The 263,154-nt window shown below is 38.7% G+C and overlaps 3 protein-coding genes across 5 annotated transcripts; 1 reads left to right on the top strand and 2 right to left on the bottom strand.

Annotated features, from left to right (window-relative positions):
* Positions 1–107,832: 107,832 nt before the first annotated feature.
* LOC132424475 (collagen alpha-2(I) chain-like) lies at positions 107,833–131,578 on the bottom strand. The gene is made up of 5 exons (XM_069540657.1): positions 131,402–131,578; positions 131,040–131,359; positions 116,796–116,858; positions 114,712–114,783; positions 107,833–109,698 (listed from the first exon to the last, which is right to left on the bottom strand). Exons 1-4 carry the CDS (start codon positions 131,576–131,578, stop codon positions 114,765–114,767), a joined length of 579 nt encoding a protein of 192 aa, XP_069396758.1. The 3' UTR covers positions 107,833–109,698; positions 114,712–114,764.
* A 205-nt stretch (positions 131,579–131,783) lies between these two features.
* Positions 131,784–231,240, top strand: SATB1 (SATB homeobox 1). Of its 3 annotated transcripts, none has more exons than XM_060011531.1 (11): positions 131,784–131,856; positions 155,809–156,043; positions 159,920–160,096; positions 160,869–160,995; positions 161,750–161,873; positions 179,773–179,884; positions 182,465–182,919; positions 190,886–191,098; positions 199,164–199,319; positions 226,936–227,139; positions 229,512–231,240. In XM_060011531.1, the coding sequence occupies exons 2-11, from the start codon at positions 155,833–155,835 to the stop codon at positions 230,007–230,009; spliced, it is 2,277 nt and encodes a 758-aa protein (XP_059867514.1). In that variant the 5' UTR covers positions 131,784–131,856; positions 155,809–155,832; the 3' UTR covers positions 230,010–231,240. The 3 variants fall into 3 exon arrangements, with proteins under 3 accessions (XP_059867514.1, XP_059867512.1, XP_059867511.1); XM_060011529.1 differs by lacking the exon at positions 131,784–131,856 and adding an exon at positions 152,240–152,352; XM_060011528.1 differs by lacking the exon at positions 131,784–131,856 and adding an exon at positions 152,699–153,092.
* LOC138414069 (uncharacterized) lies at positions 151,281–151,844 on the bottom strand. The gene has a single exon (XM_069540656.1). It carries the CDS (start codon positions 151,842–151,844, stop codon positions 151,281–151,283), a length of 564 nt encoding a protein of 187 aa, XP_069396757.1.
* Positions 231,241–263,154: the final 31,914 nt, after the last annotated feature.

Here is a 263,154-nt window from a genome sequence, read left to right as displayed (position 1 = left end):
CTTACACTCGCCCTCCCCTCCGTCACGTTGCCACCTGTGCTTCGTGTATTCCTGAGATTCCTTGGGAAAAAAATGCAGCGAGTGGCATTCAGGAGGCTCTCTGATTCCCGCATAGTGTAGAGTCCATCCCTCTCTTTCAACGTGCTAATTGTAAATGCAGATACAAAGAAATGCCTCCAGAAAGCACAGGCTTCAAGCTCAACCCAGACAAAGGTGTAGCAGCTGCCAGGACTCAAACACTCTCGGATTTCAGTCTGAGGCACGCCTTGGATATGACTGCAGGCTCACAATCCCCTTGTCTTGGAGGGCAGAATTGGCCCAAGCAGGAGGCCATGACAGTGTCTGAGAGCCGCCCAGCCATGTGAAGTTTTTCAATATATTACAATTATTAAAACACCTGTGCTAAATAACCTGCTCCAGGATGAAGTGTTCTGAATCTCTGAAATTACTCATTTCTTAACTAGGCGGGCTTATTGATTGCACCTCTTGGTCGGCAGGAGAAAAAGGAGGCAAAGCCAGGTACAGAACATCTTGAAGTTTCTTTTCACCTGCATTGCAAGGCATGATACACCTGCTTTGAAAGTCTTCTTCTCCTGCAATGCTAGTGAAAACCAATCCAGGTTTAAACGGTCCTAAAACGGCAACCATAGGCAGCCTGAAGAAGCCAGCCCAGGGATGAGAAGGTGCTGTTTATTTGGACTGAGATTGGAGTGGAAGAATTTCTTACTGACATCAGATGATTTGGAGAAAGATAATTTAGGGAGGAACCATGCAGCAATGACAGAAATGCAGTTTTAAGTGAATAAATTCCCTCCTGCTTCTCAAGATGTACTAAGTGCCCGTGTCATACGCTTAGTTTATTTTAAAGCCGCTGGTCACTTAAATCGAAAATCACACAGATGGATGAAAAGTTCTCACAGGATTAGGAAATGTCTTTAAAAGATCCATGGCCACATGGGCTCTGTGACCATTGGCAAGGCTAGGACTTCAGCCTCTCTGCCCACGAGCCCGCAGCCTCCTGCCGTCCAAGTAGACTTCAGGCTCTAACAGTGTTTTTGCTTCCTTCAAATGAAATCTCTTCTTTGGTCAGGGTTTCTTTCCTAAGCAGTAGGGCTCAATTCAGGTATGGGCAAGTGATACAGGAACTGATGGAAGGAAGCCATGCACAGGTTCTAAGGAAATTCAATTCTTGTCTAATCTCTAAAATTTCTTGAAGCATGAAAGGGCTCTGGGTCTGCCTCATCCCAGGGTTCTTTCTGTAGGGACTATGGTATGGTTCTGAGACCAGCTATAGTTACACCCACACTTGAACTTCTTAAGCATCCCTGGACTTAGAATCAAACCAGGCCAAGCCAGATGGAACCCATAAATGCACCCCTTGACTCATTGCTATACCAACACAACCTAGAAACATACAAGTGAGTGCCATTAAGGCTCTGAAAATCTTCTCTCGAGAAATTTCTAATATTTCATCAGTGTTTGTGTTCCAAGAGCTATGCTAAGGCATTTTATATAAAATCATTTATTCCTCATGGCAAGCTGGTGCAGAAGCCACTCTTGGTTTTCCCATTTTATAAATGAAGAAGCTGAAACACAGGGTATATAGGTAACTTTCCCAAGGCCACAGACCTGGTGAATACTAGAACCAGAAATGGTCCCACACATTCTAACTCCAAAGCCTTTACTCTTTTAACTACTACATGATTCACCCAAAAGAAAAAGTCACCTGTTCAACCTCACGAATAATATTAGCAATGTAAAGGAGAATAACAGTGAGAGAATCTTTTCTTTCTCGGACTAGAAAATAATTGCAATAATACTATCTGGGCAGGGTTGAAGGCTGGGGTTGGGACCTCACTGGTGCCGGGGCTCCATATAGGTATGAATTTCCTGGAAGGCAATTTGGCAATAATACAAAATGCTTGGGGATTTCACCTACTACTCAAATCAGCAAATTTATTCCCAAGGATTTATCTTAAGGCCACAATCCAGACAAGTGGGATAGGTGAATACACAATGATTTCATCATAGCATTGTTTGCAATGGAATGAGAAAAAAACACGATGTTCAGTAACAGGGAACTGGCTAAACAAACTGTGGTGTAGCCATATATTGGAACACTTGCAGTTACCCAAAATTGTGATTTAAATGTCTATTAAATGATGTGGAAATATGTTGAAGGTATACTTGTTAAATAGATACAAAGCCATAGGCATAATATAATCCCATTTTTTTTGGAAGATTTACACACACACTGGGAGCTTTAATGAAAAGCATTTCTTATTCCCATTATTTTAACTCTGATTATCTTTGTCGTGTGAAATTGTGCACAAGTGTTTTTATTTTTCATTTTCTCTGGATTAATAATGTGATTTGTGTAATCAAAGCTTTTTAAAAAAGCTATTAGTCATGATAATAAGATTAAATTGATCATATAGACCAGCAAATCTCAACTGCATTGTATAGGCAGATAAAGATATGAGATCAGTTATGAAATGTCAACATTGTCTTATTACAAGTAATACTGAAATAAAATTAGCAAAAGCTTTGTGAATTCAAAGTTATCGCTTCAATAATGACCCTTTTACACCCTTGGGTTCCAACATTGCTCTCGTGAGTAGACGTAGAAGGAAGCGGGTAAAATTCCCACTACCGTGGGCCGGCATGCCATCCACAGCAGATGTGATCCAATGGACAGCCATCTCCACCCCACAAACTGACACGTCTGGCCTTGGCAAGGGTGGTGGGGTCTGGCTGATGTCTGCATGTGAATGACCATTCGTCCTGTGGCCTCTGCAGAAAATAAAAGTTGAGAGTAAAAGCCACACACTACTCAGATTATTTCTGAGTTATAATGTTGGAAATCCAACACTGTCCAAAATATTTCATACTTAAAATCAAACCACTCCAGTTCTTAACATTTCACACCATACCCACAAATCAGAGGATTCTGACCCTAACTCCTTCCCTCTTTTTGCCTCTTTCTTCATCCATTGTTACAAGGCTTTCCCGAGATCAGAGCACAATGCTCCTGGGCCCAAGGATGCAGGTCCGAACTTTTGGGGTGTCAACCAACCTGGCTCTGTTCCACGTGCTCAGGCTCCAACTCCTGCAACGCTTCTCAAAAAAATGTAGAGTTTGGCCAGAGGAGGCCAAAAGAAATTACTCAGCTGAATTTTTTGCCAGCGTGGCAAAGATCAAAGCACATGCTCGATAAAAGGTAGGTTGCTGACACTTTTCTGGATGCAAAAGCAAGCGTTGCGTGGCTTTAAACCATCCTGCAATCCACAGACTTTTGCTGTTTGTTTATTGCTTCATCCAACAAATGCGTTAACTGATAGTCAAAGGCGCACTCTTTGACAAGATCGAATATGCTGACAATATGAAAGTCCAAGTGAGTAATTGTTTCCACCACTTGCAATAGGATTAAGCATTTATCAGATAAGGAAAATACTACCATTCAATTGGGAGCAGGGGTGACAGTTCAAATATAAAATATTTGGAATATGTTTCCCTATCTGATAAACATCTCAATCAATTTCCTTGCTACTATATCAATTTTATCTCTATAGAAAACACAGGATTCTGTTTTTAAACACCATACAGATATATTTACACTTGTTTGGGCACAAAGAACTATACATGTATATGTGTACTGTGTGTGTATTTGATTGTATGTAAGGTTACATAACACAATGTGCTTTAATTCACCAAAGTTAAGCCTGAAGTGATTTTGCATAGCAAACCATAAAGGGGAGCACGAAAGGAAGTAGGTAGAAAAACTCCCCAAAAATAGCATAAGGAAAGCTAAGGAGGAAAAAAGCTTCAGGAGGAAAGAGTGGTCATCAGTTTCAGCAGGGGTGTAACAGACATGAGGAAACGCAAAGACAAGGACATTTTCACAGACTGAGGGTGTTAGGTGACCACTAGGGACTTTTGTTACCTGCAGGAGTGTGATGGGGACAGAATCAAATGGCAGTTGGTTTAAGAATGAACTGGTGAGAGTTTGGGATTACAAGATGCAAACTATTATATATAGGATGGATAAACAACAAGGTCCTACTGTATAGCACAGGGAACTATATTCAATATCCTGTGATAAACCATAATGGAAGAGAATATGAAAAAGAATGTCTATATACATATAGCTGAATCACTTTGCTGTACAGCAGAAATTAACACAGCACTGTAAATCAACCATACTTCAATTTTAAAAAGTTAAAAAAAAAAGAAAGAAAGAAAAGACATCATAAACCACCCTCAATTCGATATTGTCTTCAGACAGGTATTTGTTTATCCTGCCCCCAAGAGATGATTATTTATTTTCTCCTTGCAGATTCCTAGGGACAGAGACGTGACATCCTGCCTTGTTTGTTTGCTACCACATTTCATCCAGATGTCGCTTCTCCTGAACAGAGATCTGTACATTTGTGGCAAAATGCACCAACCTCGACGCTGGAGCCTTTGTTCCAATGTGGACTATATTTGAATAAACACGTCTGGGTCACTAAGTTCCTCACAACAAATGTTTTAACATCTTCCTATTTCTTTCTCCCATTTGTTCAATTCATTTCAAAAATAATAATCATTGTTCTTTGCCCTTTTGTCCAGTTTGTTACACTGTCTTGTATTTTTTTTTTAATTAGAGAAATTTAGTGCAACATGTTATGCCTGATTCTAAATGTCGACAGTAAAGCTCTCCAAACTCATGATTCTGTGACAAATGTAGCTCCGTCTCATTGCCGAGTCACAGAGGCACAAGCATTAACATTTTATGCTATATGACAAAATACTGCAACTTTGGAAAGGGCCGGAATTAAGGTTACTATGACAACTCCAAATTTCTGACTTTTAGGCATGTAAAATTTCAAAGATACAGTTGCATTACAACAAAAGCTAGTTTCTAAAATTTCGCCTGAGTACTAAGATATTTATTACAAGTCTTCACTGAGACCCATAGGAAGTGTCTCACCCACATCCCCCAACCCCACGCTGGCTTACAATACACATCAGTGAAATAGATGGGAGTGTATATGTGGTTGCAAAATATTATGAAATCAATTAAAATCTTATTTCTTTTCGTAGCGGCTATACTTATAAACACATACATACAGTATGCAGCCCCGGATAAAAATACAAATAAAACATAAAGAGAAAACATATAAAACCTCATAAATATACAGTATCCTGCCTTATCAATATTCATTTATGCATATCTCTGCACTCACGCATTAATAAAAGGACATATATTGGATTTGAATGTGTGAGGGATGGGTAGGGAAGCTGTAATCAAGATATTCAAGCTCTCCTCTTCATGGAGAAGGATTCCATTATCTCTCTCAGCCTATTATGTTTTCTGAAATTTCCAAATGTATGTTTTGGCCTCTTCAACTTTAGTCTTTTGCATTTAAGTAATGAGAAAGTTAAGTACAATAAATGGATCACTCAAGGGCATTACAAAGAATGTTTTGATCTATTTAAAGCCTTTAGCTTCAGAGCAAAGGCCTGGTTTACTGTGACCTTAGTGAATTCAAACGGTTTTGTTTCTCTAACAAGTGAAGCATATATTTCAATAGAATTAATGTATGACTAGCTTCTCAAAAAGACTCCATTTCAGGGGGTGGGGTGTGGAGGGAGCTTATTTCTAAACCCCCTCAGACATTTTTAAGAAAGCATCTCACACACTACCATACATAAAATAGATAACCAACAAGGACCTACTGTATAGCACAGGGAACTATACTCAGTGTCTTGTAATAACCTATAATGGAAAAGAATCTGAAAAAGAATAGATAGATATGTATATGTATGTGTAACTGAATCACTTTGCTGTACACTTGAAACTAACACAACATTGTACATTAACTATATTTCAATAAAAAAAAGAAAACATCTCAAGTATAAAGTCAATTGATGAAAACTTGAGAAGTATATGGACCTGCAACTCTATTTTATTTCTGTTAGGAATTAGTGGTGCAAATATAGTTTTCTTCAAAAATTCAAAGCGCTGAGACTCTTTGGGAGAGATCTGTGCTTTTTCTCAACTGAGGCTTTCCTGTTTCCCCATGGGTTACAGGGTAGAGGGCCCTGTTCTCTTCTTATTCAGTAACTATTAATGCTGAGGCCAAACCCAGCTCTGAGAGGAGATTATTTACTGTTTTCTGGGCCTTCACGTCCCTTAGGTGTCTTTCTTTTCTATGGCTTTTTGTATTCCTTTGGCAACGATGAATAATGCCTCAACATCCTTACTAAAGACCAGTTGTTTTATGGAAACAGGATGGATAATTAGCAAATTAATTCATTAGAGTTACCCTCCTATTATTGAACCAATCATCTGTGTAAGCAAGATGTCCTTAGTTTATAAAAGATATTTGTGCCTGTGAGTGAATAATTGTGAACCTGTTTTTCTAGAAAGAGTTTAAAAAGACATTTCACACAGAGTTCCTTTGTGTTCTTACTGAAAACAACTGGAAGAATGTAACAGGGGCCCCCGAGGCAGCTTAGGGTCCCGGGATCCAAGAGGTCTAACACAAGAATTATAATAAGCAAGTCTCCGAAATGGAGGCTTGATTTAATAATAGCTCACATTTATTGAGTTCTTATTGAAAGTGAGGTGCTATTGGAAGTACTTTCCAGTTCCACGCTTTAGTCCTCAAAAAGACCCCATAAGGATAAGGCAATGATACAACAGACTAAATGACTTGTTCAAGTTCATACAACCAGAAAGCAGAGGAACCAAGATTTGAATCCAGGCAGTCTGGCTCCAGACCACACTCAGCTGTTTTTCTTGACTTAATTTTATCAGACCGCTTAAGGAGATTCAGTGTTTTGGGCATAGAGTTTTGGGCCCTCTTGAGGCACCTCTATTACCATCTGCATCTGAGGATGTGATAGGTCTTCCTATGAGTGGAAGCTTCAAACCAGTTCCTCTCTGTTCAGACAGTTTTGCCTCTTTCATATCTGAAATCCAAATATGTCATTGCCCTTAAGTCAGGGAGAGAAGGAAAGACCAAACTTATACCTTAATTGTTACGTTTTCTCTTTATTATTATATAGGCTTTTTTCTTATTATTAAAGTAATAATCTCTTATCACAGAAAATGTTTTAAACACCAAAACTATCATTTTTAAGAGTTATGCCCTACTCATGGTCACTCCTGGTCACAATGCCATAGTAATTAGCCCTTTAACATATTTTCCATGCATATTTTCCATATTTTAGATCACAGTATATATAGTAATTACTCATAATATTTAATGCCAGTGCACTAATATGTCAAGTTTCATATGCATCTTGCTTATTTACTTTATATCATAAGCCTCATGCCGCTTATTTATTATCAGGTCAATGGCTTTATGATATTTCATCATGTGTAATATCTAATGTGTTTACAATTAAACATTTGTGTTTTCCATTTTTTTTAACCATTATAGATAATACTGAAATGAACATCTTTGTGTGTTTCAGATTATTTCTAACATGGATAAGGTAGACTTCTAGACATGGGATCAGTATGGCAATGACGTGACCCTTTATAAGGCTCTGTCTGGTAGTTATTGCCAAATTGCTTTCTAGAATCTACTGTGCAATTCTCACTAGAAGCCTGAAGCATTTAGTGAAGCAACTGTTGTTTGGGGAGGTTAGGTCAAGAGACATGCCAACCCCGTGACCAAATTAAACCATCAGAAAGCTCCATGTTTGAAACTCATGAATGCCAGCTCCTCAGAATGGCCCTTCCCAAAGTCATATGTCAAGAGGATGGCCTCGGCTTTCATTGAGGACCATCAAGGCCACATCTGTATGGGCAAAACCACTGCTGAAAACTTCATCCCCAGTGTTGGGATGATTCCTTACATAAGAGGAAGCAAACTTTGTCCTGTCTGATTCACTGGTACACATCTGTCTGTTTCTTTTAGAAAAAAAATATATAGTTCCATTTTTGCCTGGACAGTCAGGATACCCAAAACTTAAGTGAATATCCTATAGTAGCCTACAGCTACAAACTTTTCATGAGCAAAATTTTCTGCCCACCGTCTTGCCCCAATCTCGTGTCCCAATCACATATCTTATTACTGCTGTAAGCAAACTCTCTGCCCTGGAAAATTTAAGTCCCACTTTTTGACGACTCTTCCGTTGTCTTCAACATCCGCATTACACGGATGTTGTAATGCCCAGTGCCCTTATCCAATCACCTTGTCTGAATCGTATGTGTTACTCTGTTTTCTTTAATTGCCTTTTATGTCCAACTTGGTGCCTGGGTCATAGGCCCCCAAAGGGTTCCTCTCATGTCCTCGTCCTGGAGGGACTCTTAGAGAAGAGGGTCTCACATCTTAGGTTTATGTAGTGATCTCTATGGGATCTATTGTATATTTCCCAGGGAAATACAGTGAGGTGAGAAGAATCCATTTTTACCCCTGATAACTTTTAAGGACTTGAAATCCTTTTAAATCATAATAACTCTAATAAAGGCAGAGTCACTTAAGGTAGGAAGTCATTCTCCTGCACAATAGAAACATAAACTGCTAAACAGATCTCGTTCTTATTGTTAGGACTACAGCTTAGTACAAGAACTCAGCTGGAATCTCCTGAGTGGTTAGGAAAACACAAAAGTTGACTCGGTACTCATTATACATATGGAACCTCTCCTCAAGAAAAGAGGACGTTTCTGAAAACTCCCTTTCAGGTTGGTTAGGGTTTAGAAATTTTTTTCTGTACCCCTGCACCAGGGAACCTTTCTCAGTGGCACTCCTTCAAAGAGAATAAGTATGTTTTGTAGAAACCTCTTTAGAGAGTGCTTGTGTTGTCTGGAAAGCCACTCTTTTTCAATATGGGAGCTGAACAAACTAGCTCATGTCCTTTTGTAGCCCCTGATTATTCCCGCTTAAGTTTCCAGAATTACTTGAGAAGTATTCAGTTGGTGAACCTCTCCCTTTGTAAAGTCAGAATTTGACTTGCATGCCTCAGTCACGGGTAGAGTCATAAAATGTGACTGAACAAGGCACTTGAGGAAAGAAATTCAGGGTCAGTGTTCACGTTAGCCTGGCAAAGGAATCAATTCACTGAGGAAAGCCACCAGGTAATGAATGGGTCGGAGGCAATTGAATTTTCTGTCTGGAGAAGTCTTCAACTCTCAGGAGGGTGAGGGAAGGAAAAAACACTTGTTGATCCAAGAGGCTCTTTAAGTCTCCCATGTCTCGAGTGTGGAAATGTCCCAAACTAGCCACTGCCATAAGATGAGGCAGCTTCAAAACAGGCAGTGACAGCTTCCCCTAATTCCATCTGAAACTTGCAGAGAGAAATTGCAGAAACCATCGTCCAGCTCCTGGAGACCGGGAAGTAGTTAATGGAGCCATATATTCATCATATTGATTGGTCCATTGATTTTTTTTTCCCCTGTTTTAAGCACCCTTTTCTTGGTCCTGTGCCAGAGATGCTTTAAAGAACTTAAACAAGACTTACACCAAATCTTGCCAATGGCCCCCAGGGAACCGACAAAATAACCTTCTCTGTTGTCACCAGTGCAGCTGCACAGGTGAATCCCCTCCAGAAGAAACTGCAGAATTTTGGATCCAAAAAGCTACTCAACCTATCAAGCTAAGAACCCCAACTGGGAAGGGAGGTAAGGAAAACCTAAGTAAGGAGCCTGGGCAGTTGGGCTAAGAGGTTATGAAGAAAGAGATTTGCTCAGGTTGCCCTGCTAATGAAAGATGAAGGATTCTTATCTCAGCATCAGGGGTATGGATGGAGCGTATTCACTCTCACAGGACCAATCCCAGAAGTTCCAGCACCACCAATTCCTTAATCCATTTTGAGAATCATCTGGAACATTGTTTAAAATGCAGATCCCTGGATCTACCCTCATTGAGTCTGATTCAGTAGGGAAAGGGCCTGGAACCTACATTGTAACAAGCAGATTCCTAAGTGAAGGGGGTCTTTGGATTCAACTTCTCCAACTCTGCGAACAAGTTAACAGAAAAGCTTTATCTGGCGACTGCTGTAGATTAATGGATGAGGTATAAAATGGATGTTATTAAATATTTGGAAGGTTGATAATTATCCCTTAATTGTTGGCCTTGCATCCTCCTACACAAAGTACTCTAGAGAGCCTCTTGCCAACCCTTGAGTAACAGAAATACACAAAGATTGGTATTAATTGGTATTAATTAGAAACTTTTGATTGCAAGTAGCAGAAACTGACTTACTGATTTAAGTCAACTCAAGCAAACCAATGAGGCTACAATGGTGTCCCATGGAGTTTGATGACCTGAGATGCAGAACCAGAAATTCACAACACTCTGCCTCTCTCACTTACGCTAATCTTCTCTCTCTCTTTCTCTCTGTCTTCAAATATTCCTTCCCTCCTCTGTTTACAAGACAGGACACGGGTGCCCCCAAGCAACCCAGTTAACACATGAGAGCTCTACATGCTGAGACTAAATTCCAATTCTAACTTGGGTTGGTTGCTACCTATGGTACAATCGATAGGGATCCAAGGTCTTCTAAAGGTCAGGGGCCCACAGGAAGAGTGGAGAGTAATCTTGAATAGAGAGTGATAATGAATTTAAAGTTTCAATCATACTCTTTCTGGGCTTTCCATTTAACTCAAATCCTCACACCCCTAATAGAGATTATCTTCCAATTAATCATGCAGAATGTAACTGTTATAACAAGAAACCAGTGGTCCATAGATGGTTCTTTCTTAGAAGGAAAATAAAATATATGGACATGATTTAGTCTCAGCACCGGGTCAGCTCAAGGCATAATTGTCAAATGGATGATAAATAACCGATTCCCTTTATCTTCTCTTTCCAAGTCTTTATACTCCACCTGTGTCTACTTGCTCACCCCACCCTCTTCAGTAGACTAATATTATTTAATCATTTGCACCCAGTGCGCATGGATTAAGTCGATCTGTTCCTTACTCCAGGGGAAAAGATAACCACAATAAGCTTAAAAACATCCATTTGAATGACAGAACATTAATTTCATTTACCCTGAAGGGATCTCTTTCCTAGAGCACTGGGCGTGTGAAGTTAGTCCTTGTGCTAGGATTTTGGTGCCTCTCACATTTGAGCAATAAAGCAAATCAAAACCTACAGAGTATGATCAGGAGTCCTGATGTCAAAAGCAGATGTATTCTCAGATATATCTTTTGGCACTTCATGACCTATTTGCCTGTATCAGGAGAATTTTCTGTTTTTAAATATTAAAATGGGGTGAAAGAGTTCATTTCAGCCTCAGCGACAGGCAAACCCCATGGTACCCTCCTGCAGCTTGAACAGAATTTTCTTTCTGAAAAAATTCATTCTCCAAAGGTTGAAGATGGAGGTGTGTGCGTGCGTGGGTTGGGGGTGGGGGGAGTTTGATCACAACTTAGCAAACCTTGACATTCTTTACAAGCTCCATCATCTACTGCTTGAGGGCATTTTCACCCACCCAGGTGTTCTCTACTGGCAGCTAGTTGGTGTGTGTGTGTGTGTGTGTGTATGTGTGTGTGTGTGTGTGTGTGTGTGTGTGTGTGTGTGTTGGTTTTAATCAAGCCACAAACTTCTTTGCTTGAAATTTTATAAGTTCTTTCTGGATTTAATTTGTGCATTTGAAGAAAGAATTACCAATGAGCATCTGGTCTCTTGAAGGTGGACACTCACCAAGCCACCCATCAGACATCAGAGCCAGCTTCAAATGTGTCTCCCTTTGAGTCCAACGAGCACAACCTTATGCTTTTGGCCAAGGTGTGACTTTTCTTTAAGACGGGATGAGCTAGCTCGTGCCAGTGAAATCCAATAGGACAGCAAGCAGCAATTTGTTCCCACTGCTCTTTGGGAATTCACATTTTGTGGGGGGTGGGGTGGGGAGTCTGTCTACACTGAGCCACCTGGTGGTTGTGTAGAGAACAACAGCCAGAGGCACAGGTCTTGGGTGACACAACAAACATTTGCAGGGGGGCACTCTTGGGGAGGGTGTGGTAGTGATTCTGTGAGACCCCTGAAGTGAAGGAAGCAATTGGACCACAGAGCTTGCTTCTGCTACTCAGTACGTCTTCTGTAACAACTCGTCAGGGTGATGGTATTATTGTAGTGATGCAGAGAGGAAATTTGGAGAGCTGGAAAAATGAGTCACTCTTCACCCCACCGACTGCTGGCCACATAACCCAGAACAAGTTACTCAGCCTTTTGAGCCTCTGAAAAATGAGAATGATAACGGTACGTACATCATACAGTTGTGAGAATTAAATGAGATAATTCATGAGGCACAGAACGTCTAGTACAAAGAATGGGCTTGTTAACGTGGTTAACAAGCAAACACAACGCTGTCAGACTTCGTTGGGAAACTCTCACTGTTTCTCCTTTGAAATGAGAGCCGTGCTTCTCTTGCGTGGTCAAAGATCTGCTGACAGAGTTGCCTTTAGAGAAAAGAGGAAGAATTTTTTAAGAAGTGCTGTTAAATGGTCAAATTCAATTAGTCAAGTAGAAGCGACCTTTAGCTTCTCTCCATTTATGAGGAAGAGGTCCACTGTGTATCGTGGTGGACTCTGAAGATTCCCTTTCTTCTTTGTCTTCATTGTGCCATATTTGACCGAACTAGACGTCGCAAAGCCTTAGGAGATATTAGTCAGAGAAAACAGACTTATTGACCAGTTTCAGCAGCTTAATTTGATGTCTATTCAGATGAAAGTTGAGAGTTGTTGGTGATGGTCACATGACCATTGCATTTATCTCATTTAATCCTCACAACAAACATATAAGGTTGGTACCATCATCATACATGCAGAGTGATTCCATCTAAATCCCAGCTCACCCAAACCAGTAAGGGAAAACTTCCTTTCCCATTTCCTGTCTGTCTTCTTCCTCTCTATTTTTATTTGAACATCAAGTGACTCATTCTTAAGTACTGATCTTCTGGATACATCTGAGAGCATTGCCCATACCACAGACCATTTGCTTCTGCCAAAATACAATGAAGAAACTGTTGAGGGGGAAAAAATTATAGAAAAATGCTATCCAAACCCAATAACTTCAATTTTGAGTGATTTTATTTTTCTGGCCAATATCTCAATAAGAAAAACCTAAATAAAATAGAATTATGTAGAGGATGAAATCTCACATTATTAGTGGAAGACACCAGATACTCGGCCATATTCTTCTCTCTCCATTTCTCAGGCTGACTCACTGGAAGAAGGTCTTAGAAAGGTGGATTCAATGCACAGAAAGGGCCACAATCCCAGGCAATGGGGTACGAGCTACTATTTCTCTTATTCATTTGGAATATAACTGAGATGGCATGGAAATTAGAGTCAAGGAATCCAAAGAATATCCAACTGTAGGAGATATCAATATTTTGAGTTTAATAACAGAAGGTATGAGTTTGACCTTCTTCCATCATATTATGTAGGTTAAATTAATAGGAGTTGGGAGAATGCCAATGGTTTTCCATCTCTACTAAGGCGTTCGATGTATTTTCTTGATTGTATTGTACTTTGAGAGGTGCGACATGAGCAGGAATTATGTTTAATATCATAGGAGCTTTTCACTGTGCGATACTTCACAGTTTGAAAATTCCTTTTCAGTGGGTTTTTCAGTTTGATCTTCACAACAATAAAATGAATTCCACAGATTATTATTAGAATTCAAATTTGACAAATGAAGTTCCAAGAGATTAAGTGACTTGTTCAAGTACATTCTGTTAGTAAATATTCACGCCAAGATAAAAAGATGGTGTTGCTGGGAGCTTAAATGGGATGCCAAGGAAACTTTGGAACTTCCTCCCCTGCAAATCTTTTAGAAACACAGTGTTTTCTGAATAAAGCATTTTGATAAGCGGTACTGAAGGAAGGTTAGGAAAGAGACCAGGAGACCTCGCCTAAGTATCCTGCTAACCCTGTAATCGGGACAGTTTCTTGCTCTCTAAATGGAAGGGCAGAGATGATAATAATTAAGCTTTAGTCTTCTGTACTTCCTTTCATCTGAGCATTTCAGCCAGACAGGAAGGAACCACCCCCTCTACACGGTACGGTTCTCTTTTCAAGCAGGTCCATGTCCATTAACTCTCTAGACTTTGATTTGGGGTGAAAGACAAACGTCTTAAGGAAACCCCAGGAATTTGCACCCCCAAAACGTGTGGTCAGGGCTGCTTTTTATAGAGCTGGATGTCATCGTTATAGAAAACTTTCTGAACAAACCAAGTTGCTGCTCTTCTGCGTAAAAATGAAGTTATGGCACCATCAAAGTCCCTGGTCAGCAGCATCTGCAAGTTTAGTGGGAGAGTCTGAAGGCAGAGCATGAACAGAAATGTGAACACTCCCTCACTCTGTCCCCGCCTCCTCCCAGCCTCCCACCTGCAATAGACTGTATTCATATCTCCCAGAGGAAATATGCTGTTACTGATAATATGATCACTGAAACACTGGGAGTGGTTAGATACCGAGCTCTGGCAGTGGGTTAATAAAAGGCCTAATGAAGAACAAAAAATCCTGCCAGTCACTGTAAAAAAATATTGCCCTCAGGAAATTATAAATCAGACACAATAGTGTGAAGTTAAAAATATACATATATACATTGCATTGGCTTGCTGATAAATGCAGGAGTGGGCAGACTGGTGACGAAGAAAATATGTCACTGGATGCCCTTGAAGTTCCAGTCCACCTCATATGGCGCAGTTAAACGCCTCTGCAGTGCAAAGCCAAAACCACATTTACTCAGCCTTGTCAGATCACGCTGCACCACACAGCAGAAACAGGATGCCTGGTCCACAAATTAGTTCTAATTCCCAGAGCCTGACTCGCCTCTTCTCCTTTTCTTTTTCTCACTTTTTTACTTGTCTGTTTGCCTAATTCCACCTCATTCATCTCAATGGACTCTTAAATGCTGCCTCTGGATACAGACCTGTGGTAGGGTTTCCTTAATAGATCCACTCTGAACTTGTCTGGAAAGAACCCAGTGGAAATTAATTTTATGGGCAACCTCAACCCAATGCCATCTGACGGACAGAGGAAGTATGAGGAACAAACCAAGATAGAGGCCCTGACCAACAACTTAACCTACCTTTCTGCCATCACTACAGAACTAGTCACCCCAAACATAACCAGAGTTCTTAAAGTATAAGCCCAAGGCAATAAATTCTCCCCCAAAATGTAGGAGTTGCCTTTCACTCCAACCTGAAAGTACCAATTTCCAATTTTTATTCTGAGACCCTTCCTCTTTACATCTAGCTTGAAGACAAAATTGGTTCCCGAAGGGTGTTGCTAAGGTAACATCTACCACATGTAGACAAAAATGAGACCAGCGACTCTCTCGTGTTTGCACTGCCCCAACCTTGAGCCAAGCCGAAGACGCACTTTCCCTTCCACATACACTTAACAGTGGCATTGTGTGTATTTGGTCATGCGTATTATCAGACAGAGCTTTGTCATGTTGCCAGATGTGTGACCACCAGACTTATTTGTAAAATAAATTCGTTGATGGAATCTAGTTATTTAGTCATTTTAGTTCATGAATTCCAAATTCTAATATGTATTACTCAAAACCAACTGAATAACCCAACCAAGTTGGATTAACTAATACTTAACAGAGTAAGTTATGCTTAAATAGCTCTTGGTGACATGCAAAATAAAGACTATGAAAAAGTATGTTTTTCACCCCTAATTTCTAAGTATTAAAGAAATGACTTGTGTCAAAAGGAGACACTCGATGGGCAACCAGGGGACCACAAACCATCCTATAAGAATCAGCACTTTGGGAACGCTAAACTACAAATGAACAAGCCATGCCTATGGACCAGAATGTTGGCTTGATAAATTATTACTGGGTTTATTTTTTGGTCTTTGTGATTCCTGAGTTTTTTTTGTTTTTTTTTTATTTATTTATTTTTTTAACATCTTTATTGGAGTATAATTGCTTTACAATGGTATGTTAGTTTCAGCTTCACAACAAAATGAATCAGTTATATATATACATATATTCCCATATCTCTTCCCGCTTGCGTCTCCCTCCCTCCCACCCTCCCTATCCCACCCCTCCAGGCGGTCACAAAGCACCGAGCTGATCTCCCTGTGCTGAGTTTTTAGTCTAGTTATTTTTTTTACATGTTCCTGCTGTGCTGGGAGATCTTAAAGAAGAGTCTTCAGGGCTTCCCTGGTGGCGCAGTGGTTGAGAGTCCGCCTGCCGATGCAGGGGACACGGGTTCGTGCCCCGGTCCGGAAGGATCCCACATGCCGCGGAGCGGCTGGGCGCGTGAGCCATGGCCGCTGAGCCTGCGCGTCCGGAGCCTGTTCTCCGCAACGGGAGAGGCCACAACAGTGAGAGGCCCGCGTACCGTCAAAAAAAAAAAGAGTCTTCAGTCTACACCTGAGTTAGGACTACTGAGAGGTATCATAGGAGACACCTCAAGTCCACATCTGGATTTGCAGTTAGGAAGGAGATGGAGCAGCGGCTATGCCAGGATATGGTTTCCCAAGGAAATAGCCATCTTGAGAACAGAGAGAAAAGATGAAGGACCCCCCACTGGAAGGTTCTTCCTCCTGGTCAGTTTTAGAGAACTGCAGTCCTATTTTACTAAATATACCACTAAATACTGTTAGGTAAAGCATTTAGATAAATAAATAAATATAATACTTATATTTATAAATATATATATATATAAATAAAGATAAATAAGAAAATAAAGATAAGGACAGAAAATCAGCCTTTGAAATTCATCCACGAAGATTCTTAGTGGTCTTAGCCAAAGCAATTGTAGTGGAGCGGCAGGGGTGGGAGCCATTCTGGAGTTTGTTAAAGAGTGAATTCAATGAAAATGTGGAGTAGCCTTTGCAGACCAATCTTGGGAAGATAAGCTGTGAAAGTGTGTAGGGAAATGGGGCAGTAGCGTGAGGTGTGACGGGGAAGAGGAAATGTAGAGATGGGAGATAAGAGGGCATATTTGTATTATGGGAAAAGTCATTCAGGAAGAGAAAGATTGATAACGTAAGAGAGAGAGAATGGCCTAATGAGCAAAGATCTTAACAAAGGGAGAGAGGATGATCTCAGGAGTATGTATGGAGGTACCAACATTTGAAAGAAGGGATATGCACTTCATTTTAATATTAAGAAAGAAGAGGACAGGCAGTACTGCAAATGGATTTGGACCACCCATTTTGATGATGGAAAAAAATGACAGCGTTCTCTATCCTATGGTTTTTACTTTCATACTGACACTAGGTTATTAGCTGAAATGAGAGGGAAAGAAGTGAGAGTAGGATAGAGTTTTTAAATGATGCTGATTATTTTTTTTATGTAGAATTGTTGAATAGTGAGTATTAAGAAGCCATTTGAGGTCTGATATCTTGACTTTTTGTTTTTTCCCTCAGCTATGTTGTACTCCTTCATGTGCAGATATGGAAAGGGCAAGAAAAGTTGAACCAAGACTGGAAGTTTACAAAATTCATACAACAAAGGGAAAGAGGACAAGAGCATTGGGATATTTGTAAGGGAGAACTTTTTATCACAAATCTAACCTGGAAATGAAGGGAAGTGATAGCAGACATGAGCTCAAGGATTTTAAGTAAGCAATGAGATCAACAGATTGAATGTCATGGAGTAGAAAATACCAGAATAATGAGACATTGTGGTCCAAGAAAGAGATATATGTAACTGAGATTCTGGAGTAAATGGAAAGGACAAGTTCACTTCAAAGAGAAGGAAAGGAACTGAAAAGCCAAGTTCCCAAGAATGATGAAATAGGTGTAGAAGGAAATTCAGATCCTGAGGCTAAAATTTAATTTAATGAAAGAAGAGAAATGGCTAGGAGGAAGGCTGTAAACAATGGTCATGAAAAGAAGATGATGGTCTATTTAAAGAACTGAGCCTCAAAGCTACAGGAGTTGCAGAGGATGGAGGGGACCTCTGGTCTAAAAACAGCCTGGTGCAGTGGAGGACAATTATGTCTCTTTCCGGTCCTGGTAAGGGGGAAGAAACCTCTCCGAGAGAGGGCTGCTGAGGAGTGAGGTCTTCAGAGGACTGTCAGATGTCAGTCCAGGTGGCAAAGTGGACATTTATCAGAGAGTTTGGGTCTCTAGGGTGGTTTACCTCCCACAGGGAGAGTGTCAGGATTTGATAGTGAGGGGAGACTAGAGGGTGGAGCCAGTTGTCCAGTGATGCCAGTTCAATGAATAGGGAAGGAGAAGAGAACAAGCAGAATTGTGAGGCGTGATGGAATGTTCCGAGTTTCTGCTTTTTCTATGAACATAGCCACTATTTTGAGCATTACCGAGTATCTGCAGTGTATGAGGTATGCATTGTCTCATTTAAACTTCATGACAATCTATGAGCAAGTTGCCTCATTGCCCATTTTACAAAGGATGAAAGTAGGGCTTGGGTGGGCCATGTAACTTGCCCCAAAACACACAGCTTTTAAAAGGCAATGTTAGACATTGTTTAACATTTAGTAACAGATGCATTACTGAAGAAGTCGATCATCATTTGAAATTTTGTTAATCAAGCCACAGTTGTAATGCACTAACGGAGTTCAGATTTCTGGGAATGCACTTATGAATCCTTTGTCAATGCAAAAATAACTTCCCCAAATTGATGCCTCCTCTGTAATCTGTTTGGACAATCCCAATTTTCTTGAAGCAAGATATTTTTTATTAAATGGTGTAGTTACATAGTATTCTAGATCAGAAATGATCAAAGAATTTTACAGACAATAAATGGTCTCTCTGATTTAAAAAAAAATAAAATGACCCAATAAGGTCAGTGGCAAAAGCAAGAATTACACCAAGGCATTATGACTCTACTCACTATAAAACACTGCAATTCCTTACTCATTAGCAGAGCTTTATTTTCCATGGGATGTATTTCAAATGAGGATATGCTATAAGTAGAAAACAATACATACGGGTTCATTAGTCTTGCTCTTTTAAAGATAAATGCTGTATGTGGGATAAATGCTGTGAGCAAGAAATTATAAGCAGGTTCCCATATGCTAGATATCTATTTCTACAGCTCCTATCATCATGGTTTCTGGGCACTTTGACAGATAGATGAGGCTAATTCAGGCAACACAGTACATTCAGAAGAGTAGGTGAAAATCCTCTCTCCTTAGCTCCCTGCCTCAAAAAACAATAATTCATCAGAAAGTGAGAAGAAGAAAAGATTTTCTGGAATGGAAACCTAAGAGAAAAGCTGCAGAGAAGGGGCAAGTTTCAATCTTTTGGTTACAAGTAATAATGTTGACTGTATTACCCTTTGATCAAGGTGTTTGGGAATCTATCCTAAGAAATAATCCTAAGTGGCGAAAATGTTGTATGCTAATCATCATAGCCTTAGATTAAAAAATTCAAAAGTAAACAAGAAAGAAAAGTGTTTAAAAGTAGGAGATATTTTCAAGTAATTCATAGCATCTATTTCTCTGAATATTATGTAACTGTTAAAATCATATTTATAAAAACTGTAAAATTATTTGGGAAAGTTCTTATATGACAAAAGTAGTAATCCGTTCAATGTAGTATGTCAAATGTTAAATAAAGAATAGGATTACAACTGTGATTGGGTTTAGGTATTGAGACAAGAAGCATAGAAAACACAAAGCATAGAAAAAAGGTTGGGTTTAGGGATTGAGACAAGAAGTCATTTCTTTTTGTTCTTTTAACTTTTCTGTGTTTTTCAAATTTCTATTAAATAAAGTGTCATATTTTGAAATATAAATGGTAATTCATTTATATTCTGAAGGTTTAATAGCTGGAAATTCTACCAATGATTATTACACCTTAAAAATTAGCCAGTGTGTGTTTCCACTAAGTGTATTATTATTGGCTAACCCTATGGTATTTTTTAATCATCTTTAATCAAATGTTCTTGATTTTACATATCTCGAAGTACACTGAAGTGTGGACAGTTGATGCATTTTGACAAGCATGCCCATATAACCACACCACAGTCAAGGCATAAAACATGTCCCTCCCTCCAAAAAGTTTCCTTATGTGCATTCCCAGGCAAATCCTCCTTTACTCTTAGAGACAACCACTGATCTGTTTTCTATCACTACAGATTAATTTTTCCTGTTCCAGAATTTCACATGAGTGTATTCTTTTGTGTCTGTCTCTTTTGACTCTGCATAATGTTTCAAGGTTAATCCATGTTGTTGCAACTGTATCAACTGTTTATTTTTTATTGTTATGTATATATATATCACATGTATGTATATACCACCTTTTTTATCCATCCACCAATCGGTGGTCATTTGAGTTGTTTCAATTTAGGGATACTATAAACATTTGTGTTCAAATCTTTCTATGAACATGTTTTCATTTTTCTTGGGTAAATACCTACAAGTGGAATTCCTGGGTTGTATGGTAAGTGTATGTTTAACTTCATAAAAGTTAAACCAACTTTCCATGTGCTTTCCCAAAGTGGTTTTAAGCATAAAACGTCTAGGAGAAAATCTTTTCAACCTTAGAATATGCAAAAAAATTCTGAGATAGGACACAAAAAGCACAAACCATAAAATAAAATTTCTTATATGTAAGACTTCATCAAAATTAAAATTTTCTGTTCTTTTAAAGGCAGCACTAAGGAAATAAAAAGGCAAGCAACAGACTGGGAGAAAATATTTACAATACATATATGTGAAAAAGGACTTGCATCAGAATGTATAAATAACTTTTACAACTCAATGATAAGAACTCAAACAGCCAACGAAAACATGGGCAAAAGATTTGAACAGACATTTCTACAAAGAAGATAAACAGATGGCAAAAAAAAAAAAAAAAAGCACATGAATAAATGTTCAATATCATTAGTCATCAGGGAAATGCAAATTAAAGCTATGATAAGATGCCATTACACTTCTACCAGAATGTCTAAAATTACAAAGATTGACAATACCAAATGTTGGTGAGGATGTGGAGCAACTGGAACTCTCAGTGTGTTTTTTTGCTGGTATGATTCATCTTATACTGACATCTTAAACAAGTAACAGATCATTTCCTTGAGTCAGGCCTGAGATTTAATTAATGTTCATATTTGTTCTTTATCTCGTTATGCCCTCAGACTTTGCTAATTTCCATGACGGGATTACTGTACGTAGCATCACTAAATATCGAATACTCTCTACATCAGAAAAGAAACAATTAATATTGGCCTGATAACTTATTTTAGGATATCACCTCTAAAACGCCACCTCTTACATTTAACATCTCGTTCAAACTTTGTTCTATTTAAATTTTTATAAATGATTTTAGAGATCATACTGCATCTCATTCTTACCCTGTAAATCTTATAATGTCTTTGTCCAAAAGGAATAAAAATTCAGGCCAGAAAAAATTAGCAAATTCTCGAGTTATCTTTCAGTTTCTACATCGAAAGCCAAATTCCCCTTTGACTCAAGTCAAGCTTTATGGAGTCAATTAGAACGTTAAGTGTGCTAGGTTGTGGAGTTTGAACTGTGAGATTGGGAAAATTCAAAAATAGTTTCATTTACTCTAGACTTTTAATTTCCTATCATCTTCTCACAATCTATAATAAAACAGCTCCGTGGTCTTTCCAAAGTGAACACAGGATCGCTCTTGAATTTTACTAATTGCCCTCTCTGCAAGTCTTATTTGTACTTTTTTGTGTGTTATTCTGACTTTCCAAACCCCAAATCAGATATTTCAGAGGCAGCTGGGAGGCAAACAATCTGAGATATGTTGTTTCTCTGCCAGAATAATGAAATTTCCACAATATTTTGATGATCTATGGAAATAATGGAACAGATATTTTAAATCCAATTTTTCCAAGATCCCAGATCATATATTTACTGGAGCTATAGCCATACCAAATGTTCTCATCACACCAGAGCAGAAATATGTTTTGATGATATACTACTGAGACCTCCAAGTTTAGACATCACATATATCTGATGGTTTTATAAATTATCTGTGGATTATGCCCTCCACAACTTACTGGCCCCTTTTCAGTACCAATATTGATGGGTTTGGCTTCATTATTCATTTCTTCCTAAGTTTCTTTAAAATGTTGACACATACAGATTAAATCAGATGGCAGGATTGTTCATGGTACAGCCTGTACCTTTTTGGAGACACATATTTAATGAATTAAGAAAAAATAATAGCATTCTGCAGGAAAAGCAAAAAATGCAAGATCAAAACTCCAGCTAAACTCTTTAAGCCATTATGAGTGACCTCTAAACCACAAACAATGCTAAAGTTCTTGGGAAAACTTTGTTTCCCTGGCACTCACAATGCATATTAACTCAGAAGCAGAACTCTGCCAAAAATGTAAACCAGTCACTGTTTATCAACGTGAAATAAAATTAGCACATGAGCAAAAGGAAAAGCACATCTTTGGTGTCAACATTTCTGTGAACTTCTCTATAGTGATTACAGTTGCATTTGCTGGGTTTTACAGAGGTATGATGGGCAAAAGAAAATGTACACCTGGAGTGAATGGTGCAGCTGTTTGTGGTTGCAGGTTGCAACTATGTCAGGTACAACTGTGTTCATTGCTCCTGATTCCAGATTTACAGAGCCTCTTAAAGTCACTGCAAAATGAGTAAGATTTGCAGAGGTCCCCAATTCTGGCTGCACATAGACTCACTAGAGTGTTTGAAAAAACAAACAAACAGACAAACAACACTCCAATGCCTGACTCCTTCTCCAGGCTCACTAAATAAGAATCTCTGGGCATGGGACCTAGATATCAATCAGTATTCCCTAATAATCTCTGGTGATGTACAGTTAGGTCTGAAAAATTCTATATTGAAACAAACTTTAGCAGCTGTGTCCAACTCAGTCTTCTGAGATGATAGAGGTGGTTGGGAAAGGATTGAAGGTCATGGAGCTATTTCCAATTTCTCAAAAAGTCCAAGAGAAAACACACATGCAACCTACAACATGTGGGGTGGGGAGGGGTTGTTTGTTTTCTGTTTGTTTATTTGTGTTTTGTCTATAATTATATTAGCTCAATACTGTGTCATGAAAGAAAAATTAATTTATTTGAGGAATAGAAAATGAAGAAATGAACTATTACATAAGAAAGCATATTTTCAGTAGACAAATATCTTCAACCATGGGCTCCATTTGGGAAAAACTAAAAAGAGGATCTCTTGTAGATAGCTGTGGCTTTTGCCTGTACAGTATCCATTTTCCTTTGGAAAAAACAGTGCTCTAATTTTGGAGTCAGGGGAAAAGATTTCTCCCCTAGAGTCAGTCTGAGACTAGTTGAGCCCACCACTTGGTCCTAGGATAAGCATGTGACCCTGACCTGGATAATTCCAATATCACATCCCCTCAACCAGAATGATTGGCTCAGGTCCTTGACAATGACCCTAGTCAGGCTATTAGAATAATCAGGTGTCAGCCCTGAGTCTTTTCTAGAGGGATAAGAAGAAGCCTCCAGAACCACTGTGAGAGAAAAGTCTGTGTTAACATGAGGGCATTGCAGAGGAAAGCAGAGAATAGCAAGGAAGACAGAACTGCTCCAGTTGACATAATTGGGTCCCTGCGATACAATGATCGAAGCAGAAAGATCTTGTGCTGGTCAGTTATGTGAGTAAATAAATTTTATTTTATTAAATTCATTCATTCATTCATTTTGTAAAAGTCAATATAAATAAAGTTTCTGTTACCAGCAGCCAAGCAAGTGTGATGAATGCAAGATCCTTGTCAGTGAAATTGTCAGAACCATTAAGAAATCTGGAGATGCTTTCCCATCTCACAGGCAGTTTTTGTTGGTTTGTTTGTTTTACTAGGCAAACTAAAGCTTTAATTTCCTAGAATCAGAACCTCAAGGACATTTCTAGTCAATCACTCAATCCATTAACAAGTATCCAATGAGCCCCCTACCTGGGCCTGTCACTCTACTAGGCATGACAGGAAAGTGGACGTAAGTAGAAGGCCTGGTCCCTGCATTCAGGAAGCTTACAATCTACTCAGAGAGATAAAGCAAATGCATTAGAAATAACTCGGGGAAGAAAATCACGTAAACTTCAGTAGAAAGAAGTATTAATTAGCATGCCCTAAGTGTTTTCCATGAGCCAAATGTCATATGAGGTATTGTAAATGGTACTACCACTGCCTTCAAGGAGCATATTATCGAGAACATAAAACACAGATTCCAGAGATGATCTTAGTGCATTACAAAGCAACATGGCATAATTCAACAACAAAAATGGTACTTCAGAACAAAGGTCATGAACAGCATGGGAATTACTGGACAAATTTACTTCAGAGGCTTCTACTGTGACTCCCAAGTGCCACCAACACTAATCTCACCTAAACGTTGAATCTCTAGGGTCTGAGGTCTTCTCCCAAATCCACCACAGCTCCCATGTTCTCTGTTGGAACAGGTCATCCTCTAAAAAATAAGACCACCTCCACTGTTCCCCAATTCTCCAACTTCTCATTATCCTCCAATGCCTCATCATCCTTCAACTTCCCCTCTTTCTCTAGCTCTCTTCCACCTCTCCAACTCTCCAAGCTGTTTCCAGCTCAGTGTCCAGAGCTATCCAAGTGCACTGTAACGGAGTTCTCATACTAAAGACGGAGAAGGAGGCGATGGAAGGGTGCACTCAAGGGAGCAGAAATTGCATCCACGGTGAAACAAATCTCTATTTTGTTTCTTTTTCCTCTGGTTCTCTTCTTCCCTTCAACATCTAAATCCAGACTCCTTTGGAAACAAACTACTTTTGTGTAAAGAATTGCTTTTGTAATTTAAAAGAGGAGTTTGTTAATGCAAATGACTCTCCAGAGTATGTGTGTCTCTGTGTGTTTACATGTATGTGTGTGTGTGTGTGTATGTTGAGGGTTGATATTTCAAAGGTTTGGAAAAGGGAGGAGGCCAGGAGAGGTTGAGAAAAAAATCACCAAATAAGGATTCTTATTTACTTTATATACTCCTGGATCATTTCCTCACAGGGCGTGGGTGATCAATTAGATTAGTACTGCAAATATTCACATACCAAGAACACAAAGAATGCCTCAGTAACAGAATCAGAGAAAAATTCAAGAATTAAAGTTTCTCTAGTATTGATTCTGCTACCTTACTACCTTAATTTTCCCTTTGAATTCTCACTAACTTTTCTGTTAAGTCATGGAGAGCATGAAGCATTGAAAGGGGAAATTACACGAACTGACTACACAGAACTCTTGTTTTTAAATAAAAAGTTGACATTTAAATGAATGATGGAATAATAATGTTAAAATATTAGCCAGCCTGATCCCACCCACACACCCCAAGTGGTCTCTCAACACGTCTTTGGCTTACCCACTGTTCAGTCAGCTAGGCTGTTCTCATCTAATTCTTTCAGAGAGAGGATGTGACAGGAGAGAACAAACAAAAAAAAGGAGTGGCTTCTTGGCTTGTGGATTCAAAAGCCTAAATAATGAAGTAGAAGAATAGAAATGAGTCACAATCTAGCAAAATATTGAGGATAAAATATCATGACAATGCACACAGCTTTCCCTAAGTCCTCACGGCCAATTTAGAAAACAAAGTTCCCTAAATGTCACAGAATTAGGAGCAAAGGAAATGCAATGGGGGCAACGGACTTCAGTGCCCTCCCAAGGGAGGGTCACTGTCCACGCTCCTAAGCTAAGCCCAAGGCAGAGGACAAAAATCCCTGAGAAGCTGGTGAAATCTAGGTGAACCAAAGGAGGGAAAAACTGAGAGAAAGAGTGACCTCGGAGTACATTGAGGCAGGTAGAACTTTAGACAATAGCAGCATTTCCCACTCTGCAGTGCAGCGGAGGAGAAGGAAGATGACTGACTTTGGTCAAGTGTGGCTCAGAGGTAGCAGGAGAACCACCCGACCTGTGATTGTGCACACCAGAAGAAGGCATGTCTCTGTGGTGACGCAAGTAGACTGACAGCTGAGATCCAGATGAAACAAGGAATGTCGTAGCCATTGTGGACAGAGATCACTGAGGAGCGATCGGATAAGGCAATGAATGAGCAAATGACATGCAAGACCAGATTTGGCCTGCCCCCTGCCCATGCATAGTCTTCCATAATGCAAGATCTTTAGCACTAAATAATTTATAAAGGCAGACGTAATATCTGTTAAGCTCTTAAAAAAATGGACATATTTAAGTAGTCAAAACCTATTATCCAGCTGAATAATGATGTTCAAGTAATTGTTTCTAATGCAAAAACTTCTCTTTCATATGGATGATCACAAAATTCTGTGAGTGATCTCCTTCTAAAATGAAGCTGATCAAAATTTTACAACTGACCAATATGATCAACAGTCACCACATCACCTTAGAGTGATGAAAGCTGAAACAGTCACACCTCATCCCCTCGAAAACAGACATGACTGAAATATCTGCAAGCCAACAGGCACCAAAGGCATTGCTTCAACCAAGGCTCGATAATAGCTCCATTTTCCCTGTTCCCAGAGCCATGAGTGGGTGGCTTAGGGCCAGAGCAGAGTAAACCTCTGAGCTTCTATGCTGGGAGTAAATGAAAAAGTATTTATGTCACTCATTTGATGCCTCCACACTCATGTACCATTTCCATCATATTATGGTATGCTGCTTTTAAATGCCTTGTACATTTCCAGGGTCTATGCTTTGTGCCATCAAGTAAAGCTGTTGAGGAGAGGGATTGAGTCAGACCCAGTGGATGCCTCTTTATTTTAGGTCTTTCTCCTGTTTTTGACATTATTGCACATTGACTCTTTTTTTTTTTTTTTTTTTTTTTTTTTTTGCGGTACGCCGGCCTCTCACTGTTGTGGTTTCTCCCCTTGCGGAGCACAGGCTCCGGATGCGCAGGCTCAGCGGCCATGGCTCACGGGGCCAGCCGCTCCGCGGCATGTGGGATCTTCCCGGACCGGGGCATGAACCCGTGTCCCCTGCATCGGCAGGCGGACTCCCAACAACAGCGCCACCAGCGAAGCCCCCCATTGACTCTTAACTCTCTCTTTGCACTTTGCTCCTTGACTTGGAGCATTGATCACTCAATAAATAGTTATGGACCACTATGTGGCAGGTACCATCCTAAGTCCTGGGAATACTTTTGTAAACAAGGACAAGGTTCTGGCTCTCATTGAGTCAACATTCCAGTGCAGGGAAAAAAAACAAGAATTAAAAAAAGAAATATATGAATGACATAACTTCAGATTGTGATGTATGCTTTTATTTAGGATTATCAGGAAAGACATCTCTGAAGAGGGGACTTACGAGCTGAAACTTCAGTGATTGGAATGAATCAGACTTGCATATATCTGGGAGGAAAGCGAATAACAAGTGCAAAGGCTCAGAGACAGGATGAACCAAGCCTCACGGCAAGAAGACCAGTGTGTCTTAAGCTGAGCAGTCTAGAGGGGACATGAGGAAAGGGCCTGGAGAAGCAGGCAGGGGCTAGCTCTGTTGTGCCGTGTGGGCTATGTCCCCCCTCTCCCTGATTGTCCCCTTCTTTTCCTCATCATTCCATCTTAATCTCCTTCATGTGCTCCTCCGGTTCTTCTGGCCTCTCAAATAGTGGTATTCCCCAGATTTCAATCTTGCCTCTATTCTTTCCCTTCCAGGCTTTTCCTAGGTTGTCACTTACCATTTGATGAAAACTCCAAGATCATTATGTCCAGTGGTAGAATGCGTTCATTATGGCTCTTAGTGGTGTCCACAGACACATAGCAGTATCAACATAGGAGAGCTGTCTGAGTTCAACAGTATCAACATGTAAGTGTTGTATACAGCCCCTCATAAGAGGGCCAGGAATAACATCACCCACAAGGAAACCAATCGTGAAAAAAGAAATTTCCGAATATGAAGCTGTTATATCTCTATGACACTTCTCCCAGGGGAGGGTGTACACTGCCTCTTTTCTCCAACTTGCTTGAAGGTCAAGCTTCCAGGGACAGAGACAACATTTATCCGTACAAGATGTCTGGACTGTTGGAGGCACCCATGCAGTGGTTAAGGTAATAAGTCTTTATAGCTCTACCCTAGGTTTGTCTAGATAGATGCAATAATTTTATATTGGCATATTTCTGGAATGTTGAGTAGTCCTATAATAATTATAAATCATTTGGAAAGGCTGCTACTGATCATTCCCACTTATTACATGGAAGCCAACAGAGCAAATCTTGCACTGTTTGCTGTAAGTCTTAGACCCCCAGCGCTTTGACACCAGCCCTGAACTCTTTCCTGAGCTTTAGGTTCATCTATCCACCTTCTCCTTGGTCTGTTCATTTCTTTTCATTGTTATGTATTTATTTTTATTGAAGCATAGTTGATTTACAGTGTTTCAGGTGTACAGCAAAGTGATTCAGTTACACACACACACACACACCTATGTATATATATACATACACGCATATGTACTCTTTTTCAGATTCTTTTCCACTATAGGTTATTACAAGATTTTTGTTTTGTTTTGTTTTTTATCATTTTTATGGGAGTATAGTTGATTTACAATGTTGTCTTAGTTTCAGGTGTACAACAAGGCAAATCAGTTATACATATACATATAACCACTCTTTTTTAGATTCTTTTCCCATATACTCAATTACAGGGTATTGAGTAGAGTTCCCTGTGCTATACATTGGGTCCTTGTTGTTAATCTATTTTATATATAGTAGTGTGTGTCCATTTTGATATAGCTGGGAAATGTAAACTCAACAGATCCTAAACTGAACTCTTCACTTTCCTCCACAAGCCTAACCCTATACTCTTCCTATATTTCCCCACATCCAATAGACAAACAGATACTCCCAGTTTTATTTCTCTCAAATATTTCCCTAAATCCATTCCTTTCTCTACATTTTCATAACCTCTGTTCGTTAGGTCCCATCATCTTTCAGTAGACCATTGTAACAGCCTTCTAAGTAGCTTCTTTACTTCCAGTTTTATTGTCTCTGAATCCCCTCTACACACTAACATCAGAGAGATTCTCTGAAAACCACTCTGCCCAGAACACCATTCCCTTGCTGAAACCCTTTCAGTGAGTCCCCATTTCCAGCAAAACATCCAAGCATCCTACCATGCATACAAGGTTCTCAATGATATGTCTCTACCCATTTTTCCAGCATAATCCCATCACCACTCTGCCTTACCCTTTATGTTTTACCCACAACAGATTTCCTGCATTTCCTCACTCCCCATGCTGTTTGCTCTCTCCTTGGAATTTTGCCTGAAACTTCTCTTCTTTTCATACCACTATATCCAATCCATCAGGAAATCCTATCAGCTCTATCTTGGAATTTAGCTAGAATCTCACGACTTTGCACCATCTTCACTGCAATCAATCTGCTCCAGAAATTCACTGTCTCTCACCTGGATTATTGTGACAGTCTCCTAATTGTGTCCCCACTTGTACCCTTGTTCTCTGTAGTCTATTCTTTCCCAAGAAGCCAGAGTAATACTTTTTAAATGTCAGTCCTATCATATCTTTTATCCATTGTTTCCCCCATTTTGCTTAAGTATAATCCAGATTCTTTACAATGGTTCACAGTGTCTTAACATGATGTGCTACCCTGAACTCATCACTTCTCAGCTCTCACCTCCTCTCACTGTCCCCTTTGCTCACTGACCTCTCTACTCTTCCTTGGCCATGCCAAGCCTGCCCTTGCTTGTGGCTTTTTCACATACTCTTCCACCTACCTTGAAATTTCTTCCACTCTGTATCCACGTGGCTACTCTCTGACTTCGACATGAAAGTGACAGCCCTACATAAACTAGAACACTAACCTCCCCATGACTCTCCATCTCCCATACTCTGCTTCATTTTCTCCTTATTACTTCTTTTTCTCCTTTATCAACACCATTCTATATTTAAGGAAGATGGTTTCTTTAATCACCTGTCTCCCTCACTAGAAGAGAAACTCTACGACAACACAGATTACGCTTTGCCTTGTTCATCTTCAGCCCTCTGCATCTGTAACAGTACCTAGACCATAGAGCTGCTCAGTGAAGATTCCTTGAACGAATGAATGAATCTCCATATCTGCTTAGGCTATGTTTTCTGATGGGTATGTTCCACATTTTCCCTTCTGTTTTGTTTATATTCATTTTTCTCAGCATGGACATCATGCCCTCCATAAAGCCATTCCAGAAACCCCAGTTTGGGCTAATTGTTCCTCCTCACTACACCCATAGCACTGAATGTGTCATCACCTAGCAATCGTTTGTCCATTATAATGACAAAAATCTATGTCCTTCCTCTTGCACTAGACTTCAATATCCATTATGAGGGAATATATCTTCATTCGACATAGTAAGCACGTATGAAGCACATAGTGCCAGGCACTAGGCATACAGCATTGAACTTATAGGAAAGCCCTCATATTCATGATGCTTGCAGTCAAATGTCTTACTCTTTGGTGCATGGCTTGGCATATCTTGGCCTATTAATCATCTTGGATGATTAATGAGTGTCTCTATTTGGGCCTATTATCTTTTATCTTACATTTAAAAAGGGGTCTCTCCTCATATTATTTCTTTCATCAGAATAAAGGGTACAAAATTTGAAGATAATAGCTTCGGTTTTCCTTTGTAGTTGGCAACTTGGTTCCCATTCCAAAAGTCAAAGGCATTCATGCATTTTTCCCAGGAATGGGAGCACCTAAAGAATTCAAAGAGAATAAAGAAGTAAATTGAGCCTGTGATTTGCTTACTTTTAAATCAGTTTTACTGACGTACAATAGACACACACTAAAATGCACTCGTTTTAAGTGTTCATTTTGATGAGTTTGGGCTAATTTATTTAACCATGCAATCACTATCACAATGACAATATAAGAACATTTTCATCAGCCCAGAAAGCTCTGTTGTCGCCTTCCCAGTCACCCCCATCAACACCTCTAGCCCCAGGCAACCATTCATCTGCCTTCTTTCCATTTAAATTAGGTTTGCAGTTTCGTATAAATGGAGTTATTCAGTGTGTAATTGCTTAGATCTAATTACCTTTGCACAGTCTGATGTTTTTGGAATTCATCCATACTGCTGCTTGTATCAATATTTCATTCCTTTTTATTGCTGAGTAGTATTCCATTTTATGGGTATACCATAATTTGTTTACCCATTCATCATTGGATGGACATTTGGGTTATTTCCAATTTGGGGTAATTGTGAATAAAGCTGCCATGGACATCTGCATACAAGTCTTTGGTAGAAAACTGTTTTCATTTCTCTTGAAGAAATACTTAGAAGTGAAAATGTTGGGTTGTAGGGTAAGTGTATGTTTAATTTAATAAGAAACTGCCAAACTGTTTTCCAATATGACTGAACCATTTTACATTCCCACCAGCAAAGTATTAGAATTCCAGTTGTTTTGCATGCTTGTCAACACTTGGTATTGTCATTCTTTCTTATTTATGTCAGCCTATTTCTTATATTTCAGGGCAGACTAATGTCTTGATAACTAGGGCAGAGTTTGGGAATACTCAAGCCTTGTAGAATAAGAAGAACTAATCTGCAGATATCTTCTTATAGGCAATTTGGTGAAACCCTATATAGTGGAGCCTGGTACAAAGACAGCGGCCAAGGTTTTCTAAGCCCTAGGAGCTGAACTTTGGCAACAAAACTGAAAAGACATGAGGGTTCAGAAGATAAGGATGAAAAGGATAAGAATGCAACTGGAAATCATGGTTGGGCTACAAGCTTTAGTAGGGGAAATACAGGGCTAGGTTCCTGTGAGCCTCTGGGCACAGCATTTTCATCAACCAATCAAAACATAACTTTGTTTTAGGTATGTTTCCGTTTAAAGACACCTTATTTAATATAATATATGTTGTTGATTCATTAACGGTGAACTCATAGACAACAGCACTATGACTCATACCAAATGAAGCTTATCTAAAACACATAATTTTCTTCATAAGACACATCACAGCCTTCTTGATCTTGGGGACACTAGACAGCACTTCAGCACTGTGTTTGGGGGCCATTTTAAACAGAAAAATCGCCAAAAGATCAACTTGTAAAAAATGTGGCACTAAATAGACCACAAAAAGGGTACATGTTTACAGTAAGAGAGCTGAAACAAGAAAGCAGTGTTGCTTTGTTCATCCTTTGCTAGGAATGTGCACATCTGGTGACAAGAAATTGTATGTCCACAAGTGACCATGAAAGTGCCACGAGTACTGATCTGGGGGTTACAAGTCAATTTTAGCAACTAGGCAAATTTGCATAGTGGAATCTGCAAATAATGAGGATAGGCTGTGTGTGTGTGTGTGTGTGTGTGTGTGTATGTGTGTGTGTGTACACAGAGTGGACAGTACACTCCGTGAAGACATGAACATTGCTGATATGGCTTTAGAAAGAAAATTCGCTCTCTGTGGATCCTCAACATATACTGAATAATCAGTCATTTTTGATCCAACATTAGTAGATCAAAGGAATGTATTCAAAGCTCCATTTCTCTCCAGAGGTGTTAATAAATTATAATCATTTAACCTCAAGCATTCTCTAGACTAAAGTGCTTTGCATTGGTGATGCTTAACTTTGTAAAAAAAAACAGTTTTTACCCCAAAATACTGATATTCCAGAGTTTGAAAATCAACCACCTTATTGCTGTACATCTAGTTTGCCAAGTTTAGAGCCCTTATTGCTTGGGGTTGGGTCTTTGTGGCCATTCCTCATGGATCATCAGAATTTAGATCTTTGTGAGCTCACACTTAATTTGCACCCTAATTTTCCCTTTTACTTTCTAATGCCTCCTCAACTCTTTCTGCAAGGAGCCAATACAAGACCTTCCATATTTTAAAGAAACTTATGTCACCTTATACCAAATGTAGATTGCTCTTTCCATAGTTTTAATACTTTTTCTTATTGGCCATCCATTCACTTATTTTTAAAAATCATTTAAGAAATGATGATTGAGTGACTCATGTCCTAGATCACCATCATGTTCTATGTGGGAATCTATCCTCTACTTCAATACCACCCAGTCAGCTCTCTGCTGAGCCTCATAATCTTGATTCATATTTCCCAGACCTTCAGTCATCTTCATGTTTATCTTCTATTATCTTCTTTCTTGTTCTAAAGATCTTCTTTTGGTTCAAAAGCCCAGAACTGAATCCAAAACTACCTGATTAGTGCAGGTAAAACCAACGAACAACAACAACAAAAAGAATCTTGGGATTTGAAGCAGAAAAAGTTTAAGTTTTTCTAATTATAAAATGACTGGACTTTATTGTCCCAAAGTATTTAAAATAGTTAGTAAACATCTAATCTCAGCATCCAAAGATAATGCTCTTTATAATTTGTTGTCTTTCTCTCCTTTGCATATTGTTTTAAATAGTTTAAATTGACAATGTATGCATTTTCCTGTCTTTTCCACCATCCCATAGTTTAAATTCTTTATAAATATAATAATATTCTTTTGTATAAAGACATCATAATTTAATTAGTCATTCCCATGCTGTTAGACAAATAGATTCCTTGTAATTGAGTAACATTGCAAAGGATTAGCTTTGATAGCAAATCCAAGTGAAGTCTTCTTAGTCATTTTTGACATGGTTAAATATGACCCATTATTTCTGATTGGAATACACAGTGTTAAATTTATTCCTGGAGGATATAATACTCTGTGGTTTTTGACTTCCATTTGTGTTTACCAAGGTCACTTCAGATTTATTCCTACTAAAGGTGTGAATTTAGCAATGGAACTTTAAGTGGCTTTATTATAAATAAGTTACACTTGAACAGAAAAATATATAGAATGACATCTCTGCTATAAACAAATCAAACAAAAATATTCTTTTAAAAATAAAAAAATGTTAGAACTTACAGGTTTAAAATAAATAAGTCATACGGATATAATGTACAGCATGATGACTATAGTCAATAATACTTTGAAAGTTTCCAAGAGAGTACATTTTAAAGTTCTCATCACAAGGAAAAAAAAGTTTGTTATAACTTTATATGGTAAAGGATGGCAACTAGAATTATTGTGGTAATCATTTTGCAGTACATACAATCTTTATCTTGTATGCCTGAACCTAATATAATGTTATAGGTCAATTATACCACAATTTTTAAAAAGAAAAGTAAATAAGTGAATAATCCAACAAATAAATAAAAACAAAAATAATGTTAGAATAATGCCAAAAATGAGCATGGAGCTTGTATCTGCTAGAGTTCAAGTTTTGCTGTAAAGATAACAACATGACCTATTTGGGGCAGTCCATCTCACAATAAATTATATATTTCATGTCATGCACTATAACTAAAAGCAATTAGAGTTCTTATTACTCAGAACTTCTGAAACAAGATCCCCTTTTACAGATGTAAGCATTTACTTTATAGTTTTAATCATTCTATTCTCACCACTTAATAAATTTATTGAGTCCCCCACTCACCCCAGGGAACATGGCAATGTACCAATTTGCTTTGTATTTGCTGAAAATAGCAATTAAAATGTCCAGAGAATTTTTATTCTGAAGAAACTTGTTAACCCCCTGCTAATAGGTAAAAGGTGCTCTCTTTACATTCCCAAGGTGAAGAAATCAATACAATCTGAAGTATGATCACCTATGAGGAGTGGAAATCACTTGTACCATAATTATCTGCTATATTATATGGTCAGAACAGGAATAAGAAAGTAGATAAGTGTAGCTTAGCTGTGGGTAGCCTCTCTCCTGCTCTCTCTCTCTCTCTCTCTCTTTCACTCTTTCAGTTGTGGGTACGGAGTGAGAGGAAGCATGTGCTCTGGGAAACAATTTATGGGCAAAGGGTTAAGATACAGGTATAAGAAACAGACCTCAAGAGAAGGGAGTCCAAACTGGGATGCTGAAAATTATGTACATGTGGATAATTTCACATGGAAATAAATCCCATCCATCATTTCTTAGAATTTGCATAGGGTGAGATTGCACATCCCTGCCTCCTCGGTGGGAGACGTGGTCATGAGACTTACATGGGCCAATGAAACATAGGATGGGCATCGCTTCCAGGCGGCAGCTTGAAGAACAAGGGCACGGTTTGCCATGATGCTACCTTCTTTACACTGTGATGGTGGATTCACATTTTGAGATGCGACCTCCATCTACCTGGGTTCCTGATTGACTATAAAGAACAAAGTCCCATTGCTAATTTGCTTTGGAAATGTCACATGCACAGGAAGTATATTTGTATTGTTCTAAGCCCATGAGATTTTCGAGTTGTGGCTGTAGCATAACCCCAATTTATTCTGACAGCCACCCTTGAGGAGAAAATCTCCAGTAACAAAACAAAATGTTTCTTGTTCTCAGAATAACTTCATTTGCAAAGGACCAAGTAGAACTGGGGTAGATACTGGGGTCTTGTGACTGAATTAATTCTTCAAAGCCTACAGAAATGGTAATATTTGAAATTCACCCCTTCCAGACACAGAAGACTTGCTGAGTATTCCTTATTCTATGAGGTGAAATCCACTTCTTAATTCACTTTAATTTTTCCTTTGTTCATATTCGTTCACTCCACAAAGTGGAGTTACCTAATTTGAACAAATTAGGTAACAAATATTGTTACCTAATGTGAACAAATCACTTCAAGATCATCTTCAAAGATGACATGAACCTTATATTTGAAGACTTTCTCACCTAAGGATGGGGATAAAAGATTTTCAAATATTAGGATATGAAATAGGAAGTGACCTTCCCTCCCATAAATCAATACTTTGGAAACAATTACTTAATTTGCTGTAGAGCTTTCAGGATTTTGATGCTCATAAAAAGTGTTTCTTTTCCCTAAAGGGACATGTGTTCTACGTGGTTTTCTGGAACCTGAATTATTCACATTTCCGTAGCATCTTTCCATATGACTACACAAAGACCAACCTCATTATTTTTTTATGTTAATTCTTTTTTAAAATTGAAGTATAATTAATTTACAATGTTGTATTAGTTTCAAGTGAATAGCAAGGTGATTCAGTTATATATATATACTTTTCAGATTCTTTTCCACTATAGGTTATTACAAGACATTGGATATAGTTCCCTGTGCTGTATAGTAGGACCTTGTTGTTTACCTATTTTATATAAGTAGTGTGTATATGTTAATCCCAAAGTCCTAATTTATCTCCCCCATCCCTTTGCTAACCATAAGTTTGTTTTCTATTTCTATTCTGTTTTGTAAATAAGTTCATTTGTATCATTTTTTAGATTCTACATATAAGTGGTATCATAAGATATTTGTCTTTCTCTGCCTGACTTACTTCACTTAGTATGATGATCTCTAGGTCCATCCATGCTGCTGCAAATGGTGTTGTTTCCTTCTTTTTCACAGCTGAGTAATATTCCATTGTGTATATATGTGTATATACAAATTGCAGATGCCACAATAGTTTCAGTGTACATTTTTCCAGACTCACATCCAGAAGAAAAGAGTTTATATTCCCGGAAGCTCACAACTGCATCCTAAGATTGACTCTGATAGGACCAGCTTGCAGCTCATAACATCCCTGACCAATCACTGTGGCTCAAGGTGTTGGATAGGCTGTTTGACCAGGCTTCCATCTTATACTCCATGTCTGGAGTCACAGCGATGAAGCACCCACCCAAAGCATGTGACCTGAGTGAGAGGGAAGGATATAATTTTACACAAAAAAGGAAGAATAAATGTTCTTGGCCAAAAAATAATTAATGCCCAATCTAACCCCTGTCTCCCTCTCTGGACCACTATTAGCCCTGCTCACATATTATCACTCTTAACAATCACTCACGTATCCTTTTACAAATGTTTGATGCATATACAAGACATACACAAATGGGATCACGCTATAGTTTTTTTTTTGGTATTTTACATTTCATTAATAATCTATCCTAGATTCTCCATATGAGCCCACAGAAATCTACTTTATTCTTTTCAATGACTACATAATACTCCATTATAAGTATGTACCGTAATTCACTTAACTAACCCTGTATTTATGGACAATCGGTTTTTGGGGGGTAGTGTTGTCAGAACAAATAATGTTTCATTGAACATACTTGTACATAAATCTGGCACAGTTGTTCAAGTTTATCTCTAGATCAAAATCCTAGACATAAAGTTACTAGGTCAAAGAGGATGTGCATTTAAAATGTTGATAGAAATATTTAAAAAAAACAAAGAAAACTAATGGTTGAATCTCTTTGTATTCCTATCCATAGTATATGAGAATGCCTGAGTTTCATTGTACCTTTGTACTTTTGCTCCAAGCGATGACTAAAAAGCAGTATTTTTATTTTATTTTGTATGTCATATGTTTACAGGCCACATGAATGCCATTATCTGTGAATTGCTTTTTTCCATGCTCATGTTTCTTCTGGGTGCTGAATTTCTCTTATTTTGTTCTTAGTATATTAAGAAAATTAACATCTATTCTGCTATGTTAACACATTTTTTTTAGTCTTTTGACTCTCTACTTTTCTATCGTATGTTTGTCACATCAAACTTTTTCAACTTTTTATGCATTTAAATTTGTCAGTCTCTTTCCCTTGTAGCTTCTGGGTTTTGCATATTACTTAGAAATCACTTTAAATGTGTATAAACCTCACTCATGGTTTATTCTGTTCCTTTAATGCCACTTTTGGGGTCAGGTCATTGATCCATCTGAAGTTATTGTTCGTCTTGGGGTGTGGTAGTCCTTAGCCACTTGTTTCTCTCTTCTTCCAGATACATGGTGGAGGGTATGTACACAGCTCATGGTGGATTTGACTGTGAAAATAATCCTAGGTGATCATTTGTGGGTTGAAGTGGCACAAGTCACTGCAGGTCAAACTATTTAATTGCCAAGGCAAAGCCTCACTTTTCCCTCTGATATGCAATTGGCCGAGTTTGACGTGGTGGCACTCCTACCATCTTGGGTCTTTGAATGAATACAATCCACAGAGGCCCCTGGGCAACCATGAGTGAAAAATAAACTTTTGTGGCATTGAGCCACTACTAATTGGTTGCTTTTTTAACTGCAACATAACCAACACTATTCCAACTGACACAGGAGATCAAGTATTATTTTTGCATTTTTATTTCATAGACACTCATTTGTCCAGAATGTTCCATCTTGTCTCTCGGGTGCAGTTTTAGAGCAGATGGTGTCAGTGCCTCTCCCATATCACCTCCCTGCTAACATTTCTTTGTACTTGCTCCAACTCCTAGCTCCCAGCGCCAGCAGGTTTTGTTAGGATGTCCTCTCACTGATGGAACTCACTTTGCCACCTGTTCAACAAACTGTAAGTTTCTGGAATCCATGCCTCCAGAAGTAATGCTCAAGCAATATCAGAGGAATGTTGGAGGTTAAAAACTGTAGCTCCCTTACCACTTAGGTGAGATAACTCTAAAGTGGAATAACTTATATGGGCTTCCCGTGCTTCCCCAGTGAGATTATACTTCATAACACTGCTCAGTATTTAACCCATTACAACTTTGGTAACCCCATTCTCATAAAAATCCAGGATGTCCACCCCCCCCCGCAAAGGAGACACAGGGGAGGGAACATGACATCGGCCATTAGAGCTTAATGTGAATTAAGACCTGGAAGCTTTCAAGTCTCAAAAGATAAAATTGATTTCCAAAAATGTAATAAGCCAGTCAATTATTCCATGCTTATTCACAGTAAGTGTTTATATTTAACTTTTCTGAGGTTAAATCTACTTGAAATCCTATTTGAAATTCTTTTTTAACAAGGATCTATCAACTTGAAACTGAATTGGTTGGATTTTAATAAAAGGTATACTTGTATAAGTTAAGAACAACTATGCTACTATGGAGAACAGTATGGAAGTTCCTTAAAAAACAAAATAGAGCTACCACATGATCCAGCAATCACACTCCTGGACATATATCTGGAAAAAATGAAAACTCTAATTTAAAAGGATACATGCACCCTAATGTTCATAACAGCACTGTTTACAATAGCCAAGACATGGAAGCAACCTAAGTGGATAAAGAAGATGTGGTATGGTATATATATATATATATATATATATATATATATATATATATATATATGTATGTATATATACAATGGAATAATACTCAGCCATAAAAAAGAATGAAATAATGCTATTTGCAGCAACATGGATGGACCTAGAGATTATCATACTAAGTGAAATAAGTCAGACAGAGAAAGGCAAATATCATATGATACCAGTTATATGTGGAATCTAAAAAAATGATACAAATGAACTTATGTACAAAACAGAAACAAGCTCACAGACATAGAAAACAAACTTATGGTTACCAAGGGGAAAGATGGGTGGGAGGAGGGATAAATTAGGAGTTTGGGATGAACAGATACACACTACTGTATATATCAATAGAAATAGATAAACAACAAGGTCCTACTGTATAGCACAGGGAACTATATTCAATACCCAGTAATAACGTATAATGGAAAAGAATTTGTAAAAGAATATATATATTATTTTACCTATATATAAGAATATGTGTATATATATATATATATATATATATATATATATGGGGGAGGGGTATAAATGAATCAGTTTGCTGTACATCAGGCAAGAAAAGAACAACTATTATATGGGTGACCAGATAAGCACAGATATCGTTCAGAGATAATATAGTAATTCTTGAGGTGATATTAGTTAAATTAAATTTTAATATATTTTTATTGGTGATAAAGTTCAAGTGAGAAGATGTTTTTTGAATGAAAGAAAATATGGTGGTATCCAAAGGATTGAATATTTACTTATCTCAATTAATTCAAAGCTCATCTTATGTCTCCCATGAGAGAGCATTTCAGGAATGTAGAGGTCTGAGTTGTGAAGTTGATACATTTCCACCATGAATTAATCAGCATCCTCAGAGTTGAACAGGTGTCAGAAGAGAAAGTTCAGGCTTTACTGACCTAAGGCAGCAGGAAACCAACAAACTAAAGCCTCTATAATCTATCACTGATAACCAAAAACCAAAACACTATTTCAAATTATAGTTTTGGGGTTTTTTTAAATATATATATATTTTTAACATCTTTATTGGAGTATAATTGCTTTACAATGGTGTGTTAGTTTCTGATTTATAACAAATTGAATCAGCTATACATATACATATATCCCCATATCCCCTCCCTCTTCATCTCCCTCCCACCCTCCCTATCCCAACCCTCTAGGTGGTCGCAAAGCAATGAGCTGATCTCTCTGTGCTGTGCAGCTGCTTCCCACTAGCTATCTATTTTACATTTGGTGCTATGCAGATGCTTCCCACTAGCTACCTATTTTACGATAGGGATTGCATTGAATCTGTAGATTGCTTTGGGTAGTAGAGTCATTTTCACAATGTTGATTCTTCCAGTCTGTTTTATTTTTAAAATTAATTTTTATTGGAGTATAGTTGATTTACAATGTTGTGTTAGTTTCTACTGTACAGCAAAGTGAATCACTTATACATATACATATATCCACTGTTTTTTAGATTCTCTTCCCATATATGTCATTACAGAGTATTGAGTAGAGTTCCTTGTGTTATACAGTAGGTCTTATTAACTATCCATAGTATATATGGTAGTGTGTATATGTCAATCCCAATCTCCCAATTTATCCCTCCCCACCTTCCCCCTTGGAAACCATAAGTTTGTTTTCTACATCTGTGACTCTACTTCTGTTTTGTAAATAGGTTCATTTGTACCATTTTTTTTAGATTCCACATATAAGTGATATCATATGACATTTTTCTCTGACTTACTTCACTCTGTATGACAATCTTTAGGTCCATCCATGTTGCTGCAGATTACAGTATTTCATTCCTTTTTATGGCTGAGTAATATTCCATTGTATATATGTACCACATCTTTATCCACCTCTCTGCCGATGGACATGTAGTTTGCTTCCATGTCTTGGCTATTGTAAATAATGCTTCAGTGAACATTGGGGTGCGTGTATCTTTTCTTTTTAATTTTAATTGAAGTATAGCTGATTTACAATGTTGTGTTAGTTTCAGGTGTACAGCAAAGTGGATCAGTTATACATATATACATATCCACTCTTTTATAGAGTCTTTTCCCGTATAGGTCATTACAGAGTATTGAGTAGAGTTCCCTGTGCTATACAGTAGGTCCTTATTAGTTATTTATTTTATATATAGTAGTGTGTATATATCAATCGCAATCTTCCAGTTTATCCCTCCCCCATTTCCCTCCTGGTAACCACAAGTTGGTTTTCTACATATGTGACTTGATTTCTGTTTTGTAAATAAGTTAATTTGTACCATGTTTTTGTTTTGTTTTGGTTTGGTTTTTTGCAGTACGCGGGCCTCTCACCATTGTGGCCTCTCCCGTTGTGGAGCACAGGCTCCAGAGGCGCAGGCTCAGAGGCCATGGCACACAGGCCCAGCCGCTCCACGGCATGTGGGATCCTCCCGGACCGGGGCACTAACCCGTGTCCCCTGCGTCGGCAGGTGGACTCTCAACCACTGCACCACCAGGAAAGCCCTGTACCACGTTTTTAGATAAGCAATATCTTGTGATATTTGTCTTTGTCTGACTTACTTCACTTAGTATGATAATCTCTAGGTCCATCCATGTTGCTGCAAATGGCATTATTTCCTTCTTTTTTATGGCTGACTAATATTCCATTGTATATATGTAGCACATCTTCTTTATCCATTCCTCTGTCAATGGACATTTAGGTTGCTTTCATGTTTTGGCTCTTGTGAACAGCGCTGCAATAAACATTGGGGTGCATGCATCCTTTCGGATTATGGTTTCTCCAGATATATGCCCAGGAGTGGGATTACTGGATCATATGGTAGTTCTAGTTTTAGCTTTTTAAAGAACCTCCATACTGTTCTCCATAGTGGTTTTACCAATTTACATTCCCACCAACAGTGTAGGAGGGTTCTCTTTTGCCCGCACCCTCTCCAGAATTTACTGTTTGTACACATTTTGATGATGGTCATTCTGACTGGTGTGAAATGATACCTCATTGTAGTTTTGATTTGCATTTCTCTGATAATTAGTGATGTTGAGCATCTTTTCATGTGCTTTTTGGCTATGTGTATGTCCTTTTTTTTTAACATCTTTATTGGAGTATAATTGCTTTACAATGGTGTGTTAGTTTGTACTTTATAACAAAGTGAATCAGTTATACATATACGTATGTTCCCATATCTCTTCTCTCTTGCATCTCCCTCCCTCCCACCCTCCTTATCCCACCCCTCTAGGTGGTCACAAACCACTGAGCTGATCTCCCTGTGCTATGTGGCTGCTTCCCACTAGCTAGCTATTTTATGTTTGGTAGTGTATATATGTCAATGCCACTCTCTCACTTTGTCACAGCTTACCCTTCCCCCTCCCCATATCCTCAAGTCCATTCTCTAGTACGTCTGTGTCTTTATTCCTGTCTTACCCCTAGGTTCTTCATGACTTTTTTTTTTTTTCCTTAGATTCCATATATATGTGTTAGCATACGGTATTTGTTTTTCTCTTTCTGACTTACTTCACTCTGTATGACAGACTCTAGGTCCATCCAACTTACTACAAATAACTCAATTTCATTTCTTTTTATGGCTGAGTAATATTCCATTGTATACATGTGCCACATCTTCTTTATCCATTCATCTGTTGATGGACACTTAGGTTGCTTCCATATCCTGGCAATTGTAAATAGAGCTGCAATGAACATTTTGTTACATGACTCTTTTGAATTATGATTTTCTCAGGGTATATGCACAGTAGTAGGATTGCTGGGTCGTATGGTAATTCTATTTTTAGTTTTTTAAGGAACCTCCATACTGTTCTCCATAGTGGCTGTATCAATTTACATTCCCACCAACAGTGCAAGAATGTTCCATTTTCTCGACACCCTCTCCAGCATTTATTCTTTCTAGATTTTTTGAGGATGGCCATTCCAACCAGAGGGAGATGATATCTCATTGTAGTTTTGATTTGCATTTCTCTAATGATTAATGATGTTGAGCATTCTTTCATGTGTTTGTTGGCAGTCTGTATATCTTCTTTGGAGAAATGTCTATTTAGGTCTTCTGCCCATTTTTGGATTGGGTTGTTTGTTTTTTTGTTATTGAGCTGCATGAGCTGCTTATAAATTTTGGAGACTAGCCTTTGTCAATTGTCATTTGCAAATATTTTCTCCCATTCTGAGGGTTGTCTTTTGGTCTTCTTTATGGTTTCCTTTGCTGTGCAAAAGCTTTGAAGTTTCATTAGGTCCCATTTGTTTATTATTGTTTTTATTTCCATTTCTCTAGGAGGTGGGTCAAAAAGGATCTTGTTGTGATTTATGTCATAGAGTGTTCTGTCTATGTTTTTCTCTATGAGTTTGATAGTGTCTGGCCTTACATTTAGGTCTTTAATCCATTTTGAGCTTATTTTGTGTATGGTCTTAGGGAGTGTTCTAATTTCATACTTTTACATGTACCTGTCCAGTTTTTCTAGCACCACTTACTGAAGAGGCTGTCTTTTCTCCATTGTATATTCTTGCCTCCTTTATCAAAGAAAAGGTGACCATATGTGTGTGGGTTTATCTCTGGGCTTTCTATCCTGTTCCATTGATCTATATTTCTGTTTTTGTGCCAGTACCTTACTGTCTTGATTACTGTAGCTTTGTAGTATAGTCCAAAGTCAGGGACCTTGATTCCTCCAGCTCCTTTTTTTGTTCTCAAGATTGCTTTGGCTATTCGAGGTCTTTTGTGTTTCCATACAAATTGTGAAATCTTTTGTTCCAGTTCTGTGAAAAATGCCAGTGGTAGTTTGATAGGGATTGCATTGAATCTGTAGATTGCTTTGGGTAGTAGAGTCTTTTTCACAATGTTGATTCTTCCAATCCATGAACATAGTATATCTCTTCATCTGTTTGTATCATCTTTAATTTCTTTCACCAGTGTCTTATAATTTTCTGTATACAGGTCTTTTCTCTCCTTAGGTACGTTTATTCCTAGATATTTTATTCTTTTTCTTGCAATGGTAAATGGGGGTGTTTTCTTAATTTCACTTTCAGATTATTCATCATTAGTGCATAGGAATGCCCGAGATTTCAGTGCATTAATTTTCTATCCTGCTACTTTACCAAATTCATTGATTAGCTCTAGTAGTTTTCTGGTAGCATCTTTAGGATTCTCTATGTATAGTACCATGTCATCTGCAAACAGTGACAGCTTTACTTCTTCTTTTCTGACTTGGATTCCTTTTATTTCTTTTTCTTCTCTGATTGCTGTGGCTAAAACTTCCAAAACTATGTTGAATAATAGTGGTGAGAGTGGACAACCTTGTCTTGTTCCTGATCTTAGTGGAAATGTTTTCAGTTTTTCACCATTGAGGCAGATGTTGGCTGTGGGCTTGTCATATATGGCCTTTATTATGCTGAGGAAAGTTCCCTCTATGCCTACTTTCTGCAGTGTTTTTATCAGAAATGGGTGTTGAATTTTGTTGAAAGCTTTCTCTGCATCTACTGAGATGATCATATGGTTTTTCTCCTTCATTTTGTTAATATGGTGTATCACGTTGATTGATTTGCATATACTGAAGAATGCCTGCGTTCCTAGAATAAACTCCACTTGATCATGGTGTATGATCCTTTTAATGTGCTGTTGGATTCTGTTTGCTAGTATTTTGTTGAGGATTTTTGCATCTATGTTCATCAGTGATATTAGCCTGTAGTTATCTTTCTTTATGACATCTTTGTCTGGTTTTGGTATCAGGGTGATGGTGGCCTCGTAGAATGAGTTTGGGAGTGTTCCTCCCTCTGCTATATTTTGGAAGAGTTTGAGAAGGATAGGTGTTAGCTCTTCTGTAAATTTGATAGAATTCGCCTGTGAAGCCATCTGGTCCTGGGCTTTTGTTTGTTGGAAGATTTTTAATCACAGTTTCAATTTGAGTGCTTGTGATTCGTCTGTTCATATTTTCTATTTCTTCCTAGTTCAGTCTCAGCAGTTGTGCATTTCTCAGAATTTGTCCATTTCTTCCAGGTTGTCCATTTTATTGGCATAGAGTTTCTTGTAGTAATCTCTCATGATCCTTTTTATTTCTGCAGTGTCAGTTGTTACTTCTCCTTTTTCATTTCTAATTCTATTGATTTAAGTCTTCTCCCATCTTTTCTTGATGAGTCTGGCTAATGGTTTATCAGTTTTTTTTATCTTCTCAAAGAACCACCTTTTAGTTTTATTGATCTTTGGTATAATTTCCTTCATTTTTTTTCATTTATTTCTAATCTGATCTTTATGATTTCTTTCCTTCTGCTAACTTTGGGGGATTTTTGTTCTTTTTTCTCTATGTGCTTTAGGTGCAAGGTTAGGTTGTTTATTTGAGATGTTTCCTGTTTCTTAAGGTAGGATTGTATTGCTATAAAATTCCCTCTTAGGACTGCTTTTGCTGCGTCCAATAGGTTTTGGGTCATCGTGTTTTCATTGTCATGTTTTTCTAGGAATTTTTTGATTTTTTTCTTTGATTTCTTCAGTGATCTCTTGGTTATTAAGTAGTGTATAGTTTAGCCTCCATGTGTTTGTATTTTTTACAGATCTTTTCCTGTAATTGATATCTAGTCACATAGCGTTGTGTCCGGAAAAGGTACTTGGTACGATTTCAATTTTCTTAAATTTACCAAGGTAAATTTACCTGTATAATCTATTCAAGTATTTTCTCAGTCCCTTTCTTTTTCTCTTCTTCTCCTGGGACCCCTATAATTCGAATGTTGGTGTGTTTAATGTTGCCCCAGAGGTCTCTAAGACTGTCCTCAGTTCTTTTCATTCTTTTTTCTTTATTCTGTTCTGTAGTAGCTATTTCCACTATTTTTTCTTCCAGGTCATTTATCCGTTCTTCTGCCTCAGTTATTCTGCTATTGATCCCTTCTAGAGTATTTTTAATTTCATTTATTGTGTTGTTTATCATTGTTTGTTTCCTCTTTAGTTCTTCTAGGTCCTTGTTCAATCTTTCTTGCATTTTCTCTATTCTATTTCCAAAATTTTGGATCATCTTTACTATCGTTATTCTGAATTCTTTTTCAGGTAGACTGCCTATTTCCTCTTCATTTGTTAGGTCAGGTGGGTTTTTGCGCTGCTCCTTCATCTGCTGTGTGTTTTTCTGTCTTCTCATTTTGCTTGTCTTACCGTATTTGGGGTCTCCTTTTCGCAGGCTGCAGGCTTGTAGTTCCCATTGTTTTTGGTGTCTGTCCCCAGTGGGTAAGGTTGGTTCAGTGGGTTGTGTAGGCTTCCTGGTGGAGGGGGCTAGCGCCTGTGTTCTGGTGGATGAGGCTGGATGTTGTCTTTTTGGTGGGCAGGTCCACGTCTGGTGGTGTGTTCTGGGGTTTCTGTGGCCTTATGATTTTAGGCAGGCTCTCTGCTAATGGATGGGGCTGTGTTCCTCTCTTGCTAGTTGTTTGGTATAGGGTGTCCAACACTGCAGCTTACTGGTCGTTGAGTGAAGCTAGGTTTTGGTGTTGCAAAGGAGATCTCTGGGAGATTTTTGCCGCTTGATATTACATGGAGCTGGGAGGTCTCTTGTGGACCAGTGTCCTGAAGTTGGCTCTCCCACCTCAGAGGCACAGCACTGACTCCTGGCTGGAGCACCAAGAGCCTTTCATCCACACGGCTCAGAACAAAAGGGAGAAAAAATAGAAAGAAAGAAAGAAAGAGGATAAAATAAAATAAAATATAGTAGGATAAAATAACATAAAGTTATTTTTAAAACTTAATTAAAAATAATTATTATGAAAAAATTTTAAAAAGTAAAAAATAAAGAACGGATGGACAGAATCCTAAGACAAATGGTGGAAGCAAAGCTATAGAGACAAAATCTCACACACAAGCATACACATACACACTCACAAAAAGAGGAAAAGGGGGAAAAATAATATATCTTGCTCCCAAAGTCCACCTCCTCAATTTGGGATGATTCATTGTCTATTCAGGTATTCCACAGATGCAGGGTACATCAAGTTGATTGTGGAGCTTTAATCCTCTGCTCCTGAGGCTGCTGGGAGAAATTTCCCTTTCTCTTCTTTGTTCACACAGCTCCTGGGGTTCAGCTTTGGATTTGGCCCCACCTCTGTGTGTAGGTCACCTGAGGGCGTCTGTTCTTCTCTCAGACGGGACGGGATTAAAGGCGCAGCTGATTCGGGGGCTCTGGCTCACTCAGGCCGGGGGAGGGAGGGGTACAGATGCAGGGTGAGCCTGCGGCAGCAGAGGCTGGCATGACATTGCACCAGCCTGAGGTGTGCCGTGCATTCTCACAGGGAAGTTGTCCCTGGATCGCGGGACCCTGGCAGTGGAGGGCTGCACAGGCTCCCGGGAAGGGGGTGTGGATAATGACCTGTGCTCGCACACAGGCCTCTTGGTGGCTGCAGCAGCAGCCTTAGCGTCTCATGCTCGTCTCTGGGGTCCGCACTGTTAGCCGCCGCTCGCGCCCGTCTCTGGAGCTCCTTTAAGCAGTGCTCTTAATCCCTCTCCTCGCGCACCACGAAAGAAAGAAGGAAGAAAAAGTCTCTTGCCTCTTCTGGAGCTCCAGACCTTTTCCTGGACTCCCTCCCGGCCAGATGTGGTGCACTAACCCCCTTCAGGCTGCGTTGATGCCACCAACACCAGTCCTCTCCCTGCACTCCGACCGAAGCCCGAGCCTCAGCTCCCAGCCCTGCCCTCCCCAGCAGGCGAGCAGACAAGTCTCTCGGTCTGGTGAGTGCTGTTGGGCACCGATCCTCTGTGCGGGAATCTCTCCGCTTTGCCTTCCGCACCCCTGTTGCTGTGCTCTCCTCCGTGGCTCCGAAGCTTCCCCCCTCCCCCACCTGCAGTCTCCGCCCGCGAAGTGGCTTCCTAGTGTGTGGAAACCTTTCCTCCTTCACAGCTCTCTCCCACTGGTGCAGGTCCTGTCCCTATTCTTTTGTCTCTGTTTGTTATTTTTTCTTTTGCCCTACCCAGGTACGTGGGGGAGTTTCTTGCCTTTTGGGAGGCCTGAGGCCTTCTGCCAGCGTTCAGTAGGTGTTCTATAGGAGCAGTTCCACATGTAGATGTATTTCTGATGTATCTGTGGGGAGGAAGGTGATCTCCACGTCTTACTCTTACGCCATCTTCCTCTGGTCCCCGCAAATTATAGTATTTTTTTTTCTTTTTCTTTCTTTCTTTCTTTTTTTTTTTTTTTTTGGCCCTTATGATTTTTTCTCTTCTTTTAGTCTATTTGGGTTCATTCAGTTTTCTTTCTCTGATTTTTTTAAGTTAGACAGTTAATTAATTTCCAGCATTTCTCATTTTTCAATTTAATTATTTAGAGCTATAAATTTCCCATTAAATACCATCCTCCAAGCTTATAGGTGTAGTATTTTCTTTTGTCTTTATTTTGTATTTTCTAAAGTCCACAGGCTCTCTTTTTTTTTTCTGTAATAACTTTATAACATCTTTTTTTTTAACATCTTTATTGGAGTATAATTGCTTTCCAATAGTGTGTTAGCTTCTACTTTATAACAAAGTGAATCAGTTATATATATGCATATGTTCCCATATCTCTTCCCTCTTGCGTCTCCCTCCCTCCCACCCCTCTAGGTGGCCACAAACCACCTAGCTGATCTCGCTGTGCTATGCGGCTACTTCCCACTAGCTATCTATTTTACATTTGGTAGTGTATATATGTCCATGCCACTCTCTCACTTTGTCACAGCTTACCCCCTTCCCCCTCCCCATATCCTCAAGTCCATTCTCTAGTATGTCTGTGTCTTTATTCCCATCTTACCCCTAGGTTCTTCATGACCTTTTTTTTTTTTTCTTAGATTCCATATAAATGTGTTAGCATACGGTATTTGTTTTTCTCTTTCTGACTTACTTCACTCTGTATGACAGACTCTAGGTCCACCCACCTCACTACAAATAACTCAATTTCGTTTCTTTCTATGGCTGAGTAATATTCCATTGTATATATGTGCCACATCTTCTTTATCCATTCATCTGTTGATAGACACTTAGGTAGCTTCCATGTCCTGGCTATTGTAAATAGAGCTGCAATGAACATTTTGGTACATGACTCTTTTTGAATTACGGTTTTCTCAGGGTATAAGCCCAGTAGTGGGATTGCTGAATCATATGGTAGTTCTAGTTGTAGATTTTTAGGAACCTCCACACTTTTCTCCATAGTGGCTGTATCAATTTACATTCCCACCAACAGTGCAAGAGTGTTCCCTTTTCTTCACACCCTCTTCAGCATTTCCTACTTCTAGATTTTTTGATAATAGCCATTCTAACCAGTGTGAGATGATATCTCATGGTAGTATTAATTTGCATTAAGAAAACACTCCCATTTACCATTGCAACAAAAAGAATAAAATATCTAGGAATAAACCTACCTAAGGAGAGAAAAGAGCTGTATGCAGAAAATTGTAAGACACTGATGAAAGAAATTAAAGATGATACAAATAGATGGAGAGATATACCATGTTCTTGGATTGGAAGAATCAACATTGTGAAAATGACTCTACTACCCAAAGCAATCTACAGATTCAATGCAATGCCTATCAAACTACCACTGCATTTTTCACAGAACTAGAGCAAAAAAATGCACAATTTGTATGGAAGCACAAAAGACCCTGAATAGCCAAAGCAATCTTGAGAACAAAAAATGGAGCTGGAGCAATCAGACGCCCTGACTTCAGATTATACTACCAAGCTACAGTAATCAAGACAGTATGGCACTGGCATAAAAACAGAAATATAGATCAATGGAACAGGATAGAAAGCCCAGAGATAAACCACGCACATATGGACACCTTATCTTTGATAAAGGAGGCAAAAATATACAGTGGAGAAAAGACAGCCTCTTCAATAAGTGGTTCTGGAAAAACTGGACAGGTACATGTAAAAGTATGAAATTAGAACACTCCCTAAGACCATACACAAAAATAAGCTCAAAATTGATTAAAGACCTAAATGTAAGGCCAGACACTATCAAACTCATAGAGAAAAACATAGGCAGAACACTCTATGACATAAATCACAGCAAGATCCTTTTTGACCCACATCCTAGAGAAATGGAAATAAAAACAAAAATAAACAAATGAGACCTAATGAAACTTCAAAGCTTTTGCACAGCAAAGGAAACCATAAAGAAGACCAAAAGACAACCCTCAGAATGGGAGAAAATATTTGCAAATGAAGCAATTGACAAAGGCTAGTCTCCAAAATTTATAAGCAGCTCATGCAGCTCAATAACAAAATAAACAAACAACCCAATCCAAAAATGGGCAGAAGACCTAAACAGACATTTCTCCAAAAAAGATATACAGATTGCTATCAAGTTATAGTTTTTAATGTTTTGTCTTAAGCCAATTTTGCTCTGTATTACAGAAAAGGAGGTTCAAGGAACTCAGAGAGAAAAACTCAGTTGTGCAGTTTACATGAGATTACGGCTCTGGCAGGAATTTTTTCCACTACTGGCAAAGCCAGGAAAAAAAAGTCTTTGTTTTGTTTTTTGTTTTTTTTTGCAGAATTTGCAGAAACAATAACTTTAAATCAGCCTTCTTGATCTACCACAGGCTCCGGGTAATTATCCCCAATAGATCCCTTTAGTGAGTCAGTTTCTATTTTTTTCTTCAAAAGTAGTTTCTTTTTGACATTTTTATGCAGGCTTTCTGTTTGCTAAAATAACAGAAGCCTCCTCTTACAAAAGCATCAACAACTGTCAGGGATTTTTTTTTCCAGAGTGCAGCTCTCAAGCCTTCTGACACAGTGGCTAAAAGGGCAGTCTGAGTTGTGAATTTCATGCAGATTCCTCTTTTTCTTTAGCAGATTAATGAAACTGAAGTTGAGACTGGCCCACTGCTCTATTTGATTGTCAAACACCAATGCTGCATACCTGAAATCTCTTTGTGAGTTTCTTGAAATATTCTTTTCTTCTTTACCCAGACCTTAAAGAATCCAGTAGAAGTCAGAAAGAAAAATCAAATAAAGAGAACGCCTGCCTCTGGCCAGGTTGGAGAATAAGGAACTGATTTCATCTCCCACCAAAAACAACCAAAAATTAGACAAAAATATACGAAGCAATTGTTTGTTTTCAAGACATTTGATCTTCAAATGATAAATGATACTGGTCCCTCAGGTATGAGAAACAAACCAAGTGAACACTATGTTTCTCCATCTTGCTACCTTACAAGAGTTTCCAGGCCACATCTAGATGGGGAGAGCTCAGGTGGAGTGCAGCCAACTCCTTGAGCTGAGGAGAGCAAGGTAGCTATAGTTCACAGGACAGAGTACCAGAGTGTAATGAGCTACACAGAGAAAGTACTGCAGATACCTACAGAGTGTCCCCCTCGAGTACACAACTGAGTACAGGTCAGTGTGTGCATGTGAGGGAATTACCTGGGACCAGTGAAAGAATCACCTGAAAGGATTAGAGGTACTAGTGCCCAGTGAACACTCAGGGGTAAGAATCTTACGTGTACCCATCAGGCAGACTGGAAACCTGAAGATTTACAGGGCTTTGAGTACAATACTCAGAAGCATCTTTTGTCAATGGGGAATAATTAGCCCATGAATAAACACGACATTGGTTCTGCCTAACAATTATTAAAAGCAAGACCAGAAAGGACCAAACTGTTTCCAAGTAACTTAACTGTGTCCCAGAACAAAGATCAAGAGTATTTATAGAAACTCAAAAATATTCAACATCGCACAAGGTATAATTTACAATGTCTGGCATTCAATCAAAAAGTTCCAGACACACAAAGAAACAGGAAAAATATGATCCATAATGAGGAGATAAATCAATCAATTGAATCTGATTAAGAATGAACCACAGATGTTAGAGTTAGCAGAGAAGGATGTTAAAATGGTTATTAGAACGGTATTCCATATGTTCAAAAAGTTAAGCAAAAACATGGAAGATATAAAAAAGATCCAAATCAAACTTCTAATGGTGAAAAATAGAGTCTGTGAAGTAAAAAATATACTTTCTAGGATTAACAGTAGATGAGACATTGTGAGAGAGAAGATTAGTGAACTTGAAGGCATAGCAATAGAAACAATCCAAAATGAAACACAGAGAACTTTTAAAAATTGGACAGAGGGTCAGTGAGGTGTGGGACAATTTCAAGCAGCCTAATATGTGAAGTCACAATGGGGAGAGAGGCAAAAAAAAATGAAGAAATTATGGATGAAATTTTTCCAAATTTGTTAAAAACTATAAGCACATGAAGCCGAGAAGCTACAGAAACATAAAGAAAATGATACCCAGGCACAGCATAATCAAACTGATCAAAACCAGTGATAAACAGAAAACCCTAAAAGCAATCAGAGAAAAAGATACGTACAAAGGAACAAAGAAAAGAATAATAGTAGATTTCTTGTTGCAAACAGTGCAAGAGAAAGAAACAACAGTAGAACAACATCTTTAAAATGTTAAAAGGAAAAAAAGCTGTTGTTCTAAAATTTTACATTCAGTGAAAATGTCTCAAAAATGAAAGCAAGATGAAGACGTTTTTAGATGTATGAAAACTGAAAGAATTCATCAACTTCTTGAGAAGATCAATAAAATTGATAAATCTCTACACTAATCAGGGGAAAAGGGGAAATATAAATTGTCAATATCAGAAATGAGAGAGGTGATATCACTAGAGACTTTACAAATATCCAAATGATTCTACATACACAACTTTATACCAATAAACTCTGCAACTTAAAGGTAATGGGCCAACCCCTTGAAAGATACAGACCATCAAACCTCACTCAAGAAAAAACTAGACAGCATAAATATCCCTCCATCTATTAGAGAAGTTAACTTTGTAGTTTAGAAACTTCCTACAAAGAAATACTGAGGCAAAGATGGCTTCAATGGAATATTCTACCAAAGACTTAAGGAAGAAATAATATCAACTCTAAACAAATACTTCCACACAATTGAAAAGGAGACTCCCCAGAATGCCCTGGTTTCAAAACAGATGAAGACATTACAAGTAAAACAATTGCAGACCAATATCCCTCATGATCATAAATGAAATTTTTCTTATCAAAATTTGAGCAAATTAAATCTGACACTATGTAAAAAGATAACACATTCTGACCGAGTGTGCAAAGTTGGTTTAACAGTAGAAATTTGCCAATGAGTTTCATAATAACAAAGAAACAAATAAGCAAAATAAAGAAAAATTATATTAACACCACAATAGATGCAAAAGAAAGCACTTGACAAATTTCAACATACATTCCAGATAAGAATTCTTAGAAAACTAGAAATACAAGAGAAATTTCTCAGTTTTAAAAAGGGCATCTACAAAAATACAGCTAAAAAACTGTAAATATAGCTTTACCTGAAATCAGAAACAGCAGGATGTCCAGTCTCACTGCTTCTCTTCAATATTGTATTGGAATTTCTTGTCAGTGCAATAAAGCAAGAAAAAGAAATAAAAGGCATCCAGATTGGAAAGGCAGATATAAAATTGTTTTTTATTCAAAAACAACATAATTGTTTATGTATAACTCCATTGCAATCTATAAAAAACCTACTAGAACTGTTAGGTGAGTTTAGGAAACGTTTCAGGATGAAAGATCAATATATAAAAATCAATCAGGCTTCCCTGGTGGTGCAGTGGTTGAGAGTCCGACTGCCGATGAAGGGGACACGAGTTCGTGTTCTGGTCCAGGAAGATCCCACATGCTGCGGAGCAGCTGGGCCCGTGAGCCATGGCCGCTGAGCCTGCGTGTCCGGAGCCTGTGCTCCGCAATGGGAGAGGCCACAACAGTGAGAGGCCCACGTACTGCAGAAAAAAAAAAAAAATCAATCGTAGTTTTATATACTAGCAATAAACAATCAGAACTTTAAATTTTAAAAAAATGCCAGAAGAAGGAATTCTTCCAAACTTATTCTATAAGGTCAGCATTATCCCAAAACCAAACAAGACACTATTAAAAAAAAAGAGAGAGAGAATTACAGGCCAATATCCCTCATAAACACAGATGCAAAAATCCTCAACAAAATATTAGCAAACCGAATTCAACAATATGTTAAAAGGATCATACACTGTGATCAAGTGGGATTTATCCCATGGATGCAAAGATGGTTCAAAATCTGCAAATCAATCAATATGATACTCCAAACTTAAGGATTAAAATTATATGATTATTTTAGTAGATTCAGTAAAAGTTTTTAACAAAACTTAACTTTCATTTATGATAAAAACTCTCAACAATGTAGGAATACAGGGAAAATAACCTCAACATAAAAAGACCATCTATGACACACCCACAGCTAACATCATCATTTCCTCTAAGACCTGGAACCAGACAAGAATGCCTACTCTCACCACTTTTATTCAACATAGTATTGGAAATCCTAGCCACAGCAAAAAGATCAAAAAAAAAGAAAGAAAAAGAAAGAAAGAAAGAAAGAAAGAAAGGGAAAGAACAGAAAGAAATAAAAGCCACCCATATTAGAAAAGGAGTAAAACTATCACTGTTTGCAGATGACATGATACTATATATAGAAAATCCTAAAGACTCCACCAAAAAAACTCTTAGAATAAATGAATTCACTAAAGTTGCAGAATACAAAATTAACATACAGAAATCTGTTGCATTTCTATACAGTAATAATGATCTATCAGAAAGAGAAATATTACAAATAATCCAGTTACAATTGCATCAAAAAGAATAAAATACCTAGTAATAAATTTAACCAAGGAGGTGAAAGACTTGTACTCTGGAAACTATAAGACTTTGATGAAAGAAATTGAAGACAACACAAATAAATGGAAAGATAAACTGTGTTCATGGATTGGAAGAAGTAATATTGCTTTTTGTTTTTGCTTTTTAAATTTTTTCATAGATCTTTATTGGAGTATAATTGCTTCAAATACTGTGTTAGTTTCTGTCGTACACCAAAGTGAATCAGCCATATGCATACATATGTCCCCATATCCCCTCCTTCTTGAGCCTCCCTCCCATCCTCCTTATCCAACCCCTCTAGGTCATTGTAAAGCACTGAGCTGATCTCCCTGTGCCATGCTGCTGCTTCCCAACAGCTAACATTTTACATTCAGTAGTGTATACATGTTGATGCTACTCTCACTTTGCCCCAGCTTCCACCTCCCACCCCGTGTCCTCAAGTCCATTCTCTATGTCTATATCTTTATTCCTGCCCTGCAACTAGGTTCATCAGTACCTTTTTTTTTTTTTTTTTAGATTCCATATATATGCGTTAGAATACAGCATTTGTTTTTCTCTTTCTGACTTACTTCACTCTGTATGACAGACTCTAGGTCCATCCACCTCACTACAAATAACTCAATTTCATTTCTTTTTATGGCTGAGCAGTATTTCATTGTATATATGTGCCACATCTTCTTTATCCTTTCATCTGTTGATGGACACTTAGGTTGGTTCCATGTCCTAGCTATTGTAAATAATGGTGCAGTGAACATTGTGGTACATGTCTCTTTTTGAATTATGGTTTTCTCAGGGTATATGCCCAGTAGTGGGATTGCTGGGTCATATGGTAGTTCTATTTTTAGATTTTTAAGGAACCTCCATACTGTTTTCCATAGTGGTTGTATCAATATACATCCCCCCCTTCAGTGCAGGAGGGTTCCCTTTTCACCACACCCTTTCCAGCATTTATTTTTTCTAGACTTTTTTGATAATAGCCATTCTGACTGGCATGAGGTGATACCTCATAGCAGTTTTGATTTGCATTTCTCTAATAATTAGTGATGTTGAGCATCTTTTCATGTGCCTCTTGGCCATCTGTATTTCTTACTTGGTGAAATGTCTATTTAGGTCTCCTACCAATTTTTTTCTGGGGGGGCGGAGTACGTGGGCCTCTCACTATTGTGGCCTCTCCTGCTGCGGAGTACAGGCTCCGGACACACAGGCTCAGCAGCCATGGCTCATGGGCCCAGCCGCTCTGCGGCATGTGGGACCGTCCTGGACTGGGGCACGAACCCGTGTCCCCTGCATTGGCAGGCAGACCCTCAACCTCTGCGCCACCAGGGGACCCCCCCCATTTTTTAATTGGATTGATTGTTGTTTTGATATTGAGTTCCATGAGCTCTTTGTATATTTTGGAGATTAATCCTTTGTCTGTTGTTTCATTTACAAATATTTTCTTACATTCTGAGGGTTGTCTTTTTGTCTTGTTTATGGTTTCCTTTGCTGTGAAAAAGCTTTTAAGTTTAATTAAGTCCCATTTGTTCATTTTTGTTTTTATTTCCGTTACTCTAGGAGGTGTGTCAAAAAAGATCTTGCTGTGGTTTATGTCAAAGAGTGTTTTTCCTATGTTTTCCTCTAAGAGTTTTATAGTGTCTGGTCTTACATTTAGGTCTTTAATCCATTTGGAGTTTATTTTTGTGTGTGGTGTTATGTAGTGTTCTAATTACATTCTTTTACATGTAGCTGTCCAGTTTTCCCAGCACCACTTATTGAAAAGGCTGTCCTTTCTCCATTGTATGTTCTTGCCTCCCTTGTCATAAATTAGGTGACCATTTTTTTTGCTTTCTTTAAATTTTTGGCCATGCTGCATGGTATGCAGGGTCTTAGTTCCCTGACCAGGAATTGAACCCATGCTCCCTGCTGTGGAAGCAGGGAGTCTTAACCACTGGACCACCAGGGAAGTCCTGGAAGAAGTAATATTGTTACAATTCCCATGCAAACCAAAACAATCTAAAAATTCAATGCAATCCCTATCAAAATTCCAATGACATTTTTCACAGAACTAGAACAAATAATTGTAAAATTAGTATGTAACCACAAAAGACCCCAAAGAGTCAAAGCAATCTTGAGAAAGAAGAACAAAGTTGGAGGTATTATGCACCCCAATTTCAAACTATATTACAAAGCTACAGAAATCAAAACAGTATGGTGCTTGTACAAAAACAGATATATAGATCAATGGAACAGAAAGAGATCTCAGAAATAAACTCACCCTTATATGTTTAATTAATCTACAATAAGGAAGGCAAGAATATACAATGGGAAAAGACAGCCTCGTCAATAAATGGTGTTGTGAAAACTGGACAGCTACATGTAAAAGAATCAAACTGGACCACTTTCTTATACCAAGTACAAAAGTAGACTAAAAATGGTTTAAAGAATTAAATGTAAGACCTGAAACCATAAAAATCTGAGAAGAAAACATAGGCAGTAAGCTCTTTGACATCAGTATTAACAATATTTTTTGGATATGTCTCCTCAGGCATGGGTGACAAAAGCAAAAGTAAACAAATGGGACTACATTAAACTAAAAAGCTTTTGCACAACAAAGCAAACCATCAACTAAATGAAAAGGCAACCTACTGAATGAGTGATGATATTTACAATAATATATTCAATAAGTGATTAATATCCAAATTATATAAATAAATCATACAGCTCAATATCAAAAAACAAACAATCCAATTAAAATGGGCAGAGGACCTAAATAGACATTTCTCCAAAGAAGACATACAAATGACCAACAGACACGTGAAAAGATGTTCAACATCACTAATCATGAGGGAAATGCAAATCAAAACCACAATGAAGTGTCACCTAACACTGTCAAAATGGCTCTCATCAAAAAATCTACAAATAACAAACGTTAGTGAGGATGTGGAAAAAAGGAAACCCTCATGCACCATTTGGGAATGCAAATTGGTGCAGCCAATACCGAAAACAGTATGGAGGTTCATTCAAAAAAATAAAAATAGAACTACCATATGATCCAGCAATTCCACTTCTGGATATTTACCTAAAGAAAACATAAACACTAATTTCAAAGGATATGTGCACCCCTATGTTCATTGCAGCATCATTTACAATAGCCAAAATATGGAAGCAACCTGTATCCACTGATAGATGAATGAATAAAGAAGATGTAGTTATATATACATATATATAATGGAATATTAATCAGCCATAAAAAACAGTGAAATCTTGCCATTTGTGACAACATGGATGGATCTAGAGGGTACTCTGCTAAGTGAAATAAATCAGACAGAGAAAGACAAATACCACATGATCTCACTTATATGTGGAATCTAAAATAACAAAATAAATAATCAAATGAAACAAAACAGACACACAGAAACAGAACAAACTAGTGGTAGTTTGGGGGGTGAGGGGGAAGGTAGTGAAATAGGTGAAGGGGATTAAGAGGTAGAAACTCCCAGCTACAAAATAAATATCAGAGAGAGGTAATATACAGCAGAAGGAACGTAGTCAATAATACTCTAATTATTTCGTATGGTGACAGTTACTAGACTTATTGTGATCATTTCATAATTTATTTAAATGCTGAATCACAATGTGTGCACCTGAAACTAAAATAATATTATATGTCAACTATCCTTCAATTACAAAAAAGGAGATAGACATCTTACCTTCATAGGAAGGGAAACTAAGCTAACAACCGGCTGCTTAATGGGAATAATAAAAGCAAAGAGATTGTGAAATAATATCTTCAGAGACAGAGAATACTGGGCAACGTAGAACTGAATATACAACCAAACTATCTTCACAAATAAAGGTTACATAAAAATATCATCAGATTCATGAGCACAAGCATTTCTATTTTCCCTCAATTGATATTTATTCTAGTTCTAATAACATCCCAATATTTTGTTTTAATATGTTAAAGATAACTTTAAAAATTATGGAAGAACAAAAGTTCAGAAAAAGCTGAATAAACTTGGAGTTAAAGAAATGAAAGGCAAAGAAATGAAACAAAGTGTGGTGACTTAATCAGATGGTAAAATATTTTAAGATTTAAGACTTAATGAGTGAGAAAAATAATACTAGGAAAATAAGCTACCTCTCTGGAAAAAAATGGATCCTTACTGCATATCATATACAAAATAAATTCAAATGAATTAAGGACTGAATTATAGATGGCAATATTTCAAAGGTTTTTGAAGAAAATATACAAGAATATCTTTAACATCAGGGTAGGTATGGATTTTGTCAACAAGACACAAAAATAATAAATTAAAGGAAAAAGCCAAAATTATATTGCATTAAAATTAAGAACATCTATTTTTCTAAGTACAGCATAAAGGAAGAGCCAAAACAAACTTCAACTGGAGAAAAAAATGTCTGCCCCATACATATTACTGACAAGAGATATTTACTATCTATTAATGACAAAAGATGTTGTAATGGACTGAATGTTTGTGTCCTCTCTAAACTCATATGTTGAAATCCTAACCCCCAATGGGATGGTGTTAGGAGGTGGGACCTTTGGGGGGTAATTAGATCATGAGGGTGGAGCCCTCACAAATGGGATTAGTATTCTTATAAGAAGAAACTAGTAAGAGAAGATCTCTCTCTCAGCCGTGTGATGATTTAAGGATAAGATGGCTGTTTGCAAACCAGGGAAAGTGACCGAAGACTAGATCTGCTAGAACCCAAATCATGGACTTCCTGGCATCCAGAACAGCTAGAAATAAATGTTTGCTGTTTAAGGGAAAAAAAAATTTCCCTTAAAAAATGACACTAAGAAATATGAAATAATTAGGGATAAACCTGACAAGAAACATGAAAGACGTGTGCACTGAAAACTACAAAACATGACTGAGAATAATTAAAGGTGTAAATAAGTGGTGAGAGATACTGTGTTCATCAATCAGAAGACTCAATAAGATTAAGAAATCAACTCTCCCCAAACCAATCTATAGATTTTAAACAAACCCAATTAAAATCTTCCCATGCTTTTCTGTAGAAATTAACTGACTGATTCTAAAATTGATATAAAAATCCAAAGGATCTAGAATAGCTAAAACAGTGTGGAAAGGGATGATCAATTTGGAGAACTAACACTTATGAAGCTACAATAGTTAGGACAGTTTGGTGTTGGTGTAAAGATAGACAAATAGATAAATGGAACAGGATAGAGTCTAGATATGGACCCACACATATACAGACAAATGTTTCTGACAAAGTTTCAAAGGCAATTCAGTTGAGAAAAATTGGTCTTTTCAACAAATGGTGCTGGAATAATTGAATATATATATAAATTTAATGGTACAAGATATGGATACATATACAATATATATGTATATATGAATGATCCGTATCTTGCACCGTGAAATTAACTTAGCATGAATCACAGACCTAAATGTAAAATTTAAACCTATAAAAGTTCTAGAAGAAAACTTTTCTGACTTTGTATTAGATAAAGTTTTATTAGATATGACACCAAAAACACAATCTGTAAAAGAAAGTACTAACAAACTGAACATCAAATTTTAATTTTAATCAAAATTTAAAACTTGTGCTTTTTGAAATGCACTGATAGCAGAATGAAAAAAACATGTTACAGACTTGGAAAAAAATTTGCAAATTACATATCTGATTAAGGACTTGTATTAAAATATACATTTTAAAATACTCTTAAAACTCAATAATAAGAAAACAAACAGTGGGCAATAGACTTGAAAAGGCACTTCACCAAAGATATACTGATGGCAAATAAGTACATGAAAAGACCCTCAACTGCATTAAATTAAAACCACAATGAGCAAAACAGACCTTTTAGGATGGCTAGAACTTTTTTTTAAAGATTTACTGTATCTGATTTACTGTATGTGCTCCAAGGATTTTGGAGCAACTGAACTCTCATACATGCTGGTGGGAATGAATGTAAAAAGGTTCAACTCCTTTGGAAAAAAACATTTGACAGTTTTTTTATTTTTTGGTTTCGTTAGGCCACACCATGTGGCATGCAGGATCTTAGTAACACGTGCCCCCTGCATTGGAAGCCACGGAATCTTAACCACTGGACCACCAGGGAAGTCCCTGATAGTTTTCTTAAAAAGTGAAACATATACCTACGTATAATCTAGGCAATCCACTTCCAGATTATTTACCGAAGAAAATAAAAGTATATATCAGAACAAAGACTAGTACACAAATGTTCATTGTAACTTTATCTGTATTAGCCCAAAACTGGAAACAGCACAAATGTTCAACACAGAAAAAAGGGTAAAGAAACTGTGATATAGTGATATAATGGAACACTACTCAGCCATAAAAATGCATGAACTGTCGATACAAGCAACGACACAGGTGAATCTCAAAATAATTATGCTGAGTGAAAGAAGCCAGACACTTCCCCCCCTGCAAAAAATACATACTTTTGGATTCTATTTGTCCAAGGTTCCAGAAAACACAAACTAACCTATCGTGACAGAAAACAGGGCACTGGCTAACTGGGGATGGGAGGGGTTCATGAGGAAGGGCAGGAGGAAGAGATTACAAAAAAGTATGAGGAAACTTGGGTGTGATGGGTGTTTGCATTATCCTGATTAGTTTGACAGTTTCATGGGTGTAAACGTTTGTCAAAACTTACCAAACAGTACACCTTAAATATGCACTGCTTGTTTCATGGCAATTATTCCTCAATAAAGCTGATAAAATTTTTAAATATGAAAAAATAGACGAGATCTTTCCTTTTATACAGAATCCAGACACGCTTCAAGGAAGATTTGAGGTGAAAACTATGGTGACCCCACAAAGACTCATCAGGCTATAGTCTTGGGAGGTAGGAGGATTCACCTAGAGGTTGAAGCAATTTCTTTTCACCTAAAGCTTGAATAGACCAAGGTCAGATCCAAGTGGTTGGGGCCTAAAGAATGTTAATTTGAGGATGTTAGTTTAAGAAAAGAAATACAAAATTAAAAATGTTAAATTAGATTCAGAAGTGATTATCAATACAGAATAAGAAATCAGAAAACCTTTCCAACTTTACAAAGCTGGCACACACCTCAAATTGCACAAAATTCAAAAAGTGATGTATATATTCATTAATTCACCACTTACACTTCTTAATACTATTTGTGCAAAATCTTTGTTCATCTCTTTTATGACAATTTTATAACATTGTCTATAAGAAGATAAAAAGATAGTTCATTCATTCCTCTAGAAACACTCATATAGCATGAGCCATTGTACATGCAGCATTATTTATTATATTCCTAACCAGAGCACACTTTCTAGTTTGATTTCATATGGATAGGAACTACATTACATTACTAATAATTGGAAGAATTTCCATAGACTCGCTTCCATTTCTGTTCATTTCAACCCAAGTTCCTCCTCACTAGCTACATACTTCTAGTTCTGGACAGCTTAGCACCCACTCATTTCGTGATAAAATCTCCAACCATACGGATTCTTGTCTCAGTGCTGGGTACGTTGGCCCAGTTGATGGAACGAGTATTTCTGGAAGGCCGTCCTACACTGGGATGGCTAGCAATACCTTAACTAAATATGGAAATGTCTGTGGCCCACCTAAATACATCCCTCTTGAATTGCGCCCCCTAAAATTTTCGTAGTCACTCCAATGATACCCAACCCAAGTAAATATAACAGGGCAGAGAGCATTCGAGGGGAGAAAAGACAATTGTCAACCAATTTCAGTTAAAATATCTAGTTCTCGAAAATTTTGGAAAATCCTGTGACTAATGAACACATCAGTAGAGTCCCTCCTGCAGCCTCAGAAGGGCCCTGCAAGTAAGGGATCCTGCAGGTTAACATCCTTAGTTTCCCAGTGGAATGACCTTTAAGCCTCTATTTCTTCTTCCACCTTCCTATTTTCTCTCTACTGTTTGCTCTCTCCCTCACAACCATTTCCCAGCTTCTTTCAGTTTCTCAGTTTAGAGGATAACGATAGGTACTTGGCTTTATATGTGATCTGTATAACACCTTGAGAACTATAGCTCCTTTTCACATACAGAGGAAGTTATCATCACAATACCTTCAGCAAATTGAGCATTTATCAAGATAGAGAGAAATACCCTTTGCTTAAGATATATTAATATATTGCTTCAGATGAGAAACCAATATGCGCACACATTTTTTTAAAATTAAGTGTATGTGGGACTTCCCTGGAGGTCCAGTGGTTAAGACTCTGCCCTTCCACTGCAGGGGGCACGGGTTCCATCCCTGGTCAGGGAACTAAGATCCCACACATCGTGCAGCATGGCCAAAAAAAAAAAAGAAATTAAGCATATGTAAAGAATTTGAGAATTTTGGTCCTCAAACATAAACACAGACACCAGTTTTTATTATTCCTATGGAATTAAAACTCAGATTAATTAGAATTATCAGAGAGTGGCATCATTTAATTAATTTTTTTCTGCCCAACTTAAAATCCTTAACTGAAACATCCTTTGTTTTCATTCTGCATTATTCAGAATCTTTGTAAATTTTAAGTGGACAACTTTTGTCACTTAGTGATAATAGCCTGAATGTAATTTAATGTGATTAATTAGGTTGCTGAATTCTTTCAGGAATGTGATTCATACCAGAGTGCCTGTGTCACTTACAATTCTTTGTGGTGAAAGTAGCACAAAACCTATAGAGTGGCTAAAACTATAAATGATAGCTTGAAAGAATGTTTGTAATTATTCCTGGAGCAGGTCTTACTTCAGGTAAGGCTTGATCCAGGAGTTCAATGGTTGACAGTATGAGCCTGAATTCCCTCTGTCTCTGACCTCTATCTTCTGTCACAGTGGCTTCAAACTCAGGTTCTTCATAGTAGTTACCCCAGCAGAGCCATGCTCTCTCCCCTAGGTAAGAAAATGCTGCCACCATTTCAGAACTCACATCCTTATACAATATAGTTAAAGAAGGGAGCTACTCATTTCCAGAAGGCCAGCAAACATCTCATTCCGTTTCATTGGCTCTGAATAGTACCTATTCATCTTTGAACCAGGCAATATGGCAGGAGAAATGGCGAAGAGGAATATAGTGCTTGGCTTACATCAATCTAAGCTCACTTCTAAGGCAGGCATGGGGTCAATTCTGCACACACCAAACAGCTCTAGTGTGCTGTGGGGGACAGGCAGTGAGGGTAGATGTTCCAGAGGAAAATAATGGCGAGGGAGAATGGATATCAGGGACGCAACCAAGAAATAACTGTCCACCACAACATCTATGAAATGATTAGGCTTTGAAGTCAGGAATCTGGAGCTCTAATTCCATCAGATTCCATCATTTATTATGTATAGAACCTCATGCAAGTTGACTTTTTTAAGGCTGTTACCTCTTCTGTAAAATAGTGAAAATAATACCTACTCCCCAAAGTTATTATGAAATTTACATAATATACATACAGTGAATGACAGAGTGTCTGATCCATCGTAGGTGCTCAATAATAATTTTCACTCTTGTACAAATTCTTCAGTCCTACGAATGGCTGCTATTAAACTGGAAGGCAGGGGAATTCTCTTTTACAGAGAACAAATCACCACTCTGGTTAGAAGAAAAACAGATATGGACTTCAGGGAGCAATTGACTTTTCACCACTGACCTCACCCAATGTGTAGAAAATCCCCTTGCAAGCCTCCACTGAGAGGTCTTTTAGGATGGAACTAGTCCTGAGGTCCCAAATCCAAACTGAAACTCGTTTTCCAGATAAATAATGATCTGAATTGTGATCAAGTTCCTATACTTGCTCAGAAGTATCCATTTAAGTCCACAGGGTAGCTAAAAACTAGGACCTTCAAAGTACATTGGGTGTGATTGCAATGGATTCTTCCTCAAACATGAGTCCATCTGCATCAGAGTTTCTATGGGGAAGATATATTCATAAGTGATCTCTAAATGAATTTTCAGTACAGGTCCCTTTATAAAATAGTGAGTAGTTTAGTCTGGCAGCAAACACATCATTGAGTGTATATATTTTTTTAATATTTGAAAAATATCATTGAGTATATATATTTTTTAATATTTAAGAAATCTAAATGGAGTCATCTTTCATAGAAAATCCCTGGGGGAGGGAGCAGTAGATGGACAGGGAACAGCAAAACAACATATTATTTAAAGATATGTCATACTTCCCAAGGTCCATCCCCTCTGCTAACCAGTCAGTGTCCCCAGACCATGCTGCAGCACACCAACAAAGGCTCTTTCTCTGTATTTCTCTGCAAAATGTTCTTTTACATATATGAAATAGCTTTGGGGATCTTTTCTTTGGGGGAGAAAGGACCAAAGTGAAAAAAAGTCTTCTCATAGAGAAGCAAATCATCAGACCAGACAAGTAGGTATCCCTTCCCCAGCCCAAACAATGGGATAATTTCTGGTGGGCCATCCTCAGCTCCAATGAAGTTCACTGCTTTTTTTTTTTTTAATTCACAGCTCCCACTCTGTGGAATATTGCAGGTGTGAAGCAGCTGTATTCAGAGTAACATCTCATACATTTGCGCAGTGTTTCAGGCTGGGCTTGCATCTTTCTACTTTTCCTTTCTCTTTTCTTTTTTTTTTTCTTTTCTTTTCCTTCTCATTTGAGTTTATAGAACTTCACTCTAGTACTCAATAGCCATTATGGCTAGAGAGCACCTCCTTTAATTCAACGTAAAATCCTCCTGCTATAATAGCAAGGAGGTTTTTTTCTTCTTCCACTCTGTTGATATTTGAGCACAGCTGGTCAATCAATTCTGTGTTAAAAACTTTCATGAACTTGAAGATATTATTAGATTTCCTCCCTTCTCCTGGCCATGGAATTATCCCCACTCATTTGCTAAAATATTTCTTGCTTACAAATGATTTTATCATCTGTGTTTTTCTTATTTACCCTATCCCCAATTTCCCCATCCCTTCCTGAACTGAACCCCTCACTTTGGTTATGGAATATAACCAAAAGGAATATTGGAATATAATCAAAGGAGAGAAAAGTAAGTAATATAATAAGAGGAGAGGAATAAGGAATATAATTAGCGACCAGAAAGGAATATAATAGGAGGAAAGAAAAGTAACTGTGGGCTTGGTCTTTAGATAGACCAGGAGTTGAATCTTGGCTCTGTTGCTGACCTTTTTGGAACATTCCTACAAATTACTCAACACTTCCGTTCCTTATGTAAAATAGAGATAATTCATAGGGGTATTGTGAAAACTAAATGATATACTACATGAAGAAAAAGCTTTTCTGGCACCAAAGGCTCAATAAATATTTATGGAGATGTGGAAGGCATTGTGATCACCCCACCCAGATCCCCTTGAATTCCTTTGACCCTTTCTGTGCATTTATTCCTACTCCTTGGTTTTTACTTTCAGTGACCCTGCACATGTCTCTCCTTGGGAGGATGAGCCCAGGGCTGTTGGAGCAGAAGTACCTGGGAATTTACATGGCCCTGGGGTGGGCCTCCACAGTGACTGGTGATGTACATGTATGGAGGCCCAGCCTCATCCCACTTGCCTCGTGGGGGACAATCAACTCCCACTCAGGCTCTCTTGAAGGATGAGGCTAAACACCTCACAGTGGAACTTGGTCTGAAGCCCACTTGTGGCTTTGCTTCTTCCCTTTCCCTGTCCTGATACCTACCCCCTCCATCACTGATTTCTCCTGGGAGCACTTCGTTAATAAATCAGTTGTATGCAAATGCTCATCTCAGGACCTGTTTCTGGGGTCCTGACCTAAGACAGTTACCAATGCAATGATCATTCCTCACGGTGTTCAGATACCTCAGTTTAAGAAACATAATACTGATTTTCACTCAGGTGAGCCAATGCTCTGAAAAAATTCCCAAAGAGAGCCACTTCCTTAACTCATCACATTATAACAAACTGTGGCACATTGTGAATTATTTAGTAAATTGCCAGAAGAAAGGGAGGCTTTAAGCAGGTGGCATGGATATTTCCAGAATAATTCACAATAATTCATTCATTAGAAACTACCTTTCCATCCCTCACCTTGTTTTTGTACTACTGAGCCTACAAGGAATAAAACCCTTCCCAACCTGTGGACACAGTTCTGCTCGGCATTAAGAAAATGTGTGTCTAATCTCATCCCCTCCCTTGCAAGAGAGACTAGAGACAGGGCCTTGAGAAGTTGGAACAAGACCTCTTATCCAAGCCACCCTGGAGAAGGAGACACACAAGCAAACAGCTGAGAGCAAGCACAGACACACACCGAAGTTGGAGTGGAAGGAGAGGAGTCTGAGGTCTTACAGAAACGGGCTCAGGGCAAGAGCAATGAAGAGCACTCAGAAAGCATCCCGTGTGATTGCCAACCAGGCCCTTGGGTCATTGCATCTGAGGTGTGGGAGCGTGTCAGGCTGGCTTAAAAGTCCAGATGCAGAGATTTTAGAGCTGAAGACCACAGAGTGTGGGAGTTTACTGCATCTCACTGTCAAGCCACCACTCCTGCAGGGGGCATTTAAGGGACTTCAAATAAATTAATTTACTCCTCCCATCTGATCTTTGTTTTCACCTTCCCCATTGCACCCAATTTCTGGATTGGTCAGCAATTAGTCAATAAATCTGCTGCCCCTAATTTAAGTGGAAATCAAATAACCAAAGGAAGCAGCACATTCAGGGTTCCCTCCACCCTCCAGGGCAGGACCACACCTGTCCTATACTACGTGAGCTTTGTGACAGCTTTCTCTTAAGAGGCTGTATTTCAGTTCGCTGAGGCTGCCAAAAATGCAATCCCAAACATGCAAAGCAGTGTGACCATTATTTTTCATGTGCATTTGCCTTTCCTGAGTCTTATGGGGCAAAGGTCTATACTTTTTCAATTTTAAAATTAATCCGATCACTCCCTTCCATTACCAAGTCTCATTCCACTTAGGCTGAGTTTGAGTCCTTCTAAAAATCAAAGGGATATGCTTTTGTTTTAGCCAAGATCACCCTCCAACCTTGTAGCATAATTGGACTTCCTATCAAATCCACCCACACAACTGCAACCCCATTCATTTTTTTTAACTGGATTTTTATGTTTAAATTGGTAACTATTGAGAGGATTTTTAAACAGCTATGTTAGACCACTTTGTTTTTTTTCTAAAAGATGAGGAATCACTATTTATCTTGCCAAGGCCACAGCATGATAAATACATTGAGAAAGCAAAGCATATACACACACACAAAGTTTCTACAAGGCCTCTTTTCCCGTTGTCATGGTTTCTGTTGAAGCCTGGTACCTATGGTAATCCTATTTGGATAATGTTCTAGTTTTTGTTTGTTTGTTTATTTGTTTATTTGTTTTAAATATGGCACCATTTCCATACTTTAGATTATTGGCTGGTGCTGGGAAGGAATTTAGAACACTCTTCCTCAATACCTTGTTCTCTCACCCCAGCCTGCTTTTGAACAAATTGTTTACATCCAAACCCATTTCCTTATTTAATCCATAGAGGTTGTTGAGGCGTCTTGGATTATTTAGACCTTGAGCACAACAGAAATAAGTTCTTCTCAAAGTTACTGATGATAAATTAGGAGTTTGAGATTTACAGATACACACTACTATATAGAAAATAGATAAACATAGATAAAAATAGATAAACTATATTTATTGTAATAACTTTAAACCATAACATTGTAATAACTTATAATGGAAAAGACTGAAAAAAAATATATATGTATATATATATATATACATACATATACATATATATATATGAATCACTTTGCTGTACACCAGAAACTAACACAACATTGTAAGTCAACTATATTTCAATTAAAAAGAATCTGTTTAATTACTGATGAGTTATGTATTGTCAAAAGCAATGACTACATCCCAATCAATGATTCTCATCTTATTAGACCTTTCAGCAACATTTGAAATAACTGATCACTATTTCTGCCTTAAAACCTGTTCTTGGGCTTCCCTGGTGGCACAGTGGTTGAGAGTCCGCCTGCCAATTCAGGGGACGCGGGTTCGTGCCCCGGTCCGGGAAGATCCCACATGCCGCGGAGCGGCTGGGCCCACGAGCCATGGCCGCTAGGCCTGTGCGTCGGGAGCCTGTGCTCCGCAGCGGGAGAGGCCACAACAGTGAGAGGCCCACGTACCGTAAAAAAAAAAAAAAAAAAAAAAACCTGTTCTTCACTTGGCTTCCAAGAAATCATACTCTTTTTGACACCTCCTTCTCAGCTTCATAGGCTGGTATCTCCTTATGTCTCTGAGCCCCCAGTTTCAATTCATAGACCCCCTTCCCTAAGAAGTGACCTAAGTGATCTCATCCCATCTCATGGTTTTAAACCATCTATCTGCTAATAAGCCTCAAATTTCTATCTCCAACTTGGAACTCTCTCTCTCATCTCCAGACTCATATATCCAAGAGCTTACTTGGTAACGCCACTTGGATATCCAATAGACACATACCTCTTAACATGTTCCAAATGAGGATGTTTATACACACACACACACACCCTCTTCTCCAATCTTCCCCATGTTAACTGAACCTCCGTTCAACCTGTTAATCCAGTACCTGTTTACATCAATATCCTGAGGGAATCAATAACTCTACTCTTACTCTAAAAGCTGTCATCAAATCCTATTGTCTCTACCTTCACAATATACCCGGAACCTGACTGCTTACCATCCCCATTACCACCACCTTGATCCAGTGCCGACTGGATAATTCTAGTAGCGTCCTGACTGACCTCCCTTTCTTTGTCTTTGCCCTTCATCCATCTATTCTCAGTCAACATAACATCCAGAGCCATCCTGTTAAAAGGTAAGTATGATCATCTCAGTCTTCTGTACAAAACCCTCCAATGGCTTCCCATGGGACTCAAAGCAAAAGCCAAGTTCCTTTCTATGATTTACAAGATTCTACATGGTCAGGTCTTCATCCCCACTGTAACGTCACCTCCTATAACACTCCCCCTCATTTACTCCATTCTAGTAATCCCAGCCCCTTTGCTTTTCCCCATAAAAATGCCAGGCATGCCCCAGCCCTGTGGCCTTTGCGCTTGCTCTTCTCTCTGCCTAGCTTACTGTCCTCCAGATACCTATTATGCATGACTAGTTCTCCCACTGATTTCAGGTCTTTGTCTAAAACCACCTTCTCCGTGAGGCTACAGTTACCTCTCTCCCTAAAACTCTTCCTTCCCCTCTTTATTTATTATTAGCCCTTATCACTTTCAAGCATGTTATTTACTTTACTTATATATTTTGTTTATAATCTGTCTCATTCACTGAAATGTAATACCCATGAAGGGAGGAGTTTTTTCTATTTTGTTCATTACTGAATCCCCAGCTCCCAGTGCCGGAAGTACAGTAGGTGCTTAATGCATATTGGTTGAATGGATGAATAATGCTTAATATATACAGAGATAGTTTTATCTAACCCATCTCAATTATCCAAATCAAAAGAAGATAGAGTAAGAGTTGCTCTGGGAAGGGATACAAGAATGGTCATGGGAAATGGGCATCGTCAGAAAATCTACAAACAACAAATGCTAGAGAGGATGTGGAGAAAAGGGAACCCTCTTGCACTGTTTGTGGGAATGTAAATTGATACAGCCACTATGGAGAGCAGTATGGAGGTTCCTTAAAAAACTAAAAATAGAATTACCATAGGACTCAGCAATCCCACTACTGGGCATATTCCCAGAGAAAACCATAATTCAAAAAGACACATGCACCCCAGTGTCCACTACAGCTCTATTTACCATAGCCAGGTCATGGAAGCAACCTAAATGCCCATCGACAGACAAATGAATAAAGAAGATGTGGCACATATATACAATGGAATATTACTCAGCCATAAAAAGGAATGAAATTGGGTCATTTGTAAAGACATGGATGGACCTAGAGACTGTCATACAGAGTGAAGTAAGTCAGAAAGAGAAAAACAAATATTGTATATTAACACATATATGTGGAATCTAGAAAAAATGGTACAGATAAACCGGTTTGCAAGGCAGAAATAGAGACACAGATGTAGGGAACAAACATATGGACACCGAGGGGGGAATGTGGGGGGGGGGAAGAATTGAGAGATTGGGAGTGACATATATACACTAATTTGCATAAAATAGATATCTAATAAGAACCTTCTAACTTTACATGCTATCATATGCATTAGTCATTAGATGCACCTAGTTGGGAAGAAATGGATTTCACCCAACTCATCCAGCGTCTTAGGCTGCTACGTACTTACCTTGTACTAGATTACCTACTGAAACTTTACCAAGCCCTCAGCTTTTTTCCATGCCATAGGGGTAGCAAATGTACCAGCCAGTAGTGCCAATTTTATAGGACTACATCACTGTGCCCTTCTTCAAGGTATATGTAAACATGAAGTTTCTTGACCTTGATATATCAGAGAATTATGTGGAGTTTTGCTTAAAAATGGAGTTTCCATAAATTGATGACACGATGGATCCCCCAGCGTGGCCATTCAAATCCCTCTGCCTGATTCTCCTGCCCTTTGTTTTCCTGATTTTTCCCATTCTCCTCTTTGCAAAATTTTTTTGCTTCCCTTTTGTTGTTATTATTATTATTTTAAATTTGAAGGTGCATAGCAGGGATTCTATACAGCTCACTTGAAAGCAACAGAAAATTAGTCAAGTAGTGAAAAAGTACCTGCAATTGTATTACTCAGTGGAGACCCATTTAGACAATTTTTCAGAATTGTGGTAAGTCTTCCAATTTTGTTTGTTTGTTTGTTTGTTTGTTTGTCTTTCTGTGTCTCAGATTCCATCATACCTAAGACTGAGGGTGGCTTCCTTTCCCATATTGCCTCACCTGCAGGCATGAAGTTACCTACAGGCACTCATGTGCATTAGCTGTTAATTTGGGGGTTGGGGATATTACTATCAGGGTGTGGAAGATTTGTTTCATACAGGGAGCTATGTAGCATCTTCAGGGGATCTGAGACCTAGAAAACAGCAGTCCTATTCAAGGAAGACCCTGTTACCAAGGAGCCCAGTTATCCATCAATGTACCACAAAAATTAAACCATCTCTTGTAACAGCAGTGGAAACACTGTGGGCAATGAATTCTTAGGGGGTGGCAAAACAGATGAAATCCAGTCATCACATTTTACAACAGATCTGTTGCTTGATAAAGTACAACTGGAGAGCAGGCTGTTAGCAATAAGGCCATTTCTAAGAATAAAATGAGAGTCTGTAGAAGATCCATTTGAATTATTAACTCCAAAAACGTGGCTGGAGAAGAAAATTGTTGCGTGTATCACTGGCTTTTCTCCTCACGTGTATGATTAGAACAAAGGGAGGCACAGAAGAGCGGTGGAAAGACGGGAAAGCAAATTTTCTTCCGACATAAGGAGGCACATTTTCACGCAGTGCCTCGTCAATACATGGAGAGGCCACCTACCAGGTAAAGAAAAACACTGCAGCCATTGGGAAAGCAAGCAGATGCCCAAGCAGGGGAAAACCACACTCATTTTTACCCAACACCGTTTCTTTTTTTGGCTTACAAAAGCGTTCCTTTAATACCAAGTGGACACCTCTAGCCTTTATTCTGCACCCTGTGGATTTCCCCTCCCTGCTCCAGACACCCCAATCCAGACTCCATTTAAAATGCAAGGCATGTTGGGAGTCACAAGGAAACAGCCAAGGTGACCATCACGATCTTCTCTCTTGTATTGGCATTAAAAACGGAGGATGAATCGATATGGAGAGACGTATTTGTGCTTTCCAATTCAGTATTTTTCACCACATTAATCACGAGATGTGAAATCTTTCATCCAAAGAGAAGCAGAGAAACATGTTCACAGGTCACAGTGGCCAATGCTCTCCTTTGATTTTATGAGCATGTTTCTTCAATGTCATATGGAGACAAACAGACACATCCTGACTCCAGAAAATAAGGTGCTTCGTTATGGAATCCAGTCAGTGAAGGAAAAAAGACCCATACTGTCATTGATACTGAAGATGCTGGAATGTAATTTGGTCTTTCCCTCTTCTGGAAGTTGCTCTCAGGACCCTTCCACATCTTCCTTTTCAAATCCTTTGAGTAGAAAGTTCCAAAATCTTCTTTAAAGAATGTACAACAGGACCCTTCAGAACGTGTAGGTCTTATAGATGGCAAATACTGTCAGTAAGTAATGTCAGTGTTTCCTGTTTCCTTCCTTGTTAAAGATGTATGCCTTTCTCATATAAAGCAAGAAAATATAAGATAAGCTGAATAATATCTAAGACTGTTAGGACTTAATTGTCTTTCTATTTAAAAGATGGGGGAAATAGAGTTTACACCTCATATATTGCAGATCTGATAAGGGCACTTCAAGAAAGACAGTCTAAGACCCAAAATAAGGGGGAAAAATGCTCCAGATATGCTCAGTCTGAATATCTGGAGGATGAAAGGCATATAATCAAAGATTACTAAATCTCCACAGATAAATAGACTTGTTCACCATATTATGGAATAACAGAGCTAAAGTACTTGAAGGAGGTAGTTTGGGGTTGAATTATTGCAATTTTTTGTGTTGGGTTGTAGGGTTTTTTATGTGATTTTTTTCATATCACAGGGTGAATATAGATTTAGAAAGCAGTTCTTTCTCTGACATTGTATATAAGAGCCAGAGAAGATTTGGGTTCAATTTATTTGTATTTATTTATTTTGTTTTAGGCATTCATCTAAGCACTTTTTAAAAATTAATTTATGAATCCCCACTTTGTGTTCAGTAAGGTAGGTACTCTTATTATCATCATTTTTCAGATGGGAACTGAGGCTCAGAGAGCGTAAGTAACCATCTTGACATCACACAGCGGGTAGGTGGTAGAGACTGGCCCCAGGGTCTGTGCTCGCAACTATTCCATCACCTCTCATTCAATCACACATTCACACATTCAATAAATGTTCAGTGAGCACCTTGGGGGGGAAAGCACTGTGCTAAGTATTAAATAGTATCCTTTCTTCAAAATGTCAGCAATTAAGAAGAGAGATGAGACATGAACACAAATGCCTACGTCCTAAAGAAGTGTGTGACAAGCTACCTAACAGAGACACCTGGAATATAAGAAGCAACTTTGTAATCCCTACAAGTGGTCCAAGGAGAGCGGGATATGGCAGAAGCAATAGGAGGAAGATTTAGGAGGAAGGGACCAAGAGTCACGTCGGGAATCATTAGAAAGGGAGCCTACGGTAAAAACCATTCCAATGTTGAGAAAAGAGAGTTCTCTGTGGGAGAAAAATCAGTTCTTAGAAAATGCTGGGGTTTTGCCAATTTCAATGTGCTGTCGACTCAGTGAGGCCAGATCTCTTGGAGCAGAACTTGGCTCTTGCCTTTTTTCCCACTTGGACAGTAAGGAAACTGACCAAGTATTTGCACTCTTTAAAAATATAATTTAGCTACAACACATCCATGAGAAGGACTAAAATCTTTTTTTAAAAAAGAAGACCTGACAATACTGACAATGCCAAGTGTTGCCAAGAATAAGGGGCAAATGAGACTCTCATAAACTGAAGGTGGAAGTATTAGATGGTACCATATCTTTGGAAAAAGGTTGAACCGTTTCTTATAAAACTCAATATACACCTACTCTATAAGTCAGCAATTCTATCCCTAGGTATTTATCCCAAAGAAATAAAGACAGAGGTCCACAAAAAGGCTTGTACAAGAAACACAACATAGTCGAATCTCGAAAACATTATGCTGAGTAAAATTAGCCAGACACAAAGACTACAAGATCTCTGATACCATTTATATGAAGTTCTAGACTTGGAAAAATTATTATTAGGTGTTCAAATCAGAACAATGGTTGGCCCTGGGAGAGTTAGTGCAGTTATTACTGGGAAGGAGCATGAGGGACCCTCCTGGATGATGATGATGGTCTATATCTTGATAGGTGCTTGGGTGGCACAGATATATGCAGTTGTCAAAACTCATTAGTATCACTTAAGATTTATATATTCCATTGCATATAAAATTTACCCTGAAAGACAAAGAAGTCTAAAAGATATTAAATTCTAGTTAAAGATCTGCATGATGTTACATTTAGAAGTGAAATGTCCTGATGTCTGCTACTTACTTTAAAATGTATCAAAAACTAAGATGGACTGATGGATGAATAAATAGATAATGTGACATATCTACTTATCATCCATCATTTAATATAGCAAGTATATTAAAATTTTAATTATAGAATCTAGCTATAGATCTATGAGTGTTTACTGTAATAGTCTTTCAACTTTTCTATATGTTTGAAACTTTTCATAATCAAATGTTGGGAAAATACAACTCAAGAATTTATTAATACACATATATTTTTAAGAGAATTTAAAAATTTTAAATTCCCTACAAATTAAAGGTAAAGTATTTTGCAGTGAGAAAGCTTAGTTTTTTATTTTACTAAGTGCCCTCATTTCTTGAAGTGTGGTGTAGAAGGAAATAACCAGAGAAGTAACACCACTAACTACAGAGCAAGACTGAAGGACCCCAGTTTCATGACACAAGACCTATGTCTTATGTTTTAGAAATAATTTCACTATAGACTTCAAATGGACTTTTAATTTAAAAAAACTGGAGTGGATAAACCAAGATATTGGAATATAAGTACTGTTTCTGGACACCTGAGAATTTGTTAAAGACATTTTTTACTTGTTGTGCAGAAGATTTGGAAAAGTTCATAAGTGCACAATGAAGAAGAAAGAAGCCACCCACAAGCCTATCCTCCCACCAAAAGAAAATCACTGTTAATAGTTTGAGAAACTTATTTCCATGGATTTCTCTTTCCACATTGTTAACAGAGTTAAAATGACAAATATAATATTCCAGTAAAGTGTAAATATGTTTCATGAGCAAAAAAATTTTTTTCATAAATAATTTTAAAGACTACATAATGTTATTTTAAATGGGTATGTTCAGTATTTTACTCTGGAAATGTGGGCATATAGGTTGTTTTGATTTATTTTGCTATAATAATGTTGGAAAAACGTCTGAGTGAAAAGCTCTGTACATATTGATTGTTTTTAGGACAGAGAATTTCTGGAAATGTACATTTAACAGAGCCTGTTGGTGGGCCTGTGGGTTAAGAATTGTCCCTGTGGACTTGTGACAAAGTGTCCTTATTGCTGCAGATAGCTCAGTGATATTAAATGTAGGATGAACCTCATCCCATGGTTTGTCGGCATCCCAGCAACCCGTGGAAAGATAATCGTGAACTGTCTACACCTGCAGTTCATGCAAACACAGACTTATGCACTGGACGCGGGTGGGCTGGGGAGGAGGAGATGATGAACTCAGTTTGAAATGCTCCTTTCCAATCCAGCAAGGAGTAAAACATAATCTAAGTGAAGCAGGAGCTCAGCGCTGGAAGACGCACCAGAAAGTGGGGGAACAAGTTCTTCTCATGGCATGAGGTTCTGCTTGACCCCCTCCCAGGATGAAGACACCCTCCCTGCACAGAGCAGCCTCTGTACCATCAAAGGATAAAGAAACGGTATCATGGCAACAAGAGGATGGATAAGCCACGGTGCCCCCGAGGCCCTCTTTAAGGAAGTGGATGTAAGATGGTCAGGTTTTCCATTTCACAGCAGAGAAAGGTGAGAAGCGTGGACAGACACTCAGAAATGGGGATTCATAGCAAAAGAACTTAAACTCAATGTACCTTGTAAGCAAGAGGACCTGGTGCAAAGTGAGGAAGGATTTGTGTCTCTCTCATTCTCTGCCTCAGCCAATGACTCAGAGCTAGGAGTGTAGTGGAGCCAGCAGGCACCAGCTGGAGAGAGCTGAATGGTAAGTATTCAGAAATTTTGCAAACCGGTTTGGTAACTTGAAACTGGCCATGATGGGAGTATTTACAGCATGGAAATCAGCAAACTACATATCACAGCTTTTTCCCCTAGCCCCCTTGGAAATCTGATTTATCACCTTACCATAGCTCAGATCCAAAGCTTCTTTTCTGATTTCTCTCCCAAATTCCAGACCCATTGTTGGTAACTGCATTCAGAACATTGCTACTCAAATTCATTAGGTTCGAAAGAGAACTCATCATATTGTCTCCCATGTATGATCTTACTGTTGTTAACAATTTATCATCTTAACATCAAAACTCAAAACCTCACAATCATGTTGAACACTGCTCATTGAAAACAAGAAGAATAAAAGGCGAAAAAAGGAGGAAGAGAATTATTTGAGAGACATTAATTTCTTAACGTATTATGTCAGCTCTTGTAATAAGCTCACAACATTCTCACAACATCTCTTAAAAGCGGTTATTACTGCAATTCTGAGGAGGGAAAACTGAAGTTCAGGGGAGTTTTGTGACTCAACCAAACTTTCACAGCTAATAAATTTCAGAACTATTATTTGAATCCAGAGCCCTCTGAGTACAAAATGCACTCAAACCCATGTGCCATATTTCTAACCAATCAGTTGCTAAATTCAGCCCCTTAGGACTTTTTTTCATTGTTTTTATGGAAGTATTATTTACATATAATTAAATGCACAAATCTTAAATGTACATTCACTGTGTGGACAAATATATACACTTGAGTCAACTCATACTCCTTTCAAAATACATTTCCATCACCCCCCAAATTTTCTTCCTTCCTTATTCCAGAGAGTAAACATTGCTTTAATTCATTTCATCATAAATGAGTTTTGTCTGTTCTAGAACTTCATATAAATAAAATCATAAGGTATGTACTCTTTTGTGGAAGTTTTCTTTAGCTCAGTTGTTTGAGAATTATCTATATTATTCATGTATATCAGTATTTTTGTGTTTTTTTTATTGTGAGTAATATGCCATGGCATGGATAAATCAATGTTTTTTTATCCACTCTTTTATTGATGGACATATGAATGATTGGCTATTATGTTTAAGGCTGCTATGAACATTCTTATACAAGTCTTTCTGTTGACAAATGTGTTCATTTCTTTGAGAGTAAAACCTAAAATTATACGAGCTAACCCATAGGTTAGGTGTATTTTTACCTATAAGAGAAACTGTCAGACTGATTTCCAAAGTCATTTTATCATTTTATATTTTGACAAGCAGTATATGACGATTCTAGTTGTTCTACTTCTTCGTCAACACTTAGTATTGTCAGTCTAAGTTTAGTCATCCAGTGAGTGTGTGGTGATAACTCATTGGCTTTAATTTGCATTTCCCTGATGACATTTCCTTAATGATGTAAAATGTGGACCTGGAGATCAAAGAAAACACAGGATTATCAGGAATATATCTTCATGACTTTAAAGTAGGCAAAAATTCATTTGACAGGAACCCAAAAACACTAACTTTAAAAGAAAAAAAGTGTATATATATACACACATATATATACGACTTCATCAAAATTAAAACCTTAAGAAAATGGATAAACAAGCCATATTCTGGGATAAATATATACATACAAAGGACTTATAACCAGACTATAAAAACAACTCTTTCAACTCAAATTTTTAAAAAATCCAATGGGAAATTATGGGCAAAAGACTGACAGGCACTTCACAAAAGAAGATATGCAATGGCTAAAAAGCACACGAGAATATTTATCATAACACTTCATCTTTACTTTTTGAGGAGCCAGTCATTTTGCATTTTGTACTACAGTTTATGTAAGTATAACTCCCAACCTGAACTGTAAGCCACTTGAAAGCACAATGAATATTTGAGGCATCTTTGTACCCCCAGGGTATATACACATGTGGAGATGGAATAGGCTCACAAATATTCTTAAATGGTTGACCAAATGATTTAACAAAGTCTGTCTTAAGTCATTTTAGCTGGCTGTCAATATTGTAAGCAAGTGACGCAGTAATATTAGAGCAGTGCCAAGAGAGAAGAAATAAAACAGATCAGCTTAGAAGACTAAGCCTAAGAGGTGGAAAAAAGTGTTTCCCACAGGCAGATGAAATGACATTTCAAGGGTTAGTGTAAAATGTAAGAGGAAATAAGTTTAGTAGAATGAAATGACACGGGTAATGTGAAACAAAGCTTTCCAAAAATAAGACACCTACTCTTTTGCATGGGCAACCCATCTCTGTGTGGGTAATTTTGCATCTATGAAAGCCCAGGGGAAGCTATCAGACCAAAACAGGAAGCTGTGCATGTGCTCTCAGGCGGAAGTCTCCAAGACATGGCTCTTGTGTACTCTGATGTGCATCCTGCTTGCCCGAAAACTCAGATTCCTTGTCAAAAAAATAGACCCAGAAAATGCACATGGCATCATTACTGCATTACAATAGTGTTTTCAGATTCTAGTGACATCTTGGAATTCCCAGCATGCCATAATTTTAACTCCTATAGGGTATGTCCTCCTTGAAGTAAAATTTGTTCACTGGGGCACTTGTGACTGAGTTGTGTGAAACTTGCTCATCCCCACGATTCATGAAATATTCATGTTCAATATTTACAGTAGTTCTGAAAGGAATTTTCTAGAAGTAGAGGCTTACTCAAATCATATTCATAATTATTTTAAAATAATAATGCACTCTCTGTTCCAGATGATGACCTCAAGAACCAGTTCTTTTCAGGAAAAAAAAATCCCTGAATATATTCCAATGATCTTATTTCTGTCCCAGATTTCAAACTAATTTGCATAAATCATTCAGTTCCCATTTATTGGGTTTTTTTTTTTCCTTTCCTGATCAGCACTTTGACATATGTGGAAATTCTGACCAATAAGAGAATTTTCACGATTTTTCCTTTTTGTGATTCTCAGGAGGGAAAAAAAAAGAAACTTATTGAATAAATTAAATTACATTTCATGACTAGAGCAGTAAACAAGAGGATTGATTAGAGGGACACTGGGTGGGGTTCACACAGGTCCTGGGAAAAGAAGGAAAAACAGAAATTTTTTTTTAAAGAGGGAAGAGTTAAAGGATTCAGAAGACCCTAAAAAATGACATCCCAGAATTATAAATAGTGTGTGTGTGTGTGTGTGTGTGGCCGTGCGTGTGTATATGTCTGTGTGTGTTTATGGATGTGGAGAAAGAAGGTGTATGAGAGTCAGAGAAAAGAAAAGCTTAAGTGAAAATTATAGTTTTGCCAGAAAAACCTTGGAGTAAACATATTTATCCCCATTCAAGCAAAACACACCCAGATAATTAGCAGAACCCCTTAAATAATGCGACCTCACCTGAGATGCCACCTCAGAAGCATTATTCTCCAATGGAATAGAGCCATCTAAAACACACACACTTTAACACCAGACCTGACGCCATAGTAATAAACGTAGGGAAGGAAGGAGAAGATGGAAATAGCAAAATGGCAGAATCCTCTTAAACACATTGAGTGGACATACTTACAACCTTCAAACCACTCTCTTGAGTTCAAACCACTTCTTTCTCAAGTTTTCTCAATGAAAAGCTAAAAAGAAAAGTAAGTACTGGTGGTCAGGGTTGGGAGAGGACAAAAAGAAAATGGTTCAAAATTCTAGAATGACATCAAGGTAAAGGCAAATTCATTCCAGTTATTCCATTCTTTGTCCTTCCAAATGTTAAATAGGCTGAGGATGCATGTTCAAGGCTCCTCGGCTCTCTCCCTCTCTCAGGGCAACATTGGCTTTGATTTTTTAACAAATTTGATGCATTCCTATTAAAGATATATTCCTATTAAAGATATATCATTCCTTAGATCTGTCATATTTTTTAAATGCTCAAGGAGAGCCTGTTATGTAAAGGATCCTCCTAGTGTATAGATCTAAGTTCCAATTCTGACATTTCGGACTTCTCTAAAATGCAGCCTATCAGAATAGTATTCCATCTCAGAACTACTGAATTCATCTGCCACACCTGAATGTCATTTTTATATTTTAATTCAGATTCTTCTTGTGACTATCTGTTTCTAAGTTGAATTTTTTGGGTGGTTTAAAGCATTTACATCCTTTCGCATCTCTTCTTTAAGATGCTTAGTTTAGCATCTAACATTTTCCCAGCAGGGTTTTCTTCATGCATAATTCTTTGGCACCCCAGGCGCCAGGCTCTGAAACAGTTGTTGGGCTTTCTCTGGTCCCCAAACTTTCCAAAGGAATATGGGTAACTTGGGAGTCTCCTGAAGGATTTGGTGCCTGGTGTAATGTGTGCTGTTTGTTTAGTGAATTAGCACCTCAGAAAAAGATGTAAAGAAGGTTTTACTGATGGCGTGGAGAGCAGAGGCAGGAAGCCTAGTCAATTTACTTTGGTACTATTTGGTACTTTGTCAGCACCAGCCACGTTTTCGACTCTGGCTTGAAATTGATAACCTTGATGTTTTTAGCCGGCATTGACACTGTTTGAAGTTGTGATTTAGGAGATTTCAGTTGGAATCCATGATCCATGCGGTTTATTTGGTCATAGAAGATTCTAATGCCTGTCTGGCTCCTTTGTGCTCCCTTGCAGGGGTGTGGAGCAAATTTTTTAGGGACCTCAGTTCTGATGTAGATTTTTTTTAATTCTGTGCTATGGCAATAAATCTATAATGACTATTTTAAGACCTAAATACATGAAACATAAGTGGTGAAAAAAGACACCTGCATTAAGGTAGTACCAATAATAGCTACCAGCTACGTGATGCTAACTAGGACACAGCCACAAGACTAAGCTATTTATATACACCTAATCTTTATAATAATGCTATAACTTAGGTAACATTATTTATATTTTACAGGTAAAGAAACGGGGCATTTACATTGCTGAAAGTATATCGCCTTGACTCCAAAGCCTAGGTTTTTGACCAGTACACTATACTGCTGCTTTCTGTAATACATTTAAGTATACTTTGAAAAGGTATCACACTCTATAAGTATTAGGTGATATTATCATGGCGTTGGAGAAGAGTCTTAATCTCGTACTATTCTTACTGCTACTCTCTAAAGGAAGAAATGCCTCAAAGTGGTTTGAATGGTACAGCCATCCTTGTGAGTCATTTAAGTGAGTGTAGTTAGACCTTTCGGAATTAGGTGCAGGAATACTTCAAAACTAGTGTTTTACGATTTCGAGAACTCAAGATATGGACCTATGTCATCAGAAGCTGCTGTTACCCACTCTTGAGTGTGAAAAAGGAAAAGCCTCAGCAAGAAAATAACAAACAGAACAGCTACTTCCAGGCTGATGATGGTCTAAGAGATGCCTACATATTTCTGCTGTGACTGCAAAGAAAATATTTGCATTCTGAGAGTACTTCAAAACGGGTTCAGGTATCTGCCCCTTGGAAGATACCTATATGTTAAAATCTCTAAGATTTTGTTTCTGGAACACCACAAGTGAAAGACATCAGTTTCCATCACCCATTACTGTTATTTTGAAGTGAGATATCGATTGAAGGTCAAAGGCCAAGACTCTGGAAGCAGAAACCTCAAACAATGTGTTTAGTATTTCCATAATACCTCTCCAGCTTGTGCGAATATGACATTTCATAGTTTAAGGGTTATGGTTTCCTGATATATCTCTATGGAAGAAATATTATATGTCAGTGTTCCCTGAAATAGAAATACACATCACTGTTGAGACACAAGAATGCTTTTGCTAACAAGTTGATAATTTGGGCAGCAATAAACAATTGCAAGTTATCAATAATTGCTTTATTAAGCAAACAGATTTCAGCAATATCTCTCCAGTAAAATATTGCTTTCATGATAGCAACCCTTTATTTTTTTATTTCTTTATTTTTTATTGAAGTATAGTTGATTTACAATGTTGTGTTAGTTTCTGATGTACAGCAAAGTGATTCAGTTATACATATACATATATATTCTTTTCCATTGTAGGTTATTACAAGATATCGAATATAGTTCCCTGTGCTATACAGTAGGTTCTCGTTGTTTATCTATTTTATATATGTGTATCTGCTAATCCCAAACTTCTAATTTATCCCTCCCTCCATCCCCTTTCATAACCATAAGTTTGTTTTCTATGCATGACATTGATCCTTTAGCTGAAAAGGGGAATTAATCTATTGTTGAGGCAACTAAAATGATCTTAATTATAGCTGTGAATTTGGTCTCATCCATAGACTGGGGGAACTACTTTGTTCATCTCAATGGATTCTCGAATTTCCTCTTTCTCTCACTCTCTCTTTCTCTCTCAATTAGAGTCCTTTACCTGTCACATCATCATCCCCAAATACAGGCTTGCAAATCAAAATGAACTTGACATGGTGGGACAATATGTTTAATTTGTGAAAAAAAAAATGTAGGATGAAAGCAATGTATGATGCAGACCAAATTCTGAGGTCATCCACCCAGTTGCTCATCTAAGGATCATAGAGCTATTGATACCTTGGGTTGTCAGAAACAACAAACAACAAAAATGCTACAATATAAATGATTAAAAGGAGTGGAAGGATGGTCTTCAAAAATTTTGTTCAACAAAAAGTTTAAAAACATGAGACAAAATATCAAAGAAAGTAAAATAAGGATGAAAAATGTATAACAAGTACATGTTCAAATTTGATGTTTACTCATATACTTGTTGATATTACAAAAGAAAAGATGCTCATTTTATAAGCCATTATTAAATATGTCATTAAAATCAAAACAATAAAATAAAGAAGAGTCCTCAGGCCTGAGTTGATGTAGTAAATGTCTATTAATGCATTCAAATATCTACCCCGTCTACAATGCTTTGGAGCCAGCATGATGACACACAGCCTCTGTCACTTGAAAGGGATGGCAATACATCCTTCTTGATAAGGTAAGCTACCTGTGATCGCACACCTTCAGGAGAGAGCAGATGGGGTGTGTTTGGGTGAGAAAGGTGACTAAGCCAATTTGGGCACCATCCAAGCCAGGAGTATCTCAAGAATTGGAATTGGAATATGGATCAGAGCTACAGTGTATAACTGAGTTCTATCCTTTTTTGATTTTTAAATTCTTATGACAAAACTGAGCAGAGAAGCTGTCCACAGTCCTCTCTTTCAGCACTTTTATTTCCTCTACCCTAAGGAAGTCTAATTTCTTGTTGTATGCAATTCTAACTTGTTTTGTGTCATTACCAATTTATCCCATTTTGTTTTAAATTGTACTCTGCTTTGTTCTGGAGGGGAAACCTTGAAAATTTCAACCTCCCCAAGGACACTGTGATGGAGAATCCATGGTAGGTTGTGTAACTCCTATCAGCCTCTATCTAGAGATACAGCTTGAAAGATCATAGAGTTTTGTGTAAATTATTATTCCTCAGTTAATGAGACAAGGGCTTTAACCAATTAACACACACTTCTCAGCCTTTAAAACAATGTGGGAATGTCCTTAAAAGTTTTCTGACAGAAATAGCGAAAACATTGTTTGTGTGTGTGTGTGTGTGTGTGTGTGTATGGGCACACATGTGTGCACATCCCTTGAAGTTTGGGTTAGAAGCTAGAAGGCGAGTTGAAAATTTAAAAAAATAGGCAAAGTCTTAAAAGTCTAAGTACTGTTTTCAGCTTGAATCTTAAAGAAGGGTCTGAGTGGTTCATATTCTATCTAAAATGGTTTGTTCATAAATAATGAATGTTAGAATGGCAGAATGCTAAAAGTCCCTCTACATCTCAAAGGAAATTTATGATCCCTTCAAAATTTTAAATCATTTCAGGCTGTGTAAAACATATACCTTTAGGTATTACTCTTGATCTAAGTTCTCCTCTGCAAGCTTGCTAGCATTATATTCCTTATAAGGCAGAGTTAATCAACCTCAGCACGACTGATATTTTGGACTCGATAATTTTTTGCTGTCAGGGGCTTTCCTGTGAATTGTAGGACGTTTAGCAACATTCCTGGCCTCTATCCACTCGATTCTAATCGCAACCACACCATCACTTGTGAGAATCAAAAATGTTTCCAGACATTGCCAAATGCCCCTTGGGAAAAATAGGGGACAAAATCATCCCAGCTGAGAACCACTGATATAAGAATAACAATGTAGGGCATGTGTGGCCCAGAGTGGCGGGGTGGCTGGTCTTACTAAAGAAACTAACATAAGATAATTTCACAATTTCATTTGGTATTGTACATGGAAAAACATGGCCACAACAGTTGGCATCTCCTAAGGGGTCAAGTGTATTTCACCTCCTTTCGAATCTGGCCTTGCCTTGTAAAGAGCTTTGACAAAAAAAAAGTGCATACATGGCCTTATGTGACATCTGAAGCTAGGTCTTTCAGCTTCCAATTTGCTGTCTTAGAGAGCTGCCCCGGGACTGCCATGTAAGGAAGCCAGGCTAGCCTCCTGGAAGATGAAAGGCCATGTGAAAGAAAAACAAGGTTCTTCAACCGACCGCAAGGACCAACTGCCTGACATGTGAATGGAGCCCTCTTGGGCCTTGCAGGCCAGCTGATCCTCAAGCTAATTCAGCCTCATAAGTGAACCTGGGTGAAACCAGCAGAGAAAATAACCAACCTAATTCTAGAATCAAGGGAAATAAGGAATCATTCTTGTTTTAAGTCTCTAAGTTTCAGGGTGGTTTCTGATGCAGGCTAGGCTACCATGCAGCAAGGACTAACATGGTAGCATAGCCTGGACTCAATGTATGCTGCTATCAAGAGACTCCTACGTGAAAGATGATGGATCAGATCCAGAGAAGTGAATGACTTCCGGTTAGAGTCATGAAGACATGGTTCCTGGTGACCTCAGAGACTTAACACAGCTTCTCCAGAGCACACATGTAGAATAGATACTAACTTTTCAGAACGTCATTCAATGCAATTAGGAAAAAGTGCATTTATACAGTATCAACAATGTACAAAGTACATAAGGGGAGGAGAGGGGAAGCTATCATTTTCTACCTGTTTTAAAGTAAGTTAAAACAAAATCTTGACAATTATTGTGAAAAGAAGTGAAACATGATGCTCTGGAACAAATAAAAATACATACCTTAAAAAAAGAATGATTGTGGTGGGGGCTGTATTGATCACTTGTCAACTTAGCTAGTTTGGAAGGATTTTCCCAGAATCTCCCGCTTATGGTTCTAGCTGGAAGTTGACCAAAAGAGAAATTCGCACGAGGTTTTTGAAAGGTGTAGGGGAAGCTGTAGCCATCATGCCCTGAAGGTTTTCACAGTTAGATGCAGAGATGCCAATGGATTCTGCCATGTTCTTGCTTCATCCCCCACCATGGGTCCAGCTCTTCTTCCCAACTACTGGTCCTGCTGACCGGCAGCTACCCCAAGCTAGACTTTCTGTTGGCTCTCCTTAGTAATTTAACTTCAGCCTCTGGACGTGCTTAGCTTCCAGATTTTCCTGTAAGTTATCACTGGTCCTCTTGTATAGTGTATCAGAAGGGGGCTGGCTGGTGGTTTCTATCTGATCTTTCAGCTCATCCTTTTGGACTTCTCTCCAACTTCTCCCCATTTGTGTAGTGTCTTCCTATAATAGATTCTTTATATCATGATACTCATAGTGATTTTGACTTCCCTGTGGAAACCTGGAAGATAGGATATCACAAACAGTTCAGAAAGAGGAAATTCTGAGAATAGATTTTGCTCTGGCATTTTCTATGGGATCACACTTAATTTTGAGAAGCCGTTTGTTTGACTTCCTAGCATCAGTGATGGTGGAAAATGTCCCTATGTTTATCAGGTACACACAGTCCCCTCATTCTTCACCTAGTCATGGAGAACCAGAGGATGGAAGAAACCATTAAAATCACTCGTGCTCCTTAGTTGTTCCAGTTATAAATCCAGGAGGACCCAAGAGGTAGCAAAGGGGATTAATACACTGTCTAAAGAGATAAAGATCTCATGGGCAAAACCTGTATTAAGGAGCAGTAATCATAGCATTTTTTTAAAATCAGAAGTAGAGAAAAAGTAATATCAGATATTTAGTGAGACAAGATAATGTTTATGGCATTCGAAGGGAGATGTATCTCAGAAATAATTTAAATAGGTTTCAGTACCTGTCATAAATACCAAAATACCAAAAGAAAAATCTGTTGGCAAATGTAACGTTGAGAGGTATAAATCAGTAAAGAATAAAAAATTTTCTGTAAGACAAATTGAAATGTGTCAGGGAGAAATAAATGCTATGAGGTCCATGCTTAGTAAAATTGAGTGTTGGACTTTGGAAAGCATTGTATGTGCAAAAAGTTTACAGTGTTCATGGTGTCATTCATAATGGTTAGATGGAATTTTCAAATTATAAAAATGAGCTGCAAGACTAGAGTTCTGAACTATAGATAATTTTTTAAGCTCAATGGATCAAGTCAAACATATGCTACTTGTTTTCACTTACGTTTGGCTCTAAATGGTTAACTCTGTGCCACATTGGAGGGAAGATCGACCCAGACTCTAGGGGACATCAGAAATCACCTGGGGCTTGCTGAATATATGCCCTCTGGGCCCACCTCCAGACATCCAATAGATCCTGAGTGGAATCGGGAAATTTCTGCTGTTTGAAAGATTCCAGGTGATTCTGACCTAGATAGTCTAAGATCATACCTTGAAAAACAGTTATCTGGACCCAGTAGAATGGGTTCTCAGGCTCTGTGCTGAGTATACCAAGTGAAAATATCTAAATGTTATTTTTAAAGTATAAAAATACCACATCACGTCCCATATGACACTTTGCTGAAGAAAACATATCATTTGCATTGTTTCCAAGTAAGATGCATGAGGCTCATTATTTGTGCACGGATGTGTGTGTGTGTGAACGTGCTGCATTGATGCTCCTGAGGCTGTTGGCATCTCTGTCTCAGATGTGAAGGCATGAGGGTCTCAAATTTGGAGCCGATGCAAGAAGATGGCCGCAGACCAAAGCAGAGTTTTTCTCCCATTAGAGTACTGCTAATTTCAAAGAAATGTATAAAATTACTCATGTGAATGTATTGACCAAGAAAAATCTATATTTTCTTTCTAAGAAGTATATTTAGGAAAATTAAGGACAACTTTAGTTCACTATGAAGAGTTTACTTTTGGCAAAAGGGGAAAATGTTGAAACATCTAGCTTTCAAAAATGGCAAAGGAGTTCACATTTTGTATTTAAGGGTTTGGCAATAATTCGGATGTGGAACAGGATATCAATCATCCACACGTGGCATCTCAACTTTTCCTATTTTTTCATGAGTGGAAAGGTCATTGTATTTAACGAGGATAAGTGTTTCAAACGTTCCCTCTTACATCTTTGCTTTGTAGACTTCCTTCCCTCTGTCTGAAATGCCTTCCCTGTATCTTCTTCACTTAACTAAATCCTGCTTTTGCCAGAGATTTAGCTCAACTCCACCTCCCCAGGGGGCTTTCCTTGAAATGCACCCCCTTCCCTATCCCCTCACCCTCCTACACAGTCTCAATACGGTCTCTTCCCTCCATCACTGCCCTGTGACTCTGATGTCTCCAACACCTTTGGCTCCACCAATAACCTGTGTGTTCAATGAGATCGAAAACCTCGTCCTCTTCGTATCTATTTCTGAGCAAATAGTAAGGGTTTAAAAATCTGCATAATAAGTGGATTTTAAAAATTGAAATTATTAACATTTGGTAAATCCTAATGAAACATAACATTAGTGCCTGAGTGTTAGTTGCACGTATACAAAAAAGCAGGAGGTCATTAGTTGCAAGATGTGTAACTACACCAAGAGAAGCAAACATAATAACATACTGCACACCCACAGCAGCAAACACCTACAGGGACACTTAACTAAGAGTAGTAGGACCTATGACCTGCTATTTTGAACAGCTACAAAGTGTGATCAGAATTTGTTTTCCCCATTACACTGCAACACACACACACACACACAGACACACACTCAAAAGGCAATGAAGTTTCCTGATCCTTCTGTTTGTTCTGTCTAGCACCTAGCACAGAGATGAGCAAACATCAATGTTCCTATTTCCTTTGCTCTTATTAATAGGAACAGTTTAGTATTTATTCTTTGATATAAGTGTACAGATTCTCCTAACCAAAATTTAGAAAACAAATAAGTACTTGATTTTCAAAGAAAAGGCATAAAATGTTTCCTTCCATTGATTTATTTATTTAAAATAGAACTTTATCACTTAAGTTGTATTGTTTATTTGGGAACAATTTTACATTTGTTTTTACTGTTCAAACCTTTTTAAAAGTGCAGATTGCTTATTGGTTTTGTGTTCTTTTCTCCCACTGCAAGTTGAGCTGTGCAACACTTAATCTGTGATTAAGAAAATGAGTTTTGCTTTTAATCAATTAAATTTAAAAGTTGGCATATGAAGCTCATAGCTCCTTAAAAGAATGACTTAATAAAGAAGCAGTAGTTTAATATTTAGACAGTGAGACAATAACCAGAAAATAATAAAAACAGACATCTTTAAATAGATAAAAGTGACAATCTTATATAATGCATAGGTTTTATTCCAATAACTTCCAAAATTAATATCTCATGAATGAGTGTGTGCAAATCACCTTATCCAGTGCAATCAGACTGAACCTGCCGTCTTGACTATAAAGCTATCACTGCAGAGGCATTTATATCCTAACAAACAAATATTGTTCAGGTAGGAAGATGAACACACGTGGGAAGGGAAACATGTACATATTTCAAATGAAAAACTGTTCCTTGAATTAAAAAAATAAAGAATACTTCAAATACTTTGAATCCTACATTCACCCCAAAATCCCTATGTCACTTTATTCTTAATCTTAGTTCTTAATTCTTAATCTTCTATGTTAATTCTTAATCTTAATTCTTAATCTGAGAATTCTGTACATTATATTATAGAAACAGTTTTTGTCTCACAGCTAATAGACTTAGCGATATGCATATGGGAAAACTCATTTTTACAAGAATATCTTAATTACATTAGGAAATTTTTTCCTTTTTTCCCCGTTTTATTAAGATATAATTGATACACAACATTGTATAAGTTTAAGGTATATAGTATAATGATTTGACTGACATATATTGTGAAATGATGACCACAATAAATTTAGTTATCCATCATCTCATATAGACACACAAAAAAAAAAAGAAAGAAAAAATTTTTTTTTACAATGAGAACTTTTAGGATTTCCCCTCTTAACAACTTTCAAATATACCATACAGCAGCGTTAACTATAGTCATTGTGTTGTACATTACATCGCCAGCTCCCACTTTTGGTAACCGCACATCTGATCTCTTTTCTATGACTTGCTTGTTTAGATTCCACCTACAAGTGAAGTCATACGGTGTTTGTCTTTCTCTGACTTATTTCACTTAACATAATGCACTCAATTTCCATTCGTACTATTGCAAATGGCAGAATTTCCTTCTTTTTTATGCCTGAATATTATTTCTTTGTCTATATATTCCACAACTTCTTTAATCATTCATCTGTTGATGAACACAGGCTGTTTCCACATCTTGGCTCTTGTAAATAATGTTGCGAGAAACACGTGACTGCAGGTATCTTTTTGAGTCTTCATACATTAGGGAAATTCTGAAAGAAAAATTGAAAGACATTTTCATAATACATTGTCATGCCCCCATTTCCTTGATGAGCCCATCCACCCGCATCACTGATCTACTGTATCTATACTACTAACTCATCCATTTAAATTTCAACACCTGCTCCACATCTGTTTTGCCATGATGACTTCAGTGCTTCACCATACATAGGACTATGAGTACAGCAAGTATTTTTATTACTACACTTTTTATTACATTTTCCCAGTGCCGACCTTTCTAGTCAGAGAAATGTGACTTTGTCTCTAAATTCTACTACTATAGTAATGGGGTCATCCTTGACCCTTAGGTCAAGTTCTTCCAGGGAACATGGTGTTCTTAAACTACCCAGCACATATTTGGGAAAGAACTTTAAAATTTACCTTGAAGTTTAGGGATGAAATGACTCACCCTTTCAGTATCCCATCTGGCTACTTGGGTTCACAATTTGAAATTGATCGTGATCCAACACCACGAATACTCAAGTACCCACACAATCCTAATACAGCTTCAACTTCTAGCTGCCCCATGATCCATCCACTACACATGAAACATGTGATCTGAATCCATACAACATACTAAAGTAAAGTTATAGAAATTTACTGGCACACAGTGTGGATAAGAAAAAAGCAACAAAGCAATACAAAATACAAAAAGGTGGCCATTGTGGTTGTTGGTTAATGGTGTAGATCTTTACATGGGCGCTCACACCATTTTCAAATATGCATATAGGGAAAGTATTGGGTCAGTTGTATCATGCCCATCTTCCTGTCTCTGATGTCCGTGCAAAAGTTCAGGTGATAATAATTTTTTTGGATGAACAGCAATCAACTTCTAACTGGCTTTCCCTTTCCAATCCTGCCTTTTTCCTTTCATCCTCCATAATATTGACAAAAACACCTCCCTAAAAACTTTTAATCCCTTGCTAGCTCCCTATTGCATATAAAATATAGTCATAACCCCTTCAGAAAGTATACAGAAAAAAGCCTTAATAATGTGGCCCCAACTTGATCAGACCACCCCTCTCTCTTCTGTCTCCGCCTTTTCCTGTGTGCCCCAGAGGGAGATGCTTCGTGTAGGAGGTGGTCATGCATCTGCTTCATCCATCTAGTGACTAACATGGAACCTGACACGTATCAGACACCAAAAGACAGAGTCCAGATTCAAGATGGTTGAAGAAGACACTTAACTTCCTTCCTATTCCAAATCGCAGGGGGGGAAATGAGGGTAGAAATCTGTCCATGGCAGCACTGGAAGCACAGGAAGAGTGCAAACAGCAAATGAGCTCAGGCAGGAAGTTGAGCATGATTTCAACATTGACCAATAGAATCCAATAGGGCTGAGGAATCTGTGCCCCGATACATGTTTTTTAAAAGGCTCTTATAAATTTTCATGATTTCCAATTATTTAGGATAATCTATTTTTTAGCATGGACACAACTGATGAACAAATTAGTGACCCAGAAGATCAAGCAGAGCAATTCTCTCATAACACACTGAAAAGATAAAGCTATGGAAGGTGTAAGGAAACTACCAGGAGAAATAAAGGATAGATTCAGAAGTTCCAGTTTCCATTTAATAGGGATTCCAATTCCAAGGAATGAAGAAGACGCAGGGTTGGAGTAATTAAAACAGAAAATTTCCCTCCACTGGAAAAAAAAAAAGATGTAAATATTTCGTTTGAAAAGGTTGATACTGCCAAGCTGGAACGTTCTCAACTTAGTGAAAATTCAGCTTCAAAGATAAAGAGAAAATCACAACACAGAAATATGAAAAGAGTTTCCTTCAGCTTCAAAGGAGTGGAGTTAGAATGAGAATGCAGATGTGTCACCCGCAAATCTGGATGCTATAATGGAAAAAGTTCCTCTCGAGTTCTGAGATTAAATTATTTTGAACCTAGAATTCTACATCCAGCAAAATTGCAAATCAAGTGTAAGAGCAAAAGAAAAACATTCAGAGGCACAGGAAGACTAGGACAGCTTAAGATCCATAAGCTCTTTCTGTAAGAATTACTCAGTGCAATACTCAAACAAAGCAAAACAATGATGTATATCATAAAGAGAAAAGCATAGGATAAAAGAAAAAGTAGTAAAAAAAAAAAAAACCCAGCTGTTAAACTCTTGATTTAGTTTAAATAATCATCATTAAATGACTAAGACATCTAAGAAAATTATACGATTCTTATGCTCTAGAAATTCCTAAATTCCTAAGTAAAATAACAAAGCAAAATTTTAGAAAGAGCAAATGGAAAAACATAAAATAAGAGGATATTATATTATATATCCCTTTATAACAATATTTGGGTAAATCTAGAAATCTAGATTCTAACACCCTAGATTCTAGATTCCAGTGGGTCCATAATCTTGGATCGTAAAAGAAGTTATATCTTTATCTCCACTCACCTCTAACTGAAAGTTAGCTTGACCTTCAGTTATGAACCTAGGCAATAAACATAGTGATATTAGCATCACCTGTGACAGTTGTCTGTACAAATCACACCAATGTCTATATCACTTTTCAGGTGGTGCAGTTATGTGAAAATATCATTATAGTCATTAGAGCAGCTGTAGATCGCACATAGTCTCCAAGTTCCTGTCTACAGATGCCCCTGCAAATGGGCTGACCACCCTCGCCCACTGGCAGGGCAAATGTGCCTAATTATCCATGTGGTGCCTCTGTCACCCATTTTACTCTCTCTAATATCCTTATCTACCTCTGTTCACCAATAGTTGAAAGGGGGTGAGCTTTTCCCCTCACTTCGTAAAGTTTTGTAAAACTGGACAGTTGATATGAGAATGTTTAACCCTCCATAAGGCAGGATGGTGTTTTGTAAAACTGATAACTGGTGAGCTACCGGTACAAGCCTTGCAAGTTCAAACACATCGCAAGATTGAGATAACTGCTGAAGCATTATTTAAAGTAACTTATTAGGAGTCACAGATTGTGCAGTGATACAGGCCATGCACGTTACAAGTTCTGAGGAGCAGCAAAAGTTCTTTTCTTTATTTGGATTCCTTTTCAATTCCTGTTTTGTACACTGTTATGAAGTAAAGACAAGCCTCACAGTATATTATAGGAGCAGGTTTTGTGCATGTTTATTCCATGAAAATGCTGCGCGTATTGAGAATAACATTGTGAGAACAGCATAATCAGGAAAAAAAAACCACACACACCTTATTTGTAGGAAGACACAGAAAGTCATGTGATTCCACTCACAATAAAAGTCAAATTCCAGGAAGAACAATTTTTTTAATTATTCTAAGAAGAGGTCCATAGATTTCATCAACTGCCAAAGGGGTTCAAGGCATTTAAAAATAAATAAATAAAAAGTAAAGAATCCCTGATCTAGATCGAGTAGATGTGTTCTAAGAAGATAAAAATTACCAAAACTAACTCAAGAAGTGGGGGTGGGGGGATGGGCTAGACCAATAATTATAGGAAAACCTGAAGGGTAAGCAAAGATTTACATACATACCTCTCATCACCCTTACCACCCTACCACTATCACAGACTTGTGCCAAAATGCTGCTACCAAACTTGCAAGGAACGGATCATTTCCCTCTCTCTCTCTTTCTCTCTCTGTCTCTCTGTCTCTCTCTCTGTCTCTCTCTCTGTCTCTCTCTCTCTCTCTCTCTCTATATATATATATATATATATTTATTTATTTATTTATTTATTTATATTTCTATGTAGCAGTGTGTATGTTCATCTCAAACTCCTGATTTCTCTCTCTCCCTGCCCCTCCACCCCACTATCCCCTTTGGTAACCATGTTTGTTTTCTATGTCTGTGAGTCTATTTCTGTTTTGTAAATAAGTTCATTTGTATCATTTTTATTAGGTTCCACATATAAGTGATATCATATGATATTTGTCTTTCTCTGTCTGACTTATTTCACTTAGTATGATAATCTCCAGGTCCATCCATGTTGCTTCAAATAGCATTAGTTCATTCTTTTCTTATAGCTGAATAATATTCCATTGTGTATATACCACATCTTCGTTATCCATTCATCTGTCAATGGACATTTAGTTTGCTTCCATATCTTGGCTACTGTAGATAGAGCTGCTGTGAACATTATGGTGCATGTATCTTTTTGAATTATGTTTTTCTCTGGATATATGCCCAGGAGTGCAGGATCATACGGTAAGAACTCTTAGAAAAAGGAAAAAACAAACAAAAGAAAGTACCATTCTACATATCAAGTAAAATAACCCTGATATTGACTATGAAAAGGATGTATACAAATGAAAACCATTAAAGCAATACTACTTATAAATACGTACACAATTCCTAGGGCATTGAGGCTTGTGGTTTTGCAGATAGGAGAAAAAAAGAGAGTTTAATAAAATAACTATTTAAGCTGGAAAAGAGAAGTGAAGAGGAGAGGAAATAGGTCAATGATCTAATCTATTCCTGCTGTTGGAATAGAAAAGTCCAGTTGAGAGGAGTTGATGAGGAAGATTATTACATATTTCTATTATGGGATACTATGCAGCAATTTAAAGAATGAAGTAGATATATGTACAATAAAAAGTAAAACTCCCCCAAGATATACGGTTGAATATATTGAATAAAATCAAGATGTGTGTGTGTGTGTGTGTGTGTGTGTGTGTGTGTGTGTATGTGTGTTTCTACCAAATGATGCCATTGCAAGGAAAAGCTCTCACAAATTTTTATTTATTTTTTTTTTACTTTCCAATGGTTTGATATTTCTACGCCTAGTATGCATTTCAATTTTTAAAATATTTTTTAAAAGCTATTTCCATGTTGGAAAAAAATGATGTGCATAAGTCCATCATATAGAGACACTGCTGTTCATATTTCTATTTGTTTTTATCCAATATTTTTTAAAGTATCATTTTAACTTTATTTATTTTTAAATTTATTTATTTTTGGCTGCTTTTGGTCTTCGTTGCTGGGTGCAGGCTTTCTCTAGTTGCAGCGAGTGGGGACTACTCTTCATTGCAGTGCACGGGCTTCTCACTGCAGTGGCTTCTTTTGTTGCAGAGCACGGGTTCTATGCATGCAGGCTTCAGTAGTTGTAGCACGTGGGCTCAGTAGTTGTGGCTCACGGGCTTAGTTGCTCTGTGGCATGTGGGATCTTCCCGGACCAGGGATCGAACCCATGTCCCCTGCACTGGCAGGCAGATTCTTAACCACTGCGCCACCAGGGAAGTCCTCTCCAATATTTTTTGATGCTAATGTCCTTTTTTATGGAATGGAATCGTATTGTGCGCACTGTTTTTAATCAGCTTTTCCCACCTTTTCATAGCATTAAATATTTCTCTAGTATCATTTTTAATGGCTAACTAAAGCCTTGTTTTTAAATATTTATGCTTATTCAGTTCTTGTTTCTATCAAAAATACTTCCATAAAAATCTTGTAGCTATAATTTTGCAAATATCCATGACTATTTTCTCAGCATGAATCCCCCAAAGTAAAAATGCCGCTTTAAAGGTTTTAATGCAAAATTCTGAGGCATTCAATAGCTATGGCCAAACTGCCTTCCAGAAAAATTTTAAAAATTTACATGCTCACCAACAGCATATGACAGTGTCTCTTTCCATGCCGTTTTGCCAGCACTGAGAATATAATGTTTTTCATCTAGTTTTTAATACTAGGTCCCTAAAACTAGATTTATCATGAAATTAAGGATTTTTCCATTCTAACTCTATGTTAAATTGTGTTTTCAATTTCAAATACCATAGCGATAATTACCTTAAGGCAGCTTTGAGTGCATGAGACACAGGAATCAATACAACATTTATGTACCTCTTACAGACTTTTTTCGTAAGTTTCCCTTCTTTGGTTATCTGTTACACTACAAGATTGAGGATTAGGTTTTGAGAGTCTGCTTTTAACTGCCTCTAATGAGTAAAATTATTAAAATTTAAATATAACTTTAAAAACTATGCATTGGATTTTGTGCCATTGAAGAAGGTCAAGTTCAAGCCCCTTATTTAAAAAGACCTCTCCCTGAGAGATCACAGAAGGAAGTCTATTAACATTACATCTTTCTCCTTTCTTTTCCTCTTCGCTCATTTTAAAACAAGGCTAATACTGACTGAAAGCTAAAATTGCATAAAACTGTCATGACTTACGCTATAGGCATCAAAATTGAGTGTGCTCCCACTGAAATCACTGTACACAATCATTAATGAAAATCCTTGATGAATTATCCATCTAAACAAAGCCTAGCTATTTTGTTTCCTAAACAATCCTGGAAAGGACCCATTAAAGATTGCCAGCTTGGGCATTTTATATTTTTATTTTCAAACAAGAAATTTAGAGTTTGGTATATTTGGAGTTTGGTAACTAAACATTCTCTTGTTCCTATAAGAGACCGTGATGAGTTTTCAAACAAAAATGCTGTTTGAAATACTTTGACACTAAACTTTGAGACTGTGAAATGGTCTAAAATTTTTAAATTATTTCTTTTGGGAAGGAAAATAAGATATTTGCTTGCTCTGGTTGTAGTTGTGCTGTAGAAATGCAAATAAAACGATAATCTACGGAGAAAAAGTTGAAGATGATGGTTGCAAATGATTTTATTGTGTAGATGCAGCCACGTTTTTCAATTAATTATAACAACAGTGTTAATTTTTATTGTTTATTCTCCTATAAAAATTGCAAAAATGCTACAATACTGAAAAAAGAGTAGTTGAGGGAGATCAAAGCAGATCAAAAACAATTGAAACCTCTGTTGTCTTAGCAGTTATCAAAGGAAATCACACAGCTCTCAAGACATCCACTACTTATTTCATTAAAAACCATACAGTTGAAGTAAAAAAAAAAGAAAAAACAACAAGATAGCACAATAAACACAATTTTTCTCTGTAGCTTCACCCAGGATCTTTTCAAACATGTGAAGGCCTGCATATCTTATTTACAAAATAATTATAAACCCTAAAACTTAAATTTTTGCTTTATATAACTTACCTGGCCACGGACCCATTTCTTTCTTTTATTGCCAAGCTCCAATGATAAAAGGTCCACGTTAACCACATCAATTTCATTTATTCCCAGCTCCACTTTTTGTAATATATCAGCTCAATCAAAATATTAAGTTTGTAGTTTCAGATGAGTCACCACATTAGAGTAATGCCACCTGACAAAGGAGGTGCTAGACCATACAAAATTTACAAAAGAGGTGCGTTGAAACTTTGTTACATGTTTCGTGGAACCCCTCACCTACTTCAAGGTTGTAAAGGGGGTCAGGTGTGGGAGATGAAGAATTTTGAGGGGAATAACTTTGAAGAGAACTCTGAAGTCCAGCTCACAATGGGGAGGGAGACATCCCACCACTACCCACTACCCCAAACCTAATGAGAGGGGCTTCAGTAAGACCCTTTAGGCTGTTTCTTGGCATGCATTCTTTGCAGTTGGGGGATCCAGAGGACCTTTGCTGAACTCCTATAAGGGAAAGTTAAAGGATCTGGTGATGGCCAGTGGGAGGGCCATTGCTGGTCTGGGAGATGACTTCACTGCCTACTGATGATAGGTATAAGGTACATAAATCCCAGAGTAGGTGATCAGACTGGAGTAATTCAAACTTCTTCCCAAGAGGACCCCAGAGAGAGTGTGTGTTGCACAGACTGACAGAGAACCATGGGTAGGGGTGGGGGGATGGGAGAGTGGGATACTGCCAAAGGAAAGCTACCACATCAAGGGGGTTTCAGTCAGAGAGGCCCAGCAGAGGAAACTCTGAAAACCTCCTAAAGTGTCTGACAGAGAAAGTGACAGTGGTAAACATCTGCCAGGCATATACATGGTCCCACATCATCTTGAACGGGGACCAGTTAAGTGCGTTTCCTACGTCTCTTCTCTTTCTGCCTCTCTGCCCCGGCCCCTGGTGCCTCACAAACTGCGATTAGTCACCTGGAGAAAGAGGAGAGGGCAAGAAAGAGTTAACTTTCGATCCAGTTGGATTCACATCAGGACTGGATACTCTCCTTTCTGAGAAGAGATTGTGGCTACAGGTAACCAGAGGATTTGTGGTTACATGAGAAGGACCAGAAGTGTCAAGAAGCCTCTCCAGGTTTCCAACCAGGAGAAAGGACAGGCTACCACCTGCCCAAGAAGGTTTAAAGGGCGTACAGATTGTTTATTGTAATTTCGTCCCGTGAGCCCTAAATGCGCCATTGCTCCTAGAAGACACTTTGTCCACAATTGTTAATAATCTTTATTTATTTTTTTTAAGGTACAGCAAAGAGTGGATTGTATTTTTGTCAAATAGATGGCAATACAGTGTGTTTATTAGGCAGTGGCACTATAACTGTGCGAAAAGAATACAATAAATGTCAACATTACCAGACTAAGCATTTGTCATAGTATTCCCCATTCGTGAGCTAGCAATGGTCAGAAGAACTAGAAAATTTGGAAATAACAAACCTCCACACAGCACAATCTCCTCACAAAAACGAGAAAGGGAAATGAAGCCACCATCAAAGTAAGTTCCAAGTGGCTCATATGTTAGCCAAGCAAGGAAAATCACTCACCAATGGGGAGTTAATTTTTTTTTATTACTTAGAAAGCAATTTTATTTATTTTTTTAACATCTTTATTGAAATATAATTGCTTTACAATGTTGTGTTAGTTTCTGCTATATAACAAAGCGAATCAGCTATACGTATACCTATATCCCCATATCTTCTCCCTCTTGTGTCTCCCTCCCACCCTCCCTATCCTACCCCTCTAGGGGTGGTCTCCCTGTGCTATGTGGCTGCTTCCCACTAGCTATCTATTTTACATTTGGTAGTGTATATATGTCCATGCCACTCTCTCACTTCGTCCCATCTTACCCTTCCCCCACCCCGTGTCCTCAAGTCTATTTTCCATGCCTGTGTCTTTATTCCTGTCCTGCCCCTAGGTTCTTCAGAACCTTTTTTTTTTTTTTTTTTTTAGATTCCATATATATGTGTTAGCATACGGTATTTGTTTTTCTCTTTCTGACTTAACTTCACTCTGTATGACAGCCTCTAGGTCCATCCACCTCACTACAAATAACTTAATTTTGTTTCTTTTTATGGCTGAGTAATATTCCATTGTATACATGTGCCACATCTTCTTTATCGTTTCATCTGTCGATGGACACTTAGGTTGCTTCCATGTCCTGGCTATTGTACATAGTGCTGCAATGAACATTGTGGTACATGACTCTTTTGGAATTATGGTTTTCTCAGGGTATATGCCCAGTAGTGGGATTGCTGGGTCACACGGTAGCTCAATTTTTAGTTTTTTAAGGAACCTCCATACTGTTCTCCATAGTGGCTGTATCAATTTACATTCCCACCAATGGTGCAAGACGGTTCCCTTTTCTCCACACCCTCTCCAGCATTTATTGTTTATAGATTTTTTGATGATGGCCATTCTGACTGGTGTGAGGTGACACCTCATTGTACTTTTCTTTGTGTGTGTGTGTGGTACGCAGGCCTCTCACTGTTGTGGCCTCTCCCGTTGCAGAGCACAGGCTCCGGATGCACAGGCTCAGCAGCCATGGCTCACGGGCCCAGCTGCTCCACGGCACGTGGGGTCTTCCCGGACCAGGGCATGAACCTGTGTACCCTGCATCGGCAGGCGGACTCTCAACCACTGCGCCACCAGGGAAGCCCCTCATTATAGTTTTGATTTGCATTTCTCTAATGATTAGTGATATTGAGCATCCTTTCATGTGTTTGTTGGCAATCATGTGTTTGTTGGTAGATCTTCCTTGGAGAAATGTCTGTTTAGGTCTTCTGCCCATTTTTGGATTGGGTTGTTTGTTGTTTTGATATTGAGCTGCATGAGCTGCTTGTAAATTTTGGAGATTAATCCTTTGTCAGTTGCTTCATTTGCAAATATTTTCTCCCATTCTGAGGGTTGTCTTTTCATCTTGTATGTGGTCTCCTTTGCTGTGCAAAAGCACAGGTCCCCTTTGTGTATTTTTGTTTTTATTTCCATTTCTCTGGGAGGTGGGTCAAAAAGGATCTTGCTATGATTTATGCCATAGAGTGTTCTGCCTATGTTTTCCTCTAAGAGTTTTATAGTGTCTGGCCTTACATTTAGGTCTGTAATCCATTTTGAGTTTATTTTTGTGTATGGTGTTAGGGAGTGTTCTAATTTCCTTCTTTTACATGTAGCTGTCCAGTTTTCCCAGCACCACTTATTGAAGAGGCTGTCTTTTCTCCATTGTATATACTTGCCTTCTTTATCAGAAATAAGATGACCATATGTGTGTGGGTTTATCTCTGGGCTTTCTATCCTTTTCCATTGATCTATATTTCTGTTTTTGTGCCAGTACCATACTGTCTTGATTGCTGTAGCTTTGTAGTATAGTCTGAAGTCAGGGAGCCTGATTCCTCCAGCTCCGTTTTTCATTCTCAAGATTGCTTTGGCTATTCGGGGTCTTTTGTGTTTCCATACAAATTGTGAAATTTTTTGTTCTAGTTCTGTGAATAATGCCATCGGTAGTTTGATAGGGATTGCATTGAATCTGTAGATGGCTTCGGGTAGTATAGTCATTTTCACAATGTTGATTCTTCCAATCCAAGAACATGGTATATCTCTTCATCTGTTTGTATCATCTTTAATTTCTTTCATCAGTGTCTTGTCAATAATCTTTAAAAGGCAATGTAATACAGTGAGAAAATAAACGGATCTGTAACTGTGAGATCTGAAATCAAATTCTGAATTCACAGCTAAATATTTGAGTGGCTTTGGCAACATCATTTAACCTCTCTGACCTCATTTTTTTCATCTATAAATGTAATAGGTTAGAATAGTTAATCTCTAAAATTCTTTCCTGTTTTTTTTAATTGAAATATAGTTGATTTACAATGTCATGTTAGTTTCAGGTTTACAGCAAAGTGATTCAGATTGATTGCTCCATCTATCTGTCTATCTATCTATCTACTTTTTTATATTCTTTTCCCCTACAGGTTATTACAAAATGTTGAGGAGGGATAAATTAGGAGGTCATAATTAACATATACACACTATTATATATAAAATAGATAACCAACAAGGGCCTGTTGTATAGCACAGGGAACTATGTATTCTTTCCTGTTTTTAATGCTGTTTGTCATTGTTTGGATTATGGAGAAACAGGCCCTGAGACAAGGATTCTAGAGCAACCTAGGAAGTAATCCCAGGAAAATTAGCAGGGAAGCAGGGATGCAGGAAAATGAGAAGGAAAGGAAGTCAGTAAAAAGTGTGTTATCAAGCCAGTTACCATTGTGGGCACCAGGAGTTCAATCCCACTGGGGCACCCAGGGAGGCAGTGTATCACCACTAGCCAGTAGATGTGTGAAACATGCCAAACTGGCGGTTTTAAATTTTCCAGTAGCCACGTATTAAAAAGTAAAAATAAGGACTTCCCTGGTGGCTCAGTGGTTAAGAATCCACCTGCCAGTGCAGGGGACACGGGTTCAAGCCCTGGTCCAGGAAGATCCCACATACCATGGAGCAGCTAAGCCCATGAGCCACAACTACTGAGCTGGCACTCTAGAGCCCACAAACCACAACGACTGAACCCATGTGCCACAACTACTGTAGCCCATGTGCCTAGAGCCCATGCTCCACAACAACAGAAGCCACCGCAATGAGAAGCCTGCGCACTGCAATGAAGACTAGCCCCCACTCGCCGCAAGTAGAGAAAGCCCACGCTCAGCAACAAAGACCCAAAACAACCAAAAATAAATAAATGAATAAATAAATAAATTTATTTAAAAAATAAATAAATAAAAAGTAAAAATAAAAAGATGAAATTAATTTTAATAATTTATTGTACCTATTAAATCCAAAATATTACATTTCAACATTTTAAAATGATTGAGATATTAAATTTTTTACGACATCTTTGAGATCAATTTTATACTTATAGGACTACTGGATTTAGACACTAAAGTTTCATCCTGATGTGTATTTAGAGTTTGTAAAATTTACAGTTGGAAAGTAGATTTTTGTAGCCAAGTTTTTCCAAATATAAAGGTCTTCCAATAACTGGAGAGTTATCATTTTTTACTTTAACTTAATGGAAATCAAATAAAACTGAAAATTCAGTTCGTCTGTCACACTGGCCACATTCTGAATGCTCAGTAGCCACATGTGGCTAGTGGCTGCTGTATTGGACAGCATGCCCCAGAGTTATTCTACACAAGGGGCAAAGAGGCTGGGGCATTTATCCTCTTCATGGGGCATCATTGGCTAACGGCTGTTTCTGGGGCTGTTGGCAGCTGTGCGCACAACCGAGCTTGCTTACAACCAAGACAAAGCTTTTTGCTTTTTGCAGGGAGGTGCAGGCACTCACAGTAAGAAGCCTTCTGCATGTGGAGATGAATGTCAAGGGGATGTGAGCAGAGCACCGATGGCATCTGCTGATGGTGTATGACTGCCATCTTGCCGTGTATTGTCATCTATGTCAAGTCTCTTCCTGATCTCTTGGAAGGATGTGACAAATCAATTTTTTGTTTCGAATATCTCCCAGAGTCAGCTCTTTCCTTCCACTGCCACTGGTGGTGGACTCTGTGTCCGAGGCCTTGCCTTCCCTAGCATGACTTGCCACATTTACATGGCAACTCCCCTGTAGCTTATTTGCAGTCATGCAGGTGTGAAGGCGGGTGCTGCCATATTTCGGGGTCTGTGGTATTCTTACGTTGCCTTAGGCACCTTAGTCTCTAAAAACAAATCTGATTTTAGGTAGAAAGAATTTAACATCCAACTTAATATTCTAGGACTTGGCATTTAAATCTCTCTATACCTAGCTCAGTCAAGAGCTTAACCATGAGACCCTTGTACCCATGAGACCCATTCAAACCTGCACCATAGTTTGAATGTCTGATTCTCTGGTCTCTTTCTCCCAGCCCCAGCTGGGCTAATGTCTCTATTTCCTAATCTCAGGCTGGGCCTTTCCTGCTCACGCCATAGGCCTCTGGATGCCTCATGGCTCTGTCCTCTTCCCCCTTTATTCCTCAGTGGTTTTTGGTCTCCATTATCCAGTGATTTCTTGGTTGTGTGAGGCTAAGCCCTGTGTACACCATGTTCCGCCTGCCAGACTAAATCTCCTCCTGTCTCCTCCTTCCTGGCCTGTGCCACCCACCTGGTAGCATCTCATTCCAGGTCCCTGTCTCCACCACCCTATCCCACACCACTGCATTTACCCAAGTCACAAGTGTCACAAAATAGAATAGCATCTGCCTCAAACCTAAATTAATACATGTAAATTATTATTACTCCTTTCTTTCTATCTATTCTGCATTCTGAAGTCTGACTCATTTCTTGAAATCCTGTACTTGATATACCAAAATTTGCTACAGAAAATCCATAACTGTTCTACATGGACCAGGTGTCAGGGAGACAAAAGAAGTATATGACAATATTCCTGACTTCAAGGAGTTTTCAAGCAAATTTGAGAGGAAAGATTCATAAGTATGACAGAGTTAGCAAGTAGTGTAGAACAGGAATTGGCAAACTTCATCTCTAAAGGGCCAGAAAGTAAATATTTCAGTCATTGCGGGGTGTGTGTTTTTTGTTTCATCTACTAAAACTCTTGTAGCATAAAAGCAGCTACAGACAACAAATGGGCATGGCTGTGTTCTAATAAAACTTTATTGGACACTGAAAGGAGCATTAAATTTTGAATTTTCATGTAATTTTTCCACATCATGAAATATTGGTTTTTTGTTTTTTCCAACCATTTAAAAATATAAACGCCATTCCTAGCTTGCAGACCATACAAAAAGAGGCAGTGGGCAGGATGTGTTTAGCAGCCATAGCTTCCCAGCTCAAGGTGTAGAACACAATTAAGTATTTAGTTGGGTGGCTCAGATCCAATGATATACAAGTTTAAGTAAGAGAGGGAATCATTCTTCTCAATACTTCTTTGGTCTTTATTCTGGATAATTTTCTCAGATCTATTTTCTAGTATCCAGTTCTTATTCTCAATAGTGTCTAATCTACTGTGGAACACTTCCACTGAGATTGTAATATATTGATATTTGAGCTCTTTATTATTTTAAGAATTCCATTTTTTTAACTTCTTTTCTTAGTTTCATAATGACCTCTTCTTGAGTGCAGTATTATACCTTCATTTTTCTCTTTAAACAAATTAAATATACTTACTTTATAGAATAGTTTAGATTGTTGTATTTTCTCTGGGTTTTAGGGTGTGGATTTTGTTTGCTGCTTATGATGCTTTGTTTCTCTGAGAAGGGTATAATTTCTGATAGTAAATGCATATTCAATGGGGTTTTTGCCTGAGAGACCTTTATGAATGTGTCCCTACAAAGCGGTTTTGCATTTACCCCTGCAAAGCCCAGAAGGGTTTTACCCATTCCATAAGAGTTCCTATGTTCATTCCTTAGTTTCTATACCATGTAATATAAATTTAAACCCCACAACCTCAAAGAGTACAGGCTTGAGTTTGATATCTTATGAGCAATTATTTTCCCATTCATGGCCCTGAGCATAATACATGTTTCCTTGACACCTCCCTAAGGCTGGTGGTTAGAGTTTTCTAGTCCCTTCAGCTCCTTACCTGGCATAAGCCTAAAACTTCATTTCCTGTCCCAGGAATGACATTACGACTTCAGCCCCTGATGGAAGTCCATGGGTCTCATACGTCCATGGATTGTTGCTTTCTGCTCCATCACTGTGGATTGCCCTTCCATTTGAGTTTATTTATGTATTTCACACATTTAAAAAATTCTATTTTGTCTAACATTTCTGTACTTGGAGGGCAAAGGGAAACTTACCATGCACCTTCATCAGACAAATTCTCCAGAAGACCCAGTGGTTTTTGTGTTTAAGGTGAGGACATAAAAACATGTGAGGACCAAAAGGATGACGATTTTAAATGTAGACAGGAAGAGTGTAAAGGTTCTAAAAATGGAAACTAAGATCCTTCTGGAGACACAGAGGACTGAGAATTCTCTTGGGTATATACATGTTCTATTTGTTTGTTTTTTAATTGTTTATTTTGAAATAATGTTATATTTACAGAAGACCTGCAAAGATAGTACAGAGTTGCCATATACCCTTCACCCAGCTTCCCCTAATGTTAACATCTTATGTAATGATGGTACAATGGTCAAAAGTAAGAAATTAACACTGGTACAGTACCATTAACTAAGTTACAGACTTTATTCAGATTTCAACAGTTTTCCACCAATTTTCTTTTTCTGTTCCAAGGTCCAATCTAGGATCCACATTGTACTAGATGTTGTCTCCCCTTTGTCACCTCCAATCTGGGACATTCCCTCAGTTTATCATTGTGTTTCACGACCTTGATACTATTGATGAGTGCTAGTCAGGTATTTGGTAAAATGTTCCTCCATGTGCGCTTGTTTGGGGGTTCTTATGATCAGATTAAGGTTGTGTACCAATAGGAATGATATCACAGAGCTGGGCGCCCTTCCCAGTGCATCACATCAGGGTTCCATATCCTATTACTGGTGATATTAACCTTGATCACTTGGTTAAGGTGGTATCTACTGTGTTTGTAGTTTCTATAAAGTTATTCTTTTTCCCTTTGTAAATAATAAATATTTGAGGAGCAATATTTTGAGGCTACGCAAATATACATTTTCTCCTTAAACTCTTGCCCACTCATTTTAGCATACATAGGTGGAGCCTGCCTACAACAATTTTTACTAATGTTCTAGAGGTCTAGTGATGATTTGCTATTTCCTTCTTTCCTTTTATACTTATCATTTGGAATTCTTCTGTAAGGATGAGTTATCTTTTCTCTACCATTTACTTAATCAATCATTTATTTATGTCGGTATGGACTTCTGAATGTTTATTTCATTGTTTCATAATCCAATATTTTATTCTGTTACTGAAATGGTTCTGGCTTTGGCCATTGAGAGCAATTTCAGGTTGGCGCCTGTGTCCTTTCAACATGCCACCGTCCTTAGAACTTCCTTAGCCTTGGGTACTGCAAGATTCTCCAGGCTCATCTTTTATCATCCCTGCCCCAGCCCTAGAATCAATCACTTCTCCAAGGAGCTGGATAGAAGTTTTAAATCGTAGGAGTGGATAGTTTAGAACCCTTCACTTTCATCCAGGGGAAGAGAAGAGAGTCAGAAAAGAAGCTGGAAGGAACTTGGGGAAGCCCAGCATTCAGGGCTTGAGTAGAGAAGGTTTTATCAGAGAAGTGAGAGTACACTCAGAGTCGGATGTCAGAGAAGCCATGAAAAGACACCCTCATAGAGCATCCTACCTGATCCTGTCACCTTATCTCACTATTTCCTCTTCCAGCCAGATAGCTTTATTGCCCTGGGTGAACCAAATCCCCAACTCTGAGGAATCAGCAGTAAATATAACCAAAACTAACAAATTCAGCCAGCCAATGGACTTTAGTCCTTCATCCCTCTTACTGAAATGTTTTTCCCTCCTCTCTCAACCCGAATTCCACTCTTTCCAAAGCAGGGCAAGTTGCACCTTTTCAGCCTACATTTACCATTTGCTTTATACAAATACCATGGCTCTTGTCTCTCCAGTCAATTGGTGTTTGGATTATATTCTTTAAAAAAAATTTTTTTCTATTTGTTTCATATTACTTGTTCCCCCAAAATACTGTAGCTCCTTTAGGTCAGACGCCAGACCTCACACTCTCTGGTATGTTCAGTAGTTAACAATCTCTAAATACCTAATAAGCATTTAATAAATATATGCCATTTTAACACTCATATTAATAAATCAACCACTATGTTGAGTCATCAAAGAAATAGTTGAGCGCTGGGAAGTTTCCAGGAGCCATCTTATCTATGCAGGAATGTTAAAAACTACTCCTTGAGATGCAAAGTTAGAATAGCTACCTGAATTGCCTATGGCTTTAATGATATTCCAAGAAGATGTAACCCTGAGCCGGGGCAATTCTTATTTTTCACCAGGAAATAATTCATCAGTATTTGTATGGCTTACCTATCAATAAAGCACATATTTTATATGAACCTTTCTTGTTCTGTTTTATAAAAACTGTATGATCTATTTCTATTTTTAAAATCAAGTATCTGTTACAGAATTACTAATATACAAAGCTATCAAATTTTCAAAGGACAAATGGGAGCATATTAATAAAATTCATTGATTTTTTAAAAGATAAATATCATTGTTTTTCATATTAAAAATAGTACTTATTGCTGAAAAAGTTAAGAAAATATAGATAAGCAAAATTAAATAATCTCATAATCCCAACACCCAGAAACAGATACCATTAACATTTTTTCTAGCTTTATTGTTATAATTGACCCATTAACATTTTATAACATGCCATATGTGTATATATATATGGTGTGTGTGATCATTTTACAAAAATTACTTTGTAACTTACTTTTTTCACTTAATGTTTCCATTTCTCACATCATTAAATACTTTCTACACCATTTCCCTTGTGATAGTGAATGGAATTTTATAGATTGGATGTATTATAATTTATTAAACTAGTCTCTATACTTCGACATAAGGCGCTTCCAATTTTCCCCCAATATATGCTGCAACGAACATTCTTATACTTAACTGTGAACACATCCATATTTCCTTAGCACAAATTTCTAAAAGTGAGTTTCTCTGTGTGAATGGATATACACAGTTTAAGGTTTGGGTTTTTTTTTGTTGTTTTGAAGACCATTACCCACCTGTTGTGCCAATTTACTATCTCAATCAGCAGTAGTTAAGGCAACTATCAAATAATATATCATCTCATATTTTTAAAGGAAACTTGCTCCCTTCTTGAGCCTCCAAAAAGATGATGAAATAAAGCTACATTTTCTTTTTTCTAGTATGGGAGTGCCTTTTTCCCGCAACTTTGATTAATTTTTTAATAGTTTGCTTCCTGCTATTAAAAAATGCATAACAACACGCATTATTGAGTGTGAGTTGCAAAGAAAATACAAGGTCATCTGAAGGAAAGAAGTTCAAGGGAGCATGGCAACAGCAGGAAGAACAAAAATGAAATTTATTAATTAGGCTCCTATTTGTAAATCTCTTGTCAAGGACAATTACGTTTTTAAGTAAGTTTTCTTTGGTATTACTAGTATATTTACATGAAAGATAATATGTTGCATTTTTATTTCAGATTCACCAGGTTTTCTTATAAAAAAGAAACTGGATCAGCCAGCAGTTGTATGTACACAAACAGTTGAGAAATAGTTGTCACATTTAAAATAAATTTCCCAGTAGAAATGTGATCATTAGTTCTTTATTTGTAGTTATTTATACACTGCACAAAGACCAACAGGGCCAAGAAAAAGGGAAATACAAATTTGTTAATGTCACAGTTCTGCTTGAACTTCAAATTTGGTTTCATGAATTATTCTTTCCTGTTTGGGACATAAGTCTTTGTTGCTAATACACATATCAGATTTATTTCATGTGCAACATTAAGATGACAATTCAATAATTTCCAATTATTAATGTTTACGCTAAGAGAAAAATTCACATAAGTCCTTAAAGAAAAAATAGCTGATATATACACTTCCCCATTTCTATAGCTAAAAACAGAAGAGCAATGTAGCTTAAGTTACTTTAAAAAATTTGAACAGTTTTCAAAAACTTTATTTCCCCTTCAAAGATCTGAAAGGCAGAGTATGAAATCAACCTACATTTTTTTTTCTACTCACCTAACATCAGTCAATCGTGGGTGACTAAATCTCTACAAGTTTGCTTTAAATTGAAAAGTCCTTTAAACTAATACTGTATTCTTGAAGTATCCTTAAACTAATACTGAATTTTTAAAGTATAAAGGAGACAAAGTTGGCATCTAGGAAAATAGAAACATTCTATTGATCCCCCAAGAGACATGAAGAAAGCCAAAGATCACATAAGCAGTCTGTTTGGCAGTGGCAATAGTGCAAGAAAGAGCTATTAGTTCTAAATAGCGCTGTGCCCACCAGGACGCAGGAATTTGCACCCAGGATATCCTGTTGCTGTTTGCAATATTAATTTATACTTTCTGCAAACTGGATAATATATATTGGTAAGACAAGCAACATTGCTTCTCAAACAAAGCCATAGTGGGTAAAAGAACTGATAAGTGATTAGCAAAGTCGGGTTTACTTCTGGCAAGTACATCACAATGTTTGTAAGTCACGTATGAGATTGCCAAAGTGCCTATCGGCCAACTGAGCGAATCTTCTAGAAAAACGCCTCACAGTTGAAATGCTAGGGGAGTGACTCTGTAAATGCATGTCACACCGTGGAAGATTTTAATGATGTGGGGGTATGCACATGAACATATGCGTGCAAAACGCTTTACTCTCCTTGTAATGCTCCAAATTCTAAAAATGTACATCTTGTGACTGGCGTGAATTATCTCTATGATACTGGAAAATTACCTGTCTTTCTAGCTTAAAGTTTTTGAAGGGCTTTTTGGTAGACTGAGTGTGCATTGAAAACATGATACCTTATTTTCCAGAAACCATAATCATTAGAAACTTTTGGAGGAGGGAAGAGATTTGTGTAAATTGGCACTTTACAGCTCAGTACCTTTGAGTTTTAGTTCCTCCTTAATAGAAAATGTTGAATTTTTTCTTTCTAGTGAAAGGCTGTAGCTAGGTACGATGACTCTTATTTGGGGCTTCAAATTAAACTTCAAAAACAGCTTCACTAATATCCAGTGAATGCCTGGATGGTCCACCTTTCACTCCAACTCAGTGTGTGTAATAATGTCATATTTTAATTCATGTGTCTCTTCTTTGTTTAACTTGTCTGTTTTATTTCTGGTCTTACAGAGGTACCGTGCATTTCCCATGTGTCTTTAAGCCTCTGGCCAGTAACCATTTTCCTGATGCTTTCTGTGCCAAGGGAAGAAGAGATACCCCAGAAAGGGCCCTGACTCTTGCTACTCAGAGACCAGCAGCAAAGCATCATCTGGGCTTTTACATCAATCTACTTTTTACGTTTTTCATCTGACGAAATCCACTTTCAGGTGATGGGGATTACTTTTGTTACAGCAAGACTGTAAAGAAAAAGGGAAAGAGTTAATGTTCAGCCTACAACATCCAAAATAAAATGTTTTATTGTGCAAAAGATAAAAGATTTGAAAGCCAAGCTTTGTTAAGAGAAGAATTTCTACTAGTCCTGTCTTTCCCCCTTTTGTCATATCACAAAGCAGGTGAATGCAGATCATAAGTTTTTTCCACAGCATAGAAACGACCTCTATTCCACGTATGACCGAGACTGTGACGTTTTCCCTTCATTGGTTTTATTTGGAAATAACTGTGTATTTACAGAAGAGTTGCAAACATGGTACAGAGAGTTCTCATGTACCCCTCCCCCAGCTTCCCATAATGATCAAAATTAAGAAACTGACATTGGCACCATACTCAGACTTTAGTTGGATTTCCCCGGGTTTTCTACTAATTTTCTTTCTTTTCCAGGGTCCAATCTATGACATCACATTGAATCTAGTGCATGAGTCTCCTCCAAGCTCTGATCATTTCATGGTCTTCCCTTGTCTTCCATGATCTCTACAGTTTTGAAGAGACTGTCCCTCAATCTGAGTTTATCTAATGTTTTCTCACGATAAGACTAAATGTTTATGTTTTGAGGAGGAATACCAGAAAGGTGATGTTAGGCCATGAATGGTATCCTTAATGTATGAGGATAAGACAAGGAGAAAATAAAAAGCCAGAAGTTTGCTCTGGTCCCAGGAGATGGTAGGGAGAGAAAAGAGACAGAAGCAGGGCAAGTAGATAAGATGATAATAGAGGTCTAGTTTTCAGGATCTCTTCCACACACAACTCTTTGGGCAAATCTTCAGGGCAAGGGCAGCTTTGTAACATCTTGATGGGTACAGAGTGACCAGAGGCCATTGGGTTGATGGCTCACTTTCCCAGACTTAGGCTCTAGGCAGTGATGTGTGGTAAATGTTTAATAACTGGCCTTGGGGGTGGGGGGCTGGGGTAGAGGTGTGGGAGGGTGGAGGCCTGATTTATAAAGTTTGCTCATTTCCGTGGTGTAAATACTCCTGCCTTGACCAATTTGAAACTATCAACATAACATTACTGAACAGAATTCGGAAGAACTATGTTGTAGTTCACTGTTATATAGTATTTCTACCATGCATCTATAACAAACATAGATAATAGTAAAATGCAGTAAAATAAATAGGGAGTGATGATTCTGAGTATCAATTACCTTGGCTGTTAATATAATTTGTTTAAAGGTATGTTTATATTATTTGATTTATAATAATGGCTCTGTTTAACAGCTAGAGTGTAAAATTCCTAAAAAAATTTTTACAGGCTCCCTCCAGCATGTCACTGCTTCTAGGGGATTCTGGGCATTTGGTCCAGTACCACATCCCACGTGGATCAGAAGCAATGATGCAGAGGTGGCCGCAGAAGGTGTATAGGACTTAGAAAGCAGTCCTGTCTCCTCATGGCCTTTGTGTGGGAAGTAAAGCTCTCCGGATCTTGGGAAAGAGAAGGATGAGGGAGGAAGAGAATTTGAGATAGACTGAGTCATCTAAAATAATGTTACTCAGGCTTTCCGGGTGGCACAGTGGTTAAGAATCCGCCTGGCAATGCAGGGGACACAGGTTCGAGCCCTGGCCTGGGAAGATCCCACATGCCGCGGAGCAACTAAGCCCGTGTGCCACAACTACTGAGCCTGCACTCTAGAGCCCGCAGGCCACAATAGCTGAACCTGCATGCCATAACTACTGAAGCCCACACGCCTAGAGCCCGTGCTCTGCAACAAAGAGTAGCCCCTGCTCGCCACAACTAGAGAAAAGACAGAGTGCTGCAACAAAGACCCGATGCAGCCAAAAATAAAATAAATTTATAAAAAAATAAAATAAAATAAAGTAATGTTACTCAAAATCCAGTCCACGGGCAGTGCCAGTCCACTAACTATTACTGATCTGAAGTGAGATAAATACAGGTGAGTTCACGTTCAGAAATTTTTATCATAAATTGACATTGCCTTGACATCCTAGCATGTGATCAGTGGACGGGGTTTGTTGGACAAGATATAGACTAGTTCAGGTGCATTGAACTGGAATGGCAAGGTGCTTGTGGCACGAGCTGCATCCTAGTCCTACATAGGAAGGCCATGTATTGGATCCATGATCCATTGGAAAGATCAATCAATTTGAGAAGCATTCATCTCAAAGGGGCTGGTTTTGAAATCATCATCTTTAGAAGGGAATAAAATGCTGAGTAGTCTGAATGAGAGGTTGTCAGCATGTGTTCCTTGGACCAGCAACCTGGTCCACCCTGGAACCCCTTAGAAATGCAAGTTCTAAGTCCCCAGCCAATGTTCTGAATCAGAAACCTTGGGGGAGGGCCCAGAAACCTGTGTTTTAACAAGCCCTCTAGGTGTTTCTGCTTCACGTCTGCATTTAAGAACCACTGGTTAGAATGCTTTAAGTGAAAGAATTATGCTCAAGCTGGAGGAAAATGAAACACAATTAATTAAGTGCAAATTATCCCTGCTAGTATGCAGAGCTGGAGTCCATGAAAAAGATCAGACCAGGTAGAGGAAAAAGGAAGAAAACTCAACTTTCTTTGCATATCGGAATGATACGCAAATGCTAAAGCCAACTACTCTTAGTGGGTGATGATTTTTAATTTTTCTCTACAAGCTTACCCATAGGGCTGTGTTTCCACATTTCCAAGCATCAGTCATTTCCCAGCCCACTGCAGCCTGTTTTTATCAAAAAGGGTCACAGCGATAGGAACAAAAGAGTGTTTTCTTCAGCTTTGCTCTCACCACACAACTGCTGGATTTCTGGCTTTCCTCGCATTCCCTACAATTACCACTATTAATAGCTCAGGAGGCCCCTCCTGGCTGCTTTGGGTTCTCCATCCTTTTCCCTCTCTGCTCTCTATTCCAGGTACCCCTAGCATCTCATCTTCTCCAATGCTTCTGTCCCTTCCCAGATATGGTTTTGGCTTAGAATCTGGCTGACCTGGACATAAGCCGTATCACAGCCAAGAACTTCCCTCTGCTTTCCATCCGTGCTATGTTTTCTTTCTGGGGGACGCCACATGGGGCTCCCAGGATCTTCTAAGGCCATCTTTCTCAAACTGATGTGCAAGCAAATCACCTGGGGCTCTTGTTCTGGGACAGGTCTGATCCTGCAGGTCTAGGGTGGGCCCGAGGAGCTGCATCTCTAACAAGCTCCCAGGTGATGCTGCTGTTACCAGTCTGCAAACAATTATTTTGAGAAACAGGTTTAGAGCAGTGGTTTTCCTACTTTCACCGTGTCTTCTCCCCAGGTCTTGAACACAGGTGAGGAAGCGTCGTCACAGGGTGACCAGCTGTCCTGGTCTGACAGAGATTGTCCTGAACACCATGTGTCCTGGGATATCCCACAGTCCTGGGCAAATCTAACAACTGGTCATCCCAGCAGCCCCGAACCACTCTGAAGAGCCCTCATTCTGCTTCTCCCCAACTCCCTCCCCATCCGACCCTTGGATTTTTGCTTCTTGACTCTTAAGGTAAATGTTTTCCCTTGAGGCTCTTCATTTCTCCTCCGTGAGATGCCCTCTCCTTGGCAAACCTGTCTCCACTGGCCCTGAAGACAGAACTGCATCTGCACCCTATGTAGTTAGTTAGCCCAGTCTTTGGAAGAGCTGCCCATTAAACTTGGTTTGGAAGGTTCCATGTAATGTTTCCCCACAGATGGTCAGAACTAAGAGGCCTCTCTGAGATTGGCTGGGCCCCTATTTGACAGTTCACTCCTGTGCTTTCACATAAACATTCTCCTCCCTCCTGGTCTCTGCAGACCAAGCAGGATTGCCCAGTGCCTGGGAGCAATGCATATTCTGCTTTGCTTCTTAGGTGATGATATGGATGTTAACTGGAATTAGCAAAAACAAAAATCTTCAACTCTGAGGTTTGGCAAATACATGTTTTCCAGTATTTCCAATTGTCCTTTCTACGTTGAAGCCATGAATTCTTTTACGCACAACTTCATGCTTCATCATCATAGAAATACAGCTCTGATTATGTCCATCCACAGCTAAACACCTTCATTAACACTGAATTTCCAGCAGAATCATTTCCAGATTCCCCATGTTAGAACAAAGCAGTGGTTCTCAAAACTTTAGGATGCATCAGAATGACCTAGAGGGATTGCTAAAACACTGATTGCTGGCCTCATCCCTGAGTTTCAGATTCAGTTGGCCTGGGTGGGGACCCAGAAACTTGCATTTCTAACAAGTTTCCAGGAGATTCGGATGCTGCTGGCTCACAGAACACACTCTGAGAACCACCAGGCTAGTGGACCCCTTCCATCCGGCCACAGATTGCTTTCCTAACACCCAGCTACAGTACATGTTTTCTAAGATAGCCCTGTGCATACTGTATGCTTTCCTACTCTGTGCCTTTGTTTTGTTTCATTCATGTATTCACTCATTCATTGTCTTAGTCTCCTCAGGATGCTATAACAGAATACCAGAGACTGGGTGCCTTAAACAACAGACATTTATTTCTCATGGTTCTGGAGGCTGGAAGTCCAAGATCAAGGTGCCTGTAGGTTTGTTTCTTGGTGAGGGCACTCTTCTTGGCTTGCCGACAGCCACTTTTTCGCTGTATCCTTGTGTCTCTTCCTCATCTTCTAAGACGCTCCACCTTCATGACCTCATCTAAACCTAATTACCCCCCAAAGGCCCCACTTCCTAATACCACTGTGTTGGGGGTTGGAATTTCAACACAGGAACTTGGGGAGGGACACACATTCAGTCCAGAACACTCATGGATTCGTTCATTCAATCGGTGGTTCATTATTTCATCAAACTTTTTTTCCCAGTTTTATTGAGGTATAATTGAACAAAGTTGTAAATACTTAACGTTTACAACATGATTTTTTGATAAACTTCTTCAAACATCTTTTTTAGCATTTGCCAATTTATTTCTTTATTTTTAAAACTTTTTCATCAAACATTTTTTAAAGACCAACATGACTGACCCTGTCCAGTGCCCTCATGAAGTTTATGGTACAAGAGAAGAGAAATTTTACCCTTTTACGGAGTGCTTCATGGTTTCCAAAGAGTTTCCACACTCAATCTCCCATTAGATCTTCTCCAGAGCCCTGAAAGACCAACGGGCACAGATCGTTTTACACATTTCACAAATGAAGAAATTGAAGGGGAAGCGGCTCATCCAAGGTAATGTCAACGCAGGTCTCCCCAGTCCCAGGCCAGCATTTTTCCACTCAGTTCCACAGCTTCAGTCTTGGCTCACTGTACCCTCTCACTCCCTACTGTCCAAACTGTACCCCTTCTTTAAAGCCCAATCTGACACTACCTCCTCCACGAAGCCTTCCCTGATAACCCTAGTTAAAATAATTTCTCCTTCTAGAAAATTCGAATTCAAAAACATACATTCACCCCTGTGTTCATAGCAGCACTATTTACAATAGCCAAGAGATGGAAGCAACGTAAGTTTCCATCGACAGATGAATGGATAAAGAAGATGTTGTGTGTATACACAATGGAATATTACTCAGCCATAAAAGGAATGAAAGAATGCCATTTGCAGCAACATGGATGGACCTAGAGATTATCATACGAAGTGAAGTAAGTCAGACAGAGAAAGACAAATATCATATGATACCGCTTATATGAGGAATCTAAAAAAAAATGATACAAGTGAACTTATTTACAAAACAAAAACAGACTCACAGACATAGAAAACAAACTTATGGTTACCAAAGGGGAAATGGGAGGGGAGGGATAAATTAGGAGGTTGGGATTAACAGAAACACAGTACTATAAAATAGATAACCGACAAGGACCTACTGTATAGCACAGGGAACTATATTCAATACCCTGTAATAACCTACAATAGAAAAGAACATGAAAAAGAATATATATGTATATGTGTAACTGAATCACTTTGCTGTACACCAGAAACTAACACAACATTGTGAATCAAGTATACTTTGATAAAAAAAAATAATAATTTCTCCTTCTCATAAAGTAAGATAGTACTTTATTTTGTGTCTCTACTGGCATTAAAAATATATATATATAAAACTTCCCTTTCTAGATAGACCCCAATCTCCTCGGGAATAGGATTAATACTTCACTCTCCTTTTGGTCTCCCAATGCAGTCAGTTCTTATCTTATAGTAGATGCTCATTAAAGCACTGAGAAATGAATAAAGGAATGAAGTTTGGGGAGATGAAAATTTCACCTATTTTCTGAGTCAGTAGTTATATTCATAAGATAATCAATGAAGAATATATTTGAAGATGAAAGCAGAGTTGTCTATTATCTCCATAATTAATTAAGTGACTGCTGGATGCCAGGTGATTTATGTTATGACATTTTGCTCTCATAACCTAACAGATAAAAAACATCGTTCCTATTTTCAAGTGGACATACTGAAGCCTCGAATTGTTTAGAAATTTTCCCCAAGTTCAGACATTGATGGCTTGTTAGAGAGGTGACCAAACTCAATTCCTTTTCACCTCATGTGGTAACATGAACACATGAAATCACCTCCAATTTTACTATAACAATAAGAAATTGTCCAGCATTTATCTACATAAGAAATTAGTTCAAATTGTAGTAATAATCTTGAGATCACCTTTTAGTAACATAGTCTCTCACAGTATTATTGACTCATCCTTGATTCACCATTTGTTGGGTGAATCCTTTGATCCATTTTTCCAAAAGAGGAAAGGAATTTCACTACTACCGTTGCTATTGCTATTTTCTTATTCTTCATGTGGTCCGTCATCACTAATTGTGAAAATGCTGCCTTCTGACTTAGTAAATCTGTCTTAACCAGTGGTACTGTGTTCTAATGGAACATGACTCCTAGACAAGAGAGTGTAAAAATTTGGGGCAAATCCTGGAACAAAGGTGGGGTGGGGGTGGATAAACCTAGAGATGCTTTCATGAATCACCCCCAAAGGAATAGTAACTTTAGCAAAAATGAAAAACTCAGACATTAAAACAATTTGTTAGACATTTACCATTTTATAGAAATGAGAATTATTAGGGAGTTTAACCAAAGGACATTATTAATGAATGTCATAGGGCCTGGAGAGAGGCAGGTAAGAGACAGATGGCATTAAGGAGACAGCTAACTCACCTAGGAGGGTTCACAAGTGGGTTTTGCAGCTGAAGTCTTAGAAGAGCAGAGGCCAGCAACATCCTGAAAACCAAATAGGCACATCAAAGGTGACTGTTCTTCCAAATGTATAAATACCAATTTGCATCCTTTCCTCTTACAGGTACTGCAATATTTTACCTGGTAAACACCTGTCGGTATAATTGGCAGGGGTTATTAAAAGATCTTGTCATTTCATTAGCCATTAAGACAGCTAACAATAAATCCCAGTATCTTAACAGTTGTTTGGGTTTTTTGCTTTGTTTTTTGTTCTGTTTTTGTTTTTATTTCACTGAAACTGTTTCAGGTCATGAAAAAATTCTACCAAAATCTTCCAAATCTTCAGGCCTCCTGGGGTGTTCAGTTCAGAAAAATCAAGTCACAACAAATGTCTTCTTTCTTATACAGCTTTCTATTGTCAGATCAGGGAGCTGGAAAAGGTCATGCATCGAGAAGAAGGTGAAAATTGGGGAAGTAGATAAATATTTTTTCTAATTCAGGGCTGGTGAAATTAATGTAATAGTGGCTTCAATGGGCAGTTTCAATCGCTCTTGTACCTGTCCTCAGAGATATGACACAAGCGGAAACTGAGCTTCTTGAAAATAAAGAACATAGACGTTTGATTTTTGTCAGTGCTTCTTGGAAAGAATTCAGAAGTGCCTCTTCAACCAATAGTAGGTAGGTTTCTAGAAATCTCTGCATTGGGGAATTCATAGTAAGGACAGAGTACAACCTATATATAGAAATGAAACTTGTTGCTAATGGGTGTGCTATCTAAGGACCAGTTACACGGAAATGTCATTTTGTTTGGTCACTAAGGAGCTGTGAAACAATGAGGTTTGTTTGTAAAATAACAGTAACAATACTAGATGATACTTACATATTTAAGTTCCACACAGTGTTCTAAATACATTTAATTTAATCTAAATACATTTAATTTAATCTTCCTAATCACCCAGTGAGGTAAGTGCTATAATTATCATCATTTTACAGGATAAACTTAGAAACAAAAGTTCAACAACTTGCCCACGGTCTCACATCTAATAAGTGGTGACACAGGCAGCCTGGCTCCAGAGCCCAAGCTCTTACACAATAAACTCTATCAGATTTTCATATATAAACAATGGTATATATTTTTGAATATAAGGAACACATATTATTAATAATGGAACATAAGGAACACATATTATTAAAAATTTGAGAACGTGAGAAATGGAAGAAAAGAAATGGAAGAATAGTGCTACTAACCTCACATAATTGGACTTTATACTTTCTGTTTTTCAATAATTCCTCGTTGTTTCCTTTCCATCTTGTCTTTTGTATGGACTATGTTTTGTTTACTTTTATCTTCCACGATTATTTATAAAACAGATATTCTGTTTCTCATTCAACTCGTACCTATATTAAATTGTTCACAATTAACCTTAAGTGCATTCTTACCTAATGATTTAAAAAGAAAAGCAAAACTTCTAATGCTTTTTTAGTTTTCTCCATGTTCTCTTTTCACATTGTGATCGTAAGTTAGACTCTTTACTAAAAATTTTAAAACCTCCTTTTCAGGATTATTTTATTGAAAACATTGTTTCTTTAGTAAAAAAAAAAATTCTAGCCATCAGCATCAAGTCTTAATTCACTTCAATGTTCACTATACTTTATTCATTTATTACTTTGTATTTACCTTCTATGCTAAATTAGCACTAATCATTTTCCCTGAAATTTCCTATTCTTGAATTTTTGTACTGTCTCACCTCTTAGTGATCTGGAAGCTATCTCTTTGCAATTTTTACAGAAAATAATCTGACACCTTGCAGATTTAAAAATGTTCTTCTGTTGTTTATACATATAAGCCAATAATTGGGTAGGCATAAAACTTGCAGAATCAAACTTGTTTCTCTTAAAATTGTGTAGAAATTGAACTATGGTCTTAAAAAAGTTCTTGTTCTATATTAGAAATATGAAGGCAATCTACAAGAGCACATATATGTTTTCCTAGATACTTGCAGGAATTTTGTTTGTCTTAGAAATTTAAAAATTTACCAGCCTATGACCAGACATTTATCTCTATTCCTTAGTTTTGCCCAAAAGAAACCTTACAGTGTCACTGTGGCTTTTACATGTAGAAAGTCTTCTTCTGGTACGACTTTGATTTTTACTTCTGATCCACCTGCTCTATTTTCAGGTGGATCATTTGACTCATAAATTTTATTTTATTCATAAATAAATGAATTATTTTCATTATTTTGTTCATAAATTCAAGAAATAGTTATCTAACACTAACAGTATATACTGTGTTAAGCACTCTGTTGGGGTAGGATTACAATAAGATGTTTACTGTTCTCAAGGAGCTTACAATCTAAGCTAGAACTCCATAACTTGCCCATTTTCCTCTTATCCTTTTAACTTTTATTCATTTTCTTTGGATAGTTAGACTAGTTATGAGGCTTATCTTCTGTATCCCTCATTTCTACTTCTGCAAAACAGAAATTTCACTTACTGAATTTTTTATTCAGTCACAATCTATTCTTATTTTTACCTGTTCTTGTTAAATTAAAAACAAAAGAGTCTGTCCTGCTATATTGTTATAATTGCATTCCTAAGACACCTCATATTATCAAAAGGTTATTACAAAAAACAATTATTTCAAGGAGAAAAGGGGCTAGGGGCTAAACAGTTTGAAATGCACAATAATAAAATAATGTTTACTACAGTAATTTTAATAAGTGTGTTTTTAAATCTGTTTTTAACTCAAATTACAACTAATAAATTTTTATTTCAAAATCAATAAATATAGTTCTCAACATTACTGACCAAGTAATGTTAGACTTACAATGTAAAGTAAGACCACATTTTAGACAACGAGTTCTTAGGACCATGAAATAAATTATATTACAGTTTGTAACTGTCTAAGGTAAGGAAAGGACTACAACACCAACTGAGCAGCCAGCCATTCAAACAAATCTATTCCAATTATTTTTATGGAATAATTTTGCTTCCACATGTATAACTCTAGTTCTAGACAGGCCATCATGTTAAAATTAACAATAGCCAGTAAAATGCAAACGATATATCTTAATTTATCAGTGGTGTTATCTCCAATTCCATCTACAGAGGAAAAGCTCCCATGCCTTCAATGTACTTCCATGAAATTCCCCTTTCCTTATAAGCTTACGGAGCCAGCTTCTAGCACTTACCAAGAAAGCAAAGGAGAGAACAAAAAAGGAACAAAGGAGAACATTTTGTGATGCTTATATATTTCAAGTCATTGGTGCACAAGGCCCAAGAAGCCATCAAAGGGAAGTCTTATGTTTGACCATTAAAATGCAGTAATGCAATTCTGCCCAGGAGTAACTTTTACTCTGCTATAGCATAGGAAACTCCCAAGGTATGTCAGGGCCAGCAACACTGAAGGCCACAGAAACATGTTACGGTATGAATGTGACAAAGTAGACTCTTCATTCCTTCCAATATCTGGAATATGCTTATTTCGCATATTTTTACTGTTGATGCATAAAATTCTTCTACAGACGGTTTTAAAGCCTTTAAAAAAGTAATTCGGTGGAAGAGTGTATTCATATATTGCAGCTCATTCAGTGTCTTTGCAGAAGTCCCCCAAATTGGAATCTTAACATATGCATATTGGGATGAAAGAAAAAACCCAGCTTAAAAACAGTTTTGTTAAATGTCTGTTTTTCTAATTCAATGAATGGTTTAAAAAATTAACTTCATTGTTTTTTAATTTACCATCTGTTAACTCAATAAATATGAGTTCTTAAAGTTAACCTAATTGTCTTGAAATTTGCTGTTTTTGAAGCTGATTAAAGTTATTTAAATTAATTTTATTGTATATTCAGACTAGAACAAGGCATGTCTGCATTTGGATAGATCTTGGCTAATAATTCACAAATAAATTTGCCCATTTAAAAAATGGACTAATTTTGTTTATGGTCCTTAATATATATCAGTCAACTTGCAGAAATGCAGAGATGCTGAGGTTAGATAACCAAAGATATAGTACATCAATACATCAAAATTTGTAGCCATTAAAAACTGACCAAGTACAAAATTTTCATCAACTCTGTCTCTTGTCTAATAAAGAGGAAACGTGGAGTTAATATCAACTAGAATGCAATTTCTTTTCACCCTACATTCTCATAGATGAAAGGAACTGCTGTGTTCTTTAAACATTGTCCTTCCTCTGGTCAGTTTATTGGATTAAGGGCGGTCATGGACCCAAGTGGACCGATCAGACTCTTCCTTGAGAATTGTGAAAGACAGAAAGATGGTCCTGTCTCTGGATGGCTCCACTGGAACATCCATGGCATGAGAACAACCTGCAACCATGTTCTGCTACGTAACTGAGGAGAGGAGCAGCTGGACAGTCATAAGGAAGAAAGCCAAAGAAGAGAGATGGAGAAAGAAGATGGACTGGGTTCCCTCTAGCACTTCAGGACTTCTGTTCTGGGAGGCCGCACTGCACCCCTGACTTTGGATTCCATGAAAAGCCCCAGTCTGCTTTTCCTTTTTTGCTTGAGCTCAGAGTCAGCTTCAATCACTTACAAGTCAAAACGACTTGAACTAATGCACAAGAGAGGAAATCCTCCTGATGGCAATGACTGTTTGATCATGGATTCCCAGGCTTTATTCCTCCCCCTCTTTCCTTTAGATGAGGAGAAACTTTTTATTTTAACATGTAATTTATCTATTTTTTTCTTTTATGATTATTGATTTTTTTTGGCTTCTCTAAGAAACCTTTGTCTATCTCCAACTTATGTTTTAAAACATAAAGCTCTACAAGCTTTAGGGCTTTAGCTTCTACATTTATAGCTATAATCTGTTGCCAATGAATTGTTGTGTATGATGTGAGGGAGGGATCAAGGGCTTTTTGTTTGTTTGTTTTCTCTATGGATGTCTAGTCATTCTAGCACCATGTGTTGAAAATACTTTCTTTGGCACATTGGGTTGCTTTGGAGGAGATGAAAATGGGGAGGGAGGGCATGGAGAGGCCATCTGAAACTAAACTAATGACTTAATAGTAAAATGAAGAGGTAGACATTTTATTTTGCTAATCTTATTAATGAGTTTAACAAAACGTAGTAGCCTCTTCACTTAACAAAAGAATGGGCTGACGGTCCATTTATTAGAAGTCACTTTTTCCACGAACTTGCACATAATGCACCTAAAACATAACTGATGACCAATAGTTAACTCAGTTTTCTGTTCTATGCTGTTGCCAGCTTAACCCTTTACACTGTCTGTATAATGTGCATCCATTTGTGTTCCAGACATTAACTGAGATTTAGACTAGGACTGTATCCATTAGATGGAACAGACTACATTTGCCCAAGAATATTAAATAAAACCAAACTGAAAACCAATTCAAAGTAGGATATAACTGTTGGCCCTGCTTGTTTGTCTGTCCTACTTTTTTGCACCAGAAGGGGAGCTTTTATTGTCCTTTCATTTGCGTAAGCCAACTTCCAAGTTATCTCAGGAAGATCTTAGAATAACAATATTATTGTGTTTGAGATGACCCCAAAGTGTGAATGATTCTCAAAATCCATTGATTCGCAACGTGCAAGTCACAGGTGAGCTGCATATAAATCATCTTCATGGTGCACATAGAAAGTGCTTAATATTGGCCAAGAACGCTGGGGTAAATGGTTGAGGCAACTGGCTCAGGGACTCTGACCATCATAAGCCCTTCCCAGGCGCTGTCGGGTCACCTGAAAGGTTGAAGGCCTCAATATCTTGGTACACTGGTCATCCGTTTGTAACAGAGCAGTTGGCTTATTCTCATCTAAGTACTTCTAGGAAATGTACAGTAGTGGATGGAAATCTACAGTTTTGGCCAATAAGCATCCACTTTCCCTATTTCTGGGAAATTATCCCCAATGTGTCTTGGAGAACTCCCAGACTACCTGATTTGGGTAGTGTGGCTAACACTCTCAAATCCAAGATGGGCATGTGACCCAAGGCTGGTGAGTTAAAGAACTGCAGCCCCTGACCAGGGTGAGGTCTGGGTACAGGATGCAATTTGATCCAGTCACAACCAGGTGTAATTTCTGGAAACTTTGAGAAAGAGGAACGCTCTTTGTGCTGGGGTTTCTACGTCAGAAGAATGGAAGCCTGGAGGGAGTAGCTTACTCTAGTAAAGGGACAACCAGCCTGAGGATAAAGTGAAAACAGAAGAAAAGAGGACCAAGAGAGAGATGGTGACATTATTTGAGCAGCTAGATTTAATTATGCCTAAAGCAGTCCTTACACTGTATTTTCCAATTTATGTGAGTATGTGTGAGAATATGTATGTAGCAGGGAGAATAAGCAATGAAACAAACTTTCCTTTTTGAGTTGGATTTCTGCCCCTTAACAGCCCAAGTTTCTCAAATCAATGTGGATTGCTGGATCGCAGCGTATTTTTTCTACCGAATCTGAATTTATAGATTTGGAGCCAAGGAATCTGCATTTTAAATAAGCATTCTATTTAATTCCGAAACACACTAAAGTTTGAGATCTACTGTTCCAATTTGATGGGTTAGGAAACTGAGACTAATAAAGACTAGGTGTCTTTCCCAAGATCATTCAACAACATATATTTATTCTAGGTGGGTGGGAAGACATAACAAACTAGCTGATTAGTTACAGAATCAAAACTAGAATTCAGTTACGCTCTTGTCTTCCTGGTGACTTTGATCTTCCCAAGCTTCTGCTCTAATACCTTTCTTCCCTATTCCAACATATTTTTCACCTAAAATAGGAACATTGGGTAGCATTCACAGTATATCAAAATAGGAGGTACTTTAACAATCTTAGGTCAGTGTTACTAGTGTGGATGGTCTGGAATTTGGAAACATTTCCACCAAAGCGAAGGAGGAGAAGGGGCAGCAGAACTAAGCAAATGCTGTCTCCAGGCAGTCCTCCCCCCTCCCCTTCCAAGTCTCAAAGATTCCTGTTTTTGTTAAAAATGCATGCAAGGGGACTTCCCTGTTGGCGTAGTGGTTAGGAATCCGCCTGCCAATGCAGGGGACACGGGTTCGAGCCCTGGTCCGGGAAGATCCCACATGCCTCAGAACAACTAAGCCCGTGCGCCACAACTACCGAGCCTGCGCTCTAGAGCCCGCGAGCCGCAACTACTGAGCCCGCGAGCCACAACTACTGAGCCCGTGCGCCTACAGCCCGTGCTCCGCAACAAGAGAAGCCACCGCAATGAGAAGCCAGCACACCTCAGCGAAGAGCAGCCCTCCCACTCGCTGCAACTAGAGAAAGCCCACGCACAGCAACGAAGACCCAACGCAGCTAAAAATAAATAAATTTATTAAAAAAAAAAACCAAAACGTTGCATTCAATTCTAGTGTACGTATAACTGTTTTAATAGGAAAAGAATTTCTTCCAACATCTTTAAGTAAAAAAATAAGTACTCCAGAAATAGAGGCCATCATTATTCTCTGGCTTTGTGTGTCCCTGGCACAGCAGCAAATCACCCAGGAGGGACTTGCTTCTACCCCACTTACATTCCAGTCAATTCATTTTCTATTCTTGTTTAGATCCCAGGATTTCTTTTCTACTAGAATCATAATGACAGCAACAACATTAACAAAAGAAGCCATTGTTAGCCTTTATTGAGTACTAGCTGTTTTGAAACCCTGGGCATTTACTCTCTAGAGGAGGTGGGTACAATTATTATCCCCATCATAAGGATGAGGAAGTTGAGGCAGAAAATTAGGAAATTTGTTCAAGGTCAAACAAGCAGCTGAACCAGGATTAGAATCCAGGCAGTCAGACGCCCAAGGCTGCTTTGCCTATATCTGTTAATTTACTCTGAAATTCATGTAAAATATTATGATTTGCTCATGCTGCTCCTTTGTCTTCAAAACTCATGGAACATATAAAACGGGTGAACTTTATTGTATAGAAATTATACCTCAAGAAAGCTGAGTAAAAAAATGACAATTTGTAGAGCGAGCTGCTGAGAATTTAAAGATTTGATTGCCCGGTGAATTGAGTGGCTTTAAGAATCTGGATGTGCCCATGGGAACAGAACCTACAAGAAACCAATCACATACCTTATGAGAGAATACCTAGCGTTTCTAAAGTTATACAGGCGTTTATGGGAGAGTGTGGGGTGTTCCTGCAGACTGCTGACTGTGGAATGGCAGGCAAGTATGGTTTCAAAGCAGGAAAGGAGCTGGGAAAAAGGAGGGTTTGGTGCCCTCAATTTTTTTAATTGAAAAATTAACATCATTGAGATGGTCTTAGGCACATGGATATAGGACAGACTGAGTTATAATATACTCTGAAGGACAGTAATAAAGAATTTGGCTTTCACTAGAAACATACATAAGCTATACAGATGGGCCTCTGTAGTTCCACAGAGCCTGAGGATAGTTTTAGGGCCCAGTACAAAATCCAACTGTTTAGATGGCATTCCTCAATAAGGTGGAAAGATCAGGAAGTTTAGTCCCAGACAACACATATTCTGATGCCTGCTGATCTTTGTGTCCCGCACTGAATGATTTATGCATTTTAAAAATCCAATAATATGTATCAGAGAATGACACAGAAAAATTACATCTGATCAAGAAAAGATCATTGTGCATCCACGTTGCTGCAAGTGGCATTATTTCGTTCTTTTTTATGGCTGAGTAATATTCTATTGTATATATGTGCCACATCTTCTTTATCCATTCATCTGCCAATGGAAATTAAGTGAAGTAAGTCAGACAGAGAAAGACATATCTTATGATGTCACTCATATGTGGAATCTAATTTTAAAAAATTGTATAAATGAACTTATGTACAAAACAGAAACAGACTCACAGATTTTGAAAACAAATGTATGGTTACCAAAGGGGGAATGTGGCAGGGAGGGATAAATTAGGAGCTTGGGATTAATGTATACACACTACTATATACAAAATAGATGAACAACAAGGGCCTACTGCATAGCACAGGGAGCTCTACTCAGTATTCTGTAATAACCTATATGGGAAACGAATCTGAAAAAGAATGAGTATATGTATAACTGAATCACTATGCTGTACACCTGAAATTAACACAACATTGTAAATCAACTATACTCCAATAAACTTTTCAAAAAGTCATTAAAAAAAAGGACTGTTTTGCTCTTGAAAAATAAACAGTCTAGCAAAGGAAGTGTATAACATAAGGAGTACTCAAAATATGTGCCCCCCTTCTAAAACTTCAGTTTTCTTCTCTTTCATTTATTAGCTCTGCAAATATTTATTGGGTACCCCCTATATACATGGGAAGTTGTGTCCTATAAAATGGGCAGTGTTATAGAGGGCTTTGCATCATCGCTCAGATGGTTATGCGGTATCAACTAGACCCTCCCGGCTCCAGCCTTTTCCTATCCACTCTGCCACCAGAGTGACCTTTCTAAAGAGATCTGATGGTGTTACCCCATCCTTACAAGCTTTAATGACTCCCTATCTCATGAAGTAGGAAACAGGCGACTGACTGGGGGTCCTTAAGCTGATTTTGACCTGTAGACGTTTTCCCTCCACATGGGTTCTTTAAAATGTGGATAAGTCCTCAACATTTAAGATTTCAATTTTTCATAGCAATCTGAATCAGTAGCTCCACATGCGTTCTTTAAAATGTGGATAAGTCCTCAACATTTAAGATTTCAATTTTTCATAGCAATCTGAATCAGTAGCTTCTCTTTAAAAGCTGGAAGATCTGACACTTGGTATGATTGGCCTTCACCATTCCACTTAGGCAGAGAATCTCTCTCCTGCTTGCCATTGTCGCTACCAATGCTTATGGTCTTCAACTCCGTCTGCTTTGCTCATTTACATTCGTGCTTGGACCAAGGTAATGTAAGAGTTTGCAATCCCTTGATGCCTAAACTCTATAGAGTATGTCTTCAAGGTCCTTCACAATTTGAAGCTCTTTGGTTTCATCCTTTGCAAAGACCCCATGTTCCAGCCACACTGAATTCCCTGTAGTCCCCTAAATGACAAACTTTGTCATCCTCAGTGCCCTGACTCCTGCTGGACTCTGCTTGAAATATCTTCCCTCCATCTTCCTTTTCTGCCTAAAGGAATCTCATATATCCTCAAGACTTAGTTCAACTCCTCTATGGAACTTTCCTCAATCCTGCTGGAGAGTTATTTGCTTCTACCCAAGTGTTCCCATAGCACTTTGTGCCTCTACTAGCATTGCAATTCTAATAGAATTCAAAATTCAAAATTCTTTCTGCATCTATCCAATTGGAAAATGTATTTCTTGAAAAGGAGGACTCTACCCACCTCTATATCCCCAACCCTTAATAGGGTGCCTGGCATCTAGTAGGTACACGATGAATGGTTACTGAATGAACAAAAATATGGATGAATGAATGAATGAATGAATGCATGAATGAATACTTCCAAGAGAATTTTTGTGTGTGTGTCACAAGATTGTGACATTTAAAATAAGGGAAGTAATGACTCGAGACCAAATTTCAAAGTTTGATAATGATCATGACATCTTCTGATAACAGTTCTTAAAAGTTCCTGTTCATTGTACCCTTTCCAGGAAAACAAGTCTTGAGAAAATACAGTGTATATAATATTAATAAATGGATAAAGAGTGACTTAAAACTGATAGGGTGCCACATTTTGGTGGGGGAGGGGTGGGTTATAGGGCTGCATTCAGAGAGTGGATGGTGAAAGAAACCACAGCATGTCTCCCTTTAAGCTGGTGGACTCTCTGGCAGCGTTTACCCTGAGGAGGGGAACATTTGGGCCACAAAGTGGCAGGAAGAAATCAGTTAGCTGGAGGCGATCATGTGGACACAAGTCACCATGAATATATCAGTTTTTAGAGCTGTGTACCATAGTTCTCCACTTTGGGGCACAAGGTAGGCTGCTCTGTTGGGCCTTGTTGTGATGATTCCATGGAGCCATGTCATCACTCTTGGACAATGAGTTGTGTGTCCAAATGATGTGTGTCACTTCTGGCCGCAGCACTTAAATACCAGTACGAGACTCTCCAGAGTGATCTTTATTTTTACCATAGCAACATGAAACATTCAAGGTGGCAACTGTTCCATCTGCCTGCGACCCTAAATGAGGAGACGTGGAACAGACCAGTAGACCTGCAGTGGACTCATCGCATAACCAAGAAGACAACCTTTGCCATTATAGGTCACTAAAAATTGGAATTGTTTGTTACTCTGGCATAACATAGCCTATCCTGACAAATACAATAGATTTGCTCTGTTTTGCAGCAGGTGGCAGAACTAATGGCTGGAAGTATTAGGAAGACCGATTCTGTGCAATTTAAGACAAAGATGTCATAAAGTGTACAAAGACAGAACTACTTAGGATGTTATTCATTCACACAGTGTACACTGAACTCTACTCTGTGATAAGTATTCTTTAGATAAAATCCTTGCCTCTATGGAGGTAAGTGGTGAGTTTCCCTTCACTCAAGATGTTTGTATTGATGGTCCCTAAAGTTTTCACTCAACAAATCAACTTTAAAAATGCCTTCCAACCTGGAACTTCAGGATGTCTATTTCCTCCAGTCTAAAAAGGAAAAAAAAAAAACTATTTAAAAAAAATATTCCTTTGACTCAAACCATTTACTGATCTGCTGAGTTGTCTTTTCACATTATAATGTCATTTTCCCAGCAAGTAAGTGCCTTGCAGGCCAAGACTGTTTTATTCTTCCTTTGCATCTTTCTCATACTATTTAGTAGGTAATATTTTACTGTCTGTTCTCCTAGGAAGATAATGAGCTTTTGACACTAGCTATTATTATTGACCAATTGATAGGCTTCAGATTTAGTTGTCTTTCAACCATTTAAATTAGGTTTGGACTTGTTAAAAAAAAAAACTAGCAGCACAAACGTATTACCCTAATAACTTTCAGGCAAGATGATTTTTCCTTCTGAAAAAAAGCCTTAGCCCTATACTATTGAATTTGTGGCCAATTACAATATTTCATTAACTTATTAATCCAGTAAGTATTTAATGTATTCCTACTATGTGCCAGGGGACAGGGTTTACATTGCGTTTACCAAGATATGTTATTTCATGCACTGTACCCATCATTACATCATTCTACATTATAACAGTGACTATGAGTTCTCTGTATAAGACTATTTCCCCAGGGGAAAGCAAATTCAAAAGGTTGGGGCAAAATGTTCCCTTGGTTTAATGCAGAGGACCATATCACACCTTAAATTCTGGGGGCTTGGTTGATAATTTGGAGGAGTAGATGAGTACGTAAGAGTGTGTAAGGGAGGAGAAACAATCCTTTTTTTATATTTCGATTTCTGCTAAGCTTCAGTTCAGGCTTTCAGAATTGGAGAATCAGCTTCCTGCTTCAAGAAATTGCTAATAAGCGTAATTAAAGACCGAGAATTTATTCTTTCCATTCCAAACCTGATGTCATTCCCAGATGGAGATATTGGTACTAGTTAGGCAATTCAGCATTTTGGTAAATGAAGGCAGGAGGATTTGGTGTCTCTTGGACCCTGTGGAGACAGAAAGTGGTCCAGAAAGGAAAACTTGGGTTTTATTTTGTTTTGCCCATTGCAATCATTTATACCTTTTTGCTTTAGAACCAGAAGCTGAGGTGGGCACTTGTGTCTTAAAAAAAAAACAACGAGGGGCTAGTTCTCTTAAAGAACGCTAATTCATAAACTTTCTACATTCTTATGTCTTTAGAATTGTCAACTCTGCATAAAATGACAATCAACTGAAAAAGATGGATAAATTCCAGTGAATTCAATACCCATTGATAGAAAAGAACAGGCATATCAGAAACCAGTGTGAATACAGGCAGTATTATCCTTTATTTAGAAAAACCACACAAAAATACAGCACAGTTGATGTACCGTCACCAGGACTTGAGAGCAGAATCAACCACTGTGTAAAAGGTAAAATAAGAGGGCACAGATATCAGGATTTTCCCAGCGTGCTTTATTCATAGACATCTGACAGAAGAGGACCTAACAGAGCTTTGAGGAAAAACTGAATTCTCAGCCCACTGCCACTTTCCAGGAACTTCACTGCAAAACAGTGCTCTGCGCTGGCGGGATGGAGATCTTAGCAATCTTCGTCCTGCTCCCATAGTTTCCTGCTCTCTAAATACAATTATTTATGGGGTCTTAATAAGACAGCGAGCCTTGTGTGAAAGGAACTCAAAGTGCAGCTTCTAAAAATACACCGAGGCGCCTCTACCGTCCTTATTGTTACAAACTGACGTTTTGCAGTTCGAGCTTAACGACTACACACACACACACACACACACACACACACACACGAAGAGAGAAAGTAAACACTGTGTTTTTTCTTTCTGCGATTCTCTTAACTTTGAGTAAACAGTAGTCATTTTCTATTGTCATACTCAGTGCGCATTTCCCAAAGACAACACAACACAAAAGACCTGTTAGCTCCCTTAGAGCTGGGGGTAAGAACGGCAGGAAAAGAAAGCAAAGTTGACCGAGTTCCAGTTTCTCCTTAGCCTGGGTCCTGAATCTCCAGTCACCTAGATCTTGCAGAGGTGTTTGGAGTTTCACTCCCCTTTTGGAAAGGTTTCCTCGCCCCTTCTCCTCTCCGAGTCCGCTGTCATTTAATCCTCACTTGCCCTTTTTGCTTCCCGCTTTTTGGAGAAATTGGACCTCAGTTTAGGCGTCTTTTGCCAATGGGTTGAAAAGAAGTACAGCTGCCGACGGGAGGATATTAAATAAATGAGCAGGGGCGCGGCATGGGGGGGTCTGCAAGAGGGTCCCCTCCTCCTCTTTCCGCCACGTGCTCCGCAGTTGGGGTGCAGCGCTCCTGGATGGGGTGCTGAGCGGGGCGAGGGTGGGGTGAAGAGAGGTGCACCGAGCAGGTTGGAAGGGAAGGAGGCCCTCTAGGAAAGATCGTCTCGACCGAACACTGACGAGAGAAAAAAGCTGGCCCACATGCCCCTAGTGGGGAGCGATCCACCCCACGGAGGCTGGCTTGGGGCGGGGGGGGGGGGGTGCGTCGGGGCCTCTCACCTGACTTCCTCCTCCGCTGGCACACAGCTACAATCATCCCCTTCCCGCTCCCCACCCCCCCCAGCCAAAAAAAAAAGCCCAGCCAAACAACGAACAACAAGAGGAAGCCGCAGGCGGCTGGAGGAGGGGTGCGCGCGCTGGGGGCCCGGGAGAGGTGAGGGGGGGTGGTTGGCGGGCGTCAAGAACCGCGCCGCGCACAGCCAAGCGCTCCCCCAGGCGCCCACACTTACCCTCGCGGCCGAGGGTCCGGTCTCCGGCGCCGATCGTAGCGCGCGCCCCTCGTCCGCCCGCGCCCCTCCGGCCCGCTGCCCCCCACACCCGGGCCGGCGCGCTGGGAGGGAGCCTGGGAGCGGCGGCGGCGGCGGCGGCGGCGACTCGGGCTCGGCTCGGCTCGGGCTCCAGCGCGCCCAGTGTCGCCGGCGGTCGCCGAGGCTCCACCGCCAGGGGGAGAAGCCGGGGTGGGTGCTGGGGAGGCGGGCCGGGCCCTCGCCGCCCCGCCGGCCAGCCCGCGCCGCACACGCTCCTCGGCGGCGGCGGGCGGCGGCGGCGGCTACGCGGGGTCCGCTGAGCCCCCGGGCGCCGCGTGCCCGGCCCGAGAGCTGTGGCTGGATGCGCGCCCGGGTTGCTGCGGGCTCCCGCGGGGGGCGCCCCGGCCGCCCCGGTGCGCCTCCAGACTGCGGGCGCCGAGACCGCCTAGCAGAGAGCGACTCCCGCCGGCCCCTTCCCCCTCCCGCCCCCGCCGCCGCCCCCTCCCTCCCCCCGTTAACATCTCCTCCCTCCCCCCCCTTCCTTCCCTCGGCCCCGCGCGCTCGCTAGCTCGCTCCTCGCCTCTCTCTCCCCTTTAAACGCCCACTTCGGATGGGAAAAGAAGACAACTTAAAGTCAAGTTGCAATTAACTTCCGCGGCAGCCGCAGCTCCGGCGGCGGCGGCACCAGAGGCAGAAGCCGCCGCCTCGGAAGTCCGACGCCGCCGCGCCCGCCCGGGAAGCTGCGCCTGGTCTCGGGCCGTGCTCGACAGCCACCGCCGCCCCCAACGCCCATGCCTGAGTGAGTTCTGCTCCTTTGCCTCTCTCTCTCTCTTTTTTCTTTTTGGCCCCTACTCTTAACCTTTTATCTCTGTCTTTCTTTTTTCGGAGTCGATCTAAACTTCACCGTAGCGCCCACCCACCCGCGGTGCCCGTCGTTGGGGCGACTCGGCTCCTCTCTCGTGGGCGCCCGGGGACAGGGGTCTTCCGAGCTCCTTCTCTCGCGCGCGGCCGGATCCGGAGGGGTGGCCAGGAGAGTGAGGGAGAGCACCCGGGACGGGGGACTTGAAGATGCCATTCGTTCTTTCTCGGGGTGTGGACACCCTCACACACACCTGCCCGACAGACCCTGGCTGAACAAACTCCTTCAGGTCATCGGTAGAACCCCTTTGGGAAGAGAAAAGGGGGATCGAAAAGACCGAAGGAAGCACACGGGGAAAGGGAGACCCTCTCCGTGCGCCCCGGGGCCGGGCGGAGTAGGCTGGGGAGTGGAAACGTTCCCCCGCCGGATCGCAAGTTAAGCTCAGCATCCTTCCCCGGTCCATCTGCGCCTTCCTCCGCCCCCCGCCGGCGCGGCTGGTTGGGAGCAGTGGCGGAGAGAGGGGCCTGGGAAGTTTGTGGCAACTCCTCCATCCCGGGAGCCACTCGGGCCCCGGGGTGTTCAAGTTGGAGCCGGGAGTTTGAAAGGGGCGGCAGTCCGCGTTTCGAGCCCTCGCCGGTTGTAGTGAGGTCGGTCCTGAAGGCGCTGCTGGAGGGAATGTGGGTTTGGAGTTGGGCTGGAGGCCGGAAGAGGTGCTGCCCTCTTTGCAGGGACAGAGACATCACAGGTGCGGCCTCGGGGTCCGCGCCGTGTCTCCCTCCTGCGGCCCCGACCCGAGCGTGGCGGCCTTCTCTGAGCGCTCCACTACCGAGGCTCCCGAGGCGGCAGAGCGTGGGTTTGGACCACCACGATGAGAAGGACAAAGCAGGCGGGTGGCAGGTCCGGGGAGTGACAGGCGCGTACCGGGGAAATCCACCGAGCTGGACTCTTGGGGGCGACCCCAGAAGACGGAGAAGGGCTTAGGGCTCTTGCTGGAGATTTTGGCCCTGACCTTAATTAGAGCGTAGCAAATTTCACTTACAAGCGTCAACCACCGGATCGCGTCTCAAAAGTGCCCTGGTTGGCAGCTTGGACCTCTGCGCCTTTCCTGGGCGAACTTTCTCAGCAGCATTCCGGATTTCCAGGCAAATGCTGTTAAGACTTGGACTCCACATGGTTGTAAAGAGACAGAAAAGCTAAAGACGTCCTGTTCTCAGGAGAGAACCTTTCTGCCCCGACTGGCTGGGGGTCCATCCTGGGAGGCCAGGGGACCTGAGTTTCCCAAGAGGACAGAAGAGGGGGTAAGAATGAGTAAAATGCGACTTGCTGGGTGTCAGGATTTGTCCTAAGCAGTCCCTGAAATCTACAGTGTTTGTACTGCTGACAGAGTAACTCATCCCGCTGAAACTTTCTTGAAATTTACACCCAATCTAAAGTGGATTTTTCTGAGATGTCAGGAATTAAGATTTATTCTGTCGTCAAAAGTAGCTGGGGGGGGGGGGAAACTAAGACTGGAGAAAGCCAAGGTTGAGGTGTTTGCTCTAAAGACCTTTACTCTGCTGTGTGGTACTCGTGCTATGATTTAGCAGCGGTTCTTCATTTCTATTGCATATTATTTTAGTAGAACAGTAGTACATTCGTATACTGCCTGCTCCAGTCTGCTGGCAAACATTAGCATTCAGGCTTACATTTTTGACAAATGTGCAGACAGGAATAGCATGAATAGGCATCTTAAATATTAACAACCTAAGCATCTGTTGTGAAACAATTTTAATATATTTACTCTGTTTTTCTCACATTGTTAGAAAAGGTTATAATAAGCGCATAATCTCAACTTTAGTTAGCAGGAGTAACTGGCTGTATCTTTCACTACCTCTCCAAGTGTTTAACACAATCACCAGACATAAATACTTTAACTAACTCGGTTAGGCACATTATTAAATACACTTTAGACAATGTGTATTCTATATAAAATGTAACAGTAGCAAAATATGTATCCTATTTGTGCACATTTTAAATGACTATACATTTTATAAATATACCGGGCATGTTTATCCTTCATCTCCATTTGACACTTATTACTTCATATTTTTCCTAATGGAAACAATATTTTAAATGTAGAGTCGTTCAGTCATATGTAACACATAATATGTAAACAGTAGCTATAAAATACAAAGCATTGTTAAATTTGAGTATGGCTGCATGTAACAAGATTATACAAGAGAAATAAGAATCACTGCCCAATTTTATATTCCTTTCTAAATAATGAATACAAATGATGGATGAAAAAAGAACAAATAGGGATTTCCTTCCTAAAGTACTAGTGCCCTAAAATGTGGGGGGTGTGGGTATGGGGGGACAAGGCGGGGGGGGAATGAAGGGAGGAAGCAGAAAAAAAAAAATATCAGCAGAGAAAGAAGACTTAAAGAACTTCCAAAAGTCTGAATAGTTATTTCCAGAATCAATGCATTCTTCATTTTCCCACAAGCTGAAATATGTAATAAATAATAGTTCTTTGTATGTAAAAGTATTCCAAAGGAATGCCTTTTGTTCAGTTGTTGTAATAAATTAATATATTCTTTGGTTGATAATCTACAAAAGGAGTTCTTTTGTCTCTCAGCATCTTAAACAAGAACAACAACAAAATGAATAATGGTTTATTTCTGCAAAGAAGTCTGTTGCCAAGCTATATGAACCTGCGATTGAATAAGATGATGTGCTAAATGATGGTTAGGCAAGTCTGCATTAAATTAGCAAAGACTGAAATATCTGGGAGAGATTTTCAATGATTTTTTTCATGTGACAGGTTGCGGATTGTAAATTAGGCCTAAAAGGTCAGGTGACAGGCACCTGTTCCTCATTATTGTTAAAACCTTTTGGTTACAAACACTGTTAAGCTAAATACAACATGGATATACAGCAGGGACTCTATAAAGCACTCTGGTGGGTTTTCATCTGCTCTGTAAATTTCCAAAAGGGCCATACACAGATATGCCCTTTACACAAACACATCTTTTCTCCTAAGACGTGTTGTCTCGGATGACTCTTGTGTCATATTCGTACCTGGGACTGATGAAGTATATAAAATAAATGCATATGACGGAATCGATCTTCAGACTCTGTCTGGACCTGTTGTAGTCAGATGCAAAAATATTGGGTTTTTTTGCATTTGACTTTTACAGTCCACTGATTAATGATCAGAATTTGTTCGGGTTTTAAATAGAAACCTCCCCAAATTACCTTTTATACTTTTTAGATAAGGTAAGTTCTCATCTTAAATGATGCCAGGAGATATTTTGCTTTGTGCTTATGTATAAGGAGAACCTGAGTTGCTCTATACTGTCAGAGCTTTGTGGTATGTAGAAAATGGGAAGAAAACCACATTTTACATGAATGCTGTTAGGAAGGGTATCATCATTTGCTCTTCATACTTGCCACTTCTCTCAGGGGAGTTCAGTAATCTTTTGATTAGAATTAAAGAATGTGATCGGATTTTTATGAATGGCTTACCTTTAGATATTTCAGAGAGCAGAAGAAGCATACATATTGAACAGGCCTAAGTAGCACAAGGTTGCAAAATATGAAAGGTGCCAGTTGCTTTTAATTAGCAAAGGAGGAGGATTTTGAGTAAATTCGGTAACTGAGATGATTGAATTCTCTATTTAAATATGTTCTTTGTCTCTTTTGGTTTGGTATACTTTCTGCTTATTATACTAAGTAGTCATTTTTAGCATTTGTGATCAGATTACAGAACAGTCATCCTTCTTGCGTTTCCAGTTGGTTTTCAAACTCCAAAACTCTGGGTTGCTTTTAACAAATTGGTTTACATTTTGACAGAACAGAGTTAAGTTAATTAATAGATCAGGCACGAAAATCCTCCACGGTAGGGTGTATTTTCTGGTAAAATGAAAGTTGTGTTTCAGCACGATGAGCATCAGGCTTCAGTAATCTGTTCCTCGTGTGGAATGAACACTTCCTACTTCAAGCTAGCAGGCACCTACTGTTTATTTACGCTGCATTAAACTGACAGCTCAGCAATCAGAGGAAAAATATTACTTACCTTCCTGAAGTAAATACCAGCTTATAGGTTAGTGCACGTATTTATATTCCTGTCACCACTAAATAACGGCTCTGTCTCCACTTTAACATCTACCTGTACTATAATCCAGGGCTTTAGACTCTTCCTGGTTGGGGGTAGGGGTCGAGAGGAGTTTTCTTATCATTTCCCAGTGGCTGAAGTTTTAAAAAGAGTCATTTTATCTTCTCATGTTTTGTCCTGCGAGAATGAGTTGAAAGAAATATTATACATTTTTCCTTTGCATACTTCAACTATAATATCCAAATCCCCAAAGACTCCACATGCCACTTAAAATAGTCATCGTAGAGCAACCTCAAGACAAATATGTTCAGACACATTCAAGTGTACGTTTGCTAAATTAAACTTTCTACAGAATTCCAAAGAGATAACTTCAACTATTTGATATCTTAGATAATAACTTTGATAAAGTGTCTTCTATTCCAAGCCATAGATGGAATGCTTTGGGTTTTAATGGAGGTCTGCAAATATGAGTATAAAGTGGGACACATTGATTGATTGATTAATACTGTTAACTTTCCTCTGAAAATATTCTTGCCTCCTTTGTCTTTTTGTTTAATCTGCCAACCGTGAATTTCAAATTTTTGACAATACTAAATGCATTTGTTGTTTTTCTTCTTAAGTTGAAAGCCCATTCTCTTTGGAGACCCCTAGAAACTTCAAAATACTGTTAACGTTGAATTCCAAAACTTATTATTAACTTGAGAAAGTGCTCGTTTTCGAGTATGCTCTGTAAGTAGCTCTTACGCTCATCCTGTACACACGGTTGTTAATCTCTAATCACATGTTCCATTGACATCAGAGCAGAATGTGGTCTTAATACAGCATGTAAATCAAATCTGTTACACAAGGTTCTTCTCTTTCTCTCCCAAAGAAAAAGTGTCTACTGTGGTAATTTATATATCATTCCTAAGTGTTATTCTCAATGGTAAGTCTATTTCAACTTGATGTCTTCATAGAGTGTGATCAACACATTAACACACATTATTTAGTACTTTTGAACTTATGCCAACGGTACCTTTTGCTGTTTACTTTTTTTTAAGTCTTTTTTAAGATCAGATATTTCATTTCAGAGTAAATAGATACAGATTGTGTGTATATATATTCAGGGTGAGATTTAGTAGCGTAGCATTTCTCCAGCATATTGGCCTATTTTTATTCTTTCAAGTTATTCTGTATCACTTCCACAGTTGTTGCTGTCTGAAGGTTCGTAAATAGAAATTCTCATCACCTCTTTCAATGGACTCTCAAGGATGTAATTTAGCTTATGTGGTGATCCAGTTTAGTTATGAGAGATGAAAATTAGTTAACCGGTACCCCAGCATTTATGTCCCTAGATTCAGCTGCAATTTATTCAGTCCAGTTATTTGATGTTTGGTAGCGAAGTGTCTTGTAATCAAACATTAAGGGTTGGTTCAGTTTCCAGTGGAGAAACGATCTTGCTGGATACAACGTTTAACTGTGCAATATTTTATTACACTCATCACTCCTTGGAGAGCCTGCGTATTGTGGCACGAGTTGTGGCTGCACCTTAGGGGTGCAGGTCCCCCACATGAAGCGGAGATGCTTGCAGAAGAAGCAGATGTCAGGCTGCACTTGGTCCTGCCTTTGCTCGGATGTCTGTGGACCTGCATTTCCCTCCACCCCTTCCTTGGCACCCCTTCCCCCCAGGTGTGCAGGAAATGGAGGGCGTTGTACCCGGTGAAGTGGGTGGACTCTACCCAGAGCTATGACCTGATTTGTGACGTACCCTCAGAACTGCAGTAATGGTCCAGCTGCTTCACAGGCAACTGGTAACCACCTCATTTGGGGATGCTTCTGCCTTGCTAGCAGTGCCAGAGAGAACTTCGTCATTGTCACCTCGTCAAAGACTACTTCTTGAGAGCTCTCTAGTAGGGCTAGATTCGGAGAGCAGCCTCTGATATTTGGAGGGTAAGTGGCAGAAAAGTTCCATATGGGGAATCAGGGCTATAGCCACAGGGAGAGACCAGCATTTAGTGTCCAGGGGAGGTTTCTGTGTTGGGATGTTGCTTTTTCTCAGCGAGAGATGATTTGGGACCAGATACCAACAGAAATTCTGCAGTGTGAATTCTACTCTGGGTGGTGAAATGTGGTAGAAAGCTCCCAGGAGAAATTACTAGATCTTCTTTCCCTGAGATATTTAAAGAAAAGGTAGTCAGTAATCTGTGAGAGGGGGAACTCTTTAGATGCAGTTTTCCAGGAAGCTGGGCATATAGTGGAGTTGATTGCTAGAGGTTCTTTTCTAGTCTTACTCCGTGGTTTCTGATATGCTGTTAAGAGCATGCAAAAGACAATTTGGCCTTTTAATGTTTATAATGTTAAGGACTTTAAGGTAAAAGAGGTTTTCTGTTGTAAATATTTTATTGTAATAAATACTATAAATAAAAATAGAACCTAGTATATGCAGATATCTTTTAAACTTGAGATAGTCTTGAATACAGTGTGTCCATAATTAGCTGTTTGATGTTGAATGCAATTGAGTTTTCCTGTTCCAGTGAACCAGACAATGGAAATCACTGGGGATTAACAACAGGGCTATGTGATCATTCTTGATATAGCAGACCTTTTTTCCTGTTCACTGATAAAAATATTTTATCAGTAAAGAAAACACTCAGTTCAAATGCTTACAGTTTTAAATTTTAAAAGAATATCTAGAATTAATAAAATAATCCAAGTGTTTCTCACTATATTTTCACCAACTGAAATAAATGATACCTAGATGTTCTAATAGTAGACAGATTTCTCCAGGCTCTGAGAGGTTGGCACAATATTTTAATAACTGTGCTTTAAAATTTTTTTCTTAGAGGTGGGCTCTCTTTGGGGTGGTTTAAGAGGACTCAAAAACAATTTAGAACATTATCTTAAAAGTTTAAAAATGACAGTCTTACTTTGTAAGGAGTCATTGTATTTTAATAATACTGTACACATATTAGTGTTATTGGCGCAGTAGACAGTTAATTACAGCCTTTTCTGAGACATGTTAACTGTATATTAACAGTCATGTTAAAAAAGAATGATGTATACTCTTACATACAAGCTGCTGCTTGCTAGACTCTTTTCAAAATAGTCTTTTAGAATGTATGGAGTCAGATTTGGGGTCCAGAATTATCAGAATGTTTTCTGCTAAAGCAACTTTATTTTAAAACTTTTCACTGGGATGTAAGCTTTTCAATTTTCTTCTTTTTTTTTTCTCTTCCTTTCTTTCTTTGTAATTAGCATTGGCTTGATCACTTTTGCCAGTGGCTTTAGAAATCGGAGTCCCTCAGTAGTTTCAGCCTTCCCACATTGTATTTTGAGATGCCTACATTTTTGTTTTGTGATGACTTTGGCCAACATAAGCCATTAAAAGCTTATTGAGTTGATTTAGCACCTCTTAGTACTACTCTTTGTGGAATCGTTTTAGTCACTGTTTCTTGAGCCAAGCTATGTTTTCTTACAATTCTCTGTAACCTGATCTTTAAGATACGTTTGAGCAATTGATCATAGCAGTAGTTCTAAGAATATTTTATTTTCCAAATCTAAAGCCTAGGTTTTTGCTTTGGCTTCTGGTGTGGCAGAACAACGCGTGACTGAAACGAGTGAGGTTTAAAGCTGGACTGAGCCCGCCTTAGACAGTTCTATCAAATTGGTTAACTCTTTGAACTCCCTTGGTGAATCTGGATATGGTGACCTTGTAATACAGCACTTAAAAATGCACTAGGATTCCCACTTTACAAATTTTTAGGTGCTGCCCTTATTTATTTCTACAAGGTTTTCAACTACGAGAAAAAAATTCAACGTAAGGTACATGTCTGTGTTATAGAAAACGGTAGAAGCTTCGCAGTTAGCGTTCTGTCTTGCGTGGAGAGCACTCGTTAAAGATTTGCTAAATTAATAATAAAGTAGTGAATTTAGCTTGTGCTGATCTGGTTTAATGAGAAAAGACTTTCCTCTCTAATTTTCTGTTTTTACTCGGGTTATCTGCACACTTAATCTACACATGCCCGTGTTCTGGATAATTGAGTGTTTTTTTCTCTCTGTGCTCTGTCATTTTGGACAGTAGCACTGGGGTTTGTTTTATCCTCACTGACCTTGAGGATGAGGCAAAGCCTGTCTGATTAGGTTCATGGTCCTTTGGTGTTCAGTTGTGGTAACAACCTATTCTGGTATAAGCACAGAGCACTCCCTGGAGGTCCTTGCAGTTAGGCTACCATGTAATGGTTTTTCTGATATGCTGGGGCCAAAAATACCATGTGGCCCAAGTCTGATTGACCTCTATCTGTTCTTTTCTACAATAATGATTTTTTTCAGGACCCCACTGGATAAATATCAGCCATGATTAATTGCATAAATAGATATTTTTTTAATTGTAGCTGTAGCCATTATTTTAAAATGTTTTGAGAGTTAGGATATTTATATTAATGAAGATTTCACTCCATTCCTTAAGGGTTGTGTTAGGTGCATCTAAAACAGTCTGAAAAGTTCTGGCCATTCTATGCAAGTTATCTTTAAAAAAGACGCTTCCTCTTTAAATTGATTTTCATGTGTGTGGCGCTTTACAAGACAGTGTTAGTTACACAAAGAAAAGTATTCCTGAAGCAGTACACTGCTGTGTGACCTATTCCATTATCATGCACATTCTGTCTCTTTAAAAACAGTCTCCTCTATTTGCCCTATTAATTGTTGATATGTTGCCATCCACGAGACAAAAATTAGAGCTGTAATTAAATAATCATGTGATGCTCCTTTAGTGCCAGTGAGAGCAAACTCATTTTTCCAGGCCCTGATGGTCACTGATTATTGTATTACTACCAGCTTGTTTTATTTTTTTTAATGATTCTCTATCTGTAGATTACCTAACTACTGTCCTTCTTTGCAAAATTAAAGAACATAGAGAACATTCAGCCAGTTAATTGGCTGGACGTCCTCAGGGATGTAAGGTAGACATACCTTTTTCTGCTTTTGGTCACCTGGTAGGTTCTTTGGGGAGGCTACATCAGTGGTGTGGTTGCCTGCCATTTCATTTACACTGGTGTTTTGGCTGGGATGGAGGCATATGGGGAATGCCAGGAGAATTACAAAAGGAGCCGGGTATTAAAATTCAGAAATGATTAAAATTGAAATAAAAGGATGCTGCTTCTTTGCCAGTACTCTGGCAGTCATAATGACACATAGAGATTAGTTTCCACCTTCATCTTTTCCTTCTTTTTCATTTCCTCTTGTTTATTGTTGACACATTTTCCTTATGTCTGTCTCCCGTCTCTGTATCTTTTTGCACTATTGTGCATTCCTAGTTGTCCCTCTTTCCTTAAGCATGGAGAAGCCTACTTAACCTTATTATAACAATAACAGAATAGGTTATTAATATTTAATATGCACATGATTAAAATTTCTCTCCCTTAAACATAGGTCAGCTGTATTATTATTAACTGGCATGTAATTTTTCATTTAAAATATTCTTATTCTGCCCTTGCTGTTTCTGAAATGTAGTCTACTTTACTGGTGATTTAATACATAATGTTTAGAAAATTGTGGTCGGCTAGTGAGAAAAGAACTTACCAGTCATGGATAATCAATTATGCATGAATTCAGATGTAACAGATGGAATCTGGTGAGTTAAAGTTTCCCTTTGCCTTAGTGGTTTTTTTTTTTTTTAATTTGTTTGTTTGACACCTGTCTCCTATATAGATAAACATCTAATGTAGCATGTGAGAAATTTCCTTATATATCTGTATATTCTCTTTAAAGTGAACTTGATTTTTAAAATTGAATTTAAGGGCAGAGAATTTCTTTTTTTTTTTTTGTGGTCTTAAAGATGATCAGATTCTTTTCCAACACTTTGTAGGTACAGAACTGGGTTCTGCTTGGCTTATGAAGGGTAACTCTTCTACTTGGTAGAGGAAGAAGCAAGACCTGAATCTAGTGTTCCTACCTTTTCTCCACTTCTTTTCCCACTATGTCATTTATCCTTTTTTGTAGGAGTTGCCTAATGACAGAACACTATTACACTAACTCTGGGTTTTAAAGAATTTCTGATGAAAATTGTGGTTGTCTAGTTTTAAGTTGTGTGACATTCTCTTGTATGACATGCAGATAGTATCTGTGAACATGTATATCATGTTATGCTATATGTATATCATACGTACATGTATTCATACTAGGTTGTTGGCCAAACAGTTGGATTTTTCAAATCTATTGAGAATGCCCCAAGACTTGGCTTATATCTGAAACTACAGCATATGCCAGCCACAAAGATGCCTTTACCCTAGCTTGCGGTGTTGTAAATTCTTAGTGACAAAACCCCTTTGTGCAAAGTGAACCTAAAAGTTAGTTTTGGGAGTCTTGTTACCTCCACAGAGAGATAAGTTTAATTTTCATTAAATATGATATGAATGTGTAGTAGTTTTTTCAGTTGCAGAAGTAATGAAACAGTGGGTATTGTCCATCTTTAGAGCAATTACAGTCTCAAAACAGTTACAGGCTGGTCCCCATCAAAAATTTTTATAAATATGCTGTTTGTTTCTCTTCCAAGTGTATTTATATATAGATAAAAAAATAAAAATGAAAATAGTCTTTACAGAATAAACAAAAATAAATGATTAAAAAATAGCCTGAAGGCTCACTAGTTCTGTTTTTAAAATTATACTGCAGCATTATTTATCAACTTTTTGCTTCATATCAGCTGGAAAGTTGCACGTGTATTTATAGTCCACGTTAGTTATCTAATGAATTAAATTCCACAATAAACACACTAATAAAGAAGGCCACACCTGCAAAATAGGTAACTGGATATGCTCTAGCTACAGTTATGCTGTGAAACTATTTTTTAGTATTTTATTTAGGCTTTTATACCCAATAAGGATGTAATTTTACTTTGGCTTTACTATGTAATCATATTCCTTAGTCATGCATCAGAAAAATACATATCTATAGGAATGAACTTCAATGAGATACAATTTATATATGAATTTCCACTACATTAAAAATAAAACTCCATCATTAATATAAAAGTCCCTAATATAAAATCAGTAAGAATAGATGATAGGAAACAGAATATCAGACAATATACTGGAAAAAAAGAAAGATGATATTACAAATTATTGCATGCAGAAATAAATACTTCAATCGTAATTACTATCACAAAAAAGTGACTGATAAAAATAAATCTGAAAGCCTTTTGGACTTTTCATAACAAAAAAGGTACTCTTTTATTAATAAATAGGATCTAGAATCTTTATGTAGAGATAGTTTATAAATTATTACATTGACTACATTTATACAGTTGTTTTACCTCTGTGGCTGGACTGCATAAAAGCGTCCTGCAAATGTTCCCCTGGGACGGTCTACTGTTTCATGAGTATAGTTAATTTTTACCCATTTGAAAAATATCCAGAAAGAATGTTTGTATATTTGAATGTTGGATATTTGGAGTGTTTGGTTTTTGTCTGTCCTTCCTCTTTTGCTAAGATACAAGAATATAGAAGAACATCTGAAAAGAGAACCATTTTCTTGCCTCAGAGGACCATCAGATTACCTACTTTGGGTGAGATCTTGGTCTCTCATTATCAATCTATGTTACTTATCCTTGGGTCAGGTAATCATCATGTGAATTAATTATCCAGCATAGACTGGACTGTGCTGTCGGCGGGTAAGGACAAAGCAGTGGCGGGTTGGCATCAAGGAGGCAGTTGTCAGTGTGTTGTAGCTTATTGTTTTTCTGTGTGGCATGATTAATATACGTCTGCCAATCTTAGGAATAGATGAAAGATTGTTTTGCTTAGTTTTGTTGTTTTTACATTTTTTTAATTGAGGTAAAAGATATATACCATAACATATGCCACTTGGGCAGTTTGTAAGTGGACAGTTCAGTGGCCTTAATTACATTCACACTGTTGTGCACCCAGTGCCACAGTCTCTTCCAAATCTTTGCCATCATCCCAAAGAGAATGTGCTTTAGTTTTGAATTACACTTCTCCTTCGCCTCAACAAATTTCAAGCATTATAGGGGTATTTAATCACTGTCCAGGTGTGTTGCACTTGTTTCTGGTGGTGGCTTTTCTTCCCAATGAACAACCCCTGTCCACTGCTTTGTGGTGATGGGCACAGCGGTACAAAATCAGATGTTGCTCGTGGCTGGTACTCTCCCCCAAAACAATCTGAACCCGGATTCAGGTCTATTTTAACCTCAAACTCTTTTTCCCTTTAAGTAAGCCGAGAAAGATTAAAATAGCATTCACATCACTAAGATTTGGTTGATATGTCTTGGCTAAATGTTGATTGGGAACAGTTCCTGTTTGACTTCATTGGAATTCAAATCCCCTGAGCTTCCTGAGAGTACCACACAGCAGCTAGGTGCCCTGCCACTAGCTCTTGGGCACGGACAACGTGAACACTTCACTTCTGCTTAAGTGCAATGACTAAGTCTAGAAATGAGTTAACAGTTTTCAACTGTTGCAAAGGGAGTCCCACTCCAGGTTGAAATTTTCTGGGAGAAAAAGCCTGCTGGATTATGTTGAAGGGAAAAAAAAAAAAGAATTAGAGAAAACTGGGATGGTTCTGGCTGCAGTAAATAATAGACTGATTTTGGAACTTTACTTCCACGTGTAATTTTGTGTTTAGTCGCTTATGTCTGTGATGATAAATCATATACTTGCATAGAATTTCTGGCATCCCCGTTAAGCCTCACGCAAGTGCGCAAATGCTAATTTGTCATGGTTCCTCAAACAGCAGACTTTTATTCACCAAATCAATGATCTAATAGCTTGCCCCCTACCTTTTTTTTTGTTTGAAGCAAGTAGCTTGCCTGCACATATATTTCTTAAGTTTGGGCGTGAGTGCTGGTTCCTAGAAAAGCCTTAACTTTTCCAAGTGACCCCAGGATCTTCATCTCACTTGAGGATGTCCCAGCAGGTATATTGGATTTCCTGTCTTCAAAACATTACCTAATCCAATAGATGCCAAACTTGGCTGTACACTGGAATCGCCTTGGTAACTCGCAACCACCGCATACCTGGCTCCTACCCGTGGCAGTGGGGTGCAGCCTGGACATCTGGGTTGTTGAAGTAGCTCGCAGGTGATAACATGCAGCAGATTTGAGGAGCCACCGGACTAACTTCTGATCTTGCACCTGGCTTTACCACCCAAGATTGCAAGAATCTTTCTAAGATTCTCACCAGCATTCACTTGTAAGAGCAGTTCCTGGATTCCTTTCCCTGAGAGGGCAGGCACCGTGAGACACTCCTGGAATACAGACAGGAGTCCACCCTCAAGATGTTGACAGACTTACACTTGGGAGGGGCAGACATGTAAATCTGAAATGCCACACTGGAGGACAGGGGCTGGGATGGGGCATCGAGAAGGAAGTAGCTAATAGCTGGAGGAGACTTTGGACAGAAGAGGTACAATCCAGCTGCATGTTAAAGGATGTGGCAGAGGGAGAAGCGGCAGGGCGGGCACTCAGAAGTAATGGGGAGAAGACAAGGCAACCTGAAACTCTTAAGTGATTTGGTAATTTGGCGATAGCTACATAACTATGGGAAGGTCTCAAGAGCATTGCTTTTGGAACCTGGCCCCCTCCCTACTCAATTTTGGAGCTAGTTCTAGATAGAGATGCCAGTTTTCATGGAATGTTTACCACTGTACCTTGTCAAGGTTATGCTCCACACTGACATCTATGGAAGGAAAGGTAGCTTTTTAAAAAATTTGTCCAATCAATTCTTGCTTTAAAAAAGGTAATATTTCTGGGTGAAAGGACCCGATAGCCCATCAGGTTCTAGAATCCAACTATAATGGCTGCTCACTTCCCTTAGCCCACTCTCTCCAAACTAGCTTAAACATTGGCCTTTCTTTGCTTAGCTTTAATGCTGACCTTTGTCTATTAAAACCATAATCCAAATGACGAGTGGGTGTTTACATCCACCTTAAAGTAATTAGGAAAACAACTTTTGATCACTCTCAGTCTGACTATAACTGAAACCCCATGTATTAGGGAAAAAACAAAAACAAAAAACCTTAGGCCCCCTATTTAGAGTTCTTTATTATTTCTCCTTTATCTCTCCGGAAATATATTCAAGCCTTTTGCTATGATTTTCTGCAGTACACCATTATTTGTTTGGTGTTTGGATGCCCACCCGGTTTGCGTAGGTATCTACATTAAAGCTTCCAAAAAAGCCATTTCTAATGGCAACTATGCTTATTTAACGTGGGGGTGGGAGAGAGGATGGCAAGTGATTCTGTGGTTTTTAGCTTCAGCTATGAGCTATTTAAATGTTCATGGAAAGCAGCATTTGGGGTAACTGCATATTATTCCAAATGTACTCTAGGACCCTTTCACATACATACAGGTCTAGAAAGTTGTCTTAAATCTGTGTGCAGCGGTACCCTATTCTTATTCCATGCAACCTTACAGATCTATGGGCTCATTCTAAAGTGGAAAATGGGGCTTCCCTGGTGGCGCAGTGGTTGAGAGTCCGCCTGCCGATGCAGGGGACACGGGTTCGTGCCCCGGTCCGGGAAGATCCCACATGCCGCGGAGCGGCTGGGCCCGTGAGCCATGGCCGCTGAGCCTGCGCGTCCGGAGCCTGTGCTCCACAACGGGAGAGGCCACAACAGTGAGAGGCCCGCGTACCGCAAAATAAAAACAAAAACAAAAATAAAATGGAAAATGGCTTCAATTTGGACATGATTAGAATGTCTGAAAGCCATTCAGCACCTCTAAGACTCCTCCTGGCTAGGTCCTGGATTTACTTAGTCATCTTTGATAGAAGTTCTCCAGATAAATGCTGTCCGATAGAACTTTGTGCGATGGTGGAAGTGTTCTATAATCTACACTGTCCCATAGGATAGCCACTAGTCACATGGGGCTATTGGACACTTGATATGTGACTGAGGAACTAAATTGTAAATGTTACGTAATTTCAGTTAATTCACATTTCAATGATATAGCCACTTTTCCCTCTGCTAACTCCATCTCACTTCCGCAATCTCTAAAAGGAATTGTCCTTGCAATTAGCAGTGGAATTTGGTTGCAAGTGACACTGTGAGCGTTTGGCTCTCATTTATTTATTCAGAATGTAAATACTGCAAGGACGCTGTACAAATCCCTGGTGATAGGGCAGTGAGCAAGACGCAGCCACTGCTCTCATAGGGTTTACAGTCTAGTGTGGGAGATATTTATTAAGCCAGTAATTATCCACATTGTTCATTGATGATAACTGTGACAAAGGAGAATTGCCAGAGGCTATGAGAGTGTAAAATGGGGACCAGACCTTCTTGTAAAATTAGTCAGAAAGTTTAATCAAGGGTTCTGTTTATTCACTAAACGCGTGAGCCGGCTTCCCTTCCCCAAGTTCAAGGCTAGGTCAGGCTGACTGCAGGACCCAGAGCTCTCAGAGTAGGGCAGCTACCATGTGCCATGCCATGACCTCCAGAGATGCGGGGTCTATCTGATTCAGCTGCATACACACACACACACACACACACACACACACACACACACACACACACACACACACACACACACACACTGCAAACTTCTGAACTTGATCAAATAGATCCTCTCCCCAAGCTATGCAGTTGTGATGATGTCAGTCACAGATAAGATGTGAGAAGAAGGGTGCAGATGTTTACAGGATATTGCATTTCCTCTCCTATATATGTTTTGACAAAGTTGTTTGGGCTCCAGCCCCAGTTCTTTTTTCCTCTCTGCTCTTACAAATTTATATTTGGTCCATTCAAGAAACGATGTGGAAATCAGTCCTGACATCCCAGACAGACAAAATGAGACACATGACAGCAGAACATATGGCTCAAAGAGACATCCTTATATGGCCAACACAGACCGTATTCCCAGAAATTCATATATGGAAAACACCACCTGCAGCTAAAGCCAAAAAACAAAGAGTTGACACGACAAAAAGAGCAATATGCCACGTAAAATGTGCTGTTTTAAGAGTGTGGAGAGATAGCCAACAGTATTTGAATTTAAAAATTTGAAAAAAAAAAAACCCACCATGTCCTTAGAAAGTGCTAATGGTGGTAAGCACTGCTTTGCTAACACAGTCACTGGCGGAGCTGTCATATCTTAAAAACGTTCAAATTCTAAATACTTTCTCTGTTTATTACAAACGTATGTGCTATTCAGAACTCCGAATGTGTTTTAATGCTTTCGGATATCTGCCTGTATATTTATCTTAATATGTTGCCATCTGAAACATGCTGTAGTCCTTTTATTATTCAACTTAAAAAAAAATCTTGTCATCTGTTAAAATATTTTATCTCTGCTACCTTTGTGTAGCCAGTCTGAGTGCCGCCTTCTGTGATAAAAAACTGATGCACTGTTTTAACTGTACACCCACATGTTAAATAGTTCATGTATTTGACTTGCAATATTTCATGTTCCTGAGGTTTTCTATTTTCATAGCTAGATTTATTAAGTTTAACTTTATTCAATACTCTCTTGCATCTTTGTTGCCAAATTTAAGATGCCTGTGTAGAATAAAATTGATGCCCCCCTATTATGATAGTTTATTTTCACGTATGCCTGGAAAGGTGGTATTTTCCTAATTACCTTTCTTTCCTTCTTCTTTATTTTAGAATGAGTATTCCAAAGGGGTAGATAATATATAGGAAGTTCATCAGTGTACTGTATCACTTGGAGGACATAAACCTCGGTGCCATTTTACTTGTGTCATTTCTTATATAGTTCCTAAATAAAGAAATTATTGCTTGGGGGAAATTAGTTATGTATATGTGATTAACAGATTTGTAATTGTACTATATTGTTTTTTTAAAAATAGTCAAGTCATTATTAGATGTCTTTACCCTCATTTATTCTGTTTATCATTTTCCAAGGCCACGTCCATCCTTACTACACATTTTTATGTTTTGTGTTTGAGAATTAGCTTATAATTCCTGGATAGAAGGTGCTATTCAAATTTAAAGATTAATATATGAATCCCCACATCATTAGGAGGCTAAGGCAATCAGGAAACTTTTTGTCTTGTTTATTTGTGTAAATAATGGGATAACCATCATTTACAATATTTTATGCCAATGTGTCTTAATATTGATATTTTCAGTCACCCTTTTTTAGTCTCCTTTTCTCTTTGCTCAAATTTTGTTTTGCCCAACAGCTGTCTTCCTTTTCTTTCTTTCTTTTTTTAAACGTTCAACTTGAGTTGCATTTGCATGGATAAATGATTTTTTGCAGTCCACTATACTTTTTCTCTATTTTTAAATTTTGCTATTGTTTGTAAATTTGTACACTTGTGATGCTAGAATGCACTGTCCCTACTGAAAGAAAATCAGGCAGGTTTCAGGGAAACATGTCAGGCATCACCAGTTTGAAGCAACTATTAAAATATACATCTTGGAAATTCCTAATTTGACCTACCGTATTGCAAAAATCATTGTCATTCTAAGGATAATTGAGTGTTATCCATGTTTTTCTTTTTGAATATCAAACATTAAAAAAAATAAGTTTACATCCATCCATCCACAATACCAACTCTGACAGCAGTGCTGTGTTTTGCCATGTTTATATATTTCCTTACTGACTGTATTTCTTATACTTTAATTAAAATACCCGCCTCCATACTTCCCCACATTTCAACTTTTGAAAATATGTTATCATTTGAGCTTTTTAGTAACGATTGCCTTATGTTTATTTTCTTGTTTAGGATGCTGGGTTTTGTGTTTTATTATCACATTCTTTTGCCCTAGGCTTGGGTTTCTATGCGCCAAGATTTCACTGTTGCCTTCCTCAATTTTCACTAACCTTTCTGGTTTTGTGGGTGAAACGTGGGTGCCATTAGAGTGATATATTTTCATTGTGTTTCTCCTTAACTTATCCTCCCTGGGAGGCCATTATTTCCTATACTTTATCTTCTGCTTTACCTTCTGCTTTTCTTAGATTTCTCATGTACACACTAAGAGTGTATTGGTAGTTTTAAAGAGCTTCATTTGCATATTTTCCTCTTATCTCGGTACTTGTGCTAACTTGTTGCTTTTTTTATGTGTAACAAAATGTTTCTCTTTTTCTCTTTTCCCTCCTAGTCTATTCTGAAAAATGATTCTTATAACATTTTTGTTTTTAATGATTAACTGCCTTCAGGGTTCTAAGATGTTAGTACTAAAACCTCTCTATTTTGGGCATGACTGTAATGTTCTTCATTTTTTTAGGAACTAGATTTAATAGATTATCTAAATAAGAGGATCATACTTATGTGCTAATGACCATTTACCTACCTGGGTAATTCACCGTAGATTACAGAAGTATTTATTGCTACAACAGAGGTTCCTACCCACCCCAACTTTCTTGTCTTTCACCCGAGGTAAATTAAGAATGGTGGCATGTTTTCTTTTGTAATAACTAACTGGTCAGGTCTCTTTCAAGTGACCCAAATTTTGTTTCACTCGGCCACCGTGGGCCACGTACTTCTTCCTCCGACGTGTTCCCTGGCTCAGAAGGGACGGAGTTTTGAATCTACCTCTGACTAGTATAGAAAGGCTCTTACTCATCTTTTTTGATCACTGTCTCTTAATAGTTTAGGGTTCCCCCGCCTTTGAGGATAAATAGTCGCCAGAGCGTTTCAGGGACCCTGGCCTTTATGTCTCTGCAAACGCCTTATGCACCCTCCGTGCTTCTCCGGAGAGCTGCACCTCCCGACGGTCCCCTTCGGCCACTTCCTTGAAGTCCCCCTGCCTCGGCGCTCGGCGCCCGTCACCTGCCCGCCCGGGCCGCTCTCCCGCGGGCCGGTGCGCCCTCCCCGCCTCGCCAGTCCCCCGGGTGCCCGCCCGCTACGCTCCCGACGTATTCCTTTCGGTGGCTTTTGTGGCGCGCGGGTGGGGTGGTTAGTTTCCCCCGGCCCTAGCCCTCTTCTCCCCATCACTTTCCTCCCCCGACACCCCCCGCCGGCCCTGTCCCTCCTCCCGCCCCGCACCCGCGCACACCTGCCCCCGCCGCCTGCGCGCCCGGCGGCCGCAGCCCGGGCAGCGCTCCCCGCCCCCCGCTCCTCCTCCCCGCGCGCCCTCCCCGCGCGCCCGGCGGCCGGCGCCGGCCCGCGCGCGGCGCCCTGTTATTCTGGGTATTGTGTGTAATAAACGTCGGGCCGCCTCACTCTAATCAAGCTCATTACAAATTCTTGCGCGCCCGGGGCCGGAAATCGTGCGCTCCCCCCTCCCCGCACTCATTCACTAGTTACTTGTCTCGCTGCTTTTTTAACTCGCCGCCCCCGCCCCCTCCCCCAATCCCGGCCCTCCAGCCCGGGTTTTAATCCCCATCCCTTTTCCGCCTGCTCCGTGCACCCTGCCCCCCCCCCGCGCCGCCTTCCTCCTCCTCTCCCGCCCCCTCCCCCGCCGCCGCCGCCGCCGCCGCCACTCGCTCGCTCGCTCGCTCCCGCTCCCCGGACGCGGCGGCGGCGGCGGCGGAGCCGGCCCCGCTGGGGAAGGGCTCTGGGCGGCGGCGGCGGGCGGCCCGGAGGAGGCTGCGTGCTCGGGGCTGGGGCTGCGAGCGGGGTGACTGTGTATTAAAATGAGGAGGAGGAAGAAGAGGCAGCCACAGCGGCGGCGGCGGCGGCAGCAGCAGCAGCGGCGGCGGCAGCAGCGGCGCGGAGGGCTGCAGCGCGGCCGGACGCGCGGAGCCGAGCGGGGCGCGGCGGCGGCCACCGCGCCCGGGAGGAGTCCGTTCCGAATTTGATGGGGGCAGCGCCGGCGGCGAGGGGGAGAGCGGAGCGGCCCCGTCCGGGGACCCGCGCCCGCCCGCACGCACACACACCGCCGCGCGCGCGCCGCTCCCGGGGCCACCAGGCGACCGCCGGCCTCGTCGCCACCGCATTAGCCGTGGCCGCCCTCTAGCCCGCCCGGGCGCCCAGGCGACTCCGGGGGGGCGCCTCCCACCCACCCCCAACCACCCCTCCGCTTTCGGGAAACTCCTGCTCAGTTGTGTCGGGGTTTCTGGCTTCCTTTTCCCCCAAGTCCTAGAGCCATTGTGGAGCTCGTTGTTTATTTACCTCGGACTCCGGCTGAGTGAGAGCTCGGCGACTTTTTGGGGGAAGGGGGTGGGGAGTCGGTGGCGGCGGAGGCGGCTGGGGTGCCTTCCGATCCCCCGTCCCCTCCCCCCAGCCCTCTTCCTCGGCCTCACTCTCTCGGCTCCCCAGACGCTCGCAGCCCCGCGTCCATGGGCAGGGAGGGGGTCCTCGAGGCTGTCGTCAGCGAGGGCCGAATCAAAAGTGGCATTTTAATGCCTTGCCGGGGCTTTTTCCGCGACCTCCTGCCCCCCACCCTCGCGGCCCCCCGGTAGATGCCCTGGTCGGGGGCGCGAGGCTGTGGGAAGAAAGTTGAAGGTTTGTTACTATCAGGCGCAATTGTTGGGGAGGGGGAGGGGCGGGGGGCGATCGGAGGGGAGGCGAGCCGGCCTTCCCCTCCCTGCGTTCTCCGGGGTGCCTGGAGAATAAGATTACAAGTGACAGCCAGAAGTAGACTTTCTGTCCTCACACCGAAGAACCCCAGCGAGCGGGAGGGAGGGAAGCGAAGGGAACCTTTCTTGCCTTTCTGGAGACCTTGTCCGCAGTGATTTTTTTTTTTTTTAATAAGAGAATCCTCAGTCACCACCTTGTCTCCCCAGCACCGCCACAGTGTACTGCTCTTAAGGGGTTTTGCTTTGTTTTTACGATTCCCCCCCACCACCACCGAACGAATCACTTGTCAGATCAATTTTATCTTCTCTCTCCTCCCACTCTCCCCTCCTCCCCCATCGAAAACCCTGTTCTCTGAGGTTAGACATTTTACAAACCATATATGTTGTTTTTCGAATTGTGATTTTTTTTTTTTAACCCCTCTCTCCCATGGCTACTCTTCCAGACGTTTATCGGCCCTTCCCCCGCTTAGGGGGGCGGGGGTAAGGGAAGAGAAAATAATACAATTTCAGGGGAAGTCGCCTTCAGGTCTGCTGCTTTTTTTTTTTTTTTAATTAAAAAAAAAAAGGACGTAGAAAACATCATTCTTGAACTTCTCTTCAAGAACCCAGGCTGCAAAGGAAACCTCCTTTGTTTTTGTTATTTATATGCTGTCAAGTTTTGAAGTGGTGAGTTTCAGGTCGGTTTTGCTAATTTCACTCAGTAAAACTGCAGTGTTTCTGTTTCTAGATAGTACTTTGCTTCTTTGTCTCTTTAAAAGGTCACAGTGAAAGCTTGGCCTGGATCGTGCCGGCCATATGGAATGGATAAGGGCACAATCTCTTAAAATGTGATTATGAGGTTCTGTGGGCCGAGGGAGGCGATCCAGCACGGAACTCATTGAAAAGGCTCCCACGCTGCAAAAAATAGGTTCTTGAAACTGGAATTTCGGGCTTGGCTTTCTCTTTTCAAAGGAAATAATTGCTGTGTCTGAGTTCACTGTTTATTTCGTTGATTATCGTATATGGACTTCGTTTATGGACAGGGAAATGGGGTTTTGAGAAAGTAGCCTGCTTTCAATGCGCCAGCCAGACGTTGCAGTAAAATGGGTTGTTTAAATGTGTAACTTAAAAGAAACTCTTCAGCCTGGCATCTGTTGAGACTGTAGTTAGTTCCGGTGCTGTCAGTCCAGCGGGCCCCGTGGAGGTTGCTCTTTGCAATTCCAAACTCAGGTTTGGTGAACTTTAGCCTTGGGCGTAGAGTTTAAATGAGTAAATTGGGCGTTTTATGTGCATGTAATTTTGCTTTATAATGTAGAGCTTTTTACAAGATGACTGAGTTTGATAGCTGCTTATAGGTGGGTATTCATTCGAAGGACAATTTTGCATGACCTATATGACGTTTTGATTGTCAATACATTAAATTATCATCTAACACTTTACTGTACAGTTTATAACGCTGTTAAGCCTCATGACTACTTAATATGTTTTGTAGCATTAACTTTGATGCTTTTATCTACTCCCCCCTCTTTTTTTTTTTTTTGCTCTTAAATTGCCCCATGGGTTAAGTATTTTCTTTTCAAGTCATATGTTTTAAAATTCATCTTCCGCTCTAGGGTAAGGCAGCCAATTTCAGGAGAAGCAGCTCTGTACTGTAACCCATATGAAGCATTATAAAGCGTGTTTTGAATCAGTTAATAATCACCACTAATTTTGGCTTTAGACTACAGTTTAATATTAGTGGAAAAGAGTAATCTTGATAAAAAGTGGTTAAAAGAGGCACATTTATTGTTAATGAACCTCATAACCAAAAACAGATGGGACCTCGATCAACGGTAGACCTTTGGTCTCAGTGTGCCACCCTGGAGTACAAGGATAAATAGCCATTATTTCTCTAACTTTCTAGTTCTTCAATTGACATTCTTAAGGTTGCTTTTAAACCTACAGATTATCATTGCTCTCCCCTCCCTATCACCTCTTTCCTTGATTATAATGGACAAAGTAATCTACAGTTAAACAGAGGGGGAAAAATAAATGCTTACAGAAAGACCATGCTAATAACACAAGCTCGCTTTCAAATCTGGATCTGAGTAGCTTCTTCGGTATAGTGTGTGTGTGTGTGTGTGTGTATGTATATGTATATTTTTTTTAAGGGAAAGATATGTCGAATTACCAGACAGCTGGAGAAAAGTGATAATTCTCATATTGTCTCTGGTTTTTCTATATGTGCTCCCCTCTCCCTTAGTGTCAGTGAACTCAGTACTTCACGTACCATGAAAGTTCATAAAAGAATTCTACTCATCTGTTCGTATTAATGCTAGTTAAAACTGTATTTTAGAAGGGAGTTTGATAATGTACTACTTTATTATAAACAGTATGAAAATTGATGTCCCATGTATAATATAACTGAAAATAATTATCTGTTAATTTTTTCTGAAGTTAATTGAGATGTTGACTTCTTTGCATGCTGAGATTATTTTTGAACACTGGCAATTGTGTTTTACCGAAATTATCAAGATTTTTTTCAAAGCGAGTTTAGCGCTTCAATCTAATGTGTGTATTATGAAATATTTTCAAAATTTTTGCTATTTAAATTGTTAACAGCATTCTATTACTAAAGGACCCCGAAATATTAACCCGAAGACATGTGAGTTGTAACACTTCAGTACCGGGGCTATTTGAAGAAATCCTCCACTTCTATCCATTTGCTTAGGGGTGGAATGATTCAGTCACATGTTTGAGACAAGACTTGACTAAATCTTTAAAACAGGTCATGTAACTCTTGATACTTTGACAGTAGAAAAGTTTTTCTACAAATTAACTGTAAAGCCAATAGAGAGTTTCAAAAGCAGAAGTTTGCTACCTTTTGAGGTGGTGTATACGTATGTAGATATATTTTCTTAATGAGAATTAAACTGCATATAAAAATATAAGCAAAGACATCAGATCTAACTAATATTTTGGACTGTGATAATCTTTCCATCTTTGATTAAAGTGTTGTTATTGTGTTCTGTATTAAGTTTCTAATTTTTAAAAATTGGGACTACATAAATACAATTTATTTTCTCTTTAGCTATACTTGTAAATTCTTGTTCTAAAAGTAAGCCCATTCCCCCTGCACCCACCTCCCCAGTTAGTTTTGCTGGTAGGTGACAAATTACCTTTTCGTTCATGTGTGTTGGTACAATTTCCGCAAATTATTCTGTTACCTTGAATGGAAATACAATGCTGTGATCTAGAAATAGAGTAACGTCTGCATTATATTATATGTCCAGTTAAGCAATTTTACAAATAAGAGAGAAGCATCCAGGATAAAACATATACATGGTGTTACATATACAGAGAGAGAGAGAGATGTGGAGACCCCCACCCAATTATAACATGTCTTCTTTTTAAATTCTGGCAGGTGATCTTTAGAGAGTAACTGAGTATGGATCATTTGAACGAAGCAACTCAGGGGAAAGAACATTCAGAAATGTCTAACAATGTGAGCGATCCGAAGGGTCCACCAGCCAAGATTGCCCGCCTGGAGCAGAACGGGAGCCCACTAGGAAGAGGAAGGCTTGGGAGCACAGGTGCAAAAATGCAGGGAGTACCTTTAAAACACTCGGGCCATCTGATGAAAAGCAACCTTAGGAAAGGTAAATACTTTCTATACAAATCCTGGAAGGCTGCAAGCCCTGTGTTCACCCAAGGCCACTTGGTGTCCGTGTGGAGAGGCAGAAGGCTTCTTTGTTACGTTCTTTTCCTTGATTCTGATCTGAAGTTAGTTACATTTCTGGCTGTAGGTTCAGCCACGTTTGAAAGTGTAGGCTCCATGCCTGAGCAGAGCATCTTACTCCCCTATAGACTGGAGTCTTTGGATGTTGTGGACAATAAGAACTGAATTAAATGTCATTGTCTCAGTTACACGAGGCTTCCGTCGAGAAGATGTTATTGTAGTAGGGCATACAGAGGTGGCTATTGCTGAAACTAACCCTGAGTAAGAAGACGACATGTGGGACTTCCCTAGTGGTCCAGTGGCTAAGACTCACGCTCCCAGTGCAGGGGGCCCAGGTTCGATCCCTGGTCAGGGAGCTAGATCCCACATGCTGCAACTAACACCCGACACAGCTAAATAAATAAATAAATACTAAAAAAAAAAAAAGAATAAGACATTTCCATTGTTTGAGAACCAACCTAGCTTTTTCATAGAATTACTGGTTGTAAGGCAGTTTCACAGATAATGGAAGTCTTCTGCAATATGATATAAAAGTTTTGTGATGTTGGTTTTTTTTGGTGGTTTGTTTTCTTCAGAGCAAACTCATCATTTAGTAGCGAAAAACCTGAAGATTCTAGTGTCTCCCTTTTGCTGTAATTGGGTATTTTTGATAAAAGAAGGGCAGATCTAGGCAAGTTTATAAGGAGAGGGTATGTAACTGTGATTCCTTTCTACCAATTTTATATTCCATTGATGCAGTTGAATAACTTTGCGTTCAGCACTGTTGTTTCTATAAATCATTGCCTATCCTGGGCATAATGTGTGGGCCTTAGAAGGTCTTTATTTGTCTCCGAATAACTGTGTATAGGATTCAGATTTTCCTTACATTTGCTAAAGCAGAGGATAAAAATGCCATCTTGTAGCGACCAAGAATATTAAGTAGATAAAGTTAGCAAGCAGAGGAATTTCATTGTGTTTGATGCATAACATTTATCATACAATCATTTATTTTTTCCTTGGTTTGGCGAAAACAAAGAATATATTGATCCTGAAATGAACAGACACAGCAGTCCGTATTGTTAGATCTTTATCTATTAAAAATGGAAAAACAGCACTTCAGCAAATTCTTTGGCCTCTCCTCATGATTACCCTATTTATTGATTGTTTGCCAAGAATGTATGCATCTTAAGAAAGCCAGGGTAAGAGCATTAAAAATATAATTTATTACGGCTTTTTCAAACAGAGTGCATTAATATTGTACTGCGAAGCACTGGGGCTCTATAAAAAAGACTTTCTGACGCCTGCAAACATGTAAGTTCCATAAATTCCTAAATAGGAGATTTCAGCTGTCTCTGGTATTATGTGATATTTGCACAGCAAACTTTAATGCCAGGACAGTTTTAGACAAGGATTCTACAGACTTCACTGCTCCTTATGGCAGACGTGCTGTTTACACAGGCTCATAAACCTTCAGCAAAAGCTCCTAAGACTGCCTTCAGGTTTAAATCATGGGGTATTTTTAGCAGTCAGCAGTGACCAGCGCACTCCCCTTTCCATGCTGGAAGGTTATGAAGTTGGTGGAGTTGGAAGCCTTGTCCAGCGCTTACACAAATAATCAGACAGTTCAGAGAAGTCCCCTGTTCAGCTTGACTCCCAGCATCCGGAGGACAATGTGACAGTTTGCTGGAAGGTTTAGAAGCTAGATTGGGAATTAAAGGCTACTGTTGTCGCTTTATCAGTAGCCACCTTAATGATCTTACAGGGTCCCTCTAAATAAAGTCCAAAACAACTCTCATATATTTCAACAGTTTGAAAAACCTACAGTTATTTCATAGGTCTCAGGAGAAGCAAAGAGCAGAACAGGTCTGTATCATTCTATAAGAGGAGAAATCAATGTGTATGTTTTTGTTGTATTAGTAACCCAATTCTTTGAAGACCTCAGGACAGGGGGAGGAGAAACCAAAGTACAGTCATTTCACTTCCTGCTCAAGTGCTTTTTTTTTTAAGCATTGCATTCATAGTGACATTTTAAAAATGCAGTTTAATTGTAGAAGTTTCTGCTTACTTCAAGCAACAAAATTCCTACAGCCTTTTGGTGGTGGTGGTAGTATTTTTTTTAATCTTCTTTTTCCAGTGCAGGGTTTCTGTTTGACAGGCGCTAGATAAAAAGTGGGGCCGGGATGAGAAAGCACACCTTAAGAAAAGGGGTTGGAGGTTTTTGTTTATTTGTTTAGAAGGTTTTGCCAAAGTACCTTCCAGCCAAGGAAGAAATCACCCCTTTGCATACTGCTGTTTTTGCTGTGGTCTCCCCCAGTCTCTTTCTGATCCCTGATGGGTTCTCTCTCTGGTATAAAACAGCCGAATGAGTGACATGAATATTGGCAAGCTCCGCAGCTTGTTTTTCATCGCTAGCCTGTTGGGTCCCTCCAAATGAGTTTGCGAGCCTTTCTAAGTAAACCTAAAGGGGTTTATTTGTCAGAGCTAGAATCTCTTGTGAACAGTTCACTGAAGCTGTGGGGTAGATGCACACGTAGAAAAATGTAGCCGCTTTTACTGCCGGCTTTGTTCAGCAGCAACAAGCAAAGAGGGCGTTTTTAAAGGGCATCCCTAGTGTCAGGAGGAAATCCTGATTTTTATCTGTGCTTGGCAGGCACTCGACACCTTCAGAAGTTGGTTGGATTCTGTGAGTCCAGAGGGCAGAGCTTATAGAGGCATTAATGTGATAGGACTAATTGGGGATCCTGGGTGCCCTGTTAAAGTAACCCTAGTCATCATTTATGCTAAAGATGATACCCTCCTGGCAGCTTGCCACAGTATAGTTCAGATGCATCTGCTTTTAACCCTTTTCCGTTTATCTCTGGAAGTCTGACAGTGCGCTGCGTAAACACCTCGAGTACTACCACGTTCCGTGATTTCTGTTTCTAGAAACCTCTTTGCTAACAGTGGTGTGGCCTGTGTTTGTTAATCATCTGGCTACTGCGTTATTACGTGGGATTACAGTAAATAAAGAGAGAACACCTCAAGTCTATGCAGATTCCTGTATCCTAAGATGCCCTGATGAGGCCAGTTTCCTTTCCTCTCATTTTTATCCCATTTGCAATGGCAAAGATTGTTCATTTTAAAGACATGTGGTTACTGTGATATCTTTTTAGGCAGATAGCTTAAATGAGTAGCCATCAGAGTAAAACCTTATTCATCTACAGTTTGCACATATTGAAATCGTGTATTTTGAACATCAGTTTGGTTAAGTTTTGTGTTTCTTCTATGGACTCGTTAAAGTCAAGGTCTTAAAAAAGGAGGAAAATGCTAATGATTTTATCATCAAATATAATTTGTTTGGATACAGACAATGAACGTTTAATGTTAACAAAAGTGTGTAGGAAGCCCAAAGGTGGGTTCTTTCGAGGACAAGTGTAGCGAATTGCGTTTGCACACTGGGTACCACTCACAGCAGATCAGACGAGACCCTGGCTCCTCTCTCATCAGCCTTATGATTTGATCAAAAAGGTAGTTCTGCATTAATTGATGTGGGGAAACGCACTGTTAAAATTAAAGCAGAGCCCAAGTTACCTCAGGGCCAAGTTCACATTCTGTTTCAGTATTTCTCTTACAACTTAAAAAAATAAAAATAAAGGCAGGTGTATGTGTGTGTGTGTGTGTGCGCCTGGATCTCTGTGCCCTGTCTGCCTTGGAAACACAGCCGCCCCTTCTCTCACTGTGTTGAAGATTTATTTTCACGGCTTCGTTTTTCCTCCCCCCAGACTGTATTTCTGAAGATCGTTGGTTTGCGTCTCTTTTTCCTCTGTGTCCTTGATAGGAACCATGCTACCGGTTTTCTGCGTGGTGGAACATTATGAAAATGCCATTGAGTATGATTGCAAGGAGGAACATGCAGAATTTGTGTTGGTGAGGAAGGATATGCTTTTCAACCAGCTGATTGAAATGGCCTTGCTGTCTCTGGGTTATTCGCATAGCTCTGCTGCCCAGGCCAAAGGTAAATAATGCAGACGTGGGGTTGGAAAAATTGCTTGGCATCCTTTGTTTACCTTGCAGAGAAAGCAACTGAATATTTCCATTCAAAAAACTGTAGCCTGTGTGTTACATGGGTTCCTTCTAGATTGTGGCTTTAAAAAATTGGCTTAATTCAGTTTGGTTTAGTTAACACACATTTTGCTCATGTGGAATGTCGAGGTAGATTTTTTTTTTTAAATTACTTCAGCTGAATCATTAGTATGCTTATTGACCTTAATAATCTGCTCCACTGAGGACCCACAAGGAAGTGAGGAACGTATTTGAGCAGATGGACTGTTGAGAGTCAATTTGCATTTATGACTGAATATCTAGTTCTGTTTCTTTTATTCTGTTTCTGATGGTTTTATGGGCTGTAAAGTATTTTTCAATGCTGATTCCCATTGCAGTAGAGAATCTTATCTAAATCGTAAAGCCATTTAGAACTGGTTCAGCTATGTCTTATTAGAACTTCCTGCAAGTTAGGAAAATGTGGCCTCTGCCTAGGTTTTATTGATGGGGTTTTATTTCCAAAATAATAACCAACCCCACCGTCATTTACATAATTTCACAATTTAGAAAGCTAAGCTGTGAATATTTTCATTGACCTGCCTTTTAGAGGGAAGGGAATCATTCAAAAAAATAACAATATTGCTTGTGGTGGGGGGCAATTAAAAAAGAAAAAGAACAAACCTTCTACTAGATACGTTATCTGAAGGGTAAAATAGTTAGTGACATATTCTCTTTATCTGGAATAGGACTAATCCAGGTTGGAAAGTGGAATCCAGTCCCACTGTCTTATGTGACTGATGCCCCTGATGCTACGGTAGCAGATATGCTTCAAGACGTGTATCATGTGGTCACATTGAAAATTCAGTTACACAGGTGAGTCAGGACAGCAACTCTAGGGCAGAACATTCTACTTACCTGATCATCTGAAATAAAGCATCTCTGGTCACCCTTCAGTTGTGATTTACTCTGTGTTTCAGAAAGGTTAACCCAAATTGATTTTGTTACTTTACCCCTTCTGCTTTATTTTCCTAACTTCAATCTGTCATTAAAAAGCAACCTTCCCCCCAAATGCATCGATCTGTGCAGGTTATCAGACGACGAGACTTTGTATGTGCAGTGGATTAAATGATGCATTACAAGAAGGCATTTTACATAAAGTTTACTTAAGAGAAAAATATTTTTGCATATCATGAACAGTGCCATCTGTGTACATTTTGTGAAAGAATGCCTTATTCGCTATTGCCGAGCTCTTCTTCATTTATGTATATATATATTTTTTACCATTTTAACTCGAGTCCTGAAAGGAAAGTGTTCCCACGTTCCCGTTTTTCACCATGGCTCGTGAGAAAGCAGCACACCTTAAATTGTCTTCCCAAGCACATCAGAGCAGGAAGGTAGAAGTAACGTGAAAAAATAGCCACCACAGGCAGCTGATGTATAATTCATGCATCGATACAGCAGATGTGTTGTATAAAGTAATTAACTAATCGGAACAATCAGGAGACCGAGAGCAATCTCCAGATGCATCTGTTTGATGCGCAAAATGAAATCTGTCTGTCTTAAAGGAACGTTCTGCAGCAGGATGCGATCTGGTCATAATCCCCTTTCTAATCTGTGTCTCCAATAGTTGCCCCAAACTAGAAGACCTGCCTCCAGAACAGTGGTCCCACACCACCGTCAGGAATGCGCTGAAGGACTTACTGAAGGATATGAATCAGAGTTCCTTGGCCAAGGAGTGCCCCCTCTCACAGGTACTTGGCATTGCCTGTCCTAAATGATAGGACATTGTGGGCAGCCCTAGTTGGAGGTGTAATAGGGTTCCCTAGTCTAAAGCAACTGGCATCGGAAGCAAGAATCTCCCCAAAAGGCAAAGTGACTTGACCGCTGGTGACTTTCAAAAATATGCCCTATTCGTCCTGAACCAGAGCCTTTATACTTTTTCCCCCTTGGGGAAAAGAGCGGAGGAAAAACAGCTCAGCAGAACTCTACACTAGCTCGATTGTAGATTCCTCCTCTTGAGTGCTCTGAGCTTGGAAGCTACATTGTCCTGAGAGCCTTTGTTTAAGGGAATAAAGGTGGTATAACTTCCAGGCACCCCTAGGTGAGTGGGAAGGGCATTGGAAGTGTTAATGTTCAAAACTGCACCATGCTACCTCAATAAAACAAGAGTATAGTATAGTTTTTGGATACTTTGTTCATTACCAAAAAAAAAAAAAAAAGAAGAAATAGCATTTAGTAAAAAAAAATTTTTTAAGTAAGAACAGAAAACAGAAATCTCTTCCCTGTAACTAAAGATTAAATAGTTATTATTTATCAGGATTTTGTCACCAGTTTTATGGCATTGGTTTACACACCCCAGCTTTTTATTTTTTAGTGAGATCATATGTTTTCCTCTGAGACGCCTGTCATACCATCAGGGATTTTTGAAATCAGACAAAGATTTATTATTATTGTATTCGAGTTTTTAGAGTGAATTTTGGTAGAGGGGCAATTAAAACTCTACTGAGAGATTGCCTCTGTTTCTAAATGTAAAGCCAAACATCACTTTTGATGATGCAGAGCTGATTTCAAATAAAAAAGAAAGGATGCTGTGAACCCGCTCTTCATGGGCTGCTCGTGTGGTCACGACGTAACTGTGTCGTAATGTCATCTCTCAGTGCCCACACCAGTGAAGGTCATGCCACCATAGAGTATAGTTGAAGTGCTGGTCTAACTAGATTTTTACTAAATTTTTAAAGTTTTTCTTTCAATGCAAGTTTAAAATGTAAGTGTGAATGTTAGTCTGTCAGTCATTTGGACTTGAACTGAATGAGTGCTGTAAACATTTCTGCAACTGAGATATTCTCAAAATGTGTTTCTAATGTGATGGCCGTGAAGATACATGGGTACCTTTGGAAGGAAGGTTGTGGCCTTTTGTGCTGCCGTTTCATGGAACCTCCATGTATTGCAGGTTTGCTGCGTTACAGTCCATCAGCTTTACTTTGTTATTTGTTAGCAATTCTAGGAATGAAGCAAATGAATTAAGTTTACAGTTAATGATGGCTTTTTATATTCTTTTAAGGTAAGCTGTGGCCACAGGTAAAATATTCTCTGGTGTTAAGTGTCCGTTTCTTGAAAATCAGAGCAAAGTCTTTTTGTCATTTTAGCTGATCTTCTCTTTCTCTCTCTCTCACCCTTGGAGTAGGCAGGATGTGAATTTATAACCGTCGAATAAAAGTAATTTAAATTAATTAAACACAGTTAAATCAATAGGATGATATAATGAAGCAGGTGACTTACCTCTGGGGCTTTGGATTTTGCAGACAACTCCAGATAGTTTGTCACTTAGTTTCAGCATTTGAAAATTTGAAATGTCCTAGAATTAAAGGCTGGTTTATTTGTTTGTTTGTTAACTCAGCGTTAAAATACATATAAATACCCACTATAGGAATCTCATGTATCTTCATGTTACTAAGTGTCCCATTGATTTGGGAAGGCAGAGATTTAAGGCATTTACTGTGAGCCGGAGAAGAGGATGCTAGTATAAGTATTTATTGAAACAGGCAGTGAGAACTAATTGTTAAATGACATCAACATTCAGCCAATAAACTCTACCTCACTATAGCTTATAAATACAATTGTGAGTTTACTTAATGTTATCATGGGAAATGAATTAAATACAAACTATTATAATGTTAAACAGAATTGACAAAATGAAATTCAGGACTTGGTTTTGGAGTCAGACATGGGTGAATTTCTATAGAGGCCTCGAGACGAACATGTGGGCCTGGGTAGCTGGGGACCCTGCTGTCATCCTTAAGTGGTGAAACTAGGCTGTAACTTCAACATCAGTTGTAATTACAATCTTCCTTTCTTTAAAAAAAAAAAAAAAAATTTGTAAAAGTATACATCGTTCAGCAGTGGCAGCAAATATTTGAAATTAATATTTAATATTTTGAAAAAGTGCAACTTGTTCTCTAAATGAGGGGGTTATTTTATATTCTGCTGCATCATCTTCTATTTCTCTAGAATGAATTCGTGAGTCTGATACTCAATTCGGAATGTTTTAATTATGGACTGTTTTCCATTTGCTTCTTTATTTTCTCTTCTGTCAGAAGTTATTAGTTAGAGGAAATGCAGGCACTCTAAGGCCTCAGCCCCAAATATATGCTGAGCTTGGTAAAACTGCTCTTTTTTTCCTCCCTGGTGAGATTTGGTGATGAAGATGCTGTGGTGCAAAATGCCTAGCAAATAATAAATACGGCCTCAGTCTTGTACAAAATGGGACCTAACGCCAAGAAATGCTACAGCTTAAGACTTTTTCCCCTCCTGTGGAGTTCTGATTCATTCACGTGAGGACTCTTAGCATACAATTCAGCATGCCCATTTTGCTGTACATTAAGGATTTGGTTTTGTTTAATATGGTAAAATAGCCCAGTCTTGAATATGGCCATTGGGTCCCTAATGATATGCTGAGCAGAATGTCCACCCTGTGGGCAAGGAGATTCCCTTTACTGAGGAGCGGCCAGGAGGGAAGGGGAGGGGCAGCCCCAGGAATTTGCCTGGGGTGTCCGGCAGGCCATGCCTCCAGTGCTCCCAGGAGGATTGTCCCCTACTTGCAAAGAGCAAGTCCAGTTTGCACTTCCAATCTTAGAACTAGAAGATGTTATCTTTCCCAGAGATTAAAGTCAAAATGCTGGTTAGTGACTGACCCCCAAAGTCCTTTCCCAAGGATGCGTTTTAGTGTGTTGATTTTAAAATGAAGACTTAGGTTTTCCTGCAGTAATGTTTTCTTGGATAATCTTTGCAAGGTTTTCTCTAGCCGCAGAAATTCCATTAAGTGTGCGTGGGGTTTGACTTATAACTCAGACCTTTATTTCTGTGACTGATTTCCTATCATAAATCTGCCCAAATAGATTGACATCCATTTATTGTTTTTTCTACCACGTGTTTGTTTATTTTTGTAAACTGTTCTAAGGCATAAGAAACCCTTAGCTCATTATGGATCTGAGGTTGGGCGCTGTGTTGTTACTCTTGCTTTTTTCAGTGGATGTGGTTAGGTAAGGTGGGTGTTGTATTCTGACCTGCAAGTAAGGAAGGGAGAATAAAGTCTGACGTGGGGATAGGAAAGCTTATGGTCATGGGAACTTGGAGGGTATGGATTTGGAAGGTAAATTGGGATTTGAAAAAGTAAATATTTTGATGTACAATAAAAATAGATTTCATTTTAAGTTTCCCCTGAAGTTTTAGAAATTGAACATTAGATAAATATGTATACATTCAGTACAAGGATAGATTCGTTTTGTTAAAAGTATCATAAGTAAAAGGTCAGTTATTACTTCTGCCAGACTAGCGTCTTCCTTCTAAAAAGTTTAGGTCACATATTCCTAAGGGATTTTAATCTGATATATGTGCATTTTTACCACCCTTGCCCACCACACACACATTCACATTTGTGTACACAAACACACACACGCTCACACATCACCACTTTCGTATTTTTAAGGTGCCGGTTCTTTCTGTTTCATTTCTTACCTGGGAAAAGTAGCTCCAAGCCCGAGTCCTCCATACAGTGAGAACTGTCATTTTTATTTTCAAGTAGCAAAAGATATATAAAATGAATTTAAATTCGAACGTTCCATTTAGAAGTAACGTGGAGAAAAATGATATTTTGGTTTTCCTTTTTCTGACAGCATCTAGGGGTGTAGAATGTGTCAGACTTTTCATTAGGTACTGGCAAAACAGGCGAAAAAAGAAGCCACCTTGCCCTGCTGAAGCTTGGCGCTTAACCCTGCCCATTCTCTGAAACTTGACAGTCATTTCCATAGACATTAATAAACCCCTGTGTTCAGCTGGTTTTCAGTCTGTATTATACAAAGCACCAATTTAAAAAATCCCTATCTGTTAGGCTGTAGAGATATATATATTTTTTAACTGCACTTTATATTATTTTTTTCATAATTTTGGGGCCAAAATGACGTCTCTAAAAAAATTCCAGTAAACATTAATAATCACATTTTCTCCAGAGAATATCCAACATCAGTATTCAAATATTGTATTTCACATGAGAGTCTAACCTATGAAATTTATTCACATATTCATATATTTATTCATTCAGAAATAGGTATTGACAGTCTGCTGTGTGACAGGCATTCTATTTCCTATGGAGTAATAAGGGTGACACATCTTAGTAGTCGAAATAATAGTAACTTTCATTTAGTACTTTTACAGTATCAAGAGTGTATCTGTCACCCTAAGTGGTATATGGTTTTATATCCCCATTTTCAGTTAAGGAACCCGAGCCATGGAATGTTTAAGCAAGTCCCATGATTACGGAGCAGGTGAAGCAGAGGGGCGAGAATTCATACCCAGACCCTGTGAGCTTAATCAAGTATTCTCGGATGGATGGATGGATGGATGGATGGATGGATGGATGGAAGGAAAGATAGATAGATAGATAGATAGATAGAGACAGAGGCCTTTTTAAAAAAGGCCAACTAATTTGATGTTTTATAAAATACATTTCTCTGTAGTACTGATAACTACTTACAGTTTTCCAACTGTATTTATTCTTACTGCTGAAATTTTTCTTTAACGTATGTTTTGTTTTTGTATCTTTGATTTTGTCATTCTTACATTGACTCACTTTAAAAATACCGTCATGCCCCTAATTTAGAGTATTCGAGGGTGATTTAGAGCACGGGGACTGATTCCTGGGATAGTCTGGTATTTGGGAGGTTCCAAAAAGTTTGACTGTAAGAACTCTGTTGGCAGTCACTTCTCCCCGTCCTTACATCCTGTCCGGATCAGTAGGTATAATTGCACTAATAGCCCAAGACAACGTTAGATATTTGCATGGGAAACAGTGGGCAATTTCTCGAGTCTATGTGAAAATATAGACCTTAGTCATTCACTGGCTCAATGTGATGACCAAGGGTATAACTGGCAGCTCTATTTAAAGTTTCCTGTTTGAGATCTGCTTGTAGGATTTTGTACCTGCCCCTTCCTAGCATAATATTGTAAATCTATTGTAAATCTTGTCATTAAATATCATATATTTTGAGGAAAAGCTCCACGTAGGAGCTTTTCTTTCCTCTTTTAAATGGCAAAACTTTTCCCAGTTTTTACCTTACTGCCCAAGGGAGTCCGAGGTTATGAATATCTGCTTTGCCAGGCATGGAAGTACTAGATACTAATTGGATTTTATTACTACTTTCAGCAATTAATGGCGAGATCCATAAAGGAAATGGCAAACCAGTCTTAAATGGGCAGTTGTGTGAATTGCTAAACTTACATCAGATTACTTTTTCTGTCTCCTTTTTTGAACCAGTTATTACTTCACTCTAGTACCTCTTTCAAATTAGTGAGATATCTGTTCTGTGTTAATAATGTAATACGTAGCATCTATAATAGACGTGTCCTCCAAATTGCAAATTTGCTTTTTTGTGTCTCATCTACCAGGCTCATTTTTAGCCGGTTTATATACATAAGGGTTTTACTGTAGCTTGATATTAGTTCCCTGTAACCTTTCAAAAAAGCCAAACTTAATAAAGCATCTGACTTCAAATGGATTGATCTCAGATATTTTATGGCCACTATCTTTTCACAAGAATAAAACATAAAAGAGTTTAAGCCATGCCAATTTAGAGGGTGCTTTGACAGAAGTAAGCACTTCATTTTCACTTAATAGATTTTTACCTACGCTTTGTTTTAGATCTGAACAGGTTTCCTCTGACCTCAAAATCACTAATGCAAGGAAAATTACCATATCATGAGTGCATTTCCCCTATTTTTTTCTGATTTACAGAATAATAAATACTGCCAAGGCTTAGGAGTAGACATGGCCTGAGAGAAAGCCTATTAAATGCTAGTTTCTAATTTTTTTAAAAAGTTAACCAAATCATGCTAATCAATCAGATTTTCTTGCTCAAACAGCTAGTTTTAAAGTGCTTTTGGAGTGTCTTTTGTCAGAATGACTACGTAAATTTCAAGTTGGGCTTTCTCTGGATTTGCTTTTTAAACCTGTTTTATTTCATGTCAGATTTTGGTCCCCAACAAACTCATAAACAAACAAACAGAAAACCCTAAATTCAGAATAATCAAAACAGATACTACACGCACCAGATTTTTTTCCTCTTTCTTTGGAAACTGCTTGATTGTAAGGTGCTCTGAGTATTAAAAAACATAACAGAGCCTTTAACGTAACAGGAGAGAGCGTCAGCCAGGCTCCGCAGTTCATTGCCAATTGAAATAAGGAACGCTCTTGCTGTTGGGACTTTTAAATCTAGACTTAAAAGTTATTTGTTCTGCTTAGCATTTTTAAAATGGTTCTGTTAGGAATTGTATGTGCTTTAGTTTTAATTTTAACTCATAATGATTGTAAAGCACCCTGGGATCCTTGCATGAAGGGCGCTACAGAAATGTAAGATTGTAGTGGGTTCTAATATGCAGTATTATTATGGGGTGCTGGAGTTCCATTAGGGACAATTCAGGAGGCTGCAGAATTCCGCATTGTAGAGAAGGTGGCTGACTTAAGAAACTTTTTCTTTTCTCTCATCCTTACTCTAAAACTTCATCCTCCTTAGTCATCTTTTTCTTTCTCCTTTTCAAAAGACTATTCTCTTGTCTGGCAATATTTCCCCACGAAAATGCTAATCTAATTTAGTTTACTCAAAGAGGTTAAAGAGGCAAATGATGTTGAAAGTTAAGAACGATTAAAGCTTTAATTGTTAGCACCGTTTGAAATCACATTCTTATCTAGATGACAAGACAGGGTATTTCCTCATTGGATACCACCCGACTGTCCTAGGCTTGTCCCGTTTTACTATCAATCCAGCGCTTATTCCTATGCAACTGAAAAACGTGGAGCAAACCAAAACGAGTATTATCTTTATGAAACGTCACAATAAATATTTCGCCAAATGTGTTGAATCTCCTCGATTATGTTAACGTAGGGCAGAGCTCGATCTCATTTTCTTTTTATTTCTTAATGGAACTATCTTTGGAAGTGATATATTTCATCAGCCACTGCTCTTTGCCATCACATAATTAGTAAGCTAATAGCATTCGTTCCATGGGAGTCAAGAATGTGAGCTCTGTCGTTACCCCTCTGTAAATTCAGGCAGGTGACTCTCCATGCCTCATTTTTTAAATCTGTAAAGTAGCAAGATAATAGTACCAATGTTTCAGGATTGTTAGGAGAATTACATGAGTTAATACTTGTAAAGCATTTGGAACAGCGCTCAGTTCTAAAGTACAGTATACTTGTTTTTCTACAGCCTGGGGATTGAGAGTTTGAAAGGGCACTTGTGGGTCTAAGAAACTTCGTTGCTAACATAGAAGATTTTGGTACAAGTGTCACTTTTTATGGAAACAACCAAGAACTTTTCGTTTGTGAAATAATTAAAGGGCCGTTTTATAACTAACTCATTCTCACCTTTAAGGAATGCTTTTAGCGCCCTCCTTAGAATCAGTATAAAAGTCTGATGCATCTTAAAATGCAAGTGGGGGGAAAACTCAAGCATGATGCTTTAAATAAGCACATTTGAAAGTTAAGCAGATGTGGTATCTTAGACTGGACAGTGTCAAAGATGCCTGGTGTGGACTGTCTTCTGGATGTGAGTTTTCCCAGTGTTCCTTCCTTTAACTACCCTCCACCCCCCACTCCCTACATCCAAGTCTCTGTCCCTCCTTTATGCCCCCCCAATAGCACTTTCCACTTTGTTTTGTAATTATCTGTGGACTAACTCCGTTCTCTGAGTACACTGTAATTGATGGTCACAAAGGGACTAAGTTTTATTCATCATCACATTCAGAGATCTGACACACAGTAGGATCTCAGGAATATTTGTCAAACCTAAACAGACTCATAGAATTTTCATCATGTTTATTTCATGAGCCTATAAACTATGTCAAGTAGTTTTATTACTAGTATTTTATATGTAGTCTTATCTATAATATCCTACTTTACAAAATATATTTCCTATTACACTTAATTCTGAATTTTTAATTTACCTTACCAAGAGCAAATTACTTCTACATTTTCCTCTAAGAAAACCTACTGATATTCCAAGCTGTCCCATATTTTTGCTTATATTGTCACTGTTCTTGAGTATATGTACAAAACCTCTATGTTTGTAAGCAGAACAATAGTCTTGGGAGGTACAAGGGACCCAGAGATCTAAAAACTGCTATAAAAGACCTAATTATACGTCACTGTTAAGCACACTCTTTAACAACATATTTCCGTGCACATTTAAAATTTTTCTTTTATAATCAACTGTGTATTTCAGCTTGGCTAGTAGGTTTCATTTTGTCTCAATTGCGTTATATTTGAGATCCATGCTTTTCTACTATTACTCTATTTATTTATGTTTGTCTATTTCTCATATTAAAAAAAATAAATAAAGCGGGGGGGGAATACCAATAGCAGAATCAAATGATTTTTAGACCAAGACGCTGACACTGCCAAGCTGCTGACACTGCCAAGCTGGAAATGCCAGCAGTTAAGTACCACCCCGTGTTAGCTCACAATGTCTGTCCCTCAGCTGAGGTTCCAGAGGCCACATTTGGCATTGGAGACTCCGTTTGGGGCTATAAACATCTAGTGTGTAAAAGTCAGCGGTGTGAACGTCCAGAATCACCTGAATTTAGAGAGAGCTGCAAGTGGAGATAAGTGTTGAGCCATTGCGGAACAGGCCTCAGGGGCTTGGTCTGTCCACCCTTCTGCAGGAGGCACCAGCTCAGCCTGGCTCTTCACGCACCTGGTGATGGACTGAGCTCCTTACTTCATGACGGACAGCCCGTCCAGCACATTTTTTTTTTACCATTTCACCATAACTCCCAAAGAGGTGATTACCAGTATATGGCATTTTCCTAAACTGTAAAGCATTTTCATAATACTGATAGAGGTGAGCTAGGTTAATTTGATTTTTCTCTGTGACCTCATCCAGAGGTGACATTGGTTTCTATTTATTTAGTAGACGTGGGAAGTCTTGGCTAACAACTAACAACTAATAAAACACAGAAATCAAGGACATGACCTAGCCCTCAGTCTCCTGTGAAATCTTGGATCAGATCTGGGTGTGATCCACTGCCCACGCAGTGGGCTCCCAAGGGTTTGTGCAGACCCAGAAGTTCCAAGCCTCTTTTGGGGAGTATATATGTGGGGAGAGCTTCCGTCGGATTCATGAGACTCCCAAAGAAAGTCTTTGGCCCCATAAAAAGCTAAAAAGCAGTCTTACTTTTCTCCCCAGTTTTTAGGCAGTGTGGCTTAAAAATCTAATAGCGTTCATACAAGGAAGGAAGGGATATAAAATCTGTGAAGAGTTACAGAGTCTGATTCTAGTATTTACTTTTGGAAAAATGGATTGTTCAGACTAGTTTTTTTTTTCACTCTGTGGCTTGAAGTTTCTCAAAATGCTTTATTTAGGACCTCTGGAATTTAATACAAATTTGGTATCTTTTTCTGCTATTTCTAAGTACAGATATGAGAAATTTTAATCTCCATAGAGAATGGGAGATTTAACCACACAAGGGCCATCAGAGAAAGAAGGAGCAAGCATTCCCAGTGCTCAGGATTTAGAATTTTAGGAAATGATTTTTGCTATAAAATCAAATAAAACTCACTAGATTTATCTAATGAAAAACTTATGAAAATTCTATTTGGAGTAGCGTAATGTTTAATGATAGTATGTTTTTAATAATCATATTATAAGCAAGATACCGAGGGACTCCAACCTTCCTAAAAAATAAAACTGTAGTTGGTAATGTCTGCACAGTGAACGGTTGATGGGTATAACAATCGCATCTTCTTTAGTCCTTAAAGAAGACCCTGTAGGACCTGTGTCTGGGAATGCCTATAGATCTCATAGAATCTTCAAGTTGTTAGAAGGGACCTTGCAGATTATCTAGTTCATTTCCCTTCATATTGCAGATGAGCAAACCTAAGCCTGCAGTTAGTTTGAAATATTACATGCCCTTAGTAACAGTACGCTTTTTAGCAAATATTTTCTAATTTAAGCTCTTTACCAATGTATTCAATTCGTTTGAATAAGAAGGTTTCAGTAGCATTAAGAACGATCTAGATGATACTTATACAAAAAGATAGAATAGAGAATCTGGTCAGAAGATATTATCTGGGCCTTATGTAAAATTACTTTAATTATGCGGAAAAGCCGTACGAACTGTGAGCCAGCATTTCCTTTAAACATGATGAATTGGCTATTTAAACCATTACATAAAATTCCTGTGCTTCGAAACGGTCACATTTTCATCTTTAGGAAATGTAGTAAGAGAATTAAAACAGAATCGCCCAGGTTCTCTTTGTGCTTCCCTTTGTGCTCCTTTGGAGCTTTGTACCGAGTTTCTATTTTTAGCACGATACAAGGGTGACTCTGTGTGACGATGCCATTTTCAAGGCACCGGGATTGATCAAGATGGCAAGAGCCTTAACGATGGCAACTGGAGTTTAAGTAAAATTTAGAAGTGATTAGTCTCTTCTCAACAAATTGAGATGCCAAGTATGCCCCAGTTGTATCTCCCAAGAGAATAGCTTAGAAAGCAATAAAGGATCCAGAGGGAAAGATTTGGGGAACATAAGCTAACATCACAAAGAGAGTATGACACTTAGAAATCCTGCCATTTGCTTCCCATAAATCGAAACCCGATTCCCTTCCTCCCCTCCCTCAATACCAGATGGGGACTACCTGTGAATTTTCAACAAATTCGTTCCATGTCACCATCTCCTATGATGCCTTGTTTGTAGTATTTGATATCCTTTGGGATGAAAAGAAAACCCCATTTACTGAGAATCCCTATTAAAACAGTGTTTGAATGTGGAGTTGATTCCATTTGATCTGAAGTTAAAATTTGACCTTTAAGTTTCCCACGCGCATCTAAAAACCTGCTGTGAAAATTCAGGCCATAGGCAGGCCGGACCTAGAGAGAGGGGAGGGCCAGCCGAGTGTGTGAAGTTACACTTGTCAAAAAATAAAAATGTAAAATAATAGAGAGCCAGCAGTTTGACAGATTGTTCAGTAAATGCTCATTTTATTGAAAATTATAAAAAGGTGCTTAATGTCTCTGTGCCATTAATACAATACATAAAAAGGTTACTGTCAAGATTAGTGCTCCAGCCCTGAAAATTAACTGCGGGGCTTTACAAAGCATCACTGTGTGTCGCCTGAGAAGTTAAAGGTTTCTGTATATACGTTCTGCACGCACGGACATTTATTTCAGAAAACAATTATTTTAGACTTTATGCCAAAGACATGAGCAGTTATGTGCTTTCATTTTAAGACATGGATGTACCAGATATATATTACAGACAAGGTAGAACCATGAAAAATCGCCTTACAGAATTAAACCTGTGCAAGATGATTTCCCCTTGTGTCTCTGGAGTATTCCAATTCAAAACATACATTCCTTCCTACAGAACAAGATATTCAGATTCCTTAGTTGAAATTAATTAGCATTCAGAAACCAGATAGCATGTTTTTGGGTATTCATGAGATCTCTGTTTGAAAAAAAAAATGTTTTTAACTTGTAGAAATGTGTTGCAACACACAGATGGGAAGAAAAAGGAAAAAAAAAATCTCTTTAGCAAGCACTGTGTGTAAAAGGAATATTACATTTTGCACGTTCCTGATTGCTCTGTGTAAACAGTTTTTGACATCTGTCTTTATAGTTTTCGAGGAGAGGAAGACTTTGTTAAAAGAATCATTTTTATACAGCAGTCCCCATTTCAGTCTTGCTTTACCTGTATTATGAAAGCAGATGGTCTGCATGTCTTTTGAATATTTATAACTATCAAAAACAATCTCTTGCTATTCACCCTTAGGCTTATGAGATGTCAGGACTGTTCTGGTTGAAAAAAAATCATCTTGGGTGTTTACAGAAAGAGGATTACATTAAGCTGAAATGACTATACATTTTCCAGTTTAATATTTGTCCATCAGCTGTTTAATCGTATTTAGATAATTGTGTAAATAAGATGTGGTAGCTTTTGCCCTCTCTGCTGATGGAGCCTGAAAGCTTTAAACTTGGGTGAACCACCATTTTGTAGAGGCTCTGGCACCTCTTCCCACCTCAGTCAGACCATCCACAAGTCTTTAGTAAGTTTTGATCATGATATCACAGTCCTGTTAAAAAAAAAAAAAAAAATTGTGCACGGAAAGCCTGTACGGAGATCCCATGAATGCTAGGGACCTGCTGGCTTCCGGTACAGGCTGTGTAGTTTATTAGAGTGAACTGTAATATGCAAATAGGGTCCAGCGCTCCAATTACCCTTTAAAGATGGCATGGCTTTCTCTTTCTCCTCCATGAGCACGCAGCGCTTTGAGGGTATTTTGGAAAACTTTTGGTATAGTCGGGGTTAACTGGTTTTTTGACTGGAAGCTGAGCAATCAGAGATAACAGATTTTGCTGTGGTTGGTTGATTTGGCAGAAAAGCATGAACAGTTTTGGTTTAAATGATTGAATAACCTGATTAGCATTGTTTGGGGGTGGGTTTTTTTGTTGATGTTAAAGGCACAGCAAAGCAATTTTAAGGGTAATCAGATCACTGCCTTTCCCCAGTTGATGAACCGTTTTTTCAGAAGGCCTCACCTCTCCCCGCAACCTCTTCCTTGGCTCCTAAGATGACCAAGGAGAAAAATAAAAAACTCTCTTCCTTCGGTTTTCTAAATGTGTTATAAATACACACTTAACAGTGTACGTCCTATTCTAGCAGGGGGTTGACAGGATAGAATATTTTGAAAAAATTATGTAACTTCCACCAATTCCTTATGGGTTTGGGGGTTGTTTTTTGTTTTTCAAATGCAGAGACCTGCAGTATTTGAGAGCAAAGGTTCAGAATGTTCTAACCATATCGAAGTCAGGCTGTAGAAAAATTCCACCCTTACCTTTTCACAATTAGAAAGGTTATAAATAATGTATTTGGCTGAAAAGGAAGCTCAGCCTGTGGCAGATGGTATCATTCTAGAGAACCAGGGTTTCTGTGAAGATGGCATTCTTTCAGATCGGAACTCGAGCAGACTCTCAGAAAGAGCCGGAGCTCCTCATAGGGCGCAGACATGTGCTTTATGGATCTGAGAAAAGCTTACAACTTGGCTCCTAGGATGAGAATATTGTGTCACACTGGGGTTAGGAGACCCACAGCCAATTTCTGCCGACTTCCAAACTGTATTTCCTGACGCTGGAAGCTGGGGCCTCTTCCTTGGTTTGTGTTCCTGGGTAGTGTTTGAACTTGGGATTTAAACCGAAGGAGTTTTATCAGCCTGGTTATTTTAGTCCCTGAACGTGGATGCTTTCCACAGACTGGCCACCAAATAAGAAGACTTGTCAGGCAAGCCGTGCCCTTTTCCCAGTGCTTTGGAGAAGCTCGTATAAATAGACACCCAGAGATCTGGGAGAACACGAGCACCGAGCTCAGTGACTTCCAAGACATCTGTGAGGAAGTAGCTTCAAAAACCTGGAAGGGAGCTCTTGCAAATTCAAGAACAAAGGTTCTTCAAACTCTTTGAGCTCGAGCTTGACAGCTAAAACTGATGGATGGAAAAGATTCCCTGTGACAATTAATCTAACATTACCTTTGACCTTTAAGAAAACAAAGAGAGAAGAGGACTTTCTGGTAGCCTGCAGTAATGACTTATTTCAGTGACCTTTTATCGATCACCAAATAGGTTGCCCAGCCCTGTGATAGGTCCAGGCTATATGGAGATAAGCCCCAAGGCTCACCCTCCTAGTGGGAAATAAACAGCGTGATGGGTGCCATGGTGGAGGTTCTATGTACGGGATGTTTGGGCCATCAGGAAGAGCCCTGCAGGAGTACGCGCTGAAATTGTATCCTAGGTGAGCAGCTGTTAGCTAGAGATGGAAGAGGGCATGGATCAAATAAGTCAGAGGAGTGGTGTGTATCTTCCTGATGTCAGCTACCACCTGGTACCTACTGGCCAGCTTTGGAAGATACCACCAAATTGGAATATTGAAACAAATGGAAATGCTCTTTTTCATTGATGTTTTCCCTTGTTATCCCTTGACCCGACTTGTCATTGAATCATTTAATTTGTATCCTCTTTGTTCTTTCATAAGAAAATTTCTTTGACTTAAAATACATCATTTGAAAATTGTATCTAAGACTCATATGTTATTTAAAGCATAGTCTTTCGACTGATCTGAAATGTGATCACATAATAAAAGCCAATGAAGAGGGAGGCAGAGGGTTGTCATAGTAATTAACTTCTCTTAAGTCCATACTCCGTATGTTCCAGGCTCTGTGCTAATTGTATCACATTCATTGTTTTATTTATTGTCAGTCCAAGTGGAGATAGTATGTCTCTTCAAGTCATTATTTTTCTAGTGACTTGTTCAGTTCTAGGCACATAGCAGGAGTTCCATAGATAGTTGCTGGATGAATGAAAAAAAAAAAATGTCCATATGAATAGGTTCTCAGAACAGCCCCAAGAGGTGACTGCTGCTGACATTCCCGTTGAGTACTGGGAATTGTCGTAGTGGTCAGTTAATCTGACCCAGGTCACACTACCAGTGTGTGATACATGTTGGACTTGAATGCAGGTTTAGCTCATTCTGCTTCATCAAATGAACATTTAGTGTGTATTTAATACGTGCCAGGCATTTGGGCTGGAAAGGAATACAGAGCCCCAGACCTGCATGGACTCATAGCTTAGTGAGTAATCTTTTTAGTTAGTGATCTTTTTAAACTACGTTCTTTTGATTGACAGAAGAATCCCAAGCCTCCTTCTCAGAAACATGGATCTTCGTTTACCTACCCCCTATCCATCCTCAGCCCATAGGGAAGTATTATCAATCTTGACTTTCTCTTCTTTGTATTATCAAAACAAGAGGTGTTTCTTTATGATTTTCCAAATTTAAGACACAGGACTGAATGTGATCTTTCAAATACCATGTGCCCGCCCCCCCCCAAGATTCTGAAATCTCTCTTCCCTGCCTTTAAAACTCATAGACCTAGTTAGATGCCATGCCTAAGCCTTCAGTGGGGATTGTACCACAGGGAAAACAAAATGTCTCATGCAGTGGCTGTCTGAGCAGTTTAGTTGGACATATCACTGCATATTGTTCCAGTAAAAATAGAGGTGACCCCAAGTTACCTGAATTATGGACTATTTCCCGGCCCCCTAAAAGCACAGAAAGATAGAGAATCTAGAAAGTTGCTTTGGCATGCGTCATAACCTGTGGATTAGCCTTTTGACTTATGTCTCACTTAGGCTAATATTTATGTTATTCAGAGTTTCCCTAAGCCCGCACCACTTGACAGAGTAGAAAGCATCCAGAAAGTCACTTAAGGACAGAGCCTACCAATTTAGGGTTAAACGAGGGCAGGGGGAAGCTTTGATGAACACGCACATATGGATATTATTTTCCACATATGGGTAATAATGAACTACATAGCACTGTTACATATGGGCTCTAGTTTTATAAAAATATTTCAGATGTTTTTTTTTCTTTTTCCCACACATTGTATATTTTTCTTCCTCCCCCACCCCCATATATTTTCCACTCTTGCGCTACTGAATCACATTAAATTGAAATGATCTGTTTACATGTCTCTTCCTGATAGACGGTAAACTTCTTGTAGGCTGAGGCTGTATCTTATCTGCCCTTGTATCCCTAGTACCAGCCAGGGACGTAGTAGGTGCACAGCAAAGAGCGAATCTCATAGATGGAACCATTGGCAAAGTCAGGTAGCCTGGACATTTGTCAGAAACCTCAGCAAAATTTTGATATTTCAGACTTTTCTGAAAACTAAGACATAAGCTACATCTAAAATTTACATGTACTATTATGTTAACATTTAAGAATCTGCCAGCATGTCTAAGTTGAAGAGTAATAATTTTTTAAAAATTGGACCACAGTAGAAGAACATGGGCTCTCACCCATTTGCAGAATCACAGTGATCCATCAGCCACCAGCAGTTTTGTTAGTGTCTGACTTTATTGATCCATCGTTAATAGAGTAAATGTGATTGAAGCTGACGGATTGTTAACTGGATCAGGTAATCTTCTGGGTCCGGTTTTGGCAACCTTGCTAAGTATCTTTTTGTACCTTGGACTGAGGGACTCTCAGTCTGGATTAATGGCAGAGTATCATGAGCACATTAAGAATGTCTTTTTAGAGAAATGTAACAATGACTATCCAGTAGAAAGTGTCAAAAAAAAAAAAAAGATATCATAGTGCCTCTTAGGAAGGATAGCCATGTTTTACATCAATAATGTAACCCCAGCTTATCCTTCACTGGAAGTTCTTCAAAGATCCCCAAGGTTTACATATTACAGGAATGTGTGCATGCTACAGAATTAACACTGATGACGGATGTCAGGAGAATCAATGATAATCAGAAGAGCTCTACGTTAGAAGTAGCTTAAAGAAGGTAACGATGTAAAAATACTTTTGTCCCCAAACTGGCTTTTCTGCTTGTTCCCCGCCTTCTGTAAACCGTTTTCACCACAGACCACCTGAAGTCTGAAATGTAAGTTCTCATGTTTCTACACATAGGAGTGGAGGACAGATTGGCTCTGCAAAGTCTAATTATTCCTACGACTCAATGGGAAATTAATTTAGCCACTACTAGAGAATATGAGTGTTGTGGCTGGAAATAACCATGACCAAGCCACTGAAATGACCAGAACCAAAATTTCCTGGGAAGAAAATACTTTTCTTTGTTGAAAATGAGTTTAAAAAAATAAAGACAAAACTAGTAATACATCAAAATCATTGTCTTTCTTCATTGTTCTATGTTAAACTGTTGACTCCATTTTCCAAGCTTTTGTTATTAGAAGCAGGATGAAGACAAGTGACAAAATAGGGCGTTTTCTTTTTTGTGGTATCCTTGAGAGATGAGTCACCATGAAATGCATATTTTTAAAAATGATATGGTTAGTTTGAAATTCAAAACCCAAGCTTTACTATATATGAAGCTAGCAATAAGATTGCAGCATATGTTTTTCTTCTGTTAGAGGATCTTTGTGAATAGTTTTTCTCTTCTTAAATGTGGTCAGTCAGCCTTGCAACAGTGTTAATTTACCTCCAGGTGAAACCCAAATACTATGAGTGGAAAGTGCAAGGGGTGTTTCCCAAACTTCAGTGGGCACGCAAATGCCCGGGGATCTGATGAAAATGCAGGTGCTGCCTGACCAGGTCTGGAGTAGGGCCCAATATTCTGCATTTCTAATAAGCTTCCAGATGATGCTGATATTATGGTCCCTGGGCCATCCTGGGAGTTGCAAGGATGGAGAATTTAGTCACCAAACCACAAAGTGGCATTTATTTATGAATTACAATCAGAAAGCCATCTCCAAGTATTTGGATTTATTGGAATCGGTGGAAGTTTGAAGTTTGTCCGCCCAGGAACAGATGACATTGGTGGAGGTCCCATACATACTAGGGCAAAGTCTGTGGGTGTGATCATTTTATACCAGTCTCAGCGGACTGTTGCTTTCTACTTAAATAAAGCATTTGATGCTCTACTTACTGACTTTGAAGAAGTCATGGCTTTAGGCTACAGTGTGAAACAAAAATGTATTGGTACTCAGTTGATGAAAAAAAGTTACAGTTTCCACAATTGAAATCATGTCCGTGTTCTGTCTTGTGCCGCTGTGTATTACAACTGTTTCCATCCCCCTCTTCACGCAGAGTATGATTTCTTCCATTGTGAACAGCACTTACTATGCAAATGTCTCAGCAGCAAAATGTCAAGAATTTGGAAGGTGGTACAAACATTTCAAGAAGACAAAAGATATGATGGGTAAGCAGAAAACCGTTGCAGCGGTGGCTACATACCATTACGTGTCATTTGGGGGTTTATCCAAGTTGCATGTAAAGCCAGGTCTTGTGATTGCCCAATTAGAGATCAATTTAGAATGTTTCTTGGAGGGTGGGGAGTGGGTCTGAGTATAATGAGATAATTAAATTCAATAAATGTTTGTGTTTAAATCAGCCCAACTGACTTGGTTGTCAGACATGCAGGAGATGGAGGCGAGGCGGGGTGGGGGGGGGGAGCTGTCATTTTTTAACATCTCAGTGAAGACCTAACCAGGCCTTGAATAAGTAATATTGGCTGTGGGTTCTCCCAGAGATAAATCATGCTTTTATGTTTTTTTGAGTTTTCTTTGAGAGAAAGGGAAAGTGCCAATTTTTACACCCAATTTTTGAGGATATTCAATTGTATTTATAGTCTCCACAGTTGAGATCAAGTGATATTTACAGCTATAGTCTCCAGCCCCCCCAGATAGGCACTTTGGTGAGCATAGTGCTTTACCATCCGTAACCAAAGAACCATTGCATCATTTCTAGACTCTCACTGCCATGGCATCCTATCTTAACATGTAACTTTAGGTCAATATTTGTTACGCAGGAAATACATTAAAATTATCTGCAGTGTGAAATGACAGATAAAAGTTGTGTGTTGTACCCTACCTAGCATTTAGATGATGTCATTTCTCCCTGTTGAGTTTGCTAGTGTTCGTTAAAGCAAACACTGTGATTAAGGTTAATGTTTTAATTTCTATTAAGGTTTTCTTTCTTGTACCTACCAAATAAAATGTTTTAAAATAATATAGGAATGGGATGTTTGATATGCATAGCATTACGTTGTGTTTTAAGTCTATTTCTGTTTACTTCCGTTACATTCATTCAGTAACACAATAATAACTTCTCCTGAAGATTTTAAGAGGCAAGAGAACCTGAATTTTGAGCCTGTTTTAGCGTTTAATATTTGAAGCAAAACCATCCATCTACCAAAACAGATTCTTTGCCGTTTATAGCTTAGAGCTGTAATGAAGACAATGCATCATTTTTTGGAATAATTGCTTGAATTACTATTCCCTATGAATGGCCCACTTGGGCTGATATCACTGGTAGAAATGGAAGGTTTCTTCCCCAATGCTTAGTTATATTTTGCATATATCAGTGACTATAGCAGTATGATAAGTTCCTCTAAATATAAAACCTGAATATTTAATAAAAAGAGAAATGATGATTAAAATCAACCCAGAGTCCACACATGGGAAGCACGGTGTACTATTTATTTATTTATTGGCCGCACTGCACAGCTTGTGGGATCTTAGTTCCCCAACCAGGGATCAAACCCGGACCCCACAGCAGTGGAAGTGCGGAGTCTTAACCACTGGACCGCCGGGGAATTCCCATGGTGTACTATTTAGAAAGACTCACCTACTGACCGTCCTCAGCCTTTCAGGTCAAGAGCATCCAAGCAGTCTCTTCCCTGTAGCAGGAAAGCAGTTGACACACTATTCACTCTCAGCCAGTCCATGTGAGGGATGTAGCCAAGGGAGAAACGTTCGTCCTGTGTGGGTGGTAATAAATTGCAAGATGGTGACGGTATCACCATTGCATCAGAGTGACTCCCTACCCCTTCCTTGAAAGATTGTCATAGCATCTGGTGATGGTCACAGCTTCTTCAAGAAGCATTTGGGTCTTAGCAACACTGGGTATGCTGGCTTGCAATACATTAAGTCCTTTGCTTCATTCTAAGAAATATTTGCAGCTATACCCATCATCTAACATGATAGTTAGAATTCAGCAAAACAGGACGTGTAAGATACCCAGCCCAGTGTCCAGCATGCACTCAGTTATCATTACTGATCATTATGACCACTTTTATTATTTATTATATTGATTAGTTTTCTATATTAACAGCTAGGTTAAAATTGAACATAAGTAACATTTGTGTACTTTTTTTCATGCAAACTTTTTGCCTGGAGTAGTAACAGTTAATGTATATATTATGAGAAAATACTTGCATATTTCTTTTTTCTACAGTTGCATATGATCTTTTCCTAGCTCCACTCACTCTTTCTAGTTGCCGTTAAGGAAAGAGTGTTCTTCTAGAAGCTATTTGGTTTTTTTGGGGCCGCATGCAGCATGTGGCTTGCAGGATCTTAGGTCCCCAACCAGGGATCAAACCCAGATCCTCAGCAGTGAAAGCGCCAAGTCCTAACCACTGGACTGCCGGGGAATTCCCTAGAAGCTATTTTAAAATAAATGTTGCCTTATAAGAAGTAAGAGTGAATAATCGTTTGACCCCCAGACTAGTCACATAGACTTTGAAAATAATTGATTTCTGGCCTTAAATCTAAACCACATTATAAAACTAGAAAGCGTTATCCCCCTTTCAGAGTTTGTGCCATGGTGCAGAGGACAAAAGTAAAAGCACGGCCAGTTGCATTCCATCTTGAGATGTTCCTAGTTTCCTTGGACCTTGGGTGTGCCCTGTGCCTTCTGTCTGTATTAGGGAATGACCAGAGATCCTTATCAATGCAGATCATTGTTGGCTCAACGTGATTTTCCTTCTTGTCCACTTCAGTTGAAATGGATAGTCTCTCTGAACTATCCCAGCAAGGTGCCAACCACGTCAACTTTGGCCAGCAGCCGGTCCCAGGGAACACCGCGGAGCAACCCCCGTCCCCCGCGCAGCTCTCCCACGGCAGCCAGCCCTCTGTCCGGACCCCTCTTCCCAACCTGCACCCTGGGCTCGTGTCAACGCCCATCAGTCCTCAGTTGGTCAACCAGCAGCTGGTGATGGCTCAGCTGCTGAACCAGCAGTATGCAGTGAACAGACTTCTAGCCCAGCAGTCCTTAAACCAACAGTACTTGAACCACCCTCCCCCTGTTAGTAGATCTATGAATAAGCCTTTGGAGCAACAGGTTTCCACCAACACAGAGGTGTCTTCCGAAATCTACCAGTGGGTACGTGATGAACTGAAACGGGCAGGAATCTCCCAAGCAGTATTTGCACGTGTGGCTTTTAACAGAACTCAGGTCAGTTTTGTTTTATGTGTAAATGGTTCCTCTCTCTCTTTTTCTCTTCCTTCTTTAATCCCATCTACACTAATGTTTATGCTTTTACTTTGTACTAACATTTTTTTCCTTCTCTCCCTGTGGTCATATTGTCTGTACCTGGGGGTGCCTACATTTTATCATTTCTCTGCTTATCGTAAACCTCTTCTACCAAGAGAAAGCTGTGTACAAATCGATCCTGATTCAGGGGCCTTGAAAGAATAAATATTGAAAATATTTCAAACTGACATTACCTATGCTTTTATGTAATGGAATTATAGACTGTTGGTAGCAGATTGAGAAAGGTTTGAGGACTTGGTCAAGGCCATTTCATTGGTAGGGCTCCAGGCTTCTAGCCCACCATCCACCTTTCCTAGACCAGGGATCAGCAGACCTTTTCGGTAATAGGCCAGATAGTAAGTATTTTAGTCTTTGAGGGCCACGGCAGCCATAGACAGAAATGCATAAAACTATTTACAAAACAGGCCCTGGGGGTAAGCTTGGCCTTGGAGGCCTTAGCTTGAGACTTCTCATTGAGATTTGCATATACCCCTTGTGTTCTCACCTTTGTCCTCCTGGGCAAATTCCTGTGAAGATATTATCAGGAAGGAAGATGTTTAGCAGGATGTGGAGAAAGGGTGATATACAGGAGAAGACCTAAGATAAAGACATCTGAAAAGCCCTAAAAAAAATTGATTCCATTGGGCTTCCCTGGTGGGGCAGTGGTTGAGGGTCCGCCTGCCGATGCAGGGGACATGGGTTTGTTCCCCGGTGCGCATCCAGAGCCTGTGCTCCGCAACGGGAGAGGCCACAACAGTGAGAGGCCCACGTACCACAAAAAAAAAAAAAAAAAAAAAAATTGATTCCATTAAACACTGAATGAGAGGATTTTTTTTAAATGTCTTCTTTTTTGAAACTAGTATGATATATACATGGTGTTTATTACACACACACACACCCTCCCCAGAAAAACCCCAGAAGAACATGTAACTTTGATTAGAATGAGGACATTATGTCCTTTTAACTTTTCTTGTTTTGCCACTGTTCTTTCGTCAATTTTTTTTTTTTTTGGCCTGACTCATACTTTCCTTTCGTATTTATTTTGTTTATTACATGATTATAAGAATAAAATCCGGGGGCTTCCCTGGTGGCGCAGTGGTTGAGGGTACACCTGCCAATGCAGAGGACACGGGTTCATGTCCTGGTCCGGGAGGATCCCACATGCCGCGGAGCCATGGCCACTGGGCCTGCGCGTCCGGAGCCTGTGCTCCGCAACGGGAGAGGCCACAACAGTGAGAGGCCCGCGTACCGCAAAAAAAATTAAAATAAAAAATAAAATCCGGGTACAAAAATACCTAGTATTAATTCCTTGCTGGCAGTTTCCATACCTAGGAGAATCCCAGCTGTGACTTATGTTTGGCTTGCCTTCACTGGATTGAAACTTAGGACGCCTTACAAAGCCTTTAACTCAGTGTTTGTTTTCAGTTTCTTTAACTGTTTTTTGTACATCATCTGTCTGTGTTTAAAAGGGTGGTTGCAAAGTTATTTCTCAGGTTAAAATTGTATGGTTTTACCTAGTTTTATTAATATATCTTTACAACTTAAAAATGTGTTCATTATTAGGTGGTAAATTTAATATGACACCTCTATTCAGTTGGAGGGTCATTATTTTAAAAAAAATTTTAAAAATGAATAGATGAAAGGATCAAGTCAGCCTTCTAGCTACTCCTGTTTCTGGCAGCATCCTTTATTTTTGTAAATAGCAGTAACTACCAGTAGTTCTTAGTACTGGGCAAAAACCAGGCAGGTCTCTGCCTAAAAGTTGCTTGTTGAACTGAATTGAAAGCCCACAGAGACAGCACTGACATGGGCACAGATGACTCACAGATTCAGTGGAAAGCATTTTGGAAATTGAGCAAATTGTTATTTCTTAAAGGACCAAGGAAAGTGTGTTTTATGTAGTAAAGAGAGTCTAGCTGAAGGTGAAAAGGGTAAGGTCACCACCCATCAGTGTGTTTTTTCTTCTGTGGGGCTGTAATGTCCCAGGCATCATCACCCTGGAGAGTGACCATTTGTTCTCCTTGGGTTTTCATGTGGACGGATTCCACAGATATCAATAGGATTTGTTACTGGAAAAGAGAGTTCTCTATTTTATACCCTATCAATCTCTTCGAAAAGATGGTTATCTCTGTGGTTAACATTGAAAACAGTGACTTAATGTTTTCAAGGGAGAGAGGAGAATGAAACCCGGGTGCAGCTTGATATCCATCTCTTTATTAATAATAGGCAGTTGAGAAAGAGTCATTACCGAAAAATTGTCTGGAGCCCCGGATGACAGAGGGGTTTGGTTTTAAACCTGTATAGAGGTAATTGGGACTCCTCCGTCGAAGTGGATGATGGGCCATGTTTGAAGCTGTTAGATTTCAATGAGAGTCATTGTCTATGTATATTTAAGAGTTCACTTTTGGGGAATTCGCTTTGGAACACGCAAGCATGCGTGTCTTTTCGGTGGTCATACCAAAACACCACGCACACTCACGCGTACACACACAGCTGCATTTATTTTAATGATTATATATTCATATGAGTGTATGTAGTATGTTTATTTCAAACTGTATGCATTTCAATAAAAGCAGGTGCATCGTGAGAGTGTATGGTGTGAGTGTGGAGGATGAAAATACACATGCTAATGCATATGTATAGAGCAGGAGCTCTGCAGAGTTAAACCGCACAGACACGTTTGTGTGTACTTATTACAGTGTGCAATTCCGGCTCCAGGTTTTAAAAAAATTAATGAAAAATATGTACATACAAATGCAAAGTCCTCTGATGTGATCGGATAAAGACACTGGCATCCTATAAACAGTATGTTAAAACATTCACGTAATAGATGATGCTGTTGTGAGTTGAGAATATCGACAGCTCTGTAGAACTTTAAAATCCTGGGTCTCATCTTTCAACTCTTCATTGGAGAATTTTCTCATCAGCTTAATTGGGTCTCCTGAATTAAAACATACCCCTCTCTTTTAAGACATTCCTGTATCGCTATTTTTTAAAGTCGAAAACAAAAGAAAACAAAAAGATGAAAAAAAGTCTACCTTTTCTGAAAGCTTGTGATGAAATTTATATAATTCCTTGTTTTAAGGATGTTTCCCCCTTCTGAATTGATGGGCATATGTTCTTTAATTGCTACGGAAGGTACCAGCTTTTAGCATCTGTCATTCATTCAGTTATGCCTACTTGATGTCTTTTTAATGGAAACCCATGGCTAAAATTAATTGCCGAAGCTTCTAGATTTATACTTTTCCATTCACTTCTCTGTATTACTGCTACTTAAAGGTCGTGATAGAAGAAAATATATTCTTTAGTGCTCCCCCCGCTTTTTAAAATAAATCCCATAGTTTAACTCTGATCCCATTCTGTGGCTTTTCCCCTTTTTTCTCCCCCCTCCTCTTGTCTTTGGCACACTTTATTTTCCAGTAAAATAAAGAATGAAGATGGATTATTCAAAACTGATAACAGTAATGGACCATCATGTAATGTTTTATTGAATTTGAGTTCTGTAAATTATGTGGTGGAGAGAAATTTGCCTGCTTAAGTATAACAGAAATTGCTACTGTGTTCCTATAATTCTTCACAGTGTAATTTAAGAAAAGTCCACTCTCCATATCACTATTGAATAAAAGGTAAAAAGGTGCTATTACCCCGACGTGACAGCTCTTGTTTGGCCTCCCAACCGACAGAGATAAATGTGTCTGCTTATAACTTGCTTGGCCTGAGTCCAAGGTAGGAGGTGGAGTTCGAAAGTAGTCTTTCACCTGGACATGTGATTAAAAATTCACCAAACAAGAGGCAGGTAGCCTTGAAGAATCTTCTACATGTTTTATTTTTAGAGGGAGGTTTCATCAAATCATATTTTCCTTCTGAGGGCTTTGAAGTTCCACGAAGCTGATAAAAATCTATTTGAATCAGTGATTATGTTCAAAGAGGAGACAAACGGGAGGCCAGACAGGCTTTTTGTTCATACTGGCAGTCTCTTTCGCTTATCTGCTGTTTTAAAGAATTCATAATTAGCTTTTGGAAGTACTGATAATATTTATTGAAGGTTTTTCTTTCTTTTCCAATACTAATGAATTTTACTTGTAAACTCTTTCTGGAATGTAAAAAAGGTTTAGGTATTCATCAGCAAGTTCACTCTTTAATTGAAAACATTAGAAATCTCACCACCACTATGGAATGGCGATGCAGAATAATCTTACGTTTTCATGTATAGAGCACATATTGAACACTCTGAAGATGTGAAGTGCATGAAAAGCAGCTTCTCGTTTCCCATAAAATTGATATCCATGAGGTGCTGGTAACATACTACATAATATACAAAATCGCAAGTTCTTTTTGGAAACAAAAATGATTAATGATTTTGTTTAATTTCATTCAGCAAATTTATTGAGCACCTATGGGGCATAATATTGGTAAATATTTTAGTCCTGGTATTTCAGCGATAGCAAGTATGGTACATGATGACCTTGACATGTTATTTTTTAGCATGAAGAAAAGTTTTTGGTAAGAGGTCTCTCTTACTATCCACCATGGGGCATTACTACAAATGACCTTGACCTAACTTGGCAAGTCTTAACTGGATTTTCAGTCATGGGAAATGGGAAACAAGGGCCACATACATCTTGAATCCATAAATGTAGCTACTCAAATAACAACAACCCAAACAGGACCAAAACGTGCATTCCCATACCCGGATTCTAATGCCAGTCATTTCGCATCCAGAATTTTCTCAAGTGACATCATTCTCTTTAAAAAAGTAATTAACACATTCTAATCAAAACATTTTCTAATAATATTTTCAAGCATTTCCACCAGGGGGCACTCCCCTCATTGAAAGCCTGGGCCAAAAAAAAAAAAAAAAAAACCACACAAAAACCCGAAGGTTTGTAAAATACCTGAGACTGTCTACACTGTCTGCTTTCGAGCTCTGTGAATGTCCCAGGATTTGAAATATCAGTCTAGACCTTCAGCACATCCCAGGCAGAAAACCTGCACTCGCTCTAGTTAGAATAATTAAGTGGAAATAAAATGCTTTGCCCGGAAAACATTTCATATGCTCAAATGGGACGTCATGCTAACGTCAAAATATGAGTAGAGAAATTGCTAAATTCTCTCCCAGGTGACCTTCTATCTGTTACTTTAAGCCATACAGGAATGACTCAGTCTCATGTTAGCAAGACTTGATATCATTATGTATTTTTTCATGTGTTGGCTTTCTCACTGTAGTTCTCTGCTGTCTCGGGAAACATTTGTAATGGAAAGAGATGACATTTTGTTATCTGAGATCTCTGAATGTCTAATTTCAAATTTCCCAAATATAATAACATCTGTTTATAGGATCTCTTTTGACCTAAAGTGTTTTGTAAATAGTTGATTTACAATGTTATGTTAGCTTCAGGTGTACAGCACAGTAATTCAGTTTATATATTCTTATATATTTTTTTCAGATTCTTTTCCCTTATAGGTTATTACAAAATATTGAGTATAGTTCCCTGTGCTATACAGTAGGTCCTTGTTGATTATTTTATGTATGTTGATAGTAGTGTGTATGTGTTAATCCCACACTCCTGTTGTATCCTTCCTCCCTTCCTCTTTGGTAACCGTAAGTTTGTTTTCTGTGTCTGTGTGTCTGTTTCTGTTTTGTAAATAAGTTCATTTGTATCATTTTTCTTAGATTCCGAATATGAGTGATACATGATACTTGTCTTTCTCTGTCAGACTTACTTCACTTAGTATGATAATCTCTAGGTCCATCCATGTTGCTGCAAAAAAATTTTTTTTAATTACTGAACAATTAGTGCAGATAAACGTCTTACAAAGTGCCACATAACTTTCCACTGAAGGCTCACCTTGAGTACATTATTAATTACCATTAGAATTTTCCCGTGGGGAACATATCTTGTTAAGTTTCTGTCACCCATTTGGAATTTTTTCCTTCTATGGTCTGAATACACATAATCCATTTAGTAAATATTTATCAAACACTTACGTGGCAGGCATTGTGCTGGGATGACAAAAAAAGAATATTAGACTATTGTACTCAAGGATTTATAATGTATTTATGTGTACTGTATGTTTCTCTTTCTGTAGAGTTAAGATATATTGCTTTGTGAAATATATCTTTTAATATCTTTAAAGATTTTTTATCCCCATTTGGTAGGGAAGAGTTTAGAGCAAGGGCTGTTTTTTTTTACACCTATTTTCAAACATTGTTTCTGAGACCTGTATTTCTTGGTTTCAACGTGACACATCAAAAACACAGTCAATCTAATTAGTTGGCCTTGCGCAAATTAAATAGCTGGATGATTGACTGCCTGTTTGACTGAATTTTAGTTAAATTGACTGGATGTTTTGCTCATGTATAAACACAGTTGCAACATTACTTGTCAGTATTATAAATGAAAGGACAAGTACCCTTCATTCTTCAGTCACATTTCTTAGGGTGAAACTGGCTTCCCTTGCATAGACCAAATGAGAAACTAAAATGTACTCTTAAGCCCCCGAGCCTATTGGAGGATCTTTTTTAATAGCAGCCTATATAGATCGTTTTTGAAGTGGACACTGCTTTTATATTGTCTGTACCCAACTGTTATCTTGGGGCAATATGCTACATTTTCCTTGAAGAATTGGGAACAAAGCCAGGTTTGCGCTTCTAGGAAACCATGAAAAAACCCCAGTGTTATAACGTTGGGGCTTGGTTGTTTTGACATGACACTTTACCTCCCTTTCCCAAATGTACCCTGTTGCCATTTCTGCAGGGTTATTAGAAAGTGAAATTTGCAAATGATATAGAGATCTCCACAACATTTTATTCTGAGCCATATTGTGATAAACTGAAATGTAGAAAGCAAACACGTCTTGGCATTCCAGGCATTTTTTCATGCAGGAGGTTGAAGAGGTAAGGCCTGCTCAGTCCTTATCAAATGGGCAGAAAATGTTTCTAATCCTTGTATTTCATATAAGCCCTTAAACAAAATTGTGGAGAAACACCCATTTTTAAAATGCATTCTTCCAAAAATTAAAGAGGTAGTTAACAATTCTCTGTTATTTGGGGAGGAATACCATAAAGAAGTTTACTAATGGGTTGTGAATTTCTTCTAGCACTATTAAAAATGTTTATTCCTCAAGAAATTTGATTTTTACAGAATTTGATAGTATTCTTTTTCTTGGCATGCTACGATGGAATTTTGCAGTGTGGAAAAGGGGTTATGTATTTCAAATTTAAAGGATGGTTTCTGAAGTTCAAATTTTCAGCCTGTTACTCAGAGGTATATTGTATAGCAAGCAGTATAGTTTCCTTAAGCGGTAAATAGAATCACTTGTCATTGACTCCAATAATTTGAAAACCAAGGAATAATGTAAAATATTGCCTGCAAAAACATAGCATAAATCTTAGATGATGCTTTAGTGATATTCTTTTTCCTAGTATGTTACAATTCATTTTCGAGTATTTTCTTTGTAAATCCTACTTCTCTCGAAATGGCTTTGTATCTTTACATATTGGGCTGTTGGCATTCCACTGCCTTTGTCTTGGCAGCTTGAGAACTATACAGTTCAGTGCTGTCGTATTATGAGCATTTCATTTATTCTTAACTTGCCTCAATCCTGTCTCTGTGAAAGATTTCATGGCAAGTTAAGCTACTCAAAAGAAGGAGACCAATTAGGCAGTTGCAGTTTATGTTATATGTAAAGCAGACGCTTAATAAAATTAAGAATACAATTGAGGCTCTCTTCTCTACCACTTCAATTGTAACTAATATATTCCTATGTGGAATTAATGCTTCTGACTGTTCATTTTCTGAACAGAGTGGAGAAGAAAAGGAAAGGTTCACCGCGGGCTGGGCAGAGCATGGGGGCAAGCTCACCCTGTGCCTTTCATTCCCTGCAGGGCTTGCTTTCAGAAATCCTACGAAAGGAAGAGGACCCCAAGACTGCATCCCAGTCTTTGCTGGTAAACCTTCGGGCTATGCAGAATTTCTTGCAGTTACCGGAAGCTGAGAGAGATCGAATTTACCAGGATGAAAGGGAAAGGAGCTTGAATGCAGCCTCAGCGATGGGTCCTGCCCCCCTGATAAGCACACCGCCCAGCCGCCCTCCCCAGGTGAACTCTCTTTTTCCTCCTCACCTTTCTGCTTTTTGTTTTTGTCTAAGAAAAAGAAGAAGTCTAAGGAAGAATCTCAACAAGCATGAGAAAGGTAGATGGATAGGGATTTTTTTTAATAGTAATTCATAGACTTGCTTGAGGAGAATTTGGTCCCAGCTCACTAATTCTGATATAAAAACAAGTAGCTACTAATTAGATAGAGGGAAAAAAAATTACTTTGTGTTGCTTCATTTGGGGGGTTCTTTGGGGGTGAAAAGTCATCTTGAAATGGGATATTTGGCCCTACTACTATTAAGTAAAAAGGTATTTTAAACTCAATAGGGAAAAAAAAAGTAATGAAGTCCATTTTATCCCTGCACGTTTTAGAACCACCATTTGAATAGTAAATAAATAAAAATAAATAATTCCATTTGTATTTATGCTTTCCAATACCAACTGCAGCTGGTACCAATTACGCATCATCTCGTTTGTAATCTTTCATAATTAAGTTTAATACAATCCTTGAAGGCAGCTTTAAATGGGGCTGATAAGGAATTCCATCCATATTCCCAGAAATGGGCACATTTTCTATTTTCCAAATTTTTGCACTTTTTAGAAAGGACAGAAGTCACCTGCCAGGTAATTTTGTGTATGCGCATCTGTATTTTTTTTAATCAAGTTTAAAAGGTAGCCTCAAAACTATTATGAGAATTGAGAAGTTAATTTTCAGTACAACTGTTAGATACAAATTTGAGAGTGGATTAGATGTAAGATCCACAAGCAAATATATTTCTTACACATTTAATTTGTGGCCTGTGCAACTCTTAACAATGAGGTCAGCTAAAACGATGGAAAGTAAATATGGAGTACTAATTAAAAGTGCTTATGTAACACAATGTCATAATGAAATTATCTCTTAATGTTAATTTCATCAATAGTAAAAAATGGTCATCCATTTCCAAGTATAGAGAGAAAACTCACTCAACACTAAAAGTGAAGCTGCCATAGATCCTCCATAAATAAGAAATAGACATAATACACAGCCACTTGTGGAGGGTCTTAAACTGCATATGTTAATGTTCTGAAATGATTATTGTTTAGAACCATCCCAAAGGTCCATTTTCTCCATATTATTCAATGAAAATCAATTAAGTTTTAATGTCTATAGGAGCAGACGATAAAGAAGGCATTGCTGTAACTTTAAGAAAGATATGTTTCTCTAAGCAGAAAAGAATGGCACCCAAATACATGCATACATGTCCATCTGCGGACACACACACTTACTGCATCTGATCTGTTAAGCCTTCAATACAATATTTCTTACCAAAAAGAATGAGGAATTCTTTATATACATATATGACTTTTGTAAGAGCGATTAAACAAAAAATACTTGGACTTGACTGAACACTGAGTTTGTGGTGTTTAGAGTTATCATATGTACCATCATTAGTTAATTTTGCTGTTGCAGTCATCATTGGAAGGCCTCTGGGCAGAGTTGTTTTACTTATCACTTAATCTTGCAATACTAACAAAAGAAGGGCTTACTTAAGACCAGTGTGAATTTAAGCGTTGAGCTGCTTCTTTTTTTTTGTTTTAATCTATCCAAATATTTGACTTAGTAGTTCCTTAATATAGCTTTTGTTTTCTAATTTTTCTAGGACTTTAATGCTTTTATTTGTTTTCCAGATATGATTCTGCTTTCCTTACTCATCGTTCTTTGTTTTTTTAGCCAAAATCACATTAATTCTTAATTGTGATATTTATTCTTGTATACTATTAAGATACTCTGGGTTGCTTTCCTATATGTATGTCTAAAGACTATACCTGCTGATAAGTTGGGATAGAAACTGTAATTTATTTTGGCCTGAATTACTGATAAACTGGTTGAGCCACCCTCAGCTGTATGTGTTTGTTTTCAAGAGGGGGTTGAGACCAAGCCTTTAGCTGGAATATTTAGCCAATGATGAATGTACTTAGATACTGTAGATTCTTAGTGAAGGTCTTTCACAGAAAAAAAGTTTCTATTAACACAGTATTATTGGCCATCTAACCACATTCTGAAATGATTATCTGATATGTGTGAATAATTTTATTTCACTGCTTCATAGAGAATCCCTTTGCATTCCTTAATTTTATCATAACAGAGCTCACAACCGGTTTGTTCACCTTTTACCCTTGGACAGCGATTCAATGAATTAAATTTTAGGGAACTTTTAATGTATTAAATGTATTATCAATGTAAAATGAGTACTTAGGATTTGGAAAAACGGGTTATAGAGCAGTTGAGTTAGTACTGTTTTGCAGCAGTTGAAATCCAGTGCTTAACCTGGAACCAATACACCACACATAAGGTTTTCATGTGCTTATTTACAGATGACTAAAATGGAAGGGGTTTAGTAAAGGAGGAGACCACAGGTATAGAAAAGGACTGCAGGATTTTGTCTTTTTATATTTTGCCAGAGAGGAATCTGTGTGAAATCACTGTGCATTTCATTCCCCCCCCCCCCGCCCCCCCACAATGAAGATATTCGAAATCTGTTTTGAGACTAGTCTTTGGCTTGGGTTGGACCGGAACAGGATTTCTTTCTAATGCTTGTTGAAGGCAGAGGTCCCTTGTGGCTCTCTGAAGACCCAGGACACCTTTAGGCCTGAGAGACTGGATTATCTTCCAGCTTCTCTGAAGAGTTTAGGTCATATGGAAGACGATTGGATGTCCCTGGGTCCTGCCAGACCAAGGACGTAAACCATTGAGGAACTCAGGTTATAAATCATCTTCAAGAAGGGGCTTCCTTCAGGCCCTGGGTGTTATTCTTAGGAGAACCTCACCAGGGAAAACCTAGGCCAGCCTCAGGAAGCTCTTGGCTGGCTCTGCCTTGGCGAGATGGCTCCTGTGCACTCCTGTCCCTCAGGCTTCGGTAGGGGTAGCCACGCCAGGAGCTTTGTCTTCTGGCTGGGGCAGTAGGCTCCGGGCCAGAGCTGTTGGTTGAAAGCATATTTTCACAATGTCCATGCTCTGATTCAAGAAATATGAATACCTTGCACTTGACAATGATTCACAGTTTTCTCAGCACCTTCACATACGTGAATTCATGGAATCATTATACCAACCTTTTGGTATGAGAAAAATGAGAAAAGTCAGATACTTAGTTTTCAAATCCCCTATTCAGTCGGATGCTCTTTCCCCTACCTCAAGCCACGTCCTCAGAAGACAGACATTTTAGAAAGGAGAAAATGAAACTCAGGGACTCTTTCTGTTTGTCAGAGAGGATGAGAAGTTTTCTTGTTAGGTTAGAAAGAGGAACACATGTGAAATGTTCTTCTGATAGAATACACTGAATATTTAACAAATGGTCCACTTTGGAGGACTTTAGACAGTTGGGCATTTCTGAGGTTGTAGAGAAAAGAGCCCTTTCCAAACTTTGGTGGTAGGAGTATCTGGGAGAAACCAATCCCTGCAAATCTCCATGGCCTTAAAGATTTCTTTTCTGACTATCGCTTAGCAAATTTTCCAGGTGAGTTTACAAGATGAATCTTATTAATAGTAATTAATTATTATTTTCTGGAAGTTGTCTATTGCACTAAACATATCCATTTTAAGTTGATGGTTTCTATCTAGGTGTGCACTTACTATGGATTTATCTGTGTGTTTTAAGATGTGTGACTTTTAGAGTTAAATTAGCAATTTCTGTCTTCATAAGGACCATTTGAAGCCTATAATTATCAAGTTATAACTTTTACATGAATTATATAATATTTTTTCTTTTTTTAACATCTCGTTATGGCATTCTTTGGTTTCTTCTGAAGACGGGACATTTTATAACAATGTTTCAGAAAATGTACAAAGTTTATGTCAATAGAAGCGATATATAATTAATTTAATCTGGTAGTTGCACACTTCTGTCTCTTTACAACACATTCTTCTATAGTATAATGAAACATAGGTTCAGTTGTGGGCAGGAACTTCACACTTGATAAAAGTTTTATTTGTTATGAATCCCTTGACCAGCTTTATTTTAAGATCACATATGTGCTTGGAAAATACTTCTCATTAATGGTCTTTTAAAAGCTAGAGGACTTTTGAAAGTCTAGATCTGGAAAATAACTAATATGGTTTCTACAAAAGGAAGAAAAGTGTAAAAAGATAGAACCATGATACTCAAAACAGTATTAATATATAAAAGTATGAAAATGTGGACTGTTTTCTATCACCAATAGGAATTCCTCAAAATAGCACGGACTTTTTAAACTAATGATAAAACCATTCCCTACTAAAAATTAGACATTCATGAGCTAGATTTAGCAAAGGGCCGCCAAAAAGCAGGTGCAGCATGTCTTAAAAAATAATAAGGATTTTCCCAAATAAAGAAGTCCTATATAACATCATACTCTCAGTGTATTGCAGTGATTCCTAAGATAAGCATTGGTGTAAGACTCAAGTTCAGTTCTCAGCCTTGCCCCGTGGACAAATTACTTAACCTCTTTGTTAGCTTCTCAATTTAAAAATGGGGCAGTAATGTGACATTACCTACTCAGGGCTATTATGCAGGTTAATGTATGTTAACACAAGGCCCAGCTCATAATAAACAACTGATGAATGTGAGTCTCTCTTATTATCATAATTATTATTAAAACTACATCAACCTTTAATTGCATATGGGCATGCCCTCACGCATGTGTGCAGTATGAGCTTGCAGGCAGTTCCACTTGCATCAAGGAAGAGCACAGACGCCAGTCAGGACCACAGTAGAGTCCATTTTGTGTAGCCTGTATGTAGTACATATATAGTACGTATGTAGTGTATATAGTTCATTTTGTAGTATGGGTTGATGAATTCAGCAGCGGTAAAGGAGCAAAAAATTCTCATGGAAAATCTGTGTTTACTGAACAATTGTAGTGAAATAAAAAGCACACCCTAGTGCTACACCCTCTCCCCATGTGGGAGGGTAAATAGCAGAAGCTCCAATTCTTAACTACTTCCCTGGCGCCACCGTAATGATGGAGTGGTACACGCTACCTTGATAAATGCTATTCAGAAAGCAACTGCATTTATTTTACCTCCTGTGCTATTTGCAGAGAAGAGCTGAAGAGTAGTTTGTTTTGCCTGGAATGAACTACTTTATGAATTTTAATGTGTGATATAATATTAAAAGCTAAACCAGGATTAAAGAAGATTTTTTTTGAGCTAAGCTAAAATAGTACTTAGTAGAGTGAGGTATAAAAGATTTTTGTTTCCATTTTTACCTGGGGAAAAATTTCAGCTTTCATATTTTTGAAAAGCTGTCCAAGTCAGTTCCCCTTAAGCAATACCTTGTGTTTAGAGAAAAATGTGGTTCCAGAATTCTAATAGCTTATCTCTAATAAGATGCATATCTGAGCCAACAAGATGATAAGGAAGAGCTTTTCTAAATATTTTTTAATGAGTAATACAGTTTCTTAATATTTTTAAAAGTTGTTGCTCTCACCTTTTTTTTTTTTTTTTTGCGGTACGCGGGCCTCTCACTGTTGTGGCCTCTCCCGTTGCGGAGCACAGGCTCCGGACGCGCAGGCTCAGCGGCCATGGCTCACAGGCCCAGCTGCTCCACGGCCTGTGGGATCTTCCCGGACCGGACCGGGGCACGAACCCACGTCCCCTGCATCGGCAGGCGGACTCTGAACCACTGTGCCACCAGGGAAGCCCTCTCACTTTTTTTATTTTTTTGAAAGAACTTTTACAAAGAACTTTTAAAAAGTACTTTAAAAAAGAAAAAAGTACTTTTCAACTTTTGATTGTGTTGGCTACTAGGAGATTTTTCTTTTTTATGATTTAAAATGTTTGCTTTTTGGTTCAAGTTGTAATTGCTTTATTAAAAAAAGAAAACTTAAACCAAAGAAATTTTTAGAAACAAAATCACAGGGTTGAAACAAATGATTATAACCCACCTCGAAGATAAATTCTTAAACATCATTTTTACAAAAGAATGAAAATGATTTTCAAAACACACAGAAACACCAAGTTTCCAAAGCCTGCCCTCTTAACTGTTGCTAAGCAGATGATACCAAGGAACTGTTTCTTCCAATGCCCTGAACTTCATGCCTCCATTTCCATAACATTCAATGTTCAAAGCGATTGAAATGGCTTTTCTTTTCTCTTTCATTTAAGCAGTGAAAAAAATAGGTATTAAAAGGGACCCCATGTGGTGATCAAATCTATCCTTCTGCCTCAAAGCAAGACCACCCCAGAGCAAAGTTGCAAATCTCAGCAAAGCAACTTTGTAGGCAATTTATGGTAATGCATTAACTCTTCTGGCTCCTAAAGTGGTGTTTAGCAGATTACTGCTTCAAAGCCCTGTGTCTGTGCCTAGTGGCCCCCAGTCCTTAAGATGCCTCCGTGAGTTAGTGCCCTTGCTTACTGGAGTGCAGAGCTGGCAGGGGAAGGCTGAAATCCAGCCTCTGCTCTTGCTGTTTCTGTCTGCGGATTATGTTTTAGGAGAGGCCAGTGAGGCCAGCCAGTGGGTCCCTTGTCCTGCCTCACCTTCTGTGTCCTCACTGGGGGCCTGTGGTCCAACCATTTCCCAGCATTATCCTTTCCGTGCTCCCAAGGGTAGTGTCCAGGTGGGAGAGTCTAGCTGCATCCTCCAGAGGTGAGTTATTTTGCTTACCAGGTAGAAGTTACGAGTCAGAAAGCACATTGTAAAGGAGACTCAGCTTTACTCTCTAAGTGCAGGGAATTAAATGGCTTAGGATAACCTCTGCCCCTCTTTTGATACCAAATATTTGGGGGCAGGGTGAAATAAACATTAGAAGAATTACTGTATGACTAGGAAGGTGTGTCATTTAGTGCCCCCAAATCATTTGTTTATCTTAAAATGAGCTTCATTTTCTGTTGTTCCTAGTGGATGAGAGAAATGGTCCAAGATGGTAAGTTTCTAGAGAAGGAAAACCTGGATTCTGTAAAGGACCCTAAGAAACGTGGTCCTTGATGAATCACTTTGCCAGGAGAAATGTGGTCCTGCATCTGGACAACTTTTCATTTATGTTTTCATCAGTTTCCCAGTAAAAAGCAGCTACATGGTTCATACGTGAATTTCCCAGGCTGGTTGGTTCCTGTAAATGCTCAATAAAGATCAAATTTTTATTTAAAAGATTTAAAGTTTTAAAGATTGTTTTTAAGTTTTGAAGATTAATCATGGTATCAATAAATTCTGAGGTTGATTTTCCCCCTAAATTTTGTGGCATTTTTCTGCAGCTGTCTGCTTATCATTATTACCAAAGGCATTTATATTAATTTCTCACTCAAGATTATACATTTTGAATATATCTGTAAGTCACTGTTTATATATTTTGTGTAACTTGCAGTCATGTTCTGTTAAATATTGTGAAACTTTTTCTTATTGTCTGGTTCCACCAGTCAAAAGGAAAGAGTTATATACAGCGGTGCCAGGAAATGATGAAATAATTATACAGAACAGCTTGGACATGCATGTGTAAAATGCAACCAGCCTTTATGATAATTAAGCAAGGCACTCTACCTGTTTCATGGATGGATAGAAGATTTAAATGTGCAGCTCTGCAAATGGCTTTGTTATAGAAGATTTTTTAAATGAAACATAAGAGGAAAAGGCATTAAAAAAAAAAAGAGTCTAAAATTAAAAAGGCCGTAGTATGTAATAGCTATTAGTGATGCAATTGTCTCTTAGGCATCGGGTACCCAGCGAAGAGAGAAGATACAGCCCTGTGCATTATGATTTTAATTGTGAATTTCCTTTGTTAGAATTGCCGTGGAAGGTAATTGGGAAACAATTAGTTTAGGGTTTTCAAGTCTTTGAAACTATTGCATTTTCCAGAAAACTTACTTTATGGCATTATAATTCCTGGTTGTCAGCCGGCAGTTGCTGTCGTATTACAGCTGCAGTCACCTGTGACACTATGACTTCCTTAACGTAAGCAATCTGATATCCAGCTAAGAACTCATGTTGAATGACCGCATTGTTGATCACCTTGATCGTAAAAGGAGCAACAGTATCCAGTTTGGATGCCGAGCCTGAGAAGCTTCAAAACAGTTTGGCCAGTGGAAAATGACAGGCATGTTCAAAATGTTTTGTAGGTGAAAACAGCTACCATTGCCACTGAGAGGAATGGGAAACCAGAGAACAATACCATGAACATTAATGCTTCCATTTACGACGAGATTCAGCAGGAAATGAAGCGCGCTAAAGTTTCCCAAGCTCTGTTTGCAAAGGTGGCAGCAACCAAAAGCCAGGTAAGAGCCTCTGTTAGGCCTGGAGAACGTTTATCTGCGATGCCTGTGAAAGTTCCTTCGAAGGGGTGTCTATTTGCAAGTTGAACTTGCATCCCTGAGAGGTCACGGTTTCCAGGATTATTGACAGAGCTCATGACGAAACAGAGTGTTCAGATTCAGGGAACAGAGACGCTTGGTTGTGTTTCCTCCAACAGCTACTGTCCAGACCACAGATTTCTCAGGAAATCCCTGAGTCAGTTAATAGTTGTTTCCAGAAGAGTACTGTAATGTATAGGAGGTTTCTCCATCTGGTCTATTGTAGTGGAACAAATAACTTGAATTATTATTATTTCATTAGTACTTAGGTGACCTTGATTTCTATCCTAAAATACTACGAGCGTTGTATTTTTTTTCTGTTCCAACTCAGGCATCTACAACTGTTAGGTGTGCTTATTAAAACCAAGTGACACACACACACACACACACACACACACACACACACACAGCTTTGTAAAATAATGATTTTAGTTATATATATATATATGTATATATGACACACAAATTTAATTACAATTAGAAAACTTGTCTATATCTTTTGAATTATAAATGAATCGAATTGAATGGAAAAAGTGGCAGGTCCCTACAAGACATAACGAAGGACAGATAATGCAGTCTTTTTGTCATATATTGATAATTTATGTTCATCAAAAGTAGAGTCATCTACATGAACAAGCTCACAGTTATCTACAAACCCTTGTTCAAGGCCGGGAATACTTTTTAAAGGACCAGAAGAATACCGGTCTTGTCCAGTATAAGTCTTGTCCCCTTTGCAGAAAGATTTGATAACACTATCAAAGTGAGATTGAGAGGCAATCAGGGAAATTTTAGACACATATATTTCATTATCGTTAATGAACCCTCCTTTGTAAAACAGCCTGGCTGCTGTCAGCCTCTGATAAAATTATACAGTCCTGAGACTATTTACAATGTGAGGTATTTACAATACAGTACTTTCCTTATTAGGTTTTTCTGAAATTTCACTCTAGCAACATTCATAGTGGTCCTTGATGGGAGTTTTGCTTGAGAAAAGGTGGTTCTCGTTTAAGTTATAGGCTGGCTGGAAATACGTAAGGGATATCTTGGAAATGTTATATAAAAATGATTAAACTCAAGCTGTGGACTGTAAAAATTATAGCTTTATAGGCCACATGCCTGCGTACCCTTCAATCACTGTCAAAGTGATAATTTCTACAATAATATGTTTCTTTTATTGTGAGATTCTAAACATCAAGTGCTGTTTAAACATTAAACTGAATTGTTTATGTTAGTGCCATACTCGGCGTGTCATACATCAGGCCACCGTAATCTCTCATGGAATGTAAAATTCTGTCATGAATCATGGCTTGTATATCGGAAATTACTGTAATTTTGATTGGAAATTACAGGGCTCTTGAAATGTTTCTAATTATGATAGAATGTCAGAGCCGCTTCAAACCTGTGTGCTTCTTCAGATGTCTTCATTTACATGCCAAGACTAGGCATTAAGGAGAAATGTCCTGTTCGCACATCGCCCCTCACCCACCCACCCTGCACCTTCTTCTTTTGGCTATTTAGTCTAATTAGGATGAGGATCTCATATTTCAACATAGTTTATCCTGCTTTTCTTTCTGATTCTGCATCTCTTCTGACCTTTCCAATTAAATTATCAAGAATAACAGACTGTCTTCTTACAAGGCCAAACACTTTCCCCCAATCTCCAGAATAGATAAACAGAGAAACTAAACATGCATTATTGTGATAAGGGGCAGCCTTAAAACCAACAAACAAAAATAGAATATTAAAACTTTGGGGTAAGTTGGCATCTGTCATATAATCACCACCACCCTCCCTCTCCTTTCTGACGAGAGCATAGCTCCTTCTGGCTAGCAGCGTTTTTGCTACCTTCATTCTTTCTTTCTTTTAAATGATATCCACAATTCTCCCCTCCTGGGCTGAGTACTGATTTGGGAGCTATTCAGACAGTGGTAGCAATGGGTTGGTAATGTCATGTGAGTGATGTTCTAAGGGTTTTTTTAACATCTTTGCTCTTTGGACTCCTGTCCTACGAAGCTCCCCATGAGTCACTTTCAAAGATGTCAGTTGCCAACTTCTGTGTATCTGCCATGATGGTGTGTTCCCCAGAACCCCCAAAGCTGCTAGCTCATCTCCTCATTACTGGTTGAAAGAGATTCCAGGGGGCCAATTGTAGACTACTGGGGTCCAGCAGACCATTAACTTTCATTCCCTCACATAGTTATTCCTAACTACTAATTTACTGGAACTTCGTTAAAAAGCGTTTCTGTAGCTTTCTCTTAGCTGTTCAGTTTAGATGTTAGCACTGCCCTCTTTATGAAAATCTAAAAGTTGATGATTACTGAAAAATAAGTCCAAAAACTGTATATATCCCTAAGAGAAGAGATCTAACTTAACGAGGGCAGGTAGTCCATTGACTTAAGTTCTGTTCACCTGCCATGATTTTTTGTGAAGGAAATAGAAAAACTAGAAAACAAACCAAAACCAAAAAAAAAAAAATCTTCAAATCCAACGTACCTTTCTCATGGTCAGAATTCTTAACTTGCGCAAGAGTTGTTTATGCCTTGGAGATAGGTGCCAAGGCTTGTCAGCATGGGCAGAGGTCCTCCCAAATGAAACACGTGTACAGTGTGCTGGAGCCATTTTATCTCAACTGGTCCAGCCCCATCTGCTTCTGTATCTCGCCCTGATTCTCTATGTTGGCCTAACATTCACTACCTTTTTTGTGCTAGACCCTGTCCTGCATTATATATTATCTGCATTTAGTTCTCAGTAACCCTGTGGGCTGTAACATTGATTTCCTCATTTTACACGAGGGTTACTTGACTGAAAAGTAGGAGAGCCAACCCCAAATTCTGCATCTCAGCATCACTATTTTAGTGTCTCCTCAGGGTTCCAGGCAGCATCAGGACCAAAGGAAAGAGGAATTAAGAATGCTGGACTAATTGATAGTGGAATGGGAGGGGCTTTCCTTTCTTCACTGACATATTCATGGAATATGGGTTCTTGCCAACATAGGGCCCTTAGAAGCCAAGCTTTTTCACGTCTGTTTGGGGTTGGGATGTAGGGAAGGGTACATGGTGGAGGACTCAAAGGACACGCTATGGTCCAGGCTGAGTCACTGCTGTTCTGGTATTGGGAAATGATTTAACCTTTTTGAACCCAAGATTTCTTTTAACATGGGAGGAGCTCCCATGCTGTCATGCATGCAGAAGAGCTTTTAGATTTACAGCACTGTAACACAAATAGATAATGTCTTACAATGTGCTAAGCAAAAGACTCGGACCTGCACACAGAGTGACTTATTTATTATCTATTTTTGTATCTCAAATACTTTTTATTTTACAAAGTAAAGCTTTAGGTAAATCCCTGAATGGCAGAGAGCAGGATTATTTGGAAAAGATAGTACAGCCCCAGAATGTGGTGGAACCAGACATGTGTAGCTGTGGTCTGCAATGACTAATGCACAAAGTATTTTCAGGAAAAGAAACCAACTTTTCAGATCCCACCATTTCACATGTATTATACTTTCTCTTCGATGAGTAATAGAAATGAAATTGTTTTTAACGTTAATAGAAATGTCTGGGTAAAGTATGCAACTGCAAACTGAAGGTAGGCTACTTTTTGTGCTTGGGTAGGAAAGCAGGCTAACGCAGACTTTAAAAAGGTGATATGCTTTAAACATAATGTGAATCGCTACAAATGAATACACTGTATACTGTGGGTATTCAAACAAGCAACCTTTTTTTTTTTTTTTTCTTTTTTTTTTTGGTACGCGGGCCTCTCACTGCTGTGGCCTCTCCCGTTGCGGACGCGCAGGCTCAGTGGCCATGGCTCACGGGCCCAGCCGCTCCGCGGCACGTGGGATCCTCCCGGACCGGGGCACAAACCCGCGTCCCCTGCATCGGGAGGCGGACTCTCAACTACTGCGCCACCAGGGAGGCCCACAAGCAACCTTTTTTCCAAGTGAATCATATTAGAATTTTATCAAACATTTAGTCTGATAACATTCAAATAATTATGAGAGCAGAATTCACTAATTTTACTGTTTAAAAAAAAATAGTTGATTTGGGTAATAGCCATTACGGTATCAAGGTTCAGTTACTGTTCAGTGGTTATAGTGTTTTCATATGGGAGACGGAAATGGAATTTTTTCCTTAATGGTGGCAGATGTTGGAATCTAATTTTATTCCGCAGCAAACCTCCTGAGAGCTCTGAGACTTAAGGTGTATGTCCAGCAAGGGGACATTAGCAGTGCCGTAGGCCTTGCCTTGTACATCGAATTGTTACATTGATTTTCATGTTTGCAGAGGTGGAGCTCGCAGATACAGTAATGCAGTCAGAATAAAGGGCTTTTCCAGAGCGGCTGCATCCCCACTTACGTTTAGAAAATGATTTCTCTCTAGTGCGTTATTGAACAGGGTATTTCTTTTAGGTAAAGCAGCTAGATGATGGAAATTCTATTTGACTGAACATGCTTTTCAATAGAATCTTTCGCAGTCTCTACCTACCAGTCCTGTAGTTACTGGACTCTTTGGCTGCAACAACTTCGACTGCTTGATAGGTGTGGTTTTTTGCACTAAAAAAAGAATTTCTGCCTCTGTGAAGATAGCACGACCAGTAGAAGAGACCAAATAATTCGAAGCCTTTTGCTTTCTTCCATCTACTTTTCAGACACTTCTGTCATTGAGATTCAAGACCTCTAGGATGGGAGAGAGAGGGGAGAGTGAAGGAGAAAGAAGAAAGCTTTAGTGCCCTTTGGGGTTGTAGGTAAAAAAAAAGAAAAAAGCATCTTCAGATTCGGTAATTCTTAGATGGTGATGGGAATGCCTTAAATACGAGTAAGACATGATATGTCACAAATCATTAGAGGTAGAAATAGGGCTAAGAATGTCATTTTCATTGCTGGTTATAGGAATCTACAGTGATAAAATCCAGGAAAAAAAAATCACGGCACCATGACTGCATTCTGTATTCTAGCATGTCAGTGAAGCCATCTTTTATTTTGTTAGCATCAAATTACACTTCACGGACACTACACTTTGAAGCCCTGTGCTGATTCATTTTTTTGGAATGTTCACATAACAGACTTCACTGCAACACGATTTCACCTGTGTAGCCTCCTGTTTCAGATCCACAGGAGTCCCCTGCAGATTTGCGAGTCACGGTTCCGGTTATTTCTGGTGTCACATGCTTTTCTAGCAGCCTGTGGGAAGATCTTTACATCGCGTCCTCAGAGCCCCTTCTCTTGGGCTAATAGAGTTGCCTTCAGCCAGCATCTAAGGCGAGAACTGCCTCTTCATACATTTTCCATCTAGTGCCTTATTTTATTTTACTTTATCCATTTATTTATTTACTTTTTACTGGGTGGGAGGAGATCCTGGGGAGATACAGGTTAGGTTTCCCTGGATCAGCTTCCGGGAAGAAGGACGAGGCCAAAGGAATGCTTGAAGGGAGAAGAGAAGTAAGACAGCCCAGCGTGTAGCATCTCAGGACTGCCTGTATTCAGGTTTACCTACATTTGGGGAGGGCCCGGTGCTGCCTTCTTGATAAAGACGTGGAGACCCGTCCATCTCCTATTTAAGGTGTTCTGTGGGAGCTATCTCTAAAAATCCCTTCTGTCTAAGTATTGGGAATCCATGTTGAATTTAGTTTTCTGCAGTGTAGACCTATCTTTATGTCTCTAGTGGTTGCTCAACAGGACTTTTGAAATTAATGGCTTTAAATACATAAACATTGACATAATCTAGCGGTTTAAAGGTACATGATTGTGTTATACGATGTTTTAAGAACTAAATTTGTGAATCTGAGCCCTTTCCACATTTCTATGTTATAAAAACAAGCATATGTTTTAATTAATCTAGGGTTTGACCAAGGAGGTTCAAAATTATTAAATAGAACATGTACTTGCCGATCATACCTTTGGCTAAAAAAAATCACGTAATGGGGTGTTTTTCCCCCAGGCACTTGATATTGTCTATTGCAGCAAGTCGAACCGAAACTTCCTGGTTATCTTATTGCCACCTTCAAATTATTTAAAAATTTGTTTTCCTCTAAAATTTGAAATTCGGTAACTAGAGTGATATGAATGCATCTTCCTCATTCTCCCATTTAATAAGTTCACTGTAACAAGTAGAGTCATAACTCATTACGCCCAGTTTCTCCATCTTTCAAAAAATGTCATAGGAAAATATTAGTCAAGATTTGAAAAGAAGCAGTTTGTGAATATTGAGCCAACTCTCTAAAGAGGGTTATCACGTGAGGAAGTTCCGGGAAGGTGACCCCAGGAGTGGTCCACTTAGAAGCAGACCAGTGTAATTAATGCATTCTAAAGCATGAGTATAGCAAGTACATATTCGTAGAATCTGCTTTAATCTGAGGCCACCTTTTGTCCGAAAATGTAGTATAAGTTGAAAACTGTGGACTCATAATATCCTATGAAAGTTCCTCTTTTTGGAAGCCCTTCTATAATCATCTTTGACAATTGAAGAGTTAAAGTTCTTCAGGACAGGATCCGGTATCTACAAAATGGGAGTAGGGAAGAGACCAGATCCATGGGGTTTTTTTTTTTTTTTTACATCTTTATTGGAGTATAATTGGTTTACAATGGTGTGTTAGTTTCTGCTTTATAACAAAGTGAACCAGTTATACATATACATATGTTCCCATATCTCTTCCCTCTTGCGTCTCCCTCCCTCCCACCCTCCCTATCCCACCCCTCTAGGTGGTCATAAGCACCGAGCTGATCTCCCTGTGCTATGCGGCTGCTTCCCACTAGCTATCTACCTTGCCTTTGGTAGTGTATATATATGTCCATGCCACTCTCTCGCTTTGTCCCAGCTTACCCTTCCCCCTCCCCATATCCTCAAGTCCATTCTCTGGTAGGTCTGTGTCTTTATTCCTGTCTTACTCCTAGGTTCTTTATAACATTTTTTTTCCCTTAAATTCCATATATATGTGTTAGCATATGGTATTTGTCTTTCTCTTTCTGGTTTTAACTCTTAAGTAGGAATGAATTTCAAAACGGAATGTCATTCAGTTAAACTTCACACATAATTATAACACTGATTTCGTTCTTTCACAAACTACCAAGTGAAAAGACAGAGTGTTTCTCAGAAGTCTCAACAGTTGTCTTTTATGGTTTGGGTAGTAAAGGTAGGTTTTATTTTAGCTTTATCTTCTTTTTCCCTCATATGAGAAATGACAATAAAAGCCCCGTGAAATGAATGAGCTCTAAAAATGCATTTATGCAAAATGACAGTAGAAAAATAGCTCTGGAAGAAACTGCACTGTTAAACTTTCACATCAGTGAAAGGTACTAAAAGGGGGATGGAAGAACTTATGTTGGTAATAGGAATCTGATGTAGAATTTTTGGGCCTTGCAAGACCTGCACCTTAAAAAGTAACCTTTGAGATTATTCATTTTTATAACTGTAGTTGTTATGCTTTTGCACATGCAGTTCTTTTGCGTGACACAATGACACAACTAAATCATAGACCACCCATTTATATATATAAAATATACATATTAAAAATGTTTTATTTATAAATATATATATTTATATAAATATAAATACATAAAACAAATAAATATAAATAAATTAAATATTTATATATCATATAAATATAAGATATATATGTATATTTTATATATATATAATATATATGTATTTTAGAGATTAATAGAAATATAGTCACTTTATAATTTGTCATTAAATACCTTGAAAAAATATAAGCTCCAGTATGCTGATGGCGTCGCCGTACAATTGCTAAATTGATGAAGTTGTCCCTTTTCTAAGACCTAATCTACTTCTGTTGTCTGGTCATAGAGAATCTGTTCTCCTCTGATTTCTTGCTTCAACCATTCCAGTGGCCTTTTGTGTAATTTTCTTTTTTTTTAAAACAATCCCCTTTGCAACCCGTATGCCTCAGGAATTGGGTGGAAACACACTGTTTCATAAACCGCCAGCCTCCTCGGCTGCCTCGGTGCCTCTGATTCTGTAAATCAGATCATAGGCAGCATGCTGTCGTATAATAAGGTGTCTGATCCTTATTACCAGTTTGTTGATGCACAGGCTCCTTCAAATTGACCATTGCAACACATGGTTTCCCCTGAAACTAGCTGTGATAATTAGCGTGGTTCTAATGAGACAGAATGTCACTGATCTTGTGCTGAACTGTCGAGTCTTGATGCTACGGATGGGAACTGTCAGAGCCTGCCATCTGTGACAGCGCTTGGCGTATTCCGGTGGCAAGGTAGAGCATGCTCAATAGACTAGTTTCAAACAAATGGCCCTTTTCTTGACGAGGGCTCTGTGTTCTGTTCAAGTCAAGAATGTTTGCCCCAACTTCAGCCTACGCCAAAACCCATTTTGAGATCCAAAGGGGAAGAAATATTTAAACCTCTGTTATATGTTACAAAAGAGAGGACTCTTTTGTTTAGCAGGTGAATTTTAAGTGGCGTTCCTTCCCTTGGGCTTTTTTTTTTTTTGGCCTCTCCCAGTGGCCCCATATAGTCAGTAAGGCAGTCCTGGAAGAGCCTTTCCCCCAATTTTCAAATTGCCTTGTTTAAAAGAGATTTGTTAGGGAGTTGGGCTGGCTCATCATGATGGAGCAGTCAGATTTAGCAGAGAGAGGGGAAACGAAAGGAATAGTTGAGAGTGTGTCTAGGAATACACAAGTTGAATAGCAGAATGAAGATGGACAGGAAGTTAGATCTGTAGGCTCCAGAGAGAAGTGGAGATTTTTTTTTTTTTTTTTTTTTTTTGCTAGAGTACAAGTCCAGCGCTGCTTATCATTCCAAAATATGCTTTGTTGCTTTTTATTTCCTCTTCTCTGGCAGACCACACAGGGCTTGTTCTGAAGAACATTTTCACTAATCTGATCAGGCAGCCAAATACGCCGGGAAAACTGCTTTAATGATCCCACTAATTACCTCAAGTCAATATGAACTGTATTATTAGACTGAGGGAAAATATTCCATTAGGTCTCCCCCTTGGGAGTTCCTCCGCTTTGTGATGTCACCGAAGCCTTCACCCTCTCGCTTGTAATTAATTTTATTTACACACGCAGGCACGCACAAGGTCACACCTGCACAACCGGCGCTGGCCAGGGAGCTTGTGGCACTCGGGCTTAATCAGATCTGTCATAATTACCATTCTGCATGTTTCTGACACACGCTGTGAAATATTTCAATTTAACTGCCGCTACCAGCACAACCAGATGTAGTGCGAGTGTGGCTGCATTGGAAATATTATTCCTCAGGATAAACTCTCTCCTCCTCCTCTTTTCCTTCCTCCCCCCCCCCGCCCCCAATTTACAGCTAATGTAGCACAGAAGCTGATGGGTCCTGTAAATCTTGAATGCAGCGCTAGATTGATAACAGGCGATTAGACAGTTTAACCACAAACAGCTTGTTCATTTTTCACAAATGAAAACCACATGTGGTGTAACTAAAATTTCAGGCCCTTTTTTTTTTTTTCCAGAGTTGGGGTCTGTATGTGTGTGTGTTGGAGATGTGCTTAAATAAAAATAAAATGCAATGGAATGAAGTGTCTAGAAAAATGGAGAAGTTGCCTAGTTTTTTTCCAGGTGATTTTATCAAAACCATCATCAAATTCCATGTTTTCACTTTTGCCAAAACTCGAATGGGAAAAAGATGGTACTCTCCGTTTCCTTTTTTTGGTACAATTTTTCTTTTCTCTCTCGCTCTCGCTCTTTTTTTTTTTTTTTTTTTTTTGTATGGGAGGGATAATATCCTTGGAGTCTCTGCCTTTTTTATTTTGTCAGTGTTAAGCCTTTTATTTGAACATAAATTTTGAAAGAATTTCTACAGTGGGTATATGCAGTTTTTTAATGGACGGTTTCCCTTATTTTTGTTAATGAAAAGTTGTTAGTTTAGGTGTGCTGGTCATATCCCAGACAATCCCAAAACAAAAATGGACCCAATCAAAAAATTTATTTCCTAGAGAGTTGTGTTAATTTGCAGAATCAGTTTGAAAGGTAGAGTTGAAAACCAGTGAATTCTGTTGCTGCAGAAATAGTGGAGATAACCTGGCAGAAAGTGCAGGTGCAGGGTAACCATATAAGGCCAAAGTTATCACCAGTCTCAGAAGAATTCAGCCATAAGAAAATTAAAGTATTGGAGCCATAAGAAGGCAAATAAGCTGGTGGAAAACTAAAATTAAGAGAGGAGAAAGGAACAGGATCACTGGTGATTTAGAATCGTACCTCTAAAGGAAGCTTGCAACCATCCACTTTAGAGAACATTTAAAACATAGATCAAGATAATTAAGTGTCTTTTAATGCCAAATAAAATACACTCTCTCTTTTTATCTTTATTTTTGTTTTACTACTAAAGTTATGAGCCTCGTTTGGAAGCTTCCTAAAGTTCTGTGGTGATTCCTGTTACTGATAAGAGGTACCATTCCCCATAGAATAGCAGATTTTTCCCCTTTATTTCCTTTCCTTAACCATTTTTCCCTCTTCCTTATTTCCTCACATTAAAAAAAAAACTTCCCAATTTTTCCCTGTTTGCTTAGTGTTTGCTCCATAATATCTTCCAACTTTGAAATTTAGCATTTTTCTGCCTATTCATATTTTCTTCTGGCCTAATATCACTTTAACAGAAAAGAAGTTATTTTCTTTTTAGTTAGAATCCCTCTTTCATCTCAGCTGCTAAGCAGTTTACATGATTAATACCAAATTATTAGGTCAGTTTCTTCGAACAGTCTTAATCTACCTTTATAATCATTTTGCAAGATACAGTTATTGTGGAAGATTTGATTCAAGCCTCACATCACCTGTCACATCACTGTTGCGTACAGATATAACCTCAGAATCCTTCTTAGCACAGAAGTGAAAGCACCCATTACTAATCAGTGAGATCCACCCACAATGGCTTGCTGTCACTTTTTATTTAGGATTCCCAAGAAGAGGTTTGATACATATAGTTGTATGGGAATGAGTCCAAGAAATAAGAAAAGTAGAGGTTAAAAAAAAGTACAGCTTATGACTTCATTGCTCCTGCCCTTGCTTTAATGACCCTGAAGATTTTGCATAGCTACTTCAAGATAGGTTAGTCAGCATGCAAATTGAATCACATTTTGCAGTCATTGGTAACACTCGCCACTTAAAGGAAACTTGCCTTGTTTTTTTTGCAAGTGAAAGATTTCATTTATAACCTGAAAAATCATCCCTAGCTTTCCACATTTGCAAACTTTAGTTTTCATGTGTTAGGATTATCTTTGTGTCTAAGCACACCTGTAGATACAAAAGGAAAGATGAAAGAGAACCAAAAAAAAAAAAGAATTGCTGTTTAGGGATGCTGGGGTATGTGTGAAGTTTGAGAATATTCAATATTTTGAGTATGAGGGAAGAGCATGTCTTTCCATTAAATTTAATGAGACTACAAGAATCTCATTATTCAAGGAAAATATTGTAATTTTCTTTACGGACCCTGCTGGGTCCCCGTCTAACAAAAGGACAGTTTTCATGTAATCTGTTAGCAAGTGCCGGTGAAGATTCGGTTGAAAAGGAATTTATAAACTTGATCCTGCCTTTCAGCTCAGTCCATCTTTTTCAGCCACTCTGCAGTCGCTCTTCTCCACTGCTCTCAGATCCTTAGGAAAATGTACAGGAAGGAGAATTAGTTTCTTTGAATACTTTCTGCTCTTTTCTTTTGGACCCACTGCATTTTTCATCAGCATTGTCGAAGTCATCAATATCGTCTGTTAGTGTAGCTCACATTTTTATTCCAAGCTGAAAGGAAGGGGAGGGCATGGTTCCTGATTATCTACATGAGAAATAGGATTGTCCATAAAGTCACACGTGGTTTATATAAGAACTTGTACATAAACTGCATCTTTCAGAGAAAGCATTGAGGATTGGCAAAGAGTGGGGGGTGGGGGTCCCAATTTCCTGTCTACCATGTTGTGGATTTCCCTGGGCAAGTTGCTTGACCTTTCAGGCTTCTAACTTTCCCTTCAGGAAGGTGACATAGATTGGGTCGGACTCTGTAATGTCCCAGGCAGTTCCAGGTTCTGTGAGTTTGTTGCTGAAACAGGTGCAGAAGTGTGAAAAAGGATGCTATTTTGACGGAAGGTCCTGCTGACAGGTGTGTTAGTCTGGGAATGAGTCACAAAGGAGGCAAGGTTTTGAATAATGGAAGGGCTTAGTTTGTGGGGACAAAGTGCTATTTTGAGGTCTGTAGCCCAAAAGGGTTATTTATGAGTGGCATATAGTGAGGAGAACTGATTGTTTGCAATCCAGGGTATGAACTCCATGTTACACAGTGTGAGATGAGCTCAAGATTGATAATGATCTCATCTGCAACTCGTTGCTAGAAAACTGGAAGATCCCCCTCTCTCATCAGGGACGTAGCAAAGTCAGGACACTATAGAGAGGAGCTGAGCTTCATTCAGTTGGGCGTGGGCTTGGCTTACTACGTGGTGAGGTAGTGGTTGCCAACACCACATGACTTAGAGATAGCTAAAGAGTTTCCCCCTTTAACATGTCTTTTTTGGGTTTTTAACTGATGCCTGAAAGTCCACCTTTAACTTCTCATTTTGGGGGATTAATGCAAGTTCTTCAGAGGCAGGATAGCACATCAGAGAGGAAAAAATAGACTCAGTCCGTGAGAAATCACAGGTTTGGAAGAGGTTCGTGAAATGGAGAGTAAACCAGGAGGAAGAAGCAGGGAATGGCTGCTGATGTGAAGGAATATCTTGAAGCCCATATTTGCAGTTTGTCATTTGGTACCTGTAGCAAGCGTGTAATAGCTGCTGAGGAGTGCCCGTCCCCAAGTGTGTCCTTTAAATGTTTACCCATTTTACTCCTGGTACCAACACTGGGCTACTTGTCAGGGTGTTACTTGGCTGGTTCATTGATGGAGTATTTGGTGGTTTAAATGCAATGCAGATTAGGTAAAAATAAATTACTTTCAATACGGTCAAGAAAGTGAAGGCTATAAATAAAATATACATTCACAAACAGACAAATGCTATTAGGAAATCCAGCTCAGTCCATGCCAAGCTGTTACTGTCTAAATTGCCTTCTTTCTTCCGGGCTTGCAATTAATTTTTGCTTGTGTGTTTGGAGATTGGGGGAAGGGTAATAGCCTAATGGGTAGTGATTTTATTTTAGTATTTTGATTAAAGAGACTAAATAACTTGGACCCTGGGTAACCATGAGGACTAAAGCCTTATCCATCAAGCTTAATTTCTAGGCAGAAAATTGTGTTTATATTTTTGGATAAACTTAGCATCGCGTTATATATAATATAAAGTGATGAGATGGCTATGTGCTCATTTTCTACCTATCCCCACTTCCTTTACCCTCTTTCCTACTCACTTTCTTTTCTTTCTTTAATCCTTTGACTAGCTTCCTTCTGCCCTGTTTTCAAATCTTAAAGGCGTGTCCTTTGTGACCGTTTGCTCTTTGAAGAGGTGATGAGAGGAAAGAACAACCATTGTTTGATTTGTAAGCCTTCCCCCCTCTACCTCCACAAGCAAGGACCTGCCTTAATTCCATTCCTTTCCCCACCTCCATCCTGTATCTGCCCTGCTACTTTATCCTCTTCTATTTGGGAAACCCAGGTGTCTTTGGAAAATTGATAGTGTTCCTCTCCTGGCACATCCAGACATTTCTCAAAGGATACTCTACTAATCTTGCTTACCTTTATAGTTCTTGGGGTGGTAGGACGTTGGTTAACTAAGTCAGGGTATGGATGCTTTCTTTATTCAGAGGTGGTAAACCCATTTACTGAGTTTGTAACAGGACCAGGGAAAAACAGTGAGGTATATATATGTGCTAGTGCAATTGTCAATCAAGAAATTTCAAACTGTAAAACTACTGTTTTATGAACAAAAGCTCATCCAGAACTGAAATACGTAAATGGGATAAAAGTCTTCCCCCGTTCTGATTGACTTGAGGATTGGTTGGGGGCGGAGTGTTCTCATCAACACCCCACCCTACGTACAGCACTGCTGAAACACCCCTGGTGGAAAGCTGGGCCTCCTCAGGATGCAGTCCGGGAGGAACCATTAACTAGTGATTAACTCTTTCCCTCCAACCCATCTCTAAGAGGCATGGTCCTTTAGTGGCAACAAACAAACAAACAAACATGATAAGCAGATCTGTTCCAAGAACTTATAAATACCAAAGTTTTGTAATCTACTAGGAGCTTATATAAGATAGTTCTGGAATAATATTTGAAATATATACGTGTATGTATCTATGTATGTATACAGACACATATATATTGGAGGGGGCACCCTCTTCAGGAGTTCTTAACCTCTGTCCCATCTTCCCCCAGGGGGTCCATGCATGAACTGGAATAGAATAAAAAAACTTTATTTTCACTAATGTCTTACTGAAATTTGACATTTTATTTAATTATCAACATAGGCAACAAGTCACAGTAGTATTAGCAATACCTATGAATTTGTCACCAATAAAAATCACAAATATTGGGCTTCCCTGGTGGCGCAGTGGTTGGGGGTCCGCCTGCCGATGCAGGGGACACGGGTTCGTGCCCCGGTCCGGGAAGATCCCACATGCCACGGAGCGGCTGGGTCCGTGAGCCACGGCCGCTGAGCCTGCGCGTCCGGAGCCTGTGCTCCGCAACGGGAGAGGCCACAACAGTGAGAGGCCCGCGTACCGCAAAAAAAAAAAAAAAAAAAAAAATCACAAATATTTTCATATCACATTTTTATTGCAGATATCTCAAAATACTATTTTTGCTCATCCCTCTGAAATTACGGTAGTTATTAGATCTCTTCCTAGATCTTGCTATTTGGTACGTTAATAAAGAAGCACATACATTACTGTATGATACAATTTGGATGACTGTATTTCAGTACAGTTGGTTTTCTTCGTAATTTTATGCATTTTATTTCAGGCACATAAAAACATTGTTCTGAAAACAGTGGGCTTTACCAGACTGCCAGGAGGGTCCATGGCGCAAAAGAGATGAGACCAATGATTAGACAAGTTGTGTGTTGGAAGAAAAAAATTATATGTTTTTTTAACATGCTAGCTGAGGAATTCTTGAATTTGCCCGGGAAAGAATTGTTATTTGTTTATTACTTTTTCGATGCTTATTTTTCAAGTGCCCTTCACTCCAGAGCATGTAAGCGGGGTTTATGATCAGATCATTGCAATGACATTGCAAACAACAACAAGAACCTTACAGGCAACCTTGCTCCAGCGTTCTGATGCCCCCGCATATAGTGCTGGAATTCGAGGAGAGAGTACCTTTGCCCTTAGGCTGGAAACTTTTTGCCAGTCAAGCTACACCTTTGCTATCAGCTTACACATGAAGTTCAATCTGTTCTTACCTCACTGGACAGTCAGTGGCTGGGAGAAATAATTCCCTCTTACGTCTGTCCCCGCATCTCTTAGCCTCACAGTAGATGGCACGTAGATGGCGCTTTCTAGTTTTTTGTAGAAGGGTGGAATGATTCAGAAGCAAATTCATCTGATCACAATTTTGCCCTCACAAAAGTGGGCGCATTCCTCAGGTAGTCCCAGCGGGGGACCCTGTTCTCAGAAAGACAAGATAGGGCCAGTCTCCACCCCTGTCCTTCTGCCCCGGGCCCCTCTCTGGACTTGCTCTCCCCACTGTAACACAGGACCAGTGGTTGTGAGGTGCAGCTGCTGGCCTGAGTGACCCAGCCTCCCTTGTCTCCTTTCATTGGTAAATGTCTAACCTGGCCATTATCACTGGGACCCCCACGGTGCTTCTAGAAATATTTACGCTTTCTTTTTTTAAAGCCTACTTGTGAATCCCAAAATTTGAGTCCCTCAATTAAGCCGACTTCTGATGAGTCGGTTTGCATAATGGGTAAAATGATGAGGTTTTTGGCCACAAAATGAGTGTTACTTTATCAGCAAAATCATAAGCAACTTGGGAGCTTGTAATGACCCTGCCCGTTTGATTGTTCTTCTAAGATATGAGTCCCATAACTTTTACAATCCCGAATTGCCTTCCCCTGGTTTTAAAAATTCTTTTGTTATCTCTCCTAGAATATCATAGAGGGAAGATTTAAATTTTTAATTCCCAGCCCCTCAATATGCATAATGGAAAGTATAGCTCATCTGAGGAGATATCTGCAATATTGAAAAGTTTTATATAAATCAATTAAAAATGCAGTGGCAGAAATATTTGTTTAAATTAAACTGACAATAGATTATTTTTGTCAGCAGACAAACCAGTGTATCGAGGCAATCATAACCTAAAAATTATTCATTTTATAGGTTCATATTTTTATAGTTTTTTTTTTGCACATGGCATATACAGATATTCAGCAACAGTTTTTCTTAGTGATCATCATAACTTTGAAGAGAAGAATAAATATTGTAAATTTTTCATAGTGACTTAAGAATGCAACATGATAAGAAATTTGCTTCATAATATTACAGTATAAGCACATATTTATTGGGTCAGGGGATTTGGGAAAAGGTAAGTTTCCCAGGAAGCTTCTGCTTTAAACAGTCTAATGTATTTGCCTTTGATAGAAGCCTTTAATAGTGCTTCTCTGCCTCTTACACCTACTAGGCTCAGCTCGCTTTGAATCTTATTCCTTTGAAATGCAACGTTATTATGAATGTAAGTTGTTGGACTTTGCTACAATACACAATGCCCTCAGGAATTGTAGAGGTGTATACAGTTTTTTGCCACTAACTAAATGTCCCAGACTGTGCCGTTTTTGTATTTTCCTCTGATCCCCCAGCTTACTGCTGCTTCAGTGTTGCAGGAAATCTTTTGCTATATTTTTACACTCACTCATTCAAGTGTGAGCCTTAAAGCGTCTCCAAGCCCCTTGGGTGAAGGAAAGTGTGGAGTATGCTGCTCAGGGGGCTCTTTGCACTGACATTTGTTTATGATAAATGTAACTCAGGTAACAGAGATGGGGGTGGATTGGAATAAAGAAACCCATCAGCCTTAGTTCGCGGAAGAAATGCTGAGGGCCTGAACCAGAGCAGTAGGAATGGAAAAGAAGGAACAAATTCAAGACGCCTTCTGAAGGAGTAGAATTGATGGGAATTCATGATTGTTCGCTTATGGAGGAAGCAAAGAAGAAAAGTCATATTTTTAAATTGAAGCCATTTGCTATGTTTTTTTTTATTATTAAAAAACAGTACTAGCCAAACTAGAAAAAAAAAATTTAATGCAAGCATAAAGGAGGAAAGAACTAACCATAATCCTAATTAAGTAGCGATAACCTGATTTATGTTCTTTGCATACACACATACGTGTATGTGTGTATGCATGTATGTATGCATATCACATATGTATACACATATACGTGCGTGCACATGTGTGTGTATATATATGCCTTTCATTCATTCATATGCTATACCCACCTGTTAATTCCCTATTGAGGTATATTCAAGTTGTATTCAACTTTTGCTGTCACAGATAATGCTAATGTGAACATTATTATGGTTAAATATTTGTATACATCTTTATTATTTCCTTATGATTAATTCTCAGAAGTAGAATTATTGGATCAGGAAAGGCATTTGTGTTTTAAAGGAAATTGCTAGTCATTTCTACATTCAAACATTTCCACCTTGCGCTTCAGAAAGTATATACCAATTTATACTTCAAATCACAGCCTTTCAGCCCAGGTGACTGGGTGAGTGGTGATGCTGTTAATTGAGTATATATAGGCAGAGCCTCGTTTGTGGGAGGAAGATAGTGGGTTCAGGTTGGGATGTGGTAGCTGAATTATTTTCATTATCTCCCTAGATAGCTCACATTCCTTTGCATTATCTTTGTGATAATGACAAAATAATAAAAATAATAACAGCTGACATTCATCATACTGTTACTGTGCGCCAAGCCCCTTGCATGAATTATCTCACTAATTCTTACAACACTGTGAGTGGTGGTAACATTACCCCCATTTTACAGAGGAGAAAATTGAGGTGTAGAGAACTCAAGGAACTTGACCAAAGTTACAGGGCTAGTCAGTAGTAGAATAGGTGTTAAAATGTAAATCCAGGCTTTCTTAACATATAGATCTTAGAAGCACATTATAAAGACGAGACGAAGTCATAGTAATTAAGTTGCATCCTCAAGAAAGTATGGTAAAAAGCAATGACGAAAGAATGGATTCCAAAGCAACTAGTCTACCTATTTTTCCTAGCATATTGCTAATTCATCTTTTTTTTTTTCATTATTCTTCCCACTCTAAATATTGCCCATTCTTAAAAGCCAAACCAACATGACTCTACATCAACAAAGACTTCCTTGACCACCCCAGTGGATCTCTTCTTCCTATCCTCTTGGTTCCCACTGGATGTCTGCCCCTCACTGACCTTCACCGCATACTGCTTTGCTCTAGTAGTTATTTTTGAATGTCGCCTCTTCCCGAATGTACTGTGAGCCATTTAAGGGAAATGCTTTTGGTTAAGTCCATCACACCTTTTTGTAATTATCACTGACCAGGCACTGGGCTAAACATATCCTGTTTCATTTGTACCAGCCACAGTCTTGTGAGATGAGTACCATTATCATCTGCACTTTGTAGAGGAAGATCTGGGGCTCAGAGAGGTAATTTGCTCAAGGTTGCATACGTAAATGCCTATAACAGAATGTAACCCTTAACTGGTATACTGAGGTAGTTGAGAGTAACTGGAAGGACCGTTAGTATTCGGGTGGGCAGAAAAAAAGGGGAGAGCGCTTTCCTGTTCGAGAGAACAGTATAGAGAATGAGAGTAGAATGTGGGGAAATGGGCAACAGTTAATAAATGGTCCGATGAATTAGGACCTAAGTGTGATTGAAGGAACCTTCAGTGACCTCTAGGGAGGATGACCTTTTTCTCTCTCTTGGGAAGCTTTGAAGGTCATTTTGAGCAGTGGGATAACCTTGGGTAGTTTGAAGGCAAAGACCAGAGCAGTGGTTTTCATCCCAGCCTCCCTTTCCAAGGGCATCTCAAAAGGACTAAGGGGATTCAAGAAAGCTTAATTAAACCTGTGTATTTACCTATCAGGAAGTTCCACAGACCAAGTCAAGCATCGTATTTATTTGCTTCTTGTAGGGGTCACAACTCTCTATGATAACCCTTGTTTTCTCATTCTTCCCCAAAGCTCTAGTCATCATTGGTATACACTTTCCCCTAAGTTAAGAGAGGAAAAGGAGTGATTACTTAAAGGCTGTTTTGTTCAGAAATTAAGATAATTGTCCATTGGACATAATTAAAAAGTGTTTGGTACCTAAGAGCATCATTCAAGGAAAATGTACCCCAGCGCTGACAAGTCAGTGGTGGGCAGAATGGAAAGGAGAAGATGATTCTTTATGGTAGAAACAGAGGTGAAAATTGATGCAAGTATTACAGCATGAACCTTAGGGATATGGTGTTTTCTGTCTTTTAATGACACCTTGCTATGAAGAATGAGGAGAGAATAAGAACTTAAGATTTTTTTTTTAAACAAACAGATGCGGTATTTTATTTTTTTGGATTTTTTTAAACTGAAGTATAGTTAATTTACAATGTTGTGTTTCAAGTGTACAGCAGAGTGTTCAGTTTAATATCAATATATCTATTCTTTTTTCAGATTTGTTTCCATTATAGGTTATTACAAGATACTAAGTATAGTTCCCTGTGCTATACAGTAGGTCCTTGTTGGTTATCTATTTTGTATATAGTAGTGTGTCCATGTTAATCTCAAACTCCTAATTTACCCCTCCCCTCCCTTAAGATTTTTAAGACAGAGAGTATAAATGTTAGACAAGAGCCAAACCATATCACTGAAACTTATGTAATGTCAAAAATACATCCTGGATTGAGAGGGAAAAACATTCTTTTTCAAAGTCTGTATTCAAGTATCAGACAGGTAAGCCAGATTTTTATTTGTTTCATTTAAACTTTGAAGAAACCATCCTGAAAGCAGCTTTGAAGCCTATGAAAAAATAATCTTTAAATTAGATATCTTCCAAATATACTTTTTTTAAAGTAAAATGAAGGCTTTCTTTGGAAATTCTCTGTTTCAGTCGAATTAAGAGATTATCTTCTTGCCAGCTAGTTTAATATGTTGTCTAGAATTTCATAGTTTTATCTTCAGTCCTCCTTTTTCTCCTCAGATTCTTCTTGAAAATATTCTTTAAAACTTTCCTGACAGTCTTAAGTGAGAACCATCTTTATGTTTTTATCTACCCTGGCCATCTGATAATCTTGTTACGCACCAAACAATCTATAGGAAAAGAAACAAAACACCATATTTACGTGTTCCCTCAAGTCAGTGGCTTTGAGAAGGTAAAAAAGAGGTGAACAATCAAACCACAGAAAACAAATGATGTCTTTTTTTTTTTTTTTTTGGCTTGGTTAAATTTTAAGCAAAATTGAAAACTAAAAATCATTTACCAGTGGTTCTGAATATTCCTTCTAAATTCACTGACTTTTAATGTGAGCTTCCCCTAGATTGTAGAAACATTTCTTTTCGCAAATGCCAAACCTCCAGAAACTCTGCTAGATGCGCTTAACCTCTTAAAGACAAAGTGGCAAAAATTTACTCAAGTGGGAAATTTATGGGTAGCCATTTTATTTCCTATTACTACCGCAGTATGGAAACCCGCGGATTTTTGGCTAAGATATTGAGTCCCTTAAATAAACTATAGAGTCTGGAGAGAGTTTAAAACAGTAACAGTTTAGACATTTAAAATAGTAATAATTTAAAAAACTAGTATGATTAGGGTTTGTTCCCCCCAGCAAAAATACAAGCATCAGAAACCACACCTTGAAAATAAAATATATTTGGGAATACACACCCGTATACATATGTTCCATTTAAGTAGGTTTCTTTTTAAAGCCCATCTTTGAATAAAGTGAGTATAATGTGCTACTTTTTGAATGGCAGATGCGTTTATTGCTGCGCCTCTGTTCAAATTTATTTCCCATGTTTTCTTGAATCCAACCAATGTTAGCAGGAGAAAGTTACTTGTAGTGCCTGCTGGAATTCTCTTTACACAAAGTAGATATTAGTAAACTGGGAAGGAAGATCCATGTATTTCCTGCTAATTCCATAGAGAACATGTATCTTTATTAATGTTAATGGTGGGGACCTCTCATTATGTTATAGAATAATCTGCTTTAGCAAAGGTTTTTCTCCTCAAGAACTTCATAACATTTAAAGGTTAATATGTTAGGTAAAGAACAATATCTTAAGATAAGCGTTTTTATTACAGGACATGATGGGATGGTTTTTATTAAATTATATGATGATTTGAATGGGGAGAAAAAAGTGCATCGCTTCTTTGCCCTCAACTTTAATGCCTTTAATCAAATAATGACCTTCTGGAAAATAGTTAATTTTCAGCATTTGGAAAGATCAATACCACTTTGCCACCAAAAAATGGCCCAGACGATGAAATCTGATGTATTTAAAGTATCATTTCACCCTTTTAACCTAGTAAATAATTGAAAATGCTTTCAGTAGTGCTTTGCCGCTGTTTTGTTTCTCACTGTTCAAAGTGTTAGGATTGTTCTTGAAAAAAAAGGTTTCAAGTTGGTGTGTGAAGGAAGGATGCAGACCTCACACCCGGAAGTGGGACTGTACCCCCATCAGGCCTTGTGTGTCTCTGCATTAGGGGCATGGAAGAAGTAATATGTTTTAATACTATATTTGAGGCAGAGTGTATATAAAGCACAAAAAGGGTGGAAATGGAACCCTTCTGGAACATTCAAGGGGTGGTTTAAAACATCATTAGTCACTTTGCATCTTTTGTGATATCTTTCAACCTTTACGTTGGGGTAAAAGATTCAGTAGTTCTGACAGTTAGAACCCATTTCCCCCCCCACCCCAGCTTATAGAACATTGATATGAAATTACCCATGAGCACAGATAACTTTGTAAATTTAAAAAAGAAAAAATTACCCTCTCTTAGCATGTTTGTGGGCAAATTGAAAACTGTCTTCATTAGCATAAGTAACAGATTCTTTTAAAAGTAGAAAATTATTTGCTGAATGGTAAATTGCTAGCTCTCTAGTTAGTCGTTGTTGAAAATGTACTCATTCAAAATGCCTGGTGTAGTAGTTTAGTCTACAATACTGGAATTTTTTTGTGTGAGAAGTACTATTTAATGGATCATGTACTTAATCCTATTCCTACTACTTGCTAAACTGTAATTCATGCTTTCCACTAGAATGTTTGTATCAAATACCTCCCTATTCAGATTGATTTCTTTTAATATCATATATTATTATACTATATGCCCCAGAGATTGGAACAAAATACTTCTGCAAATAACACATGAAAGATGAGGGTAAGGGGTGGGAGAATAAATACAGACTCTGAAATGTTTTGCTTTCTAGAACTCAAATTACCCGTTCTGGTTTGTTTTTTTTTTAATGTTTTTTCCTTCTTAGTTGCAGGGAGAATTATTTGTCATTTTTCTTTCTCTTTTTGTAGCTCTTGGGTTTAAAATGTATATGTACGTAACAATCATATATACATATCTGTATATTGTATTAAGTGACTCTGTTTTTTCTCTCAGAGAACACTGAAGTCTCTTTTCCCCTGGAAAACTAGTTGTGTTACGTGCTCCCAGCTCTGTCACAGACCAGGCCTTGTAAGGGTTCTCCTCTTACGTGTGTGAGGCTTCCTAGGTACAATAAATTCATTCGTGAAACGAGGTTGCTTTCCTGACTCAGTTAAAAATCACTGTGCACCCCTTATCTGTTAAAATGATAGAAGCAGCAAATTGACTTGAATTAACTGTTCTAAAAAGAGTGGAGTGGAAATCAGAGATTGAGTTTGGGTGGAAATTAAGCAGCTGAGAGATGAAGGTGCCAGGATTTTTATTTCAATGTGGTACAACAAGATTCTGTCGGTAAAGCACATCATTAGAATATTGAGTTTAGAACTGCTAATTTTTCCTTTAAAATGAGCATACAGTCATGTGTTTCATGGACCATGATAAATTGCCATTGTGTTGTCATTGAGTTTGTTTTGCTTTTTTTCAGTACTGGTTTGGCAGTCGTTCTGCATTTTCTCTTTTCCTTTTTCTCCCCCTCTGATCTTCCATGTCTTTCATAGATTCCCTAACCAAAACCAGTCCAAAGAATGTTATTGATTTCATACAGTCTGAGGTTTAACATCTTTACCATTTTCTTGCTTACAGTGGCAAGACATTTACAGATGGTTCTTGGTTCCTATAAAGTACATAACAGTATTTCCTTTGTGGCAGATGGATTCAAGACTTTTAGTTCTCAATAAATGTAGGTTTACAATACATAACTTTACAGGATTTGTGTTGTATATAACAGGTTTGAACATATTATCTCAGAATTCATCTGCATGGCATTTTCAGCTTGTTCAGGGTCCATGCCAGTTTTTTTAAGTAATAGGGGAAGTGCTGTGATTGATAGCAACAGCTCAAGGCGTGATTTTGAATAGAAACAAAGGGTTTAGAACAGAAGGTGTCAAATTAAACTTTGTCAGTTTGAAAAGTAGGAACATCCTGAAAGTTTTACTTATTTATTTACATGTGGCTACTGTTTATATTTTGCCCTCTTTATATTCAGCGTAATGTTGCTTGGCAAATTTACTACATTTAAAGTTTAGGTTGTTCCTTGTGCCATTTTAGTTTTCTGAGAATAGATCATTCTTATTATTTTAAGGCTGTTAGTCTCCTGTCTTTTCTACTGTTCAGAACAGTTGTGATCTAATTTTAATTGTCAGAGCAATTCCCTACCCCCGCCTAGGGTCTTATGATATTTTAAGTCCCAGAGACCTGGCTTAAAAGGTAATTATGTTCACATTTTGCAACAAAGTGCAGCACCTTATTCACCTCCTCCACCCAGTAAATCTATGCATGTATCATTTAAAAAAACCAATCTAGTACATAGGGAAATCATTATTTTTATTTGTTACATATTACCAGTATTCTGACATATCGTTGTCTTTATTTGCCCTAACAATATGGCTTATGGAGAAGCGACCTAGGAAAAGGTATTGGGGAATTGGAAAGCATTTGGTTTTTTTCGTCACTTTCTGCAAAACATAGATCAGATTACTGTCATCATTAATAGAGTCTCGATCGATAGGATTTGAGGGCGTCAGAATATTCCGACGTGTTTAAATGGTATCATAATAAATTGATCTTCTTTTTGCCAGTGTGAATTGGGAATGAGCCAGTTGATTTCTCTGCTGACAAAGAACTAGCCTGTCAGAATATCTGTTTTCCGTTATTTGTTGAGGGCGACGCACAGCACACCGCTCCTCCCCCCATTTTTGTTTTTTGGAATACCCTTGTAGAACTAACAGTTCCCAGCTGCATGCACCGTTAAATATTTTTCTAAGAAGCATCTGATTTCAGTCTCTTAAAATCATCACGTCTCTTGAAAGGCTAGCGGAGACATGCTTCAGATTTATAATTCATCACATTATTTTTAGATAAGGAATTAGAAGTATTATTTAAGGGCAGAGGTTAATAGCAAACTACTGGAAATGTTATGTTAGTCATGCGCAATTAATAAAAATAAGAATCCATCTCATAAGTATAGAGACAAAGAAGTGACAATAAGAGCAAAATATTTGTTGAATGAGTCAGGGCTCTTTTTCTGAAATATTTGTGAAACCAGCATGAGTGTGATTGTTTAGGAATTAACTATCATTATTAGCCGTTTTAAAAGAACTAATGATTTTCTTTTCCAAAGAACATCTGTGATCCACATGTTTGTTTTTTGTTCACATATATGCAAGTGCTAACTGATCTCTGTGTTACTTTTAAAAGTTTCTAAAAGGATTCGAGAAATTATTGGAGTTCTTCAGCTTTCTCTGAGAAGATTTTCTTACATGAATTGTTCTTAATTTAACTTTTAGCAATTTTTAGTTACAAGCATTTATTGCTAAAAAAAAAAAAAAGACATGCTCAATGTTAAGTACTTATTGCAATAGTATAATTCTAGCTAAGTAAAGGAAAAAAAAAACTGTTCTGTTCTTGATGAACCTTCTAACATCTCTTGAATGGTAAATAAAATTGTAGCAATTTGCTGTGTTTAGGCATGGCGGCCTGTCAATTGCCATAGCTGAAGAATGGAGACAGGGGTTGGGGGGGGTGATCTTAACCATAGTTAATATTCAAGCCTTCAGGAAGACAGATCTAAAACCTGCCCTGCATCAAAACATAGAGGTAAAGTGTAAAGAAATAGCTTAGATGTAGGAAAATATAAAATATTTTCATGGCTGAATCGAGAGAGCAAATATTTGTCAGTAAGAGCTAAATAAATATCTCTGGGGCACCATATGCAAGTGGGTCTCAAATATTTCAAATACTCAAATACAGTTTTGTAGTTAATGTTCTATTCACATAAATAGAGCTAAAATGTGACATGTCACCATATGATTCCAGAAAGAAGCATAGAAGTGCCATGGTTAGAAGAGAAGCACGTTCAGTGACACTGTCATTACAATTACTTTTATTTTTTATTGAGCTAATATTCTTTCAGGTAAATCTTCAGTTTACTGTCTGTTCTCTTAGCCTGGAATTATGCATTCAGTAGCATCAAATGAGTGCATGATTACATGACGGTCTGTAGGTTAATTATTTGTTTAATTAAACAGCGTGTTGAATGGAGAATCAAAGGCCTCTTAGTTAGGGTTAAGGCTAGTAGATGTCATGAGGGTTAGCAGCTGTCACCCTTGACTGGGTGGTAGGTGTGCCTTGGGAAGCTAGTGTTATCAGTCTCCATCTTTCCTTTTAAAATGTTTCAAATAGGCCATTTAAGGGAGAATAGGCCTTGCTTCTTCCCACAGTTAGAAGAGAATTTCTCCAGTGGTTCAGTTTGAGAAGGAAAGGAAAGTCACACCATTTTCTGATGTCACCCAGAAGTAACAACAACAAAAAAGCAACTCCCTTTGGCCAGTTCTAAAAATCAGCTACTAAACTGTACTCTTTCTATTCCCATCCAACTAATTTACTTAGAATTTCCAAGAAACCCCTTTGTCTTAGGTCGAGTTCCCTAAAACAGAGGCTAAGGTAAGGAATCAGGGACTCATGATTTGGTGGTGAGGGACCCGGCCAGCATTCAGGAGGACAAGAAAGTGGAAGGGGTCAGGAAAGAATGTGGTCTCAGGTAAAGTCCGTATTGATGGGGAAAGGCAATAAGAAGGTTGGGGAGGGCCATCTCTGGCCATCTCTAAAGGGTAGAATGAGTCATCACTGTGGGGCAAGAGGGTGGGTCAGCCAGTCACTGGCCACCCCAGGGTGAAGGGGCTAGTGAGGGGTGGAGTAAGCATCCGGGCATCTCCAGGAGCGATGGCTCCAAGACATTTGTCCAGAAAAGAGTATGGTTGTAGGCCGACAACAGGCAGCACGGCAGCTGGGGCTGGTTGCCTTGGCTGGTGAAGTGGGTGTGGGTGGGACCTCTTCCCTCTTTCTGTCCACCCCATTGCAATCCACCCCATTGCTTAGTGTCCATCATGGCGGCCAAGATAAAGAAGGTTTGAGATGATGATTAGAGAATGTGAGACATGAGAATGTGAGACAGCGTACTCTCTTGGACCACTCGGTTCTTGAGAATCTGAGGATCAGAAACTGGGCCTTAGGAGGCATCAGAGAGGTTCAGGTTTTGGCATTCGTTGGACATTTCCTTGTCTCTTAGCCCAGGAATTCTATTAAAATGCTCACTTGATGAACCATGTGTGTACATAGCAGCAGGCAGGACTCCAAGGTGTCTTTCTGGAAAGTTCTGTCTTGGAGAATTCTTCTAATGCTCATTCTAAATACAGTGCCTTACCTTGGACGACATTCTTGCTCACATAACTGCACACGTCCTTTCTCTCTCTTTCCTACACACTCACACACACACACATGTTCACACAGAGTTGCCTTTCTAATACAAAAATTATAAACTTAGGGAGTCCTTTTAGAAAACAAAATTATTCTAAAAGCCTGTCCTAGCCCTTCTTAAATACCTTCAGAACCTCAGATGGCCACTCATCAGACAGGAAGCACACTCAGCTTTGCTTTTCTCCTCTGGCACATTCTGCAGACTCCATGGTAAATGGGTCTTGCCCTTGGAGTCTGAAAAATAGGACCCTCCTTTAAGATGCAAATCTGAACGTGTATTAGAAACAGAGCCCGCTTCTGCGATAGCCACGGCTATTCTCTCTGAACAGGTTAAAAAAAAATTTTTTTAACAGATTGGGGTGTTTGTATTTTATTTTATTTTTATTAATTATTTTTATTTGCGTTGGGTCTTCGTTGCTGCACGTGGGCTTTCTCTAGTTGCGGTGCTCGGGCTTCTCATCACGGTGGCTTCTCTTGTGGAGCACGGGCTCTAGGTGCGCGGGCTTCAGTAGTCGTGGCGCACGGGCTTAGTTGCTCCGCGGCATGTGAGATCTTCCAGGGCTCTAACCCGTGTCCCCTGCATTGGCAGGCCGATTCTTAACCACTGTGCCACCAGGGAAAGTCCTGGAGTGTTTTTAGCTTGTGAAAAAAGTTAACTTCACAGGGTCCTTCCTTTTTAGCTCCTAATGGAAAATGTCAGCCGACCCCCCTTCACCTCCCCCTGCCATCAGCCTGAACTGACCTGTTATGCCCTTGTCTCTAAGGGGTGGCTGTGTGAGCTATTACGCTGGAAAGAAGATCCTTCTCCAGAAAACAGGACCCTGTGGGAGAACCTCTCCATGATCCGAAGGTTCCTCAGTCTCCCTCAGCCTGAACGTGATGCCATTTATGAACAGGAGAGCAACGCGGTGCATCACCATGGCGACCGGCCGCCCCACATCATCCACGTGCCCGCAGAGCAGATTCAGGTTCGTTTACCTTGGCCAATTCAATATAACACTCAGTAAATAGAGGTTTAAACTTAGCAGGGAAACGAGCATTTCTCTTCTTTCCACCAGTCTAAACATAGGCTTCTGAGCAAGAGATAACAATACACTGCCATCTCACTCAGGGGGAGAAAAGGAAAACGAACACACGTTTTCCAACATGTGTATTGTGTTCCTCTCCTTTCATCTCCCCTCCCCCAAAGCGATGGAACCCCCTTCTACACTTATTTGGCAAGTCTGTCTTTGTTAGAATTGGGTTGTTTTGTTGTGTGAGAGCTTAAGAATTTTGTTGTCGCTTTTGAAAAAATCAGAATTTTTAGAACGCCACCTCTTTTTTAATGAGTACCAATACTGTCCCCGAGGAAAGGCATGACTGCTGTTTCTGTACAGGAAGTTAATTGGATCACAACTGTATACCTTGGATTCTGTCCAAAAGAGAGGAGGGGAGGGAAACTAAATTGGCTTCTGGCTTCTGACTCCCTGGCCCTGCCTTCACTTTGTAGCTCTATCCTCACAGCCTTAGGGAGCACAGGTTAGGGGTGAGTCACGTTTGTCTGTCTTTCCTTTAGAGCCCCTCTCCCAAGACCCCTGGGAAAGGAGAGTCTAGAGGCGTTTTCTTGCCAGGCCTGCCAACCCCTGCACCGTGGCGCAGTGCTGCTCCGCAGGTGAGCCAGGCACAAGTTAACCTATGCCAGCAAGAGAGGGACACACAGAGAGGGTGGTGCCAAGACCTGCTCTCTTGGTCAGGATGCTCAACCTTGCAAAGGCCGTGCTAACCGTGGCATTGGCCGAAGATCCCTGTGCCGGCAGAGTCAGCCTCGGGCTCAGCTTGTCACATCCCGCGACCTGTCTCCACTCATCCACTGAGTGGATCCACTAAATTCATCCCCAGTGAATTCAGATTGGGAAGCTCTGGGTCCAGGTCGTTGTTGGCCTCCGTTGCTTAGGAAGTGTGTTGAAATTGAACTTGAGCTGTACAAATTATTTGTGTTAAATATAAGGGGACGCTTTTAGCTTTCCCCTTTCAGGGAGAATGCCATTGCCTTCCATAGTCCTAAAATTCTATGCTCTCTTTGTTGAATCACCTGTATATTATTTCTTGGTATTGCTATTGGGGGGGAGGGGCCGCGGGAAGGGGAGGAATACACACACATACACATATGTACACAATAATAGCGTTATGCATCCACTAAGGGAAAAAAACCTTTGACTATAAAAGTTAAATTGAAAAAGAGAATCCCTTAGGATATCAAGCACTAAAATAATCGTGAAAGCCTGAAAAACTTACTGTTTAGCAAAAACAAAAACAAAAAAGATATGTGTTAAGTTAAAAAGATAGTACTTGTTTGAAAATGTAAATTGTTTTTAATAAAATTGCTTCTTAGGAGGATTAAGGAAATGCCTAGGGCACAGTACAAATGTTCTAGAATTTTGGGCTTCCTCGGGTTGATTTGCCTTGCTAAGAATCTTGGATATGGAGTGTATATATTATGTGCATGTGTCACACGTTTGTTATGTATGATTGTGTATGGAAATTACAGCACATATACAGATACTAATTATGAAAAAGTGTATACACTAAATTTAAATCCTAATCACATATGAGTTTAGTATAGATAAAACAATTTGCTAGCCATTGTGGGATGGATGGAACCTTTATTTGTTGGTAAGAAAAAAACTTGCAGTGTCAGCCCAGTGCAATTTTGTAAGAAATCTGTGTGTCTGTTAGATTGAAACTGCCTAGTAGGACATTCACACGTGAGAATCTCAAAAACCCTTTGGATTCACAAGGGCTGTGCTGCAGAAGACCAGAGGCTTACCCATTTTATTTGCAACGAAAATAAGACTTTGTATGCGTATGCTTGCTCAACGTTTTACCCATCCAATGAAATGGGACAAAACACTCATTTCCTTCCCCACGTCTCCACAGCTCACCTTTCGAAAATGCCTTTGAAATCCTTACTTCCCAATCTTCATTTAAAATCTTTGTCAATTATTGATATCATAATTTGCTTTGCTGTCTTCGCCTCTGATGCGTATCCTTCTGGTGAAGTTTATGGCTCACATTTTCAGAGCGCCGAGTTCCGGCCACCGTGAGCTAGCCTAACCTCTGATGAGGAAGCCCAGGAGCCCCCCCAAGCCCTCTTAATTCCACCCTTTCTGGTGATCATTTTGATTTTCTTCCTAGTACTGTGGACCATTTAGCTGGCTTGCCTTTCCGCCCAGGATCCCTGTCCCCGTCCCGGTCCAGGCCAGGTGCATGTGGGATCCCTGACCATGTGCTCGCTCGTTGGGAGGCCGCATGCGCAGTGGCCAAGAACGCCGCTGACCCTGTGCTTGTTTCTTTCCTGCAGCAGCCGCAGGCGCAGCCGCAGCCGGCGCCGCCCCCCGCGCAGGCGCAGGTGCAGCAGCCTCCGGCCGGGCCCCGGCTACCCCCGCGGCAGCCCACCGTGGCCGCGCCCGCCGAGGCGGAGGACGAGAGCCGGCAGAAGGTGCGGCCGCGGACCAAGATCTCGGTGGAGGCGCTGGGCATCCTGCAGAGTTTCATTCAGGACGTGGGCCTGTACCCGGACGAGGAGGCCATCCAGACTCTGTCCGCTCAGCTGGACCTGCCCAAGTACACCATCATCAAATTCTTTCAGAACCAGCGGTACTATCTCAAACATCACGGCAAGCTGAAGGACAACTCGGGCCTGGAGGTGGACGTGGCCGAGTACAAGGAAGAGGAGTTGCTTAAGGATTTGGAGGAGAGTGTCCAAGACAAAAATGCTAACACCCTTTTCTCGGTGAAACTAGAAGACGAGCTGGCGGTGGAAGGGAACACAGACATTAACGCCGACGTCAAAGACTGAGATGAAAGTCTTCTTTTCCTCCATCAGCACCAGTGAAATTGACTAACGACACGGAAGGTCCACCCTGTACTCGCTCAGCAAACCTTGTTGTCCATTGTTTGGCCAATGAATCTTCAGAAACTTGCACAAACAGGAAAGTCGAGAAAGGATGATACAGACTGCACTAAGCGTTTTGCTCTCTTTTACAAACTGCTTGGCAGCCCCAGGTGAAGCATCGGATTGTTTGGTATTAAAAATGAAAATTTGTGTTCACGGAACACACCCAGGTGTGTACCCCGTAAGCATGATACCAGTGATTTTTTTTTTTTAATTATTATTCTGGAGCCTCAAACAAGCATTATAACTTCTGTGATTATTATTTCCTTCCTTTAATTATTTCTGTAACACTTCACACTGATCTTTGGAAACTCGCCCCTCGTTTAAAAAAAAAAAAGAAAAAAAGAGTTTGTTACTCTATTGTATGTTACAAAAGAACTATAGACTGTGGAATGCAGTTTAAAGATGACATATGCCAACAAATGCCTTGTATTATATGGCACTGCCGTAATTCAAATTTGTTTTTATTTTGGAAATAAAAGTTCACTGTAATTTTTTTTTCATTCTCATTGTTACATGATTTTTTAAAAAATGAAAAGAAAATGTGAAACACAGTTTAGTCCTCATTATTTATTTGTAGATCCTGCAGCATCATGTTGTAATTAATTTTTTGGAAGTTTCCGTTAAATGTAAAATTGCTTCTCGTTACCATACTGATTCTTTTCTATTTATAAATGTATTTTGATGGGCAGTAAAACAAAGTGTCTTAAAAGTTTTAAATAGATAAAATGTGCTTTACACAGTTGCCTATAAAAAGTGCTCTATGTTATCCAAGCAATTCATACTATAAGCTTCACTCTTATTGTTGTATGCAATTTTTACTATCATGCAAATAAGCTTAGGTAAATAAAACTAATAGATCACCTTAGAAAATTATGCAATTAATGTGAAAATAATTGATGTTTGCAATGTGTCTTCCTTTGGTTTACAATCAATTTTAAAGCTACATCTGTATAAAATTTCTGTATAAAGGTGTTATTTCTTTTTTATGAGTTTATGGCTATGAAAACAGCTATTTTGTTACAGCTGGCTGTTTTTATAAGTGTATCACAATTTTCTTTATGCAGAAATGTTCTGATTAGGAGTGGTTATTGACTGTAACTACACAATTAAAATTGTTTGTATGGTATGACAATGGTAGGGTTTGTCTGCTTATGTGAAGTAACTTACAGAGTCCAAGACGGCCCTCTAAGTTAGAATGCATGTTAATACTTTCTTGATATTTTGCAGATCTGAAAAAGAGCAATTGAAAAGTCACTTGAAACACTGTATATTTAAATCACAAACACATGCTCACTTTTTAAGTTTAACAATGAAGACGATAACCTGTTTTTGGTTAATATATTAAACAGAGATAGGAGGATGGTCAAAAGACTCGCCAACAAAGACATCAATTCAGTCTCTAGCAGATAGGTGCTTAGAATGGATTCATCTGCATTTACTTCACAATACTTCCATCATGGCGACACTTTTTTTAAGCTGATGTATGAATATTTTTAAAGGCCATTAATAGTAACATAAGTAGGGGAAAAAAATGGACCTTCTGTTTAAAAACTCCTTAGTAAGCAATGTATTTTTTTTTAAGTTGTAAATGGAATATAACTTAATAACTCTGAGCTTATTTGGTTGTGTATGTCATAACTATAAGACCTCCATGAAGAAAATAAGAATAACATGCCTGGAATTGAAACACGCACTTCAAAATTCTTGCAACATGAAACTCAGTAAACTCCAAGATATAAAGTGAGGTGTGCTAATGGTCATGAAAAGGATTGGGGCCAGTGTTGCAGTTTTTGGTTATTTTTTTTTTTCACATTCACATTATCTTTTGCTTCTTTTTAAGATTTCCTACTTGTTAGCAGGTGTCTGTTTTCCTTTGTTTCTAAAATCACCCACTCTCTTCCTGCCTATCTTTTTCCCTGAGCCCTGATGAGCCCATCGGTGGGCAACTGGACTGCTTTAATGCTGAATTTAAGAAAATAAAGTGGGATGGCTGAAAACTCCCAATTCAGCTTTCAAAGTTACTATTTACTTTTGAAGCACAGCTGAACTACTTTAAAGGCACCTGGTTTGCTGTAAACTTAAAATTATATTGGAAAAGTTTTCAATTCTTTTCATTAAATGAGAGAACAACTTTTAAATATTCTTGCTTATTACTAGGGTTCAGAAAATCATTTAAGCAAAAGAAATTTGAGATAAAATAGAGAGTAGATAGTGTGTATTAAAAATAATAATTAAATAGAATAATATGCCAGGAAGCTTAAAGAAAGACAACCTATCTTCTTTCTTTTCTCTGAGTTTAAAGGGAAAACCTAGAGCAGAGGGTAGTTTTTTGTTTTTTTTTCTACACCAGCACAACACCTAATATAAGGTGTCACAGATTTAATAACATTTAGAAGGAGAATTTGGGTTGCAAATAGGATTTTCTCATTCCCAGTAACCTCCTAACTTCTTTGGAAATACATTTTCAATGAGTTGCTGAGTGTGTATAAGAAATCGACATGACAATACTAATAAAATTCTCACTTAGGCCCCTTAACTCAAGCAACATGATCTTGCTAATATGACTTTTTAAACCAAAAAAAGGAAAAACACATGTGTATAAACAATGACGGTCATGATGGAGTGAGCAAAATTGTTTTCAGGGAAGATGGCACGTTTTGCAAGAGGTTTGTCGGGGTAACCTTCCACATGGCTCCCCGAACGTCATATACTGCTCATACCAGCCCCAGTGTTGCCAGAGACTATGGTAAAATTCCTTGAACAAACTTCACTGTGTCCATGTATTTCAGAGACTTTTAAAAGATGGGCATGACATAGCGCTTTGTGCTGTTAAGACCTTAGCAGAGTCAGGTAGTTTACGGGTAATATTCAACCTTGTGCATCTGAATCTGTCATGGATTCCTTCCCTCAGCACTTTGCCACTAATTTGTATTACACTCTGTGGCCATATAATACTTGCACATTATGCAAAAAATAATGTTGATAGTATCTCCTTGGCACATAATATGCAGAGTTGACACATAACATTTGAAAACCAAGGTAACTGATACGTGTGCCCTAGTTGCGTGGCACTAGGTTACAAAGCCTGTACATATTATATATAAAATGTGTATTGATTAACAATTAGTCCTAAGGAATTCTGAGCTTAAAAGAAGTGGTTTTTTCTGCATTAGTGATATCTATATCTAACTGTGCTTATCTAAAATATATAGCTTGAGTAGAAAACATTTTCCATTTGTTCAAGATTGGATGAAAACGACAATCTCATACATTCCATTATTCAATTCTGCCCTATTCCATATTGTTATCATTGGCTGATATTAAGGTCCTTGACTGTCACGATATTATCAATAAAAGGTATTCTGCACTGCCTGGTGATATTTTCAAAAAAAGCAATTAAAATGTGTATACCTACGCTATTATATAGCCAATGGAAATTGGACTATTGTGCTAAAGCAGGCCAGAATTTGCATGATAGTGTGAAAACCAATAGAGGTCCAAAAATACTAATCCTATCTAAAATATCAGAAGATACCGATACTGTAGTTAACCTTACAAATTAATACTTCTTACTTTTTAAGGGAGCATATCATGGATTCAGCATTTCTGAGACAATCCATTTAATGTAAATACTAAATACTTGCATGTCTTTCGACAAAGGCTAAATTACATCTGTTAACGTGCACATATTTGATGAAATATGAAGTACCCTCATTTAAGAAATGTGATAGAAAGTATATGTCCAGTATACTATTACCTGCTTAACAATACCACATGTTAAGTAAAAATAGTTTGGAATTCATGTTTAAATGATGAACAACATTTTAAGCCTTCCTTACATTACCCCTCTTATGTGGATCATACGTATTTCCAAGTTTAATTTTATCAAAATGATTCTACAAAAATGCCATTTTGGTTTCTTGCCCTGTATTAAGGTTGTATATTAAGTCACCTTCTTCTGTCAACTATTTCAACTGCTAATATCCCTCTTGTGATCAAAAGCACATGACTAGGGCCCTGTTCTCTCCGATACTAGTTGATGAGGTGGTGGGTGAGGAAAAACAGAGCAGTACATTATTTTTGTTGCCTTGCAAAGAAAATACAGAGAAACTCTAAAGTGACATTTTGCACTGAGTTAAATGGTGCCCATTATTTTTTTACTCCTAGTTGCATTTTTTTTACTGTTATTGAATATTTGCATTTTATGGTATTCAAATAAGTTTTCATGACAGTGACAGTCTCTTTTCATGCCCTTATGCCCCCCGCCAAAGAGAGGATGTCCCATGGGCTGCTTTGATTTTTCACTCACAGAAGAACCATCAGTACCTGTTAAATGAGAACGCTGAGAAAGTTCAACTATTTAAGTGTGTGCATTAATTCACTGAGCCTGTGGCAATGTGCTACAAAATAAGCATTTGTTCAGCACACAAACCTGTCCAACAGCCTCTTTCACCTACTCCACCTTTGTTTCCAATTTTAATTTCCAAATATTTGTTCTACCAGATCTCATACCAACGCTTTCTACCTTCTGAGGCCCCTCCCTAGCATGTCCCTCAAATATACTTAAAATGATAATAGCAACAACATTGGTAGAATGCTTCGTTTTACAAGGCACTGCCACACCATCTCTGTTCCACTATGAGTACTTAAGGCAGTCACAAGGGAGGGGAAAGTCAAATAGGGTAACTGATTTGTTCAGCTGTTAAGTGTCTATATTTGTTTCAAACCCAAGTCTTCTATCTACAAATTTCTATCTCTGTTTACTGCTTAATAAGAGCTTTCTCAAATGCAGAAAATATAGAAAAAATTAAATGCAATTCGATATTGTCAGAAATAGAGTGTAATGTATTTTACTAATAAGAAAAAGTCCATCACTAAGTAATTGAAATCAAGTGTATGAAATATTAACCCCAAAACTCTGCTGTAAAATCCATATACACCGATTTTTTTAAACATACATTTTATTATAGGAATTTCCGAATACACCCAAAAAAGTAGAGAGAATAGTATTTATAATGCACCCGCAAGGATTCATCACCCAGTTCAACCATTGTAACATTTTGCCGTTAATAAATACTTTGTGAAACTTGTTAAAATTTTGATGAAACATATGAAAATATCGAAACCATTCGATGGGTTTTGCCCATAATGACGTGACATCATCTTGCTTTTGCAAAGTAATGAATTTTCTGGTTTCTAAAGAAAATATTAAAATGAAGTTTTCCTCGGAGCTCTCTGAGAATTTTCAAAAAGCCAGTTTTAGAGAACTTTTGAGAATTCCACAAATATTTGTAACAAAAACAGAGAGGCAAACCAGCCGCTCTTTATTTATAAACAATACGTGCTTTCATATCACTGTTGAAACTAAAGTATATAATTTTCAGTTATGCATAGTAAAATATGTAATTAAGCAACATTCCATGGTGGATTAAAGAATTAAAAGCTTCAGGTGCAGAAAAGAATTTGTTGGCATTTTCTTTTTCAAGGTGGTATTTTGAGATGTTACTTTTCATTTTCCTTTGACATCTTATACACAAGTAAATAGACAGAAACAGGTGAGAAACAGAGAAACAAAGAATTGGCTTTACTAAAATGGACCTGAAAAACAGAGTGAGGTAGAGTATTTGCAATGTGCCCGTGAAGGCAAAATTAAAAAGGACAGAAAAATCTTCTTAGCCTGGGGAGAAAAAAAAACTCTCTTAATAGGGGCATGTGCTCCAAGAAATAGAAATAACATACGAAGTTAACTGCATTTGGTAATTCCTATATTTCAAACTACATTAAATTAGCACACACTCCAATTGATACAGTCCAGTAAGCTTATTTTTCAAATGAAGAACTGAATCTAATTAATAATTCTATGCTAGAAACACTGAAGTTCATAGAGGCGTTTGGCATGTATCCTATTTTTAAAAAAGGGTAATACATCAAATAAAATCAAACCACTCAAATGTCAGAATGTGTCAAGATGATTCTGAAAATAAATTATTCTACTGAACATCTAAGAAAAAAGATAACATAGAGGTGAAACTCTGCATCTAGCACCAGGAGAACTTTCTACCTAATATCGGCAGTTTTTCATGCAATGCTTTAACTACAGTTACAGTCAGCCATATATGAACAAGTACATTCAACATTTTTTTGTTTATATTACTCAAAGAAATATGCACTTGTGAGCAAATAAATGAATGAATGAGATCAGACCATTTAGAAGAAGTGTTGGGGTATGGTATGGAATGAGACCCGTATCCCATGGACAATCCTCTTGGTGGTGGGTTTTTTTAATTAATTAATATATTTTTTAATTGAAGTATAGTTGATTTACAATGTGTTAATTTCTGCTTTACAGCAAAGTGATTCAGTTATACATATATACATATATATACACATTATTTTATATATATATATTCTTTTCCCTTATGGTTTATCATAGGATATTGAATATAGCTCCCTGTGCTATACAGTAGGACCTTGTTGTTTATCCTTTCTATATATGAAAGCTTATATCTGCTAAACCCAACCTCCCACTCCATCCCTTCCCCAACCCACTCCCGCTCTGTAGCCGCCTATGTCCGTGAGTCTGTTTCTTGGTGGTGCATTTTATTTAAATTGATGTTTGTACAGAGGATTTGTTAGCCTTTAACATCTCATGGTCCTGCTGAAATATGGCATTGTTGTATTTGTTTGTGTGTGTTTTTATACCCCATCTTATTACAAAAAGAATTTGCTAAGACTCTCATATATACTACACTGACATAAGATAAAAAAGAAAAAAGAGAACAAAATTAATCCAAAATTTGGATAGAAAATAACACAAAATGAAAGGTATGTTTGACACACTGAAATACGTATCCTGAGAGCCTATACAATTTATTAGAGTGGGCTACTAAAATTGTAACAGCTTTATTGAGGTATAATTGATATACAATAAACTATACATATGTAAAGTGTACAATTTGATAAGTTTTGACATGTATGTCAAATACAAATATGACACAGACACACAACTGGGAACATAACACACCCAACATTCCAGTAGTTTCCTTGTGTGCTTTTGTAATATTCCCTCCCCCTCACCCCTCCCATCCTCATCTGTCACTGTCCTCATGAAACCACCGATTTGCTTTCTGTCACTATAGATCAGCTTGCCTATTCTAGAATTTTACACAAATAAGATAATTCAGAATGGACTCACTTTTTTCTGGCTTCTTTCACTAAGCATGATTATTTGAAGATTCATCCATGTTCATTCCATTTATTATTGTGAAATATAACCTTTTTCAGCTGTAGCACAGTTTGTTCATCCGTTAAGCATTTGATGGATATTTGGGTTGTTGCCAGTTTTTGACTGTTATGGATAAAGATGCTATGAGCATTTATATGCATACCCTTGTATAGACATATTTCATTTCTCTTGGGGAAATTCCTAGGAGTAAAGTAACTTCTCATATCATAGGTATTAGTTTAACTTTATAAGAAACTGAGAAACTATTTTCCAAAGGACTTTACTGTTTTACATTCCCAACAGCAGTGCATGAGAGTTCCTGTTGCTTCACATTCTTGTCATCACATGATATGGTCAGTGTTTTTAATTTTAAACATTCTCATAGGTGTGTTGTGATATCTTATCATGATTGTAAATTGCATTTCTGTAATGAATTGCATTTCTCTAATTGAATATCTTTTCATATGATTTGGTATTCATATATCTTCCTTTAAGAAGTGTCTGTTCTTTTACCCATTCTTATTGGGTTGTTTGTTTTCTTATTATTGAGTTTTGAAGGTCCTTTATATATTATGGTTGCAAGTCATTTGTCAGATATATGATTTGCAAGTATTTCCTGTCAGTCTATGGCTTATATTTTCATTCTCTTACCAGTGTCCTTTAAACAACATAAAGAAGTTCTTGAATTTGGTGAAGTCCAATTTAACAAATTTTTTCTTTTGTAGGTCTTCCTTTCAGTGTTGTATGTAAGTAATATTTGCCTAATACAAGGTCACAAAACTTTTCTCCTATCTTTTCTTTTAGAAGTTTTGTAGTTTTAGGATTTACATTTAAATCCATGATCTATTTTGAGTTAATTTTTGTATATGATACAAAGTATTAATTTTTGCAGCAAAACTATTTTTTATTTTTTTTAAAAGATGTATTTCCAATTGCAACAGTACCATTTGTTGAAAAGACTATTCTTTCTCCATTGAATTGCCTTTACATCTTTGTCAAAAATCAGTTGGCCATATATGTGTGTGTCACTTCTGGACTTTCTATTTTGTTTTGTTGCTCTATCAAACTTTCCACCAAGACCACACTGTCTCTATTACTATAGCTCTACAATAGTCTACAGGTAATCTACATCTTCTAACTTTATTCTTCTTCAAAGTCAATTTGATGATTCCAGGTCTTTTCATTTTCCTGTGAATTTTAGGTTCAGTTTGTCAATTTCTACAAAAAATCATATGCTGGATTTCGATTGGAATTGCTTTAGCTCTATAGATCATTTGAGGAAGAATTGGCATTTTAACAACATTGACTCTTTAGACCCACAAACAGGATACAGCTCTTCATTTATGCAGGTCTTCTTTTATTTCTCTCAGCAATGTTTATAGTTTTCATTGTATAGTTCTAGCACATTTGTCAGATTTATCCCAAATAATTTTATATTTTTTATTTCATTGCGTATGACGTTCTTTAAAGTTTTGACTTCCAATTATTTATTCCTGGTATAGAGAAACACAATTGATTTTTTGTATATTGATCTTTTATCCTGCAACCTAGCCTAAACTCAATAGCTTTTTAATAGATTCCGTCAGATTTTCTACATAGACCATACTATTGTCTACAAATAAAGACAGTAGTAGCTGTAGTTTTTGCCTTGGCATTCACTGTTTTATCCTTACTTACCACAAGGGTGACAGCTTCAACACTCAACTCCTGAGTAGGTTGTCAGGCTATGCCACAAAATACCTTTTTTTTTTTTTGCGGTATGTGGGCCTCTCACTGTTGTGGCCTCTCCCGTTGCAGAGCACAGGCTCCAGACGCACAGGCTCAGCGGCCATGGCTCATGGGCTTAGACCGTTCCGCGGCATGTGGGATCCTCCCGGACCGGGGCACGAACCCGTGTCCCCCGCGTCGGCAGGCGGACTCTCAACCACTGCGCCACCAGGGAAGCCCCACAAAATCCTATTTGACCAAAGTAAAGTTGAGATGTGGAACAAGAGTAGGAGAAGGACTATGCCAAAAAATAACCCAAAGGGAAGAAAAGGAGATCTAGGAGAAGGAAGAGGAACACAGAAAGAGGAGGGTAAAGATGTTGGGGAGGAAATAGGAAGACTTTGGCTGGTAAGTGGGATTACTCAAAGGGAAAGTATATCTTCTGCATATTTCCATGTAATGAGTAGAAAGAAAATCAGGAACCACATGGCAAACTGACCTCTTTTAGTCATTCTAGAAACACTGCCTATTTTTAAGTTTGGGGCTTCTAATAAGTGCTCTAGTTTTGGATAAAGAAAATATTTTTATATATAATAGCAGAGGGGATCAAACAACAGAATCAATGCCCTAGATCAGTGTTTGGCAAACTATGATACGTGGGTCAAGTTTGTCCTGCTACCTGTATTGTAAATAAAGTTTTATTGGAACATAACAAGGCCCATTCTTTTATGTATTATCTCTGGCTGCTTTTGTGCTCAACAGTAGAATTAGAGTGGTTGGGAAAGAGACCACATGGCTCCCAAGCCTAAAATATTTACTCTCTGGCCCTTTGTAGACAATGTTTCTCACCCTCTGCCCTAGAACATTAAGCTGTGCCTAGGTTTACAAAGGTCAGGAATTAAAGCAACTTTCTGGACAACTTGTGTCAAAACAAAATAATCGTTTTAGTGTTTTTCAGAAGAGTTGGAGGCTATATTAACTAGAAAACTCTTTTTTTCTCAATTCCACATTTCACTTGATGTGTATGAAGAACCTAATTCTTTCCTTCTACTAATTATCTCATTGGGCTACACAAGAACACAAGACCAGAGATGCCACACCCTGTTACTCACCAGTAACTGTTCTATAAATTTAGAAAATTATTGACTAGAAATTTCACCCCTTCTTGATAAACTCAAGAAGTGTTAATATTCTTGGCAAAATTGTTTTTGTGCTAATTACCGTATCCATCTGCTCTGTGAGATGTATTAGACTGTGAGAATATTTGCTCTCTCCTGCAGTCCGTGCTTCCTGGCCCCGCAGAAAGCTAGACCTGTCTTATTTCCACCCTGAGAAAAGCACACCACTGACAACCGTTAACTTTTCCTTTGGGAATCTGAGATTCAGTTGGCACTGCCCTTGGCTTGATGGCCCTTAGGGAAATCATTCTGTCTAGAGAGAGTTCTGTGGAAGGAAACCAATACAACAGGGGTTTAAATGACTTCTGCTTACATAGAGAACCCCCCCCTATTTCAGAAAAGCTCCCATATTTCTATAGATCTGGTGGTTGGGTACCAGGTCTTGGAGAAATGTTCTACTCACCACTGGAGAACACACCCTGACCTCATCCCTCTTAACTCTTGGGCTCATGAAACCTGCAGAGACTGAGTAATGCTGTCGGTGTGTCTAGAGGAAAGAAGCCTCAGGTCCAAATCTGTCTGGACTGGACCCAATATTTTATTTATTTATTTATTTACCTATTTATTTATCTATTTATTTATTGCTAAAAAAAAACCCTGTCACAACAGCCTATGGGTTAGAAAAAATGGGGAGGAATTTAAGAAAGAAAAACTTAAACATTTATCCAAAAACAGCAACAAGCTCCTGCCATTACAGTGCTCCTCATGAACCTTATTGCAACACTATATTAGACATTTATCCCAGAACTTACATATATGCAGTTCAATGTCCTACAATGAAACAAACAACTTGATTTCACAGATCAAGTGTGAAAAGACACCTTTCTCTGCAAACCAACAGAAAAAATCTGAATAGAATTTCATTTAACAAAATTTTATACTCTCCTTACTATGGGCCAGATAGTGTGAGTATAAAATCACCATTGCCAGAGACGAAACCTAGAGCAGGAGTTTCCACATGCTTGTCTCTCCATGGGTACTTATGTAAAATTGAGTTTCCATTGGACCAGAGGGAGTTGAGAAAAATGAAAAAAAAAAAAAAGAAAATGGAGGTAAAATTTTTTATAATGCTATATTATACATTTTAAAGAACTGCAACTTCTGAGATGTTTTGTTTCTTGGTGGTAAAACATCTCTTTGGTGAAAAAAATGGTGATAAATTATGAGAGGACCCATCTTTTTTTTACTGTCTTTGATTTTTACCATCTTGGTGTCATGCAATGAATAGAAAGCAATCTTATTGAGACTACGTTTTAAAATCCAATTCATTTTCTTTTGTTTTACGTATCCATGAAATCCAAAACCTAAGAACCTTTGAATTTAATCAGAAGTTCTCAAATCTTTTGGTCTCAGGATTTCTTTATACTTGTAAAAGTTATTGAGACTTCCACTTCCATGAAAATAGAGTAGACACACTTTTTCTTATTCCTCCTGCTGTGTACAACTAAAACCCCTGGACATTATATATAAAACAAACACTGAAAGACTTCAAAAGATGGCAGGAAGGCAGATCAGCTAGAGACCTCACGATCCAAGGAACAACATAGTGACAAGTTCCCCAAGTTTCTTTTTTGCCTCGTACATCCCAAACTTGGAGTTGAAGAAGCCAGCAACCCAGAAATGCCAATGGACACAAACCAAAGAAATCCCTAAAAGCCTGCCTTCTTCAGACAAAGAAAAAGAAAAGGGGCAGTCTAGCAAGACAGAAAACTTTTAGGCAATAACTGACTTACTCCAGACATACAACACAGAAAACACTGTGCCCTACCCCTACCCAGGCCAGCAAAGCTGAATGGAGAGTCTAGATTTCCACTCTCAAGAGACTGTAACAATTGCCCCAGCCTCCCCAGGGGGGTGGTGTCAGAGTTGGTCAAGAGGACAGTCAAGAATTTCATCACTGCCCAATGGTGACAAGACCATTCCACACCCCAAAATCGCATCATGGAGGCCACTTAAGGAACAATAACAAGGTACTCCTACTTCTCCCAGCCAGGGAGAAATTCCTGGAGTCCTACTAGGGAGCTGGAACTCCCCATCCTCGATGATGAGAACACATACAGATGTCAATAAAAGCCAAGTAGGGAAGCAGTCTTAGTGCATTCTCTCTATTTAATGTTCTATTTGTCATGTTTTCTTTTTATGAAACTACATTTTAAAATCTATCCAACAAATATGTATTGAATAACTACTGTTTTATTTTGGATTCCCACGAAAGCAGATGCTAGGACTTAGACTTGGTTTCCAGCAGTGTATTTTGGAAGAAGGAGCTGTCAAAGTGAGACACGGAAGGGGGAAAACCCAGTGGAGTGTGTGTTAACCAGTGGATTAACAAGGAGAACAACTAGGAATGAGTCCCATTAGAAACTCAGAGGAACCATGTAGAATGAAGCTCAGGATTGTCCCCTGAGTGATGGGAAGGCTGAGGTAGTTATCCACTGATTTCCACCTCTCACTGGTGCTAAGTTGCATTTGGGTCTGTTTAATCTCCATCACTATGGTAGTTATTCTTAACATAATTTTATTGGCAAAGTGTCTTCAAACACAGCAGGAAATTCCAGGACTACTAGTAACGTGTTTGGGGGGGAACAGGCTAACTTGAACATATTCCAGAGAGCTACTTACCTGGGAACATAAATAAACCACATATTGATTACAGCCATGGCTTTCATAACGTGGTCCAGAGAGGAATGCCGCTCTGAGTGCTTTCAGGAGAGTCATTCACAGTGAAATTTAAGAGCAATGGATTGGGATACCCCAGCTCCTGACATGAGATTCTGTTAACAGGGAAAGTATGGCACATTCGAGAAAGATTTTTTTTTTTCGTTCTTGAAAACTCCATATTAGAGGCTACTAATATGCATATCAAAGCCCCAACCCTGCATACCATTATATCTTCCAGGACATCTTATTACCTGTGAAAAAAAAATCATGAATAGAAAAGCCTGAAATGAGGAAAATACTACCATAACATAGAGAAATATTTCTCTCTAGGAAACCCATCTCAAACCTTTATTTCTGAGAATGTTTCTTGGTTGCTTAACTGTTTGTAAAATCTTACCCAAATATGACGTTCCCTTTCCTACTGGCTGGAATAGATAAGGTACAGGCAGGGTGGAATGGAAATTCTATTCACAAACCAAAGTACACTATCCGCATGACTCCCCAAACAATAAACTTCTAATGTATGAAATATTTCTTTCAAATTGTTCAACTGATGATAAATATACAAAAGAAGTTCACTTTCATTACAAACATATGCTGGAAAAGTATCTTTACCAATGTTACTGAGGCATCATATTGATCTGATTTTAATCTATTCCAGTGAACATTTCCATATTTAGAACATTTGTTTCACTCAAATAGAAATTGCTGATTAGATGACAATGCAAGAAACTAAGGAGAGCTAAATTTGAGAAAATCAAAATTATACAAAGTATATCTTCAGATGTAATAGAATTAAACTAGAAATAGCTAACAGAAATATAATAGGAAAATCTCCAAACACTAACAAATTAAACAATATACTTCTAAATAATCCATGGGTCAATGAGGAAGTAGCAAAGGATATTAGAAAATATTATGAAGTGACCAAAAATTCAAATATAACATGTCAAAACTTGTAGAAGCAGCTAAAGCAATGCTTAGAAGGAAATTTATAGCATGAAATGCTTATATTTTAAAAGAAAGAAAGTCTGAAAGAAATAGCTTGAGTTACCACCTTTAGAAACTAAAAAAAGAAGAGAAAAATGAACCCAACTGAGTAGAAGGAAGAAAACAATAAGAAGCAGAAAGCAAAACAGAAAAGCAATAGATGAAATAAATAAAACCAAAACCTGAATCTTTAAAAATATCAATAAAATATTTTTAAGTCTAGCAAGAATGACAAAGAAAAAAAGACACAAATTACCCATATCAGGAATAAAGGAGATGATATCACTACAGACACAGCAGGTAAAAGGATAATAAAGAAATACTATGAACAACTCTGTGCACATAAATCCTACAACCAAGGTGAAATGGACCAATTCCTCAAAATTGACAAACTGCTAAAGCTCACCCATGATGAAGTAGATAACATAAACAGTCCTATAATTATTAAAGAAAATGAATTCAGAGTTTAAAAAAAATTATAAAAAGAAATCTGCAGGCCCAGGTGATTTCACTGATAAATTCAACCAAGCATTAAATAATACTAAATTTACACAATCACTTCCACAAAATAGTAGAGGGGGAGATACTTCTCAACTCAATTTATGAAGCTAGCTTTATCTCATACAAAACAAAGACATTAAAAGAAAACTACACACAAATATCTCCCAAGAACATAGACAAAAAAATCCTCAAAAAATAGCAAATTGAGCCCCGCATTATGTAGAAAGAATAATGTATCATGAAGAAGCAGAGTTTATCCAGAGATTGCAAAACTGCTTCAAAATGTGGAAATCAATCAATGCAATCCACTACATTAACAAAGTAAAGAGGGAACCCACATGGTCTTATCAATATGCAGAAAAATTTTGAAAAAATCCTACTCTTAGCAAACTACTAATAGAAAGTAACTTCCACAATTTGATAAGGGGCCTCTACCAAAAAATCTAAAACTAATATCATTCTTAATATTGAAAGGATGAATGCTTTCCCCCTACTATCAGGAAAAGGCAAGGATGTCCTTTCTCATCACCCTTATTTTTTGCAATAAGGCAAGAAAAAGAAATAAAAGCCATAGAATTTAGAAAAAGAGAGATTAAACTGTCCCTGCTTGCAAATAACATAATATTTGAATGTAGAAAATTCCAAGGAATCTACCAAAAACCTCCTAGAAATAATAAATGAGTTTAGCAAGGCCACAGGAACTAAGGTGAACAAATAAAAATCCAATTTCTGTAAACAGGCAATCCAATATTGGAAAAAGAAATTTTAGAAAGCAAGATCATTTACAGCAGTGTTAAATAGATGAGGTGATCTGGGACTTTCTCTTGGCCAGTACAGTCAGACACAATCTGAACAGAAGACATTGATGGGATAAACTTCTGCTTTGCTTCCTTTTTCCTTTTTTTCAGACAGTCTATACCTGTTCTTTGAAGGCAGACACTTTTGGGGGAGCTGAGAAAGCTCAGTGAATAATGTAAAACAGAAGAAACAAAGATTTAGAGAGCCTTCGCTGGCTTTTTACAAGCTGGTACTAGGGCTTCCCTGGTGGTGCAGTGGTTGAGAGTCCGCCTGCCGATACCAGGGACACAGGTTCGTGCCCCGGTCCAGGAAGATCCCACATGCCACGGAGCAGCTGGGCCCGTGAGCCATGGCCGCTGAGCCTGTGTGTCCAGAGCCTGAGCTCTGCAACGGGAGAGGCCACAGCAGTGAGCAGCCCATGTACCGCAAAAAAAAAAAAAAAAAAAAAAAAAATGCTGGTACCAAATGGTCCAGCTATCTCACTCCTAGATATTCACCCAAGAGAAATGAAAGCATTATTCACATAAAGACTTGTGAACAAATGTTCACAGCTGTTTTATTCATAATTGTCCTAAGCTTTAAACAACCTAAATGGCTGTCAATTGGTGAACGGACAAAAAAAATCGTGGCACATCCGTACTATGGAATACTACTCAGAAATAAGAAGGAATGAATTACTGATATATACTACAGGGTGAATGAATTGCAAAAACATACTGAATGAAAGAAGCCAGACACAAAAGAGTATATATCGTTTGATTCCATTTATATGTAATTCTACAACAGGAAAAATCAATATACAGTGACAGAAAACAGATTAGTGGTTACCTGAGGCAGCGGGTTTGGGGGATTGAGTATAATGGGGCATAAGGGGTGAGGGACGTGTTCTATCAACTGTGCTTCCTAGGTAAATAAATTTGTCAAAACTTATTGAAATTGATCTACTTCAAATGGGTGATTTTTAACATAGGTAAATTATATCTTATTACTGTTGACTAAAAAGCAAATGGACAACCACTTTTCTTTACTGTTTTCTACCAGCCTTAGGGTTTTCTTCCTTTCTTTCCTTCTTTCTTTCTTTCTTTCTTTCTTTCTTTCTTTCTTTCTTTCTTTCTTTCTTTCTTTCTTTCTTTCTTTCTTTCTTTCTTTCTTTCTTTCTTTCTTTCTTTCTTTCTTCCTTCCTTCCTTCCTTCCTTCCTTCCTTCTCTCCTTCCTTCCTTCCTTCCTTTCTTCCTCTTCTCTATCTCTTTTTTCTTTTCTCTTTTTTTCAACTCAAAACCCCCTCAAACTGCAGGTGGTTCCACTCATCTTGCAATAATAAAGAAACCAATACCCTCTGGTCAACAAGCCCCACCTGGAATATGAAAAGGATCTGACAGCTGGCTGCAACTATTTGGAGTCAGGTATGATGAAAACATATGCAGTCAGCTGGTTGAAAGCATGAATCAGATCTGTTCATGTATTTCTAAAACAAGCTCAAGTTCAGTTAAAAAATGGTGGAGAGATTCCCAGCAGTGATACTGCTGGCAGAAGGCAAAGCTCTTAATATCCAAAGACTGCAGGGGAAGAGGAATGTTTTGGAAGCAAAGGTAGTTATTGCCTATGACAATGATACTGATTGAACCATCCTAATAGAAAAAACTAAGAAAGATAGCACTTCCTCTTAATATCAGATTTGGCCTCACCACCAGGATGAAAAGAAACGAGAGGGAGAATTTCTCTTCCGGGACACTAAGGCCATAAGTATGACTTTTTAGCTTTTGCTTTATATGGTTCCAATGTTTGAAATCTAATTTCTATCTTAACATGAATTTTATTTAGATCAATGAGGAATTGTTCCTTGAGAGAAGAAAACCTCTGCTTGGTTCATTAGGATAATAGTCCTCCTTTATTTATTTTTAACCATAGATATCAGGACACTTCCAAAGGACAATACATGGAACAGCTAAAACTGCAATCAAAGAAATTTTTTGGCATCACTGAAAACAGAAATTTAACTAATGTAAACTTTTTCCATTTTTCAACAAGTTTTATTTGAAGGAACATTCTAAACCCCATTTCTCCATCTAAAGTTCAGTAGCAGAGAGGAACCAGTAAGATTGTATCAGCACATCCAGGTGAATGCACAAATCAACTTGGCCTTGACAGACAGGACTGGTTATGAATGTGGGTCATGATGATAAGGTCAGGAGTGTTCTTTTCTAGTTCAGTGGACAAAGCCACATAGTGGTTGAATGGTTTGGCTAAACGTCCCAAGGGAGTAGGCACAAGGGATACATACAAGTGTGTGTGCGATTGTTTCCTGCTCTCACAGGCTAATGACTACTTCTTGAAGCAACAGTCACTGAAATGTGACTGGAAATGTCCATTTATTTATGGTAGCTACACCCCACTAAGAAGAGCCAAAAGATTGATAATCAAAGAATGACCTAAAAAGAACAGAATGACACTAGCAGATGACATTAGCAGCATGATACTATTTCCTAGAAAAAGAGAGAACATTTTCATTTTTGTGCAAAAATTATTTTTTAATTACAAAAACATATTGACAAAAAAAGTGATTTTGAAAGATAAAAGCCTAATGTTATCACCTTAATAGGACTGTTATCAATTTTGTGCATTTCCTTACTATTGGTCCATAAGAATGAAGATGTCTTCCTTTTATTAAAGTCTAGCGTACTTATAATTTTGTTTTATGATTTTGTCATTTAGCAATAATTTTCATGAAGTCTAGAAATATTATTTTTAAAGGATTTTCTTAGCTGGAAACAGGCATATGGATCATTTAATCTAGGCTTTCCTAATGTGCTTTATCTGGATTTTAATAGGTGGTAACCTGAAAAAGGATTCCATGATTAAATAAGTTGGCTGACTTCTGATGATGGCCACATAGACTTGAGAAATGGCTGTTGATATGACATATTTTTAAACCTGTGTGGATTATAGGCCCCTTTTGAAAAGCAGCAACTCATAGGATTTGTGTTTCCCATAATTTGTTCTTTACAAAACATTATTTAAATCAATTTCTCTATCAGGAAACTGAGGCCCAGAGACATTAATTACATTATGCAGTTAATTTGTGATAGAATCCAGACCAGAATTTATAGATAAGTTTCCAGAAATAAAACTTCAACCAAAATCTCCTTGACTATTTTGACTGAAATATTCCCACACTGCCACCAAAGTTTCTCAGTTATTGACAATTCCACAAATATATTTTCTATCATAATGTCCTCCTGTTGGGTCATTGGTATAAACGGAAGCCCTCCTTTTCACCTTAGAACAAAACAAGGTGTTGAAGCCTGGGGGGCAGATATTGAAGGAGTGTCCCAGGGCCCTAGAACCTAGTGATGGATTAAGCAAATCTATGCCTAAATACATACAGAACCGAGCAAATTGTTCATAAGTCCCGCACGTTGGGAAACAAAAGAATGTCGTTGAGAAATTACACCAGGAAATTTTTGAGCAAAAAGTTTCTCTTTTTTTGATGTTATTTCTAAATGTCCTAAAATAAAACTATTAAAAATTTCTGCACTAGACCATAGTTCACAAGGAAAGGAACTGTCTTAGTGAAAGAACAGGTTTTTCTTAGCCCTGTAATGCTTTAATTTTGATTCTGAAATTCTACACAATACTCGGTCTGCTTGCCAGAATTGATTGATGAAATCCCACTATATTATGAAAGAATGTATTCTTGGCATCACATAGAGTTCTTTATTAAACATTCTATTCACTCACATACTAAAGTTATTTGAAGGCTACTCTATTAGTAATAGCTTAGTTCAAAGCACTGCTCCCTAAATCATATGGTTAAGCTTACTTCTGCTTGTTAAAAAAAAAAAAAAAAAAGCATCCCCGCCCCCATTCTCAGGGTGGCAGCTGACATTCCGAAGGTAAATTTGTATTTCTTTTCACTAAAACTGGATCCCTTTGTAATGCTAATATAACCAAGACCTCCTCGGTTTGTAGAGGCCAATGAAATTTCAGGAACCCAAAGTTCTTGTTCTTGCCCTGTCTGCCCAGACTGGAACATTCTTCCTCTTTCAAAATCTCCTCTGAGTATCTCCGGGAGTCCCCAAAGGGCTGATCTTTACCTGGCAGGTACTGGTACATCAGTGATTTACAGCAAGCTTCTGGTCTAATTGGCTACTGTCAAGTTAAGTATTTATACCCATGTATGTGCTGACAAACTAGGCAGTGTGCTCTGGACAACTGTGTCTCAAATACCCACTCCCAAATGTCACTCCTGCCAAGGTGTGACTTTTTCACACCTTGAAAAAGTCTGTCTTTTGTGCTCCCAGAGCTACTGGTCTTTGATGTGTCATAGCAGACTGCAAAGGAAGGGAGAACGGCTCTTGCCATTGCCATGGCTAACTCCATGCCATGCTGTCACCTACACCTGAAGCAGACTTGCTTCTTCCCAGAGCTTCACCAAGTCCCTCATGAAAGTACATGAAGATCTGATTGTAGCTCTCAGACACTTCACCTGACCAACCCACTCCCAGACCCGAGAGCAGGGTAAGTCTTAAATGCGTCATCACCTCTTCCAGAGCACCATCTCCTCTCTGCATTTTCTGGACTCTATCATCATCTAAATTTTTCCCTTCTCAACTAGTCACAAAGTGAAGATGCCCATGAATTTCAGTGGCTGCCACCTGAGACTCATGGTGCCTTGGGCGTGAGTGTTGTTCTCACCAGTTGCCACCTGGATCCCAAGTCAAATCAGAAAAATACCCCTTTACACTTATTAAAAAGCATCAGCCCTTGGGGGGATAAACGGGCACATTGGTGTCTATATAAAAAGACTTGCATAAGTAACAAGGGAGAGTGTGGAGGGGTGGGAAGGCTGTGATGAAGCCATCTGGAGCATTTACATTGAAATAGCTGTTTCTTGGATATTTAATGAAAGCATTGCCTGTTGACAACATAGACTGTTCTATCTGTACTGAGAATGACTTCCTTCTTAACTCCACATAGAAAAAAAAAATGCATCGGTATCTTTTAATTTTGTTTTAAATGGCAGTAATTTAAGTCACAGAATAATTCCTTCAGACTTAGGGCTGCCACGAAAAATCTGACCTTTGATATTTCCAGTTTTAAAACAATGGATTCTATAAAAGAATGAAAACACTGAGTGCTGACAGCCATGGTCAGGGGAAAACTTGAATGATGTTGGTCAAATTCTATTCCAAAAATCTCCTTTAAACAATCAGATATGATTCAGCCTATCAAATAAGTTATGAAGTTTCAATCAGTGGAGCTGGAATATCTCCAAGATTAAAAAATTGTAATAATCTAAAACTGATTTCACATATTAAATCAATGTATCCACATAACTATGACATCTAATGTGACTTTTGCTCTGATTTTTTGAAGTTACCATGCTAAAAGAAATACACAAAAAGTTAAAACACAGCCATGTAATACAATAAATAATTTTAATTTTTATTGGGAATTTTCTTCAGTATAAGCATATGTTGTGATTGCAGCTCTAAAACATACTGTTTTATAAGTAACAATAATGGTCAGTTTCTCTGGTTTGATTTGGACACCAACTCCAGTCACCTTTATGAAGAGGACAAGGGCTTGACAGTGTGGGTTAAGAGCAAGTGAGGGTGCAGGAAATATCTCAGAGGTTCAATCCACAAGACATGGTGGTTGGTTGGACGTGGGTAACCATGAAGAGAGCTAGGTTAACATAATTTCCATGCCTTGGAAGCAAGGTGGGTTTTACTGCCATTTACCAAGGTAGGCAACCTGGGGTGTAGTGAGTGTGAAATGACTTCAAATCCATTTGTTTATAGCAAAAAATGAACTTGTAAAGTTTTTTTTTTCACCACCAAAAACCAAAAGTACATATATTATAAGCCCAGATGTAGCAGAGAGAGTGATGCTAAATCTTCTGTAACGGGGGTGTTCCCTTCAATGGCTCCATTTCGCCTAGATCCCAGATCAATCCAGTGTTCTATTGTGGTCCCCACTCTCATTCCGTGTGGAATAGTTGTTATCTAATGATTTTATGTTTGATCCCATACTGCTCATCTGAATTTCTTTCCGACCCGGTTTCTTATCTGATTTCTGGTTCCGGTCAATGAGAGGGAGAGTGTTATCATCATATCAGTGACTGCTCTGGCTTCCAGAAGCATTGTTTAGATTCACCTGAAAGTCTGATTTCTTCCATCTTTTTCTAGTGGCTTCCACAGTGCCTTTTATCCCCAGATTGTCTGTAACACAGGTGCTGTGGCTCAAACTTCCTTTTCTGAGCGGTTCCCTGATTGTAAAGTTGTTTTGATATAAAACAACTTTCATGGCACCTGTGATTGCCCAGCAACACTCAGGAGCTCAGCTGCTGGGGGCCGCTGCTGGGGGCTTGGGGATAAGAACATATGAAGAAGCAAGTGTGGGAGGGGACCGTTAACCTGTAAACACCCAGAGATTGTGAGAACTCTCTAGGGTGTTCGATCTGGACAAGGTGACTCTTGGCTCATCTAAATAGCTCTCCAAAGACCTTGGGGCATTAGCTCCTGCGTGGACAAGTGGTGCGAACCATGCAGTGGCTGGAAGAAAAGCTCATCTTGCCAGCCACCACTGGAGCCTTCTTCCCTAGCAACGTGCTTTAGCAACAGGGACTTTAAATTTCACCCGCCGCTGGACGTCAGCTCCTGATTGGCTAAACTGACTCTCTGGAGAACCAACTCAAGGAAAGTTTCACCTCAGTTAAATTTGGGCTTTATTCCTGTCCTCTCCCCTCTGCCTGGAGCAATCGTGTAATTAATCTATCATTGGTTCATTGGTTTGGAGTGTGTTATTTCTTTATTGGTTTATTAAGTAAGAGACATTATCCTGTATGCTACTGGCTTGTGGAATTCTTACAATTCTCACAGTCAACCTGTGTTAACTAAAATATTGGCAAAGGCAGTCTTAGTCTCTGAGCATAATTTTCCCCCAAACAAAACACAATCCAAAAGAGGAAGATCATGAGGGAGGAAGCTGAGGAAGTGGTTCTGGACATCATGAAGTTAAGATGTCGTAGGTCCAGTTGGCAGTGATATACGTGCATCTGGACTACAAGAGAAGTCAGACAGTTGACAGAGATTTGTGGGGTCCATCGGCAGAATTAGGAGTTGAAATATTGAGCAAGGATATGAGGGTATCTTGATAAAGAAAAGAAGAGGTTAACAGAAGAGCCTTGAAGAAGTCAGAGCTTTCAGAATCAGGGAGAGAAAGAAAAGCCTGAGAGAAGGAAGAATGTTTCAGAAGCAGGAGAAAAGCTAGGAGAACCTGGTGTGATAGAAGCTCACAGAGAGAATTTCAAGAACAAAGAAAGAGTGGGTATTGGTGTTTTGACCCTTAAGCATCTGGTCCCCCTGTGCCTTTCCCTTCATGGTGAGTGGTATGGGTCAAAGGAATTGCCTGTTTTCTATGAGGAGCCCAAAGGGGCCAGGTGCATCCTCTTCTTGTCCTGGGCAGACAGATCTAGCTGGGCCAGTGGGGACAATCTCTTCCATGACTTACAATTTTTTAAAAATTTATTTTATTGAAGTATAGTTGATTTACAACATTGTGTTGCTTGGTTTCTGGTATACAGCAAGGTGATTCAGGTTTTCATATTCTTTTCCATTATGGTTTATCACAGGATATTGAATATAGTTCCCTGTGCTATACAGTAGGACCTTGTTATTCATTCATTCTATATATAATAGTTTACATCTGGTAGTCCCAAACTCACAGTTCATCTCTCCCCCATCCACCCTCCCCCTTGGCAACCACAAGTCTGTTCTCTATGTCTGTGAGTTTGTTTCTGTTTCATAGATATGTTCATTTGTGCCATATTTTACCTTCCACATATAAATGATATCATACGATATTTGTCTTTCTCTTTCTGACTTACTTCACTTAATATGACAATCTCTAGGTCCATCCATGTCACTGCAAATGGCATTATTTTGTTCTTTTTTATGGCTGAGTAGTATTCCATTGTATATATGTACCACATTTTGTTTATCTGTTCATCTGTCAATGGACATTTAGGCTGCTTCCATACCTTGGCTATTGTAAGTAGTTCTGCTATGAACATAGGGGTGCATGTATCTTTTCGAATTAAAGTTTTTTCTGGATATATGCCCAGGAGTGGGATTGCTGGATCATATGGCAACTTTAAGTTTTTTGAGGAAACTCTATACTGTTTTCTACAGTCCTATACCAATTTACATTCCCACCAACAGTGTAGGAGGACTCCTTTTTCTCCCATCCTCTCCAGGATTTATTATTTGAAGACTTTGATGATGGCCATTCTGACTGCCTCTGACTGAGGTGTTACCTCCTTGTAGCTTTGATTTGCATTTCTCTAATAATTAGCAATGTTGGGAATCTTTTCACATGTCTTCTTTGGAGAAATACATGACTTACAACTTTTAATGTGAACAACAAGAACAAAGGGAGCAGTCAGAGTTTAACATCATGATGGTGGTGTGGACAAGACTGTATCTGGTGTGTGAACATAGTGGTCATTCTTTTACCCAGTTCTCTTGTCCCTCCTGACTGTGCAATTTCCTGTTCATTTTTCCAATAAATTCACTTTTACTTAAGATAAATAGCTAATGTAGAGTTAAAATGGGTTATGCCTAAAAAATCTAAAATAGTTTCATTGTATAGATTCAGATTCAGTAATATTAAAATCACCCAAGTTCACAGAGTTAATTATGGCATAAATGGAATTCATGTCTCTTAACTTCCAGGCTAAGACACTGTTTTTTGTTTTATTTTGTTTTATTGTGGTAAAATACACATCACATAAAATTCACCATCTTAACCAATTTTAAGTGCACAGTTCAGTAGTGCTAAGTACATTCACATTGTTGTGAACCAATCACCAGGACCCTTTTCATCTTAGGCTAAGTTGCTTTCCAACGTACCACTGGTGGTACATGACCACCCCAAATCAATCTACCTTCCCAGCCTCCCTTGCAGCTAGGTCTGGCCAATGGGATGTGAGAAGGTGTGGCTTGTGCAGCCTCAATGTTGCAGTCTTGAGAGGAAAGAACGTGTCCTTTTTTTCCCCCTCTTTTCCACTTGAAATTAATGTGGACCATAAGCCATTCTCATGAAGCCAATACCTAGGGATGAAGGTTGAACAAGCATGAAGAACACCATGGACAACTTCATGAAGCAGAGCTGCTACAAGAGCTCCAACTATTATACATTAAAAAATTCCAAGAGTATTTAAGCTACATTTTTTTGGGGGGAGGTGTTTCTCTTAGAGAAGTTGAACCAATTGTACTTTATACAGCCAGACTGACTTGTATTTGCCTTCCTCTTCTCAAACACGACATGAAAAAATACAAGGGATTTGCCTTCTTTCCTACTGAAATGTTGAGTAGGCAGAGATTCACATTTATTATCCTTGGACCCAAAATCCAAGAAGAATGACTCTTAGTTTATCCTGTTAACAAGGTCAAGTTGATGGAGACACACATGCATATAAGGCTGCAGTTCAGTCGTTAGGGGGAAGCTTGGAGGACATTGATTTGGGGCAATGTGTTTTAAGTGGGACCTTTGTACAAAAACAGCTTACCAAATAAATTAAGGAAAAAAAAATAACCATCTTTTTTATTCAGATGTATTTCTGGAAAATAAGTGTGTGCAGGTGGGGCGGGGGATGAGCAACAAGAATACTGCACAAACATTTTAACGTATTCTTACACGTGTGAAACTTGGAATATTCACTCAGGAGCTGACGGTTCCACTAGGTGGTAAAATGCTGGATAAAGAATTCAGGAAAGAATGTTTAAGGTTTATATTTAGCAAATGATGGAGAGCACTATAAACGTATTCGTTCTAATTCACAAAAGTCTATAATTCTTATGAAACATGCATTTTATATAAAGCTGAATTATAATGCTGTATATTTTCTTCTAGAGGCATTTTAGATAGATAAATCAATCATGTACTACTTGGAAAACAAAGCTGCTTAATTTTCCCCCCAGTAACAGTGTATTCAATATAGATGCTCAGTACATTAAAATCACATGTCTATGAATCAGACTTAGGTACAAATCCTGACTCAGCCACTTGCTAGTGTATGATTTGAAAAAAGTTACCTAAATTTTCTGAGCCTCAGTTTCCTCACCTGAAATTGCAGGTAATCATATTGGTACTAGAGGGTTGATATGATGATTAGGGAATATAATTATGTAAAATGCTGAGCAAGTTAAAAGTGCTCCGTGAATTGTGCTTTTTGTTATTATTATCGCTATTTCTAAATGATAATTTCATTATAATAAAGCTTAATTGCTGTGAGTCCCCTCTCCCATGTTTCCTCTTCTTGGATTTTCTTGACCCTGGTGATTTCATGTTTTTCAATATGAATATTGCATTTTAAATTAGAAACATCTCAATTAAAAATGTAAAGGGAATTTCTACTTGAATTAAAATCAGGTTGAATATTTTCTTAAAAGAGGAGCGACAGAGAGAGAATCCAGTTCATATAGAAAAATGCAGAAAACAAAGGAATAAAAAAGAAATTATAAATAACAGGAAACGAAAATGTAAGATCCTTAGTACTTTTTCAGTGTCCAATAAATATTAGGTATCACTAGTGTGAAGTATTATTATTGAAAAACTGTGCATCAACAGAAATAGAGATAAGTTTCTGGAAATTCAAGGAATAGTATACAAAACATTATTTTACCAAACAACTTAACCCATTCAGCCTTAAACGGACAATGCAAGTAAAAAGTAAATAATGATGTATGGGATCCATGCAATATAAATTCTATAATTGAATAGAGTTAATGTTATATATGCATTAATCTTTAGACCTTTCAGAAAATACAATTACTTTAGGCAACTATAGAACACATATAAAATATATGAATCAGAGGATCTTTACTACTTCTAAAAAGCCAAACTTATACAGGCTCTGAATTCCAATGCAGAGAAAATAGAAATTCATTGAAGTTAAAAATTTAAAGCCCCACCTACTCAAAAAATTTAAAAACAACTTTTGTGCTAAAGAGGAAAAAAAAAAGTACAATTTCAAAAATACTTAGAAAATAGTGGTGACAACACTGTGTATTTGTAACTGTGCACTGTGGTCAAAGGTATACTCAGAGGAAAATTCATATATTTTCATTTTTAAATAAAAAGGAATTTAGAGAGACAAACAGCTGTTTAATGCAAGGGCGAGGGAAGTTCGCTGAGACCCTAAATATCTTTAATCAGATAACATTCACTTTAATCAGATAATGTGTATCCTGTATCTGTCATTTTATGACTAGAAAATCATATTGGTTTCCAATGAGATTTACTTTGAAATTATTGTATATGCTCATCATGGGTTGGCTGCAGGTCTGTGCCCTGACTCCCATTTCCAAGATGGTGAAGCAGACCTTAAGGAGATGGATCATGGCACAGGAAAAAGAGAGCATGGCCGAAGCCATGCAGTGGTTCTTAAAAGTTCTGTTCAGTGGTGGCGCATGGATCTTCTGCTCATGTATCATGACAGAAACTGACTTCAATAGAGCATGAATGTGTAATTCAACCACGGGAAAGGACAGCAAATATTTTGAACAATAATACAATCTTACCATGGTCTTCTATCTTGGTCACAAATATTTTCTTCCTTCTCTTGTGCATGCAAAATACACTCAGTCACTCCCTAAAGGAGACAACATGGAAGTCTCCTCCAATCAAAGGATCAGACTCAAAACCCCAGAATTCTTGTGCTAGTCTCTACCCCCGTTCTGCATGTGGCTTCTTCTGATCTGGAGATTATGAACGAAAAAGGAATCAGTGACAGGATAACCATAATAAGCAGAGCCTTTTGGAAAAGGAGTGAGTGGGAAGTCCACGGCAGCCACTGATTCATCCATAACAATGGTGAAAGCCCACTAGACATGCTAGCCAGGACCCTGACCCATGGCACTAGAAAATATTCCTGGAGCAAGTCCTGGTTCTGCCCCTGCAGTAGATGCCCAGTCCAATATTCTCCATGGCTCTTGGTTCCATCTCTGGGAGGTCCTTTCTTTTCCATCTTCCCCATTGACTACATATACATACCTTGGGGAACTGGTTCTCCTTGGGGGCTGAGAAGCTCTCTTGACCTGCTTCTTGGCTATAGAAACACGAGGATATGAGTGTAATCTTCCTGAGGTTGGGGTGGAGAGAGCAGAACATATTTTGTACAAAAATACAATGTACCACATATGATTTACAGGTGTTGAAACCTTCCATGGAAAACCAGTTCCACTGGCTTGGGGCCATACTTGGATTCCCTTTAGAACATGTGTTTCAGGTTCTAAGTTTTTGGCTTTTTAGTGAGCTTACAACTTGCCTTAGAAAGAAGCTCTTTGGGTTAATCAACTTACCCTCCAGTACACCCACATAGTTACGCTGACTTGGTGTTATTAGATCTCAATTGAGTCAGGAGCTCCTAGGAATTTATTCCCCACTTCTGCACCAGTCCATCAAGTCAGAGGACACTGAAATGTATCAAGATATGATGCTCTTCTTGCCTTTTGCTGCAACAGCCTTGGAATAGTCTACCTGCAATGAAAAAGGGGCTCCCATTGAGGCACTGCAGTATTTTCCTTAACTTAGTCCTAAACCTATCCCTCAAAATTAGGAAATATGAGTGATGGTTTTAGAATGAAAAAAAGGTATTTCCTTCACATTACATTTTTTTCTTTAAGGTCGTTCTGAGTTGCTTCATGGTTTCATGTTTCAATTTGATTCAAAATATACCTTTTGTTTTCAAAATAGAAATACATTTGACCAATTAAAACAAGAGGAGTTTGCAGAGATCTACGTTTACACGGATATTTTTCAGTAGATACACACTACAGTACTACAAGATCTTGTTGGTTGAATTCACAGATGCAGAACCCAGGATGTGAAGGGTCCACTGTAAGTTATACTTGTTTTTTCCATTGCTCAGAGAGCCGGTACCCCTAACCCCCATGTTGTTCAAGACTCAACTGCATATTTATTATCTTTTCTGATTATAAAAGTATAGCTGCTCATTTAAAAAAACAATTAACAGGGGCTTCCCTGGTGGTGCAGTGGTTGAGAGTCCGCCTGCCGATGCAGGAGACATGGGTTCGTGCCCCGGTCCGGGAGGATCCCACATGCCGCGGAGCGGCTGGGCCCGTGAGCCATGGCCGCTGAGCCTGCGTGTCCGGAGCCTGTGCTCCGCAACGGGAGAGGAAACAACAGTGAGAAGCCCGCATACCGAAAAAAAAAAAAAAAATTAACAGTATGAAATTGACAAGCCCTGACCTGGTCACCTCACCTGCTAGGAAGTAGAAATTTCCATCTGGACACCTCACATATGGAGCAGAGGCAGGTGGATGCCATAATCCAAAGATGGGCCCCATGCTTGCAGCCAGCCAGTGCTTATTTAACCAAGTCCAGTTCATCACCAGCTAATCGACAACACTCAGAGATGCTGCTTTCTTAATATGAGAACAGGTATGTGCAATGTTCTGTCTTCAGAAGACCTTCCCCAATTTCTCTAGCGTGGCTCCTGTTCCCCAGAGCCTAGACTCTGTAACTGGATTTCACCTTTGGCAGTAAAATTTCTCCACTCTTCACTCAATCTCTGAACTCTTAGTTTTTAATTTTCTTCAACAAAGATGTTTTTATGATATGCTTGATAATTTCAATGTCTGCTTCCTATCGTTACCAGTATATGATTTTTCCTTTTTTTCTGTTTTCATTATTTTATATGTTCTTTTTTAAATTTGAATTTGTAGGAGTATTATCCTTTTGTGAAATATGTTCCAAGCTTCTCTCCAAGTTGATGATTTGTTTATTGTGTTATTTTGTCAGATAAAACTTAAACTTTAAAAAGTCAAAACTTCTAATTCTTTCTTTTATTATTTATGATTTTGGTGTCCCAAATTATACTATATTTTCCTTAATTTTTGTCCCTTTTTATTTTTTTATCAACTTTAGGGAAAAAGTTTAAAACTTGCACTTAATACATCTGTAATTCCATTTTATTTATAAGAATGTCCACTTCATATGTGTAGCTGTAATTTTATTTGGTAGAGGAAAGTTTATGATTTTTATATTTTCTCTGTCAAATATAACTTCTTTTAATATAAAATGACCTTTCAAGACAAGCAACTCCTTTATCTGTAGCACAGAATTCTACTTTGTCTGATATTGGCCCCTCAACATTGTTTCCTTTGACTAGCATTCATTAAATATATTTTTACCTGTACTTTCATGCTTAATGGCACACTTTGTGTCAGTTTTTGATGTGCATCATTGTGGGTATATAGCTGGATTTTGTTTTTGACCCAGTAAAAAATCTTGACTTTTCATGTGGAGATATTTATTTATAATCTTTGTTACTACTTATTGACTTTTAAATCTATCACCTTATTTTGTATAATCTATTTTATGCTTTCTCATTTTTCCACTCTTTCCTTACTTTTGTTATATAAGCTATGTTTTCATATTTCATCATTTCCCAGGTATGTAAAGATAGGTTCTGATTTTAATTATATCATTGGTTATATTTAATAGTTTCAAAATTAATATTTAATCTATTTTTCTCTAATCTTCAAAAATCTTAGTGAAACAGCAAATTTTGAGTTTCTCCCCACCCCTTCATAAGTAAAAGAGTTCAGTACACCTCCTGCCCTAGACCCCACTTCTCAATTTTTCTTAATATAATCTGGGGTTTTAGATGCCCATTACTATAGTTACTTTTTTTTCAGTTACTATATATCTTCAATTTTGAAAACAATTCTTGACAATTATAATTATTTAATAGCTAGTTTTTAATAATATCATAATGCTTTACGTTTATTGATACAGTCATTGGCAGTGCTGACTATATCTTGTATCCGTTTCCCTCTTTCCTTGAGCTTTTTGTTTCTTCACTAAGTGATTTGGAAAATATCATTATTTTTTTCCAAGAAGGACATGTGGTTGGTATATTTTAAGAACTCTTGGATCTCTAAGACTGTCTTGGCTCTGGATAAAATCATCAAGTCAGAATGTTTTCTCCAAATTCAGTAGATATTCCTTTACTAATATCTTCCATATAGTGTTGTAGAAGAGAAGTCTAAGGCTGTTTTTATTTTTGTTCTCAAGTAATTTTTAGGTAGAGTACCTGTTTATTATCAGCACATAACTGTTTTTCATATATTATATATATATATAAAATGATATATGATGATTTTTGTGTTAGCATGTAATAAATTCATAATTCAAAAATGGCACCAGTGTGTGTTAGCTATCTATTTCTGTGTAAAAAATTATCCCCAAATCTAGAAGCTTAAAACAACAAACATTTGTTATCAGTTCTGTGGGCCAGAATCCAGTAGAGGCTTAGCTGGGTAATTTTGACTCAGTGTCACTGGTGAGGTTGCAGCCTAGTTGTCATCTAGGGTTGTAGGCAGCTGAAGGCTTGCCTGAGGCAGGAGAATTTGCTTCTAAGATAGCTCACTCATGGCTGCTGGTTGTTGACTGGAAGCTGTAGTTCCTTTCTGGGTGTCATTAGGATGCCTCAGTTCCTTACCATGGGAACCTCCATGCAGGGCATCTGACTTCCCACAAAACAAGTGATGGGGGGTGGGGGCAGGTTGGGAGAGAAAGAGAAAACAAGAAACTGGTGCCTTTTATATCCTAGTCTCTTAAGTCACACACTGCCATTTCCACCTTATTTTATTTATTTTTTAGAAGCATGCCACTAAATCTGGTCTACACTGAAGGTAAAGGGAAGTAAGATCCACCTCTTGAAGGGAGGATTATAAGAGAACTTGGAGACATTTTTTTTTAAATTACCACACAGAATAAGACATTTGTGGGTACGGTTTCAGTGATTTTTTTCCCCCCGCAAATTATTAGCCTATGATTTCTGAGTTTTATTTAGTTTGTAATTTTCTTTTTCACTAATATCTTTGGCATTTTCTTCCATTGTATTTCTTTAGCTTTTCTTCATGAATTCTAATTACTCTACAGTATTTCTTTCAGCTTTCTATTCTGTATAGTTATATCTCTTTTGTAACTTTCACATCTGTGATTTTTTCCTTTGCACTCTGGTAAAGGATCCCAAGTTTGTACTTGATATAAATTCTGCTCCTTTTGACCTCCAATAGCATCTTAAATCATGCTCTTGTTACCAACCAGCGTTCTTGGCCTCCTTAATCAATAGAAATTGATCAGAGACCAGACAAGAAATTCAGGCAAGGCTTTATTGGAACCCCTGCTGAAGCAGGAGGGTGTGGAGAAAAGGTAATCCTCTTGCACTGTTGGTGGGAATGTAAATTGATACAGCCACTATGGAGAACAGTATGGAGGTTCCTTAAAAAACTAAAACTAGAACCATACGACCCAGCAATCCCACTACTGGGCATATACCTTGAGAAAACCATAATTCAAAAAGAGTCATGTACCACAATGTTCATTGCAGCTCTATTTACAATAGCCAGGACATGGAAGCAACCTAAGCGTCCATTGACAGATGAATGGATAAAGAAGATGTGGCACATATATACAATGAAATGTTACTCAGCCATAAAAAGAAATGAAATTGAGTTATTCATAAGGAGGTGGATGGACCTAGAGTATGTAATACAGAGTGAAGTAAGTCAGAAAGAGAAAAACAAATACTGTACGCTAACACGTATATATGGAATCTAAAAAACAAAAAAAAGAGTGGTTATGAAGAACCTAGGGGCAGGACAGAAATAAAGACACAGACGTAGAGAATGGACTTGAGGACATGGGGAGGGGGAAGGGTAAGCTGGAACAAAGTGAAAGAGTGGCGTGGACATATATACACTACCAAATGTCAAATAGATAGCTAGTGGGAAGCAGCCGCATAGCACAGGGAGATCAGCTTGTTGCTGTGTGACCACCTAGAGGGGTGGGATAGGGAGGGTGGGAGGGAGACCCAAGAGGGAGGGGATATGGGGCTATATGTATACATATAGCTGATTAGCTGATTCACTTTGTTATACAGCAGAAACTAACACACCATTGTAAAGCAATTATACTCCAATAAAGATGTTAAAAAAAAAAAAAAAGAACAAAGAACAGGTTCCCATCTTGCTCGCTCCCTGAGGAGGAGAGAGCTGGTTCCTCATATGGGGTGAAGGGAGTGGTGTGCACAGGGGGTCGGGCAGGAGGCGTGGCTTAGGTGGTTTGCCCACCCCTTTGGTGGTGCTGAGTGCAGAGGGCATGTGCAGTATCCTGCTTTTGCTCCCAACACCCTGTTTTTGCTCCCTGCTCTTCAGAAGTTGCAGTTGGGTTTTGGTCTTTTTGTATCTTGTCCATAATTTGCCCCAGCTGGATATGCATGCAGTTAATTTTAGTCCCTTATAGTTTCTTTGTATTTTGTTACTTGAGGAGACGTTTGTCCAGGTGCAAGCCCTGCAGCAAAGGGTCCCAGGTCCCAGGTCCCAGCCTGTCTCACTATTATTTTCTTAATTTATCTTCAGTCCGTCCACATCTATTTTTAGCTCTTAATGTTGCCTTTTCATGACAACTTGTTGGCTTTCTTCCTCGGTTATACTCACCATACACATTTCAGCTCCTCCTCATTGAAGTAATTTTTCCTTGTATCAATTGAAGATGCCAAAGAGTTTCATGAAATTTTCTTCTGAACTAGCCATTGATAATTTTCATAATTAGACTCCTCCTCTGAACTTTCCATATTGGCGTTATTTCTTCATAGGCTTAACGGTCATTTCTTTTCACTTTTGTTATAACCTTGGCATATGTCAACAAACAAGATGTGTGGCTTCCCTTGGTTCTGTCCGCTTGCATAATGGTGACATTTTTTACTTATGACAACTAGAGGGTAAGTTGATGAGTTTACTCCAAGTTCAATACCTACCTTCTAGAAGGCACCCATCTGTCGCAGCTCTGCCTTATTGAGATGCATCTACTATTGCTACTCTCTGGCTTTATGATGCTGTCAACAGGCAGAAATCCTGAGATATACATATATACTCATTGATACACG

This window comes from Delphinus delphis, chromosome 4 (genome assembly GCF_949987515.2).
Source record: "Delphinus delphis chromosome 4, mDelDel1.2, whole genome shotgun sequence".
In the NCBI taxonomy this organism is placed as follows: Eukaryota; Metazoa; Chordata; class Mammalia; order Artiodactyla; family Delphinidae; genus Delphinus; species Delphinus delphis.
Note: the sequence above shows the minus strand (reverse complement) of the source record. Positions and strands in the feature narration are given on the sequence as shown.

What these genes read in the sequence shown, in the direction of transcription:
- LOC132424475 (XM_069540657.1), bottom strand. Translation starts at nt 131,578, where the DNA reads ATGTTAACGGGGGGAGGGAGGGGGCGGCGGCGGGGGCGGGAGGGGGAA. An exon ending in CATCCAGCCACAGCTCTCGG is followed by an intron (nt 131,360 to 131,401) that starts GCCGGGCACGCG and finishes GACCCCGCGTAG; the next exon opens with CCGCCGCCGCCGCCCGCCGC. An exon ending in CCGGACCCTCGGCCGCGAGG is followed by an intron (nt 116,859 to 131,039) that starts GTAAGTGTGGGC and finishes TTTGGTTTTCAG; the next exon opens with GATGTTGCTGGCCTCTGCTC.
- LOC138414069 (XM_069540656.1), bottom strand. Translation starts at nt 151,844, where the DNA reads ATGCGGTGGCGACGAGGCCGGCGGTCGCCTGGTGGCCCCGGGAGCGGC.
- SATB1 (XM_060011531.1), top strand. Translation starts at nt 155,833, where the DNA reads ATGGATCATTTGAACGAAGCAACTCAGGGGAAAGAACATTCAGAAATG. An exon ending in GAAAAGCAACCTTAGGAAAG is followed by an intron (nt 156,044 to 159,919) that starts GTAAATACTTTC and finishes TGTCCTTGATAG; the next exon opens with GAACCATGCTACCGGTTTTC. An exon ending in TGGCAGCAACCAAAAGCCAG is followed by an intron (nt 199,320 to 226,935) that starts GTAAGAGCCTCT and finishes CTTGTCTCTAAG; the next exon opens with GGGTGGCTGTGTGAGCTATT.